Raw genomic sequence first — 243,712 nt, forward strand, 5'->3', positions numbered from 1 at the left:
GCCCCAAGATTCGTATATAGACATGGGTCAAAAATCACCACCCCCATAACTCGGTCAAATCTCATCCGATTTTCACGAAGCTTGGCGTTTTCTTCATGGTTTTCCCTCTAGATTAATCTGGCATTCAAATCTGAAAACCATTTTTTTAGTCGAAATTCATGTCCAAATCTTACCCCAAGATTCGTATCTAGACATGGGTCAAAAATCACCACCCCCATAACTCGGTCAAATCTCATCCGATTTTCACGAAGTTTGGCTTTTTCTTTATGGGTTTCCCTTTAGATTAATCTGGCATTCAAATCTCGACACCGATTTTTTGGTCGAAATTCATGTCCAAATCTTACCCCAAGATTCGTATATAGACATGGGTCAAAAATTACCACCCCCGTAACTCGGTCAAATCTCATCCGATTTTCACGAAGCTTGGCGTTTTCTTCATGGTTTTCCCTCTAGATTAATCTGGCATTCAAATCTGAACACCGATTTTTTAGTCGAAATTCATGTCCAAATCTTACCCCAAGATTCGTATATAGACATGGGTCAAAAATGACCACCCCCATAAGTCGGCCAAATCTCATCCGATTTTCACGAAGTTTGGCTTTTTCTTTATGGTTTTCCCTTTAGATTAATCTGGCATTAAAATCTCGACACTGATTTTTTAGTCGAAATTCATGTCCAAATCTTACCCCAAGATTCGTATATAGACATGGGTCAAAAATTACCACCCCCGTAACTCGGTCAAATCTCATCCGATTTTCACGAAGCTTGGCGTTTTCTTCATGGTTTTCCCTCTAGATTAATCTGGCATTCAAATCTGAACACCGATTTTTTAGTCGAAATTCATGTCCAAATCTTACCCCAAGATTCGTATCTAGACATGGGTCAAAAATGACCACCCCTATATCTCGGTCAAATCTCATCCGATTTTCACGAAGCTTGGCGTTTTCTTCATGGTTTTCCCTCTAGATTAATCTGGCATTCAAATCTGAACACCGATTTTTTAGTCGAAATTCATGTCCAAATCTTACCCCAAGATTCGTATATAGACATGGGTCAAAAATGACCACCCCCATAAGTCGGCCAAATCTCATCCGATTTTCACGAAGTTTGGCTTTTTCTTTATGGGTTTCCCTTTAGATTAATCTGGCATTAAAATCTCGACACTGATTTTTTAGTCGAAATTCATGTCCAAATCTTACCCCAAGATTCGTATATAGACATGGGTCAAAAATTACCACCCCCATAACTCGGTCAAATCTCATCCGATTTCCACGAAGTTTGGCTTTTTCTTCATGGGTTTCCCTCTAGATTAATGTGGCATTCAAATCTCGACACCGATTTTTTGGTCGAAATTCATGTCCAAATCTTGCCCCAAGATTCGTATATAGACTTGGGTCAAAAATCACCACCCCCATAACTCGGTCAAATCTCATCCGATTTTCACGAAGCTTGGCGTTTTCTTCATGGTTTTCCCTCTAGATTAATGTGGCATTCAAATCTCGACACCGATTTTTTGGTCGAAATTCATGTCCAAATCTTGCCCCAAGATTCGTATATAGACATGGGTCAAAAATCACCACCCCCATAACTCGGTCAAATCTCATCCGATTTTCACGAAGCTTGGCGTTTTCTTCATGGTTTTCCCTCTAGATTAATCTGGCATTCAAATCTGAAAACCATTTTTTTAGTCGAAATTCATGTCCAAATCTTACCCCAAGATTCGTATCTAGACATGGGTCAAAAATCACCACCCCCATAACTCGGTCAAATCTCATCCGATTTTCACGAAGTTTGGCTTTTTCTTTATGGGTTTCCCTTTAGATTAATCTGGCATTCAAATCTCGACACCGATTTTTTGGTCGAAATTCATGTCCAAATCTTACCCCAAGATTCGTATATAGACATGGGTCAAAAATTACCACCCCCGTAACTCGGTCAAATCTCATCCGATTTTCACGAAGCTTGGCGTTTTCTTCATGGTTTTCCCTCTAGATTAATCTGGCATTCAAATCTGAACACCGATTTTGTAGTCGAAATTCATGTCCAAATCTTACCCCAAGATTCGTATCTAGACATGGGTCAAAAATGACCACCCCTATATCTCGGTCAAATCTCATCCGATTTTCACGAAGCTTGGCGTTTTCTTCATGGTTTTCCCTCTAGATTAATCTGGCATTCAAATCTGAACATCGATTTTTTAGTCGAAATTCAAGTCCAAATCTTACCCCAAGATTCGTATATAGACATGGGTCAAAAATTACCACCCCCATAACTCGGTCAAATCTCATCCGATTTTCACGAAGCTTGGCGTTTTCTTCATGGTTTTCCCTCTAGATTAATCTGGCATTCAAATCTGAACACCGATTTTGTAGTCGAAATTCATGTCCAAATCTTACCCCAAGATTCGTATATAGACATGGGTCAAAAATGACCACCCCCATAACTCGGCCAAATCTCATCCGATTTTCACGAAGTTTGGCTTTTTCTTCATGGGTTTCCCTCTAGATTAATGTGGCATTCAAATATCGACACCGATTTTTTGGTCAAAATTCATGTCCAAATCTTGCCCCAAGATTCGTATATAGACATGGGTCAAAAATCACCACCCCCATAACTCGGTCAAATCTCATCCGATTTTCACGAAGCTTGGCGTTTTCTTCATGGTTTTCCCTCTAGATTAATCTGGCATTCAAATCTGAACATCGATTTTTTAGTCGAAATTCATGTCCAAATCTTACCCCAAGATTCGTATCTAGACATGGGTCAAAAATGACCACCCCCATATCTCGGTCAAATCTCATCCGATTTTCACGAAGCTTGGCGTTTTCATCATGGTTTTCCCTCTAGATTATTCTGGCATTCAAATCTGAACATCGATTTTTAGTCGAAATTCATGTCCAAATCTTACCCCAAGATTCGTATATAGACATGGATCAAAATTTACCACCTCCATAACTCGGTCAAATCTCATCCGATTTCCACGAAGTTTGGCTTTTTCTTCGTGGTTTTCCCTCTAGATTAATCTGGCATTCAAATCTGAACACCGATTTTTTAGTCGAATTTCATGTCCAAATCTTACCCCAAGATTCGTATATAGACATGGGTCAAAAATTACCACCCCATAGCTCGGTCAAATCTCATCCGATTTCCACGAAGTTTGTCTTTTTCTTCATGGTTTTCCTTCTAGATTAATGTGGCATTCATGTGTGCCTTCTCATTTTTGGCTTTTCCCAATTATGGCTGCTTATTGTGCTGCATTAAATTAAGAAGTCGAACTATCAACTCGATGCCAGGCATTTTTCCTTCATTGTTCTCATTCTTTACGTGTCGCTACACAAATGCCAAAAGAATATAAAATAAATAAGTAGAAAATAGTAATAACCCGCACCCCACCGACAAAAAGTCGTTAGATTTGTGCAGTCAACTGTGCACATTTCACATTGTACTTCAATTAAACAAAATGTTCGTCTCAATGGGCAACACTCAAAGCTTTCCGAGCTTGGGTACAAAAGAAAACTGTTCAAGCTGTGGGCTGTTCAAATATTGTGACCTCTTTCAAGACTTTTGTACAGTGCTTGTTTGATATAAAAAGAAAACAATGTAAATAGGTAAGGCGAAATAGCTTTGAAAGCACATTAAAGCTATTCGTTTAGTATTTAATTTAGCTTTTACAAAGCTGAAAGCTTAACTTGAATAACATAAAAACATTTTTGAGCCCAGCTGCATATCAAAAGCACATGAAATCTTTTATTTGGCTTAAGTCTATGTGCAGCTTTAAGTTAAGCTCACACAAAGCTGAAAGCATGAGATTGTAAGTAACACTTTGCTAGGCTTTCAGCTTTATATGAGCTGTTCACACCTTAAACACTTAAAGTCTTAGTTTTGATTTAACTTTTCTTTGGAAGCGCATTAAAGCTCCTGATGGGCTTCGTTAAATCGACTGCACAACTTAATGAAAGCTCAAAGCTCTAAAACTTAAATTCATATATGCTTAACACGCACTTTACAGTCGGTAAAAGCCAATAATTAAACAGCTTTAACTATAAAAGCTCTTTAATATTTATTTTTTCTTCAAAATTTGTCTTTTTTTCGCTGCGATTATTGAAATGCGTACGCAACTTTAACTCACATTGTGGCACACATCGCACCCCTTGAAAAGTTTGGAGTATGATTTTTTAATGTTTTTGCCTTTAAGGGAAACATGAGCAAGCAGCACAACTTTCGCCCCAAGTCGTTTGGAATTTTCCACTTAGTAAATTTGGCTCAAACTATTTCAATTTGCATCGCAAATTTTGCGCGCGGTAAATGCCTTTGTTGGCCGCCTGTATATGTGTTTATTTGTGTTAATTAAATTTGAGTTTTGCATATTGAAATTAATGCAATTAATAACGAGTCAACTAATTAAGTACCAATTCAAGGCTTTGATATGTATATATACATACGTAGGCTTCAATACAATTATTCTGAAAATTGCTGGCCACAAGTGCTCTTCAGTGTACAAGTACATTCAAACAAGACTGTGAAAAAGCCAAAAGTTACATTTAAACAAAAACACGAATACATGTGAAAGTTGCGAGTACAACGAGTGCACAAAAAATCACGAAACAAAACAAAAAGGCTTCAGTGTTTCATTCGCTTTTTGTCTGAAGAGCACTCACAGTGCCTGCCAGCAGCAGTTTGGCAACTGTTTTTATTGAGTTTTTGGCCATAAAATGACTAAAAATGGGTTTTTTATAATGAACGAAACAGAAAGTAACATCAAGTGCCTGAAGCAGGCAGCTTATGAGCTACCAAATTGTTGTGAAATACAAAATTGATAAGAATTGATTGTAAAATAACAAGTTATATTGCAGAAGTTGGCAATGCTCAACTAAGAGATACCCTGTACATGCATATAATGTGTACAAGCTATGCGCAAAAACTACATCCAACGATAATCGATAGCATAAAAGATAGATCTAGCGGATAAGGAAAAATATTAATTATAATTAATAACTATTATTGTTAGTTTCCGATCATTTAATTTATTATTATTGCGTTTTTCCCTTGAAGTATGTTATAAAATATTAAAATTGACAGTCGCTGTTTAGTTTGAACCAGCGACCTCTTGCTTGTGGGTCCAACTCTTAATCACCCAACACACGCAGACTAATATTCAAAAATAATAGACATCTTTAATTTTTGAGAAACTCTTAAAGTAGTCACATTAAACATACACTGAAAGAAACTCATGTTACCCTTTGTAGTTACTTTACTTTTTACAGGGTAAACAAATGCATAAATTGTAACTTCCAACAATACAAAATACTTTTACAAACTTTTAAAGCAAGAATTCAAGTTTTTTGTCTTGCAAATTTATCGCAAAATTTAATCAAATATGCAACTCGTTTAAAATGATAAAGCTAAATGTCTAATCAAAAATCAATTTTCAATTTATGGCAGACAGAGAGAGAGAAAAAACAATTACGCAAACTTTAAATGGCTTTTAAAAGTGAAGAGCAAACGCTTGAAGCCTGCTGCTCTTGTTGTTCACTTATGGTCAAATGAATTGTGGCATTTAAAATATGCCTTTGTGTCGCTGATAGTGTGCGTTTGTGTGCGTGTGTGTGTGTGGCACAACCACGCCCACAGCAATGCAGCATGCTCTTAGATGCGTGCGGCACCTGACCAGAGAAAAAACCATAGCCAACATTGCAACGTTAACGAAGCAAACGAAGCGAACTGAAGCCACAAAGCAAGAATCAATTGAAATCAGCATATGGCATGAAGTGTGTGTTGGAATGCCAGGGTATTGCTATCATATGGGACAGACCTGTCCCCCCCCACCCACCGCTCCATACAGAAATCATTGCAATTCTCATTCATTCATTTGGAATGCAGGCTCTCTTGCAGCGCTTGTGGTAATTTTTGCAATTACTCTGCGCCCCAGGGCGAGGCAGCCGCAGCGCCAGATTCAATTGCCAGCTGTAAATGTGAGTGCAAATATAAAGGAGGCTGGGCTGGGGGCTTGGGAGTTTGGTATTGGGGTAAATGGGGCATGCTGGCTAATGCGCACTTAAATATTTCATTTTGTGACGTTGGCGCAAGTGCAGCATAAACTGGTCCAGCCAGCCAGTGGTAGTAATAACAATGACAGCCAACAATGGCAACAAATAAGCCGAAAAATAAACAGGAAGCTAGGCTAAACAAATAACAGTAAATAACAGCAGTCAGCCAAACAGTGCATGTGTGTGTGTGTGTGTGTGTGTGTGTGTGTGTGTGTGTGTGTGTGTGTGTGTGTGTGTGTGTGTGTGTGTGTGTGTGTGTGTGTGTGTGCAAACACAATACACACACACACACATACACACAGGGACAACAGCAAATGGCGCACTAATCGTCTGCGCATTTGCTGCCTGGTAAAAACTTTGCATGCATGGCTCGTAGCACGGGGCGTATGAGCATTGTCCTAGACATGTGCGCCCCACAAAATGGGTCAATGGAACTTTATTTTGTTGCAGACACAAATCGCCGGCGCAGCCGCCATACGCCATGCAAACGTTGCAGCAAATAAATTTCAAATGCTGTCACATAAATTTACACTTTTTATATGTTTGGCGCTCGCTCGTTCTCTTGCTCCCTTTCCCTTTTCCCTTTCTCCCTCTGTCTTGGGCTTGGCGCTGGTCAATGTTACAACAGCTTAAAATTAAATTTGACTGCACATTGTTAATATGTCGGCAATGTGCCCATAAAATGGTCATAAATAAAGTCTGCACAGGCAGTTGGCGATAAACTGGCTCCCTTTGCACATGACCACGCCTTTTGGCCCGCCTTATTAGTTGCATGCCACACACATTTTGCATTGGCCTATAACAGTTAATTACGGCGAATCACTTGGCCTCAAAATGTTGCCCAACTTGTCGCCCCCGGCTGCCGCCACACCCCTCCCGCTAAGCAACAAGCTGCATAGGAACTTTCTTTGGGGGTGCCATCTCACTTGATGCGCTTATTAAATTTATTTGCCAAGCAAAGTGAATGCCTTTTGGGCGCCTTCTGGGTGCCGCAAGTTTTGCGCTAGAAAACTTTTCATGAGCACTCGACAGGGTATTGGAGAGGGTATCACACTTCTGTCAAGACTAGGTGTGTGTGTGTGTGTGTATGGAGTTAATTAAAAATAGCAGCTCCATACAAAATATATATGTTATTTATTTAATTGGGCTTAATAATGTTCAGTCGATTTGAAGTCTTGAATTAATTAATTGGCCCAGATTGCCGCACGACATTTTATTTAAAGTTCAGAAGTAGAAAGTCATTGGGTTGTTAATTAACTTCAAATTGAATAAATGACATATATTTTACTTATATTTAGAATTGAAAATATTAATAAATCAAAACAAATCAATAAATCATGCGAACATATTAAATATATGAGATAGTAATATATTATATAGCAATAGTTAATGTTAATGATCCAAACAAAAACAAATATAATTTTATTGGTTTATTTTATTAAGTTGATCTGTTTAATTTATTTTATGAATTCCTTTTTTTTATTATTATTATATATGTTATGAATTCCTTTTATTTATTATTGATTTTCATAATTTATCAAATATTTTATTTCAGTCTAAATAATATAATATTTTTCAAATTCGATATTGAAAATAGAAGCGAAACGGGGAAACAGAAAACCATAAAATAAATAAATGTTGGGTTCACAGCGTCGTATGCAGTAAAAAATCTAAAAATGTATAAATAGTTTTTAATTCTGGAAGTTTAAAGTTTTTTGCTTTAGAGAAATCTTAACTAGTTACACTGCTTAGTGTGAATAATTAATTAACATTGCAATTACGCACTGTGCTAAGGTTTAAGTAGACATTTATATTTGCCCTAAAAATAGACCAAAGCTAACTAATATATAAGATATTGTTGATGATTAGCTGGCATGGAAATCCATTAGTTAAAGTGTACTGAATGTTCGCTTAATCTGAAGTACAGTCTTGCTCTCTTTGTTTGTCGTTGTTGTTGCATTTAAATGTCTTTAAGATGCTCTTACGGTGCCAGAGCTGCATGCGAAAATCAATAAGCCAAATCATAGACTGTGTGCGCCGCAGAGTTTGCTAAATAGCACACACACACACTCACACACACACAGACACAGCTGCACCTGCAATGTGAGCACACATGTTGTTTTTAGGCTGCAAAAACAGCAACATGCAACATCAGCGCATGTGGCAACATCAGGGAAAGTTTACCAACTGTATCATTATTTGTGCAATTTGTACTTTGTATTTACTAACTGGAGCACACACACGCACACCCACACACACACACACAGGCACACTCCACATTTAGTACATTTCTTACCCAACTCGTTACTTGAAATTTTAGTTTCTGTTCTAATTATATAGAAGAGCAGCTGCATTTGCATTTGCGCTGCACAAGTTCATGACAAACGTTCATTTTGTGGGCTTCTGCAACATTTAATTAAATAACACGTTGTCATTATTGACTGTACTCGACATCTATAGATGTGGACGTATATAAACTAAATATTGCAAATAATTAGACCAGATAATATACAAATTGTATTATAAATGATGCTAAGTTAAATAAAATGCGCATATTGTCAGCCGAAAACGGATTGCATTTTAATTAAGTTCAGCTTAAAGCACAGTGGTCGAAGTTATTAGAATTAGAAGAATTAGTTATAATATTAAATAAAATGTAATATTTCATCTTTTTGTGCAGACATTTTATAGGACAAGAGAACTCAAATTTCCTTGAAAGAAAGTGCATGACTTTAATTTCTATAAATTTCAGTTCAAATTTAACGAACAGCAACAAGAAATGTGCGAGGGTTCGCAGCGACACTTCTTAACTTATTGACTGAGCATATATAATTTTAATTAATTGACATCTTCTATTACATTTATTTATGTATTTTGAAACAATCTCTAGACAAATGTTGTTCAATTTGTAGCTGCTTTTTAAAAATAAAATTTAATTACCGAATATTTGGTAATTTACTCACAAACAAATATAGTAAAAAAAAAAAAGAAACGAGTTTAGGATGAAATTAAAATTATTTGTGTGCATTGTGGAAATTGTGGCTGAGCGGCGATAAGCCAGCAGCAAATGCATATTGTAAAATCAAAATTAGTTTTACGGTTTTTGCGGTCGACACGAGAAATTGCCAATAAAACATAAAATTATCTAATGTGCATAATTAAAAAAATAAAATAAAAGCATAAAATATCATCAAATATTTGCATGTCTGGCAAATGTTTGCAATGTCCAAACTAATTACAATAAAATCACAAATATATTTTCATTGAGTGTTGAATAACGCGAGAGAATTTTGCAACACAAGCGCTTTATTAAGCACTTGTCACAATTTCCTGATCGAGCTCAACAAGTTTTGCACATATTAAACACGCGTTTGCGCCATATTATAAATATGACGTGCATTTTAAATAACTATGTTAGGCGAGTGGGAAGGTAGGAAAAGGTTCGCAATCTTATGCAAATTTATCGTAGTTTAGCATGCTGCCACACACACACACACACACACACACACACACACACACACACAGGCACGCTCAGGCACACGCACGGAAATATAAACATTTGCCGCCTTTTAGCAGCATAATTTTCAGAGACACAAAAGCGGAGCGCGACGTGTTTATGTTTCGGATGCGTTGCGAAATGACATCCTGTCACACTTCCCGTACGTGTGCGTGTGCGTATGTGTGAGTGTCGCCGTCTGTCGGCATGCTGCGTAACATACGACAGGCTGTGTGTGTGTGTGTGTGTGTGTGTGTGTGTGTGTGTGTGTGTGCGTGTGTGAGTGTCGCACTGTATCTCGGATGTGTGAAGTGCGTGACTCCCAACGCGACTCAGCGAAAACTCAACGAGTGCTTGACTGACTGACTGACTGACTGATTGACTGATTGACAAATTGAGAGCCGCTTTAAAGCCGCATCACTCCAACAGGCGACAACCGGCAGCAGCTGCTCGACAATCTGTCCAAAATATAAAGGCACGTTTTATTTAAAATTCACGCACTTACGATAAACGCATGAACAACAAAAAGAAAGGTATGAAATAAAAAATAATAAAATATATATATATATATATATATATACATATATGTTAACGCACATGTTAACAGGCTGAAATGAACAAATTCTGGTACACACATGCCCAGCTTTTGACTTTTATGCGCATTTAATACGACAAATATTGAAATTAACATTATTTTTTATGCTTTTGATTCCTTAAGTAGACACTTTCGGCTGTCATAAAATGCGAAACGGGCCACGGTTAAGTCAGTGGCTATTTATGACCTCTTAATAAGAAACAAAATGTATGTATGGTATGGTGAATTTTAAATACACTAACCCACAATGAGAAGAAGAAAGAAAATATATATAAATTATAAATACACTATATTATTTGGTCTATAACAAATAATAAGTATGGTAAATAGTAGTAAATAATTAGAGTTGAATCCATGAAGTAAAGAATCGATAATGAAAAATGCATAATCAATAATGAATATTGAATAATTAACAATGAGCTATGAATATTATTCCTTATGCATTATTTATTATTTTTTAAACATTGTTCATTGCTCATTACTCATTGTTACAATAGAATGTTTGTTGCCAGATTTAGATGACAAATTGATCTAGATGCCAAGCTATTGGATGAGATTTGCCCAAGTTATGTTGAAAAATTCTGCTTAAACCGTTACAGATTTGATAACATAGGCAAGGGCATACAAATAATGTTCAGAAAAAATAAATCAGTCTAAAAAGTTGACTTTATCACATAGAATATTTAATGAAGCCTAATGCTAAGTACCAAATTAGCAAATTGATGACTGGCAAATAATTAGAATTCTAATGAGTCAGCAATACGAACGCTAAACTGAAAATGACTTGTGAAAAAACAAATATCAATAAAGAAGCCAATGCAGGCCTATCTCATGAAACCCGAATCCTTGTTAATGTCTTGTAAAAGCATTTAAATTGGAGATTTGAAATTTTATTTACTGAAAATCTCAAGCTTAAGTCATAAAATATGTTTATGTTTTAAATTTATTTAAAAAATATTACTCTCAAATTTTGTATTTAATGAAAATTTGATCAAGTTATTGCATTTTCGATGCCAACTCAATTAGCAACAGATATTTTTAAAATTTTGTGTCGACAGCATTGTGGGAGTTAAAAAAGCAATTCGACTTTTATATGCAACAAGTCGAAACTATAGTCAGAATGTGTTTTAAACAATTGAAATCCAATGAAACCTAGACACAAGTTAATTAACTTTGTAAAATGTATTCAATTAGACAAATTATAAACATTTACAATCAAATTAAGAACCTATTTGAAATTAACATGGTCTTAATATAAAACTTCTTCAGACGCGCGCTTAACACTCTGCATGCTCTATATGCGCTCTCTTGCGTGTAATCAAAGAGTATGTACTTTTAAGAGAGCGCAGCGTTACACTCGGCTCTCTCTTTGCGTAAATCATATGGCTTAAGAGCCAAACCGACATCACACATAAATTACTTGTATACAGCTTTATTTTGTTGCTCTGTTTAAGGCCGTGTGAAGCACTTATCGCCAATTTGACTAAGTACTGCCATTCCGGGTTAGAATAAGCCGTAAAGCTCAAACATTTGCCAAACCGCAAAAACCGACAATTGGCAGGCATATCAAATACGCTTCCAGGCAGCATTTTGCATTTTGCATTTTAATCTAGTCTATGGGACTAGCCCCCCATCCCCCATCCCATGCCCTGCAAGCATATTCGGCTATGCAATATTATTTTGTAAATTATATTAATTGCAGTATCTAGCAGCTGCAAGGGTTGGCATAAATCATATCTGACTGCAAGTTATGCACACAATTACAATAATTGGGCATATTTGGGTTCGTCAAATGTCAGTGTTGATAAATGCGAAACATGAAAGGGAGTGAAAGCTAACATGAAGGATTGCTTAATGTGTATGTTTATCAAATATCAAATCAGTTAACATGTGTAAAGTACAGTAATGGTACATTTGATATTTCTAAAAGCTGATATTAACTTGAAATCAAATGTTATTGATTTCTCGGCATTTGTTATACTATGTTCTAATTCATTTAAATTAATAATATGTGTATAGATATATTTGTGTATCTTTAAGATACCCTCTCTCTCTCTTCTTTTTCTCTCTCCCTTTTCTTCCTTTGCTAAAATGCTATGCAGAAAAAACTAAAACACGCTTGGTTTAGCGCTTATCTACCATATACATATATTCCGTATTACTGTAACACATTGCAATTACACACACAAACTTAATGCGTTAAGCTCTAAATTAGCTAATTTAATTTTTACCAACCGATTTTAGATACAAACGCGGATAGCACTTGCGATCAATTACGCAGACGCGCACAAACTAAATTCAACTCTGAGCTAAGCCGGCTTTTGCATTATCCGTTATCCACAATGTTCGCTCATTGCTAAGATAACGGAATCAAAAGCATTGCGACGAATGGCGTGAATTACATTACATGAATTACCCCTCCCGCTCAAAGCATCAACAAAGCTTACTCTCTGTTGGTACACACATAAAACGGGATCAAAAGCATCATTGCTTCATCTTCTACGCACAATTCACAATGTCCACTCTCCGGATAAACGCTCTCTGCCAGCGCGCTGGTCTGTGTAATCGCGATAAATGCAGTTGACATACGCATTAAACGCGTAGTTTTCTCTATGCATCTTTTCTTTTCCCTCTTTTTGCAGGGAATTGCTGAGCTTTACTTGGAAAATAAAGCTTTGAAATAGGAATACTCAATTGAGTAAATGTCAATATGCTAGTCTATGATAAAGTAGTTCATTGTGGATAAAAATATGCTTAAATGTAAAAAGCATAGTAAAAGCTTACAGTTGCAAAGTTTCTCTTGAAGAATAACACAACGTTTTTTACATGCAACTTCGATTAGATGTAGTGCAGCAAGAAAGCGGATCATCTATAATTCATCTGATTTCACTTGATTAACTTAAAAACTAAGAGATTCAGCCCATCAATTTGCTTTAAAAAATGTGTATATATACTACATGTCACGAAGTTGTCTTCCATATTCCCTAATACCCTCTGCGGCAGCATAAAAAGCAGCTCAGGCCACTTGTCAAGGCCACTAAACAGTTCTGAGGTCACGCACTCCGACTCAAGGTACGAATCCGCGCAAACCGGAAGCGGAAACGGAAAATTGCATGTTATATGATTTGCACTTGACAATCGAAAAGTGCAGCAGCTCACTTATTGTGCTTGTAGAAGTACTTGTTTCTGCGGTTCATATATATATATATACGCACGCACACACACACACACACACACACACACACAAAGCGGCACACACACATAGATATGAAACGTGCAATATAATATTTTTGGATAAGCTGCAAAACTTTTGCAGCTTGTGGTCATATGTGGGTAGTTGGGGTAGGGTGCGAAGGGGGAGGAGGGGAGGGGGAGTTGGTGGAGTGAGAGGGAGATGGAGAGATAATATAAAAATGGAACTGGAGCAATGGAGAGCAACATGCTCGCACGTTCATAAATGTAATGCAATTTCAAGTAGAACTTTATTTAATTGAGTATTTCGGTGTTAAGGTTGTCATCAGGGCATGCACACACACACACACACGCACACTCCCAAAGCATGCGAGCTGCTAAAGCTTTGCATAACTTTGTGCGTTATTTGGGCACAAGCTGCTTTTGCGGTTGCTCATTGTCTGAAAGAATTTAAATGGAATTGGACTAAGCCGGGGCCAGAGCCAGGCGCAAATATGTCAAAAAATGACACCAGCTGAAAACGGCATTTCCAGAGATTAGTTTATGGATTTTAATTGGAGTGTGAATCCGAATCTAAATCGAGCGAACTGTATTAACTGACTGCTTAGAGCTAAAGCTTTAAGTGAGCTTAATTTTATAAGCACAGTTAACTTAAAGCTCAAAGCTTTGTACATTAAAAAAGCGCTTAGATCGACAAATATCACAATGCACACAAAATAAGATAAAATTCCAATCAGGCCTTTCAAATAATACGACTTTAACTTAAACTTAAACTGAAATGAACATTTTTTATTATTCAAAGTAATATTTTAAAAAATAAATTGGTTTGCCAATTGAATTCCGAGTGCAAATATGATTCGGCGGGTAAATTGCAAAATGGACTCGTATCTAAACTTGCAACAGCCATAAAAAAAAAGAAGAAAAACACATGCTATAGAATAAACATGAAGCAGCACAGCAGGCGGAAGGGAAGCATCGTGGGCCACAAGCTCGCATGAGTTTATTACAAGACATTATCTGGCAGCTAACAGGAGTAATATATGTGCATGTGTGTGTGCGTGTGTGCGTGCAGTGAAGCATCATTTTATTTATGCCCCAAAATGCGGCGCAATGAATAATTATGCAAATGGGTCACACAGCTAACGGTCAAGCCGACTGGCAAGCGAGGCAAAAGGATTTGGCTCTGACCACAGCCAGCAGCCGGCAAGTGGCAGGCAGCAAGTGGCATGCCCCAAAGCGGGCGCTGCGGCTGCAGCAGTAACAAATTACAAGTTTACACAATTTGCCAAGCACTTAAGCCGCATGGCGCGGCCAACGAATGCAGCTTGGCCAAAATATGACCATTAATGCTTAACATTTAGCTTAAGTCCAGTTTAAGTGCAACAAAAAAAGCAAACATATATAAAGAAGACTGCTCTGGTCGGGAGTAGCCGACTAGCTGATGCCCTGAAGCAACAGATTAAAAAAAAAAATAAATAGCCCTTTCGGGGTTTGCCGAGGTCTCATGCTCCAAAGCCGTCCCAACTGCAATTCTATTTATAGAATTCAAGATAGACACGCTTGCAAATGTATGGGTGAACATATATACAGGGTGCACATATATACAGGGTGCACATATATACAGGGTGCACATATATACATGCTGAATATATATACATGGTGCACATATATACAGGGTGCACATATATACAGGGTGCACATATATACATGCTGAATATATATACATGGTGCACATATATACAGGGTGCACATATATACAGGGTGCACATATGTATATACAGGCTGCACATATATACAGGGTGCACGTACATATATACAGGGTACACATATATACAGGCTGAAAATATATACAGGGTGCACATATATACAGGGTGCACATATATACCGGCTGCACATATATACAGGCTGCACATTTATGCAGGGTGCACATATATACAGGGTGCACATATATACAGGGTGCACATATATACAGGGTGCGCATATATACAGGGTGCACACATATACAGGGTGCACATATACAGGGTGCACATATATACAGGGTGCACATATACACAGGGTGCACATATATACAGGGTGCACAGACATACATGCTGCACATTTATAGAGGATGCACATATATACAGGCTAAAATATATACAGGGTGCACATACACATATACAGGCTGCACATACACATATACAGGGTGCACATATATACAGGGTGCACATATATACAGGGCGCACTTTGTGCTTGCAGCCATATTGCTTGCACACATTTCCTTTAATAACTTCTGTGTTTCTCAACCGATCTTGATGAAATTTTCAGCATAAGATCTTCTTATGCTATGGAATCATCGTACATTCAAAAAGACAATTGCATTTAAATTACAATGTACATTCATGACGTGTCAGGAGAGAGGCTTGCTAAAGTTATAAAATGAAAGAAACTATTCTAGAAGCAGCATGTCGCATTTGATGTCTCCAGCTTCTAAAAACCAAAAGATTTGCTCCGAAAAACGGATTTCGATATCTATTCTTAAGGATTGTTTGAAAACGAGGCAAGTTGTCAATTATCGGTAACAAAACTAATACTGCATGAGCACTAGGAAAACCTACTTTCAAGTCTCTCGCTCTTATAGATTCTAAGATCGACGCGTTCATACATACGGAACGACAGACGGACGGATAGACAGACAGACGGATCGACTCGACTTCCTGAGCTCGAAGATGCTTCCGTCTGCCTGTTACATGCGTGTGCACAAAGCACATGATACCCCTTCTTAAACATTTTCAATGGGTTCAGGGTATAAAAATGCTTAAATGTCGCTGGCAGTCATAGATTTGGCCAAAAGTTTGCGCCATTGTTTTTGCCCAGCAGAGTCCAGTGAAAATAATTAACAACTTTTTGCCTGCTGGCCAAAGATTTTCAACTTGTTCCTAGGTTTTTTTGTTTTTTGTTTTGATTTTATTTTTCTCGCGCCTTTTGTCGCCCGAGTTGGCCGTTCAAGTTTTTCAGCGCAAACTTTTTTTGTTGCCTTTTGATAGAACGTTCAACTTTTTCTGCGTCTGTCGCACTTTGATATTTGAGATCTTTTTAGCTCCAGCTTTGGCTGTCTGGCAGCTCATGAAAATGTGCGCCCAAAGTATCTACGCAAAACTCACAGCTTAATCGTTTGCAGTGTTGCGATACCCTGTAAAAACTGCTGCTAAAGAGTGTATAAAAGAATGGCAGCAAAAAGGACTTCTCTGTGAGATTTATACAGAGCTTAACAAGAGAGCTTAACAATAAGCAGAAATCTAACTTAAATATTCAATACAATATTATTATTATTTATTTTTATTATTTAAATAAGCTCAGCATACAAATAATCTGTGCTTAGTTATTGTTTTTAACTTATGCGACCAACAATTAGATAATACAGGGTATTTGCTAGTCGCGCACTCACGCGAGTCGTCAAATTCGCATTCATGAACTTGAAACTTGAGAAATGCGTATAATTTTGACTTGAAACCAAAACAAACTTTCCTAAGAGCAGATCTCTTTAAATTATATATACATATATATAGGCACTTATACATATATATGTTTAAATAGTATTTATTACATATGTATATCCGAGGCAGCTGCTGCTGGCGAATAAATCAATATCGCATTAACTGCTTAGTCGGGCAAAACTTTTTGCCTAAATATGCCAAGGCACATAAATAACGAAATGTCAAAAAGTTTTTGTCCAACATTTCTTTGGCCAAATTAAACTTCACAGTCAACTGCAAATGTTACGGCCATTTGGATATTGGACATGCGAAATTCTTTCCAACAATTTGTTGCTTCAAGCACTCTTTTTTTTTTGCTAGACTCTAATTGGACAATTAATTAACACACTCATCAAAGATTTTACCTTGATTTGCCTCGGTCTTTAATTAATTATTCATTATTAATTAATATGCTTTACACTCAATCTAATTTTATTTTTCGAGGCGAGCTTAAGTCTGCGGCCTTAACAGATTAAATAGATAATAAATGTATGTATGTAAAGACACAGCACAGCAAGAAGAAGATAAATGTAAAAAAAATATATATATATGTATATGTACATATGTTTACATTTACGTATGTTAATATTGCATCTTTACACCAGAGGGCGCTTACTTGTTAAAGAAAAGCTTTGGCACACTCACCTCACTCTCTCTCTCTCTTTGTCTCACACTCTCCTTTTTATCTTTCATTCTGTCTGTCTGTACATGCAGTTCCAAAGCGCACTTTTTTATTATCTTCTGCAAAACAACCAAACACGCGTCGCTTACGGCTTTTCTATCATGTTAACGCATTACTGTAACACATTGCAATTACACACACGACACACACAACTTAATGCGTTAAGCTGCAAACTAGCTAATTATACTTTTTACAAAACGATTTTACATACAAGCGCGGTTAGCACATGCGATCAATTAGGCAGACGCGCACAAACTAAATTCAACTCTGCGCTAAGCCGGCTTTTGCATTATCCGTTATCCACAATGTTCGCTCATAACGTTCTAAGATAACGGAACCAAAGGCATTTCAACCAATGACGTGAGCTCAGCGTGCATTCAAATTATCCCTCCCGCTCACAGCACTCTTTCTGCAGTCTACATATGAAACGGGATCAAAAGCAGCATTGTTTTATCCATTGCCAATGAGTAGTAAGAATTACTCAATGATCTTTTCCAGTATTATCCACCATGTTCACAAAATCCACAATATCCACTCCCCGGATAAACGCTCTGCACTAGCGCTAAATGCAGATAATACACAAATATTTCTATTAATCAGTATATTAATGATTTATATAGTTTTGTAACATTTTTTCTCCATAAATAATTTATATAAATGCTTTATTTGCGCTGCATTGATTAATTAAATAAAATGGAGCAACCAATTTACTAAATCTCTTAAATTAGTATGAGTACAATTTTTTAGATTCTAGATTCTAGAATCTAGATTCAGTTCTAGATTCAGTTCAAATAAAATAACTTGAAAAGGACAAAGATTTTGTGTTTTCTTTAATAAAAAGTTCTCTCAGAAAAGTAAATCATTTTCACTCAAAATAAATGTAATTCAAATAAAATCTTTGGTTCTCTCGATGCATATATATAATTTCCAAATTAATAAATTGGACAACAACAAAAGGAAGAAGCTGCACGCTTTATAATTGGAAATTTGGAAATTTAAAGGAAATTTGTTTAGGATACAAAAATAATTAATTAAATGCAGCCGAATAATGCAATTTCCTGTGTGTCTTTAGCTTGATTAATGAGAGACTCAACTGCGAAGTCTGCACATAGAATAAACTTTTAATTAGAATGCAAAATGATTAATTAGCCAAAAGTGTGTGGCAGCTAGAGCCTGCCCCGCAGCCAAGGCAAGAGCAGAGAAATTTCAATGAGGCTCCATTGAAAACAAATCTGTCACACTTATTTGTTGCACCTGCTGCGCAGAGCTTAGGGGCTGTTCTTATCAGTTTTTCTGGCCACATACTTAATCCAGAACTTTTGCTTGGGCACCATCTGGAAGCCCAAGATGTCGCCCATCATGTCCTTGGTAGTTTTCTGTGCTGGCAGCAGCTCGAACTTGGACAGCAAATGATATATCATAGACTTGACCTCCATGAGGGCCATACGATTTCCTGGAAAAAAGATAACTCCTATATAGAAATCGGCTTATTATATATACATATATATGGTTATATGGCACAAACCAATGCAATTACGTGGTCCCACGCCGAAGGGCAGATACGAGAATTGCTGAATTTCATGTTTGTTTTCGTCCGAAAAACGTTCGGGCCTGAACTCTTCGGGCTCTGCGAAATGTTCGGGATCATAATGTAAGCCCATAATGGGTATAAATATGCGATCGCCCTGCTTTAGAGAGACCACAATTTGATTGTTTTCATCCCGTAAATCGATATCTGCATTGCAGCCGCGATCGGTTCTCGATGCCGGCGGCCATTTGCGTAATACTTCCGATACGACCATGTCCATGTACTTCATGTGCATAAGTGTGTCATAGTCGAGGGGTTTACCCTGCAATTGCTGCTCCACACTCTGAATTTCGTCGTAGAGCTGCTCTTGCACCGCCGGATTCATGCACAATTCATAGGTGCAAAAGCAGAGGCAGGTGGAAACCGTCTCGAAGCCCGCGGCAAAGAAGAGCAGGCACTGGGCCAGCAGATCGTCATCCGAGAACTTCTTGCCCGACTCGGCATCGTCAGCCTTGCGTTGCGCCTCCATCAGCAGATGAATCATATCGGGTCGTATTATCTTGTGCTCCACACGATATTTGATGGCATCAAAAACCAGGGATCTAAAATAATTGACAGTCGTTTCATCCAGAATGCTGACTCGCAAAGCCTGTGCGAGGGAAATTGAGAAAAATTTAGAACTGAGAAAACTGTATTATGCCATGCAGACCTTCATTAATCTGGGTATAAAAATGTAAAGTATCGCCTTGAGCATGACCACAGGCTTGACCTGGGTCACAGTCTGACCAATTTGAAAGAATTTGTTGTCCTTCTCCTCAAACGAGTTGACCTTGATGCCAAACGCAGTCGAGGCGATGACATCGTTGGTGAAACGCGTAAAATAATCCTTCATTTCCAGCTCGATGCCATCGCCCGGCGCCTCTTTTAGCTGTTGTTCAATATATGCCACGCCCACCTCACTGCAGACATTGATCAGCTCGTACATGGCACGCATTTTGATGCCGGTAAAGGTGGGCGATAATATATTACGCATTTCCCGCCATTCGCGATCCTTTAGCCTCAGCAGACTCTTGGACAGCAGCGTCTTAATTTGCTCGGTGCCAACATGATTCGGGAAATGATCAAACTCCTTGATGCCCACAGTCTTGATCAGCTCCAGATCGCGCACCACAAATATCGGATCACGCAGAAAGAAAAAGCCATAAACTTTCGCGTCTCGAAATTGCCGATGCTCTTGGATTTGCCTGCTGAAGTGGGGCGCAGCACCAAACAGTTCCTTCAGGCCAATGTTGCCCAGCAGCGGGGTGGGCTTCGCATAGGGCACACCCCGCTGCTCAAAGATCTGGTAATTGGCCACGGACCATTTGTAGAGCAGCGCAAGCAATACGATCACGAGTGTACAAATAATTAAGAACATTTTTCTACTTTTTTTTTTTTATTTTAGATATGTTTTCTTTCAAGCATTCAACTGAGCGCTTCCAGCGCGCAAATGTTACTGAATTGTCAATAACAATACAGCAGTTCTTATATGACCTCATCGTTCTCTCTATATAAATATACATATACACACGTTATTGTTTACTGCGGCTCTCTCTATTAATTCTAATGCATAATATTTCTCTCGTTCTCTGGCTGTTATTTAATCTACTTCTCTCGTCTCTCTCTCTCGCGAACAAGCGAACAAATATATAAACGTTGCGACTCAACCTTAAAGCATAATCAATTACTCAACTGGTTTGTCTGGGGGTCTCTCAACATTTGATACAATTTCTTCTTATTATTATTATTATTATTGTTATTGTTATTATTATTATTATTATTATTAATATTATTATTATTATTATTATTATTATTATTATTATTATAATTATTATTATTATAATTATTATTATTATTATTATTGTTATTATTATTAGTATTAGTATTATTATTATTATTATTATTATTATTATTATTATAATTATTATTATTATTATCTATTTTAACTAATATTATTGGTATTCTTGTTTTTTAAGTTGTAGAGTATTTCAGCATTTACCAGTCAAATCGTTTTTTCGTACGCCAAGCTATGAAAAATCTATTACCTTTCGAGCAGTTCTCGAATAGTAAATATATACTCGCATATGAAAATCTTTTTATCTTTTTATACAGCTCCAAAATTTTGACCAATAATTTCTATCAATTGTTGATGCTATACTGATACTGAAATATATACATCGCAAAATATAAACAAAAAATCTGCGCCAAAGTTTTTTTTAGAACTTTCCATAGGTATAAACAAACGGACTAGCTATATGTTTCCAGACGGAAGTAATCTCTAATACTTGAGGCCAAAAAACTAGCCACGGGTAAGGTCGGGAAATAACCGTATATATATACGTACATAAGGGTTCGCAAAGTCTAACTTAATTCCTTACAAAAACTAGAAAACTTTTCGCTAGTGTATAAAAAGATAAGCAGTTGAACAACAAACAAAACAAATTGTGTTCCTAAAAATTCTTATCTGTTAATGCTTAGAGGTACTGAATGGCATGATATGATATCAGTAAAAATTGCACTTGAATATATATGAATAATATTATTATTATTTAAGTAACTTTACTATTGTTTAATGTTTAGTCAAATATAGTAGTACGTGGAATGGCATAGTTAAGTTAAGTACATTATAGCATATTATATAGTAGCTGTGAATGAAAGTAGTATTAGACCAATTTAAGCCCATTAACGAGTCACAATTTCAATCCCGAATGACAATGAATCATCTTTCTGATAGGAAAATGTCAATTTTTTCAATTTTCTTGATATTAATTATTGAATCAAACAAATTGTAGTCCATGACATTGAGCCCTTATCAATTGCTAACGCTTGAATTTATCGTTAATTTTTTTTTTGCAATCTTATCTAGTTTATTTATAGATAACATAGTTTTTAGGTTCAGGCGAAAGGTTCCATATAGATTTAGGCAGCTTCTCGGGGCACCAATTTAATCCAAAACTTTTGCTTGGGCTGCATATTGAAACCCTTCAAGCTCTGCATCATATTCTCGACCGTTTTCTCAGCTGGCACCAATTGAAATTTACTCACCAGATGATAGATTATGGATTTTACTTCCATCAAAGCCATTCTATTGCCTGAAAAGCATTTTGCATGGGTTGAAATTTTGAAATTTTATAAATTTAAGCCTAGCATAAAGCCTACCTATACAGCTGCGCGGTCCTAGGCCAAAGGGCAGATACGTAAACGGCTTGATGTTGCCTTTGTTTTCCTCCAAGAAACGCTCGGGCTTGAATAGTTCGGGTTCCGGAAAGTTGTCAGGATCACGCTGCATTGCTATAATGGGTATTACTACAACGTCGCCCTTCCTGAACTTGGCCAGCAATTCCCTGTTCTCATCGAACATATCAATATCCTTGCCGCACACACGATCCAGACTAAACGCAGGTGGCCACAAACGCAACAACTCGGATATAACCAAATCCATATACTTCATCCTAGACAGCATATTATAGTTGAGCGGTTTGCCCTGCAGCTCCTGTCCCACCGATAGAATCTCTTCATATAGTTTCGCCTGAACTGCAGGATTCTGGCAGAGCTCGTAGGTGAGAAAGCAGAGACTCGCTGACATTATTTCAAAGCCCACAAAGAAAAATAATAAACACTGCGCCAACAGATCCTCATCGTTGAACTCGGCGTGCTCCGTCGAGTGCTCCGGTATGCCATTTTGCTGAAACTGACGCTTGGCCTCCATCAACAAGTGTATCATATCGGGTCGTATTATATTATGTTCGGTGCGATATTTCATGGCATCGAATACGAGACTGTTAAAGTAATCGATTTTCTTGGCATTGAAGAGCTTAATGCGCAGGGCCTAAACGAATTGTTAATTGTGTTATTATAACTATAATATAAGTATTAATTACCTTCATAACACTGGGCATTATGCCATACAGGATAACCTTGAGCATGACTAGATATGAAAAATGCGCCACCGATTTTCCAAGCGTATAAAACTGATTCTTTTTATCCACAAAAGAGTTGACTTTAATGCCAAACGCCGCAGAGGCTATCACATCATTGGCAAAGCGTCCAAAGTAGTCCTTCATTTCCAGCTCGATCTCTCCGGTGTTTGTCTTCAGCAGCTCCTCCTCAATGTAACGCACACCCTCCACGCTGCACTCGTTGATCAGCTCGAACATGGCCTTCAGCTTGCTGCTCGTAAATGTTGGTGTCAGGGTGTTGCGCATTTCCCGCCACTTGTCGTCCTTGAGCTCCTTCAGGCTCTTCGTGAACATCGATGCGCCCGCCTCGGGTATCATGGGGCGATGATTGATGAAATGCTCAAAGTCCTGTATGCCCACGCGCTTGATTAGCTCCACATCGCGCAGCACAAAGAACGGCTCACGCATATTGTAGAAGCCATAGATCTTGTGACCCTTCAACTCTATATACCGATCGACGAGTAATTTCAGAAACGGCAACCGTCCCAGCAAAACCAACAAACTTATGTTTCCTATAAGCGGCTTTGGCGTATCGTGAACAATGCCGCGTTCCCTGAACGTCTTATACGGAGCCATGGATATTTTATAGAGCAGCACGCATAAAACCAGCAAAAAGGTCAAAACGATGAGCACCATTTTTGGAACTGATTAAATCAAGTGTTCGATCAAAACTGAACTCATCTGTCTGACTAAATCGGTTATAGATGTCGTATATAATCAGGCTTTTTGTATATTTAATCTAAAAGATAATTGCTGAAGCCTGTGGAAAATGTTGTGTAAATATTTACTGGGCATACCAAAATCTCTTTCGGGTTGGAATTCAAAGACTTATCATTTGAAAAAAATATAGATATATATAAATTTAGCTCAGCGCGAGCTCTAGGCATCGAACGCAGATTAAATGGATATCCTATGTTTAGCTAAAAAAAAAAGAAAATATCGATTCATTATTTAAAAATATATTTTTATATATTTATTAATTTATTCATATTATTTATATTATTTATCTATATTATTTTTTATTTGCATTTGTAATATAATTTATTTTATGGCATTTCGATCTAACATGGTCCACATAAAAAATATCGATTTTTATTTAATACTTATATATATATTTATTTAACATATTAGTAACACATTTTTAGGCTGTTAAATAAATTTATTATTAAAAAATCAATCACCTGTCAAGCAACAACAACAATTAATATTAATCAACAAAAACGATCAATGAAAGCCATAAATTGATTTCTTAAATTTTACAAAATAAACGCAAATGTGAAATTTGAATCTAAATCTCAATCTGAAGCGTATCTAAAAATCAAGCTGGTGACATATTTGCGCTCAGGCTTTAGCAACAATACTGTTTAGATTTAACTAATAAACTAGATAATGAAATTTCGCTGATTGCAGCGTAAATAAATAAATACATATAAATGTGCTCAATATTTGCATTAACACAATATAATTTTACTTTATTTTTTATCAAATACGATAACAAATTATCAGCCCAGCTGATTACTCAACGGTAATTACATAAATATATGCATAAATAGTCATAATAAAATTACCTGACTGGCATTTGTGAGCAGAAAATTATGTAAAATACGCTCAACTAATTTGAACTGTAACAAAACGCCAAATAAATATCAATTTCCATATGTTAAACTTTTTTGCAGCTGTTCAGTTCAGTTTGGGTAATCGATAAAAAAAAAGCGTAATGCAAATCAAATTAAATGCAAAATCATCATGTGCAGCAATTTGGGCAATTGCAAAAAAATAGATATATGCAAGCGTAAAGCAGGTGTGTACGACGGCCAGATGCCCTGTATCTGTGCCCTGTAACCAGGACCCTGTACCTCAGTTGCAGTCGCAAACGTGCTATCTTCCCTTTAAGCCTGTGCAAGAAGCTACGTACCAAATTCCAAGTCCTTAGCTCTTGTAATTTTTGATATTGAAGAGTTCCTTCAAATTGACAAGGAGCTAGACAGACAGAAAGATAGGTTGACAGACGAACAAGGTCTAGTCGACTCGTTTGTTGATTTGTAACAGAAATATTTGTATATTTATCTGGTGTATCTCATGGGATCCTTCATCTGTTACAAATAACTTTCATTAATTAAAATACCCTCTTTAATCGGACTTGCACTGGGTGCTGAATATAAAAATGAAGAAAATTGCAACAGAAATGGCGCTTGGGAGCGCTTGCAAGGCGTGGCATGAGTCAAGCAAAAATTATAATAATTACGGCATACCTGCAGGCGGGCCTATAAAAGTTACCTGTCCGCAGTCGGGCACAAATAGTTGAGCACCAAATATGCTTGAGGATATACAATTCATTTACATGAACGTTCGCATCCTGCGCTTCTGGGCGCTGCTCTACGATAAAAATGTGAAACGCTATTTGTGCATCACGCTGAGCATCCTCCATGTCCTTACACAGCTGCTGTACATGTTCAGCACCAACGAGGGCATCACGGGCATTATACGCAACTCCTATATGCTGGTGCTTTGGATAAATACCATATTGCGGGCCTGTTTGCTGCTGTACGATCAGGATAGCTACATCCAGCTGATTGACAATGTAAGAGCCTACTACCATGAGCTGGAGCGTATGAAGGATAATTATATTGAGCGACTCTTGATCCAGCTCAATCGGCAGGGTCGGCTAATGGCGCGCGGCAATCTGTTCCTTGGCCTGCTCACATGCATTGGCCTTTGTCTATATCCGATTAGTTTCAATGAGAGAGGTGAGCTTTGAGTGACTTAAAAGTGCCTAAAAGTGCAGACAAGTGCTTGAATTAATCTTAGCAAACTAAAAACCTTAAATGTGAATAATGTGTGAATAATAGCTAAAGCTTCAAAACAATGCAAGCTTTAATGTGCTTTCAAAGTTAACTTAATTTATCTGCTCGGCAAGCATTAATGTGTTTTGAAAGCTGTGAATAAAAATATCACAAATATTAAAGCGAATTGTAAAGCGAACTAGTGCAAGCACAACTTTGGATAAATCGCAGAAACTTGAAGCTTTAAAAGCCCTTTTTATTTGAAATTTAGTTCAAACTTCAGAGCTTTGCAAGCCCTTATGTGCTTTCAAATAAAAAGGAGTATAGAATTTAATTACCATCAGAAAAATATGTATTTTAGTATATGGACGAAATGGTACCCTAAAATCTGACATGTTCATGGGCCTAAATTTCCCTTTCTCACGATATTAGCCACTTTGTTAATGTTTTGACCCTTACAATCATTTGGCTTTCAAATCTGGCAAGATTATATTTGGTCCAATTTCATGTGAAAAGAAGCTAAGAAAATAGGGACAATTTAGTTGTACCTAAAACTTGTATGTGCTCAACGTATTTTAATACCTGGCTATTAAGCTACTTTGTATAAGTAAAAATTTTCAGCCTGTTTATTATTCATGCAATGCCTTTAATTGAATACCTGTACCAAATGCAGTTCCACTTGCCGCAAATCTTTGCTTGTCTGGAGTGAAAAGCTTAGGTGCCACTTTCACGTAATGTCATAGGGTCTGGCAAATGTAATTGCTTTGTGTGTACTTGCAGTTATGCCCTTTGGCAGCAAAATACCGGGCGTGAATGAGTATGCCACGCCCACCTATCAAATTTGGTTCGTCTTGCAAGTGCTTATCATACCGATGGGCTGCTGCATGTACATACCCTATACCAGTCTCTGTGTGGCCTTCATCATGTTTGGCATTGTGATGTGCAAGTCGCTGCAGCATCGTTTGCGTTGTCTGAACCGCAGACCCCTCAACAGGCAGGAGCTCTCGCAGGAAATAATCGAATGCATTATCTATCACCAGCGGATCACAGAGTAAGCTATAGAAATGGTTGTGATCTTGTGGTACTGAACGAACCCTATCTAGTTATGTGCAAACCATCAATAAGCTGACTACTTATATATTTCTCGTGGAGTTTTTGGCCTTCGGTGCGCTGCTCTGCGCATTGCTCTTTATGCTCATATTGGTAAGTGTATCTCAAAGGATTTTCCATGCACTCTTGGCAGCCTTTTGTGCTTTCTATAGATGGACACCACGGCACAGGTGGCCATTGTGAGTGCGTACATAAACATGATACTCGCCCAGATATTGGCCCTCTATTGGTATGCCAATGAGCTAAGGGAGCAGGTGAGCCTTTGCCTTGGTCCTTGCTGCTTTATGCTTGATTTTAATATATCTTTCAGAACTTGGCCATTGCCGGGGCAGCGTTTGAAACCGATTGGTTCACCTTTGACCTATCACTGCGCAAAGATATACAATTTATGATGTTGCGTGCTCAGCGGCCAGCATCGGTGAGACACTTAGATAATATAAACACTTGACTACTGCATCTAATTAACTTGAATACTTGACTAATGCAGATACTCCTCGGCAATATACGACCGATTACATTGGAGTTATTTCAGAATTTACTAAATACATCTTACACATTTTTTACGGTACTTAAACGTATTTACGGTTAAAGTGTATTGCAGGAAAACAATTTTTGAAAAAAAAACAATAGATATTACGCATACGACACGTGCGCCGCAAAATATAAGTATACAAATATAAATCTATTTTTTCATTAGTTTCCACTTTTAAGCAAGAGAAAGAACATTTTAAAATATATAATACGCATACGATACATGTGCCGAATGTTATAAGTATATAAACATAAACCTTTATACTAATCAAGTCATTAAATGAAAATAGAAATACTATTTTAAGTACATAAACTTAAATGAATTACTTCATTAATGACACCTTTTTATTATTATTCATGAACAAAAATAAGTATATAAACGATAATAAATGTTTTCATTAGCGAACACTTTTCATTATTTAAACAAATAAAAAAGAGTAAAATATTTTTTTTTTTAATTCAATTATTAATATATGTTTCAGCTTATTTAAGTTATTACTTTAAAATTGTAATTAATATTAATTTTTTAATATTATCAATTAAATTTAGTATCAAGAAATATGCTAACCACTGTTCACACACAATAAATATTTGAATGATGCATTATTAAACAGTTATTGCTCATTGCTTTTAATAAATAAATAAAACTAACAAAACAGCTTTGATTTAATTAAATTAATGGCTGTAAAAAGCGTGTTTTATTACATGGAAAAAAAAAACATTTAATTTGCCAGACACTTTTGTTATCAATTTTTTGTTTATTTTATTTAAATTAATACAAAAAAATGCTCGCACATTTTGTTGCGCATCATTTGCGGTTGTCGCACAGTTCACGCGACGTTTACATTTTTTTTAATTTTATTTTTTACCTCTCACGCTGATAGCAAAAAAAAAGAACGCATAAAATTGTAGTAGGTGGGCAAGAGAGCGATAAAAAATGTTTGCTGAAGTTGTCAACGCTGAACGCGATGCTGAATTGTCCGCAAACTTTGCACCACACTCTGACTTTGAGTGGCATGCCCCAGCACCACCTGCGCCAGCAGAGGACTTGTAGGTGCCAGCAGAAAAAAAAATAAATAAATAAATAAGCTGTCAGCAGCTGCAACTGGGAGAAGCAACAGTCGAATACATTTCAATTTAAAATAATTAGATTTAAGAAGAAGAACAAATAGAATTTTTTAGAAAAATCTTTAAAAAATTTTCTCTATTGAATAAAATAATTATTTTCTTTAAGATTTTAATAATATCTGAAAAAAATATTTTTAGTTATATTGTCGTTTACATTTTTTTGAATCAAAAAAAGGCTAAATAGAATGTTTGAGATATTTAAAATTCAGTCAATAAATCTATTGAAAAATTGTTCAATATTTTATATTAAATAAATTAGGTCCTCAGCATGCAGTAAATCAAGGTTTATTATTCATGGCGCATTTCAATTGTATTTGATTTTTACCATATTAAAGACACTTAGTAGAAACTGAAGCCGACTATACCACTGCTGTCATAGATCTCGTTGATGGAGCACAGATTGATGAAGGCCGGATTGCGTCCGGTGCGGCATTCCGTTGCCGGCCTATCGCCGCTCTTATAAACAGGGGCATTCACATCGTTGCCCCGGACAAAGTTGCAGGTCATATACTGATGCGTGCTGACCAGCGATTGGCCGGCATTGTTGCTGGTGTTGCGCGTCTGCCGGAGTATGCCGCAGCCCACATGGGTGGTGCTGTCCCGTACCAGTTGTGTGAAGTACGCAATGCACTTGCTAACCCGTAAATGCAAAATTCTTTGAGATTCAAACAGCAACAAAGGCAGGAGCAGTAGCCGTATGCCGGGCTATGTGTGCACGTAAGGATGGAGCTACAGTGGCTTACCTGTTAGTGGGCGGACTGTATGCAATAATATCGCGCATGCTGCACTCCTTGTACTCGGCAAACATTTGCTCCAAGGTGGCCTTAATCACCTCGTCCTCGGTGTGGTATTCAACGGGTGTATCTGTGGTGCCAGCATTTGCGCCACCACTTGGCGTACCTTGCCAGCCGCCCTCGGCCACAACCTGGGCGACATTGCGAAACTGATCGCTGTTGCGGCAATGATCATTAACCAGAGCGCAGCGCTTCACATTCAGCTCCGCAAAGCTGGCCAGCTCCGGATCCCATTGGAGCGTGGCCATGCGCGTGGCCGGATTGAAGCCCATCAGATCTCCGCGCGCAATCCGATCGCGATATTCGTTCAGCTCGTTGAGAATCATGTTGCGCCTAGCTTTGGTAATGCGCACCACATGTGCATCTGGACTGCAGCTCTCCGCCAGCTCCTGTAAATTGTTCCCAGACGGTAAGCATGTTGACATCGCAGATTAAGTGCGCAACAACTTACGCCAAAATTGTGGCAGGCAATGTGCTTCTCGGGCCCCGGACACAGCACAGGATCACAGTAGTCAAAGGCCAATATGCTTGGCCAGAAGCACAGCTGCCACAGCGCTGCCAGCAGCCAGTTAGTGCACAACATTTCGCTTACGCTGGCCATTTGGTCGGCTCTGGCAGCAACGCACAGTCTCTTATAGAGTTGGTTCGCAAATCGATTTGTCGCCAAAGCGTGGCTATCTGACCAATTCCGCCAGCCCAGCCGATTGGCCACGTACCCCACGTATTGGTCATGGCCAGCCCACTTAATAAAAAGATATGTCAGTTCGTATATTTGTACCCTACTAACATATCAGATTTATTTGTTTCTTTCTTAGTTTTATTCTTTCACCCATTTAATTTGTTTTATGTTTTATTTTCTTTACTAATATTTTTATTATTCTCTCTTTTCTCTCTTTTCTTGTTGTTTTAATGCAACGCTTCTATTCTTTAAGCTGCATTTTTACATTCTTTTTTTCAATCTTTTCTCAACTTCTCTAATATCTTTCTCATGTTTCTCTACTCAATTTATGATGCTTTCTTAACTTCTTCCAATTTCGCAAGTTTATTTATTTTCTTTCATGTGCTTACCTTCTTTCTTCTACCGTTAAACTTTGTTTTTCCGTTAACGTTGCTTTCGTTCTTCTTTCGCTTAACTTCTTGCTATTTCTCAAGCTCCTTCATTTTCTTCCATTTACTCACCAATTATTCATATTACTTCTGATTTTGTTAAACTTTTTTATTTTCCAATTCTTTTTCTATATTCTTCCATATGCCCACAACATTCCTTCTTTCTCCTTTCGCTTTACTTCTTCCTATTTCCCAAGTTCTTTCATTTCTTCCACATATTCCCACCTATTTTTCACCCACATTCGTGTTTTGTTAAGCTTCTTCCTTTTTCTCAGTCTCTTTAACTTCCTCCATAGCTCCAGCTTCCTCTTTTTTTTCTTCTTCATTTTTCGGTTCCTTTGGCTCTTCTTCTACATATTCCTTTTCCCTTAGCTCTTTCAATTTTTTTTCTGCAGCCAACATTTCCAGCGGATAAGTTTTCTCATCCTCCAGATAATTTGTTTTCTGACATGGTGCGGCTACTGCAGGCGGTGGCGGCGGCGGCACAAAATTATAATCGACCACCTCTTCCGCACTGCACAAAAATTGGTATATGCGATCCCTTCCAGCGGTGCAACGACTTCCGGGCACCTCGTCGACCTCATAGTGCGGCATACCATTCACATTGGCGCGAGATAGATTGCAGATGAGATTTGCCAGGGCTGTTTTCTTATTTTTTTCATCCTTTGACAAGCGTATCGCACAGCCAATGCGATCGCCATAATCCTGTATCAAAGGTATATAGTGGCCCACGCAGGAACTATGAGTAAATTGTATTTTATTTAAGAATTGAGTATATTTAGTATATGAATACCTTGGGTATTTAAAAGAATAATATATGGCATAAGAATAACCCATAAGCGTTAGTATTTTTATAAGCATAAATAAATTAATTCAATTAAATTAAGTCCTTCAGCATCTAATCAATTTTCAATTAAATATTTTAAGTACATTAATAGGAATTCAAATAAATACCGAATATGGTATGTATTATATATTAAATTGGTTTTTAGAAACTTAAATTAAAAATAAATAAAAATAAACTCTAGCAATTTAAATTTGCTGATTGTAAATATCGATCTTACGCACTCTACGATCGATTATGCCTATCGATACTTTTTTACTTGATAAAAATATTCATAAAAATTGTTTATCGATCAAACCGATATTTGTGACTATCAACTATCGTATGACTATTCACAATGAACTTTTTGAACTAATGTTAAGTAGAGGTTTGCTTGATTTAAATTATATTGAACTATATAAATGTGCACTTACCCCTCGAACATTGGTACAATTACGTTATTGGCATTCATGGTACAACCCAGCAGGTCATTAAACCATAAGGCCAGAAAAACACGAGTAATTTCTTTGGATAACTTAGCCGACCGTTTTATGGTGCCCGAAAACAGTACCGTCGAGACAAAGTTATACGTATCCGAATTCGAACATAACTTGGAATGCGTGCAGTGATACGCCAACATATGCGTTGTATTTTCCAGATAACTATCCCAGGACAGGATAGGCATACGGGCTGCCGCCTTCAGGTTAAACAGCCCGCTGGCCATCATATTGCGCATCATATTCACATGCTGGAGCAGGTTCTGCCTCAGAGCACCATTCACTGGTATGATTTCATGTGTCATAACTCCGCATTCTTTGCCAAATGTCTGAAATATCGTTTGGAAGTAATGCTCGCTAACGGACAGCTCTGAACAGCATTTACCTTTTTGTTTAGGCAGACCACATGGGTGGTGCCTGACGGGCAATGTTGCTGCATGTCACAATTATCCCCGATAGCCAAATCGAGCATCAGCAGCAACATCGGTGGCAGCAGCAAATTGTATTTCATTTTATTAGATTTAGAGCTTCTTGCGCCGACGTGGCAATGAATATTAAAACTAAAACCTCATGAGCTGATTAAATTTATATTAGCTTGACAGGGGCGTGTCCAAAGGATTTAACATCGATTGGTTACACTTAGCTGCAGCGCATTTATCTGATGATCCATGGCATGTCCAAGATCAGCCACGAATTTCACAGTGTACACTGTCTAACATGGCACTCAATTTCACAATATGTTGCCTTACAAGAAGTTATTTCTTTTGACCGATTATATATATGATGTAGAAGTGCGATCCTAAAAAGATTTGGCTTCACAAACGGATATTTATTCTGATCTATATGTTTTACATATACCTTACGTTTTTAGTTCTTCTAGAAGCTTGGGAAAAAATTGAATACAGATTTCAAATATAAATAAACACTAAGCGGTTTGTAGTTAAACCTTATCTGTACCTACAATATTTCATCATGGTCAATTTTCGTTTTTTGACATTTGTCGATTTTTGTTTACATATACCAAAAAAATAGTTGTTCTTTGGCTTCTTCAGGCTTTGATCTATCAAATCGATACACAAATTTCCACTTTAAACTTTGCTTAACACAAAACTCTGAATGATAAGACATATTTTCTTTATATATCTATCGTCAGCATATACATATGTATGTATATTTTTAATTTGACAAACCTGAGCATAAAGCTCAAAACGAACTGACAACAATTGTAACATATATATCCATATTAATTAAAAATAACTAAATAATCACATCGAGCATAATTTCTAGTTAAATGGAAATACACAGAAATATGCATAAAATTACATAAATATGTGCATTTCACTTTTTTATTATAAATACATTTTTTTTTCTTTTTTTCTTTTGTCTTTTACGGTATCGTAAGTTTTTTTTCTCTCTTAAGGTAGCTATATAAAGTTATATAAATTAAAATTATGTTGCACTTATTGCATGTACATCACATTCAGTTGTGAATGACTTAAGAAATTGTTGTTGTGTTTTGAATACAATGAATACAAATATATGGCTCTTCACTTTGGTAGCTTCGGACACCCCAATTACGCCCCAAGGGCAAATGGTGTATAATGATCTAATACAATATAGCTAATAATTTAAAGCGATTCTAAAGCGTATGTATATATCGAATTGTGTATTTTATGTGTGAGTTGTAAACAGCTCGGAAATGCGCGCGACAAGAAATCATAAACAAATAACAACTGTCCAGACAAAACTGACAGACTCTGCTTATTGTGCATAGTTGGGATTGTAGGGCATTTGCTTCTCATAGCCGCCGGGCATAACACTCGGCCCGGGATTGGCCATGGCCATGTCGTACGATGGTGGATTCATGTTTGCCGCTGCAACGCCCGGCTGCGGCATGGGCGGATATGCGGCAACATGCGGTGACATGCTGCAATTAAACATAAATTGTTAGTGAGTTGTGGCTCCTGTATATGTGCCAACTTACCCAGGCATCGGTGGCTGTGCTCCAGGCATGTGCATGGGCATCGGCATCTGTACGCTCACATTGCTAGGAGGAGGGAGCAAAAGGAATACGTACATATAGCATAAGCTGGCATTAAATTTCGGATGCTACTTGCGCAGTACTTACCCCGTGTTCTGGGCGGGATACGCTGTTCCATAGGCATGAGGCTGATAGGTTGTGGCCGGAATCTGTGTAACAGGATAGCCGCCAGGCGCTGTGTGCGTGGCCGATGTAACCACAACGGGCGCTGCAAGTGAAAAGAATTCGTAATCGAAATTAGAATCAATTTGCAATTCAATTAAACGAAACACAAATTAAATAAGCTCTTAAGTGATTGGGTTTTAAGTGTTGATATTTGTTTCTACTATTAACCAACGCCTTAGCCTAATACTTGCCCCGAGTCGCGATCGCCTGTTTACGGCGTGTTAGATGCACAATACACGGAATAATGAATACTACAATAAAAAATACACTAAAAACAACTATAACCCAAGCTGGCATCTCGTAAATCGGATTCTCACTATCGACAAGCGTCGACTTTGCGTTCAGAATGAAAACTGCTGTTGGCCGCAATCAGCGGCATCAAAATACTCGAACACTCTTATTTATAAATTGATAAGCCAGCAAGTGCCATATAAACGTCGATACCCTGTGCCCGGTTCAATGGACACTTACCCAAGACATAACAACTATTCAAATTATTGAGCAATGATCTATAGAGAAAATATAATTTGTCAAAAATGTGATTCCCAATTTTAAACACATTTATTGTCTTCAAACGAATTTTAAATTGTTTCTATTAGTAATATGTTTATATGTGTATATATATTCTTGATCAGCCTCAATAGTCGAGTCGATCTAGCTATGAAAAACCTTTTCAAGTCTGCCGACTATATTATTTTACATTATTATTTTTAATAGAAAATTTTAAATATACAATTTAAGTACTTTTGAGCCAGCTAATGCGTATTTACTAGTCGAGCATTCACTTTTCCTATTGTTATCTTGGGCTCTTGAGTTGTTTAAGCCAATCGAAAAGTGGCTAACAGAATAGAAAGTCATCCGACAAGCACTTGTAAGTTAAACACTTAATATAAACTTGTTGTCACTTTTTTCAAAATTAAGTTGCATTTACACCATCTGTCACTAGGCAGCAAAACATGACTAAAACTCAAGCAAATACTTAGGATTATTCTCTTTTTAAGACAGTTAACTAGATTTTACCATTGCAGGCGAGTCGCTTCTTTTTATTCTTAGTGTGTACATACGCGGCTGCACAGCAAACAATTTGCATTGCCAGAAACACACAAAAACAAATAATGCCAATTACAAAACCCTCCATCGAAGCAGGCAACGCGAAAAAAGCCGAAATTAAACTAACTTCCTATAGAATTGTATTCGGCTTGTTGTTGATTGGATCAGAATATTTGGCTGATAGGCAATTCGAGATAAGCTAATTTCTAGATAGCATTTTTAATGGGGGGTTTACCACATTTTCGAAAATGTTCTATTATTACAATCATTTCGTTTTTGCACGAAATTAAGTTACATTGCAGGAAAACCAAAAATATATTATAGTTTTTCAAAAAAAAACCTTTATGACTTTCCATACGAACGATAGAAAATTGTTTACACTGGAAATATAAAGTAGTTACTTTATAATATAGTATTAAAGACAACACAGAAGAATTTGATCATAGTTTACCAATTCGAACGAGTCTTTTTCTGTTTTTCACATACACAGTTGTAAAACAAGCTATTTGGAATATGACAGCAATGACAAATAATATAATGCCAATAACATAACCCTCCATTGCAGCTAATAAAAAAAACACTGATACTCAGTCTTTAAAATCAAAATATGAACTAACTGCCTATCGAATAGTTGGAATTGGCTATAGTCACAATACTAACGTGATTTTACTGATAAGTAATTAGAGATACGCTAAATAAATTACGGCGGGTATTTACCAAGGGCTTTCTATAAATATGTTTATGCACAGATCTGATGCAAAGGCCATTAGAAAGTGAGAGAAAACGCAAAAATATGAAAAGCAATCAGAGTTTTTATCTATAAAACTCCATAGCTTACGCAAACAGTGTTGCAAAGCGCGCAAATCAACTATTTTTAATACTAATTGAAAGTGTTGGACAGTGAAAAGTGCACGAAGCTATCGCTTAAACAGATAAACATTTACATGAGCCTTTATAAATAGAAGGGAAATTACACGAGCTGCAAATATTATCTTTCACATTTGCACATATCATCCCCTTATCGTCTGTTATCAATTACACACGCATACATGCACATATAGTGTATATAAGTATATATAAGTAGGAAAAGAGACTTCATCACTTTGACAGACCTGCGCCCTTCATGAGCTCCGCTCGACGATTGCGTCCGCGTGTCAAGAAAACCGCGCACGAAGTCAAAAAGAAAATGGATAATGTAAAGAACAATATCCAATAAATGCCGGCATTATCCATGGCTTATTGAAGAAATATCAAAATATAACGATACGCACTACGCAGCCAACGCGCTAAGACTAACAAAATGCATGTTCAAACCAAAGCGATAACAAATTGCACAAGTCATCCAATGAATTGCCAGTTCGGAAGGCAAATAATATAAGGGCAATCTCGAGAATCGTAAAGATAACTACACGGTTAGAAAACGTGGTCTAAATTTTAGTTTTTCAAAAGAAAAAAAAAACTGTCAATTTGTCAATTAATTTCAACAGATACTTTCTAGTAAAAGAACATTTTACCCAAACATATTTTTGAACTACTTTTAAATATCGACTAATAATATATCCTTAATTTTTTTTGTGCAGGTGTTTCTATATTTTTTGTACCGAAAAATACTTTTTCAGTTTTAAATACATTTGCAAAACTTTAGAAAATATCAGAGTTCTACTTTTGATTTTTACAAACATTTTGAATTGAAAGCTTTCAACTTGAATTTGGATTTTCTCAATTTTTCATTTTAATTAATCTCTTCAAAATCGTAGGTGCAACCCCAACTTGTGAACTGTTTAAATAACTTACCCAGATTAGACAAAGTCTTAACGCGTCGCTGACTGCGTTTATAATGCACAAGATAACTGACCGATCCGAAGATCAGGCTATAGCAGAGCATCTTGAGAAGCACCTTGCAGATGCTTATTAAGACAATGATGTGAGGACTATAAGTGTGAACCGTAAAGTCCGCATTAACCGTATAGTTGTGCATTTTCAGGCAGTCCGAAAATAACTAAAGCCAATTTTATAGCTATTGAGATAGTCCAAGCGATTAATTAACTTATAGTTCTATATATCTGTTGAGCCAATGCATAAGCCATTAATTTTATGAAGCACCATTTATAAATAATTATCATAATAAATGCTTTTAATACCTTTGAGTGGTTCTTGAGATTAGCTCGAATTAGTTATAAACTGAGCATTATGAGGTCAAGTGGAATATGTGTCTTTCTCTCTCTCTCTGTCTCTCTTTCACTTACTCCCTCTCTCTCCATATTTCTCTTACTCTTGCACTGTCTCGTTCTCTTACTCCCTTTCTTGTAGGCTCTCCAATTTCCCTGCTTTACTTACACATCCAGTTCTTCTTCTTTTATTTATTTAATAAAAAATGTTATTTTATCAAAACTTTATTATGTTAACACTTTCACGGACTGCAATTTCTTTTGCTTTTTCAACACTGGAATTTGGTGCTCATCCCGTTCTACAAACCAGGCATAGACAATGGCCAGAGCGCTAAGTGCTACCAATGCGAGCATTTCGTATATCACATATTTCCAATTCAGATGCATTCGCTCGGTCATAAATGACCAATACTCGATTTCGAAAACAGTTGCGTTCATGTCGAAAGCGTAACTCGAACTCCAGCGATTCATCCAATCGGCATATATATATATACATATATATATCAAAATATGTCACACTGAGCTCACGCTTTGAATATATTTATTGAGTTATTGTCGCCCATTTGATTAATTTGTACTATGATTAGCTAATACCTTTCGTAGAACCCTTCAAATTTTGATAGGGTATATTTAATAGCCAAACAAAAACTTTCATATGCTTAAGAGCATGCCTTATCTTGTAAAACTAACAAAACTATCCTCAAATTTAGTTGTATATACACATTCTACTAACTTGAATCATCATCGGTGATTTCTATATCCGAATCATGTTCACGATCATCAATCTGAAAGTGATTTTCTTCCATGCAGGGACTGCAACAATATTCCGTGCCGTAACGCAGCATAGATGCAATTATAAGAACAGCAATAATAGCGTAAAGACCGATTTCTCTTGGATCAGACACCATACAGAACACTTGAGAGCAGCGAAACGACTAAACAAGGTTTTTATATGGAAGTTGAATGTGCTAGACAGATTGTGATAGTGGTTAACATATATGCAGATTACAAGTTTCAACAATATATATATTTAAAGAGGTAAAGATGATTCAGGGCTGATTTAATCAGCACAAATATATATATAGGGGCTTTCATATAAATCTTTAAAGCTCTAAGGTTCTCTGATATTATTTTACGCAATATTGTTTCACATATAAATAAAACTGGAGCACTATTAAAAGATGATATTATTTTACGCAATATTTTTCCATATATAAATAAAACTCGAGATGATAAAACCAGACAGAAAAATATGTAGCTAGCTTTTAGGCAAAATCTAAAAATATTTATTTTTTAAGCAAAAGCCCAGAAGTATTAAAATACAAAAATGAATTCACTGAAAAATTGTTCACGTAGTCATAGCAGCACTATAAAGTATATTAAAAGGGGAAAATATCTTCTATAATCCCAATAGATTTGCGATGATTCATGACTATAGCTTTAAGACTGAGGGACGAGTTCGTATAGCAACAGGCAGACGGACAGACATGGCTATATCAACACACACATACACACTGTAATATGGAAAATCAAACAACTCTAGTTTAAGATAAGTAAAATTTCACAAAATTAATGATTAATCTACAATTAATTAATATATAATTTATATATATTGTTGGTAGCTATAAATAATTTTAAAAATATAAGCAAGCAAGTCTTGTGCCCAGACACATATTTGTAGCTTACTTTTAGGCACGGTCAGCAGATTTTAAAGGCTCGAGGCAGTGTTGGTAAACAGCTCTCAAAAGTAATTACAATAATATTCAATAAATTATTATGATATTTATTATGTTCGTCATGATTTGGAAATATAAAACAGGGACTCATCAATTGAATCAACATTAACTACACAAGACAATGACGACATCGTGAAAACCCACAAACATTCCAATAAATAAACTGGTTTTTTTACAATCCAGCTCAAAAACCTTTTATATACAATTATAGAGGGTATTATAAATTTGCACGAAATGTGTTAAGCATAGAAGAAGACGCCATTTACCTGGGAAAGTATATATTTATTTATTATTTATCAATTTCTTTCTGTTCCTTTCTTTGAGTATATTTTACATACTCATAGGAATGATCGATTGTTTCGCATGATATCTTAACTTAATTAGGCGTTAATTATGCTTTATCATGTTTTTAACACATGATCATAATCTTATCAACCTCAACGCACTACATCAGATAGAAAGAAAATTTACTTTTTTGTTCAAGTTATCCCAATATATCGTACACTTAATAACTAGTTTCATTTAATAAGAAAAGCAGACACTCAGCAGCTTCTATTCAAATTGTATTAATATGAAATTAATATATTTACAATTATAACATGCATCACTTTGCATTTGTTGTCGACGGCGTTTACAGCAAGCTATACAATTTATACAACAGCCGGAGATTATTAAAACAACAACTAAAATCGCAAATGCGATAAAAACTCTTTCGCCCGTTTTGCCAGGAAATCTATCGGGCTTGTTGTCATGATTGATATTCATAAAACTCGGGTATTCATAAGGAGCGTTATATAAATCTGGCATTTTGTACGATCGAAACACTGCCGGAGATGAAAATCAAACGCTTTTTAATAGCACGACGCGACAATTGCAACTGAGACAAGTTCTGCTTGCAAATCGCACTTATAGTTAAGACAGGTGGGATTTCATTGAATTGGAAATGCCCCAGCTGTGAGCTAGAGCGTTATAGAGGTAGCCACAGTTGATGCGGGAAATTCTTTTTTGACAACTCATTGAGTATAAGTAAAACAATTTCTTTACATAATGCAGTAAGATGCAAGAGGTATGCTTAATGAAAAGAAAAGAAAAACGAACTTTGAGTTAACTTATAATCCTCAAATGGTTTAAGTTTAAACTCAAATACATTGTGAGCGAAAAAAAAAACAGATTACTTTGGATAAAAAGACGAATAACAAAGAGGAACAAAGGAAAAAGAGTAAATAAAAGTTTTATAAAAACGTGCATTGATCTGGATGAGCCTAGAACACAAATCTAACAAAACATGGGTATTCCAAATAACACTGGAATGACAATCTATTAAAAATATGTTAAATATATTTAAACTGAATTAAATAAATGCAAAGTGCAAAAGCACAGTACACGCTTCTTATTCAAAAAAATAGTGTTCCATTAGAAAGTTTTGTTTGAAATATTATTTGATACAGTGCACACAAAAGCCAGGTGTATGTATAATTAAATAAACAATGTACAATATTAAATAAACAATATATAGATGGCTTAACAGTGTTCAAACGCAGCAATCAAACAAATCGCAACAAGTACAGCAATCATCCTCAGAAACGGAAATCGCAGCTCCAAGCACATCACTTGAAACGCCTAAGGCCAAGTCGCCTGCTTCCAAAGCTGTAAAATTGACAAACATCAGTGGAAAGTCTCCTTAGGGAGAAGAGAGACATCATTTATCATATCTATTTTTTTGATACTTCACATTTTCTGCAGGTTCGAAAACGAAAATCACATTCACAAAGCTATGTTCGAGATGGAAAACCATATTTCAAGAGTTTGATTTCTCCAAAAATATTAGGTCCAATGGAATTCTCACTCTTTTGGCTTGTTCCCAATTCCAATTGGATATTATTTTCACTCAGGGCTTTCGAGTTTATTTAAGACCTAGCATTCGCCTGCTGCTTGCACATAAGACCGCATTAATTATAGACAAGCCCGTGACGAGGTCGTGAGCGTCCACAAACTATCATACATTAGATAAAATGCAAACTGGTTATTCGCAGCACGTTTTTCACTAGACGTTCAACTGAAAGTTTTCGCTTGCAGTTCACAAATCGCATTTTATAGAGTTTTGCTAAAATTATGTAAATATATTTACTAGTTTCAAATGCATCTTGTCGTGTTTGCTTCGATTCACGGCGATTACAGGTTAAATAACAGGCATACACTATATAGGACAACATAAAGACAAAGCAGCCCAGTAAAGCGACGATTCCCAAATTCTTTGAAAAGGAATCATCTGCATTTAAAGCACTAGCAGAGGCTAAATCTGGCATTCTAATAGAACTAGAGTAAAACAAAACTTAATGCGTCTGACTTTAACAACCTGACAAGTGCAACTGCAACAACAGCTTGTTGCAATTCAAACTGACAACATAATAGAACTATGCGCTCTCCGCGCACAGTAAATAAATAAATGAAGAAAACCCCCAATGCCAAACTGACTACTGCAACTGAGAGCTGATTGAAATTCCACTCAAACGAGCCGCATGTGAGCATTTTTCTCCGCGCTGTTTGGCTATGAGTCATACACGGGTTCAGATAGTCACAGATTATGGCTAAACAATTATTAAGAAATTTAATAACTTATTAAGTGTTTTATAAACGACAGAGTTAAAGGCAATTACAGTGAGATCAGCAGGGATTCTTAAAATTCTCAAAAGGTTGAAGCAGAGATCCAATGAAAGTGTTTGACAAACAAAAGACTCAATGTCGAAGATAACGTGGGAGGTTGAAGGTGGAATTATATGTCAACTTACAATAAAATAAAATAAAATAAAGAAAATAAAATCACATTTAACAAAACAAAGCCTTGTATAAACTTTGTTTTACCTTGCAGGAGATATAAAATCATCATTGTGCTATAGATTATTTGTATACTTCTTCTGTAGATACTTTCCTGGAAGCTGTATGTCAAGTTTTGTCACTCTAGTTCTTAAAACCTAAGAGATATGGTCAAAAAATAGGATTTTGATATCGATTCTTATCGGCACGGGGCAAGTTATCGATTATCGGAAACAAACTAATACTCTAGTAACAAGTCTCTACCTCATATGGGTTCTGAGATCGATGTGTTCATACATACGGACAGACGGGCGGACGGACGGAAAGATAGATCGACAGACGGACATGGCTAGATCAGCTCGACTATTGATTCTGATCAAGAATAAAAGCACTTTATAGGGTCGGATATGCTTCCTTCTGCCTGTACAATATACCCCTATTCAAGCATTCCAATGGGTTCAGATAAAAACAACTTGTTTAGTCAGCACAGCCATTACGAGCTGTACGTTTACATACAAACGATGCTGTGGTTATTCTAAATATCGCCTTTCTACGCGATTTTCATAAGCTCACAAAAGCATCGAGTTTTTAAATATTTGCTTTTTAAGCAAAGCAAACATAAACTGTGTATAAAATGACTTTTCTTTGTTATTTAACTTATTTATTTGATTGAATATTTATTTATACAGCCTCAGCTTGGATCACACTACTCACCGGCCTGTCGAAAGAGTTGAACATACATTTTGGCCAGAAAGCAACAGCGTATAAAATGAATGGTTGCGACTATGAAACCGGCAATGAGTATTAACACGGTCAATGGCAAAAAAGCCAGCCAATCCATTCTACACTTAGACAAATCTCATTATCTATCCGTTCAGCACACAACGAAATCACAAATGCAAATGATTTGCAGCCGAACAATCGCAATGCCTTCGACCAAGCTGAGCCAAGCAAATGGAAAAAGAAAAGCGTAAAGCAAAAAGAAAACCAGCTGCTGATAAGAAACAATGCAAGCGATAAATAGAAAATAAATGCGAAAATCAAAAACAGTTGCTGTTAGCACCGAGGATAAGCGCCAGGACCTGTTGCTCGATTCTCTATAAATAGTAGCATGCTTTTAAGCTGCAAAAACGAAAGGCGCATATATATATTTTTAGATACCATCTTGTGATTGTGAGTGTGCATGGGTGTGTATGAGTGTGTGTGTGTGTGTGTGGATAACTGGTGTAACTGACATTTGAAGAGGTCATAAATGTCAGACCCCCCCACAGGAAAATTTCACAGAATTCGCCTTTAACTTTAATCAGTTTGAAGCTCTCATTATTTGCACAGACAAACAGTTGCGACATGCAACTGAAGACTTATGCAAGCACCTGGCATAATCATAAATAAAAGCAAATCCATAATACAAAAAAATAAAAACAAGTAAGAGGTTCTAGTCGGGAGCTCCCGACTAGGGGATACCCTGAACCCTCTTCTTCCAACATCAAATGCATATATATATTCTATTTTAGAAGCTATATGTCAAGTTTGGTGACTCTAGCTCTTATTATTTACCAAAATTGCCCTAAAAACAGGATATCGATATCGATTTTTATCGGTTGCTTGGAAACGGAGGAAGTTATCGATTATCGGAAACAAACTCGATCTGTGCGGGAACTAGGAGCATCTACATCTAATTTCAAGTCTCTAGCTCTTATAGGTTCTGAGATCCTTGCGTTCAAACATACGGACGGGCGGACGGACGGACGGACGGACGGACGGACGGACGGACGGACGGACAGACAGACGGACATGGCTAGATCGACTCGGCTATTGATGCTGATCAAGAATATATATACTTTATTGGGTCGAGGATGCTTCCTTCTGCCTGTTACATACATTTGGATTTTTCACAAATACCCTTATACCCATTTTTAATGGGTTCAGGGTATAATAAATAAATAAACCAGATAGCTGAAAAGGGGGCGAGTGCTCGACTGACAGATATTGTGTGCACTTAATGCGGCGACAGCTTAGCGCTGCGTTTTATATTAATGATCAAATCTTGAGGGAATATATTTAATGAATCATTTAATAATTATCGGAATAAACGATGTATATACTTTAAATATAATAACTATGGTTAAAATCTTTGAAATTGTACATGTTTCTATAATTTCAACATTCGTTAGTTTGGCAGTAAAGCATTTTCATTGATTAAATAAGTTCATACATAAATACATATGCATACAAATAAGTGCAGATGTTCTTAGAAAATGTGTTTGGCTTGAAAATTGTAGTGTAATAATATACATCACACAGATTGTATATAAATACATTTGTAAATGCATTATATTTGAAACTAATTCGAGTATATATTATATTTGAGTAAATAAGTCACATAATGTCAGGCTTCAAAAACAACACTTGACCATTTCATCACATCCGGGGCTGTAACATTGATGAACATCAATCGAAAGCTTTCTTTACGAATGAAACATAGCTAATGCAAGCAAGAAGCAAGAAGACCAGACCCTTCTCTTTGCATGGCTGGGGCATTAAAGTCGATGGGCTTAACGCGAGCACCTGCCACGAGGGCTTAAGCTCATGGTTCTTATTACATGATTAATTTAAGCGTTAATCAACGCCCCCTTGGAGCATTATTTCCGCAGATATCAATTAAAGAAACAACTGTTTGCTTGTGTCTTTTAGATTAGTTTGCTTGTAGGCATATCTTAATCCTATTCCGATCTGTGATTCTGCGGGCTTCAGATTATAAACTTCTGGTCAGGCCTCATACCAGCAACTCCAAACAGTTAAGGGTTGGTGATCGGAATGATGAAACACTGTTGCATGGAATAGAATCCAATTGATGTGAGCCCCAAATGGAAGAGTATACGCCATGATCATGGACATGGTTTTCTCACCCAATCCTTTCTCTTCCTCCTCCGGGTGGAGCAGCAAAACAAGAAGCTTCCTCTAGTGGTTACCACATAGACACCGCCCGTAGCCGCTGACAGGCAAAATGTGAACGACTGCTCACGTCGCCAATTAACTGAGATTTGGGATATTGAAAATCTCTTTGAGATTTTGCACTACTTTCACATTATTAAAACAGCACAAAATACATTAGTCATAGATTTAAATAGTTCACTTTCACGAACAAAACACAAAGGTAATAAAATCTGCTGAAAAGATTTTTGTTAAAGGTTCACAAATATTTATTTAACAAAAGTAGCCGAGAATTCGAATCGTAACCTAATCTAATATTAATAATATGACTTATGTGCAAACAGCACGGAACTAATACAAATTTTTTGGCGTATAAACAAATTACAGATCAGTCGTATACTAACAATTGTCGATGAAGTAACCGGAACGTTGTTTACGCTTCTGAGAGATGGTCCGTACGATGACCGTCAGGATGGCCACGAGCACGATGACAAACAGGCAGATGAGGACTATGGTTGAGATTTCCAGATCCCTCTCGGTGGGCTCGTGCGCCATTGTGTGTTTGTTTGTGTTTTTGATTTATTTTGAATAAATACTTTAAAAACTATAAATTCGAATTTTTTGTTGCATTTGATACAGAGTCAAAATATGCACTTGGGGGCTACGCGTTGTGCATTTCTTTAAGGCTTGGCGGTAAATAATGCCGCATGCGTGCTTATGGCTGGTTTTAAGGCATTCGCTTGTTAACTGGGCTTGAAGCAACGGCCATAGTTGGGACGCATTTATCAGATAAGATATGGCAAGCCAAGTAGACGCTTGTGACGTCACGGCTTATAAAAACGAAAAGAAAAATATAACTGATTATGGAACCTATTCACAAACCAATACGCAGTTGACTATAATATACTAAAGTGGACACAGAATTTACAACAGCGTTTTGCGTCAATCGGCCGACGATTATATTATGCGAAACTTACTTTTTCGTTTGACCAACAAAATTTCAGCCAATTAGATTCCTTAATGGAATCTATTTGAATTGAAACCTTGACCATCTCGTATCGCCGGCGATAATCATTATTATTTATGTGGATTACCACAAAAAATACAAAAATCGCAGCGTCTACTGACGTCAACGGTGATTAACATAAGAACATAATTAATCAATTACACGTATCGAGAAAAATCAAAGCACCAGAAATGGCGAATGAACAAATTTAAAGGAAAATCATTTATACTGGAGTTATATCAATATATACAATTAAAAACAAATAAGAGGTTCTAAACGGGAGCTCCCGACTAGGGGATACCCTGAACCCTCTTCTTCCAACATCAAATGCATATATATATATATATTCTATTTTAGAAGCTATATGTCAAGTTTGGTGACTCTAGCTCTTACTATTTACCAAAATTGCCCAAAAAACAGGATATCGATATCGATTTTTATCGATTGCTTGGAAACGGAGTAAGTTATCGATTATCGGAAACAAACTCGATCTGCGCGGGAACTAGGAGCACCTACATCTAAAATTTTAAGTCTCTAGCTCTTATAGATTCTGAGATCCTCGCGTTCATACATACGGACGGACGGACGGATTGACAGACGGACATGGCTAGATCGACTCGGCTATTGATGCTGATCAAGAATATATATACTTTATGGGGCCGGAGATGCTTCCTTCTGTCTGTTACATACATTGGGATTTTGCACAAATACAATATACCCTTATACCCATTTTTAATGGCATAAATGGCATAATGGCATAAAGCATAACTTCGGTACGCCGAATATTTAATACCCTTGTTGTCATTTGCCTTACGGTTTTGCAGATATGTGAGATTAGGGAAGCTCGTCAATGCTGAGCTTGATGAAAATATCTGGGAAAACATAATCTTATGCCGTACAAAAAGTCATTTTTCGACCGTTTCTTCGTATAGAGCTATATAATATAGTAATCCAATTTTTCGATCGATTCTTCCTATAGTGCTATATATCATATAGTAATGCAATAATGATAAGATGTGGCGCACATATAAGCAGCATAGTTGAACTTATAAATGCAGAGTTTGGTCAAGATATCTTGATAAAAAAAAGTTACCCATTCAAGAACTACATTTTCGATCGATCCTATGGCAGCTATATGATATAGTATTCGGCGGTTAAATAGATTTGGATATCTGTTATATGAGGAGCATATAAATGAGGAGTTTGGTCAAGATATCTTGATAAAGTTTTCCATACAAGATCCTACTTTCGGACCGATCGTTCCTATGGCAGATTTATGATATTCTTGTGCGATCTTGATAAGATTTAGCATATATATGAGGAGCATAGTGTAACGTCTAAATGCCGAGTTTGCTCAAGATATCTTGAAAGTTTGTGATACAAGTACTTAAATTTCGACCGATCGTACATATTACAGCTACATGATATAGTAGTCCGATCCGGCCGGTTTCAACATATGTACTCCGTGCAACAGAAAGAGGGATGTATGAACAGTTACATGACTATGGTTTTAAGACTAAGGTAGAGTAACAGATGGACGATCGAACGAATTTCTATCAAACATTATATTATATAAAGAACTCTACTGTGAATTCCATAATATATATTGCTTTTAACCTTGTGAAGGGTATTCAAGAATTGAACGCAAATATTATGTGAACAATAAAAGACCAAAGTCAAGTACATGCCAATTATCATAATGAAAGCTAGTGTATAAGCTTGTGATTAGCATTAGTTAGACATCAAATTAATTGCAATACTTAAGAAAGCACGCAAGTCTTTTCGCATGAATTCTATATTTAAAGGAAGCCAAACCGATTCGATCTTGAGATTCAGACCTGGACTGACGTCAATCTACGAGCCAGGCGAAAGGTAATACAATTTTAATGCGAAATTGGACACAAAATACAAGAGTGTCAGTGATTATAAGTTAATAATCTGAATAGCAATGCAAATGACAAGAATTATTTATGTCATGTCAACGATAAGATTTCAATGTATGCCAAATTGAATTCATCGAAACTTCGAAAGCTGACGCTATCTTCGAGCTTTCAATCGAGCTTTTTACTTTGCCAAGGGTGTTCGCTTACCGCCAGTGATCACTGTAGCTGCCTGCAAGCGAATGCGACGTGTCTGAACTATCCGCAATACCACAATCAACAAACACACACAGAATATGACCAAAAGTGGTATCCAAACTGCGCAATATATGAAAACCATGCTGAAGAACTCACAACTGGGAATTGAACCCGCGCCCGACCTTTACTGTGTTCGAATGTTTCGCGTTAACTGAGGTGTATTCTTCATATTTAACTTATGCTTCATATTCAATTTAAATTTATCTATAACAAAGAAAAAAGACAATCAGACAACTGCAAAAAAAAAAAAACCCTAGAAAATTTGTTATCTAAAATTGTATATATATTATTATATAGCTGCCCTACAACTCTCGCTGCATATGGCCAATGATAAGCAGCGGAATAATATAGTACTAATAAATAATTTATAAATTATATTGATTTCCACTTGATCACGTAATTCCTAATCGTATTTGTATTATTATTAACTCGGCAGAAGGTGAAATCATAAAATGCTTTTGTGAAAACTTGACTCAAATTTATTTGCAAAATATTTGTATTTCCGATTATATATTATGTCTTGTTGGATAAGTATATATCCAATATAACCATATATTACTCATCAACAAATATTATCTGTTTCTTCAAAGGAAGAAAGTGGAAATACTTTAATTATTCTTATAATTGTTTTTCTTTTTTAATAACATAATAAACATAGAAGCTGACAAACGAGATATATCTAAAAAAAAGCTAACCATAAAGATAAACTCTTTGGCAGCCAATTTCCAGGGTATACCCAAAAGCTTAGACTAAACTCAAGCTGACTTTTAGCGCTTATCAGGAAATTCATTCAGAAGCAAAGTATATAAATAAATAGTATATAAAATATAAATATATTATGCATTAAAAGTTATATTATAGATGTTATATTCTTAGATTGTAGGAGCTTAGTATTATGAATCACAGAATTGTGTTCATGTCAGCTTCAATTAAGTAGTTCAAGCCGCTGAGACCCTTAACATTTACCCTCTGATAGGGTTTAAAAGAGGCTGAAATAAGTCAAAGGGATAAGAATGTGTTGGGCTAAAGAAAGTAACCTGGAAGCATTTAGGATCTGTCGTGTAGACTCTATGCCCTCTGATACAGCAGAACTGCCTAGTATAACCTATATATCAACTATAAGCCTAACAATAGTAAATACATTTTTACTTAACTATATTGTTCTTTTGATATTTCTGATGCATTTTAGAGTAACTAAAATGCGGCAAAATCAATTGCATTGGCAATGTCAGGCGTCAGAATGACAGCCAAACTAAAACCTTTAGATAAGATAAAAATCAATAATTAGATAATTGCTAGTCTTTTGCCTGGTGATAGCGACATTTATATATATACATATGAATAATTTCATATATAAAATATATGTATTTCCATCAGCCATATATCGAAAATAATTTCGGGCAAACAAGTGTCAGAAGGTTTTGTTTACGAAAGAGCGTGTCAAAGAAAATGCGTGAATAAAAAAAAAAAAACAATTCAAGTGTAATAAAGTATGAGTAAACGTGATCAATGAAGAAAAGAATTAATTGAACTTGCACAGCTTAATTGAAAAGAAAATATTATTAGTCACGAAGTTATTAAAGTGCGAATATGATATATGAACATATACATATGTGTGTGGGCATTTTCGCATATGTGTACTTCCCCTGACAAAAGGCCCGAACGTGAGTCATAGCGACGATTGGATTAGGGAGCAATTGGATTATCTGAAATAGTACACTTACTTGAGAGCACAGTGCCGCGACGTTTGCTTGTGCAGCAATAGCCACAGCAGCTCATGACGAGGAACGTCAATAGGAAGAACATAAAAATGCCCCAGAAATCCATCGCAAAATCGTCCCAATCGTCGAAATCGTCCAAGCTATCCACTGGAAAATTGAGCAAATCTCTATTAATTCAAATGCCAAAGCACAAGCCTCAATTGCATACGAACTTACGTTTAATGCCTTATTGTGAGCACAACAGGCGGTTCTGGCATATATTGTTTTCAATAAATAATAAGTTAGCTTCCACTTGTTGCAGTTGTTTCGATTGCGTTCGACGCACTGTACTGTAATTCACACACGTGTAAGCTTACAAAACGTAGCGCACGGCTGTTGCGTACAAAAGCACGGCGAGTTGCTTTAATTAAATCAACTGTATAATACGCGTTATCTTATCAAAAGGGGAAACGATTACTAATCTTAACTCCTCGTCGTCGGTAAGGAGCGCTGCCCTGCCTAAAATAGCCAGCTTCTGTATGACGTTTTACAGCACTGCACAGTGGCGCTGTGTTTAATGCGCACAAGAACAGCTGTTGCCTATCGATAGCTGCTGGGCATATCGTTGCGCACATAAAACGCAATAATTTGAGCGAAAATAAAGAAAACTAAGCAATGTCATATTTAACATTATTAAAATGCGAATTTATGTGTGTTTTCAAGGGCGAAACAGCAAACAACTTAGCGTTTTATTGGAATTTCGTGCATGTTATCGATAGCAAACACCGAGCTTAGTGTTTGTTAACAGTACTATACACTTATACATACTGCTTTGCCATTTTTATCATGGCGATTTCTTTTTGACATTTGACTACAACTGGGCGCACGTGTTTTTCGGGCTTAGCTCTGTGCTAAATTATAGTAAAATCAAAGTAATTTCAACATCAAATTTCAATATACACAAACTCAAATTAATCCCAACTTAAAAATTGCTTCATTTTTGGCTATTGTGCGTGCTGCGTGTGTCTTACAGAATGAATCCAGAGAAGCTTAAGAAATTGCAGGCGCAGGTGCGCATTGGCGGCAAGGGTACCCCACGCCGCAAGAAGAAGATTGTGCACTCGACCCCGGCAACCGACGACAAGAAGTTGCAATCATCGTTGAAAAAACTTTCGGTCAATACCATACCCGGTATTGAGGAAGTGAACATTATCAAAAATGACGGCACCGTCATCCATTTTAACAATCCGAAGGCGCAGGCATCGCTGCCAACGAACACGTTCGCCATAACCGGTCATGGCGAGAACAAGACGATCTCGGAAATGCTGCCCGGCATATTGACGCAATTGGGTCCCCAGGACATCAATCAGCTGAAGAAGATCGCATCAGAGATTGCCAATAAGAGCAGTGCTGCTGGTGGTGCTGCTGCCGGCGCCGCTGCTGCGGATGCTGGCGATGATGATGTACCAGATCTGGTCGAGAACTTTGAGGAGGTGGCCATTGCCGGTGCCAGTGCTGAGCAGGCCAAGAAATCTGGTGAAGTTGCGGCATCTGCCTAAACCACAACCAAACCCAAAACACATAACACACACACACATTAAAAAGAAAACACACATACAAACGAACAGAAGTAGAAGCAAGTGGACGAAAACATACAACTACTTCTTTCAAATGGGGGTCATGCTACACACACAAACAGCCACACACACACACACACACAACTAATTACTATACAAAATAAAGGCATCCCAAGTGAGCGCTGAGAACAGAACACACATAAAATATAATAATTATATTAATATATTAAGGGTATTTTCAAAACTTAAACAAAACAAAAACAAACAAAAAATATTTTAGTTATTGTTGGAAGCGCGCCTAAGCGACAGTGCGAAAGCAACATCAAAATATGTACAACACAATAATATGTATTTGCAAAGCGATTAAAGCACGTTTCCACTACACAAAAAAAAAAGAAAAACAAGCCCGTTTCCACTGACATCAAATTACCGCAATCCCTCGTTTTGCCTCCCACAACAACTACATACATAACATTACATATATACTATATATATATACAAATGCATAGTTTTACAGTTTTCCCAAATAGTATGTGTATATTGTGAATGAATGCGTATATTCAAAGTGATGGACGACGACGACGACGACAAAACACTCCAGAAAAAGTCATTGCCAGTTGTGTGCGCGGGAGCAGCAACCATTTGATGAGAGCGTGTTAAATATATTTTTAGCATTAGCATTACTTTTGTCCCTTCCCGAACTGTGAGCATTACATAGAAGGCCTATGTATAGGAGAAGACAGACGCTCGGCGCCCCAAAACAATGTCTAAAACTTAATTTTTGTCGCCCGCCCGCCCCGATGCCCCAAACTTGGATCTACATACATATATATATTCATAAAACGTCTTTTGGATGAAATCACACACGAATGATGCAACACGATAAATTGTACCAAAATTGTTGAAAACACTTTTTATAATTTGTAAACTATTTTTTTAGACTATCATACATACATTAAAAAAGAACTGTAAAAATAAAACTCATTCATATCGTAAGGGATTTATTTGTGGCTTGCATAACTCATGCTACCCCGGCACGCACACAATCATATCTATATTTACATCTCGGTGTGCGGTTATTGAATATGAGTGTGTGTGTATGTGTGTGTGCGTATGCCCAACCTTATGCCTAGCAACGCCTTTTGTACGGCAGAGGGCGCGAGCGGCTTGGTCTGCAGCAAGAAGAAGCGTTAGCACGCGGCAGACAAAAAAAAAACTTGTTGACATTGAAATTTTCGGCTTAAGCTGTGCAAGTTTTAAGAACTTTGTATTAAAACTCAGTGAAATTAAATGGCAATTGCGTTGTTTTTCATTTCAATGGCAATATTAACTGTACAAATGTCAAATGGTTGCAAGTTATCAGGGAAATGTGTACATAACGACATAATAAAGTGAGCAAAAATGCAAAGGTGAAAACTATATTTGCGCACACATACATACATACAAATAATTGTATGTATGCTTATATGTGCATGTGTGTGTCGGGCGTTTTGTTTTTGTTCTAATACTACAATTCGCCGTGAATCACGTTCGTTTCATTACAAAATACAAGCTTTTTAAATATTTCCGAAGTTTCCAGCAAATATTAATGCGGTTAGTGCTTATCAAATAGTGCAAGGCCATATAAAAAACAACCGCAACAGAATGCTCTCATATTTAGTTAATCACAAGACTATGAAATGAGCTACAAGCTATTTAAATAAAATGCTGATTATTTGCTTACATAGTTAAACATACTTGTGGTTTTTAAATAAGCAAAACGACTTCCCCTTTTATTGAATTAAAAGTTGCCGCTTTTTTCGATAACGTTTATCGCCAACCAATCATCGCTATCGATAATTGCGGCACAGAGCTGCCACTGTGTATTTTGGCGCGCTGGCAACGCTACAAAATTTTACGTGGCTTGGACGGACGAAAAACAATTCGTAGGCATTTTAATAATTATGTATATTTCAATGTAATATTTGTGAATGCATCTCAAGCAAATCAATGTGCATAGTGCGAGTACAAACAAAGCAATAAACACAAAGAGCCGTATGAACTGTAAGTAGCTGCTAAACATAAAAACTTGGCGGGGGTTTATGTGCAGTTGCAATAGCCAGTACCCGATGCGCTGCGCTGCAACAGGAGTTCCTGGGATCAACACAACAACCCTTTCACTTTTCAATTGCGATTCGCAGTTGCACCCACGTAGCTGATTTTCAGGTGCATTAATATGGCATCAAATCGTACGTAGCTAATTTAGAGTTTGTTATTCAATTGTTGCCATTTTGCAAAACAACTAAAAAGCACAACAGAAGCAAAAACTGTTGTTTGGCTCTACATATAATAATTTGCATGCATTCATACACACACACAAACATACACGTACATATGTGTGGGCGCTAAAAATAAATTGTTTTGGCATTTTTTGTTTTGAAAGAAAAATAAAACGGCCAATGAAAGTGCAAGAACAATGTTTGTGCTTTTTGTGTACGTCAACAAAAAATGCTTACATAAACACAGCGAAAGAGAACCCAAAAAAAGGACAAAGAAGAAAACAAACAAACAAACCGCGTCTTATGCTTTGCCAAATAGCAAACACACACACATACATGTACACGCTAAGAATTCCCCGCACCCGCACTGAGCTGTCAGCTTCTTGGGTTAACAGCTGTTTGCCAATTGCTCCCAGCAGCTGGCTCTTGTTCTTTCTTGTCAATGTCGTCGCTCTGTCTGCAGCGATTGCAGTAACGGTTATTTCGCATTCGAATGAAACTGCGAGCGCTTCCTCTCTCACACGCTCTCTCTCTCTCTCTCTCTCTCTTTCTCTTGCTCTTGCTCAACTCCTGTAGCGATTACGGTAGCGGCTATTTCGCATTATCAAACCACGAGCTCTTCTGGTGAAATATTCTTTCGTTTTTCATAGGGGCAACATTAACGTCCTTTTCGCACTCGAATGAAATTGCTCGCGCTTCTTTCTGCTCTCTCCCTTGCACTCAACAACTCTGCTTGCAAGCAAGTTTCTGCACGCATTGCATCATTCCGTTAACAGCGTTTCGTCAGCAATTTGTATAAAAGCGCAGCCGTTGGCGTAGCTCATCTTATTTCATCAGCGAAATGCAAGAACAGCGCACATCGCTCCATACTCGACTAAGGCAAATGGGCGTGGGATAGGTTAGGAAGAAAATAAATAACTGTTCATAGCTACAGATAAATATTTATTAAATCGTTTTACTGTCTCGCTTACTCTTGCAGAACATGCACACACACACACAACACACATACACAGTCGGGCAATGATTCCAAGGATATAGAGTTCGCCAAGCTTAGTTAGACACCCAATCATGAACAATATACAGAGTCCAACAGCGCCACCCATTAATGTGGGCGTGGGCATCAAGAGCGCACGCAGCAATATCTTCACCGTGGACGGCCTGCCCACACAGCAGCTGCAAGAGCTGAGCATCGACTACTCAAGCATACGGGCCAAGGATGTGCTCGTGGAGCCGACAGAGTCCCAGCTGCAGCTGCTCAAGCGACGTCTGCTCGATCGCATCGCGGACAGCTGCGGCGAAACCATCTACGAAATAGGCGTGGGCGAGGGTGAGTAAACCTTTACATATACATATAAAAGCACCAATCTAACGCTGATCACACATTCATTCACAGATGGTCAGGATAGCGGCCTGAACGCGGAGCAGTTCGAGGCCTCGGTGCAAACGCTGCGTCAGCTGGCCTCAGCCATAGATGCGGATCTGGTTAGCCTGCGCGAACGGCCTGCAGAGAAGGGCAAAACGGCGCAGTTTCTCATACGCAAGCATATCGATACGACGGACTTTATGGAGATACGGTAAGATCTGGCCTTGGATGCACTGCAGCAGCCAGTTAAGTGTAACCGATCTAATATGATTTTCCCACACAGCGTTGCGGTCGTGGGCAATGTGGATGCTGGCAAATCCACGCTGTTGGGCGTTTTAACGCACGGTGAGCTGGACAATGGGCGTGGTCATGCGCGACAGCGACTGTTTCGGCACAAGCACGAGATCGAAAGTGGACGCACTAGCTCCGTGGGCAATGACATACTCGGCTTTGATGGCGTCGGCAATGTGGTCAATAAACCAGATCATGGCCATTTGGATTGGGTAAAGATATGCGAGAAGTCATCAAAGGTCATTACATTCATAGATCTGGCGGGGCACGAGCGTTACCTGAAGACTACAGTGTTTGGCATGACGGGTCATGCGCCAGACTTTGGCATGCTGATGGTGGGTCTACATTCTTCATATATGTATGCGTATATATTAAGCTCCCAAGTCCCTTAGATCGGCGCCAACGCTGGCATTATTGGCATGACCAAGGAGCATCTGGGCCTCGCACTGGCCCTGGCCGTACCTGTCTTTGTTGTCGTCACCAAGATCGACATGTGCCCGCCGAATGTGCTGCAGGACAATATGAAGCTGCTCTTTAAAATGCTCAAATCGCAGGGCTGCCGCAAGGTGCCGGTGGTGGTGCGCAGCCAGGACGATGTGGTGCTGAGTGCCACGAATTTTGTCAGCGAACGCCTGTGCCCCATCTTCCAGGTGTCCAATGTGAACGGCGACAATCTGGAGCTGCTGAAAATGTTCCTCAATCTGCTGAGCACACGCATGGCCGGCTCCGAGAATCTGCCAGCAGAATTCCAAATCGACGATGTCTACTCGGTGCCGGGCGTCGGCACCGTCGTCTCCGGCACCTGTCTGCAGGGCACCATCAAGCTGAACGATGTGCTCATGCTGGGCCCCAATGCAGTGGGCACCTTTGTGCCCATCACCATCAAGAGCATCCATCGCAAGCGCATGAATGTGGAGCGCGTGCGCTGCGGACAGACGGCCAGCTTTGCGCTGAAGAAGATAAAGCGTGCGTATTTGCGCAAGGGCATGGTCATGGTATCGCCGGAGCTAAAGCCGCAGGCCTGCTGGGAATTCGAGGGCGAAATCCTGGTGCTGCATCATCCCACAACGATCTCGGCCCGCTACCAGGCCATGGTGCACTGCGGCAGCATACGCCAAACGGCATCGATTGTGCGCATGTCCTGCGATTGCCTGCGCACCGGCGACAAGGCGCGCGTCAAGTTCCGCTTCATCAAGCAGCCGGAGTACATACGCGCCGGCCAGCGTCTGGTCTTTCGCGAGGGTCGCACCAAGGCCGTCGGCAACATACTCCAGCCCATGCCGCATGCAGCCGCCTCGCCCTACCGGCCCAAGCCGGCCAAGATGCAGTCGCGCGCCCACAACGGCACCGGCAGCAACAGCAGCCACAATCAGCAGCGTCACAACGGGCAGGGCTCCTCCGCGTCGGGCTCAGCGGCCGGCTGCAGCAAGGATGGCGGCGAGCAGAACGGCGAGCGGCGCGAGGGCAGTCGGCGCGGCGGCAAGCGGAAGCGCAACAATCGCACCCAGCCGACCGGCTCCGCGGCGCCACTGAATGGCAGCAGCGGCTCCCATGCGGAGACGTTGCCGGAGGCGACACAAAACTAGAAACCGTATTTTAATCGACAACTGTTTTAACGGAAAAACGAAAGAAAGAACGTATTTTGTATACAAAATTCGCTAGTTGTTAAGCTCCAAAGTATTTTGGCGAAAAGGTTGTGCGGCAAGTGCGCGGCCGTGTTGATATTTGAGAGAAAATGAGAATTGTCTGAGAAACAAAACGAAGAGAGAGTGAAACTATTTTGCTACAGGTAACACGCGGTAAGACGACTTTGTATGCTGTGTGTAATTGTGTGTATATTTGCTAATAAATGTCTAATTTTTGTTTTCGTCCAATTTAAAGATTTAGCGCCAACAATTTAGTTTAACTAAGCGTTAAAAGAAAATTTGCCAAATTCAACTTATTTAATCTTTAAGCTTTATACACTGCGAAAAATTCTTGATTTTATCCACTTTCATTTTGCTAATTACTTTTCTTTTGTAGCATATAATTACGTTGAAACGTATTTGAATTGCATAATAAATTTACAGTTTGAAAAACTAAAAAATCGCAGAATTCATGGAATTAAGACCCAAATTTAAGAGCAAACATAATTTCCTGCAAGAGTTACGCTTGCAATTCGCAAGACAGTTGGCAACGCTGTGCGGGGTGCAGTCAGTGTTGTAAAATGCTGCCACATTTCAATAAGTTTTGTTTGCTCTTGAAATTTTGTTTATGTGCCTGAAGTTGCTAGCCTATAAATATATATATAATGTAATGTACAATAATTTAGTTATTTTTCTTATTCTTCAGCTCCCGTTTGACGCCCTCCAGCTCCTGCCGTATATTGTTTTTAAACATGTTCACAAACGACCTGGAAAAGGTAAGATTATTGTGTGCATTTCCCTTTTGTTTGTTAGGACTCACTTAAAGCGCTCTGGCGTCATCTCGTGCAGGCCCTGCTCCCTGGCCAGGCTCTTGGAGCGATACATCAGCGAGACAACCAACTGGGCAGCGCGTCGCATCGGATAGCTGTCGGCCATGCGCTGTATTAGCTGCTCATTGTTGGCCAAATAGCGCATCAGCAGTCGCAGCACCATCCTGCTGTCAGTGTGTGTGTGTGCGTGTGTATTCTAGAACTCCGTATCCTTGTATTTGCGTATGAGCTGCTGCTTCAGCTTCAGCTGGCTGCGCAACAGTTCCAGACGCTGCAGTTGCTCCTCCTTGTTGTAATCGATGCCCGGCAGCTGTTTTATTTGCTCGCGCGCCGAATCGAAGCGCTTTTGCAGCTCAAAGATCTGCAAAATGTTGCATATAAGGATAGCTCCAAGTTGTCTTAGCTGTTGCTTACCTTGTGATTGCAGTCCTGTGACTCGCGCAGCTTTACAGCGTTCTCGAGGGGATCCTTTTCCACGCTGCGGGCCAAGAGAAAATAATTTCTAGTTATATAAGTTAGACTAATTTTTTTAGCTGCGCAGTTGACGCTGCATATTTCATCGAAATTTATATTTTTTGGCAACAAAACAGTTGGTTGCACCCACACACACACACAAACACACAGGTGTCAATCAACTCACCAGCGCACAATATCGTAGATGATCGGCAAAATTTCGATGTCAAGCTGGTCAACTGTCAGCGGGCCGCCGATGCCGATGCCGTTCGATGTTTGCGTCTCCTGTGAAACGGTTGTTGTTGTTGCTGCTGTTGCTGTTGCGGCTGCTGCTGCTGTTGTTGTCGTTGTTGTTGCTGTGGGCTCAAATGGTGAATTTGATGTTTGCACTAGGCCGTCAGCAGTTAGTGTTGGTTTTCTGTCCTCAATTTGAGTAATGGGCGATAATTCCATTATATTTCTTATAATTTAGCGTCGTTTTTGTAAACGCGTTTGGCTCTGTTGTTGTTTTGGTGTGCGAGCAGTTGCTGTTAGTGTTATCGATATGTTTGGTGGCTATCGCAATATTAATCGCAGCAGTGTTGTAAAGCGCGCCTGCATGAATGACTGCATGTGCGCGCTTTTCAAAAACTGTTGATGAATTCGATTGAGCTGTAACACAAACGGTGCTAATTTTTACATTTACCTTTTACGTGTGTTCTATTGAACCTATAACATAAATATGCTCTATTAGAACGTTCGATATTTGATCAAGCCCAACACGTGTCCATGTTTACACTATCAAATTTATTCATTTAATTGTCAAAGGCAAAATGATGAATGGCCAAATAAAAGGCCTGAATTGTGCTAATTATTATAAATTAGCAAGGCATTTTTTTTGACAGCCGCTAATTAAAGCCACTAAAAATTGTACATGGCAAATTAATTAAGATCAAAGTCGTTTCTAACCGTTGATACATGAAAGATACGGCTTTCTGATCTATATCTCTATATGTGTGAACATAAAATTTTTATTACAACGAATTGCGTCTTTGACTTTCATTGTGCAAATAAATTAATTTCACTTGAAACCTTGCTATTGACGGCAATTCAAAAACAATTGAGAAATATTTAATTCGACTTCGCTCATTGCCATCAATTGAAGGAATATGCAAAGAAAGCTGAAAAAAATATAACTTCAGACTGATAAAACCTAATTTTATTTTATTTTTTGCAGTATATATTGATTGAACGACAGATCAGAGCAGAAATTTTGGCGACTTTTCAAAATTGCCGTTGTCAATTAAATTTTCAATTAACACAAGTCGGCACGGCTTATGAACGAAAAGAACCCCGCAAATACACACAACAAATGTCACGCCAATAATAAATGTGAATTAGTTGAAGACAATCAAATTGTAGAACGTTCATTTTGTGTTCTACAACATTAAAATTAACTGTAGTTTTCGATGTAGATATATACCGTTAGGCTTATGTTGATTTTTAGGCACAGCCAACTTAACGTCTGATCGCCGCCATATTTAGGCCAGCAAGAACTTGCGCATAATTTGTAAATTCGCACGCAAATTGCAAGCACCACCCCCTCCTTCTCACCGCCCACTCATATGCATTTTGACATATAAATAACAAATTTGTTGTCGTTGCTTTTACTGAGAACAACGTCAATGCTGCCCAACACAAAAAGCACTTGGTGACAGGTGCAGCGGTCGCCGCTCTTTTGGTTGATGCTCTTAAGCGCAACAGATGCTCAACTGTTGAGCCTCTTTGTTGTTATTAAGCATTCTTGCTATATTTCGCAAGTCAGGCCCCAATAAATGTTGTTGTTTTTTTTTTTTTTTGGCACGCTAAGATAGCTGTGCAGACGACGTCTGCTTCTTCTGTCAAGTGCGTGGCGATAACAATTCCCTTTGCTTTTGTTTTCTGCATCGTTCCGCAAGCATTTGCATATGCACATGCGTGTGTGGGTGTGTGCGTGTGCAAAGAGCCCCATGCTCTTACGGCAGCGAGCGCGAAAGAGAGCGCCCGAAACGTCAGTCAGCTGGTAAAACGCAGAGCATGAGCTAAAATTTATATTAGCGTGTGACGTGCGCTCACCAAAATCAGTATGTTCGCTTCCATCGGCTAAAACACAAGTTTTGTGCGAGTCCAAATAACCAAACAATATCAGCAACAACGAGCTTAACAAGCGGTCAAGCTATAACAACATCGATAATAACAACAACAACAATCAACAGCAGCAGCAACAATAACACGTCGGCGCTTTTTGTTTATCAAAAAGAAAAAGTTTAATTAGCGCGCGTAGCGACGACGCAGCCAAAAACACAGTGTTTGCGCTTTTTCGAAGGCTCTCCCGATTTTCCTTTGCCAATTTTATTACGTGTGCGTGCCGAAATACGTCATCGACGCGCGCAGCCAAAGTGCGAACAATAACAAAAACAACGGCAACAACAGGAGCGAACGGCAGCCATTGAAAGCTTCTGAGTGGGCAGTTCACATGCACACATCGATACAACAGTGCGAACATACAAGCATATACATAAATGCCAATTGAATTGAATTCAATTGCAAGTACAACGCGCGCAATCAACATAAATCGAGGAAAATTTCGCTCTGTTTGAAATAATTAATTTGTTATTGTGTCGTGAGCAACGGCATTCACAGTGAAACGCAACAGCCGCCGCCGCCGCGTTGGCCAGAGTCAAGCGCGCAACACGTGTGTGCGAGCGAGATAACTGCACTGTTTCCGTATTGTGAGCGTAGTAGCGGGTGCAAGTGAAATAAGGCGTTTGATAAAAAAAACCAAAGCACAAAGAAATAAAAAAAAAGAGTACAGCTGTAAACCAAAATAAGAGCAGATAAGAAAACGTGCAAAACAGCTGAGCAGTGCAGCAGCAGCCACAACAACAGCAACAACAACGATAGAAATCAAACGCAGCGCGCGCACTTTGTGTTCAATTGGTAAAGCAGTAAAGCAAACGTCTGCGTCGGCAGCGCAGTCGCAGCAGCATCCCACAATAAGTGACAATCAATTTGATCAACAATCAGCCAAAGCAGTAGCAGCAGCAGCAGCAGCCGTCGCCGCAGTCGCAGTCGCAATCTCTCATCGTCCCGTGTCCGTCGTAATCACAAGTTGGGGTTTTTTTTTCTTTCCTTCTTCTTATTTTCTCTGCTGATCATCATTGTCGTCGTCGTCGTCGTCGTCGGCTCGCGCTCGGTTTTGCGTTGAGGCTTGTGTTGAATTCGGGAACTGAAACTGAAACTGTATCTGTAGTTTCCCGCTAACGGCGAATATTCTCACAACTCATTGATATTTTAACCTCGTGTCCGTGTTGGTTGCCGCTCGACCAAGGTTCTGGCCACACAAAATGCTCGTCTCTTTGGGCTTTTCGAAGCCTCGCTTCGTCGGATTAAAAGTGCTCCTATAGCGCGAAAATCAAAAAATAAACCGGCAAATAAATATATATATATAAATAAAAGGTATTCAATTGGCAGCAATACGTGTATGTAACAGTTAATGAAATATAAATATAAATCGCTGATATTTGAAAATCGCGCGCAAACAAAAACCGCTCGATGCAAACATAAAATTTTCGATTAAACAAATACGTGTATATTATGCAAATTTAAATAATTAGCGCTGCAGTTCGAAAGCCCGTTTCAAAATACGAAAAGAAAAAAAAAACATGCGTGTGTAAAACCTAAAAAAAAAGGCTCTAATTTAACACCTAATACAAGCAAATAATATATAACAGTTCACGCACACCAACATAAACTAATACGCGACACACATGCAAACCTGAATAAGGCTTTCAAAAACTTTATCAGTTTCGCGCACCAATACCAGCAATCAGTTACCAACACACACACAGAAAGACATTTATAAATAACACGCACACAACGACAGCAGCTGTTACTCTCTCGTCTATGTGAGCAGCGATTAAACTTGAAGCAGCGATAGCAGAAAAAAAAGCAAAAAACCGAAAAAGAAATATTAGCAAAGCTTTGCAGCGATTTTTACACTCAGCGGCTAAACAGAATAAATCTGTAGCGCGTCTGGAATAGTTGTGTCTCACGGTGTCTTCAGCAAAAGCTTTAAAAAAATATTAAATATATATTTATATATATAAAATATATTAAAAGTATCTGAGCTAATTGTGTTTGATAAAAGTGTGGAATAGTGTTGTAAAACAAATGCAACAGTTAATTGCTAAATTTGTCAAGAACTCTGTCCCATTGTCAAACTAACTGTTATAATGTGCGCCATCTGACAGTGTCAAACTAAAAAAAAAAAAAACAACAAATAATTCAAAAGGCTTACATAAGGTCATATAAGAAAATCAAAATATATAAGTGAAGTCGTACAAGTGCCAAAAACATTTGCTTTGCCGCATAATTAGAAATGTCAAATATCTGACACACAATAATTAAAGCTCACTCGACAAGCAGCAAAAGCTTTAATAACAGTTAATTCACGCAAAGTGCATTCAACACACAAGCTCGCTAGAATGTCAGCAGAAATCTGACAGCGGTTTAACAAACCAAAAGAACCAAACACCAAATCAAAACAAAAGCCGAAATTGAGGAGAAACGGACGCGTTTCGAAATCTCAAAAGAAAAAAGGAGGAAAGTTACAGAGAGGAGAAGAAGAAGAAGAAGCAGTAGAAGAAGAAGACCACAGCGACTGTTAACTGTGAACTGTTGTGCTGCATTGCTAACGCCCCGCCCCGTCCCCAACGTTCAGAAACTTAACGATAAATGGAGAAATCTGAAATACGACTGCAACGCATGTCAAATGTATATCAATCGCAATCGAGCTATATGTATTTGCGTAACAAAATGCTGTTAAAAATTGAAAACACCCTACTACGTAGCCATCGTCAGCGTGAGACAACCGGGATCAAGAAACTATATAATTCGTTTTTTGTGCTCTTCTAATTGCATCAAAGTTCTGAACGCCCGAAGAACGCACAACGTTAAAAACAAAAACAAAAACAAAACTATAGATATTATTTGGTTGTTAGTTGTATACAAAATCCAAGTGCTGTGCTAAGAGAAAACAAACAAAAAAATAAAAAAAAAAAACTAGTGTCATTTTTTCTTCTTTGTTGTCATAAACATTTCAAACAAAATGTTGACCTAAATACAATACATTAAAAAAAAACCCATTTAAAAACCCTCAACAATTCCCTTCTACTTCGAATAATTATTGTTTAAAAAAACAACAAATACCCTGCAAATATAAATAATATAATTTATAAGGCAAGAACTTGACAAAATTGCACGCGAAAACTCGAGGGGGGCTGCACCCTAGAAAACACCGTGTTTCTTAAGAGCTAGACGTGCGTACTAACGGTAATTGTGGACAATACCAGCAACAACAAATAACAACAATTAGCTATTAATACAAATTCCGTTAAAGTATAATAAACATTCTCGTGTGCATTGTAAAGAAGAAGAGTGTATCGAAAAGAATTGAAAAGGTAATTTATTTTTTAAACCGGATGGCGCTTTCGTTTCTATCGGTAAATTCCGGCCTGTTGGATATACAAAGCATATTTGATCCACAATATTTACAACAACAACAACAACAACAACAGCAACAATTGCAACTTCATTTGCCAACACAACAACAACAACAACGAGAAGAAGAAGAACAACAAACATTACGCACATCCACGAAATTTGATCTGAACATTTTCAACGATTTCGACCAAATGGAATTCAATAACAACAATTTGAATCGAAACCATAATCAGTATCCGAATAATAATAATAATAATAATAATAATAATAACAACAGTAATAATTGTAGCATCAATAACAATAACAACAACCACAATACCAACAACAACAACAACAACATACATACGCATCAGACTAACGGTGAAAATCTTAATCAGGTAAGTTATCAAATTTTTGAGAACTCGTAATATATACATATATATATATATATATATATAAGACGGCTGTTGTTGATAAAAAGGCTCAGGAAGTTGTGGCATTTGATATGGCTAATAAAATTCTTTATTAGTTATGAAATTCATTGTGCATTAGATGAGAACCTAATAGAATTGGCCTTTGGGATTCCTCAAATGTAATCATAGTATATATAATTTATATATATTCTATACTATTCATAATTAATTTCATTCGCGTTTCATGTTCTTGTAAGGAAAAATGGATTCTCCAGAAATTTCGTTTTTATGTAAGCAAGAATAAATTCTGTAACAATTTCTCTAGTAATTTTTTAGGTTCAAATCTTATTTTTAATTTGTGCTTAATTTTATAATTTAGATGAATTTCTCAGGGCTTTGTATTAAAAAAAAAAAAAAAAAACAAAGAACTGTTCACATCTAAGTTTCTTGGGCTTTGATTCAAGAGAATTAGGGGGAAATTATATGTCATTCATTATGTATTCATATTTTTTTCTTTGTGCTCAATTTGCTAAAATTATTATGATGTACATCGAGTATATATCGAAGAATTTATATTATTGCCTTTTTTTTTTACAAAATCTTCTGCACAATCTGAAACTATAAAGTATCTTTCTCTCAAATATTGAGAGTATCGCTAAAATAAAATTGTATCTAGAAGTGTTTTTCTGACGCTAAAAAAAATCAATTTATACAAATTTCTCAAAAAATTCAGCATAAAATTCAAGGTCCTAGAAGTGTCACTTCATCAAATATGCATGAGTTCTCTATTTATTTGATTACATATTTCATTATGTAGTATTTGTTGTGCCACCCTTAATTGGAACTTATGCCTATACAAACGGTGTATATTACGCCGTGTGCGGCTGTATGTGTGTGTGTGTGTGTGTCTGTGTGTGTAAATACATTAAATTAGAATAGAATTGGTATCAAATAACAAATTGACTGGCACAGACAGGTAAATAGACAAACAAATGCATATAGCAACATTGAATGCGAATGTTACGTAACTTAGTTAACTTGTTCGACTTTAGATTGCCTCTAACTAGCGGTTAGTACACAAGCTTACACGTGCCATGCGCATTCACCCATATTCCGCACGTGCTTCCATTTCCCTTCGTGAATGTTTCGCTTAAATGTAACAATTCTGAAGGAACGTAGATGTTAGAAAATCAGCTTTAGGTCAAGCGGATAAAATATTTATATTTATGTTTATTAGTAAATAGTAAATAAATTGCCATAGGCTTCCACCCATATTTCGCACGTGCTGTTTTCCCTCCGTGAATGTTTCACTATCAATATAACAATCCAGAAGTGAAATATATTTTATGAATGATGATGGATTTAAAATGCAACTGATATAAAATATGTAGGTAAAAAAAAATATTTTTATTATTATTATTATAATTATTATTAATTTTTTGAAAAACTGAAAATAAATTTGAAATTACGCTCGACTCCCAGACTCTTAGACTATTTCAAAAAATATTAGGCACTGCTTCAATTAACTTTAAGATAGATTTCTTCAACCGAACTTTAAACTGGGCAGATAAAATAACACTAACGGATACCCATGTTCTACCAATCCTTCTTGCTTGGCGCAGACGTGCTTCCACAACTCCGTCCTTAAATCCGAAGAGTATTGTCAAAAATGCAACTGCCTAGCTTTAACAGCTTAAGCTGCGCATGGGTACAGCTATCATTCAGTCAGTCGGTCAGTCAATCAATCAGTCAATCAGTCGACACAAACAGTTTTCATATGCATAGATTCAGAGGAAGTAAAAAATATCTACAAACTGACGACTTTCTTATTCGCCGCTTATCGAAGCCTTCATATACGAAACTCATACGACAGGTCGCCTCTTGTGGCTATTATTTACACTGTACGCTTATCTTTTGAGAACGCAATAAAACGAACTGAAATTCACACAAACACACACACACACACACACACACATCCACAGAGGCAGAGACAACACAGATACAAAACGCGGCGGCGTAAACAAATGAAATCTCAAGCACTCAATCCGTAAATATATACATATATAAAGCGATTTGCAATCAATCGATTCTAGAAAAGTGTGACTTTCCGATTTTCTTAACTCTCACTTAAAAAAAAATGAAAAAAAAATACAAGCCTATGTACAGTGTACACACGCACACACACAGCTGCAACAATTGAGCATTTGTTAGGCACAAAAATACGCTCAAGTCCACTTTAGTAGAACATTTATTATCAGCAAGGTTTAGGACCTGGGCGATAATGCGCCTGGCTGCCTCGACTCTCATGCTAGACTAGATTTCGAAAAAAAAAAAAAACACATTCAGTTTTCGAAACGTTAATCGTAGGCCGAGTACTTGAAATGTTGCCCAGAGACTGCGAGCTGATAGTTACATGATGCGAAATCGACAACTTTCCTCCTAATCCCAAATGTTTATTCTTTTCGTTTTTGCTTATAGATCCAAAATAGTCATTTTATTAGCGGCTATCATCATCAGCACATTGGATCGGATTATGAGCCAGTGATTAACTTTGTTGATTCACCACCGAACTCTGAGGAATCTTGGACAGGTAAGAGAGAGAATTTTGCATAGACACATAGCGTCAATATATTCAAACTCAACGTGAGACTCATCGCATCCATCAAAAGCAACACAATCGCATTCGCAATCGCAATCGCATTCGCATTCGTTAATTGGCTAATCGATACGTTTCGATTCGATTTCGGTTCGTATTACTGCAGACGCACAGTCCAAGGATTCGCCAGGACCCCAAATAATCGACGTGAGGACAATTTACTCAGACAGTGGCTCGCGCAAAAGACGAATGGATTGGTACTCATTGGACATCGGTCAAAGTGAAAATTCACCGACAACACAGTCCGGCGATATACCCAATAAGGTGGCACATCAGGAGAAGGATAAGCACAAACGTGAAAAGCATTCAGGTGAGAAACCCAAGATCAAAAAACTTAAAGCTACAAATATACTGTAAATATAAAGGAAATTGAATTTCGTGAGTTAAGACCATAAATCGCTTTGCTCTTGGCAAAAGTTATGGCCAAACTATGAGGCCAATCAGTATTATCATTATCTATAAAAAAAAGAAGTAAATTAACAACGATTGGAAACCAGTTTCTGGTATTGCGATTTGGCGGCGATCTTAATTAGCGGGCGGTTATACGCATGGATATAATAAGAATGAAGTTCTCTCGATCTCTGCCATCTATGTAGAGCCTATTGCTACGGGCCTCTCAAATCTTGAGCACATTTTAATGTGTCATGCACTTATAGCCAATGCGAATGTGTTAATTGTTTAACAAACAAAATATTATATTTGCTAATTAATCGATATCTATGAAATATACGAGTTCTCACTTGTCTGTCTGTCTATCTGTCTGTGTCTGTGCACGTCATAAAATTGATTTTTATTGCCCATATCGTGAGCTAACATTTAAATTTTAATTTAGTTCGTTGTGTAGCGTCCACATAAAGTCAAGAAATCTACTAGAAACTTAGAAAAATTGTTAATATAATATTTAATTTATGGAGGCTTAGGAATACCGAACAAATATTTGCATATGAAAGAAACGTTAAAGTATGAAGAGCTTCCGCATGCCGAAGATTTAATACTCTTGAAAATATTTGATATATTCTATGAACATATAAGACCAAGAGACTAGTTTGCATTCAAACAGACAGACAGACAGGGCTTTATCAAGTCAGCTGTTGATGCTTATCCAGAATATATATACTTTATGGGGTCAGAGATGTCGCCTTCTATGCGTTAGTCATGTTTAATTAATTAATGAATTACCATTTCTAATAGTTATTTCTAAGTATATATAAAGTTTTAAGAAATGATATTAAAAACTATGACACATCCGAAAATATCATAGACTAATCTTAATACTAATACTACATAAATAATTACTAGGATATTTTAGATTTTGTATATATACGACATATAAATAAATAGAAGAATTTTTATTTGGAACGAGTTATCGTCTAGGGTCTTACAAAATGTATGTAAATAAAACCGAATATGTATATAATAATATAATGATATGACAATGATAATAATAATAATAATGATAATAATTATAATGGTTAAAAGCTGAGAAAAAAATTTGTATTGTAAGCTTAGAGATGGAAAATACTATCTTAATATTTTCAAATTCCAAAACTTCTTGCACAACTTTAAAGTATAGATTAAAAGTCTCTTGAAATATTATTGTTTATAATATCTAATAAAAACTGTAATTAACTTAACACATATGTGCAAGACATGGCGTTAAATGCTTGAAAACTGTAAGAATATAACAAGCTTCGCTGATGAACCATAAAGTCTATAATTTTATAGCTTTATAGAGCTTATATTTAAAAAAAAATAAATGCGGCGCCAAACACGCCCACAACGCCAAAAGACGGTGCTACAAAATATATTATATTAAACTAAGTAAAAGCTAAAATATAAATCAAAATGGGGCAGACAAAGTATTTCTAGAATTCAGTTGGAGAGATTACAATTTGCCAAAATCACGCAAAGCCCGACTACAATTGCCATTGGCCTAATTACAAAGCTGATATTGAGAGTGAGGGACACGGCCATATAATTTTAACTCTTTTTTTTTTTGTGAATAAAGCCAAGCTAGACGTGCGCCTATCGCGCTGCTCGTGATGGCTTATCAAGAAATGTGAAATCAACAGAACCATTGCCGGCAGATAAGGGCCGCAAAATTGTCGACGTTTTGTCGAACCGGCAATTAATGCCATTTTCATTTTCGTTCAAACAACAGAAAATTGCTTTTAATCACATTTTCACTTGTCTCATTAGTTTTTTTCGGAAAAAGTTTTCAGCAATTAGCCGAGTGCATGGAAATATTTAATGAACAGCACATTATAATTAAGTCTCTAGAAGATATATCGTATTTACATTAAGTTTATATAACGCCAGTTGCTTAATGTTTTTTCAATTATTTTTAAGTTCCATTTCGATCTAGCCTAGGCTTAGCTCTTGAATTGATCTTGGATTGTTATTGAGGCAATTGCAGTAAAACAATTTCCTCTTTTATTGTTGAAAAAATAACAAGCTTAAATAAATACGAAATCGATCCCATCTATATACCCTGTAAAAACTTACGTCAAAAGTGCGCTCAGTAAAGTCACATGTTTTGTCTAAGCGCAACATACCCACTTAGCTGGACTAAGGGGTATCTCAACAGTAATCATATCTGATAGACAATATCTGAACGCAACGTGTTTCAATCGAAGTACTCGTAACTACAACAAATAATTTATCATTATGTGCGTCATTAGGCACTGCATAAACTGACACACACTTAAAATTATGCTTTCAGCTCTCATTCAAAATAATCTTAAATAGTATATATATATATATATATATATATATATATATAGCTTCACAGGAACTACAAGCTGGAGCAGTTAAATGTATATTTAACTGTGTATACTAGATGTTTATAATTTATACATTTCTTTAATGTATATAGCAGTATGTGTTGAGGGAAGCAAAGATCGTTACTCATTGCATATTTTACACAATTGTTTTAATTAGCTTCATTCAGATAGACAGAAAGATATATAGATATAGATAGAGCAAGGAAATACGAAAAGGCCAAAACGCATTAGTAATAGCAGAATTTCAACTATTAAAAGTACAATTAAAAATTTAGAGATAACAATGAATTTGATATAAAAAATAATTATTGTGTTATTTGGAGATTAAAACAATTTATTTTAGAAAGAAAAATATTTATAAATTTTAATATTATTATATAGAAAATTATTTTAGTTTATAAAATACTTTTAATTATAAAAATGATTATCAAAATATTATTTTTAGATAAAAATGATTTATAATTATTTAAAAAAAAATTTTTTTAGTAAAAAAAGTATTTATATTTATTAAGATTATAATATAAATAGTAATTTTATTGAAAAAATGTTTGTTTTTAGAAAAAGATAATTAATAATTGATAATTATTAATTATTCTTTATCAGAGCAAACCTTAAATTCTAGACGTTTGAGGAACATTTTGCTTTAATTCACATTACGCGAAAAGGGGCTTAAATGACGAAACATTTTACAATATATTCAAAAGATATTTCTCTAATTATCTATAGACATTTATACATGTAAAACTTGAGTAAACAAACCAGTTTTTTCTCTTTCTCTCTCCCTCACTCTTTTATTACCTGATCTTTACAGGTCGCAACAGCTGGAGCGACGATATAGGTTTTGATCTGAACGCCGAGTTCAACAGCAACTCATATTTGAACAAGTGAGTGTGAATAGATAGATATAGACAGCAGCCGGCAGTTGCTGTGATTGCGAATGCCAATTGGTCAACTAAATGTATTTGCAGTGAAAACTTTTTATCGTTCTCCCCGAGCCTGACGGCGCTCAAGCAGGAGCCGCAAACGGAGCAGCTCAAACCGAATACAAAGATATCCTTGGACAGCGGCAGCAACAACAACAACAACAATAACAACAACAGCAGCTCCGGCATTGGCAAGAGCGACAAATCTCCATTGGGCGAGGCCAATCATTCACCACAGCGCACGGGCCAGGATTCGGGAGTTGGCGCAGCTGGCGGCAGTGGCAAGCATGAGTTGAACGCCGGCATCATTTGCGGCTGTGGCACGCCGCAAGGCTCGCCCGCCGCAACGGATTTTGAATTGAACGGCAATGCCAATGGGAATGAAGCAACGGCTGAGAAAAGCTATACACAGGCGCGTAAGTAGAAGTCCAAACCAGAGTGCATAGAGCTCTTCGTATATATATATATAATTATACCTATATGTCTATATAATTGCATAAATTGATAAATTGCAGCGCGCTCTGGACTGCAGCAGCAGCTGAGCCTTGTCGAGGCAGCCAAAATTGAGCCCAGCTCGTCCGGCGGTGCGTCCCATGGAGAGGATCATAAGTAAGTGCAAAAATATATAATATTTGACCTCCATATTTGTAAATCTGAGTTTAAGCAGCTAGTCTTAAGCATGTGTATTTAGTGTACAATCATATATCTAATTTTAACTCGGAGCGGAAAATGTTTCTTATCTCAGATATCATCTAGTGCTATTTTTATGTCCCACTTTATCTTGAATAGAGAAGAGGAAAACCGTTGTTTTCCATTTACTTAGTATAAATTCGTGTAAGTCAACGTAACAACTGGAACAAATTTGTGTATCTGATTAGATTCTATTTTAAAATGTTTTATTGTATTATAATTTAATATATGTTATTATAATACATTAAATTGTAAATTGACATATGTGCTGCGTGCAACAGAAAGAGGGACTTCTGCAAAGTTTCATTAAGATAGCTTTAAAACTGAGAGACTAGTTCGCATAGAAACAGACAGACGGACAGACGGACATGGCTATATCGACTCGGCTTCAACACAACACCATTGAATTTTTGATATTTTCCTTAGCAGAGTCCTTAAAAGCTTTTTTTTTCAATTCCCTCAAAGAATATTCGAATATTATTTTCTCGTTATATACAATAAATTTAGCTTTAACACTCGGGAAACTTTCTTTTGATTTCTATTTGCAGATTTCAGTACATTTTGGCAGCGGCCACCTCCATTGCGACGAAGAACAATGAGGAGACTTTGACCTATCTGAATCAGGGTCAAAGCTATGAGATCAAATTGAAGAAAATTGGTGACTTGTCTTTCTATCGGGATAAGATTTTGAAGGTGAGTGAAAAGACATGATCGAAAATCCTTATAGAAGTATTTCAGATAAATCCAGAACTGTCAGCTCTCTCTCTCTCTCTGTCCCATTGAGTTCAAACTAATTTGCAAAAAAAAAAAAGAATAAATTTGGTTTAAATTGACTGAGTTATTGTTTTGGTTGTTTCTATTAAGACTATATAGAAACTCTGCTTGTTGCTATACGTGAATGATTGTTGTTCGGGCTGAGGTCAGCTCCAGATGTGCCTCGGCTTATATTGAAATATATATATATGTGTGTGTGTGTGTGCGTGTGTTTGCATGTTAATTGATTTTAATATGCCCCAATTAAACTTAATTTGTACGCAAAACAACTTGAGGCATGCGCAGGCGCAATGTCTCATGTGGCAATCAGACAATCTTCTGCATCTTTAAGTCTGTCATTTTGCTCATCTTTTGATACCCTAAAATTAAATGGGTAGAAAGGGCAATATGGTCCAGTCGCAGGCAGAAGGAAGCATCTCTGACCTGATCAGCACGTTAAGCTAAGTCGTTCTAGTCAAGTCCTTTTGTCTAAAAGCAGCGATCTTTATGACCACAAAACCTAGAGACTTCCATATACATATTCTCCTATACCATACATAAAATGAGTTTATATTTCAATGGATATCTTGTCCAAATTTTTGTAATATCGATAACTATAAGAGCTAACTACACCAAATTTGGTATATAAACTCTAGTATAGTACACAAAGATAAGGAATATTTCACATTTTGGATACCTCCTCTCCAATCTCATTAAAATGGGACAAAAGCTCATTTGAGCTTTGGTTTATAAACACTTTTGTATGTCATATTTAACCACTGCAAATTTTATAAAGATCGGACCATAAACAACCAAGTTAATCAAGATGTGTTTTTCATAAGGATATGTAAGCATAAAAGGAAGCTGAAATGTTTGCAAAGGCAGCTACAGACCTGGCTCAGGGTATTTGCTGGTCGGAAACACCCGACTAGAGACGCTAGTTTGCATGATTTTTGGATGAAATTGAACTATGTATTTGCACAATTGTGCACTTCCTTTGCAGAGCGTTATCAAAATCTGTTTCCATGAGCGCCGTCTGCAGTTTATGGAACGCGAACAGATGCAGCAATGGCAGGCATCGCGTCCTGGCGATCGCATTATTGAGGTGGACGTGCCATTGTCGTATGGCCTGTGCCACGTGTCGCAGCCATTGAGTTCGAATGGCTTGAATACGGTGGAAATATTTTGGGACCCATTGAAGGAGGTCGGTGTTTACATCAAGGTCAATTGCATTTCAACCGAGTTTACACCAAAGAAGCACGGTGGAGAAAAGGGTGTACCGTTTCGACTACAAATTGAAACCTATATAGAAAATACAACAACAACAACAACAGCAACAGCAACAACAACAACGACAGCAACAACAATAAATTGCGGCAACAGCAGCTCGAGCAGCAGCAGCAACAGTAGCAGCAGCAGCAGCAGCAACAGTGCCGCGGGCAATAACAACAACAATACCGCTGGCAATATAACTATCAACAACAACAACAACAACAACGCATCTGCCGGCACTTCGCCTTGCCCCACGGACAATCGGAATGTGAACAGCGGCAGTATTGCCGGCCTGGCCACACTCAATGGCAAACAAGCGGTGCACGCAGCTGCCTGCCAGATTAAGGTGAGGCCACAATTTGTGGCAACAAGTGTGCCTGGCCAAAAGTATTAATCGCTTGCCCCACTCAACTGCAGGTCTTCAAGCTGAAAGGCGCCGATCGCAAGCACAAACAGGATCGCGAAAAGATACAGAAGCGTCCGCAATCGGAGCAGGAGAAGTTCCAGCCCAGCTACGAGTGCACCATTATGAATGATATATCATTGGATCTGATACCGCCAGCGACCACAACTGGCTGCTACAGTCCCGAGTAGTAAGTAGCAAGTTCTTACTAAGATATATTCTCTATATAATCAATTATGCTCAAAAAAAAAATATATATATATATTTGTTATGCTGTGTGTAATCAGTATTATTATCAAGAATCTTGCAAACTCTTTTAAGGATCTGTTTATTTATAATCCAGTTATAGTATGTTTATATAAATTCTGAAACTGATCTAGCTGAAGCTCAACAGATTAATATCTTATAAATAAGCTAAGCTTTAAAAACACAACAATCTTTATTTGATCCTTATAATAATAATACAAATATTAAAAGACTTGAGGATCTAAGGATTTATTGATCAGTTATTATAAGGAAAACATTTGAAGAGATCGGTTTCCTTAGATATTTAGAATAGGCGAGCAGTTAATCAATCAGTTTTTGGTGAGCTTATTTAAATACAATTAATTTGTTGTTTTGCTGGCAGATCGGTTCAAGTCGAACGGTCTACCAATTGGCGTCTTTTCTCACTCCAATAATTCCGCGCAAATTTCTGTCAATTCTTATTATATAGTACATAGATAAATTAATATAGACTGTTTTGTTTTGTTAGATGTACAAGGTTTTTATTTATGGGGCTGTGGACGTCGGCCCACGATAATTTAGTTTTTGATTTATATATGGGGCTTAGAGCGCGCTTTGAGTTATGAAAGACAGTTTTACAGATAAATACCAAGTACTATACGATACCACGATAAGCTAGTTTTTGAGTTTGCATAACACAAGTCCAGGTGTCTATATGCATATGAACATGTGTGTGTGTGTGTGTGTGTATTAAATGCCTTCATTTCCATATACAAATATTTGTTTGCGTAGTTCAATGAGCACTCAACTATTTTATGGCATTTTTTCTTAGCTATTTTTTAAATATCGAGATCTATCGTTGATTGAGAAATGGGAATTACTTTGTATATAGCCTATAGATCGGAAACGAGTTTGCGCTTTGTTTTTTTTTTATATATTTGCAATCTCTCTCTCTCTCTCTCTCTCTCTCTCTCTCTCTCTCTCTCTCTCGCTCTCCCTCCCCCCCCCCCTCTCTCTCTCGCTCTCGCTCTCCCCCCTCCCCCTCTCTTTCTCTCTCTTTCTCTCTCTCTCTCTCTCTCTTTATCTTTCTCTTATATACGGCAGGATGTTTTCTCTTTGCAGACGAAGAGAAGACTTAAGAGCATATTTTTTGTAAGTTTTCGATTCCCTGTAATTGCTTATCTCTCGTTAGGTTATCCGAACCGGATTTTTGTTTTGCGTACAAATCAATAAAATAACAAACACTTGTAGTTATTTATAGTGTAGAAATGTATAGCTTTCAACCGGTTGTAATACCCTGTATAAGGGTGAGGGTTGGGGTATATTGACTGAGCAAACATTCAGAAGGTATTTTAACTCATTATTATAAGACATTGAATTGGGAATTATAATTTATTTACAATTAAATAACAATTATTGTAAGCAAATTTTTAATTTAAATTAATTAACATCTGTCCAACAAAAGAATAAGTTACTTATTAATTATTAATTTAACTTATTAGGACTGGGTATAACTTAGTCATGCAATCGAATTGTATTATTTGTTTTTACTTAGAATTCTTTTTGCAACAAGTTATAAGCTCTTACGCTCCACTTGAGCAGTAACATGGGCGTGGTAAGAAAGGGATGCCGAAAGCATGAAGAAGAAAAACAACCTCACATAGAGCATCTCGTTGGGTTCGGCTTTAAATCTAATTAGACAACTGCAAGAACTTTGCCAACATAAAACTTTAGCATATGCAAAACATGGCCTAAAGCCTGAAGGTCAGAAAGCAATATAAAATATGGTTAGCTGACTGAGCAGATGTTTATATAATTTAATCAAGCACAGCAAAACGTATCGGATGTCGAGGTAGATAATATATGACATATGGCGAATGCATGATGAAACCAGTCCAAAAGTCAATGCAAGCATAAACTGTGCTAAAAGAGAGGCAGAGAGTGAGAGAGAGAGAGAGAGGGAGAGAAAACAGACTGTGTATATATACGCATGTATTTTTGTATCTGTAAAATCTGTGTATCTGTTGGCTTGTTTCATTTGTGAACATGCGCTTGTATCTGAAGGATCACGCCTGTCGTAGCCACAACAACTATTATCAACACTGCATTTGTATTGTCAATTGAATATTATATTTACCAAAATACTAAACTATTTTCTGTGGTTTTATTACAGTATGAAATTGTGGCCAAATTCGCCGGTGCATATACCAAAATATGATGGAATGCTGCCATTCACCAGCAGCGCATCACCGGCGGCCAGCAGCAGCCCCATTGCGATCAATTCAGTGACATCGACCAATTCGCCAACATTGAAACCAATGGACGCCACAAATATGGTATCGCCGCAGCATGTGCCAGCCGATATGGACGATTATGTATGCCATATATACACACATTATGCCACAACTAGTGTAATCTAATTTTACTTTTGTTTTTATTGCATTTTTCTTGCATAGAATCAGAACATAATGCCAGAATCAACGCCCGCACAAGTGACACAGTGGCTGACAAATCATCGTCTGACGGCCTACCTCACCACATTTGCCCATTTCTCGGGCGCGGATATTATGCGGTGAGCGTAGCGCTCACTTTAGAGAGCCTTTTTTCTATATCCATATAATTTTGTGGATGTCAGCTTATTCCCTTACTCTACAACGCATTCTCTTTCTATATTTAGCATGTCCAAGGAAGATCTAATACAAATCTGTGGACTTGCCGATGGCATACGCATGTTTAATATATTGCGCGCCAAGTAAGTTCGAACTGTAAAATATTATGTTACTTTGGATTAATCTTGTAAGTGTGTTGTATACGGTTCTATAAGGAGCTTTACTGGCAAAGCTTTATTTTACGCAATTTTCTTGAACTGAAGGCTTGTTTTAACTAAGAGCTTACAAAAACTGCTTATAGAATGAGATAAAAAGCTTAATTCTAACCAAAACTAATTGCAAAGCGTTTTATAAGAATATACTTAATTTAAGCTTTAAACCTATTGACAATAAGTATTATGCAAATAGTTTTAAGCTTCATGTTAGGATATATATCATCGAAATAAATAATTAACTAAAGCTTAATGTCGTTAATAAGCTTGACAGTAAACTTAAAGATAAAGCTATTTAAAGTTCATTTAAAGCTTAAATCATAAAACAGAGCTCTTAAATCCCATAAAAACTTTTAAGTGAATATTTAACTCAAGCGTATAGCTTAAATCTCAAAGCTCAACCTATTACTTGTGCTTTCAGCTTATGTAAAGCTCATTAATATTAACCGCACATCCTGAAAGCTTCATAGTTAAATAGTTAATTCATATAAGTTCAAAGCTTTCTTAAGAAGCGCCCCTGACTCCAACCTGTTGGCCTTCTCAAGGCTCTAGTTCCTGTACTGCACTCAAGATTAATCCATCGAAACTTTCAGCTATTGTCATTTTGATATAAACAATAAAAACATTTGCTTATTCTTCTAATTTCTCTTACAGGACCATTGCGCCACGTCTGACGCTCTATGCCAGCATGGATGGCTGCAGCTACAATGCCATCTACTTACTGTCCAACACGGCCAAGGAGCTGCAGCAGAAGATCTACAAGCTGCCCGGTTTCTATGAGTTCATGGCCAAGGGCGGCTCTGCAGGCGCCTTGGAGAATGGTGGGGGTGTTGCAGCCGCGGCGGCTGCTGCAGCAGTGCTCTACAACAATTGGGGCATGCATTCAAAATACTCGGGCAGCGGCTCCAATATATTCAACGAGGCGAACAAGAGTTGCGTATATATATCGGGTCCATCCGGCATACATGTCTGCGTCAGCGATGAGGTGCTCAACAACGAGGTCAAGGACGGCAGTCTCTATGCCCTGGACGTGCAGGGCGGCAAAGTTATAATGAAATTGATCAATAAGCAGGATAACAATTGAATAATTGCTTATCTAAACTTGTTAATTAAACAAAATACGATTATTAATTGCCTGCACCAAGCAAAACCTTGAAGGAAAAGTATAGTTTTTAGCATTTATACTATATCAATTGTAACACATGCGTATTAGAGTTATATCACACAAACACACATATATGCATATATATATATATATATATGTATATATATATATTTCTATTTCTATATAAGTTTCAATTTGTATGAGATTTCGCGCAGCAATTTTGAACAAGTTACCACATTTACCTACCAACATTATGTCCCATGCTTAAAGTTCTGGATATATTCGAATTTCTTTGAGTTCCATTTCCTTTCAATTATGTTTTGTCTGAGTTTTAACGATTTTTTGTTGAATTTTTTATTTGATCCGAAACATTTCTATATTTGCATAGCATTTTGTATTTGATTTCGTTTTTATTTTTATTTTCTTATGCTACATGTTTAATGTTGTAAGCTTTATTATTTTACCCTTACGTATGTAACACTTTTATATATGTACACACTATATACCACATACATATAGCAAAGATATATATGAAGCAGTTGCAAGCAATTGAAGTAGAAGAAAAAAACACAAACTCACAACGAAAAAAAATTTATTATTATTTAGCAACACGATAATTACAACAAAGTACAGTACCACAAGATCGAACATTGAACAACAAATGTCGGATGAAAGAGTTCAGCTAACAACCAAACAACATCTATTGTTTTAACAAAGTTTATCCAATTGTATGTGATAAAAGCAATAAAGTGTTATCCAAGAGTGGACTGTCGACAAAAAAATTGTATAGAACTTCATAATTTATCGGTTTGGCTCATTGTTCATGGTTTGACCTCTAGATCTATCACATACACATATCAAAGATAAATCTGGCAACATTATTCTTGGTCAAAATTATTGTAAAAATATTTCTCTCAAATATCCTATATAGACATATGTAGGTCAAAATTTGCCAGCCCTGTAACTCGGTCAAATCTCATCAGATGTTCACGAGGTTTGGCTCTTTGTTCATATTTTGACCTCTAGATCAATCGGGCATCTAAATCTGGCAACATTATTCTTGGTCAAAATGAATGTAAAAATATTACTCTCAAATATCCTATATAAACCCTCCCATTACTCATCAGATTTTATCAAATCTCATCAGACTTTAGCAGCATGCCTTTAAAAGTTTTCGATTAAATTAAAAAAATGTGACCACATTTGAAACAGAGATGCCTTCGACTAGTGTTGAATTAAATTTCTGGCATTTGACAACACTTTCGGTGCGGGGAAGTACCCCAAAGTGCTTTGATTAGAGAAATTATTATATTTGTTTGTTAAATTTATGGAAACTAGTTAAGTAATCAAAATTTCATTTAGGCTAATTTAGATATGAAATACTTGGCAGTTATATTAATATTGCTGCTGAGCGTGCTGGGTAATTAGATTATATAGGGACTATATATATTTGATCAAATTGTAATGCTAATTGTTAGGGCAGGCAGTCAGGCTGATTGTCAAATAACTAGGCACATGGTGGAAAATACAAACCGCATATTCACCTACCGGGATGAGAGTGGCGCCCTTCAGCTGTTGCGCACAGAACGAGTGCCCAGCGGCATGCGGTTTTACATGTACTGCAGCGTTTCGGATGTGCTGGTGACCCAATGCCAGGACAACGGGCAGTTTACGTTGGCGCTGCCCATGAGCTGTGCCACGCCCATGCGTTCAACTGTAGCGAAAAGCCGCGACGCTGCATGCCCCCAGACGCTGTATATAGTGGGCTATTCGCTGGAGGGCAAACAGCTGGAGCTCTTTCGCTCCTGCCATGATGGCCAGGAGGGGCGGGTGCTGTACGCAGAGAGCGATGTCTACTACAAGAGCTTCTGTAAGACTTCTGATCAAAGCAATTAAAATCTGCAGCCTTAGCCAAAGTCTTTCCGCAGTCGCCAAGCGGCCGTGGGTGGAATTCGAGACGGATCAGATAGTCACACCTGCGGAGGCGGCTGCCTATATGAAGCGTAATACCCATGATGCATTCAATTGTATTTTTGGCGACAATCAACAATATTTGCCCAGTCCAAGCGATCTGGTTATCAATCGCGGCCATTTGGTGGCATCCGCCGACTTTCTGTTTTGCGATCAAATGGGCAGCACCTTTCGCTATCTGAACGTGGTGCCACAATTCAAGAGCATTAATGATGGCAACTGGGAGAAAATAGAGCGCTGGCTGCGCAGCCAGGTGCCCGCCGAGAGGCCGTTCCGCATTAAGACCGGTGGCATCGATGTGCTCACGCTCCAGGATGTGCATGGCGACGAGCGCAGCGCCTACCTGTCCGGCTCCAAGCTGCCGGTGCCCCTATGGATCTATAAGACTGTGCGAGACATCAATGGCAACGGCATCTATGTGTTTCTCTCGTACAACAACAAATTCGAGCTCGATCGACCGGAAGTCCTGCAGAGTTGCCAGAGCGTCGCGTGTCCTCTTAGTCTGCCGGACAATCCCAGGGATGGTTTCATATTTTGCTGTAATCCGGACAACTTTCCATACTAAGACAAATGCAAAAATTGCTTTTGGTTCTGGCAGACAATTTACCAACAACTCTTGCTAAAGGTAAGTCGAAATATTTAAAACAAGTTTTTTTTTTTTTAATAATTGATTTTCCATGTTTCACCTTCCCCTTTCCACAACTGTATTAATACTTTATAGGTTTATTTGTTCACTGAATGCGCCTTATTTTAATTTTTCAGAATTTGTTTTTTAACATTTTCCAGCAAAAATATATCAATAATTTTGCAAATAAATAATCTTTAGATATTTTAATGCATCAAATTATTATTATTTAATTATTATATTTTTCTTTTGACCATTACGGGAGGTATTGTAATTATTTTTATTGTTAGTATTTAATTTTATTATTATTATTATTTTTATTAGGATTATCATTATTATAATTACAATTATTATTAATAATATTATCATTATTAATGTTATTATTAGTACAATTATTATTGTTATTAGCATTTTTTGTTATTGAGTTTTATTATTATCATTAGAAGTATTATGATTGTTTTTCTTATTTTTTTAATAGTATTCTTTTCTATATAATTTACTTATTTTTTTCTATGTTTTTATTTTTAAATTTCTGACCCATTGCAAAAGTTTTTTCTATCTACTTTTTCCAAAAAGATTTTCTTATATAACATCTTGATTTTTCTTATATTGCTTTTCGGATACTTTCCTTAAATACGCAGACAAAATGTACATTTTTGTAATAAAATTATAAATGAAAATCGTTTTGTCCTTTTGCCCATTAAAAATGCACTTTGAATAATTTAGTATATTTACTTAACGGTCCTTAGCTTATTAGACAACAGTCAGCGATTAGTGAAAGTCGCATGCACTGCTCAAAATAGTAGACTACGTTGTCCATACGTGTTTTTTGAAATTTTTTAAATTTTAACATAAATTTTTGGGAATTCGAACCAACAAATTTAAATATGAATTAAATCGATGAACAAATTTGTAGTTTCATTATTATTTTCAGTATTTTATTTATTTTAAGAAAGTCAAAGGAGAAATTGTCAAGTACAACATCTGACTCTTTTTTATTTTAATTTGGCAAAACTTTAAATTTCTCATATTTCATAATTATATTTTATAATTGCTGACTCCTTGATTCTTTTGGTGCCCAAAGTTATGTTCAATGAATTCATTTAAATTTAATACCAATTAATGTCCTTTAACGAGTTTTTAATTGTCTACGCAATGCCCTTAAAAGGCCTAGTCCATCTCAGGACCCACAATAGTTACAGCCCGAGCTTGCTACGAAATGAATCTTACTTTTGATAGGTCTGTGGAGGTGTTTTACACGGGTCAGAAGCGCATTTTGGGCTGGTATTCGATCTGGCCACAGCAGGTGCGCTGGAAACGTGTGCTGCACGGGATAAATTTCTGGTTTGTTTTCGGCTTCTGGATGATGACCTTCAATTTCATGTTTGTGATGTACATTGGAATCAATATACGGCATATGAGCGAGGTAATGAAGGGTTTCTTTTTGCTGGCCACAAGCGTTGGCTACTCTATAAAGGTAAATTGTTTAAGATTCGTACAACAGCTGCCTAAAACTCTGTTTTATTTTCAGCTATTCTCCTTTAAGTCTAATAACGTGGCCCTGCTCCAGATCGTTGCCAATCTACACGATCCACTATTCCGACCGGAAAAGCCGGAGGAGCAGCAAATTTTTGTGGCCGCCAGGGAATTGAGTCGTACTGTCCGTAATTCTTATGGAACTTTTTCGTTGTGTACTTTAAGTACAATGCTCCTTACTTCATATATCATCGATAATAGCGAGCTACCTCTGGTTAGCTATGATCCTTTCAATGGAGCACCCGGCTCCATTGGGTACTGCCTCATGTACATTTATCAATGTATTTCGCTCTCGACCGGCTGCTTTATGAATATATCCGTTGATTCGCTGTGCTGTTCCATTTGTATATTTATTCGATGTCAATTAGATATTTTGGCATTACGACTGCAAAATATTGGCCACAATTGCGATCTGGAAGGCACAAAGAAAGGCGCCGAAATGGAGCGGCTGCTGAAGAATTGCATTCGCTACCATATGAAGATTGTCCAATTGGCAGCTGATACCGAGGCTTTGGTCAATAAACCCATATCGGCGCAAATATTCTGCTCTGTGCTGGTCCTAACTGCCAACTTCTATGCCATGACGCAGGTGAGTTGATAGAATAAGGGTCAAGAACTGTCAGAAAAAGAAAGAAAATAATTATAGAAATTTTGTAAACAAACTTCGATATTTTATTACAAAAAAACAAAAAATATATATAGTTCAAATAAAAGGTATAATATTACCAAAATATTGTTGAGAAGAATGTACTTGAACAGAAAATTTTCGATATTACAAAAAGCACATGAGTTTTTACAAAAAATACGTGTAATCAAAAAAAAGTTGATGTTTTTAAATTAAAAAGTTGTTTGCTTTGATATTAAAATTAGATTTCAAATTAAACATTTAACAAACATTTTTAGAATCAAAGTTCTTAGCTACATATATATTTGCCAAAACTATAAAATTAATTCGAATGAAATTATCTTATAAAATTTAAAAATATAAAGCTAATTAAATCTTTTAGTTAAAATCAAAATGATTTAATATCTAAATGTCTTTACAGCTATCCGACGAGAAGCTGTTCCTTTTGAAGATGGTAATTTACCAAGTCTGTATGCTCATGCAGATCTTTATATTATGCTACTTTGCGGGGTAAGTAACCCCCAATTATATAGAACATCCGATATCTAAGTATATACCAATTATATCAGTGAGATAACACAGCGCAGTCTGGGTCTGCCCCACGATCTGTACAGATCCGATTGGGTGGGTTGGCAGCGGTCCAATCGGCGGCTGCTGCTGATGCTGATGCAACGCCTGGATAATCCCATACGTATGAGGACAATAAATGCCAGCCATGCCTTTGACTTGGAGCTGTTCGGTTCGGTGAGTTGCAACTGTATTTTGCGCACTGTAAAATATTCCATAATGAGCGGCTCATTAGGGCTAATTAGCCTGCGTGTCCTTGCGTAAGCTGGCCGTATATAAGGCCTGCTAAAAGTGCAGCTGACCAAATAGTCATTGTTCGATAAAGTCTTGACATGATGCAGCAAGCGGAGCACCGCAAAATCACGGCGGCTTTCTACAAGTATCAGGTCTGGTACTTCAATATGTTGGGCATGTGGCGTCTGCACTTGGCTGCCACCTGGCAGCAGAACGTGTGGCATCAGCTGCGCTGCTGCCTCATGCTGGCCATTGTGTCCATTATGCTGCTCTTCTTTGCCATACGTGTGCTGGCCAACATAGATCAGCTGAGTGTCATACTGCAGGTATTCTTCATGTTTGCCACCGAGGTCTCCTGCATGTCCAAGCTGCTCAGCATTAAGCTGAAAAATGAACAGCATGCCCGGCTCATTGATGAAATGCACTCCTCGTGTTTTCGGCCCAGATCTGGCAAGGAGTCGCTGATCTATAGACGCGGCGTTCAGCGTACCGTCAAGTGGCGCAATCTATATGCATGGAGTTCCGTGCTGGCCGCCAGCCTAATACTGGTCACCCAATGGTTTGTGGATAACAATGCGCTGCCGCTGTCCATGTACGAGCCGTGCAATGTGGCCCGGCCGAGCTGCTTCTATGGACTGTATTTGTATCAGGTGTTGTCGCTGATGCCCTCCTGCTGGATAAATATTGCATTTGATTCCATATCCGGCTCGTTCTTATTCTTTCTGGAGACACAACTGGCCATGCTGGCAGCTCGGTTGGAGAGCCTGGGCGCGGTTGTTACCCCGCTGGATGATCAGCGCATTGCGCTGGAATTGCGTGATTGTTGCCTCCACTATGGACGTATCGTGCGGCTTAAGGATCTGGTGGATGGCTTTATAAAGGTGCCCGGTTCGGTGCAGATGCTCTGCTCGGTCCTGGTGCTTGTTTCCAACTTCTATGCCATTTCCATACGCACTCGAGAAACGGCTTTTATGATCATGATGGCCTCGTATCAGTTTGTGATGCTCCTGCAAATCTTCATCATATGCTATGGAGCCGACGAGATGAGCCATCAGAGTGCATTACTTTCCCACGCACTGTACAGCTCCGATTGGACCACTTGGAGCTGGAGTAATCGCAAAATGAGCCTGTTAATGATGCTGCGCTTTAATGCGCCGCTGCAGATGCACACCCTAAATCACTCACAGAGCTTTAATTCCACAACTTTTGCATCTGTATGAATAATGTGGTGTGCTTATTAATTAATCATATTACTAATAATCATTTTCGATTTACAGATTGTGAACTGCTCCTACAGCTACTTTGCTCTGCTCAAGCGTGTCAACAGTTAAATTTTGCGCCCAAAAATGTACGTTACTGCACACTACGCACGCGTTGCCATCAACAGTTATCGATTAACGATAAGCCTACCCCACGTTCGATGCTCAGCACTGCTTTAGTTTTTTGGAAATTTGAGGTCGTTGTCGTAGAATTGCAATAAATGCAGTAGAAACAATACGTTTTTACTCAATTTGGTAACGATAGTATCGATAGCCGTTGCTTGCGCTTTACAACACTAAGCATGTCATATCGTTCAGCTGATGCTCGTTCTTTAGTTTCGCGTCGTGCTATGTGTAAAAAGTTAAAATGTCGGAGAATTCGAATAAAAGCAACGAAAATGGGCCTAGCTGCCTGCATTGCAGTGCGTACAATTCAAAGCAACAATATCAGGAAATATTCGATGAAGTGGGCATCGAAATTGAGCTCGCCGACCTGCTGGCCAAATATTTCCAAATAGTTGTCAAGCCAGACCCCCAAAAGTCGCAGCTGCTGTGCCAGGAGTGTGTAAATACTCTTATACGTTTCTTTGACATAGACGAGCTGCAACGGGAGCAGGATGCCGCCAATGCAGGCAAAAAGAATGCCGTCAAGCAGCAGGAACTTGTAATTGTCTCGCCTCCCGTGCCCGCAGTTGCCGCCAAAAAGGATGCAAAGCTCGCCAAAAAGCAAAGCCCGCCGCCGCCGCCGCCCAAGGCAGCGCCAACAGCGGCAAAAAGTACGCCAGTGACCGTCAAACTGTTGGCGACATATGTTAAATCAGAGAAACCTCCGTCGGCGGAGGCTACGGATGCTCCTCCACCAAAAGCAGCTGCAGGTGCCCCGGCCATACGCATTGCCAGGGTCAGAACTGTTACCCCGAAACGTTTGCCGGTTAAAATTAAGGAAGCGGTCAAAGCGGTCGCTAAAAGTCACAGCAGCAGAGAAGCCGGGTCAGCGGATCAGGAGCAGATAAGCGCACTAATACGAGACATTCTTGAAGATGAGGAGGCGCCAGGCGATGATAAATTTGTTGAGGCAGCGGCCACAGTGCGTCAGCTGGAGAAACAATCAGGCACGAATAAGCGCCAGCTGAAGGTGGTGGTGCAGCAAGAGCGGGCGGAGGAAGAGTGCCAGACTCTGAACGAACAGGAAAACAACGAGGAGCTAGAGTTTCTGCTCGAGCCTGATGGTAAGTAAACGTACTTAGATATATATCCAAGCACATATATGCATATAGAGACATACTGGCTGGCATTTCCCGGAGTTGCCCGACTTAAGACATTTTGGACATTAATTTTCCACCATTAAATTAGTCAGAGCAAATTATTTTATATATTGAGATATATAACAATTAAATATTTATCGAATTTCTCCACAGATGGCTCCTCCGACTTGGATGTGCGTCATTTCAAAGTAGAGCGCAAAGTCAAAAGCGTCACAGCGCAGTCACAGAATGAGAGCCAAAGCGATGATGAATCCTTCAAAGTGGAACCTTTCAATTTTGTTTTGATCAAGGAATGTGCGTAAGCTAAACCAAGGTACATGAAATACACACTTAGCCAATTCTTACACGCAGCTGATAACATTGGCGATCTGCACGAGTATTTGTCCACCGTGGTCAAGACCAGCTTTGAGACTTTGCAATTCGATTGGGCCACGGTGTGCCGTCATTGCTCGCTAAAGTCCACCAAATATGAGACGTTGCTCAATCACATGCTGAAGCGCCATCAGCTGTCGGAGGATCGCTACAGTTGCCCCATTGAGGGCTGTACGGCGGAGCTGCAGGGCCGCAAATACCTGGCGATGCATTTGGTGGTGCTGCATGCGCCCGTGGCGGAGTAAGCAATTTAATGAATTCTATTCAGAAACCCCAATTGATTGCCTTTCGTTGCAGAATACCCATTTATGGCAAGTGCCCCGAGTGCAACATGACCTTCTCAAACATATTGCAATACAACAAACACTCTTGCGCGCATGTCATCAAGAAGCGTCGCGGAATACGCCTGTACTGCGAGATGTGCGGCTTGGAGTTTCCCTCCTGGAAGCGGTTAGTTGTTGAAATGGCTTCGCTAACGCTGCAGTCGTAGCTAATCTATTCCATGACCAATTTCAGCTTTAATTTCCACAATCAATTTCATTTGGAGCGCCACAGACCGCGCGTCTGTTTTGTGTGCGACTATGCGGACACCAACATAGATGAGCTATTCCATCATTTGCACTATGCACACGAGCCCGAGGGCACGCTCTTCTGTGATCTGTGAGTTTTATATTAACCTGGCTTTCATTTCTTGTCTCACATATCCTTTTGCTCTTGCAGTTGTGATCGCAATTTCCGTGACGCTGCCGTTTTTATGGAACACAATAAGTCGCATTCGAATGTCAGCAGCACCACCTACAGCTGTTCCGAGTGCAGCGCCAATTTTGAGACACGCGGCCGACTTAATGCTCACATGGTGGGTGCTACTTGCGTTTAATCCCTAGTAGAGATCAGTCTCAGATCTTAATGTAGTTTTCCTGTTGGGTCGCGTATCTATAGCCTTGTTTGTCACTTCATGTTTGAATAAGTCGCTTTATTTTTATGTTATCTTGGTCAATTTTGTCATACCGCTGTAACCATGTTGAATTCGACCAGATAAGAACACTGTATCAAATATGTAGGAGCTAGATCTATGTCAAATATGTCGAGGCCAGATCGGCGCACTATATCAAATGTGTAACAGCTTACGCATACATCAAAGCGGCATATAGCTAAAAGAGATAAGTTTAGATTCTGTTTAAAAACCTTTTTCTAAATATCTCAGACTCATCAAATAGGGCTTCCGCTCAAATCGTAAATATTTGAGTTTAAAAAACGTTTGTTTAAAGATATTTTACCCAAAACTCCACAAGTGGCTTTGGTTAAAGCAATCCTTCGCAATATTTTCTTCTCTCACTCAACTTGTGGCTATGATCGAAGTATTGTATAATTGTAGCTTGTTATGATTGCTTGAAATGATATTTAACTGCCTGTTATTTTTGAACTAATGCATATTTTTGTTTATGTTGCAGCGCTCCGTACATGGCAGCGTGATCAGCTGCGAGCTATGCAGCCGCGAATTTGCTACGGAGGCCACCTACAACCTGCACATGAAGACGCATCTAATCATTGAGCGCGAGGTGCATGTGTGCAGCAATTGCGGGCTGCTTAGCGAAAATAACGACAAAATGATGGTAAGCTGCGATGCTTTTATATACTAACATACAATACCCGGCATCGCTGGGGTCTAATGAATAAATGCAGTTGGTAGCGAAGTTAACTTCAGGCAGAAACAAAGCCGCCTGAATTGCCACGCGTTGATAGAGCTAAATTGTAACAAAATGTATATGGTAAACAGTTAAAGAGATATTGTTGCTTTGCAGGCTCATGTGGGAAATGAGGATTCAGCCTGCCTTGGCATGGATGTCTATGCGGAACAGTTGCGTAATGCTTATATATGCGAATATTGCTCCGCGTACTTCAAGCACAAAAGTGATTTGAGCGCGCATCGCGATTCGGGCGTGCATAAGGATGGTTTCTTCTTTTGTCAGCCTTGTGGCAAGGAGTTTGCCGACATGAAACTCTATCGTCATCATTTGCGCAACTTTCAGCAACAGCGCACGGATGTGGCGCATCGCAGGCTGGAGATTGGTCTGTACTACATGTGTGATTATGAGGTATTTATTTATTTATTTCGCTTATTTATTTAAAAAGCCTAACTATTTGATTTTCTGCAGGATTGCACTGAGGCCTATATAAACTGGAATTCGCTGTACACACATAAGCGACGCACACACGACGCCATCTGCAAGCGGGAGCCTCAGGCCAAATATAATGAATGGATCTGTCAGTTCTGCCAGAAGGAGTGTCGCTCCAAAATGTCGCTCTCGGTGCACGTGGCGCGCAGTCACAACAACAGTGTGTATTTGGAAATAGTATAACTAAGTTCCCTTGTAAATACCTTACTCTTTGTAGACAATGTGATTTGCCCGCTGTGCAAAGCCTCGTACAAGGATAAGGAGGCTTTGGCTAAACATAACGCATATTGGCATGAGCCCATCGAATGTCAGCTGTGCCTGAAAGTGGTCAAAAATCGTCGCAACTATGACACACACATGAATGTGGTGCACTCGAACAACAAACGCTACTTGTGCAGTGTCTGCCAAAAGGGTTTCTATCATAAAAGTGAAATGGAGGCGCATCAGCGGGTGAGTCTTCTTCATAAACTATATTTAATATTTCTTAAGAAACTCAATGTTAAAGAACTCTTTTATATTTTTGGAAAATTTGTTTTGGGCAGAACTTTTAGCCGAGCGTGCTAAGTTTATCAGATATCTATCAAATTGAAAACTCGAATCAAATTTCTATATGAGCTCTATGAATAGACAGGTCGGCTTTTTGTGCTTTTCAATTTCTCTTATATTTTTCTAATATTTTGTTTAGATTGCTTAACTTATTAATTATGTGTGGGTGGGTAAAATAATTATATATAGGATTTGAATGATATAAGTTAGTCTTAACTGATTATTATTATTATTATTAGCTTATTGTTATTGGCATATGGCTAGCTTCTATGTGGGCTTACTCTTGTCTCAATTTGTTTTTTTTTTTTCTAAGCTAGGGCAAGCGAATATTTTATATCACTTGATATATTTATATTATATGTATGTCCATATTAATTTGTAATTATTTCCAGTTTATTTGTCTAAAGCTCAGAATTAAAAGGGAAAAGATTTTTTTTTTATTATTTAAATTAATATATTAATAGGGTTATTAATATATTGTTAATAATTAGCAAGGATATCACCATTCGCTAGATGAGTTTTCACTGTAATTGTTAGTTTCTCAGCACTATACTCCTTCTGTGGGCTTCTCTTCGGTTTTAACTTTTCCCCTGATGTTTGTTTGGACGTGAACATAGGTCATACTCAATGTTAAGCGCAAGCTTTCCTTGAAATTTGTGCACTTCCCAACCGTTTCCTTGATAGGGCGTTAGGGCATATCCAGGGCGTTAGCTATATCCAGCGGTAGGCTCCAAAGCATCACGGATTTTTATGCGGAAACAAACAAAAACAATATTAAAATTTCAACAAACAAACCCAAAATTGCATGGAGGCGAAAAAGTAGAGCCCATCAGAGAAAAAGAGAGCTAATAAATTTAACAAATGCCTATCCCTATCCGCAGCTGCATACCCAGTCGTTCAGCTGCGAGCACTGTAGCTTCATCACGCGCAACAAGAAGTCACTGTCGGTGCATGTGCTGGGACAGCACTTCAAACGCTTCGCCTTCGAGTGCAAGATCTGCGATAAGCGCTTCGGACGTCGCCAGGGTCTATCAAATCATATGCAGCGTGTGCATGGCTCCAGGTATACCTGTCGTGATTTCTTTGACGAGGGCTGCAGCAAGTCCTTTGGCTCCACGACGAAGCTCAATATGCATGTGCGTAAGGTGCACAACAGCAGCATTTACCTGGAAGATGAGCGAGTCAAGGCGGAGGAAGACGATGAGGGGGGCGAGGAACTGAAAGAGGAGGAGGAATCAACCAGCGATGGTCCATCCACATCAAAGAAACGCTGCATACGCATCAATGCAAGCACACAAATCGAGTTTATAAGCGACACAGCTGTTGCCGAGGAAAACGAGAGCCTCGCAGGCTCGGAAATCTTTGAGGAGTTTCAAGAGGAGATCAAGGAAGCGGACGCAGAGATGCCAGAATCAAAAAAGCAAAGGCAATGTTAACATTGTTGATTAGAATCAAGTGGAATGTGCATTATTTGATTGTTTTTGCTTTTATTTGTATTCGCTAAAGCAGTTTTAAAACTTTTGATTTCAATTGATTTAAGTAGTTGCTACCCATAATTTTGAACACAAAATATGTCGGTAAAATTGACATACATAATGTAATGTATGTTATATAACATTATAGATATAACTAGCTGCTATTTTCTATATTTCGGTTTTGTCAACTTAAGTTTCAATTATTTTCACTACCCATCTCCACTCCACTTTCCGCTCATTCGCACTTGTCATTCATGGTCTTGTGTTAACATTAGTTTGCTTCACCATTTGCACATTATTTTCTCTACATTCTACTCTCACACATCTTGTATTTACATGCCTGATTTTCTTCACACTTTTCACATATCATTTGGTCAGGCATAAGTTCTGGGTCTTAGCATTAGTTTGCTTAAGCCATGTTCACGTGTATCTCTTCTCATTTGAACACTTTTATCGCAGTAACTATATAAGCTAGCATTATGAAATTTGGTATGTAGACGCCTCCATACCCTACACAGCTTAAGCTCTTGATTAAATACTACAAACTTTTAACTATGCTAACGAAGTTTTTCTAAATACAAATTACATTTGTACAAAAAGAAATCGAATAAAATGAAACATGTTTTGTGGCTAAAATTTGATTTTACAGGATATCTGCGAGTCTTGTCATATATATATTTATGTATGTACATTTACGGCAGCAAATTTGATTTATTAAAGCGTTTTGCAGTTTGGTCATTAAAAATTGCGTGAACAAATTAAATCCAAATTGTTGTGAATGTTTTGATTCGATTTATGATCTAGATCTAGAGCTTGGTACAGCGTAACTGCTAGTCTGAGCAGCAGCACACATCAGCTTATTAAATAGTTTCAATTATATAGAGATATTACATATCGACTAATTTCAATTGCATTTAACTAGCCAGAGTCTGGCGGAAGCAAGTTTGATTTATTAAGCGTTGTAGTTTGGTCATTTAAGCTTTGCAGGTTGAGTGCGGAGCTTACCTGGAAAGCAAGAAAGTAAATAGAATAGTTTCTATATGCAGTTTGGGGTTAAGTTCAGCTCAGGTACTCACTGGGCTAATGGGTGTTATAACAATCGCGGTGCGCGTGGCGCAATGCAGCAGCGCCGTGTCCTCCGTGGACTCATCACAGTCGCCATCCGCATCGACATCGACATCGGCGCCAATGTCGCTATCGATTTCCCACGATGGAAAATGCTCCATTTCGCCCTCACAGTTCAGATCCTCCTCCTCGAAGTCCTCATACTCATCAATGAGTATAACTGTGGGCAATACACATAATACAAATGTTTAAATCAATTATTTGAATATTCCAATTGGAATTCTCTAAACTATATTTTGAATGAGTGCGCAGTTGGTTGCTTTTCTCAATGGATATGTGCTTTATTTGAAATAACAACTAAAGAAAAAAAATTAATGAATCTTTGGCGCTTTGTGGTTTTTTTTGTGCGGGTAGTTCAGGCACGGCCTGGCTTACTTGAACTATCTGGCGGCGTTGGCTTCGCACCGGAATCCAAGGATTGTGCGCCCTCATCTGGCATATTGATGCGTTGCTCGTGTTTGCTATATGGCTCCGATGTGGATCTATGCAGGCTGTTTGTGTTTAATATAAACATCTATATAATATCTTTAACTAATTTATGTTGTTTAATGCCCTTGCAGAAAATTTCCCTGAATTGAGTCAATATATATATATTTGATAGTCAAAAAGATATAAGTATTTCTGTATACCTGATCTGAATGCTTTAACACTTAGCTTCCATAGAAATGATTGGTCTTGCATAAAAGTACTTCATTTTAACTCTATAATTTTGAGTTTTTTAGCTCACTTCCAAAAACAAAGAACCTTTGAAAACCCCATCGTTTCACTATACATCCAATTATTCCCAAAGGCACGATCTGTCGAAAATGATTTCTACTATGAAAAACTTGTTTGTTTTTACAAACTCTTCAGTCATGCGTCTAAGACATCTACTAGAGAGATCAACATCTGACTACTATTAAATACAGCTCCCATAGGCACTTTTGTTTGGAAAGAAATATATCCTGGATATAATATATATATATCTAACATATAAAACCGTCTACGAAATAATCGATTTCTTATTGGGTTCTTCATAGACGAAGCTCAGCAATTGCTCAAAATAATATACCGTTTAATTGTCATATATCTGCAAGGGTATTTCAAGTTCGGCGCGCCGAATCTTTCATTTATTTCTCTTTTGCACTCACCTTAAAGTAACGCGTTTTTTAGTTCTATTCTCTAAATCAGTCATAAATACATCATTGTGCTGTTGCTTCTCAGGCGTTAGCTGATATGGGTTAAGCACGGAAGACTATAAGTATATATGCCATATATATCTTGTATGTAATTAGTTGCCATATATATATGTATTTACCTTTGTATTGGTCGCTGTATGCTGTGTATGCGGCATGGGTGTTTGTGTGGCAATCGCATCCGTTGTGGTTGTCACCGTCTGTGTGGAGGTCAGCGCCGTCTCATTGCTGTCCAGACGATCCACCGATGTGGCACCTGCTGCTGCTCCGGATGGCGTCGACACCAGCTCGGGATGCACGCTAAGCGTGGCGGTTCGCTTCCACACATCGATCATGCTCTGATTGTGTGTGTGATGCAGATTGTGACTGTGACTAGGGCTAATGGAATGTATTTTGGGTTTCGGATTTGCTGGCAACGGAAGCGCTAAAAATCTATCACGATCCTCCATATAGGCCTTGATCAGTATGTCGAGTTTCTCCTCAATATCCACGACCTGCAATAGTTATGATATATATTATCTATAGCATAGTTGGCTTCTCCCCTTCTGCTTACCTGGCGCTCAACCTTAACGACACGCGAGGCTAGGCTGATTTTCGAGGCATACACATCCTTTGCCTTGGATCCTTGTTTGCCCAGAATCTGATCAAGACTGTGCAATATACAAGAAATAGAAAGTATATTTAATAAATATTTCATAAATATAGCACCTATGACATCTGGCTACTTGAGGTTCGAACCCGGATATTTGTTGTGTCTATGTAAAAGGAAAACTTATGGATCTTCCATACTTTATAGAACTTTTAAACTAATTTAAAGCTTGACGTTAGATAATTTGGACTTAATGAGAACAATACATTTTTTCTAAAGCTCAACTAACTTTTTATAACACTCATTTTAATGAGCTTTAAGACTATTTAAATGCATCACGCTAGACTAATTTTTAATGAGAAAAACCAATTGTTTTTAAAGCTCAAAGCTTGCCTAACCCTCTTTATAACCAGTTACACAAGTACCTTATAGAGCTTTTAAGCTACTTTATAGCTTGATGTTAGATAAATTGTATTTAATGAAAGCAATAAATCCTTAAAGGTAAAAGCACAACTTATTCTCTCACTAACCAGTTAAATATGCATTTTATGAGGCTTTACGGTTATTTTAGAGCTTGACGCTAGATAAATTCGATTGAGTTCATTTAGCTCACTGAAAGTTCAAAGGTTCCAAAAATATTTTCATTGTGCTGCTGCAGCAATAAGCTATTATTTATTGTTTAGCTCTTTTCTGGCTAAATTTGTAATTAGTTTAGATGTCAAAAAAATAATACTTTAAAATATTACGTATACGTACCGCAAATGCAGCATCTTGACGCGACCCAGCAAATCCACGTGACCTGTAAACGTTTTGAGATGCATTTTTATAAGTAATATCTTTATGAATTGCAAATAATGCTTTAAGCTAACCCGCCGCATATTGTTCCATGACATCTTTGACATCGTATGGCTTCAATGCCTCCTTAAACTTGCGACGTGCCACGAAATACTTGAGCTGAAATTGCAATATTGTAGGTTATATTTGATGGAGTGATTGATATAGTATATTCATACCTTGCGTATGAAGCGTATGGCGATCTTGTGCCGATTTGTCAGCTGCGTGCAGCGCGGCTCCTCATCCTCATCTGGGGGCAATTTATGAATCAGAGAGATTGACTTGTGCGTTAGGTTTTGGTTGCTTGCTTCGCGCGCGTGGTTAAGCGGCAATTTGTTTAAATTGTTTTTGTTTTTTTTTTTTTGTTTTACATTTAATCAAGTCAATCCAACAACACACAATTAACACATACAAGTAGCGGTATACACACACATATTTAATTATATGCATATTTAGTAGTTAATATAGAACGTACAATAAGTATACAGATATTAGGTTAGTTACGTTTATATCAAATCACAATATAAGAGGGGGGGGCTTTGAATAATTATTAATAGTTCTTGGGTTAGGGGGGAGAGTTAGGAAAAAGCATTGTGAAAGCATTGAAAGCAAGCGTTGTGTGTGTGTGAGTGTGGGTGTGGCCATGTAGCGTAGGTGAGCAGTTGTGGGAGTCCTGTACAGTTGTAACTCCCTATATACATATATATACATATATATCTGATGCGTATGTATCGAGTTAGTACTTACTACAAAGCTAACAAAATGCAAGAACTTAACTAAGTACTACGAGAGTCTAGAGAGCGCATGCTAAACCAAACCTAGCCATACATATACACTTCCTCCGGTCGTGGCATATTTAATTCTAGCCGAGACTTAAGCTTTAAGTTAGGCAAGTTTTTTACGCACTTGCCACATAGAATGCGTCGTGTGCTGCCGCCTCCCGTTCGCCGCCGCCGCCCTGCAATGTGCCCGTTTCCAGAAAATGTGAAGCAGCCGCAAAAAAGCGACCTGTTCGTCCTCGACCCGCACTGGCCGTCGGACTGGCACCGGGATTGCCGCACTTGCCGTTGCCCGTTGGCTCCGTCATGTGACCCGCCTCCAGGTCATCGGTGGGCGTAACGCGCGGATTGCGCAGCGAAAATGTTGAGCCAAAAAAATCACCGTGCAAAAAGCCGCAAAGCACCACGGGTATGGTCAGTGTATTAGAGCTAGCCTCGACCCTCGGCTTAGGGGCAGCTGGGTGCTCTGGGGCCGAAGCCAGTGTGCCCAGGCTGGCGCTATGAATGCAATTGGCCAGCTGTGCCGGCGACGGCGTTGGCTTAGCTGCTGCAGCGTGTGTGTGTGTGAGTGTATAAGTGTGTGTGTGTGTGTGTGTGCGTGTGTGTGAGAAAGCGCATTAGTTTCGGCTTGGTTGGACCCTCAAGGCTTAAATCACTTATTATCCTTTTTTTCTGTTTTCTGTTTGTTTTGTGTTTTGTTTTTTACGAACCAATCAACAACATCAAATTCAAATTCAAATTCAATTTAAAATGCAACCACAACATCGACACAACCACAACACTCAATATAAGTTTATAGTATACGATATATGAATCTCAGGTGTATTGGTATTTGGTATTGGAACCTGGGCAGGACCTTGTAGACTTACCGTCTGAATTTTTTATATTTTTTAAGCAAGTTGTTTCAGCAACTGAATCTTCGCTAAAACTCGGATTCATGGATTTGCCATTTTGTACTACCTCTGAAAATGTCAAACCAGATGTTAAAGTTGTTTTTTGTTTTATATGCTTTTTGTTTTTAATAATTTTGTTTGTGTGCCAATCAGTCAAATCAATCAATCAATCAATCAATGCAGAGACACGGTAGTCTATATGGGTCGCACATAACGGTTACAAAAAAGGTTTAAATCAACACACACCAAAAACATAGAAAGGAATTTTTTCTTCACGTGGTTACGTTTCAACTTTAAGCATTCTTTAAAAAAAAAAACTATTTTTTTTTAACATATTTTTCTTTTTTTTATTTTAGTTTTCGCTTTAAATCTTTGGGTTTATTTAGCGAGTGCGCAGAGAGAACACATTGAGCAAAAAACACTAATGAAAATAACACTACATTTGCTATTAGAAAAAAGTGTTGTACTAAGTGCCGGGTATGAATTATGATAGATGAGTATTGCAGGCCAGTTGAGATTAGATAGGAGCAGCCTGTTATTATAGCTGCTTGAGATGTTGTTAGTGGGTTCTATATTTAGTAGACATTAAGTACATTCCCCTCATATTGGCTTAAGTACTCTATATAATTATTTCCTTAGCACCTTTTCCTTAACCTGCGCTAAGTCTCAGCAATCGTTTAAAGATCTGCCTAATGTATTTTTCTTTGTTTTAACAACAGCTTAATTGACAGTCAATTAATTAACTTACATTTCCTGCTGCTTAATTTCTTATACATTTCTTTTCAATCTTGCAATAAATCTATGGGGTTCCAATTAGTTTCCTATGTCAATTGTCGCATTGTTATATAATTATTAGCTGATTTATTGCCTTATCTTTGCATTAAGTGAAATTTATTGTTTTTGAATTGGTGGGCGTTTTGTTTTCTGTGCACTCAAAGGCAGATGTTTGAGCATTTGTGTATGCACATAACAACTTGCTGTTAAAAAAAAAAAAGTAAAATAATATAATATATTTGTAAATGTAGCTGGGCTTGCTCATTAAATTGGCACGAATACGAATATTTAGAACACTTTCCTACACTTGAACTCATCTTCACAAAAAGATTCACTGAATTAGCGTATTCTACATGTTTCCTATATCTGATATAGACAAATTGGCATGGATAATGGCAAAAATAAAAAGGATGTTATGTTGATGTGAATTTAATTTAATGTTTAACCAGGAAGAAAAAGTGTTGAACAGTGCACTTTAAGTAGAATGCCTTTCAGTGCTGTAAATTGCTTAACTAATTATTATTATTAAATTATTAGTTTTGCGTACGATATTTATGGTTTTTATAGACAGTTAAGTTTTAAGACAACTATTTGAAATGTCAGAGTTAACTTTTGAAAACTTAAAGCCAAAAAACATATACATATATAAAAAAAACTGCATAACTGCAGAGTAATAGAAATAAGTTTGCTGTTTTCCTCTTAAAAAAAAAAAACAAGCATGAGAAAATTGTGAATTGCGATAATTCACTAACATAAGCAAAAAGCTGATGAAAATGCAAATGCCTGCAGTGGAATAGTAAAATATTTTATTATCATTTGTGTAAATTGTTTTCACTGATGCGATGCGCAGCGCAAATAGCAAAGGAAATTGTTGTGAATTCTGCGAGTCAGTGGAGCGAGATAAGTTAATATAGAATGAGTTTTGCACAGATTGAGGAGTACGAGTAGAGAGCATGCATGTTGGTCGGGCCAAGACAAATAGAAAACGATAACTTGTTATTGTTTGTTGGTTTGTGTTTTTTTTTTTTTTATCTTCTCATATTTTTTATGGTGCGTGTGCGTGTGTTTCGATGTGTGCAAACAGAATATGTAATAAGTGGAACTGTATTGGAATATTATAACAACTGGTGAGGCAAACTCTTCAAACGGAACTCAGCCATCATCAGTGAATGCAAAATGGCTTGAAAATAGAATTATTGAAAGAAAACTTACCCAAGTTCTCCACAGATGCGTTGATATCGCGTATGGTGCGCGTATAACGCGTGGAGGCCCGCGACGAGCCCGGCGGCTTGGACATGGGAGTGCCATCCGGTCCGGGCGTCTGGATGGTCTGGCTCTTGTGACGCCTTATTGTCGGCAGGCGGGCCACAAAGGATGTGTTGTGCTTAAAACTGGATGAGGCCCGTCTGTGAAAAACAATATGTGCATATCAATATTTGTACAATCCGGTAAACATAAATGTTTACAAATACAGAAAGATATTGAAGGGATTTCAATAGACGGGATAAAGTTCAGCGTAGTAGAAGATTGTTGCAATAGGTGTGTGTGCGTGTGTGGGTGGATGTGTGTTGTTGTATTGGGTATAAGAGGGTGCTTATGTGCTAGCCTGAAGTTGTGAGTTTCGGGGAAAAATTACATGTGGCAGGTGCGGAGCAAGCTATAATGACAGCAGTTGAAAGGCGCACTTGAGCTGTGGATCTGTCTTGAGCTTTTTAGCTTAAGCTTTTGCTTGAGTTTTATTTAATTTGCTATTTAATGAAACGAAGTTTAAATAAAGTCCTTATAAATTCAGATAGTTCAACTTTAAGCTTTACATGTGCTTTATAATGCTCAATCAATCAATCAATCTTAATAAAGCCAACTAGTTAACCTTGAAGCTTTACTTGAGCTTTGTTACACTGATGAACAAAAAAGAGCTTTAGATTAATCCAATAACTAATGCAAATTGTCGAATATCGTTTAGATATATTGCTTTTGTATATCATTCTAATTGAAGTCTAAATGAAACTAAATACTCTAAGCTCTACTTTTGCTAAGCTAAGCTATTAAGCTATTGTTAATTCTAATAACAGTCACAGGATGAAACAGAAGCTGCTCAAAACTTGAGCTTTCGATAAGTTTGGCAGTAGACGTTTATTAAATTGAGCTGTATTAGGCTCTTGTTGTGGAATTTATGTTTCTAAGAGCCTTCATGTGCTTTTAACGCAATTTGTATGTTTGTATTTATCAAATGCTTAAACTTTCAGCTGGTGTCATTGTGACTTTAAATACACTACATTACACTAAAAGTTACATAGTTACAAAATGTGCATTTCGTTTAAAGATAGTGTATAAATATATGTGTTAGTTTTCGATGTGTCTCTGTGCATACTTGTTGTGAATTTTAATTGTAAATAAAAGAGAGGAGAAATGGGAATAAAAAGCATTTAAATTGCTTGATTGAACTCACATGTTAATTATAGTACACATTTTATGCATTTACGTGTGTGTGTGTGTATGTTAATAAATAGTTTTTTTTTTGTATTTGTATTTTTTGTTTTGGATCACACAGCAGCAGCACAATGAGAATCAATTTGTATCACATTGATTAATTTACTTATATCATCGATGAAAACATAAATTAAACAATTGCAAAACAGAATTTAGCATATGTTATTGTTTTACAATAAACTAATTTTTTTTCTTAAATATTTTTTCGTTAACGCTTTTTAAAAGTTTCACTAAAAATATTTTCGAAAATAGCCAAGTTCGAAAGATAGAGTATGCATTTAGAAGAGTTAGATATAAGTATGTAGACAGAGTTAGTCAGATAGGGTGCGTTATATAGAAGCTGCGAATTACAAAACTCGATAATTGTGTGTTGGGCTTAAGTTATTATTTTTTATTTTTTTTGTACTTAGGAGCATTTGATGCATTTGATGTTTATGACTTGGTGCTTGATAAGCAAAATACCCTATGAAACCAAAACATGAATAGCATTTGCATTTGAAATCATTTTGCTTTTTGATTTTTTGTGAGTATGGTTTTTTTTTTTTTTTTTTTTTTTGCTTTTTATCACTTTTACCTATATTCGGTTATGTTTTTTAATAATCGCTCCCAGTTTTCAGAACTGAAAAGTTTATATATAAAAATTATTATGAAAGAAAATGATAGAGGTACGTAAAAAATGTTAAAATTAAGTACGCTGAAACTGAAATTGTTAATCGAGAGACGGAGAGATAATTTTTTTCTTTTTAGTTTTTGGTTTTGTTTTCTGATTTGTTTTGTTTTGTTGTTTTGTGGTTTATGTGGGTATTTTATAAGTGTATCATATATGCTTTTGGTAGTATGTACAAACTACACATGCGTTGGACGTTGGATGTTGTGTATTGTACAGACTAAAAGTTGTTGTTGGGGGCGCTCGTAGAACTTTCCACACGCCTTTCGCAGTGATTCTCATAAAATCTACTGCGGCACGCACACGTTTTGGTCACACTTTTTAATACAACTCGTTCGGTTTGTTGTGTGTGTGTGTTGGTGTGTGGTGTGGAGTGGTGTGTGGGCGTGTTATTGTGAATTTGTACAACTGGATTACATGAAAAAACTCTCAGTAGGACCAAAGAATAAATTCGCTTTTAAAACGGGATTTTAAAATATAATTGATTTTAAAAATAATAATGTAAAGAAAAATAAAAATATTATTATTATTATTGTTGACAAAAAATGACCTAATCGGCAAAATATATTTCATATTTCAACATGCCAGTAGAAAATCTTTTAACAAATTGGGGAACAACAAATAATTAGAATATTAACATAAATGAAAAAACAAATTAGAAATTAGTTCTTGATTAGAAGCTGGCTCTGTCAATAATTCAATAAATGATATTTAAAATTATAAAATGATATTTAAAATCAACAGAAACGATACCAAACTTTCCTCATAAATGAATAGTTGTCTAGGGACCAGTTGAAGAGTTTTTTCATGTTTTTCCAAAAGCGTAATTGCAATTGTTTTAACTAGTATGAACTAGAATAAACTAGAGTATACTTGAATATTCATATATTCCACTGCAAGTCCCTGATCAAATGTTGTATGCATTTGTGTGCGGCATTTGAATTGCCCAACGGGGACAAGGGGGTCTACTTACGATGCGGGCGGACTTGGCAGCGCCACCTGATGTATCTTCCAGGTGGCCACGGAAACGGAATGCTCATCGGCCGCATAGCAGCGCCAAACGGCCTGAATGAGCGTCGCCGCCGGCTGGCGACGCCGTATCATGTGCTTCTGGCGCTGCTGCTGCTGCACCTTCAGCGCAAACCCGCTGCCCAGAATGCCCTGCAATGAGAGGATGTATGGACGGTTGATTGGAATCCGGTCGGTGAATGCATAAATAAACGACATGGACTTACCGCAGGGAGCGCAAAGAAGGATATGCCCAATAAGGCACAGCACGAGGCAATCAATTTGCCCTGCCAGGTGATGGGTACCATATCGCCATAGCCCACGGTGCAGAGTGTTATCTGGGTCAAAGTTGAATAATTTAAGTGCTTGCAGTTTGGTTGGTTTTCGGTAACATACCACGCCCCACCACAACGCCTGTGCAAAATTGCTGAACTTCTCGTTAACGTCCTTCTCCCACATGTAAACAAGGAATGATGCAAAGATGAGACCTAAAAATCCAATATACATGGTTGTGATGAGCTCCTAGAAAAGCAACATATGAATTACAAGCTGGGTTAAACTGCATGTTAAATCTTAGGCAACCTGTCTGTGTGCGTATACAACCGAACCGAGCAGTTTCCAGGTGCCACCGCGTCGATCCATGCGCACCATGCGAAGTATCTGAAAGAATCTTAAACCACGCAATGCGCTCGTCGCAAACACCTGGCCAGAGGTACCCATGCCTAATACTACAATTGAGGCTAAAATGGTGATAATATCTACAGAGGAAAACATTCGATAATCGAATAATCAAACTGTTATTGTTTACATGAAATCCAATCTCACCTATAATACAAAACGGTTGCTTTATAAACTTAAGCCGTCCCAGCGTGCCCTGGTAGCGCGATCGGCAGCCCGATGACCACAGACGCGCCCCAAACTCCATGGTAAACCAGATGACAACTATGATTTCCATGCGAAACAATATATATACAGCATCCTCCTCGTATTCCTTGATGGTGGAAAACACGCTCAATGCGAGACATGTGAACACCATCAGAAAACTGTAAAAAACAATACACAAATATTACCCGCACTTATTACAGTTAGAGAATCTGAAAGTCTTTTACAGGGGAACATGCACTTAATTTTGTTAAATTATTATCGATTTTAAGGATATGTGGAAAATATGTGTTTTTTTTTTAATTTTACAAAATTGTAGATCTGCCATGTTAAATTTGTTAGCCGGAACATTTCTATACAAAAATATTTAAATTTGTTGAATACATGATTTGAGTGCTTAACCGGCTCCTGGTAAAGTGACAATATTAGAGTTTTACTGGCCAACAATTTAAATGTAGGTTCAAACATTTTAAAATTCAAGCGAAGTCATTTTATTTGGTCTTAGGCGGAATTACTACTTCTATCAAGCTCTGTTCTAAGTTTAATTTAGATATTGAGCAGAGAACTTAAGCAAAAATATAACTATATTGGATTCAATTTTTAATTAAATTAAATAATTTGCTTAAAGCCTAGATCTATTTTTTATAATTTTTTAAATGTAAGGAACTTCAAATTAATCGAATAATGGGGCTTTCTTCTTTCTGCCTGTTTTTACAAGTTATTTTTTAAACAAAAAATCGTCCAATTGTATTTTTTAATTAATAAGCACAATTGTTATCAAGCTTAAAGTTTCTCTATGACGTCTATTTAATGACTAATAATTTTACTTATTAATTACTAATTAAGTGTTCTGCATAGTTTATACGAATATATTCTTTGCAATCTCAAGTAAGGGTATATATTCGACATTTATTTGCTGAGATTCATTAGGAAATCATCGCTTGCTCAAATTGAGCTAACAAATTGCTGCAATTGTTGTTATAGTCTATATAGATGATTGATCAGTTTTGTACTTACACCATCACATGATAAAATATTGCATGCAGGCCCCGCGGTCGCTCTAAGAAATTGTAGAGCCGACTTTGCATCCGCCGGTAGCGGGCATCGCGGCGATGTGTGCCGCGATTATAGTTCAGCGGCTTCCCTAGGAGTGACATTCGCGGTTGCAGAAATTGTTGCGATTTCTTTGGTCCCGCCGGTCTACATTTCCTGCAAAGCACACCAAATAGAAAGCACATTAATTAAATTTAATAAACAATTCAGTTAGTTCTTATCGCACCCCTTGAAGCCCATTATATCATAGAATGCATAAACATCGTTCTCGGGATCCATGTTACGTTTAACATGCCCCTCAAGACCTAATCACTGTACTAAAAACAAAACAAAAAAACCAAGCACAAAACACAAGTAACGCTGATAATAGAGCCCAGTAAATGGGGTGTACGACGTGTGTCGCGTTTGGCGTTCAAATCACAACTCGATCGTCTGTTGAGCGTTTCGAGCGTTTAAAACCCACACAGCTTATAGACTTTCCAAAAACCTCCATGTGTAAATTTTTATTAATTATATACATAAACTGTTTTGTTTTTTTCTGTTTTATTTCTTCTTTTTTTTTTCTACACACCTTGCATTTTTATGGTCGCCTGTGTCTATGTAGACCTTTATTTGATTTGATTTTATTTCGTATTTTATTTTATTTTGTTGCACCTGAGACTTCGTCATAAAATTTTGCCAAGACTTTAATTTCGTCATATACGTTTTTTTCGCATATTCATTTTGTTGTTGTTGTTTTTCTCTTTATTGATCGTTCAGACAGCTCCTTAGTTTAGTCACGATCTCTAGAGGTTATTGTTTCTTTTTGATTTTTTTTTCATTTTGGCGGCAACGTGTCGTATGCTTGATGTACGTCATTAACACAGACGTTGCCGCCCTTTTTGGCAGATAGCAAATGCAAATATGGGCGAACTGCTTTTTGGGGGTGTGTGTTTTATTCAATTTGGCATTTACGACTGCCGCGGAAAAGTTTTACGTACGGCTCACAGTTACAGCTACTTACTTTTATGCTCTTTAAGGCTAATAAATGCATATATTATACAAATTCAGCTTTAAGCCTTAGGCAGGCACCCACTGCATTGACCCAGTTTTTGGAAAACTAGTTTGCATAGCCTGTATTAGTCGTGGCCTGCAGCCTACGGGCGGGTCAGTTGTCTGTTCTCATTGTCAACGTATAAAGCCAATACAAATAGAAGTCGTTAAAATGCCTCTAGAATGCAGGCCTTTGACTGCATCTTTTGATTGATTAAAATTTACTTAGAATTTAACTTTTTAAATATGCTGCATGCGCCCATTTTAACTGAGTTTTGTCTAAGTTAAAAATATAATAAATTGTCAAAGAAAATATACTCTAATTATTTTAATTAAACCTATTGACAACCAAAACCTAATACAAACGAAATCAAATCTATTTTGTATCGCTTTTAATTAATATATGTGTGAGGTTTATTTTTCTCCAGATTTTATGAACTCAGTTCCTTAAAAGTCTCTGGCATTAACATTTAAGTACAGTTGAGCGCAAAGAGAACAAGCCCATAAATCAGTTAACGTTTGATCCCTGATAACGGCTTAGACTAACAATAATTTAATAGAAATCGCAAATTATATAAATCAAGATAAAGGTCAGTTAACATGTCTTACGTAATGAAATATAATATTTTTTTGTTTTTATATTTTATTTTTTATTTTAAAATTGTTTTTATTTATTTCACATTATTCGGGCTTATAAAGAAATTCGATTTCTTAGAACTATCGACACATTCCACCTATTTGATGCTAACCAAAATTCAACACGTCAAAAAAGTACATATTTACTTCTCTTTGTTGTTCTTATTAACGTGCGACTGTAATGGGCACGCTCATTTGTAAATGTGTGTAAAGATAAGTGCATAAGTATTAGTGCAACGTTTGCTTTAAAAGCTTTTTGCCTTTAACTTTACAAGCACGCTGAGCTTTAAGCTTGTTAAGTAGTTACGTACGTGTGACGTGTATGTGAGTTAAGTTATCACCAAGATTTCTTCTACAGTAAAACTTGACTAAGATAAACAATTGAATTGCTTTCGATGTAGATGAATATTTACGGAAATGACATCTCATATTATAAATTTCATTTATTCTTAATCATATATTTATTTATTTAAATAATTTATAAGGTAAAATGTAAGCCCAATATGTTCAGTTTATATTTTCCACAAAGTTTCTATAGAGCTTTATTATCAAAAAACTGTTCTGTTCAGGAATTCAGAATTATGACACATTAATTGCATATCATCTTGTTTCTGAACGCTATTGCCATTCTGAATTACAGAAACTTTTGAGCTGGCGAATATTGTGGCCATAAAAACTGTGTAATAAAGCAATATACATTTTCCAATGGCAAAAATTTCATAAGTTTTGAGCCAATTCGAAAAAAGATATTCACTGAATTTGTTCTAATTTTGTAGTTTTTCCTTTGTTGTCGAAATGATCATAAATTTTCATAGTGTGTAAACAAAATCACATGTGCACACTCTTCTGTTAAAGAATGCGAAGTCAAGCTAACTATGCTTAAATACCCTACCTATACTCTATGCATATTCTAATGCCAATTGTGAGTGGGATGCAAAACCAGTTTTTAAACTAATAGTAAACCAGGTTCATAAAAGCACGGCGGAAGTTTTGGCTTAGATGTTGGCAATTCATCAACTGATCGAGTTGTCGCTTTCCATAATTGAAAGCTTTTATAGGCACGATTCCCCTCTCACGACTGAAATTTACAAGTGTCACGAAATCGGTAATCTGAACCCATTGTTAACTCAATAGAGTATATTGGTTTGCATATGTAACAGGCAGAAAAGCAGCGTCGACCTTATTAAATACATTTACCAATAATCCTGTCCTTCAAAAGTTTCAGAGACGATAACTTGCTCCGTTTTCAAGAAATCCCGAAATTTTGAATTTTTAAAGCATAGCTCGCATTTTTAAGCAGCAATTGATCCCAAATTGTTTATATAGATAAGGAATATTTCCCTTTTTGTTTAACTTTATCTATTCCATTCAAAATTGTAAAAAACGCATTTTTCGTATTTACTCTCTTGGCTGTCATATGAATGCCATAAAAATTTCACTAAGATCGGACTTTAAGCACCGAAGTTATATGAGAATGCATTTTACATAGTTTGGGGCTAAGGGAAGAAGCAGCACAGCGTGTGTGTGTGTGCGTGTTAGTATACGAATGTATAGAATGAAACTTGAATGCTGTCAAAGATAACTCACTGCTGGTTGCAGGGTATCTGCTAGTCGGGCACACCCGATTAGAGCACTCTCAATTTTTTTGATTACTGCAAGTGCTCGCGACACAAGCAAAAACTCATAGATATTATGTACTAGTACTACGAACTCTATCTAATCTCCGAAATAAGAGCGGAAACAAAGCATTTTTGCAACCCAAAAATTATTCGAGTTGTTAACTGAAAAAACAAACCCTGAAAAATGTTTTTTGTTTTTTTTTCAAATTTTAATGTAATGCTTGTTGTATTTGTTTGTTTTAGTCTGTAGCTGAGGCTTAGGTTAGACGACAGTTAAAATATATATTATGTACGTGTGTGTATTGTGTGTCTGTGTGTGTGTGTGTATTGTGTGTCTGTGTGTGTGTGCACGTTTTGGCCGTTTATATGTATATACATTAGTTGCTTTGTTGGAAGGCGGTAAATAACAGTAAAAATATGTATAATATGTACGATAGATTTATGTATTATATCGAGATATATGTATATACATATATATGGTTGGGTTGTTGTATCCGTCTGTATAAGCACGATACAAAAATCACAAATTGTTTTTGTTGCTGTTAGCACCGCCCGCTCCAGGTGTCCAGGTGTCCAGATGCCCAGGCAGCCATCCAGGTGGGCATTTCGTCGGCGTTCACTTCTTGGCATCTATGATGATCTCGTCGCCCGATTGTATATTGTAGCTGTAGAGCTGTTTGTTGGGATATCGCATCTCCTCGGGCCCAAACTCCTTGTAGTCCTGATCCAGGTAATAGAGACGCATCTTGTTTGGCGCCAAATTGATGAGCTTCTCCAGCTTGACCTTCAGATCGTTGACGGTTAGATAAATGTCCACGAAACGACTTTCGCTGACTTCGTTGTATGTGAATATGACCTTGACCCGTTTCTCCGGCTTCAGATTGACATTGACCAGCGGATCCAGTTGGCCATGCACCGCCAGCAGCTCCGCATAGCGTGCCGGCCGCTCGCACTCCGGCTTGTCCATATAGTGGCGCACAAAGGCGCGTTCCGCGTCCACACGCTCATCCACGCTGATCTTCCCGCCGCCATTCAACATGGACACATTGGGCAGACGGGCGATCAGCAGCTGACGGCGCTCGTGCTCGGTGCACTCGAGTGTCTCCCAGAGGGGCCAGTGCTTGACACGCAGATTCTGCAGCTGGCCGTATTTGGCCAGCTCATCGATGTCCGCCCAGCTGTTGAGCTGGGCGCAGCTCAGATTGAGCAGCTTCAGGCAGGGAAAATATTTGTGGCACTCGCTGGCGCTGGCCGAGTCCAGTTCGGCGTTGGCCTGCAGCGATTTGATGGGGCACTCGGCCAGCACTAGGGCCTCGAGGCTGGGAAAGAGTCTGCCCAGGCGACATATTTCCTGCCAGTGCTCGATGGGATTGCCCGTGAAGTGCAGTGTCTTGAGCGCCGGATGTGCCTGGGTCAGCTTGCGTCTGGCCCGGCACAGGCTGCAGCAGCTCTCAGACAATGCATGCGCTTCCGCTTCCGTTTCCGTTTCGGTTTCGGTTTGTGGCACGCACTGGCAGCTGCTGTTACTGTGCTCCGCCTCCTCAGCCGCATCCAGCAGCACGGCACTGTAGTTGTTCAGGCTCAGGTGCAGCTCCTGCAGCACCGGCAGGTTCTGCAGCAGCGCATCCACGCACATCCAGTCCAGGTAGGTGCCATTGAGCACCAGATTCTTCAGATTAATCGTAGGCGCCGCCAGCAGCGCACTGGGCGTGCTCAGCAGCTGATTCTTGCTCAGATTCAAGAACTCGATGCGCGGCATATGCTTCAGTATGTTGAACACCTCATGCCAATCCTGCAGCTTGTTCTGCGCCAGATCCAGCTCACGCACACGCTGGCATTTGTCGCGTATGCTCTCAAAATCGCCGGCGCAATCGATGTCGCAGTCGTTGAGCACCAACAGGGCGGGCACACTGGTCAGCGGGGAGAGGCGCGGTATGAATATGGAGAACTCCATGCGGCCGCCACATTTGGTAACCGTAAAGTCATTGGGCAGATCGGAGCGCTTGTGCAGCTCCGGCTGGTTGGCGTTCTCGAATTCGCATTCGGCGAAATATTTGCGCTCCAGCGCCTCCAGCAATGAGGGCATCGCGCTCGCTCTTTCGCTCTCTCTCGCTCTCTTTCTAGCTGTATTTTAAACGCTGTCGCAGCAGCCAATGAATTATGTAAATTTTAACGTTTCACTTTTGTTGTTCGCTTTGTTTTTGTTTTTGTGTCTTTCTTGCTGCTGCTTTGAGCGCTGGCTGCGTTTTGCTGCGCTTTGAAGCTTCGCCTTAAGTGCTCAAGCTTTTACGGTACTTGTTTTGTCAGTTGCCGTTCTTGTTCTTGTTCTTCCTGCGCTGCTGCTGCTGCTGCTGATGATGTTCTTGTTTGTCGTTGTTGTTGTTGTTGCAGTTGTCGCAGCTTCTGTCTGCCTCTGCTCCTTCGCTGCTGCTGTGCTGCTGCTTATTGATTTTTGGAGAATTCAAGTTGCGTTTTGCATTGAATTTCGTTGTTGTTGCGTGATGCAACGTTTTTGTGGTTTAATATTTTTTGCGCAGTTTTTTTTTTTTTTATTATTATTGCAGCCGTCGATTTAAACAAATTGCTGTGCACGTTGTTTTTTGTCTTTGTTGTAGTTGTTGTAATTGCGCACTAATTTAACAAAATTTGTTGTTGCCGAAACAAAGAAAAACACAACAAACTGTGAGTGTGTGTACGAAGGGGCCACTTGCCAGACTACCTGCTGCCCCTCTACCTCTCTCGCTCTCTGTCTCTCTCTCTCTCTCTCTCTCTCTCTCTCTCACACACACACTGGCTCTGTCTCTGTTTAAATATTCCAGTCAATGGCGTTTACTACGACAAAAAGCCAGGCCAAAGCTGAGTAGCTCTCTGTTTTTTGTTATTGTTTAGCTTTTCTAATTGCTGTTGTTGCTGCTGCTGCTGCTGTTGCTGCTGCTGTGGCTGCTTTAGCAGTTGGTGATTTTGATGGTGTCTCTGTCCGTTCGCAACGCCACCAAACGCTCAACTAAACCACAACGCAAGAACGAACTCGCCTCCGTGTTGTATGTATTCTTCTGGCCCGTTTTGCCAGTTGCTCTGCTCGTCGTGTGCTTTTATTTTGCTGTTGCGTCTGTTGTTGTTGTTGTTTTTTTTTTTGTGTGTAGGTCGCCGTCATGCGCACAGGGGCGGATTCGGGGGAAGCTTTTTGCTCACGTTAAGTTTTGGGCGCTTGGGCGCACAAGCTTCGTTCAAAGTTAATTAGTTTTGATAGTCGTTTCCAAAATTAAACGATGCAATAAGTTCCCATCTGATGTAAAACCACCAGCACTTTGCTAATTAGGGCGCAGCCGCGCCTGCAGCTCCAATCAGATAAGAACCTATCTCAATAATTTTGATGCAACCAAAAAAGCACAATATAATGATTTCCAATACGCATATCGCATAGGCTGTTGAGTTTTTTCGATTTTTTTCTATCAATATATTGTATGGGCCCCACATTTAGGCGCCTTAAGCGGGCCCGTTGTAAATGTAAATGTCTGATAGCGACCTTGCGACGTAAATAAATATACATACATACGCTCAATTACGAAATTGTTTTTAGCTAGAGCAAATACAAATATTGGTGTGCTGCTTTCGTTTTTATTTGTTTTTTGGGGCAAGCAAAAAATAGAATATGTAGAATTATAGAAATTTTTAAAAACTAATTTGCAATGACCTTGCGTATTGTGCACTTGGCATCGGCCCTAGCAAAACAGAAATATCTTAGAATTGGGCGCCCTGTTGTGTGCCAAATGCGCCACCGTTTGCATTTTGTCTGGAAAACCAGTTATAAAGTCAACGGTCATGCCACAGTGAAAACGCGCTACAACAAACTACCCCGACAGAAAAACAATAAAGAGAACCCCAGAGCAAATGTTTATTATGATTGGCAGCATTTAATTGTAAAACTAGGGGATGATTGTGAATGTACTCTAGTATTTTTAAATTTCCATAGCCTTGCTGCGTATATGTTGTTACATTTGTAAAATGCGCCGCTGTTGTCGTAACAACTCAATGGGGTTCACTTTGTTGACAGCTTAAAAGGTGCGCAATAATTGAGCGAGTTTTGTCAGTGGGTGGGGGAAGGCGAATTGGGACAGCCAGAGAGCGCGAGAGCGTTTGAGAGCGCGTGAGAGCACGCGTCGTGAGCGCGCCAATTTACAAAGCTTATGGGGCACACACACAGCTGTGCTTTGTTGACGTCGTGACTAGCATGCAGAGACACGTCCACGTACAAAAACACAAACATATGTTTGTTTGCATTGGCGCTCAAACGAAACTGCGCAGCATGTTGAAAGCTTCGGACGCCCAGCTGATTGTGTTTGCATTGCGAGCTTTTCGCTCTAACGCAGCTTTTGCATGTGCACGACAACAACAACAACAACAACAGCACGAGCAACAGAAGCGTTGAAAGTCAACGAAAAACAGATGGGCAGCATTGTGACAGTGGAGCAATGGCATGGGCATGGCATTCGGGGGCGTTACAAATTTGATTTGCACAAAGCATAACGTTTGACGCCTTTATCGTTTTTTATGACCCAAAACTCAATTTGCCGCTGCCAATATTGAACACTGTCAGCATGCACAGATACGCAAATACTTCTGCTCGACCGTGTGTGTTGTGTGTGCACTTTTCTTGGTCAAACTGTCTGACGAGGGGTTCCAATCAATTTACATATGTACATACATATTTATGTAGATTTGATTATTGCTGTCACTGCCTCGAGTGCTACAAAGAATATTCAAAGATAAATGTACGAGCTGTGCTGTGCTTGGCTGTGCTATTCGTTGGATCAATAGATGGGAAAAATAGCAAATAATGGCATCCCAATTGCAACAGATGCCATTCTGTTCGTGCTCGTATATGCTAACAATTTTATGTATTTTTGCTTTGTGTGCATTTTGATAAATTGCATAACCTATATTAAGAGTATAACTTAACTTAATACGAAAACTATAGTTTTGACAGATGATTTTTATGGTATCCATTTGATATAGTGCTCTGATCCGGGCAGTGCCGACATATGCAACAGAAATATCGATTCATACAAAGTTTCATAACAATAGCTTTTTAGCTCAAGGAAACAGACAAACGGAAAGGCTATATCCAATCGATAATTGATACTGATCACGAGCATATATGTTTTATAGGCTCGTAGATGTCTTTAGCTCAGCCATACGATATTTAACATACATGTTAAAAATGTTTAGTGCCAGCTTTAAATGAGTCTTAATGGAACTTTAGGCCTTAAGCTGAAGCATAAAGCTTATATATCGCTTAAATAAAGTTTAAGCTCGCTTCAATAAAGCTTAAATTAATAAAAATATCCCATTTTAGCAAAACAAAGCAAAGATTCCCCGAGTCATGACTCAGTTTTAAGGGTCAAATGGGTTTGTAGACATTCAAAGTTAATCCAAAAAAAAATTGTATTTCATGTCTTTTGACTCATACGCACATTTATGGCTCTTTTGAAACTTAAGAAAAGCCACACTCTTAATGTGTTAAGACCGCCAAAAACAAATGTTCGAGAGCAATTCGGGTTCACTGTAGACATAAATTATAATTTTTGTTTCTTATTGGTGTCCGACGACCCGTATCGCTCATGTCTGAGACATTCGAAGGCGTCACACATTCTTAGAGCCGGCCATATATATGTATATATATGCATGGGTATATATGTGTATATGGTCTATAATTATCCATGAAAGTCGCAACACTTTGCGTATTATTCGAAAATGCGATTTTCTTATGGTTTGACCGGCGTTTGTTTTGCGAGGCGCAGAGAAAACGGCCAATAAGCCATTTGTCAATAGAATTTACCATTTTAGCCATGGCTACCCGAGACCAACTTAATTACCACTCGTATATCATTATTGATGCTTTAATGTTTTCTAAATAATTTGTGGATTTTGATTTAATTGCCCTGTACCGAATTGCGGCCGACTAAGGGATTATTTTGGGCCAGGTTTTCTAAAAGTTTGGCAACATTTTGTAATTTACAATCTATATTTGCGGCGATTTATTTGTTGAACGCTATTTTATGGCCAATTGCTGTTTACAAATTTTGCATGCATAAATGTATGTGTATAAATATGTTAATACTATATTTATATCAAAAAGGAAAATGGAAAACACAAAATAAAACCGATGAAAAATTTGTTGAAATCAATTGCGTCAATAAATGCGCCTAAGATGCTGTATAGTTGTTCCTTTTGTTGTTGTTGTTGTATTTTGATCGTAAAGTTCTATAAATTTGGTTGTGTAAAATGAAAATTTGGACTTTTTGTGCCCGACGGCATTTAACGACTTTCATGGAATGGCACAACGCGAACGGCAACTACGTAAACAATGCAGCTATAAGAAAAGCAATTTTCCTGTCTCATTTTCTATGCTCGCCAAGTCTAGACAGCGTCTTTTATTTTTAAATTATTACACGTTTTTTTTTTTTTAATTTTTATAATGATAAACAGGCGTTATGCTTGAGCTTGACTGTAGCTGTTGGGCGAAAGGCTGCTCTACGCTGTCTTCTTGTGCCTTGTCTGGCCGCAGCTGAGCAAGTGGTTAACCTTGCGTATGAGTAATGTGTTATTTAGTTCATTATGGCACAGTTTTCGGTTTCATTTCAAATGAACTTCATATGCTGCGTGCACAGAAAGATATATGTAGATACATATATCAGATGTATGTTGAAGATTTATTTCTCTGACCCATTTGCCAACTAGAGAAACATAAATATATGTCTTATGCTCATAAATTTGTAGCCAATAAATGTGCTCAAAAGAAATCACAAAACCATTTTATTTTGTTTGCAACAAATTGGCCAATTGACAAATTGCACAAATGACAATAACTGGACATTATGGCTGACTGACTGATTGATTGATGGACTGGCCGTCCAAATGATAGTGCGGCTGTCGCTGACAGCTCTCATTAGACGCCATAATATTTACACACGACCAGATAAACCGATTTCAATTTAATTGTCACTGTTTTTGATACCCTCTAAACAGCATACAAATGCAAACAGCGTGTAATTAAATGTCTGTCTCCAACATTCTTTTATCTGTCTGCGGAGTAGACTCTCCCCGGCTGTCTAAAGCAACTTCTATAAGCCCTAAACTAAGCAAATTTGTTATACAGTTGGCTTTAAAAATAAACTAATCGATGGAATTTGATAATTTTTGATAGCTATTCAAGCTTCACATTATGTAACAAAAGTTTAAAATTAATAATATATCGATAACACCTGAAATGTTCCGCAACAATCGATTGCCGTATCGATATATGAGACATCACTATCGATAAATGTGGTATCGATTATAGAAGTTATGTTAATAATTCACTTTCTTTAATTTCTGGTCTGCTACAGGGCATTTTCCAGTCAGTTTTACTCTTTTGCTGACTTATTTTTTCTTGTTTATCGCCTCTTGCTGCCTCCTTTTTTTCACGCTTCAAATAATTTTGTTGTTGTTGGAACCATCAACGTTAATTTAATATGCGACATTTGCACTTTTCGGTCAGCGCCAGCAAAATAAAAATAAAAAAAGAAAACCCTCAAACCAACGATAACCCCTCAGACTGGGGGTCTGTTGTTGGGTGTCACCGTCCCTGGATCGGTATCAATTTGTGGGTCGGTGTTTGGTGTCTTTACCCTCCAGTTGCCACAGTTGCCACAGTTGCCTGTGGCTGCTCTTATTATTATTTTTATTATTATTATTATTTTCCAGCGTTGGTTAAATTAAATTGATGCACTTCGTGCTTGGTTCGTAAGAACTGAAATATCTTGATGTAGTTTTGTAGCCCTAATAGCTTCGCGTTACGATATACCTGTTCAGCGAAATTAGTTTTAGTTTAAATTAACTTTTCAGATTGTTAATGACTAATCAAAATACAGTTTGTGGCGAGCTAAACAATTACTAGGCTACTTTTAGATATAATTATTTAATGATAGGGCACACTTCCCTATATGAGCTATCAATTGATCAATAATTTAACACACTGTAGCTATGTATGATAGTAGATGAAAGATATATACTGAGTAAGTTAATGATTAATTGGTAATATTAACTATTATCGATTGGTATAAGATTAATGAAGTGCAGTATGTGAGTTATCGATAATATCAATGGTTTATTCTCCGATTGTCCCCGCCGAAAGTTTTACTCGTTAATAATTGCATTTATTTATCCAAACCGTAATATTTTTGAAAACATTTAGGCCTGCTGCAAAAAGAATCTAACCTTTAAGTGTCAATTTAAGCTATTGTCATTATTATTATTAGACACCCTTTACTTTGACGAGACTGTAAATATGTGTAATACATTGTTAACTGACTGAAAACGTTTTTGAAGGCCACTTTTATCGCAAGTTTAAATAAACCAGCTATAAACTAAACATTTAAAGGCTGTATGAGTCAGTAGATTGCCCACAGCTGATAAAACTTATCGCATTGCCCGAAAATAAGTCTGAAACGTTCTAGATAATGTGAACAGATGATTATAGTGTAGTACAGTATACAATTTTGTATTTTCGTTGGTTGATTGTGCTTAAAGTGCTAGTATCTGAATCGTCAGCTGTTAAATTATTAAATGAGCAGACAGACGCCCACAGAGACCTTCATTTCAATTGCTCTTTCTCAAACATTCGCCAGGGCAATTGCAGTCTGCAATGCATTTGAGCTCATTATATGCAATTAGTGAGCTCTCTTTTACTTGGCCGGGCCATAAAGCAATAACTGGGCCGGTCAAGCCAACCTGCTAACTGAATTATTCATAACCAGCTCTGGTAAAGGCATAACAGACCAAGTATATACCACATATAAATGTATATGTATACATCTGTATCAGTATATAGAACACTTCTATAGTCTCTTGAAGTTCTCTCTAGGCGCAATTAATTTGCTGGCAATAATGAAATCTAGGACAAAATGTTGGCAAAAGGAAATCGTTGACAGTTGGCTTACAAGTAGAAGTTGAGTGTTCTTCTCTGTCTGTGTGTATTTTGCTTTATGCTCTATAACAAGGGAGAATATCCTGATTTTATGTGATAGCCCCAGTGATACCCTAGTTAAAAAGGCTACCCAATCTTATAAATATGCATGAAACTTTTATAAGACATTTTTATAGAACATTTTGAAGTATTTAAGTGAAGTTAACTTGTATCGATAGTTTTTGAAATGTATCTATAATGTTTAAATTATAACGCCTAATAACATTGAGAAAATATCGCATACATCGATACCTTCAAATCTCCACTGCCCACCAATCACATTATCGAGAGATTAATATATATCGATCACACCTACAATACTCCCAACGATCGAATAATATATCGATATTTCCGATGTCGATAATTGCATAACTATGAAATATTGTGTTATCGATGATGGATTAATGATATCGATATGATAATCCAAGGTATTTCTGCTCTCAAGCCTACGCTATGACTGCTTTCACCAGCCTGCTTTTTCTCTGCCTGTTACATAAGTAAGCACTAGTCTATCACATCCTCCTCTAACAAAATTCTTGGCACATAGCACAAATGTGTTCGCTGTCCTGAACACCTTGCGCAAAGTTCCACAGTTCCAGATTGAAAATGAAATCATTTGTCAGCTGCAGATTGCAGTTACACGTATGCAAAGCGTTTCTTGGCCTAGATCTGCCTGGAATGGGCCAGGTAGATGGGCCAGGTAGAGGCGAATGAATAGGTGAGTCGCTGTAATGGTATATCAATTGTTGGCTATGCATAGTTTGCTTTTTTTGGGCCATGTTTTAATCAAACTAAAATACATGGCAAACTAAAACGATTTTCTGTCTTTGTTTTTCTTTTTAAGCTCTTTAGGCAGTGTAGTCAGGATTTCAGTGTATGTCTGCATTTTACCGTTGTCTTTGGTTGGGAAATGTATAAATTGCACAAATTGCTAAATGGGGTTTGCCAAGAAAAACAACAAAAAATCTGATTTAAGCTTGAGTTTTGGTATTTAATTTTGTGCAAGATACTAGATTAGAAGTTTTTCCAGCTGAACAGCTGCAAATGCAAGAAACTTCTTGCTTAAATCAGATAAACTAGCAATTTTCGGGAATATTGCTAAGCGTCTTAAAGTCAAGAATAAGGTCTGCAATATAAGAAAAGAAATTCTTTTTTGTGCCCTTTGTGTAAAATGTCTTTAAATATCATGTGACTGTAAGCTTCATTAAAAACAATTCTACTTTCAGAAAATCGCCATCAAACAAAATTTTCTTTCCAAGTTTCAGAATTCTATTTTCAAGATTTGGTTTGAAACTTATTGTAATTCTCTACATCATTTTTCTGTTGACAACCGATTTTTAAAAGATTTTTAGGCTAAGCCTGATTTTTACCTGAAATTGTCAGTCAACAATTCAATCTTTATGCAATAATTGTGGTGTAAAATAAATTTTCATTTGAAGCCCATTTTTTAAAGAAAAGCATTGTTCGGTTGGGGTTTCGGTTGTTTTTTAAACAACTGGTATGGTAAAAAGTTTGGGTGCATAAGTAAATAATAAAAATTATAAATCCATTTTGCAGCCTTGGAAATGATATATATTTATCATGCGATTAAAGCCAGAGCTTTTAATTACTCCGTTCTAATTAAAACCCATTGCACACGACACAAAGTAGAAAATGCAAGAGTTGCAAGCTTATGTACACGGATATAAATATATAGATAGATTAGAGAGCAATTAGATATTGTGGCATTAATAGCCTTAAACAAGCACGCTAAATTGTTATTACTTTTATTTGGCGCTGTTTGTCAATTGGGCGTATATCAATTACGAATGTGTCCCAATGAATAATTGTGAGCTCTATTCTCACATTTCCATTGCCCAATGGTTCGTTTAATGGTTCGCATTTTCCATTTGGTAGCACGCTGATTAGCGTGCCACAAAGTTATCAATGCCGCACCAATGAATCATTTTAAGTGCGCTAATTTTCTCGTCTAACCAATTTCCATTTTTTCCATTATCTGCCTTTTGGCTGAACTTTATATAATTTGCATATTTTCAGCGCCGGCCGCACAATTTGTTTATACAAATTGTTAAGATCTCAGTTCAGCGTTGGCTTTTCAGAGTTTTCTTCTGCTCGTTGTTGTTATTATTTTCTTTGTGGTTTTTGTGGATGCTCTTCATCAATCAAATGTTTGTTTGGAGGGGGTTTTGGGCATTCGGTGGCCCAAAACAATTGCATATTCATTCTAGTTGGTTTGAACAGCTGTCGGCCAAAGTAAAATTTAAACAGCAAGTACGTCGAGTGGGCACTAAAGTGGGGGACTGGGCGGGGCGGCAGTCTTTGTTTGCAGACAGATTATTTGGATGTTGCTTTCGACTTTAAAGCGACACGCAAATGGCAAATGATAATTACGTAAGTGGCTGCGACTGAGGTGACTGCCCAGCATGTCGCAACTGTTGGCCCAGTAATGTGCGCTGCTAAATGCCAATGACACTGGCTTAAATTGGCGATTAACAAACCCATAAAATCACAAGCCAATTAACCGAGCTTGAAGCTTAAGGTGCGATAAAACTTAATTGTCTTCAAAAAACACTTAAAGCTTTAAGTAGCTTATAAAACTGAATGTAAATATAGTCAGCAAGTCAAGCTTTTGGTGACTCGAAGTTTTAATGCTACTTACTAATTAGATTAATGCTTAAATCTTTCTTAGTTCCCAACGTGAAGACAGTTAATCAGGCTTCCTGTACAATTAATTGCATTCAATTAATCGCAATCATTTCTTTAAGCATATAAAATTGATGAGCGGCAAGTCAAATGCTGAAATGTTTTTTTAAAAAGGGCCTTTAAAATGTCAGTTGAGCTTTCTGTAAGATCCCCTCAACCAATATAAAGCTTTCGGCTTTAAAGAATTTAGTAAGTTCACGTGTTGTTTATTTGCTTTTTTTACAGCTTTAATGTGCTTTTAAAGCAAAACTAAGCACCCGTAAATTTGTTAAATTTAGTTTTTAGAATAAATATTTCATTTCATTTCTTTAATGCGCAGAGTCCAGTTTTAAGCTTTCCTTGGTACATTTTTAAAGCTTTACTGTGCTTTGAGATGCTAAAGCATTAAGTTGTTAGAATAACTTGATTGTACTCAATACAAATAGTCTAATGTGGAGCTTTTATATACTTTAACCATTTAGAACTATCATTGGGTATTATTTCGAAAGCTCTTCGATGCTGATAAAGGCTGTTGAAAGTCCATGCTTTAAGTTCTATTGCTACTGTAGCCTGCTGTAGCTGGTTGTGTGTTGATGTTAATCGACTGCGATTTAAATAAACACTTTCAGCCAATGTCATTAGCACTTAGTTGTGCTGAACGTAATCCACATTTTAACGCCTGATGCGCAACATGAAGGTGGCCTCGTCAAAAAGTGGCACAAACACGCACACACACGCACACACACACATGAAACGGAAATAACACAGCGGCAGGCGTAATTATAATTATCATGAAATTGAGTTACGTTGTCAGCTGCAGCCGAGCACCACGGGGCGTATGAGCAATAACAACTAGACACAGTCATAAATACATGTTAGATATTTATGCACATTTACTGTTATTATTATTATTATTGTACAAACATAAATATGTACATTTATTTATTGTTAGCTGCACACATAACTCCAGTTGCATTTGCCTGGAACGGAGCCATAAGATGCAAGCAAGCAGAGCATTTAAACCAGCTTAAGAGGCTACGTAAGCTGTTCTACAAAGGCAGCCTAATAGTTTAAAAGTCAGAATAAATATTTACGCGGCTTTTCGCATATACTTTTGGTCTATTTTTACTTCAGAACTTTGCGCTAAGAAATTCTTGCGCTCAAGAATCTCGCATAGCTCTGGCAACCGAAAATTCTTGCGATAAAAACTTTGAGCCATCAGCTTCGGGCTTAAACTTATAGCAGCGCATAAGTAAATTGGTTGTGAGATTTTTGCTTTAATAAATTCACGTCGAACATGTGAGTCAACTCTAATTAAGAGCTGAACTGACATTTGCCTTCATTGTAAGCCACGCGTCGACTAATGAATGCGTGACGCGAGCCTCGGGGACGGGTCGGATTGAGGTGGGGTCTAATTTACATAGCTGATAACTTTATTATTATAGTGTAATGAGATAAAAATTGCACGATTCCTGCGCTCGTGTGTGGACAACTATTTTGACAACTTTAATATCATAGCATACTTTTTGGGGTGCGTCGTTTACAATATGAATTTTAAGGTATTTTTAGCAAAATTTTGGTTACAAAATTTTGATTGCTTTGACAATAAAATGAGCATATTCTCAGAAATGTTCATATTCAAGCTGTGCAGTTTTTATGTAACGTAAAGATTTGAGTCTATTTCCAACGCTATAAAGTAAATAAATAGATTAGAATTAGTGTAAGGCCAGTTTGGATCTGAATAAAGGGTATGTATAGATAGCTGGAGCTTGTGTTTTTTTTTTTTAAATAAAGAAACAAATTCATTGAAATCTGCTTATACCAGACATTTACAAGCCATTCGAAAGTTCAAATTGCCCTTCTATGCAAATCTCATGAACTTTCCTTTCTTAGTTCTTCGCTCTTTCGCTACTCTTTCTCCCTTAAAATCACGCTTCTAAGCAAATCTCTTGGGCTTTATAAATTTGGTGAATTGTTGTACTATTCCAGAAAAAGTCATTTTGATACCATTCTAGAACATTAAAAAAATATTATTATTTTTGAAAAACAAATCTAACTAAGCGCGCTATGTGAACAAACAACTGTTACTTTACCTTTGTGTTACCCACCTGTTCCCTCATGCCCCTCCCAGTTACATTTGGCTTTTCGTTATAGGCATTTGCATTTGCGGTCGTCGACGTGTAGTTTTGTGTTTGCTCGACGCAAACAATTGGCACAAGTAAATGCGATTGTATGTGCCACATTTGAGTGCAGGTAAGCGGTAATTAATTGGAAATGTCAAGAATCGAGACATTTGTGATTGCCAACCTGTTATCAAGCGCAAATATGCGCCCATCTAAGTGCGACTTTGTCAATCAACTGGAAAGTATTTTGCCATTTATGATATGCAGAAGACGTCAAAGGTGACGTCTAAGCGTATCGCATATTGACTGCGGACTGGTGGCATGCAACATGTTGCAAGCCGACAATTAGGTGGCTTCTGTCACTTTTCTTAGCCACATACGTAATGTGGCTATAAGCCTTGAGTAGTGGCAACCAGTAGGCACCGAGTGCTCGCTTAAAGGACGACGCGTTGTCTTTTCTTGTGCCATTTAACTTGACTGCACAGGTGTGTCTGTGGGTGTCCATGTGTGTGTGTGTGTGTGTGTGTTAGCGCGCGACTCTGGCGCAACGTTGCGTATGAGCAACTTTTGAATAATTAACTCACTTCAATGGCACTTGCTACGTTTTTGTCGCACGCTCTCTTCTTCTCAAACCTTCCACACACACCCCTTTCACCCCCCTCTCATGCTCCATATTTGTGGCACATTCTCTTGCGCTGACTGTGCCTGCCACTTGGTGTGGAACGTTATAAAGTAAAAGTGCGCCGCAAGAACATTTGATATGCATAAATTAAAACGCAACCGCTGCACACACAAACCACCAAGCCCCGCCCCAACCTCCCCCTCTCTCTCTCTCTCACTCTCTCTCTCTCTCACTGCAACCAGAACTCCAAAAGTCACCCTCTTGTAACTGCGGGCATGTTGCAATGTTCTTAATGGAAGCTGCGCTACATGTGTGTGCCTGTGTGTGTGTGTACAAACATATTGGCTGTTAGTGTATGCGTGCGTGTTGGTGTGTAACGACATATTATAAAATACTCGCTGTATTCATAGCCTTCACATATTATTGCATTTTTGGCCTTTGACACTTTCCCAATAACTTTTGCTACAAAGCCACATTTTCATTAAGACACAGGCGCGCACACACACACACACACACACACACAGTTTTAAGCAGCTCTTAAGATTAAAATAATGGTTTTTGCTGTCAATAAGAAACAAAATTTCAAAGGCGTAATTGTGGCGAAAAAGATTTTAGAAAATCAATTATAAGTGAAAACATGAAAGTGTAGCTCTCTTTGGGTTGGAGATTAGATACTCTTTCAGATTTATTTATATATATATATATATATATATCCCATACCTATGTTGAGTCAGAAATTGCGTTTTGATGCAGATATTCTATATTCTTAGCTTACTTGATAAAATATGATAAATTTTTCAGCATGCGATATTGAATTTAAAACCTTTAACGAGCTGATGCTCGTCATGCTAATCAAAAATAATTATGGATTTATGGATTTTTTGATATCTTCCTCAATGTTTTCTACACCTCGAGCCAAAAATAAACATTGAAAAAATTGTTTGGCTGCCATCAAAATATGAACTTTTAAAGGCAACAATGCGTTGAAAGAGATTTAAGCAAATAAATTTGTAAGCTTTAATATGAAATAAAATATGCGTAGTTGTATTTCGAAGCATAGATACTCTTCTAGATTTATATATATATACTATACAAATATTGTGCAAATATTCGATTTTTCTATGGATAAAAGCATTTGATTACGATTGTTTAAAACTCATTTTTTTTGGATTGAGAACTAATTTTTCAATATTTCTAAGAGAGCTATATAGCTATATAGCATATATTGCTATGATATTTTGATATAATGCTCCGAATATCATGCTTATATCAAACCTAAGAGTTAAACATAAAAATGAATTAATAGCATAGATATAGAAGGCTATGGCAATATCGAATCGGCTCGTCAGGCTGATCAAGAATGCTCTTAATATAATATTTATGGGTTCCGCCTCAATTTTACACTTTCTGGCTTCAGTCAACAGCAAAACAGGCAAGCTTATGTAAAGTGTTTGACAGCAATCAAAACTTGAAGGCGAAGCAGCTTTCAGAAAATCAATTCGCAAACAAAAACCCAACTCGGAAGCATGTTCGAAAGTTGTCAAAGTTCAACATGATGCGTTCGACTTTAAATATGCACAAGTTTTGGCTGCAACATGCAACAGCTGTTTTCTATTTTTGCTGTTTTTTTTTTCTTTTTTTTTGAACTCTTGCCACAAACTGGTGCAGCAGCTGCTGCTGTTGCAAGTTTGATGAACCCCCAAAAGCAATGTCGCACTCCTGACCCATTGACATTGGCTTCGATATTGCTTTTATATTTTTTCTTTTGCGGCTTGTTGCACGTTGTCAGTGGCGCAACTTGTACTTAAAACATATGTATATGTATATATTTATATATAGAAAAGAGCGCAGAAAAATATGGAATCGATATTATTGATTTATAGATGGGTAACAGCGGCCCGGCCGGACATATTGCCAATATACATATGTGCATATTGCTGACTGCAAATGTGAGCTGTTTGTCATTACGACTGATTGGCCAATCGCTAGCCGTGCCATGTAAATATTTGCAATTACCCAGTCGCATGGCTAATATATATATATATATATATATATATATATATATATATATATATATATATCTGTTATAGGTACTCTGTATTTGGTTGATTCGGCAAATATCACTTTGATGGCATCATTACCGCTTATTGCGGAAAGCAGTCATTAAAACTGCTGCACTTAAAATGGAAACAATCACAGCTATTTGTAGCAAATATATCTCTGTAATACCCTCCCCATATACATATATACAAATCTGGTTTCTGTTTCTTGGCTAAAGTTAGTTGGCGTGAATAATTTCCACTAAATACAATAAAAACCATTTAGCTGCAGGCATTAAAAATTTGCATAGAAATGAAAGCAACCGCAACCGGAACTGTGCCACAAAATAATAATAATAATAATAAAAAAAAAAAACGTCTGATGAGCTTCTGTTTTGTGGGCTCTGGTAGGGGTAGAGGCGCTGCGGCAAGAGCCTGCCCGCGGATGTAAATAATAAAAAGCACATTAAACAGCATTTTCTTCCATTTCGAAACCAAAACGAAACAATTCCCTCTTCCACTCGTACTGGAGCATACACACACACACACACACATAAGAGAGACCCAAAAAGTATGCTATAGTTGTTGTTGCTGCGACGGCGACGCTTTGACACTTGGGCAGCCGCATTACTTAGAGGGCTGCAGCCACGGCCCACTTACGGAAATGCACTTTGCACTTAAATGGACATTAGATTTTTCCATTCACTTTATTATAACATAAGCTCCTGATGGCCACTCAAAATTATGCAGCATTTGAATGACGCGGAAAATATAAGCAAAAATTATTTTGAGGAGCATTTCCATTTTTTTTTGTTCAGTCAGCTTTCGAGGCGAATGATGTATTAGGAGGATAATTTATAAAATAAAACCAGTTTTTACTGCTTTGAGAAAGTATTTAGAATTTAAAAAACAAATATAAATAAAGGATAATGCTGGAGGAGAAAATCAAAACAAATATATCTGATGTTCAAGGAAAACTAAAAAAAAATTGAAATATTATAAATATTAATGTCCGCAAATATTTCAATAGGAAAGAAATTTAAAGGGATATTTTTAAATATTTTTACAGTTTTATTAAAATACTTTTATTAATTTTTAATAAGTATTAATCTTTTAGATAACCCACGAACAACTGACCTTTAGGCAGCTAATCTAAGTTTTATTAATCAAAAAACTCACTTAAGGCAGTTGCTTTTAGAAAATATTTAATAAATAAATATATTTTCTTAATTCACTGTTTAAAAGTTCCTGCAATGCATATCAAGAATTTATTAAGCGAAATCCAAAAGTAGATTTGGACTCGAAACATTTTCCTTGCTGACTTTTAATGGGCTCAGGACTGCACAAATAATTGTAAGCATGTAGCAAAAGGGGGCGGGGGGAAACGTAATTACATGTGGAAAATTTTTAATAAATATATAATTGGAATAGTTCGTACAACCAGCTAATGTCTGAATTATAAATGCCTGCAAACGAAAAATGAAAACTGTGGCAATCTCTAGAGCATAAAAGCTTCGTTATTGCCCAATTACTTGGGCCTTTCTCATGTTTTGTTTCGTGTTTTTGATTTTGTTGTTTCTTTTTTTCTGGTTTTGTTGTGCTTTTCGTGTTTTGCGGCCGGACGTGGCGTATCCGTCTCTTCAGCCGTCTCCTGCTTAAATGTGGCAGCTGCTACTTGGGGCCACTTGCAGCCAGTGCGGCTGCCACTTTTTTTTTATGCCTCTCATTTTCATGTCCAATTTCGCATTTGGCGCACGCTGAGCCTAAAAGACTGCACTTGAAAATTTTATGGACGATGCAGTAGTTCTCTCCGTCTCCTCCCGCCCATCTTGCGTTCTGGAATGCCTCAGCTCGTGAGTTGCGTCCAACTTGGCTGACAGCGTTGTGGCTTTTATGATGACCAATTTTATGACGACTCTGCTGAGCTGCTGTCTGGCTTGTTGTTGTTGTTGTTGTTGTTGCCACATGTGCCGGCCCAGTCGGACTCCTGGCCACGGCTCTGACTCAAATGAAATGTGAAATGTAATCCGGTGCCTGCCAAGTGCCATGTTTATTTGCCTGCCAGGGAGTCGGCCAGCCGTGCCAGCATTCGGGCCAATGTGCCAATTGAGTTTAATTTGTTGAATGCCTTTTGACAGATTTCAAAATTAACTGGTGGCACACTCGACTGCACCATCACCAAAGCAAATGGTTCGTTTCCGTGTGCCTCTTGTTTCCAAGCGCACAACCATTGATGGCATCTCTGCTTGTATGCGTATGTGGGATTGTATTGTACGTGATTGAAGGCATTTCACGTTGAGCCGTTGTCCAATGACATTAGCTGAATGTGGCAGCCGTTAGATTACAATAGGAGACAGCCAACTAAAACAACAAGCGGGGACAATAGGCAGTGTTCAATTTCGGTTTATTACTTGTGCTTTTCGCTTTAAGCCATATGGAGAACTTGCATGTGATCTACCTTAAGGCTTTCAACAGCTTTTTGCACAGATAAAGAGTTGAATACCTGTATCTTACTATATTTTTCTATAAGCATTTTGCTATTTTGAGCTAGACTTAAGTTCAGTTTAATGCATAAAATTTACGGTGTTATTTTTTAAAGTAATTTATATGTTTCTTGTAGATTTTAATTTAAGTGAAAACACATTGGCTTATTCTTTGCGTTTGTCAAAATTTATTTATACCTACATTTGAGGAAATTCAATTCGCTCTGAAAGCTTCTCTAGAAACTGTCAAAGATTTTCAGAAAGCTTCGTTATTACAACAAGCTTTTGTTTTTGGACTACATTACATATATTAAAAAAAAACGTTTTAAAAAGCTCGTCATAAAATACTTCTATAGCTTTCTAAGCTTTTTAGACTGACAAATTGCATACTGCTTTTACTTTATTTTCTTGTATTTAACCTGAAAGCTTTAATATGCTTTAAAACTTTGCAGAAAAAGTTGGCAGTTTCTTTATAGAAATACATCATCTATGATTGATGCACAGCTTTAGTTCCATTTGCTGCCCAAACCACAGAACTTTAATCCTGCTTAAAGCTTTTATGTGCTTTCAAGGATATTGAGGCAGTTGTCTTCAAAGCATATAAAGTGCTGTTTCATTTGATTATTCAAACACAATATTTATCTATAAGTCCCCCTTTTCAACCCGTACATATAAACGAAACCTTCTACTCGGCCAGCTGTTTTGCTTGCTCGTGCAGATGAGAGGATTTTATTGCACGAATTCATTTGTGAAATTTGATTATGCACACTTAAGTGTATGTGTAGAAATGAATTTGTGTATTCTACCGCACACATGTTGGAAGATTCTCTGCTAGCTCGGTTGACAAACTTTGCTTGTGGCTCTATAAATTTTTAAACAGTCTGGCTAGTTGTAATCATTGATTCGCCGCAACTTTGCCCAAAACTTAACTTAAGCCGATTAAAGTCGACATTATGCGGGTTATTTTCAAAGATTTTTTGTAGGTATTTCTATGCAAAACAGCTGCTGAATGCAGCCTTTAGACTTTAGTATTTTAAGTTGTTTTTTCTAGACCATGGGCTTAATGTATTTGCATGACCGGAAAGCTATTGATAACAGGCTCCCCGACTTCTTATCCTTTGATAATAGTACTTTAAAATGCAATTATTGCATGCCATTAACAATTCGAGCAATGTTCTAATCTAGCTCTTAGACATTTTATGCGGCTTTATATTTTACGAGTACTTCATTTTAAATTTACGACCTTTAAATGAGCATCGCATGACGAAAGTTTCAATTTAATTTGACAATTATAATCCACACTTAATTGCTAGGGATTTTTTATGGTTTCTAAGCAATTATATATTTGTGGAGGAATTTTGAAAGGCATTGCGCGCGGAGCAAAAACTCAAATAGAGCAAATAAGTGGTATAAAAGGAGAAATTTTTCAGTAGTAGAAAGTGCATTGAATAGTTTACCAACACTGCTGAAATTACTATAGAAAATTCTCATTTCAAAATTTGTTTAAGACGTTTATCATTAGTTACAGACTTCATTCGAATCTGCTTGGAAAAGAAAAGGGTGTGCTGTCAAATAAGTAATAGTTGTTATAGTTAATATTGCAAACAATAGTTGTCCAACACTGTTGTAATTCCTGTTCAAGATGCTCAGCTTAAAAAAAATGTTTCTCATTTGTGGGATTTTCACAAAGTGCTTGCTGTAAAATGAGCAATAGTAAATGGTGTAAGCAATAGTTTACCAACACTGATTTAGTTCTTATATATAATTAAGATTTAAAAATATTTTTTGGATACCTTTTCTGCTAATTTAAGAGTCTATGAGTAGATAAGAATATGTTTTAACCAACAAAGTGCGCTAATATATAAAACTAAGTGAACGTATCTATGAAGTGCTGTAAAATGAGCAAAAGTTTCGATATCCGATAGTGCAATACAATGTTTACCAACACTATTACATTTCCCATACAAAATTAATGTTTTCGAAACTATTTTAAGATGTTACCTTTAAATTTAGGGGACTAAGAGTGGAATAAAAATATCTTTGAATATAATAGTGTCGTAGTATACAAAACAAGGTGTGAATCTATATGCAGTGCTGTAAAACGAGTGGTTGTTTCGATACCCGACAGTGCACTGAATCGTTTATGAGCACTGCTGTCATTTCTATACAACATTCTCATTTAGTATATTGTTTTTTAGAATTGGTTCGTATAAACAAAAAGTGCTTATATATAAAGCAAATTATGTTTAATCTTCGCATTAAGCACTTTGTTCTTGAATGTTGCTGATGAATCACATTGTATCGACTTTTTCGACCAACCTTATTAAGCCAATGTATTGTTTTATTCCAAGATAAATTGAACATTTGATATCTGTTTTGCTTTTTTTGCACTTTTGTCAATGCCAATTGCAAATTGTGAGGCAAATTTATGCTTAGCAATTTTCTCTCAACAAGTTGGCAGAGCAAATGGCGATTATTCTTAGTGTCAACATGAGTTGGCAGCGTTTCAATATCTATTTATTTATCAATTTAAGTGTTCGTAAACACTGAAATAAAAGCAACCACTTGATATTTAACACATCATAAAAAATACGTACATACGTTTTTACAGTTTTTTTTCTTTTTTTTTCTTAAAATTGCATACTATTAAAGACCTTTTTAATAGCCGTAGATGAAAACATTAATAAAGCATTTTTATGGCTTGCTTTTGACACAATTTTTATTGTCTACCTCTAAGAATTTTTTTGTGTGTCAACGTTTTTCTTTTCTTGTAGAGCGAGAAAAACAAAGTCCGAGCTTGTTAAAGGTTGCTGCACTGTGAAGCATGAGCCAACTTGAGCTCAAAATCGTTTGCTGAAATTCGAATTCAATTAGCTGGGATATCTTTAAGGACATCAACGTGCTTTTGTTTAATGCAAATTTCGCATTGTTGTTGCTGTTGCTGATGCTGCTGCTGCTGCTGCTGGTGTAGTTTCTGATTAGAGCCCAAACATTGCACAATTTCAGTCAACACTCGCTGCGGCTGCCATATTAGCATAATCCGCTGACTTATGTTGGTTCGTTCATTTGCATAAGCCTCACACTGTTAACTGGCTTCTCTCTAAACGGATGCCAAACGCATCAAAAGCACTCAAATGCTGCGCTTTTATAGTTTTTGTATACCCTGTAAACAGAATATGGGTTGCCAAACAAAAAGGCATTTGTAGCTTTTTTTTAGGTGTATAAAGCAGAGTTTAAAGAACTGAAGTTTTTGGGCATATTAAATGGCACTCTAGTAATTGACTCGCATTAAATTTCTTGACTATTTTATAGACTAAGCATTTTGTGTGCCAGCTCTTAGATACTTTAGTTTAAAAATATGCTCTCTATATATTTTGAACATATATATCCACATATATATTCCACAACATTCGCAGAGACCTACCCCTAACCATACATCAGATGTTGTTCTAACCAGAAAATACTATACAAAATATAGCCATAAAATGTTTAATTTTTTTTTTGAAATTAACAATAGTTCTTATGAGTTCTTTAACTTAGTCTTTCTAAGTTTCTTTGGCGAGTTTAGCGAAAATTTAGTTCGTTAGGACTCTTTCATGGTCAAAATCCTTGTGGTTAAGCCTCAATAAATTTGATATGTGGGTTCTTGAATAAAAAAATGCATGAAAACTGTCGAAAATAAGATCTAGAAAATTCAAAAATGGTAGATGTAAATATAAAAATAAAAAATATTTTCAATATGCCTCTAATATTGGGGCACAAGGGATAGGACATCTTATTTAGCATCATTTCCGCCACATTTTACAAAGAATTACTTGAACTTATTTTCTTATTCGGAAAAGAAATATTGCTATATACGCATATGTTTCAGCACATTTTGCTGCCCTTCAACTTGATTTAGCTTATTCAGGCTTTATTCACGTTCGTTTAAGGCACTTTATAAACATTATTCTTATGGTTTAAGACTAGAGCTGAAAGCGAAAGGAAATGGAAGTCAAGTGCAGATCTGCGTGTTTTCGTACTTGCGATATCCGACAATGAATTTTAATTAGTGCCGCATTGCGATTGCCGCACAGGTTGACTAAAAATAACAAGTGCCAGGAAATGTGGCAAAGAAAAAAAAAAGAGCTAAAATAAAATAACAAGAAAGCCGCATTTTGAATGACTTACTAAATATGTAAATTAATGAAACCAAGCCAAAAATGTGGCACTGCCAGCCCGGGGCAATGGGGACGTGGTATGAGGTGTCGTGTGGTGCAACGAGTGCTACGCGAATTTCCTTTGAACTATTTTTGTATGCATATTGAGTGTAGTTTTTCTTTGCATTTTTGGAATGCAGTCAGTTGAAGGTAGGCACTAACAAATGGCATTGTGCAACCCATCACCGCGCCCCTCCGTATATCGTTATGCGGCGCAAGTGCAGCTAACACTGCACTCAAGCCTTGTCGCTGACACTTGACACAGCCGCAACAATAACAACAACCGCAACTAATAACTAACAGGCGTTGCCTCTGGTGAAAATAGTCTAACAAACACTCGAATAATGCCAAAGTGTGTGCGAGAGTGTGTGCCACTGCATTGTGTTGTGCTCTTAATGCAATAACAACAACGATAACAACGACAACAACAATTGTAGCAGAAGCAGCAGCAATAATTGTGACCGCGTTGCGTATACGTCATGTGTTGCGGCAGACCATGTGCAACTTTTTAATATCCTGCGCAAATTTATTTTAATTGCAACCAACTAACACACACACACACGCACATTGGCACACCCTCCTACAACATTTGATTTCCGTGTCCTTTTTAATTAATTGTAAATGCATTTTGTTGTAAATTAAATGAAACGCAACTCATGCTCAAATAAATATGCAAAGCACATTGCTTTTTACTCTTCCCTCATTTTGATGCTGTTGCATTTAAGGTATTTGTCTCGGTTTTATTTAATTATTATATGCATTAAATTAGTCGCAATTTATTTGCCTATTTACTTAAGCGGAAAAATTTTCGATTCTTTGTGTTTCTGATTTGGCAACGTTAATTAGCTGGTAAATAAGTGTAAAACAATTGATTTGTTTTGGCAAACATTGAATTTATGACAGTATGAGATTAAATAAAGCGTAGCAATATTAGGCAGTAAATCTTTTGAATAAAGTGACATTCAATTATTTAGTCTTGTTTAGTGCCAACCCTATGAAAAAGATTTTTTAACCTAATATTTTTCAAAGGAAGCTAACGTAAGTTTAAAAGGTTTTCAATTTGGATAATATAATTTTTAACGTGTGCAGCTTTCATATGTGGCTTGCTGTCATTTTAAAGATGTCCAATTAGAATACGAATTTTTTAAAGAGTAGAGAAAGTATTTATCTTAAAGCTCAAAAGCTTCCGAAAGCTTTCACGTGTGGCTAATACATCGCATGTATTAAGCTTTCCAATTCGAATGAGCAATTCTTAAAGCTCCTGAACGTTTTGTAATGATTAAACAAACTTTACTGTTAAAGCTTACCCATTTGAATTATATAACTTCTGTATATCTATTTACTCTGAATCGCTGAATGTGCAGCTTTAAAGCACAGAGCTTTAATATCAAGCAGCTTTTACTCACTGCCTTTTATTTATCTAACTAGATTTATTATCGGTTACTTTTTGTTGCCTCTAAAAGTACTTAAGGTTCAGCAAGAGATAGCTTTAATAATCGCTGAAATCTTTGGCATTTAGCATTTTGTCACGACCTTTTATTTTATTTGACTATTCTGCATTGTAATAAATGCTTTGAAATGTTTCATTATATGCTTTATCTGATTGTCATTTATTTTTATATAATGGACAGGCGCTATCGCTGGCATCGCGCGTCAACATTGCATATATCATGTATCGCATTTGGGCCTCACACATGGGGCCCCGACAGTAATAAAAGTTTCGTGCCAGGCTAACAATACGCATAAATCACTTAACACTTCGCTCATAATCGAAGAGGTCGAAAAAAAAAATAAATAATACAAAACCAAAAAAAACAAAAGGGAAATTGAATAAATACAACACCCACGCCACTTACGAGGCGTAGCCTCATAAAGACATAAACTAGACACACGAAAATTTCGAATTTTAATTTAGTTTTTATATGAGAGCAAAGTTCTCAAATTAACTAATATGCAAGGCAAACAAACATTTTTAATTACATATTTAGTTTATTTCGCTACCTTCTTTTTTTTTTTGCTAATTAACCGCAAATTAAATGGTGGGTGTGTGCGACTCAGCGGAATAGCCTGAAATTGATGGGTCTTTACATGTCCAGCTCCGGGCCCAGTTCCAGCTAAAGACTGTGGGCCAAAGGCTACTTTATGCCTGGGTCAGCTTTAAACTGCAGGCGCAGGAGTCGACAAAACGTAAATTTCACTTTAGTTGCAGACTATCGATTCTACCCTCAACTGAAAGGTGTTGTGGGTTGGCTGATAGGGCGGTTATGAAGGGGTAAAATATATATACATATATGTGTGCCATAGCTCGACACTGATTTGGCTTAAGCGATAAAAGGGGGAAAGGCCTTTTTGTGTCCGGGCCAGGCCAAGCATAACAGTTTAAATGCGAAGAGGGTCTATTAAAACACAAAATGGAGTACATGCCAGTACACACACCAAACTACACACACACACACACACACACCCACACACATGTACGAAAGCCAACATGCAATTTATGAACAGCATTTTGCCTGCGGGCCAAAATGCTCGTTTGAACCTAACGAAATGTTGCAAGCGAAACCAAGTCAAGCCGAACCTGCCACACACAGCGCACGGCTGACAAAAGCAACAAGAAGCAGAGCCAGCAAAAAAAATAGTGAATACTTTGAGTACTCGCAAGAAAAGGTAAAAAAAAATTGAGCATGGAGCAGGTGAGCGTGGCTCTGGTTAGGGAGGGGCATGGAGTGTCTGTGTGTGTGTGTGTTTGTGTGTGTGTAGATGAGTGTTTGTGTGTGGGTGGGTGTGCGTTCGAGCAAATTGCAAAGACTCCTCCTGGGAGCTAGCGAAGTTGTGCCACCAATGGTAGTTTGTATACCCAGCACTACTTAGTCGAGAGGGCATATTAGTGATGCAGAAGGACGCTAATGAGGTGAAAAATATAAATTATTCAGATAAAAACAATTAACTAACAGTATGACCGTATGACCTTTACGCCAACGTCTAAGGCCGAATCGATTGTTCCATGGTCTGATGAAAAAAAAATGATCAAAATTTATTGTATTGTATTGTTGCCAGCTTAATGGCAATAACAATTTTCTAAACATGCGAAAGAAGTAAAAAAAAATACAGCCTGAGAATACTGTATAACTACTGAGAGCATAAAATATATGTATATAGACCGAACAACGCCGGGTAATTTGTTCTACTAAAAAAAGTCATGCATCTCTAAAGAATTTCTATATTATTTTCTACTAATAAAATTATCTTACATTGGGGCTTTTGTGGCTTTTGTCCGATCAATAGCAAATTACGTTTGGATATATACAATAAATAAATCTGAAAAATTAGATTTGAATAGATGATATTTATATATATTTTTATGTAATTTTTTTTGCTAATTATAATAAATCAAACAGCTTTAAAAATTGCATTTCATATAGGATTTTTTAGTAGGAAATAAATTGAATAACATTTTGAGCCTTAAAATTATAGCAAAGTTTGACTTTTAATGTTAAATGTGGCGTTGCCACCTAGCTAAAAATGTATTATATATTTCAAAGCATACAGAATTATAATCCAAATTATTATCCACTTCGATTCACATCTTTTTTGAATCAAACATCGTTTATAAAACAATATGAATCGATACTCTGCCAAATAGATTATCTCGCAGCTGGGCATACCCTGCCAGCTGTCAGCTTTCCACGGCGCTTATTGCTGTTGTTTGCTATGGATTAAATTTATAAAAATTGAAAGTAACCAACCGGGCGGAGCCGAGTACGGCAGTCGTATGGGCGTGTTACACTGAGTACACGAAGTATATGGCCAATGCGCACAATGAAACTTTTACATTGCATTCGTGCGCCATAAGCCGTGAAAGTTTTATGCAAATGTTTTATGCTAAAATATGTGCCAGCCAGGTCGCCGCTTGGACGCAACGACAGGCTTTGACTACGGCTGGACAGCGGAGAGAGGGGTGGGCTGTTGTGGCAGTAAGGTGCATGCCACACGGGCCACCCACAAGGCGAGGTCAGCGGGCAGCGGAAAGCGGGCAGCGGCATGTTGTGATATATTGGTGCATGAGGCGTCGAGTGCAATTTGCAGTATAACATTTATTAGAGAATCGGCCCTGTACCCCACCCACCCCTCCCCCGATTAACACCTGTATGTCCTTTAGCCAATCACCCCTTGAAAACCTATAGAAGCCGCTATAAAAATTTCAGCGAAAGTTTGTTTTGTGCAATTTTTCGTTTCGTGGTTGTTTTCCAGATTTTATGGTCGCAAGCACAACAAAAGGTGTGTGTGAGTGTGTGTGTGGGTGTGTTTTGGGGGGATTGTTTTTTTTTTCTCGCCGCAGCACAATTTGAACATTTTATGAGTGTGTTATCATAAAGGAACATTTTGTACGTAGTTTGAGTTTCGTTCTCGCAGTTCAGTTTCATTTTCAATTACAGTTGCAACTAAAAATGTAATTACCAAAGTATTGCACATACGGGCGAATAGCAAAATGGAGCTGTTGCAACTTTTTCAATTTCATCATGAAAATGGAAAGCAGACACGACCCTTTGGCCCTGTGAGTTATCATTTTGTGTAAACAACATTTTTTATTCAAGGTCCCGTCTGTTTTAGTAATTGTTTCAGCTTTTTTTTTTTTGGCTTTCAAATGGATTTATACATTTTTAAATATTTAATAAAAAAAAGCCTGGCCTAAAGTAAAAGCATTTTTCGGCTGTAATACATTTTCTAGACCGAGACTGAGCTTATTCGAAATTATTATTGAAATTCTGTTTTGTTTTTAGAATTATTTTATTTATTCTATTTTTAGCAACATTTGCCGAATTTAGTGAGACATTAGGCGAATCATTAGCTTGGGGCTTTCCTAGCTCGCATAATTTGTCAAAACTGAGGCAGTACTCATGGGAAATTCCATTTTGTGGTTGATTTATTCTCTAGATTTATTTTACAAATTTCTGGGCAATTTTTCATTTGGTGTTTATGTTCGTTTAGTCTTCGTATTTCAAATAGTTATCTTTAAACTTAAGCTCTATTTTTTTTTGTCTATTAAAACGGACAACCAGTTTGCAGTTTCGCTAATCGAATCAAGGGATTGGCGTGAACTCGCACATAAAATGAGCTCCAGCTAGGTTATTGCCTTGACCTTGATACATTTGGGAGCATTTCATGTCATTTTTATAGCCGTTAACAATATCCTTGAGTGATGGCTAAGTAATATATGCCCAAAGGGGTTTTCCCCTAATGGAGAAACACAATCAAATGCCATGTGTCAACTGCTATTGAGTGTTGCCCCATGTACATGTCAACTTCTGGCATAACTTACCGCACAGCCCCTCGGCCCCTCGGCTCCTCTGCTAGCTGGCGACCTACAGCAGCGGCAAATAATTTGTCGTGTACTTCATATTTTTGCTTGGGCTCGTAAAGTCAACAGCAACAAAAGGAAAAGTGGAAAAAAGCCAAAAAAAATATATATATATAACAAAAACTGGAGCAGTCAGCGCCATTTCATGCTACCGACCAATAAAATGGACTTGTAGGAAATAGAGGCTTGTGGTGAGGTTTGCTGCGACCCAATTCCAGACGTGCCTTATCGCAGAGGTCTCTAAAGAGAGGTCTCTATAGCTCTGGAAATACCCATGTACAAGCAGTTGTGTGTGGATGTGTGCCAAGAACATCATAATTATGAGCACTAATTTAATAATAATATTGCCAAAGCAAAAAAATAAATAGTATTTGGATATTTGGCTATATACTTAGCAGTATTTAGGTCTGGGTTAGCATATTAATTATTACTATTATTATTTTTTTTTTCTTGTATCGTAAAGGATTTTTCTAGGCTTAGTTGCAAATTGTGCGCGATTTTCGTGCCAAGCGCCTGTGGCACGCATATTTAATCAATTATACAAATTGCTAGCACGTAAATTGTAGTTCACAGATTTTTGTTGATAATCATCGACAGGGTGGCAGCTCGAACTGAAGGAGGGAGCGACTGGTCAGAGGGGCATAGGTATTTTGAAAGCTGGCTCCAATCTGATTAAATACAACATAAATTGTGTGTGCGAACGCTTATCAAGACGAACGTATCACAAATGTGCGCAAAATTTTAACAAAAATGCCAGAAACACACACACACACAGCGCGCGCACACTCACACACACGCACACTCATGCAGTGTGTGTGTTTCTTTAATGGCATTCAACATTTTGCACGTAAATTAAAAATAAAAGGCGGGCTCGCATAATTTTCAATTTTCATGCAACGTTAAAAGCGCTGAAAAATGATATTGAAAAGCGAAACTTAACGATGGGTCCACAGCCGCCGCAGCAGGTGGGTTGCAGGGGTGGAGGGGGGCAGCCAGGTAGCGCCAAATGGGAAGTTAAAAGTTTGGCAGATACACTTGACAAAACTTTTTGTACTCAATTTACGAGATGTGCATAAAATCCTGCACAATATTTAAGCTAAGCCGCACTGGGACAGAGTTTTTTAATATATAGAACAATTTGTATAATACAAGTCTTCAAAAATTCCATATACATGTATAAATTTAGATTTATTATGTGTGGAGTATCCTTGAGAACGTAGGGGTTAAACCCTTTGATCAGTTAAGTTGGATAAGTTACCAGGCAACGTGAAAAGCGACTCACTCACGGCAAAAGTTAGATCCGCAGGTTATCTCACTAATTGACAGACTTTCTAAGTGAGTCGTTTAAGAACTTTGCCGAAAACCGCAACTCAAGCAGCCCTTTTCTCTAAGTGTATATAAATGAGTATAGAAGCATGTATATATCTTTATATATATTGAGAGGGAGTTGCGCGGGCGAACTTGCAGGCAATTTCCCGCACAAAAAAGGGGTTTGGCCGCAAAAGCCGCAGGACACGACGGGACCTCGACAAGGAAGCGTCTTTAAAAGTTTTTCGCTTGAAACTAGCTTTGAAGTTGCGTCCCAAAGTTGAGGCTAAGCTAATAACTTGAGACAAATTAACTTAGGCACACACACACAGAGAGAGAGAGAGAAAGAGAGGCAGACAGGCGAGTTGCTGAAATACCAAAGTGTTATTTGCTTGAATGCCAGCATAGACGTCGTGACGTCATTGTCAATGGATTTATTACGCATACGCCGCATGTGCACCAACAATTTAGTTGGCCTCATTTGTGGAACGTGTGTTTTTTTTGGGTTTTTCTTCTTTTTGTTGTGCTTGTTGTTGTTGCTGTTGCTGTCAACAGAAAACTTTACACCGTCTGGCGTTCAATTTGGCGTTCAGTTGTTTCTGCCCCGCTGCTGCTGCTGCTGCTGCTGCCATTGAATGTCATAAAAATGTGTTTGAGGTAAGGTAACAATAACAAATAAGCACGAGCTACGCCAGCTACCCCATATAGGTGGGTTTGTGCGTGTGTGTTGTGGGTTTAGTCACACATGCAAATGGCAGGGCGAAACATAAAAGCCACAGAAAAACAAAAAAAAAAGTGAAAAAAAAAAAACTCTAGACAAACCAACTATATGATACCAGCACTTGGTTCATATATGTGATTTTATAGTTGGATTGGCTTTTATTTTATTATTATTCACCTTGGCAGCCCTGTCTGTTGCCAGGTACGCTTATGACATTTCCATTGGAAAGTTTGACATTTTCTTAACGCAAAATTGGGGCGAACAACTGTAAGTTGATCTGCAAGAGCACACAAACAATTAAAGAATTTTAGAGAATAAATTGCTGTTAGCTAGACGCATAATATTATGGACAGTACTTTTTCAAAATCGAAAAAGGAATATGACTGAGATTAGATCATTTAATGTAGAGTCATGAAAAACGTTAACATATCCGAATCAATTCGTTAACTTGATTTTATACCTCTTGCCTTTTTTTTATAAAAAACCTGAAAGGACATCAAAAATAAGCAGACATTTCGGTTATGATTAAAGAAATTATATTTAATTATCTAAGTAAGTATGATGCCACTTTTGCTGTCAATTAATGCATTTACGGTAATTAAATAATTATGAGTAGTTTAGTATGATTTAACAAAAAATAACTAGAAGCTGCGGTTAGCCGAAATTTGAATACCTTTGCAGTATTATCGCAAATCGGAGAAATCTTTTTTTATGTACGGTAGTATATATGGCAGCTATATGGTATATTGGCCTGATTCGCACTGTTTCTACAATAACAACTGGCTATCTTAACTCGGCTGAAGATTCTGATCAAGAGTTTATACTTAAGGTTTCGAAAAAACCTCCTTCTTTGGTTTACAAATTTTGTCGCAAAGTAATAATACCTTTGGCAAGGGCATAAAAAGTAAACAAGCATAAGGTGTTGTGCTGGGGTTTGGCTTCAATAGGTGTGTGTGTGTGTGTATTTTTGCTTTGCTATTCACTTTCGAAAAGCTGACAAAAAGTTGTAGCAATAAGCTCAAGCAGCAGACGCAACAGCCACAACAGACGTCGTGTGGGCGGCGGATAAGTACAACAGCAGGCGAACGGAGCAGCAAAAATATAAAGGAAATGCAAGCACCGGGAGAAGAAGAAGAAGAGAACAGGCAGCAGCAGGAGAAGAAGAAGCAGCAGCTGCCAGCGCCAGAGCCAACAACGTTGGCAGCGATTTTTAAAGTCTAACGCGCTTATTTACACATTATGCCACATGTGGCACTGCACAATTTACATATGTGGGAATGTGTGTGTGTTCCTCTCTGTGTGTGTGTGTGTGTTATTGTGTCACTGCTTTACAATTTTGCAAAATTTCAAGTTGCTACGTTTAATACTTTTGCTCTGACGCCATTTTGTACACTTGGCTGCATGGCACACATCCTGTTGCCAGCAACAACAATTAAAACGACTCTCGCCCCAGCCCCGCCCACTTAGCCACAATAAGCGCCAGCGGCTTAGCACCGTTCCGAGTCGCCAGTTGGTTAAGCGTCTTATACACACACTCACACACTTGCACAAAATAGAAAAGCAAAAAAAAAAAAATGGCGAAAGAAAAGGAATCATCATTATAATGCCGTCAAATGTGTGGCCCTGCCTAGCTCTGTGTGTCGCTCATAAGTCGTCACTGACACACACACACACACACATATACACACACACACACACAAAGGGCGACAAGTCTATTTCTCTCCTGTGCCAGTTTCCTTTTCGGCTTTGCCTGCTTAGTTATATACTTACTCATAAGTATATTTTGGTCATAATTGACAGCGCTCCTAAATGCTTTGTGCTTTGCGGCTCTACTTCTTCTACTTGTTTTATACCCTGTAATTGTCTGAGAGTTGAGCTTAAGGGAATTTACTAAGCGAATGTATATTAAACGCGCATTTGAATAAATCGCTGCAAACACAAAGCTCGATTTAAGAAGCGAAATAAACATAAGGCGTTATCTGCTTTGATTTTTCGATCCTTCAATAAGTCTTTACTTCTATCTTTAGAATTGATTTGCCTTAGGAATTTAATTGTCTATATGACTGTCTGCTCTATTTATCTTTTTGCCTTTTCAGATTTCAAAAACTTTAAGTCTCCAGCCAGTTGCAAATCTTTTTTTGGTGTGCATCAACAACAATTATTAATCGGGGTATTCGATGTTGTTTTAAAGGTTTTAAAAAATCGAATCAATTTAAATTAAGTAACTTAATATATTATTTAAATAATTAAATTGTTCAAATGCCTGTCATCAGATTTTATTTTTTCTGTTCGAATAATTATAAAGCCCTATCGATGTTGAAGACAATCGACTATCGAAGCTATCGTCTGTTTTCTATCGATTATTTCATCATTCCCGCTCTCAAATAAAGTTAAGTACTGGGTATATTCTAGTCACGCAGTCTCAACTAGAGCAATTTTTCTATTTTCTTTAGCTTTGAGGCATATTTCACTTAAAAAAGTGCCTCGAACAAAAAAAAAAAAAACATTTAACTTGAGGCCGCCTTCTGTTAAATGGCGCGTAAAATTTCACACTCAATTTGTGTGCCTTTTTGTTTGTGTGTGTGCGGTTTTTTTTATGTTCTTTTAAAGGGTCGGCATGCGTTTTTTGCTGTTTAATATGCTCGTGGCTTTATAATTTGGAATTTATGTGCATATTTTTTGTTTTATATTTTACCAGCATTTTAAATGTATTGTTCGGGCCATTGATGTGCGGCTTTTCAAATACCCATAAATATTTAAATACACATGTACATTTTTTCGTTAAGTACAATTTGAATTGAATTGTGAACTCGCAGCGAATTGCATTTATATAAAATCAAAATTGGATTCCTGGTTTCCCCCTTTATTCGGCTGCAAAATAACACAAAGCTTCTTTAGACCAAAAAAAAAAAAAAATTGGAATTGTATAAATAAAATGCATATTTTTATACCCTGAGCCCATTAAAAATTGGTATAAGGGTATATTGTATTTCCAAATATATGTAACAGGCAGAAGGAAGCATCTCCGACCCCATAAAGTATATATCAGCATCAATAGCCGAGTCGATGTAGCCATGTCCGTCCGTCCGTCCGTCCGTCCGTCCGTCCGTCCGTCTGTCCGTCCGTATGTATGAACGCGAGGATCTCAGAACCTATAAGAGCTAGAGACTTAAAATTTTAGATGTAGGTGCTCCTAGTTCCCGCGCAGATCGAGTTTGTTTCCGATAATCGATAACTTACTCCGTTTCCAAGCAATCGATAAAAATCGCTATCGATATCCTGTTTTTTGGGCAATTTTGGTAAATAATAAGAGCTAGAGTCACCAAACTTGTCATATATATAGCTTCTAAAATAGAATATATACATATATGCATTTGATGTTGGAAGAAGAGGGTTTGGGGTATCCCCTAGTCGGGAGCTCCCGACTAGAACCTCTTACTTGTTTTCGTTTCTACTTTGTGCAGCGACTGAAAACGAAAAGTTTTGAGGTTTACGCAACAAGAAATTTTATGAAGAGAGCTGCACAAGCTGCGCCCTAAACACAATTGAAATTGTAAAAAAAATCTGTTTTAATTAAATCTGCCTTGCATAAAAATACAAACTCAGACGCAGACAGCGCTCAACCTTTCGCCTTTAATTTAGGAGTTTTCTGATTTGCTGCCATTTTCAATCAATTTCAAACTGTTACAAGAAATATAATTGATGCACATTAAGTGATAAGCTTACAGCTAATTCAAAGAAATTTATATTCTTGATTTAATCTGCAGCTTAAATTGACTTTTGATAACTTTTAAGTTGATTTATGATTCTTACAGCTGTATGAATGATTTTAATTTAATTTTATTTATTTATAAATTGGCAGCTCAGTTGAAGCTGCTGGATAATTTTTTGTGTGATAAAATTTCAAATTGACAGCCAAAATATTATATAAAAACCCCAGTTTTAAACAAGTTCCAGCTAAAGCAGAATTTGGCCAGTTTTTCTTGAATTAATTAATTAATACTTTGAATTAATTACAACTCTTAACTAATAATAAAGTGTATACTTTAATACATTTAGATATGTTATGCTGTATAAGCTGTATTCGATATGGATCCGAACCAGTTTTTTTTAAATTTAAGAACCAATTTAAGCTTAAGCTTTGACTCTTTTTATACCCTTTTCGAGAGTATTATTATTTTGTCATGAAATGTGTAACGCATAGGAAACATCTCCGACCCCATAAGACATATGTATATATATTCTAGATCAGCATCAACAGTCGAGTCAATATATCCATGTTCATCCGCCAGTCTATCTCATTTTTGCTTTATTAAGTTATCTTGACCGAGCTCGGCATTTATAAATCAGAAAAACAAAATCTAATCTCCATCTATATCATATAGCTGCCATAGAATGATCCGTCGAAAAGTTGGTTCTGATATGGACATTTTTTTATAATAAGATATCTTGACCAAACTCGTGATTTATTAGTTCAACATGATCCTCATACTTAAATTTATTCTACAATTATTTTGATATCTAAAATATATATATATAAACCAGGGATTGGTTATTGGGATTATCTATGGCCATGATTTTAATGACTGTCTTTTAATCTTGAACCCATTAATTCGGGAATGATGCATATAAGACCGCAAACGAGCTATCTTGAACAATTTATTTATTTTGTGTTTAAAAAATGTTCATCATTTTTTGCTGGCTATTTATTTGGATCTTGAATCTTACATCTTTACAAATATTCAAAACTGTTAATCGGTTTCCAAGCAAAGTAAAGTCCGGGCTCTTAGCCGGAACATAATTCCAACAGCATAAGAACCCAAACTCAAGCAAATGCTCGAAACGAAAGACTTTCAAAGCAAAACGTTAACCTCTTTGAAATGGACAGATTAGCTACGACTTATGCGTTAACAACGGCAACATATGGCCAACTAGTTCATTGAGCTTTGTAGGATAATTGAAAATGTTGTCGCCGAGTTTATTATAACAAATCCTGGGCCCGAGCTCATGTAACATTTCGTTGTTGTTGCTGTTGTTGTTGTTGTCAGGGCAACAAATCCCATAAACAGTACTGATTGCATTTCATTTAAGTAATGTGAAATGTCATCTTCGAATTCCGCGCTGCGTACATTTACAAATAAACAGGGCGGGGCACAAAAAGTTGGCCCTTAAGCTGAGAGATTACTGTACACAGCCTGCGCCCGCAGCCAGGCGACGGCTGTAACCAATTTGTGGGCATAGGCATTGCGAATTGCTTTTGTGCCATTAGCAAGCTGTTTGCACTCAGCCACACACCAAAAACAATAGATAACAACAACAACAACAACGACAACAACATCATGAACAACCCAACAGATCCGAGTGGCCAGCTTTAGCTGTTGCAAGCTGCAATCCGTATACCCAATTTCCAAATTCGAGAAACGGAAAACGAAAAACTTTTATTTTTTGGTAAATTTTGTAATTGATTTACAAATGCAAATGTTTTGCACACGTGTTTCAAGGCGACCGCTGACAAATGCCCCCCTATTGAATGTCGCCCCTCTCTCCCCCTGCCTGCATTTTAAACTGGTTTAGTGTTTCCTTGGCTTACCCTCCTGCTCATAGCTATATACTGGATCTATGCAATTTCAGGCACGTACCAAATTTCTCGCTTATCTTTAGAGCAGGCCTCTTTATCTAGTCGGGCAGTTGGGTGGGAGCCGAGTTTAAATTTTCCTTTGCTTGCCGGCATTGTTGTTGTTGTTGTTGTTGCTTTTGTTGTTCTCTAAAACCGAGTTAAGTGCCAGAAGAACACACACAATTTGTATGTTCATTGGGTCTAATTGAATCCCAGCTGATTCGCCGTGTATAAATTTTCGATTAGCTGCAACTTAGTTATTCTCCTTTGTATAGGAAATAGGATTTCTTTGTTTTCCTTTTCTTTTTATTTAAATATTAAAATACTACTCACTACAAGTCCAACTTTACAGAATGTATATTTAAATAAAAGTCAAGGTAAGCCTTTGTAGCTGGAAGTCACAGGTGCCAGCGATTTATACAGCTTGGGCAGCTTTGAATATTTTTCAAAAATATTTAAGATTATTTCCTTTTAAAAGAGCACAACAAAAGTAGCAGGCGAATTTCTGAAATTTGTAACAGTTCTATGGCTTAAAATGCTAAGTTTTCGTATTTGAAATTTAAAACGAATTCTCTTTAAATTCTAATTTAAATTGCGCAAGTATGCTTTCTTGGTAAATTTTGTTCAGTTCTTAAATTTCACTCGACAAATGTTAAATGCATAATGGAATACACAATTTATTTGCTGCCTTAACAGTTGTTATGTCCTCTGTTAATTGAAACTCGTTACATCTTTGTTTATAAGAGAATATGTCTAAAGTTTTGTCAAAATACGACCAAATTTAATCATCTTATAGAAGCTTCGCTATACACCCTATATGCAAAATCTCAAAGGTTCTTGTATTGCAAAATAATCCTCTTTCTAAGATATTCTGAACAAATTGAGCATTTTCAGGCTTTACTATTCTCAGAAATCTGTAAAAACAAAAGAAAAATATCTACAAGGGTTTTACATCTGCGGCGTGCTTATATGATATAAATAACATTCTTATTTTCAAGCGGTCAACGTTTAATATATTTTTGTTTAAAATAATATAAAATAAAACATTTGTGCACACATTTTTTTCACAAATATAAAAGGGCCCTTTTCGTAATGGGCATATACAGGGTAAAGGTCATGTAAAATTAGATTGCATGTAAATTAGTGTAAAATTATTGGAATTTGCTGTAAACAATTTGAGTTTTTTCCTAGGGCATGTCTTATTACCCTTAACTGCTTGAGAATTGTAAACAAAGGAATTTTTTAACTCAATTCTTTCGCATGGAATTTGTCTAAAGCTTTTCCAATTTTGAATTGTTGTTGAGCCAATCGCATTGACGCTGACAGATTCCGCTCACATACTTTTACTGTAGTTTTAGTGTCCACAGTAAATTTGGTTTGTCAGCAGACGTCGCGTTCCGCGCGTTCCGGTCTAAGATCCCAGCACGTACGACAGATGGAAATGAAGATGGAAATGGCAAAAGAGCTGTAAGCACGCCCACTCTTTCCCCTCTCTCTCTCTCTTTCTCCCTCTCTCCCACTTTGTCATTTCCTCTCTCTATCTATCTCTCTCTCTAGAGCTCTTTGCACGCGCTTTAACGTTTAATCAGCTGGCGCTAAAATTATTATTTTTTTGATAAAATTTGATCAAATTTTAAAAACTTGTCTCTTTGTCCGACGTCTCGCTTAGCTATTTTTTATTTATGTGTGTATGTTTGTGTGTGTGTGTGCGTGTGCGTGTGCTTGGCATCAACTTGCGAATTCTAACGAATTTTAAATGATTTCATTTCTATTATATATTTCCAAATGATCTCTCATTTTGTTGCTGTCTTAAACACATGTTTTCCCATTTTTTTTTGTTTGTTTGCCTCCAACTGCAGTTAACAAATGAAATAGATTTAAATAAAATATATAAATACAGCTGTTATACGCAGCTATAGAAGGTATATTTATCTGCTTGTATATAGCATACACTAGCAAACAAATATTTGAATTTTATTTATTCTCGTCTTGTGGGTGTTTTATTTGTTTCCAAATTGAAAGCGTCTACGAAAACGTAAATAATATGTGTTTATTCTGGTTTAGCATCAGCATCCGCATCGATATACCTTAATTTTTCCTATTAACGAAATGTCTTTAGATTTAGATGCGATATCTATATGTCTCAGTAAATTCTATATCAACAACCGATAGAAACTTTTCTTCCATGTGGCTCAGCTTTATACTTACTTATTAATATTGTAAATTGAATTCTAATCGAAATATTTTCCAAGTCAATTTCCCACCGTTTCTCAGCTTTAATTTTATTACATTCGTCGTGAAATAAATCACAGAATGCGTAAAAATTTGGCTCTAGATTAAACTACCTTTATTAAATGAGATACTTCTGGTAAAGCTTATTATTATTATTAGTGTATATTATTTATATTTTCTTTCTAAATGCAACCAATAATTAGTTGAATTTATATAGAGTATTTGTTGAAATCCATTTAACTGAACAACAAATGAACTTTATAAATTAATTTAGCTACATTTTCAATAAAAGAAAAACCACTTTGGACACACGTAGAAAATTTTATGCTCTATGTACGCACTCAATTCATGTTGTGCAGTGTTGAAATTGTCTGCAGACGTCTGGGCTACGGCAAGTAGCGCCAGAAGTTTGTATATATTGAATATAGAAAATCGGGCGATTATTTCCGCCGCCAATGCGTGAAACATTCTCTTGCAAGAAGAAAATCTTTTCTTTTTTTTTCACGCCAACATTTTGCAATCAAATTTTCCAAAATATTTATCAAATATTTATGCAGTGCTTGGCATTTAATTAATAAAATTGTGAAAAAAGGCAGTGCAATAAAAAAAGTAGAGAGTTGAAATTAAAAAAAGCTCTTGTTAAACAATATGATAAAAAACAATTGTAAATTGTCGCACCTTTCTGCTGAGCTGCTTGCAATATCAGCAAAATATTAATATTGTATTTGTATTTGTATTTGTATTTGTTGTTGTTTTTTACGGTTGATTATTTCGGTTATTGAAGCGTCTTTGCGCCGGTTTTTATTTGTTGTTGCCGTTGTTGTTTGTTGTTGTTGTTGTTGCTGGTGTTTCTGATGCTTCAGCTGTTGTTTTTCTTGTTGATTGTACGCTTTGTTAAAGCCAATTTAAGCTTTTAATCAGCGCTTTTTTTCGCACTCACACAGACACAAAGCCGGAGGCACACGCACACGTACAGACGCGCCGTTTATGCATTTGTTTTGTACCAACTAATACTCAATTTGTTGTTGCCTTTCAACGCATGCCAAAAAATTCAAGTTGAGAATTTCTTTTTTTGTATTTTTCAAAATATATTTTTTATCACGCACGCCGCCTCGACGTAGATACGAATGCGTAGTAACTGTAACTGCCGACGTAGAGCAACACATCAACAGCGGCAGCAGCGTTTGCCGAGCGTGCGAACAGAACAGCGTCGTCTGCGATACTTGTGCGAAAAAATTTGCTACAAAAGATGCCGCCAATACTTGACGTTTGCGCTCAAACAGCGTCGCACTCAACGTGTGTGCGCTGCGACCGGTGTGAGCGATTAAGTGAGTGAGCAAGTGAGCAAGTTAGTGAGTGAGTGAGTGAGAGGTGTGAGGTGAGCGGCCTATGTTCGTGTTGCTGCTGGCCTGTGCGGGTGGCACATGCTGTGCATACGTCATTGATTTTGGCACGCTGCCAACATGTTGCAGTTCGTTCCATATTGCGCTCAAACCATTTGGTTGTGGCTCGCACACGTTCTTGTTTGGCGCTCGCGCAAACTGTTGCCTTTTTTCGGCCGTGTGCACGTGTGTGTGTGTGTGTGTGCGTGTGTGTTTAGGCTTGGAGCAGCGCGCGTTTATTTGCCTTGGTTTCAGTTTTCGTGCATGGCATGCGAAATAGCTTGAGTAGGTTGGTAGGTCACTGCCTTGTCGCTCTCTGTATGTGTGTGAGTGTGTGCGAGTGTGTGGCGCCCCTTTGCGCTATATGTGTGTGTGTGTGTGTCTGTGTGTGTGTGTAAGTGTGTGTGCGTGTAACTTGCCTATGTCTGAGCTTAAGTTCATTAACGTCGCTCGCTTCGCGCAACAGTTCCACGGCATGCGCTGCCTGCTGCACATAGCCTCACTCACACTCACATATGTATGTATATTTACATGACTGTTAGTTAGTTGTAAGAGATACTCACTCACACACACACACACACACACACACACACACCCATTTTCGGTAGCGATTGCCGTCGCGTCTATTCTGCCTTCTGCTTATTCAATGAATGGCACCGAATTTGCACAGTTGACGTTGTTGTTGCTGTTGTTATTATTTCCTTTTTTGGGTGCGGTCTCCCCCAATACAAATCTGCGGCCAAAGAGCTGATGGATATTATTTGCACGTGCTTGTGTGTGTGTGTGTGTGTGTGTGTGTGTGTGTGTGTGTCTGTGGATTCTATTTGATGAGAAATCATATAAATAAAATGAGCTTTAACCGAGAAAAAACAATAATGCGAAAAAGGGTTTATTTTGATTGGTTTCTATAGATTCCTTAAGCAAATGAAATTGCTAGGAAAGCTTCCACTTTGAACTTTCCCCCAAACAATCAAATCAACGTTTGAATTGCGCTTTTTATACGCACTTTTTTCTTATCAGCTTTCAAGAATTAATTTAGCTAAAGTTTCTTATTTCAATAGAGAACGGCTACACACTTTTTAAAAACGATTAGTTTCTGAGATATTCTTTTACAAACAACATAACTAAATACTTAATCCTGAACGAAGTGAAACAAATTAAAGTAATCAAATGTGGTTGACTGGCAGATACACTGCATCCAGATCTAATTTAAGAATCCAGTTACATTCATTTTGGGCAGATATATATTAATTTTATTAGTTTTAATGTGCACTTAAATTGATCAGTACTTTCTGAACTCTACCAAGTCTAGTAATATCTTATAGAATTTATAGAGTACTTACATTGTCTGGGATGGGATGGGATTTATAATGAAAGACATAATCTAATAATGTAAGGAATTGAAGTAATTCACCTAGCTGGTAGATCGCAGGGGTGTATCCTTTGTAGACATTGTAAAAATATATATTTTCCTATTTAAAAATAATATAATAATAATAAGTAAAGATCTGCCAGGCACATTTATTCAGCTTTATCCCTTAATGTCCATATGCAATTTAAACAATTAATGGAATTTAAAGTTGTTCAAGAGTTGGGTAAATAATAATTATTATGTGCGTCAGTTGGCTGTAATTATTGTCGCTGTGGTGTAGGTTGTGGCAGTGTGTGTGTGGTTGTGTGTCTGAGTGTGTGGCTGTGTGTGTGTGTGATTGTATGTGTGGTTGTGTGTGCTTGTGGCTATGTGTCTGACAATGTATGGCTCTTTGGCGGCTATTTTTATGGCCACACAGTTATAACCGTGTCTATTGCCGTTGGTTGGGCGCTAATTAAGTCTGTTTTCTAACTGCCCTCATGCACATTTTGGCTGGCCAGTGCTGCCGATTCGCTTGGGGGACTCATTAACTGCAAATCCCAAATTAATTGGGTATTAGACACAATGCATTACCGGCTAAGCGAAAAGTGTTGCCATTGTCGCTGACTAGACCTAGGCCCCAACTCCAACTCCGCCTCTACTCAGCTATAAAATGCGCAAATGGGGCGTGTCAGCAGCAGCAACAGCAGCAGGCGCCCATAAAACCAAGCGAGAAAAAAGACAAGCCAAAAGCGACTGCCAACTCGCTTATTGATTCTCTGGCAGCAGCAGCAGAAACCCTGGCAGCCACCCAAGGGCCATTGGCCCATAAAAATATTAATGCAGTAAAAACTGAAATTATTCATATGTTTGGAATACAGCTATCCCTCCCCCTCCCCCTCCCTCCGCTCCCTTTCTCTTTATGCATACATATGTACACTATCTATATATTTAATATTGAAGAATATTTTTCTGTTTATTAAGGCACATTTTGTGCATTGTTGTTGGCTTCCTCTACAAATGCAGATATATACATATATGCATCAAAGTCAGCAAAAATTCAAGTTTCTGTTTGTATTTCAAAACTGCAGACACCAAAACAAACAACACAAAAGCGAAGTCTAGGAGGCTGGGCAGGGACTGAGGGGGGCGGCCCCATAGAGAGACATAAATTGGCATTTTGTCCGGCCGAGGCAGAAAATGTTTTGTTTATTATGGGGTCGCATCTATTTGCCTGTTTGTCCAGGCTCAAAGCTCCTTTTCAGATTTATGCAAAAAAGTTTTGACAACAATTCGCATGCCCTTATTAAATGCAAATTGAAATTTTAAATTTAAGCGAGATACTTATACAGAAATTAATCTTTAACATTTTCATTACAAACAAAAATGTTTAATTAATTGAGGTAAATGAGTTTTCAAGATTTGGAAATTATATACATTTATCGTGACTAATCGGATTTTAAAGGGCAAATGATTGTACTTTTATAATAGTTTCTCTTAGATATATTTTGCAAAAGCTCAGACAAAGTAACGATAGTAAGTCTAAGAAGTCTAACAAGAGCCACAAACATTTCGGAATCATTTTCTTATGTTTTTACAAGGGCTTTTATAGTTTTTTTATTATAGTATTTTATAGTATATGATGTTTTGGCACATACGTTTTATAAAGATCGGAATCGACCAAAAGCAAAAGATAGAATGACATGTCTAAGGAAGATCGAAGCCTTATTGGTTTTATTTATCTAATGTGACCCCAATCTTTTATGTATTTTTCTACTTATCTATCTATCTATATATCTATCCAACTATCTACCCAACTATCCATCTATCTATCTAGCTATTTATCTGACTATCTAGCTTTCATTTTTTTTTTTATTAAAGATAATTCTGAAAAGTAGACATACTTTATTTTAATATAATTTTTTTTATGTAGTATGTATATTCTTTATAAAAAAATGTATTTCCAGTTCAACACAAATCAAAAAGTTCCTTTCCTTTATAATAGGGATATTGTGGAGAGGAAATTAAAAATGCTATATTTGCCATCTTACCCTAAACAATTGTAAATGTTTAATTATAAGCTTATTCTTTTTCTATCGTCTTTATTATTAACTTTTTCCCTGCACTTTTGCAAATTTTTAAATAAAAATACTTCAATTATTTGTAAAATTTCAAAATTTGCTTCCCAGCTAATATGCTTTTTGCTAAGAGTGTGGCAGCTAACTTATAGGTATTTGGATAACCCGCATGCTTATAGGCAAACAATAAGTAGTCGTCAGTAAGTAGTTTAGCCATGAGCTGCACCTCCACGCGGCCCCCTTTCCCTCCACAGTGCTTTATACAAAGATTCTTCCTGCTGTTTTCATTGTTATGCGTAGTATGCACACTTGTGTGTACAAGTAAATGTACTTAGGACATGCTAGCTATTTATTTGACTTCACTCTCAAAACTACACACACACACACACACATCCGGTGGGGTGTGAGTGTGTGTGCTGCAAATTAACCCAGTCACGTACTGCGCTTAGCCGGGCCTAATCAAATAAACGCGCCAAATTAAACAGCAGCCGCAAAAACAACAACGGGCGACAAGTAAATATATGAGTGTGACACCTCGATGCCAGATTGCACAGGCAAATACTAGACGGCTAGAGAGAAAGCGAGAGAGAGAGAGAGGCAAGACAGAGAGAGAGAGGGAGACATATTTTTATTTATCAAGTACTTTAGGCAACGCTCAACAGTATGCTAGCATTTTTGCTTTTATGTATACCCTGTAAGCTTTGTTTAGAAGGGATTTACTAGCTCTTAGAGATATATCACTTGCATAAATATATCTCGGTTTCTTAAAGCGCTTGAGTAAACAAAAATAATCTTGGAGAATTTAGCTATTTTGTAGAAGACAAACAGACGCAGCGTCGTTCTCTCTACTTCTTTGTTATTCGTCGCCTTTTGCTTGCCTATAATATGCAAGTGGTTAAAGCTGCTTACGGAAAACAAAGCCTTTCCAATAGCAAAGTCTGTCTTTAATAGAGCAGGGTAGTTCTTGAAATAGCTATACAGACAATCTGCACACTCTTGCTATTTATACCTTGTTGTTGTTGTTGTTGTTGACCAACATTAACCTCGACCCGGTCAGGTACTAAACATGTTACTTAAATAAGGAACCTCTTAATTTATTAAGAAATTCTAACAAAAACCCAACCCACAACAAATTTAGTAATTGCTCAAAAATATTACTTTAGCTGGAAAAGTAGGACTAAATATACAATTTTCAAGAATATTTAGTTAGTTTTAGTAGTTTTTGGTGGTTTTTTCACATGTTTTTTTATATTTGAAACATTTTACAGGGTATCTGTGCGTTAGGTTGTGCAGCTCTGAGGGCCAATTTCAAAGTAACCCATTTTGTTGGTCTTTTTTTTTTTGCGTGCCACGCTTTGATAAGTTGTTGCAGCTGACGTCATATTAATTATGGTGGCACACACACAAAATGCGATTGGCCTGTGGCGAAGATTCGATCGGGACGGGACTCAAATTGAGTGGCACGGCTTGAGTGTGCTCGCATCGAGTGGCAGCTCGTCCTGTCTGAGGCACACTTGAGTGCCTGCCGTCCAAATGAGCCAAAGGCAGAGCAGCTACCACGTCAGATTTGCGCCTTGAGCAACATGCGTTGCCAGCTTGTTTACATTTTGTTGCTGTTGTTGCTTTTGTTGCTGCTGTTGTTGATTCTTTTTTAACATTTTTGTTTACCAGACGGGGCAGCACGTGCTGACAGAGTACCCCATCCGCTGCGCCCCAGCCCCAAGCGTTTCCCGTTCTCTTGTTGTAGTTGTTGTTGGTGCTTTGGGTATGCGGCAGCACCTGGGGCATGCATATTTTATATGGCCGTAAGCTGTTCCCACTGTCTCAGCGTCTGTCTCAAGCCGCCACTAATCGCAATTGTTGAAAGGGGCAGAACGCACATCATTATTTTTAGCTTGCTTTGGTCGTTTTACAGATATCTTGCTCTTGTTCTGCTTGAGCTAATTATTTATTTATATACTTTGGCTTATTCCCAAAACTGGCAAAGCAAATATCTCAAGATTTGCAATTTTCAATTTGCGCTTTAGATGTGGCATGCGGCATGTGGCATAATCAACAAGTCTGTTTAGCTGCAACAAAAGGCAGCTTAGCTTTTGGCTTAAATATTCACTTTCGCTTTTGCGGTCACAAAATTGTGTCAAATTGTTTTTGTTGCTGTCGCAGCGAAACATTGGAAACTGTTCACTGAATACTTTGAAAGTCGACGTTTTGATACTCTTAAAGTTTAAACTAATTGTGGAACAACTATGCAGTTGGACATTTTATATAATTTTCTGAAATATTTTTGGACTTGACGGAACAGAACAAGGTCAAAGAGGGTTCGTATCTCAAAAATGTTACGACATAATTTAGTCAAGAAATTATTTTAATTATTTATAATAACATTCCATACTTTATCTATTTATAACATTAAAGGATAAGCTTAGCATACTTTTAGGTTGCTTTTCAATTATTAAAAATATTATTATTAAAAGGCCGGAATTGAAAACGAAAACATAGGATTAATCTAAAGATAAATTTATAGTATATAAATAGAAATATTCTTTAAAAAAATTGATCGATTATTGGCGACGTCAGGAATGATCATAAAATAAGGATTTAATTTAATACACAAGCTAAAATTGCCTGTTTTTCGCATCTTTAAAATTGAATCATGTTTTAAATATATTCATAAATATTTTCTATACATATATTTATTTTACTTAGGGCTTTACTTAAAAAATAAAACATTTTATTTAGGTACGCATACAATTTTTACCAATATAGGCAATGCTTTCTCTTTCCAGCTCCTATTATTTTTTACGAAATTGGAAACTATATGCCAACTACTCAGTTTATAAAGTGCTGAAAGTTGCCTTACTATTCTAACTCGGTAAGTACTTCAATTTAATTAATTAACTTTATTTTAAGTCTAAGTATTATGCTTAGAGCCATACGTAAATTTGGTATATACATCGCTAAAGAACAATATTTAATTTTATGTTCTATTTACAACCATTACCTAGCTCTGCATGCACTCAAAATATAAGAATGAAACCTAATTGCTAGATCAAAGTTGACCTCCATATAAATATATGAACTACCTAACGGTTATAACTCAAAAAGCACTCGAGCTATGATGCTGAAATTTGATTTTATTTTCTGATTTCAACCAGCACAAAAGGTGGCCCAGCTCTGCAATTACTAAAGACACAATGATGAAATACAATATGTAGCTCAAAGTTGAACTCCTTGAATCGATACAAAGTAAAGTAAAGGGCTCATGAAGCAATCCACAGCGCGATTTCTTAATGTTTGTATTTCACAAGGTACTCCCGTCTATAGTGATGCAATTTGGTATGTCGGTTAGTGTTCACCTCCATTGTAAAAGTAAATATTATGACAAGCTCTTGTCAGAGGCTGAGGCTGAAACTGTCTTAATTAAAGCAGACATTTCAAACAGAGTGCTGAAATCTGCCTTCTCCGCGGCTGTCAGGCAGTTCATGAGATTGGCAAGAAACAGACAGAGAGAGTGAGAGAGGGCTTTCAAATGTTGCTTAAATAAAATACTTTTGTTTATTTGTTTATTGCACAGAAAAGGTTTCGCTTATTGTCTAAACACATTGACAAATCACACCCAGTTTTTTTGTTGTTGTTGTCTGAGACTTGTCCATTCATTCGATCATTATTTTGGTTTTTATTTGCTTAATATGCGAAAGTTACGTATATGTGAGTTTGTGTGTGTGTGTGCGTTTGGTTCTCATTTTGGGGACACGCCCACATTGCGTGACGCCCACTGGTGTACGGCATTATTAGACAAAAGGATGCCGCGTGCGCCGCTTGGCCTTGACAGGATACTCGTAACCCTCAAAGTCATCATCGAGCTCATCCTGCTCATGATAATGATGGCTGTGACTGCTGCGATGATGCTTCTTCGGCTCCTTATGCTCCTTGACCGGCACCGGAATGGGCAGCGGTACTTTCTTTATGATTGTCTTGGTGTGGACATGCGTGTGATGCTTCACCGGCACATGGATGCGAATTCTGCGAATGCGAATGAATTTCTGAATGTCAATGGTTTTGAGAGAGATTCAGTTTGGGTTTTGGGCTTGGACACGTTATGTGCTCTGGTTATGGCCGTGGTCTGTGGACATGTCGTTAAAGGCGTGCACTTACTTAAGCTTGTCGTTTGATGGATGGCCGCTTGTCAGGGCAAACATCATGCAAGTGATAAACAGCAAACTTAATGCCTGCAAAGAAAAGAAAAAAATAAGTAAAGGAAGCTAAAAAAAATGTATATAAAAAATTGATTTGGGCATAAGATTCTTTTTGTTGGTAACTGGGCTATAAGATTTTAATGTGCACGTTAGCTGAGAGTGTGTGCACAAATACACGGCTTTACCAAATCTGAGAATAATATATTTAAAATATAAACTATCGGTAGTATTGTTTCTTAAAGAATATCCTTTGTTACGCCCTTAAGCTTGGATTCAAGAAATATCATTAAATTATATTCAATTCTTCATGAAATACAAAATATTTAAAAAGATAGTTTTTAATTTTACTTAAAATGTGCATAAATAGGGTAATTAATATAAAAGAGTTTTTCTTTATTTTATTTCTATAGTTAACCTATAAGTGCTCTTATAGATGCAAAAAAAACTGCGTTAATATTTGAGTTCTATACATATATACAAAAAATTGTTGTATCCATCAATTTTTTTTTAATTTATATAAAAATATTCCTTTATGAGGCTGTTTAACACAACGTCAGCTAAGCACATTTACACGCATCTCTCTCGATTCAAATATGCTCGAAAGGCGTCTGTTTTAATTTTTCAGGCCAGTGTTGAGTAAGTAAGCTAAGGTCATTAACGGCTTGTTTAATATGTTAGAACCATTACACAGCACTGAATGCATTAGACCTATTTACGCTATGTATCTGTATCTGTATCTGTATCTGTATCTGTATCTGTATCTGTATCTGTATCTGTATCTGTATCTGTATCTGTATCTGTATCTGTATCTGTATCTGTATCTGTATCTGTATCTGTATCTGTATCTGTATCTGTATCTGTATCTGTATCTGTATCTGTATCTGTATCTGTATCTGTATCTGTATCTGTATCTGTATCTGTATCTGTATCTGTATCTGTATCTGTATCTGTATCTGTATCTGTTCTGTATCTGTATCTGTATCTGTATCTGTATCTGTATCTGTATCTGTATCTGTATCTGTATCTGTATCTGTATCTGTATCTGTATCTGTATCTGTATCTGTATCTGTATCTGTATCTGTATCTGTATCTGTATCTGTATCTGTATCTGTATCTGTATCTGTATCTGTATCTGTATCTGTATCTGTATCTGTATCTGTATCTGTATCTGTATCTGTATCTGTATCTGTATCTGTATCTGTATCTGTATCTGTATCTGTATCTGTATCTGTATCTGTATCTGTATCTGTATCAGTATCTGTATCTGTATCTGTATCTGTATCTGTATCTGTATCTGTATCTGTATCTGTATCTGTATCTGCAACTGTATCTGTATCTGTATCTGTATCTGTATCTGTATCTGTATTTGTATCTGTATCTGCATCTGCATCTGCATCTGCATCTGCATCTGCATCTGCATCTTTATCTGTATCTGTATCTGTATCTGTATCTGTATCTGTATCTGTATCTTTATATTTATCTGTGTCTGTATCTATCGGTACCTGTATCATCATTATCTATAGCATCAAGTTAAAAGCTACCCATTTCACAAATTTGTATGAGTACAGGGTATTCTTGTTTCTTTCTGTCTTGGCCTATGTGTGATAAAAAAAAGCTTTAGCGTCTATAAACAAAACAATATAATTAGCATAATGCCCGTTGCCATTTTGATGTTTATGTCTATATTAAGCAGAAGCAAATCTGATTTTGATTGCCGCTGCCGGAGTCAGCACTTGTTGTGGGCGGGGCGCCGCAGGAGCTTAAAGGCCAAATCTAGGCGTAATTACAGTATCAAAGAATATCCCAAAATTCCTCGCCCAGCAGCTGACTTTAAAAGGCAGCTAATAGAAATTCTCAACTGTTATCGATTTTGGCCACAATTCTGAATTCGACTCAAACAGCCGAACCAGCCCGAGGCGCATTCAATTAGCAGTTTGCTGAGAAGCGTGTGGCAAAATGAAAATGAAATTGAAATTGGGGGAAATTGGAAAATTGCTTTTAAATGTTTTTGCTCATCACTTTCCAACTCATTAAATAACATGTTGAGATGTTCGTGTCTGGCCATGTGGCCAAAGTTTTCTACAGGGCCAAAAGAGCCAAAGCAACAGCTGCCTCAAGTAATTCACTAATAGACCAAGTATTATCCATGCTCGTAATATAAATATTTAAATAGTTTTCTTATACAAAGCAATTTGTATGAAAAGTAGCAGAAATTTATATAAACAAATTCTAGTGACACTGGAGAACGCATTTGAATAATTAATTAGGTGTTAAAACTATTTTTGAATGATTATTAAAATGACAATGGAAGCTAGTTGAATAAATAAATTATAGAATGTTTCTTATTAATAATAAGGCGAATCGCATGTGTATACTAAACCGATGATTTTGTTTTAAGCGACCATGGAGGACAGCTGGGTTATTTGATGAGAGTAGAAAGTCCAGAGAGAACTAATACTTATAAACACAATTTAATTGAGATAAATAAGGACAATAATAAGAAACGGATAATAAGATACGGATAATCAGATACAGACCATGGAGGACAGCTCTGAATTCTGATTAATAAAAACAAATTGAGTTAACTAGCTAAGATTTGAAATGAGGGTGAAAAGTAGAAGATTATGTAGGTATTGTTTGTGTGTGAATTAATAATGGAGTATAAATATATTTTTGGACTTGAATGAGTAAATGAAGATACTGTATGGTACATATAAGATTTATGTGATGACAAAGTGGAGAACAATTGAGTTGTGAACAATTTGAAGTATTTGGCCATAAATAATAAGTCCGTCCTGGGACAAGGACAATAAGTTATTACAAGCACCAATTAAATGGACTGTTAAATAATACCATAAAATAACTTAAAGAGCAAGTAGTGTAAGCTGAACAAAATTTAAGTGCTAAAAGTCATGTGGCTTTTAGATGATTTATGGTATCTGCGAATAAAATGAATGAATGAATATGTGTGTGGTTGTTGAGCGCAAATGGCATAAGCTCAAAGCTTGTGCTTGAGCTGGAATGAATTTATGTTTAAAGTCAATAAGATTTGGCGCACTGTAATATCTTTAAATTTAACTAAATAAAGTTTACTGCCGCAATAAAATGTTAAACAAATTGGACTCTATTGTTAATGCACCATGCTTTAAAATCCTTTAATTTATATTGTGTACACTCGCAAACACTTGGCTGACATTTGAAGCAAAGACCAATTAGATTGTCAAACACTTGAGAGCTCTTAAGGGACCGCATAATAAACGCGTGATTAAATGGCCAAACTGTGCACAAACTGTATAAAAATGGATATATATATAAAAGTAATATATATATCTAACGATTTTTGTATAGCTCACTCAAACTGTGTTCACAAAAATGTTTTTTTGATTGAAGTCAATGAATTTGTGGGCCAACAAAGTCGAAATCTTTAATTAATGTTTTTATTTGGTTTATGCGGTTTGAAATAGATGCAATTGTGTGTGCGTGTGTTTGAGTGTACTTTCTAAGCGGGCTTTTGGTGTGGTTTATTTTTTTTTATTTAATGGCAAATGTTTATTCAATTTTTGCATAATTTGTGTGTCCAGCGCGTTCGATGAACTCTGCAGTTTGTCGTTGTTGTTGCGGGCAATAAATTAAGTTAACGCCAGGGGAAAAATGATTTTTTATTTATGCCGCAAGCGAGTAAAAAAAAGGATTTTTTTTATATATTAACGCGTTACTTTTTTTCTTTTAATTTTATTTATTTTGGTTTGCAGTTGTTTTGCACTTTTTTGTTGGTTTCATTTGCTTTTTATTGAAATGTAATTTTAATTAACACTTACGCCTCGGGGCAAATGCATATTGACACGCCGAACTTTACAACTTTGTTGCCAGCTCTTAATTATTTCGTTTTTTTTTTTTTGTATATATATACAATGTGTTGTATTTATTTTTGTTGATTTGATAGTTTTGCTATTCGATAAATACTGTGCAGCGCGTGGTTGGTTTTTTAGCAGCGCTCCAGCAGCGTCTAAAGTAGAAATGGAATTGCACTGGGAACTGGCGCTGGTCGCGGTTTAAATATAAAAAAAATCAAAGAAAAAAAATAAATTTATGCTACAGTGAAACGTGCCACAGCGCGAAATGTTAACTTTAAGCCGCAAGTGAGAGTGCAACAGAGCGAGAGGCAGCACGTGTGAGCGAGCGAGCGAGCAGGTGTAACAGCAGCAGCAACAGCAACAACAACAAATGTAATGACATGAAGTTGCCGAGTTGGAAGTAAATGAAATAAAAACATAATCAACACACACCGGCTGCAAAACTTGACCAGCTTTTGTTGGTCAGAGAGGCAGAGTGCGAGAGAGAGAGGAGGGGGGCGTTGCTCAGCTTGGCGGTTTTGAATGTGCAGAGTGCGACAACAAACGCTGGCGCTAGCGTTGCGGCAAGTGCTTCAAAGCGTGGCATAAACATTGCAGCAGCTGTTCGTCAAAGCGACTCACGAATGCGCTGCAATTAAGCATATCCAAGAGACGACAATCAAGCATAAGCTTTAAGCAGCGCTTAAAGCTTTTGTGGCAGGTTAAATTTACATCCACTGAATACAATTAAGCTTACTTAAAGCTTTTAAGTGCTCCTAGTAATGTCTATAATGATAATGTCATTTATTCCTGTGATGCCTTAAAATTATAGACAATTATACATTATACAAATAATGATAAAACCACAAGACTTATTCGTTAGCTTTGCATTAAATATATATTTCATGATACAAATTGAAAAAAAAATTTTCTAGGGCTATATATTTCCTATATATAGATGAATACACAGATGCATATAAAGATTTAAAGTTCTAATATCGAAGTGCTAATATCAAACTTTTCTTTGGTATTTTCTATCAAATTTTATCAATATCTCTTCATGTAGAAAACTTCTGCTGTCTATGTCTATGAAATTCCAACAAAATTGAGTAAAATGCTTCAACAATTTTTTAAGTTCCAAATTGCAGTATTTGCTTGAAGATTAAGTTCAATAAGCCGCAACGCGAATTGTGCAGGGTGCTTAGCTCTTGACTGATAGTGAAAATACAACTCGTATAACAACAATAAAGACAACAATTACAACAACAACAATAGCAACAGCAACATTAACAACACCAGCAACAACAACAAACGCAAACGCACAGCGGCAATCACATTAGCAAGACAATCTGGAAAATACTCGCACAGTAAGCAAGAGGCGCACAGAGAGCGATGGGAACCGCCTCGAATACATGCCAACCACATTGTGAAAAGCCGCCAAACATGTAGCCCAGTGGGCTTGGGGACGGATAGAGGGGGGAGGGGGTCTAAGCCGGGCAGGTTGGGGCTCGGCAACTGGCAGCGCCAAAGTCAAAAGCGTAATTGAAGCTTGTGCCTCAGTTAAACGCAGGCGATTATGTCTGCTGGCTTTTCATGGCAAGCCGCGACAGCCCCAGACAACAGACAACAGACAAGCAACAACAACAACAACAATTGGCAGCAGGTTCAACTTGCCACAAGGATTATATAGCCTGAAGCTGCTTCCTGGTTGCCTAAAAGCCCGCAACCGAAACTGTAACCGTAACGTTAACCAAAAACCGAAAACTAAACTGAAACTCGACACCGAAAACCGAACAAAATATTTGATTTTACCATTTGGCTCTTAACAAAGTCATCATAAATTGAGCTGTCTGGCACGTTGAAATATGTCGCCATTTGAGCGGGCCAAAAGCCCCCCTCCCCTGCCCACCCTGCCTACCCCTGGAATTGACAGTTTTTGACTGTGGCAATTTAAATGTGCAACCAACAGCAACGAGCAGCAGTCATGATATTGCAATTGAGTTGATTGGCATTGCCATTCTGGCCAGCGGCCTATTACATCTAATCGGTAATCCATCTAATGCAGGAAGCGCCAACAGTAAAAACAAAGAAATGCTAAAGGCCTAATGAGATAAGGCATTTCATCATTAAAATCATTTGGGATACGACTTTCATAACTAACTAACAACATGTCGAAAATGCTTTAAAGGAAAGTCACAATTGAACTTATAAGGTTTCGGGTTAAAGAAATTAAATGAACGTCCAGCTTAAAGCTTCAGATATACGTATCAGACAAATCTTAACAAGCTTAAAATTCGGTTTTGTAAAGCTCATGAAGTTTTGTTCTATTTCATAACTTTTGAAGAATATGCCCAAAATGTTCACATACGTACATTACAAAGCTTTGAAAGCTCCCAAAATCTACCAAAAATCCAAAGCTAATAGAAATTATAAAACTAAGCTCAATTAAAGCTTAAGTTGACTCAAGTCTTAAAGCGTACACTTAAACTTTATATATTTGTATAGAGGTTTAAAGGCTCCCAAGCCCTACAATAAGTCTCCAGCTTAAAGAAATATTAAACTAAGACTTACATAAAGCAAGAAATAATCTTAATGTTACTAACAAACCTTAAGTTTAAGAATTTTATAAATGAGCTTGCCTTAAGCTTTCAGATCCTTTAAATATGCTCAGTGTACATCCAACATTATTTAGAAATCAATGAAAACCTTGTCTGCAATCAATTTTAACTTAAGGCACATGTGCGTCTTTAAAGCTCAACTTAAGGCTAAGATCTTAAAGCTCGCGCTTCAGCTTTACGCAACTCTTTTTAATTAATGGCCATTTTCTGTAGTTGCAATAAAAACAATTTAGTATTAAGCCGAAAGGTAACAAAGGTGTTTCACGTGCAGCAAATAGAGCACCCAGTGCAACGCGTCTTCAACTGGTTTTGGACGCATTTTCCGGCCACCCGCATTGCATAACAGCAGCAGCTAAAATAATGGCCAAAACGACACTTGCAGTTGGTCAGCAGCTCATCCATTTGTTAACTGGACGGCAACCGAAACATTTTCCGCACAAATTAGCAGCTGGAAGAAACACAAAAAAAAAAAAGAAAATAAAAAGAAACGCAACAAGCAAAGCGTTTTCACTTTTCTTTGGCCATGATATAACATTTGAAATATAATATATAATTGGTGTAAAGATAAATATTTATATGTAATATATATGTATGTATACATATTTTTCTATAATGATTTATTGGCCAGGCCAATTGGCCTGCAATTGCAGAGTTTTCTGAGTACATTTTTGTTTTTCTTTTTTGGCTTTGTTGGCAATTAAATTGGATGATATAATCGCCATCAAGTGTTGGCTCTCATAATAGAGTCAAAATCCCAATGCTTGAGTAAACAAATTGCGACCGGTTGCCGTTTGCCGTTTGCTGTTTACCGGCTCCGAGTACGGCTTTTGTGCGCCCGGTTACGCGGCGTATACATAATGGAAGTGTTGCCAAGTGTCAAAAGGAAAAAATACATATTATTAATTGAACAGCACAGAGCATTGCACCAAAATCGTTTGTTGGCCGGGTCATTAGCAGCAAATTAAGTGAATGTGACAACGAGCAGCAGCAGCTACGGCAGCAGCAGCAACCACAAAGCAAACAAACAACAAACGGAAACAAAAAGAAAACAACATGCAACATTAACAACTTGCAACAACTTGGCTGAAAGCCTTTCAATCAATCTCAATGTCAATATTTGTGCAATAAAAACTGGCGCAAGGCCAAGGGACGCGCTCGCTCAATCAATTGGCCAAGCGAATTGGCCCATTCGTTAAGGCCACATTTGGCTAACCTGTTGGCCAAGCGGCGCCACAATCAAATAACACAAGAAATGAGTGAAACGAAAGCCTTTCGCTTTCAAACGAGGGTCTTTTCTAGACTTTTCGCTGACTTGAGACGAGTTTTATTTTAGCTCGGGACAATTTGTGTGCATATTTTGAGACGAAATAAATTTTATTTTGTGAGAATATTGATTTATTTATAAAGTATTTTAAACAGTTGTAAAAAGAAATATATTTTTTTTCTTCTATTTTTTAAGTTACTTTTTTATTTATTAAGTTTCTCTCTTAAAACGAACTCAAATCTTGCATCTAAGCATGTGAAATGAAAGCTGTTTGGAAGAATTTTTCCACATCGATATTCATATCTATAAGATTTATCTTATCCTATTTTTTGTGTATATCTTTATTTCATAACTCGACCAATCCTCATAAGTCAATTGAATATCAAAGCTCTGAGTAACGATGCTGACTTTAATATTTCAGCATCGATTCCACACGCTTATTCATATTTCGAATCGAATACTTAAATATTTATTGGGATCTTGACAATATTTAAATTTAATTTTATTATATATGTTTCATTATACCCTCGAAGAGAGTATTGTTATTTTGTCTCGAAACGCATAGAAGGAGTCATCGTATATATTCTTGATCAGTATCAATAGCCGAGTCGATAAAGCCATGTTTGTCCGTCTCTGTTTTAAAGCTATCGTCATGTAACTTTGCATAGGTCCTTCTTTCTGTTGCACTAAGTACATATGTCTGCTGGATTGGAGCTTTCATTTTTAATTTGGTTCTAACTTTTTTTGTTTTTCAAGATATATTGGCCAAACTTAAAAAACTTCGGTCTGCAAGGGTATTAAGTCTTCAACGTGCCGAAGATAGGCCTTATTTCTCGTTTTTTATATTTATTTTATTATGTATATTATATTTTAAGAACAAGATTTACGAAACCTACTATCAACTATTTTAATTATTTAATATTTAAATAGATACCATAATATTCATTTAAAAAAGATTTTCGTGAAATATGCAGTGATATATTTAAAATTTAATTGAACTAACTGAGCTGCCCTCGCACGTACACACACGCACGTACACACATATGGTGAGTGTGTGCACTGAGCGTGGCGAAAAAGGATTATCGAATTGTAAGGCCCGGAAACCAATACATCAGCCTGTTGTCTTCATTTCCTTAACCAATAAATTTTCACTTAACTATGTCGGTCGCGAGAGGCATGCAACATACAATAGTTGTTGCTGTTGCATGTGGCAGCAGCATGTTGTCTCCGTGTTCATGTCGCGTTGAATCCGAACCGACCATTGTTTGCCATTGTTGCCGTTGTTATTGTTGTTGTTGTTGTTGTTGTTGCTGTTGCTGCTGCTGCTTTCTGTGTGTGACACAATTTTCCCGTTTTGCTCGTAAATTCAATTGACGGAAGCGCGTTAAAGTTGCAACAGCTGCGGCTCGCAAAATGTTGCACGGTCCGAAAAACTTGTCGCCAATATATTTATGCATATATATCTGTACATATATTATGCATTTGCATATTGATCAGAGCCAATCAGCTACACCAGCTCCCAGCTATTGGCTTGTAATTTATGAACGTGTTAAAGACACATTCGTGTTCTGGCCAAATGTGGTAGCCCTCGTCCCGTACCGAAAATCTCCTGACCGCCCGTCGTGCTGTTTGGCAAGGCCAGTGGGTAAACTTGTTTTTGCTGAGCCAAGCGGCATGCGGCAAGTGGCAAGATATTTGGCAAGTTCAGCAAACTTTTGCTAGTGCCACACAACAGCAGAGCGCTGAGCACTTGCCTTGATGGCCATAAATCCAAAAGCTCTCTTGGCCACAAGACGTGCTGCATAGAGCACAAAATCTTACAAGATAACCACCCCCTCCCCTTCATATCCACCATCCTTCCCTTAGCATCGACACCTGCAAAAAGCAGCTCAGACTAAACTGAAACTAAAGTTTTTCTTCTTTTGGCTGCTCCACTTGCGTTGAAATAAACACCAATAAACACAAAGACACACTCACACTCACACTCTCTAACACACACACACACTTGCTCACACACAGACTCTTTTCCACAAATGAACTCAATGCCACTTAGATTTATGGCCAGTCTCCAGTTGTGCGTGTGTGTGTGTGTGTGTGTTTGTTGTGTTTTAGCTGCGTATGTCCATTTGCGGCTGTCTCTGCTTGTGTGTGTTTGTGGCAAGGTCATTCTGATGAAGTCAGCTAGTAATAGTTTTTTGCACATATGCTTACCTTTAAACCTCAACGCAGCCAAATGTTAAATCAACTTACCTAGTTTTTGGAGCCGGCTCAAACAACAAATTTGTGGTTATGCTGACAGCATAGAGATAAAGAAAGTAGATAAAGATAACAATGTTGCATCGATTAAGGCAAAATTGTTTTAAAAGAGAGTCTCAATTTAATAGCGCAATAAATAAAGTGGAATGCCAAAGTGTTGTTGTAGCTGCCAATAGACCATCATTGAGTAAAAAATATAAAGCTTAATTTGAGGGAAAGAACACGGAAACTTGAAGCTGAAAATAATATTCTGACTGCACGCAATAAAGCTCAATTACAGCTTAAAGCTTGACTTACCATTTTCCGCTCGACGGAATCAATTCACTTGTCTCATTTAGAAGCTTTAAGAGCTTTGAGGATACTTACAACCACATTGAAAGCTCGTCGACAGAATAAAGGCTAGGTTACGGGCTGGATTTGAGTGTCGTGTTGCGATTATTTCCTTAAATTGCAGCACAAATAAACACAAATAAACTCATTAAAACTGTACGCAGCTTATTTCGTTTTTTCCATTATTCAAAATTGTAAACGCAGAGCTTTTTGAGTAATTGTTGACTGCTGCCCAACATGCTGTGAAAATTGAGTCGTTGTGTATGTGACTTTTCAGAATGCAATGAAAATAGCCGCAGAGCATATCACATGGCCATTCATTTCCCGAATGCCAGCAAGTCAATCAATTGGTCAATCCGCGCGGATTGGCTGCAGTTAATGCGACGATCCATAAATATGGCAGTAAATGCGCATATTAAAGAGCGGACATTAAACAATGCCGTTTTAATAGGCAGCCACAAGCCATTTAATAATTGAAAATGCGCAATAAAAGCATTTTCCACCCCACACCCCGCCCCCTTTAGCCGCACACAGCCCTCGCATACGGCTGGAAAAACTGCATAATTGAAACGGATTAAAGCAAATACAAACATAAAAAACAGAAGAGGCGGCAAAAGATTTTCCACTCATCTTCTTTTTGGTTTTTTCTTGTTGTTTTTCCTTGTTTTTTCTTTTCTTTGTATAATTCAGATTACACTTTATTGTTAAGAATGAATTGAATTATTTAGTTTTTTTGTTGTTGTTTTTGTTTTTGTTTTGTTTTGTTTTGTTTTCCATTTTTCTCTTTAGTTGCTTGCGTTTTATCATTCTTCAAAGTTATCTTCAACTTACTTTGAAATGGTTTTTCTTTCTCTGTTGTTTTGTTGTGATTGGTTTTTAATCATAATAATAATCGTAATAATCATAATAATAATCATAATAATGAAGCATATACATATGTATGCTCTTCTGCCTGCATTTATATATATACATATATATATATATACATATATATAGTCTATATATATATACGATATATGTATATATGTGTGTGTATTTTGTATATATGCATGTATGTATAGAGACACAGTTTATATAATTCGATTTACCTAAAAAACAATTTACAAATATATAAAAAACGAATTCATCTAGTTTAACTAAATTATGTAAGCATATAAAAAACGATTTATACGTTAAGTATATATACATATATGTACGTATATATATATATATATAAATTTTATTGTTTATGCTCTTAAGTTTTCTTTTTTTCGCTCTGCTTCTTTTCATTTTGAGTTTTGCTTATTTTGCTGCATCTTTTTTCGTACCCTGCTTAAAAAGTGTGTGGGAAGGGTATAAAAGAGTTGTGCTCGCTCGTCTATTTTTTACTGCTGCTGCTGCTGCTGCTGCCAAACTGTTAGTCATTTTCCTTATATAACAAAACAAAAATTGTTTACAACTGCGCAATAAATATTAATTTTTTCCAGTGCTTTATCGAGCTGTGTATTTTATTTATGCACGCTTCTAAAAAAGCATTTAAAAAAACATTAAACGAAACGAAATATGTATAACATGCAGGTGAAATACAAATATAACCAAAATAGATTGCAAAGAAAAGCAAACGAAGGAAAGAAATAAACAAACAAAATGTTGCGCATACGCCGCGTTGTGCAGGAAACAGGCTGCGTGTGTGTGTGTGTGTGTGTGCGTGTGTGTGAGCGAGTGTTGAAGTATTGCAAGGATATATTTGATGTTGAAAAACACAGTGTTGACAACTGCTTGGCGAACAGCAAAAGTAAATGCGCTGTCAAATGTAACAAGTACAGTGTGCGCTGCCTACAGTAAACACTGGCTTGGGCCTGTTCAACAGCGAGAAACAGTCGCTTTGCTTTATGCATGCTGCACATGCTGTTCTGCCATAGGCAGTGCACACTGTACTAACGCCCCGATGCCTTTAGTAGGTATTGCTTTAGGTTTTTGTATTTAAACTTAAGTCAGCTGCCTGCTCATCATTTATATGTCAGTTGCAGTTGCTGGACCTATGTGTGTGTGTGTGTGTGTGTGTGTGAGTGTGTGTGGCATGTATATATGCAATGTGCAACAGTCGTACTACGACTTCACTTAATCATATATCATAATGAATGAATTAATTCAGCTGCTTTCATATGAGTTTTTCTTTTGTTTTTCTTTCTTATCTTTTTTTTTTTTTGTATATATTTTCAGTTTTTCTCAATTTATTTTCTCTTGTTTAAAGGGGGAGTTTTTTGTTGTGTTTCTTTTTCTTTTTATTCTTTTCTTCTTCTGCTTCTCGTTTGTTTATATTGTAAATATTGTAACATAATAATATGCCATTATATGCTAAACTTAAATTTAGATTTACTCGGGTTGTTGTTTTTTTTCTTCTTTTGTTCTTCTTCTTCTCTCTTTTTTTATGTTTATTAAAAATTTAACCATTTTTATTTTCTTTGCACTAAAAACTTAGCATAAAAATTTAACAATATATATATTTATTTCTTGTATATATATTTTATATAGATACTTTTTGTTTGTTTTTTTTTTCTTTTGCTCAACTCAACTTTTTACTTTTGTTGTTCTTCTTCTTCTTCTTCTTGTCTGTTTGCTGCTGCCTCTTCTTTAGTTGAGTGTTTTTTTTTAACAATGTTTTTGTTTCTTTTAAATTATTTATTTCATGTTCTCTTGCCGGGCTATCGCCTAAAGTTTGCCATTTGAAAGCTGCTCCCTTGCTTTGTATAAATTATAACTAAATTTTATTCGCTATATATATATATATATATTTACATATATATGTATGTATATATGTGGTGTATGTATATAAAGTATTTACTTAAATTTTGTTGTGTTTTGTTTATGTTTATATTCATTTTAAGGCCAAAAATGTCAAACGTAATTTGGTTAATTCACTTATCTCAATTGTTTAAACAAAACGAAAGCAGCCAAACAAATTATTCTAGAAGCCGGGCATGAAAGTCGAAAGCCGAAAAGAAAGTGAATTAATTGTGGAATTGCGATTGGTAATTTATTATATTTTTTATGTATATATATATATATGTGTTTAATTGTCGCTTTTGCATTTCTCATTGTTGTTGCTGTTGCATATATTGAATTATAGTTTATATAATTAGTTTATTTAATAATATTTGCCTGCCTGTTGTGGGGGAAAAGGATGCGCTTTTCTTTTGCCTGTCTACCAAAAATTTTATATGCTAATTGCAATTTAGTAAAAAAGTTTTTTATATATTTATATGTTGCTTTTGTTTTTGATTCTTGCGGATTGGTAGGAAGCAGCATTAGGTGAGCGGAGCGGAGCGAGGGGAGGGGCATATAAGACACACTAATTATCACCTACTATCCAAAGTGTGGTTGTTGTTCTTCTTCTTTTTTAATGCTAGTTTAGCTAATGTAAATTGTGTGTGCGTGTGTGTGTGTGTGTGTGTGTGTGCAACGTCTTTGTGTAGTCAGTCGTTTTAATTACCAGAAAGAACGAAAAAGAATTTATAAAAAAAAAAATCAAAAAATCTAAAACCAATTTGCTTTGTCTTTAAATGTTTTCTTTTTTCCTTTTTTGTGGGCGTGTTGTGGGCGGTTCAGGTGTAGGGAGTGGCGCGGGGAGCTGTCCGGGTTGTGGCGTGCGGTCCATCAGTCTGTTTGGTATTTTTTTCGTATTTTTTTTTTGTAATATATATATTTATTTTTAAATTTTTGTTTGCTTAAAACAATAAACTTGTAACTTGATATTACGTGTAGGCTCATCGCATATAATTTTTCCATTCCTTACTTTCCTTTTACATAATTATTTATTACAATTTTTATTTATTTTTATTTTATTTTTTTCGTTTCGTTTTATATGTATTGTATTGTATATCAAAAGTTTTTGTTTTTGTTTTTGCTTTTTGTGTTAGCTAATCTATTAAAGTCTGTTAATGCTTATGTTTTGTTTTTAATTAAATCTACTAAACCTTGGAACCGGAATTTGGGATTTGCTACCATGCTAAAAATATGATTTATGATTAAACGAAAAATTCATTTCAAAAGCTGTTTTCTTTTTCTCTGAAACAGAATATTTTTTGCATTATTCTGTTTTTGTTGTTGTTGTATGTGCTGTAAGTTTTCGTGTTTGTTTAAAGTTTAACGTAAACATAATTGTAAATATTTGTAATTGCATTAATCATAATTATATAAGAACACATTTTTCCGAGATATTCGATTTTTGTTTTTGTTTTCTTTTTGTTTACAAAAATGTTGCATTATGTATACGTAGAATCATATAAAAAATGATAATATTTAAGACATATATATATATTTAGATATATATATATATATATATTGTATATATAATACACATGTTTAGTTTACAACAAAAGGCAGAGACAACCTAGAGGGTTAGCGGTGTGTTTCTTTTTCGGGGGAGGGGTCGGGGGCGGGTCGTAGGTCGCGCTGGGGTCTAGCTACAATACAATAAAATCAAGCTGAGCTCTGTTTAAAAAATAGATACGCAAATTTTGGTATAGAAACAAGAAAAACCCTTTTCTAGTTTGTTTTTTTTTGTTTTTCTCTTTTTTGTTTAAGTACTTGGCTAAGGGGCGTGGCTATTTAGCAGTGTTGTAAAACGTATCTAACCGAAAACTGTTGTGTTTCATTATTTTGTTTAGTTTTGTTTTTGTTATGTATCTTTTTGCTTTTATCTTGAAAACTTTTGCTAAAATGCATTTTGACTTTTACTTTTTGTATATTTTGTCTATGAAGCGAAAGATTAACTGAGTTACCTTTTATTTGAATTTTTTTCATATTTTATTTACTGTTTTTTTTTACTCATTTATTTAGCCTGGTTTTAACTCTGTTTTTTTCTCTTGCCTAGAAAAAAGTATAGATAATATTTTTGAAATATTTTTCTTTTTTTTTTGTTTTGTTTTGTTTGTAGCTTGCTTTATGTAATTTTAAGTGAGTCCTCGGCCAGGATCACATCCTTGGTTGTATGCTAGCTTAAATGATGATAAAGTTGGTTTTTCCTTTCTGTTGTTGCTTGTTGTTGTTGTTGTTGTTGTTGCTGTTATTGTTGTTGTTGCTGTTGTTGCCGCTTCAGTCCTCCAGCTGCAGCTGATGCACGGGTGATGTTGCAGTTGCCGTTGCCGCTGCCGTTGCCGTTGACAATATTTCGAGCGGACAGCCGGCAGCAACATCTGCGACAGAACCGGTTGACGTATCCGTAAAAAGCGGCTCTGGTTATGTCAGATCCTGTTGTGAATCTATTGAGAATAGCTCCTTGTATAGTGCTGGGAATACAACATTCGGATGCTGTTGCTTAAATTTGCTCAACGCTTCCATGTGCAAAATCGAAATATCGCTGCGAAATGAACAATATTACAATGAGGTGTCATACATAGAGGGAAACTCTGATTTTAGCTAACCGGAAATTGGGTATATTATTGAGGAGCGTGTCCAGCACGGTCACATCGCCCTTGAGCGGCGCATGATTCGTTTCCAGCTCCTGCCGTATTGCATTCATGCTCAGATTAAAAAGCCTCTGTATTTCCGTATTGCCGCGCACTCCATTACGTTCTAAAAGGAGTTCATTTCAGTTGATGGGAATCGAATATATATATGTGGTACACTCACCTGGCCAGAGCAGCACTAGACTCTGATATAGCGCCAGTTCGGTTTCAGTCAGTTTTAGTTCGGCTATCGATTTAGCCGTTTGGAAAATGCGCGACACCAGACGCATCTCATCCGAGTCGGATGTGTAGAATGCCTCCTGCGGCAGCATCACATCGCCATACAGCACAGCGTTCTGTGAGAGATCTAGCAATCTGGACATGCGAACAATCGCCAGCTCGAATGAGCCCGTCTTCAGCAATAATATCTGCAAGGATCGTCCATTTAGACCATTTAGTTCAATCGCATATCAAAGAGATATTTGGTTCTAGAGCTCACCTGATCATCCTGACTGAGGCGCATGAAGCCCGGTATTAGCTTTGCAAATTCGATTATATTCTGTATCATTTGTGTCAGCTTCTCGGCGCAGTCCAGCCAGAGCTCCTCTTGACCCAGATTTTTGTAATAGAGTATGCGTGATAGATCCTACATTGAGAGAGTATCAAATATTGAATGTGTATTTTTAAATGTACATATACTTTAAGAATTTTATAGCATATTAAAAACTAATGACCTCCCTGCTTCAATTGAAGTATACAAAATATACTTATGAATCCATAACAGAAAATATACTTGAGTAGGTTTTGCTTGGGTTCCCTATTCACTTCTACTCGATACCAATCGCTGGCACAGCTAAAGGTCATTATAATTTTGGCATGAAATGTATATTGCATAGCAGGGGACATCTCCGAACCCATAAAGATGTCTGTTTCTATGTTCTCTCTGTTCTCTTAGTTTCTCAAGACCAAACTGGGCATTTAGCTATAGTTTTATTATGCTGCTTGTAAATGAGCCAAACCTAATCAAGCTCGCAGTACTATATAGCTCTATAGGAAAACTAGCTAGAAAAATATATTCTTGTAGATCTTGCACTTCTTGCAAAATCTACTCTCTCAACTACTTTGCAAAGATCTCTGTTGGCATCAAATTCTCTGCCGTGCTATATCCAATTTGATTCGATAACTTTTAGTTGCCCTTTAACACACCTGAGGCTTTCGGAACATGTCATGCACAGATTCCAGTTTGGTATTTGTGTTTGCATGCGCCTCCGACAGGGTTTTGATTAGCACATCGTTGATATCGCCATCCGCTTCAAAATAGAAGAGGGAATATGCATTATTAAACCGACTGCCTAGATTGTTATTGTAGGAGATCGTGAGATACCATGACTTATAAATTCGGGATCGATCATTGTACTGCGCGGCTCGTAGGTGGTGCTGTCCACGTAGTCGGCCGATATATCGTATTGCATGGTCTGCTGGGGCGTCACCGAAGCCGAGTAGCCGTAGGGACTGCCGTAGCCGACCTCGTTGTTGGAGTAGCCGCCGCTGTAGCTGTGAAAGAAGGGCAGAAGACCCATAAATACAAGTAGTGTATTCAATATTTGACCAATGTCTGGGTAAGCATCAATACTGCACCTGTTGTAGTTGTTATGCTGCAGCTGATCGCTGCTAGAGGGCGTTTGTGTGTCGTACACGGAACTATCCGGTGCCGCGTCGCTCTGGGCGCGCATCTGGGCGCGATGGAAGCGGACCTCGTCCTCGACCTTCTCGCGCTGCTTCTTGGACATTCTGCCGAATTTTACAGCTGCAAAACGAGAGTAGAAGAAAATTACTTAAGAATCTATCTAAAAGATTGGTTTTTTTTTCTGTTTGTGTGTTTGTGCACTGCGGGCTTGTGGTTTGCCTGCATCATACCATCACGACTCATTCCCAATTTTAGGCACTTTTGCAGTCTACAGTATTGACAGCGATTCCGATTGACGCGGTCCACAACGCATTGCTTGTTGCGCGGACACTGATAGTTCACCACGGAGCTCTGCGATCGCCGGAAGAAGCCCTTGCAGCCCTCACAGGTGATAACGCCGTAATGCACGCCCGATGATTTGTCGCCACAGACTTTGCATGGAATTATTTCAATTTGAGCTGCAAGCAAAAAGAATTTTTTTTTTATCAATTAGACATTTTAATAATCTCTTTAAGTAATTGAGCGTAAAACTAGTTCAAATGTGGCCTTGAACTAGCTTAAAAATGCATCGATTGTGGATTTAGTGGGGTTTCCAATATTAATTGGGATTTTATTTAGAGAATATAACTAGTAATATATTTGAGTATAAGATTTGTTAGTTCCCAATCGAGGTCTCAACGGTTCGGTTCATGATTCGAAACAACCTTTCCGCTCATAGGTTCGCTTCGTGAATCAGTTTTTGGTTCATACCTTGTTTATTCATATGTCTTCAAAGTTTTAATTAAATAATTTAATCTATTATTTAGAATTGCCTGCCATATTGAAAAATTTAATCTCCATCCCAAATTGATCCATGAAATGTGGTTAGATAAATCTATTGATCGGTTCCCAAATTATTCATGCCTTATGGAATCGAGTCTTTTACAAATATTGTTTATGTAATGACACTAAGATAATAAATCACCTGATTTCTGCCTAAGATTCGTTATTAAAAAAAAAAAAACAGAAAGCCTTTTGCCCTTTTACACGACCCAGAAAATAATCTTCAGTTATATTTTATGTGAACACGATCATAACTCGGGAAATATATGTGCTATAATGCTTAAATTTGGTATATAGCGTGTTTATACAAAGCCATGATAATAACAGATGAAAATTTGGTCAGACTCATAATTATATGAGCCTTATGCCAAACAGAATCGATCTAGGTCTCATATGAAAACATGTAATTTGAGCCTAGTCTTATTTATAATTTTATACGTTTTGTAATTAGTTTAAGGCATTCCACAAACACGAAACAATGGACAATAGCGACTATTTTGGCGGCGTAAGTTGTCGCCCGGGTATTGCATTGATAGATTTCTAGAATAGTTCAACCCGTAGACCACAATTATCGCCGTTGAGTTCGATGGAGGCGTTGTTATGGGCGCCGATTCGCGGACTAGCTGCAGGACATATGTATCGAATCGATCGGCCGACAAGCTGACACGGATTACGGACCATATATACTGTTGCCGGAGCGGCTCCGCCTCCCAGACCCAGACACTGGCCAACACGGTCGCCTACGCGATGAACTACTACGAGTGCAGCATGGGCGAGCCGGCGCTGGTGCGCGATGCGGCTGTCCATTTCCGGAACAAGATCTACGATTCCCGCCAGACCATGATGGCCAGCATCATTGTCGCCGGCTGGGACAGACGCCACGGCGGCCAGGTGTACAGTGTGCCCATCACTGGACTCATGGTGCACGAACCCTGCGCCGTTGCCGGTTCCGGCGCTGCCTACATTCAGGGCTTCGTCACCGCCCACTACAGACCCGGCATGCAGCAGGCGGACACCGTCGAGCTGGTCAAGAGCGCCGTCCAGCTGGCCATACAGCACGACTGCAGCTCCGGCGGCATCGTCCGTGTTGGCGTCATCAACGAGTACGGCATGGACGCGTGTGTCTGCTGTGACAAGGATCCCGAGATGGTCAAGTATGCCAACACACTTCTGTGGAATCTTGAATTCGGCATTTGGTGATACCTTTGAAATCTTAGCTTGTGTCTATATTATAGACTTTTATATTATCAACCGGAGTTTCATATTACTAGGGATTTTGTAGGTTTCCTTAGCTGTATGCTTGGAAATATTGCATATATTTTTTATGGTTAGATAAACTGGGGTTTCTCTCAATTATTGGACATTGAAATTTGATGGTTTATTCAGCTGCATTATTTGGAATACTACATATATATTCTATATATATTTCGATTCTTATTGCAAGCTTAACTTTTATAGTTTCTTTAGAGGTAACTCTCTAGTCAAACGACCTATCCAAGCCTAGAACAAAGGCCAACTGAAAATTTGAGTTTCCTAACATATTGAAAAAGTTCGCAATATAAACTTTTCTTCTATGCGTTCCCAAATTGAAGTATATTCAAGAAATCTCGAGTTAGTTCTCTTTTAAGCTATTTGAATTATTATTCAACTATCAATATATTTTTTGCTTTCTTGCTTCCTAATCCAATTTTAAAGGTTTATCTAACCTTTTTATTCTCTAAGGTATTATTATTATTTGATAATTCATATTCATATATGTATAATTTCCATTATACCAAACTTGCCAATCTTCTTAAGAACATTTTATATATGCTACATTCTAGTCTTTACATTTTTAATTGTTGCCTTTCGCAGTGCAGTTCATATTAGAAATCCATTTAGATAAATCGCATTCAACTCTAAATATGTTGTTAGATAAGTTAATTTGGCAAAAAAAAGAGAAGTAAAACGGGGTTCAAATTGCTTTGAACCATTTTACAGGCTATTCAATTGTAGTTCGCAGTTGGGGCAATACTTTGTTCCGGCTGCTGCCAACTGCTTGTTGGCCCTGTGGTCGGGGCTAATTCAGAGCCTATTAACTGTAGCCATATGGCCCGTTGGCCCATAGAGAGCCATGCAAATTGAAGTTCTCGTGGCAAGCGGAATTTGCCACAATGCGCCATTAGGAATATTAGTTGGGTTTAGTAGGTTGTCCATTGTCGTGGCAGAACAATGCCAACGCGCCGAAGAACTCAGTACTTATTACGCAATAAGAATGCACGCACTGAGAAAAATAAATGGTCAATTGTTTTGAACAACAAAGCCTATGAAAAGCCAATATTCAACCGAATGCATGCTTTTAAAATGTTGCATAAAATATATTCTATATTGTATAGGCAAAATTTTATATAAAAATTTAATTTATTTACATTTTTAAAAACAACTAGAAAATTTTTAAAGTGTATTCACTTTAGTTTAACTCACATTTTAATTATTGTATACACACGAAAATTATAATTTTTTGACAAATTATTATTTGAATATTTTTCCGCTTCAATTAGAATATTAGCCAGTTTTTTCGCTCTGTGTAGCCTGGCATAAAGCGTATTAAGAGTACCTTAAGCCACTTGTTTTGCCTAGACAATGGCACAAGTTGCTGCAGTGCAAGTAAATTGAGTGCATGTGTGTGTGTGTGTGTGTGTGCGTGTGCGACAGACAGCGACAGCTGTTGGGATTCCCTCGCAGCATGCAACAATCCTTTTCAACGCTGATGATGTAATTTCTTTAGCGGCAAACAAAGAGAGCAGCAGACGCACAAAAACCGTTGATCAACTGCAGCCAAAGACTCGCACACACACACACATACGTACGCGCACAAAGAGAACTGGTTCTAGGCAGCGCTTTGATGCTGCAGACTGGGCCAAGCAGAGTTGATTATAAGCAGCATCCGCGCGGCCAACCCCCCACCTCCGCCCAGTGCACTTGCCTTTATAAGCGAATCCGCACTGCCGCTGTCGCGGTCGCTGCTGCTGCTGCTGCTGCTGCTGCTGCTGCCTGGCACCGCGTATTGTGTAATCTAGCGCTTTGCGTATTTACCCACGAGGATGAAAGATGCGCGCTGAACCGAAAGCAGACAAACACAGACGAAGCAAGCAGCGACGCAGCGGCAGCAGCGGCCGCGCAGCAGCAGCAACGCAGCAGACAGACGACGTCGTCGTCGCTGTCGCAGTAGAAAAATGTGCCAAGCTGCTGACGTCGCTTTGTTGTTGCTGCTGCTGCATTGGGAGAAATGTGTGACAGTTGATGAGCGTCAGAGCGAATGAGTAAGAGACGTCTGTATGCATGTGTGTGAAATGTTTTTCAAGTGTCAATGAACTTTTCCAACACGGCAGTAGCACACACGATAATACAAATCATACAACACTCGCACACACACACACACACACACACACACACACACAGACGCACAGGCATCCAACTGATTCTGGTGAGTGCGCGTTGCGAATGAAATAACAAAAACATATTGAAAAGAAAGTGCTGCTCTTTTGCGGCGCACTCTTTGTTCTTAAGCATTATCGCTCTCTCCCTCTCTTAAGCGGCGTGCATGGCGCGCTCTTAATGCCGCGCTCTTTGCCTGCCATTGCAATTGCAGCTTAACGCAGCGCTCAGTGCAACAGACAGTTTTTGTTGTTTTTGTTGTTTTTTTCTTTTGGCTATTTTCAAATGTGTGTCGTCACCAGCGGGCTGACTGCGGCGACAGCGCGCACGGGGTGGACGAGGCGTCGTTTGGCTGCTGTCAGCGTCGTCGTTGAGTTTTTTGTGTGTTTTGTTTGAACATCGCTTAAAGCGCTTTAAAGTTGTAATTGTAATGTTCTCAGGCAAATGCGAAAAGCTTTGCGAGCTGTTAACCAAAATAAGTGAGCACACACTCAAACAGACACATGACGAAACATACTGACAGACACATTCATATGACAGTAAATCTTTATCTTTATCGGCTCTGCTGGAGCTGTAAATGTCTGTGCGTGTTTTTGAAGGCGGATAAGCAGAACATACATGTCTACATGTATGTGCATATACACATACACATGCAATGCTTATGTTTGCTCGACAACTTAACCGTTATGCAGGCACATAAATATGCAAAAAACTTTTTCTTCTTCTTATTGAGCTGCGTGTGCTTTTGTGCTTTATTGAAACTCGGTTCTAACTGAAAACAGTTAAAGCTTAAGAGCTTTTCAGAACTAATTAAAGAGAAATGCGAAATGCTCTTAGCATATGCATACAAACAAGCACGTACATGTGCCTTAATATACATATATAGATACATATGTTTGTGTGTGTTTATACGCACTTGCATATCAGGAAACAATGGGAAATGATGTTTCCAAATATTTGTTCAATTCAAAATTAAATAGGTAAAAGTACTCGCACTCACACCTCGTTATTATAGAATGTTATTTACCATGGCACAATGAAAGGTAAATACGACGTTGACATACTTTCAAAATGTGACAAATATTTGCCAAAAATTATTTGTCAGCACGAGATATACTTGTGTATGTACATATGCCCATATATACAATGTATGTGTGTATGTATTTGCCTACCTTTCCGACAACTCCGTGTATCAGAATATAAGAACATACATAAAGGAAATGTTGCTTTTGTTGACAGAAAAATGCTGGGCAAAGGGTTAAATTTCTTGTTAAAACTCTTTGTTAAAGTTCAAATCTTACAAAGTATGCTTAGTCGATGTTTTTAAGCATTCGTCTAACTGTACTTAGTCTATATATATATGCGGTTGAATCGGAACACTATAAGAACACTATAACTGGAACTAGCAATGCTCTATTGCCTGAAAATGTAGTCTTTCTGTGAGAAAAACATTTGTTTTCCAAAATTAATAGTTTTTATATGCTTCCAACATTTGAAGAAAAGCTTATGAACATTTTACTGCTATATAATAACATTCTCACAATATATTTCGACTAAAACTTCTTCGATTTTTGGCATATTTCAAGTTTTAAAAGTAGTTTTGCTCTATCGAGAATCTTCCCATCATTTCTTTGTTTGTGATACACATTAACTTATTGTAATTTACAAAATTCTATTTATTTGACTATTATTTAGTTTTTAGTAATGGCTATATTACTAATATTTTATATTATTTATTTTATTTTTATATGCAATAACTTTTATTATATTTATACATATATTTATCTTATTTTTTGTATTTATCATTTTATATTATTTTTAAATTTTTATAATTATTTTATTACCTATTTTATTATATTGATTTATCTTATTATCTATTTGTTGATTACATTTCATCAGAACTGCCCATATAAACTTTTATTTTTTATTTGTTTAACATTATGCATTTAAGATCTCACAAAAGATCCTAATTTCTGTTGCAGACTCATTAAGTTATTCAAGCCCCCATGAAAATCCATTGATAATTCCAATTGCTAGTTTTTCACAATGAAATTAACGCATAAATTGACGAAGTGCGCTAGAGCGAGAGGGAGAGGTGGGGAGAGTGGGGGAGAGAGAGAGAGAGGCAGCACAACAGCCAAAATAACGCATACGCACCATATGCACAGGCAGCAAAGCAAGTAACAGTTAATTAACTGCTGCTGTTGCTATAAAAAAAACAACAACAACAACAGCAAAAAAAAAAGCGCGCCGCAAGTGCAAACCGCAATTTGCCAACAAGTTTTCCACGGGCCGCATAAACGATAATTTAAACGCTGTGCAAAAATGCACAATAAAATAAAATTCTGAATGGGCCAAAAAAAAAAAAATGAGAGAAAAAAATAACGCACACACATGCACACACACGCACACATGGCAAACAAGAAAACGCGAAAATATTTTTGCATATGCAATTTATTTTGCCTGCCAGCGGGATTTCTTGTCGCCCCGTCCCGCTCGCACACGCCGGCTCGCGTCCCGTCCCGCTCTAGCGCCTGGCTGCAGCAATAACCAGAAGTCAAAATTAATATGTTCTTCTTTATTGCAAATGCAGGCAGAAAAAAAGTAAACCGAAAGAAAAAAAAACAAACGTACAACGAAAATTAATATGCAGCGACATGTGCGAAAAAAAAATGCGCCGCAAAAGAGATAAAAACAAAAAATAAATAAATACAGAGTAGAGCTGCATGTGATTTGCAGTTTCGGCTGCTGCTGCTGCTGCGATCAAATAAAATAATAATAATAATAATAATAACAACGGCAACGGCAAAAACACAACAGCAACAACAACTGCATAATAGCAGCAGCACCTCGACTGGCAGAGCACAGCGAGAGCAACAGAGACGCAGCGTCAAAAGAAGTCGCAGTCGCAGTCGCAGCGCTGCCCGGCTGCCCGTTGCTCGCTGCTGTAGCTGTTGTTATTGCTGTTGCTGTTGCTGTTTCGCTGCTGCCTATTGCACAAGTTGTCACGAAGCAATACGCTCGGGTGGCGCGGCACGAGCGCAACATTCGCATTCGCAAAAGCAGCTTCGTAAGTGGGTCAGCGAGCTGTGGGGTCAATGCACCGCCTGCCAGTCAGGCAGCCTGAACTCGACTGCTGCGAGAGCGCGCATTGTGGGGAGAGTGAGCTCATAATAATAATAAAACAGCGCCAACTCACAACTTTACACACACACACACAGACGCTAAGCGTCAGGCAGACAGACAGCTTTTATAGCTGCTCTTTGCTTAAACGCGCGCTCTTTGCTTATGCATGTGTGTGTGTGTGTGTGTGTTTGTGTGAAGCGCGCGCTCTTTTACTGCGCTGCGTTCTTTGCGCCCAAGTTAACGTGCACACGTTAAACAAAAAAAAATAGTTAAAAACTCGTTTGCCAGCAGCTTTCACAAGTGAAAAGGGTAGGTGGCGGGGAGCAGACAGCAGCCAAAGCCGGCTGGCGGAAAGAAATACATACATACATACATATAAAACAAAATGCCGTTAGAGAGCGGCATTAGCATGTTGTTGGCATGGCTACGTAATGTTGGCGCTTTCTTTTTGCTCACGCGCATTTGCATATGCACACGTGTGTGTCTGTGTATGTATGTGCGTGCTAGTGAGTGTTGAGGAAGACGCCGTTAGAATTTGTAAAGAGCATCAAATTCATTCACGCTGCTCCGCTGCCCCCCGCTGCTCCGCTGCCTAGCTGCCTTGCTGCCTTGCTGCTTTGCTGCTCATTCTTAATACAGTAATAGTAATCAGCAGCAGCAGCAGCAGCGGCAGCGGCAACATTATAATAATATAATTTTAATTTACGCTCAGTTATGCCAAAGTCACAGGCCTAACGGTGCTTACCAGTCAATGGCCTTTTCTTTTAGCCTTTTTTGCTCTCTGCTTTTCTCAGTTATTTTTTTTTTTTTGGCAGCGACGTCGCTGACCAACGCAGGAATTTTTTTTGTGTAATGTTTACATTTCGCACTGTTCTGCCCCTCCCCCCATCCGTCAAACTGCTGCCCGCTTCGTGCTGTTGGCAGTTGCTTTTGTTGCCAACAAAGATCTGGCTCATACTTTCACACACACACACACACGCAGAGGGTGAGGGAGAGAGAAACATAAATGTTCTTTTGGCCAAAAGTTGATTGACCCACGAAATTCCCGCAACAGCCCGTCACCATATGAAAACGGGCAACGCAATCGACAATTTCACAAATGATGTAATTTATAAGCCCCCATCTTAACTGATCTTTTCAGCCGGGTTCAGTTACTTGTTGCACCCTCCCCGCCCCCTCTTTAAGTGCACATTGTAACTGTTAAATTTCAACTGTTGTTGCTTTGTTTTGCACTTTTTGTTTTGATTGCAGATGAGTGTACCACATGACGTATGCTTCATGTAGCTCGAACAGAAAATCACGTATACGCCGCACGTGACAATGAAAGCTGAGCAAACCGCTGCATGTAACTGCGTGTGTGAGTGTGTGTGTGTGTGTGTCTGTGAAACATTTTCGGACATGTGATTCATTTGTCAGAAATTTCTCTGTAATTTTTTGCAAATCAATTGAAATTTTAACTATATTTTTCCGTATTGTAGGGCATGTGGGGGAATATTCATTTCAAAATTGAAGAGTGATTGAAGAGAGCCTGTAGAAACTGTTAACTGTTTGAAAAGTTGTTAGTCTTCGATTTTAGAGGGATTTTCTGGCTTGCACCAGTATTTTCCATTATAAGCTAACGAAGAGAATTGCTTGAGCTTGAGCTGTCTCTGAGCTGATATTATGTGTTGCATTTTTTTTAAAACGTTTTATTAATAATTGCTAGATTGATAGTATATAGTAATATAGTTATACTTATATAAAAATATTGTAAAAGAATATTAAAATATTATAGTATAAATGCTGCTCCATAGTTAAGACTCTTAGAGGCTTTATTAATATACTTTTCTGGCAAATTTCTTGTATGTCTCCTATTTTAATTAGGACTCGGTTCTCCAATAACAAGTCTTTTCGCATCTATCTAATGTCTTGAATCTTTGCATAGGCTCGTCTTTCTCTGTCGGGCAGGATAGATATCCTGACGTTCTTGTCGTATATATATCCATATTAGATAGTACTGTATAAAGCAAGGTTTTTTAGTTTTTATCAGTTTTTTAGTCTTTATCTTTCTTGATCTTTCTGCCTTTTAATGATTTCCTTGTTATGACATTTATACGAGGACATTAATACGAGTTTGTTTTCCACATTGTTCTCACACGTATTTACATATCATTTATATTTCCATTTATATAGTTTAAACTCCAAACTTATTCAGCTTAGTTGTAAATTTGTTCAGCTTTAGCTCACATAGAATCCAACTACTCCGTAGATACCATATTTGGTTACCCGAATACCTGCACGAATTTAGATATCGAGTGCGCGTTCTATTTCTATTTCTAATAAAAAGTATTAATAGACTAAACCAATATATAATAATCATCTTAAAGGCATTGTGCAAAATATATATTAAAAATATTTCGAAATAGTTGTGAGTACTTTTGTGCAGTTATTTGGCGGCAAATGTAAATATGCTGAGTGAAAAGTCTGGAGCGCTTTTCCACACAAATGACATCACTTGAAAAGCGTTAGAACTTTTGAAAAACCACAAGCCAAAAAAAAAGAAGAAAACGCTGGAAAAACCCTTTGGCTATGCTAATGCAAAGCGAACGCAACAATGCCAAATGCTTGGCATAGTACAAAGTGCAGAGGCCCATAGATAACATGTGTGTATATGTGTGTATGTGTGTGTGTTTGTATTATGTGTATGTGTATGCATATTCCCCTAAAAAAAAGTAGGCCTATGCATTATTTATGCACGGCTTCAAATGCAACAGCGTCGACATAAATGAAACTGAACTCGACAACAACAACAAAATACCTTGACAACCTCAAAAGCCACACACAAAGCCACGTAAGTTGACTCTTTTTAGCGTTTCTTTGCGCAACTCGCAACAACAACAACAACATCAACAGCAACAACAACTGACAGCAACAACAACATTTGCACTTAAACAGCCAATTATTTATGTTTTTTTCCTCTAGAACACAATTTGGCCAAAAACGCAAACGAGATTTTCTTTATATTTTTTTTTTCAAGTTCCCAAGTTTTTAACTAACTGAGTAACTAACTAAGTGACTTGTTGTTTGTTTCTTTGGCGCAAAATTCTTAAAGAAAATGCAATATGCGGCATGGCAAAGTGGCCAAACGAGTTTTTCCAGCCAGCGCCTAATTGATAGCGTTTTTTTTCTCGTATTTTTTCCATTTTTCTTCTTCTCTTTTATTTTTTTTGTGTGCAGACAGAACGAACTTAGAAACAACGCGGCGTATGCGCAATTTTGTTACAATGAATGCCACAGCAGCATCAATTGTTGTTGTTGTTCTTGTTGCAAGAGTAAAAAACAAAAACAAAAACAAAATTTCTGATCTCTCATCCGCCCCGTTGGCCGACGCCGGCGTCGCCGCTGACGTCGCATGCAAATTGTAATCACAAAACAGAAATCGAGTTGCAGAGCCCAAAAGCTGCACAAATACATGCACATATATATTCGCCTATGTATGTATGTGCATGTGCATATATATACTATGTACAACATGCATATATATGTGTGTGTGCATATATATGTGCAAGAGTCTAACAACAACAACAACAATGTCTATAAAATACACCAACTAAAAGGCATTCATTTTGTTTTTCTACATTTTGCTGTTGTTGTTGTTGTTGTTCTTATTGTTGTTGTTGCTGTTGTTGCTGTTGTTGTTGTCGTTGCCATCGCTTCCATCATGCAACTGTGCGCACTAATATCCGTCCTTGGCTCGTCTGTTCAACTTTGTCCCAGTTTTTCGCATTTGTTGGCGGCGCTCGTTCGCCTCTAACTTGTCGGCGAGTTGCATTTTTGTGTGTGCAGCGCACACAAACTACCAAATATACACACACACACACACACACACACACACACACACACACACACACACACACAGACACACTCTACACTCGCAGCTCCAACAAATATATTCGTCTATTTCATTTGGCGCGACTCGCATTACCCAGTCGGACCCAATGGCAAGTTTGGCTGTCTGTTCTTCTACTTCATCTTCTTCTTCTATTCTAATTAATTTTAATCCTAATTAGGCTTTAAAAGGCAAACATAATTATGGACAACCTCATTTGTAGCCTAACTAGAACCCGTAGAATTATATATTAAAAGCCACACATTATTTAAGTTTAAGTAATTAAATATATGCAAACTGTTCTGCTAGCATTCTATTGTCAGGTGTGCATGAAAACTCTTGTATTTCTCACATGCTTTTTCATGTGGCTTACTTTTAAGGCTAAGCTTTCATCTGGCTACAATTTACAGCTAGGCTAGCGCACTTTATCCATATCAATAGCTCAATTAATTCAACTCCATGCAACGGGTATTTAATTTTCGCTGAAAGAACGCGTTCTGCATGCATTCTTTTGTCTTAATACCTTAATGTTAATGCCTGTTTTTCACATGCCACACACAGCTGTCAAGTCGATTATTAATATACCCCAAGGCAACTTCCCTATACCCAAAAGAAACCTCATTTCAGGCAACTAAATTCCTAACTAAGCAGCATTTCTCTTAGGCATGGTCCCGCTGGGTGGCTGTGCGGGTCGTGGCTGCATTGTGGGGCATATGCAATCTTTTATTTGCCACCCATACACACAGCTCTAGGTATCTGTGTGTGTGTGTATGTGTGACAAGCTCACGCACATTAAGTTCTATGTGAGAGTTGCATAGATAAGATACGCAGCAGCAGCTGCTGTGGCTGCTGCTGCGTCTTGCTGCGTTGCACTATGTGCGGCCCCGTGGGGGCCACTGATGCATTGCATTTGTCTGGCCAGATAATTGCTAGAATAATAATATTGCATATGCATATATCAATTTTATAGCTACTTTTTGTCTGTTTCGCATTTTCGCATTTTCGCATTTCCAAAGTTTGTTTAGAATACATGAATTATTTCGACAGGGCAATGTGTTAGGCACATGAATAGTCCTTCTCTTTCTCCATCTTTCTCGAACATTGCATTTTTCAGTTCTGCTTTGTAACGTCGACTTTGTCTTTGCCTTAATTCGAGCTTTAGTTGAGTTAATTCTTGCATTTCTCTTCTTCTTCTTTTTTGTTCCGTCTCTTATGTATATTCGTAAACGTTTCACTGGCTGCATCTAAATACTTGAATATACTTTGTACTTATCTAATTCGAGCTAGCTTATTCTATATTCTTTCTTTCTTCTCTTCAATCTTGCATACTCCGTCTCTTACATGTATTCGCAAACGTTTCACTGGCTGCTTGTGTTAATACATGAATATGCTTTGTACTTGTCTAATTCGAGCTAGTTTATTCTTTACATTTTCTGTTATTAGTTGAAGCTGTTAATATAGAGAATTCTTAAGTACAGCTCATTCAATAGCCTGTAATAGTCTCTCGCGTTGTAATGCTGTAATCGCTGAGCTGCCAGTTCTTCTCTGGGCTGAGCAATAGCATTGAAGTTGTGGCCTTATGACACACATTTGTGGTTAGCTTATCTCATGCCAAGCTAAATACTTCATATATAAACTTGCACTTTTTCTATATATACATGCTATACGCATGAATGTTAAGCCTAAGAAAAATACAACTATAGAGAATAGCGCTAACAGATAAGTGCAATTGACAATCCTCTATCAAGCCTCTATCATTAAGCAAAGTCTGAACCACTCAAAGATCGAACAGAGAGTCGCCAATTCAAGGAATATCCTTGATATTATCGAGCGAGTATAGTTTTCCAATTGTATATTTGGGAGAATGGAACTGAAGAATCGCGCGTGCCATATACACAAATTTCTATCCATCCAATAAGTGAGTAATACAGATAACCCATAGATAGGTATGGCTGTGCTTAGGCTTAAGCATACAGAGAAAACTATATACATACATATGTCTGCTGTTGCTTATCTTTACGACAAGTGCTACGAGGCATTAGACAAATATTTCAACGAGTTCAATGACCTTTTCACACTTAAAACCAGCATTGTATACCTTAAGTTCTAACGAACAGGCTAGCCTGACTAAAATGGCTGCTTGGTAAGATTAAACAGCTGAGTTTTGGATGGGTTAGTTATTTATCGTAGTCTTCAGGTTTGCTTGAACAAATATTAATTTAATCTTTTTATTCAAACTGAAGGTTTTTAATTATAAGTATATTTTCCTTTTCCCTATATCTTTCATTATTAATGACAATAATTAAGATGTTTTCAGGCCTTGTAACTGGAATTATTCAGTATTTCGAGAAATATCAATTTATAATTATTATCATTCTTATTTGAAGAAATGTAAGGAAATCTTAACCCTATAAAAAGTTCTCTTCTTTTCTTCTTGAGGGTAGACAGTTTTTCCTTTCGGTACAGCTAGGGTATTCAGTTTTTATTATAATTCTATGCCTTGCTATGCTTTAAAGTTGATATCTTCATTATAATTACCCGTCGGTAATGTCTGGCCGCAAAACTGAATGCAAATTTCCATAATTATCGTGAAAGCAAAAACAATAAAAACTAATGTGGTTTCTGCATTGTTTCTGGGACAAAAGCGAATGAACTCGCCCGAAATAATAAAAAAAAAACACCCAAGAACAAGAACAACAATCCCCAAAAATCGCTCCATTTGTTTGCAAACAACTCGAACTTTTGAAAAAAGAAAAAAAAACACACACAATATTTGCCTGGGCCGTAAATCCATTGGAATTTCCATACCAAAAAAAAAAAAAATGTTTATATTTATGTTTTATGAGGGTGGAAAAGAGAGCGAGAATGTGTCCAGTTTTCCCAGTCGCACAGCCAACACATTACAAGCAGCTGTCAGAATAATGCAAATATTCACTTGTTCCCGTTATTCCAACCCTGGCAGCCTCCCCCCACCCTTTCGAATATTTGAGGCATTTGCTAAACATGCGTATGGCGTGTAAATAAAAATCAAATTAGCCGATTAACGGGCCGACGAATGTTGGCCAAAAGGCAAACGACAATCGGCAAAGTCAAGTGGCTTCTGGAGCTTTTGTAAAGCAATTAAAAGCGCAACAGCAAGAAGAAGAGAAGAAAAAAACGGTAAATGGATATTCACGCAATAATTGACAAAAGCCAAAACACAAACAATGGGCCAGGTGCACTGCGAGAAATTAAAGTGTTGAATATAACTATTTAGTTGCTAGTCTTTTCAAATGTATTATACATATTTAGATTAGTAGTTAAATATTTCTCAAAACATTTCATCATAATTAATTTTGCCTTTCATTAGAAGTTTATTAAATTTTTTGGCCAGTGTAGCTCTGAATCCAGCGCCTATTGTCGAAGGCGTGCAAACTAATAACACAACTAACGCAACTCTCGCTCTCGCCATCTCTGTCACTCTCGCTCTTTGTCTTGAAGCAACGAAGCTCTTTCACTCGCTGTCTATAAAATTTATGCGTAAATAATAATTTGAGCTGCCGCCGCTGCCGCTGCTGCTTGCTGCTGCTGCTGCTGCTGGAGGCGCAGGCGGAGGCGTCGCCAAGCCATAGAAAGCATCGTGCTGTATGAGTGTGCGTGTGTGTGAAAGCGAATTCGAGTGCTGCCAAGCCGCGCGCTCCACCCACCACTTTCGGCGCCCAGGCTGTCCACTAGCATGTTGTAATGTGCGTTGCGATGACGTCGACGCGTCAACGCTCCCGCATAACAACGAGAGACGCTCACACAAACACACATGCACGCACGCACGCACGCACGCACGCAACTCACGCACTCCCTCTCTCGCACTCTCTTTGTGCTTTCTTGTCTGCTTATTTATGTGTGCGTGAGTGTGTGTGCTTGCGCCTATGTGCGTGTGGATCTTTTCGGGTGAATGACCGCCGAAAATTAAATTTTTTGTCGATTTTAGACTTTTACTATGTTGACGTTGATGATGATTGTGCCGTTGCTTGCCAGCCTTTTGACGAAGCTCGCGCTCACACAAAAACTGAACGAAGAGAGCAGCAGATACAGCTATAATGCGCTGCTTTATAGTTTAGAGCGTGGCGGCGTTCGTACTATCGCGCATACATTTTATGAATGCGCGGGGAGGTGGGTGCCGGCTGGGCAGCAGGCAGCGACCTGCAAGCTCTGTACGCGTATGTGAGTGTGTGTGTGTGTGTGTGTGTGTGCCTAGACTACACAATCAGCAAACGCAGCGCAGCCATTTCACTCAGCAGCAGCAGCAACAACAACAACGAAAACGTTGAACGACAACTTTTTTTTTTCGTGCGCTCTTTTAATTTTTTTCCGCTGCAAGGGCCTGCCTGTGCGCATGCTGGGCAAGGGGCGCGAGCGGGCGGTACGTGCGATCGCCAGCCACTTTCAACAACGAGTCTTTCGCTTTTTTCTGCTCTTTCCTTTTTTTGTTGTTGTTGTTGTTGTTGTTGTTAATTTTTTGGCCGCTTTCTGTTTACGCCGCATTTCTTTCACTTTGTACCGTACTATCTGTTTTCTGTTTCTGTTTCACATTTTATTGTCGTCGCACTCTTCTTTTTTCTGTTTTTGTTGTTGTTGTTTTTGTATTTTTATGAAGTACCGAGTGCCAAATGCCGAGCTACGAGTTGCCTGTTGCCTTTTTGGCAAAACTCAAGACAACTCAAAGTGAAAATTTCAATAAGACAATGTTGCCAACGTTTTCTTGTTGTTGTTGTCGTTGTTGTTGTTGTTGTTGTTGCGTTTGCTGTCGCGGAAGTCATAAAGGCAAATTGCATGCATATTTCGTTGAGTTTTGCGGGCGCAGCTTGGGTCACAATCCCATCCCCCTGCCCTGCCCCTGCCCCTGCCCTAGCTGCCCGCCCCGCCCACTCTCAACTCTTGTGCACACGCAACGTGCGCAGCAGCTAAATACAGTTAAAGTGCCTGCTTTTTGTGTCTTTTAATTGCTCGACTTTATTTCTTGGAAAGGTGCAAGTGGGGGAGCTGGGGTGGGGGAATTTGAAAACAAAGTGAGAACAAGTGACAGCAGAAGAAAAGCTGCATTTGCTTATCCACGAAATAATACGTGGAAATCTTCCGCATGAGCTCTTCAGATGATAAGGGATCTACTAAGGTATATTTTGTATATATGTATATTCTACATGTAATATAGATGCGTTTTTGTCTATGCTTAAGCAAATACAAATACAAATAATGAATGACTAATAAATATTAAACAAATAAGTTAATATGCTATTAAATATCACAAAATATTTGGTAATGCGTGGGATTAACATAAAGATAAAATCTCTGTGTCTGATTGAGAAGGAATTTAGTTAAAAACCAATCAAAAAACCAAGGCCTTGAACCCCTTGGGGCTTAACCATTTTATATGATGCTGTTAGTGATATCTAAATGCATTTAACTAATCTAAAAACATGAATTAACATTGACAGTCAGTCATATTTTAACTAAAGTATATTCATAAACCATTTAAATGGCATTCAGTCGCATTCTTAATAAACTATATATATGAAACATTTTAGTAGATAATCCTTGAGTATTGTATTAATCAGAGAGGCTCCAAACGAAGCCTGTCCTTGTCTGATCTGATCAAAAAGATACTTGGAAAAAGTATCTAACGTATATTCGGTAAGTTTTAGAATTTCTAAAATATTCTCTAAATATGTTGCATGTGATTTCTGAGCTCTATAAGACCCAGTTATATATTATAAGTTTTATGGAACCTGTTTTCCGCACAGTTTATAGTTGGCATACGCTTAAACAAGGGCATCAAAAGTCTAATAATAGGGCTTGGGGTCAGAGCACGCAACATTTTCGGTTTGATTAACACGGGATTGGGGTCAGGGGTTACGGAATTGGGGGCTGCGGGGGTGCTTGGGGTTGAAATGGTCATTTCTTGGCCATTTCCCCAGCCAAAGGTTTCTCACTCTCGCTAAACACGGCGCTTGCGGTCTGGCAATTAAGATTTATGACGGGCGTCCTGGCGTTGATATACCCCAGCCCTTCCTCCACCGCAGCCCCTCTCCAAACAAGCAAAGGAACAAAAATTGTACGCATTAACCAACAAAAACCGAAAAGCCTGACAAATGCTCATTATTCATTTTGGGCCGCTGACCCCGTCGTGAGGTCAAAGAACGCAAACCTCCGCTGATAAGAGACTGGGTGCGTGGCGAGACGGGCGGGGCGAGGTGGGATGGGGTGGGGTCGGGTGGCAGGTCTGCGATTTGTGTGCAATAGTTGCAGCAATTGTTATTAATATATTTTTAATAATATATATGCGCATGCATATATATAAATAAAATTATGTAGATATGGCGAATGCATTGAGCCAAAAATAAACTCAATTTGCCAACGCAATCGAAAGCATCGTGTAAAATACAATAAAAAAAAAAATAAAGAAAAAACCGTCAAAATGAAAAGAAAAATTGCCAACAATTGGGTGTGTGTGTGTGTGCGTGTGTATAGCAATTCATATATTTATATAAATTTTTATGTGCAGCCAAAAAAATAAACAATATTTCTTTTTGTTGGCATTACAATATCGCTTTTTATTGCTGGCGCGCGAATTTTAATTTGCAAGTATTTGTGTGAGAGTATTTGCACCTATTTACAGCTGTATGTGTGTGTGTGTGTGCGTATCTGTGAGTCAGCTATGAGAAAAGGGACTCTCTTTCGATTGGAGGCTTATTGAAGGTGAATAGTCAGCAAACTGATTGCCATGTCGAATTAGTTTAATTGTTAATGCAAACGATACACTGTGCGAAAAAGAGACAGCGACAGAGGTAGAGAGAGAGAGAGGTAGAGAGAGAGAGGGAGAGAGTTTCGTAATGTGTTGCGTCTTTATTCATTTACGAATTTCATGGATTTCCCTACAATAATTCCGCTTGAGAAACTCAAGTCTCAAGTGACTTTCACTGCCAACAGCGGACGCGGCAGCAGCTTAATTTATTTCAACGCTGACCAAACCAAACCAAAACGAATCGAACCGGCGACCAGCGACCAGCTAACCGACTGACTAACTAACACACAAATTATATCATTCAAGTCTTTCGACTGCAATTGGTTTAGGGTCTGTTATTTGGCCTGCAAAATAATTCCCAACTGCTTTTAGCTTCTGAGAAGCCACATAGCAAATTTGCTAGCTCTAGCTCAGTTAGTTGTCGAGTTCAATTAGTTCACCTAATACCCTATAATTATTAAGTGATAATCTATGGCTGACTCGTATAGGTTATTTGGGAGCTTGGCATTTCCATTTGAGTTGTGAAGTTGTGTATGCCTTTACGAGTACAGCATCAAGATTACAGGGTATGTTGGGTTCAATCATAAAGTTTCTACTGGTAATTACTGAAAGTTGAATTATCATTTGAAATGTTAACAATATTTGCTGATGCGTAAAGTTTGTTAACAAATTACATTTACAGACTAAATATTTACCAAGACTTTTCTTCATATTCCTTTTTTTAATATCTTCCAACTTTTCTTAAATATATTTATGCCGTCTATATAGCTTAAAGTATTCCATATTTAAAATTTTGAATAAAAGTAAAGATTTTTCAACATACAGCTATCAGGGTTATTATAAAAGCTTAAGATTTTCTGATCAAAATATTTGCCAAAACCTTCTCATATAAGGGATATTTTATATATATATATACGGATAAAGTTTGTCATTTAAGGGGTATCTGTAGCTCGGAAAGTTGACTTTCCTGGAAAAATAAAATGTTAACCAAATTAAGATAGTTGTCACTTGAGGCCTAGATGCTTGGCCCTCAGTTCCGTTGAACATAAATAATTCCAAATAGTTAACAGTTCCTGAAAATGGCCAAAACGTGCCTAACTGTAAGAATATAGCTGATCATAAATTTATATTTGCCATATACCTTGCACCTTGCTCCATCACAAAGCGAGCGAGTACTCATAGTTGAGGTGTACCCCAAAATTTGCAGCTTGCAATCATGTAAGTGTGCTATAGTAGACTAGCAAATACCCTGCACCTACTTCTACCAAAAGCTGAAGCAGCTCGAGCTACCTAATCAAGCATTTAGCAAAGATTTATACTAGAGCTTTATATTCGTTACGAGAATTTGATGACTCTCGTAAAGCCCAAGAAATTCCAAATTTCGATATCGATTTTTAACGCTTGCTTGGGTATAGCGCAAGTTATCGATTATCGGAAACGAATGTATATATATATATGAAATCTTGAAAATCTCCCTAATATTCTCATTAAATATTTTTGTGCCTTAGGTCTAAAAAGTTGGATTTTTGGATCCTTGAGGCGTCCAAATTCCCAAGCAAATATCTTAAAATCTTTTTAAAAATAATGTAAAAAATATTTTCAAAATTTTCAAAGATTATTTTTAAAATCTATTAAAAATATATGTATATTTCTAAGAAATTTTTTAAATGATTTGAAATTTTGTAAACAAATTTTTAAAATTCTTAAAAAAATACTTTAATTCTTTTACCCTATATATTTGGCTTCTTTTTTTTTTGAAACTTGAGCCCACATATCTCCCTGTACTAAATATATATTATTAGTTCATTTAAGACTTGAGTTCATATATTTCAACAAAAGCTGGGCATATTCCAGGCAATTTTCAGTAAGAGATTCGTTTTGGAAAACCTGCTTAAAATGTCATATACAGCTAGATATTGTAGGGTATGTGGCGCGTGGTTACCTTTGATTGAACCGCTTGAATTGTTTTGTCCCGCCGGCGACTGGACGTTGCTTTGACCGAGGTTGTTGGCGTGTGCTTCCAGTTTCGAAGTGACGCTGCTCCACATGTCAAACATACGTTGCGTATACATAATTAAAAAACGTCTGAGCGCCTGCCACCAAAACTCTGTTTATTGTTTATTGTTTTATGTTGATTGTTTGTCGTTGAATGTTATTTAAATGCAGCACGAGCAACACGCACACACACGCGCCCAACTACTGCATAGCCAGTTGTGTGTGCGTGTGTGTGTTCGTGTGTGTGTGTGTGTGTATTTGTAGCTGTGTGCGTATGTATTAGCTTAATACAATTGTTGCAGCAACTTTTTTCAGAATATTGTTAATTTTGTTTTGTTGTAAAGTAAACGCTTTTGTTTGTGGCTGAGCGGGGCGCATACAAATTGTATTTAATATTTTTGTTGTTTTTTTCTTTTTATTGCACTTTAAGAATTTTTAAATATTTGTTTTTTTTAGTTTTTGTTTTATATGTGAAATTACTAATATCACAGTGGAGGGGGGCAGGGGGGCGTGTTTTATTTAACGCTGCTTTTGCTCTGCTTTTGCCAATCTTTAATGTTTATTTATATATATATATATATGTGTGTGTATATATGTATATATCTATTAGCTATATATGTGTATATATATATATATATGTATATATATTGGTTTGTGTGTATATATAATGTTCTAACGTTGTCTTCAGGCCTGTAGGTACTATAACTTGTGTGTTGAAATCTGATTAATGCTTAAGATCCGCTGCTGCTGCTTTTTGTTTATTTTTTTTTTTAATAATTATTATTATTATTATTATTATTGTTATTTTGTTATGCTATTTAACTATTTAATAAGACACTTGTTCGCGTATATTTTAGATAGAAATTGTTTGGTTTTTTTTTTTTATTTTAAACCTTAAGCTTTAAAGCAATTTTTTTGTTGAATAAGTTTTTGTTTTTTTTTTTGGGGGCTTTTTTTCTTAGCCCTTTTGCAGCACATGCAAATTTTGGTGGCTGTGCAATTTAAAGCTTTTGTTGTTGTTGTTGCCCTTTGAAGTTTTTGGCAGTTGTTGTTGTTGTTGCTGCTGCTGTTGTTGTTGATTTTTAAGCACTTTCACTGCGACTTTGTTGTTGTTGTTGCTGCTGCGTTTGCTGTGATTTTTATGATGTTGTTTGTTGTTGCTGTTGTTGTTGTTGTTGTTGCTGCTGCTGCTGCTGCTGCTGGTGTTGTTGTTATGCTCATTGTTTTGTCGATTTCTCTGTTTTGTTTGATTCCAAATCAAAATTTCCAAAAATACGAAAATTTCACGACAGTTAATTCCGGAAGACATTTAGGCGCATTCTTTAAAACAGCATTTCAAATGAATTTCGTTTATTTCGACTAATATTTTTTTTATATATATATCTTAATTATATATTTTAAAGGTTTTTCTTTTTCTTCTTCTGTTGTTGTTGTTGCTGTTGTTGTTTATTTAAACACTTTGATGTATAAAATGGTTTGGCCCGTTATATAAATGCTTTTGCTGCGCGTTGTTAGCCATGGCCAATGCATGGCATTCAGCATATTGTTAATTTCGTGGGCGTGGCAAGCTGCCTGCGAATATTTGATATGTTGTTGAAAAATTAATATATATGAAACTCAGGAGCACACTTGCTGCCAGTGCGTGTGTGTGTGTGTGTGTGTGTGCGTGTGCGTGAATGATTTTACCAATAATTGAATTTGCCTTTAAACATCAAACAAGCGACACAGGACATGAAAACTGGGCCGCAACTCCGTTGCCCAAAAAAAAAACAACAACAACTCTAACGAGGCAAATGCATGAGAATGTAACATGAACATGAAAAATCGATATAGAAATGAGATTTAAGGGTGCCAGACAGCTCGAACAGTAGGGGAGTGCGGGGGGAGGGGTGTGGGGTTGGGGGAACGCCGACTAGTCATAATATAGCTGCGCTGTGGGTGGGGTCTAGCTGGGGCGAGGGTGGCAACTCTGTCAGACAGGCGCGCCGCTGCCTGCAGAAACGAACATGAAATGCAGTTTACGAAGCGGCAGCAACAACAACAGCGACGCATAAATCACACAACGAAAGCTCTGCACGTGTGTGAGAGAGAGAGAGAGAGAGAGAGAGAGAGAGTGGCAGCGCAAGCCATGTGCGTGTGTGTGTGTGTGTGCACGCTTGTAAACAGTGAAAAAAGTTCTATGACCCAAAGCTTGCCGGCAAAACGAGCAAACGCAAATGAATATAAAACACATTTTTACATTTTTTTTTTGTATTTTATTTTAGTGAGGGTGAGCTGCTTAGTTGGGCGGGGTGCAGCTGGGGGGTTGGAGCCCTGTGGGGTTAGTTAATAGGAACTTCAAATGCGGAAGCCCAGGCAGAGGCAAGCGAAACGCACACATGCAAATACGTCACCAGTAAAATCGTTCTGGTTGTTGTCGTTGTTGTTGTTGTTGTTGTTGTTTTAGTTGTTGCCCCCGTCACCAAAGCGACAACAACAGAAATTGTGCCAGCAGCGACAACAACAACTGTAACTAAAGCAGCGCCAGCATTGTTTTTTTCTTTCTTTTACCATTTACTATTGTTGTAATGGAGAAATTTACATATAGAAACGTAGCGAGCAGAACGCCAGCGTCGCAGTGGGCAGCGCTGAGCGCAGCGGCGTAGCGTCAAATAAACTGAAAAGAAAATGAAAATGAATAGCAACAACAACAGCAACAATGGGGCAGCTGAAGAAGAAGCAGCAGCAGCAGAAGCAGAGCAAAGGCATGAATTTCAAAAATTCTCTCACAACGAGCGCACACGAACACAACGACAACCAACTTACTAACGGTACTAAGCCGGTCAAGCCCGAAAAAGGGAGGCAGCAACAACAACGACAACAAGAACAACAACAAGAGCAAAGGCTGACGACAAAGTTACATGCTGACTGCCAGCGTCGCTGCTTGCGTCGCTGCCCCGCTGTCGCAGTACGTTGACGCCGAAAAAGACCAATGACCTATGCTAGAGCTCTGCACACAGACACACACACACACACGCACACATACAGAAGCACACAGAGACTCAGGCATAGGCGCTGTCGCTGTCGCTGCTAGGCTTTTATTTTATATACTTTTTTTGTACCCCCTTTTAGCTTGGGTCTGGGGTGGCTCTGGCACACTTATAGACGACACATAGAGTGTGTGCTTAGCAATGTTGTTCTACTAACGGTAATGCAAACAGTTGGCGCTGGGCAAAAGGTGGCGTCTGTGCGAGTGAGCGAGAGAGAGGGAGAGAGAGGCAGAGAGGAAGCAAGAGAGAGAGGGGGCATGATAGTGGGCGTAGGCAGCGTCGGAGACTGAGAGACAGCTCTGCTCTAGGTGCTCTGAACTCAACTGAACTGAACTGAACTGAAGCTAGCGACCAACTGGGTGACTTACTGTGCAGTTGAGTTACTGTAACTGTTTACTGCCGCTGCCTCTGCCGCTGCCGCTGACGCTGACGCTGTCTACTGACAGTTTTCTTAGCGTTTGCTTGGCTAAGAAACTGTCTGCTTTTATAAATAGAAGCCCAAAAACAACAGCTACAACAACTAAAACAACAACAACAATAACTGATAATCATAACTGTTCACAATGGGCAACAATTTGCATTGTTTTTTTTTTTTATTTTCGTCTGTTTCTGTGCAGGGTTGCCGGGGGGGGGGGGGGGGGGGGGGGGGGGTGACAAAACAATATGGCTACATTATGAAAGATTATTACTGTGAACTTTTAACTGTCAGTTGGGGCTGATGTTAAAGATGAAGAAGAAGCAGGCAAAGATTTGCCAACAGTTGTATGTAAGCTTGGTAACTCTACAAAACTAACCTAACTCGAAAAGTTTAAACACAATCTAATAATATTTAAGGAAAGTTGAAGTTTCTTAAATGTTATATGATTATTGTAAATTCTCGGGGTTTAGTCCTTCTTGGAATATCGGAAATATGGAATATGGGTAAATATTTTAATTTCTTTTCTGGAGAAGTGTAAAACTGTTAAGATCGTGCCTGATTTTAAAAACGGTAAGATTCGTTTCCAAAACTTAATTCTTGCAATTTTCTCAACTACAAACTATATTTACATGGAGAACTTCTAGGAAAAAGATAAGTTTAGAGTTTAAGCTAAGCAATTAATGGTTTTTGAATACATATTAGTCAGTTTAGTTCAACCTATTCACATTTTTATTTACTTAGCATGTGCAAATCATTCTTCCTGAAATTCGATCTTTTCGCAGAACAGTTCTAATTAGCGAGTGATAACTGTATTTAGTTTGTCAACTTTCCAACACTGTCCAAGTTTATATGCGTAGCAGTGGGAATACTTGCTGCTACAGCAATGGGCTTCAATCTTTACGGGGCAATTAAAAGATACGGGCTCTATGCGTATTATTATTTGAATGCAAGAATTTTACATGAAGAAGAAGAACACGAACTGGGTGAACCCTAAGAAAAGACGGCTCCGAGCGAAAAGTTGATCTATAGTCTCTTAATTATTTATTAATATTGGATTACATTTTTGAAATTATATTGAAATGAAGATTTATTGTGTAGAAGTTTTCTACTGTGTTCTCTCGGAAATGGGGAATACGCAGGGAAGAGATTCGAATGAGATGCTTCCTATCCTTAAATCGGAAAATAAAATAGCAGAAGTCCTCTACTTTAGGACATAGAGAATACGAATACGAAGAAAAGAGATTAAAACAAGGTAGACGCAATATCTGATAACCAAGAATCGAATAGCAGAAGTTTTCTACTGTATTCTTTCGGATATGGGGAATACGAAGGGAGATCAAAATGAGATAGTTCCAATCCTTGATTCCCGAGAATCGAGTAGCTAAGTTCGATAGTTTATGCCTAAAATGTATAATAAACAAATACTAAAGGGAAAACTTGCAAGTTCAAATCCCTTCATTTATTATTATTATTATTCCAAAATACAAACAACTATTTGCAATTGCCTGGAAATGCTATTTTTCTATAGAGAAAAACTATACAATATTAAAATATTGATACGATATTGAGTTCTAAGGAAACTTTCGAAATATATACGTTTTCGTAAATAAGACTTTTATATTCAATGTGAATGAATGAATGTGAATGAATGTGAAATGATTGGTTAACTTCGATTTGAATTTCTGCAAAATTCAAAAGTCCAATGGAAAAGTTTCAGCTTAAAGGACAAATTCAATTCGTTGCAAAAATCCTGGCAATAACTCTTTTATAAATCGACAACTCTAAGAAAATCTTCGATATTTCAAAAAAATAAGTGTTGTAAAACTCGAAACATCAAAAGAAAAATATATTCAATAATAAGGCATTTGTTTTAAATAGCTTTTAAATTGTTCGTAATCCAAAGGAGGTTTTTCTGCGCAAATAATATCCAATAACTTATCCAATTTGTGCGGTGGATTTCTCATATTCATTTTAAAATCCAATAAATATGTCTTTATTCAGAAATGATCCTTTATGGCCTTATGCACACACACACAGGCACTCACACACACACACACACTGCACACACGCACAGTAATTTATTGCATTACACAATCTATATTTTTGGAGGGTGTGTGTGTGCGTGTGTGTGTGTGTGTGTGTGGAGAAGTGTAGAGGGGTTTGCATTCTCAGCTGCTGCTCCAAAAGTTTCATATTTTTTTTCTGTTATTTTTTTGGAGTCTGTACCAATAAATTACGTCACTTGCACTTCCGTTTTTGTTGTTGTTGTTGTTGCTGTTGTTGTTGTTGTTGTTGTTGTAGTCGCATCACGAGACGGCGCAACGACGTTGCAGTAGCGATTGCAGTTGCATTTGTTGCAGTTAGGCACGATTTGGAATTTGAATGCACTTTTTAGATATTTCTACTGCCGCTTCTTGTATATATGTATACATATATATATATGTATATATATATATTTGTTGACTTTTCGTTTTGTTTTGGCTGCAGCTGAAACCGAACCGAACAACTTCACCGATGCCTGCAACAAATTAGCCAGGCATGTTGCAATATTTGAATTTGTTGCTGCCGCTGTGGCTGTGGCTGTTGCATTTGTAATTTTCTATTGCTGCACACGCACCGCACCGCACACACAAATCGAGAGACGAACGCACTGGCGGCACACACACACGCACACGCACACGCACACGCACGCACACAGGAGAGCGAGAGACGCGCGTAATAGTTGAAAAGACACACACACGCACACATACACGAAGAAAATCATATACAATAAGTATAAACAACAACAACAAATAATTAATAATAAAGATACAACGCGCAACGCATCGTAACCGCCGCCGCGATACGCTCAATACGAAGTGTAGCTGAAGACTGCCTCAAAATGTTATCGAGTTCGTTGTCCAAGTGGCGCGCCGCATTGCGGCCTCAGAGTGTGGCAGCAACTCACACAGCACACAGCACACACACACACACATGCACTCTCATAGCAAAGAGAGAGCGCGCGCGCCAAAGAGCGCGGTAGCCACGTTGCGCTCAGCCAGTCCCCACCGACCGCACTCCAATCCAGTAACAACAGCCAAAGCACTGTTGATGACGACGTCGACGCCGGCAGCGCTGCTTGCTGAGTGGGTATATGTGTCTCTGTGCCGATGACTTCTTCAATTTTTTTCAGCATTACGCTTTGTGCCGTTCATTCGCTATGGCAACCGCTCCACTGGCGCTTTTCTATGTGCATGCCTACGCGCGCGTGTGTGTCTGTGTGTGTGTGTGTGTGTGTGTGTGTGTGTGTTGGTGGAGGGAGAGCGTGTGCGTGTAAGAGTGAGCAGCGCGCGCTTTTTACTAATCAGCTGTTGACGTCGCTCTTACATAAAGAGCGCCAATTTCAAGAGAGGGCCGACAGTGAGAGAGAGCGCGCGCATCAAAGCTTTGCTGCAGGCGGAAAAAGCTGTGTGCCATATTACTATTACAGCATTTGTTGTTTTCATGGCGTTCCTTTTTTTTCTTTTTTATTTTATTTTGTAGCTTTTGTTTTTGTTGTCGATTTTCGTCCATTTCCTTTTTGTGCTGCGCTTCTCTCTGGCACTGCGACTGCCACTGCTACGGCTACTGTCATTTCCATTTGAAATTCCCAATTAGCAGGTCAATTGCTTTTTAGGCCAAACTGTGTGCATTGCAGTCGACTTGTTTCCCTCTCCCTCTGCCTGTCTCCCTCTCTCCAACGGCCTCTGTCTCTGTCTCAGTCTGTCTGGACTAGTCTGCCTGGCTGCGTGTTTTGTCCATTTCTTCCTGCCGCTGCCGCTCATCCTGTGTGTGTGCGGCATTTAATTACACTTTTAGCTGACTTTCCTCAACGACTCACTTATGCATGAAAATTGTTTCTAATGGTTCTGCAAATTGCGCATAAATGCATTTTGTATAATGCCACACACACAAACACACACACACACACACATATATATATACATATGTCTGCGTGTATATATGTGTGTGTCTGCATTTAGCCCCCTTAAAACATATGCTAGTCCTCTTCACATTAACTATTTCTCCGGCTTAAAAGTCTTTTGTGCCAATTTGTGGCTTAGTCATGAATTATGCTTATTGTTATTAAGTTAGTTCAAGGCATATTTAGGATAATTGTTTTCGTGTGCATTTTCAAAGAATAGCAGATAGAGCACGTTATAAGGAAATTTTAGAAAGATAACTTAACAATTCAGATTGAAATATATTATATATGAATATTATTATTATTATTATTATTATTATTATTATTATTATTATTATTATTATTATTATTATTATTATTATTATTATTATTATTATTATTATTATTATTATTATTATTATTATTATTATTATTATTATTATTATTATTATTATTGTTATTGTTATTGTTATTGTTTTTATTATTATTTGTATTTCCAGTTTTCTTTCTTATCTTATTTTGACAGGGTTTAGGATTAGATATATGCCTGATTAATTAATAAGATCAGATTTTAAAGCACTTTTTTATAGTAACTCTTGATTTGTATTTGAAAATAAAACTTTCCAATTGTTTTATAAACAAGAAAGTTAGGATTAGCAATAAGTTCTTAGTTCTTTATTAGTACTCAGTAGCAACAAGAACTCTTGACCTAAATGTGAATAGATAGAGCCTAATGAACGCCCATTTCTCCCATTTCTAGACCTGGATAGGTCTATCACGAGTAAGGCATTACATATGGAGCGCATTTGTATTTATAGCCCAGGATCCTCCTCTTAAAAACCAGGTTTTAAAATACCTGCCAAAAGCATGCGTCATTTAAATACACAAAACCCAATCAATAACTCTTTCAATGTCTTGGCTTTGAACATTTTTAAAGATTTCACTTAACTAACTTTAGTTAATATGTAATATTTAAAAATAAAATACATTTCTTAAACCTTTGAAAGTCTCGACAAAAAGACGAAAAAGTCCCCTAAAAAACTGCCAAGGTAAACTAGGGTCAGAGTTCAGCAAACAGAGCCAAAGCCAAAAAAAATGCTAATAATAAATATATATATATAATATATTGAAATTTGTTTCAGGAGACGACACATGCAAAAATCGCACACAATTTCAAATTAAGTCAACTTAAGTATTGAAAACATAAATTAATAAAAATATAAAAAAAAAATCAAAGATGTTGCAAGCAACTTTCGGTTTGCCAAATTCGAAACGCAGCAAAGCAACAAAAATTTCGTAGCTTAAAGTTAATAAATTAATATATTTTGTGGCTAATTTATGTCTTGTTATTGTTGTAATGCATACAATTAACTCTGCCGCAACTCACTCACGCACACAGATACAGATACAAATGTATCTGTAGCTGTTAAGTATCTGCGTGTGCGTGGACAGCATAAAACTTTGCATAAACGAAACAAGTAGATGAAACAAAAAAAAATAAAACTCCATATTACGAAATGGCCAACAACGATTGGCAAAAAAAATTATATTGGGTGAAAAAAAAAACTTGGATATGATAATGAAACGGCTGCGCTCGATTGGAAAGAAACCTCATGCGGCGCTGGCTAATGGACGGGTACGAGTTACAGGGCCCTTGCGGGCGGGACGAGGGGCGAGAGGGCGGGGGGGGGGGGGGGGGGGGGGGGGGTCGGCAGATTCATGCATGAAATGCAAACGTTGTCTGGCTGAAATTATAATGAACCCATCGCCAAATCATATAGGTAATTCCAATATCAGCAACAATGGGGGACATCTATGCGATCATGCGAAAGATACCCACATATCTATACACATGTATCTATATATATATATATATATATCTATATGTCTACATATATCTATTAGCAAAAGTGATAGTGCGTTCGCCTGAACCTCTCGTAACTCGTCATCCGCATCTTGACTTGGGTTTTGTCTTGTGTAATGCGCTCGCTTCTTCTTCATTTTTTATGGCCAACTTCAGGGTCGTATCTTGTGGATACAAACAAATGTTTAGCCAGTTTAGCTACTAAGTTAGTTAGTTAGTGAAAACATTTAATGGATTCATTTGGCTGTTATTGTGGTTTCCTTGCCAAATTAAATACGCTTATTAATGCGTCTGATGAGCTACATTTCGCAGCTAAATAAAATATATACAAAATTATTCCAGTCTGTCGTTTTTTATGCTTCACAAATGAATTTGTATCTTGCAAGTCATAGCTGATGCAAAACTCAGTTACTTTTATGTTAATTTTTATTACAGAATTTGTACATTTGAAACAAATCATGTTAAGGCAAATCTGCTCAGCAGTGGGGTGCTCTGTTATTTGGTTAAGGTACTGTTAAATTTATTTACTGAACTGCAACTGCTTTGCCGCTGTCTGTTAACTAACAAGAATTGTGTTATATAACAGTTTAGGCTTGCTAGCCTTAGAAGCTTTCTGTTAACAGCTGCCAAACATAAAATGTTACTGTTATTGATAGTGATCTAACTTGGGTTTAATTTAGAACAATTTAATGTCTAGTTTTTATGTTGTTTATTTTCAGAGACTAAATTTAGCTTAAGTTACAGCAGCACCAGCTTGCATATGTCAAAGCCTTCTCTCATGGAATTTAATATGACTTTTTATTAATGAAAAGCTTCAAAATCAAATGTAAGTAGCAATTTTGAACTCTTATTATACTCTGCGGTGTTTATTAATCGAAGCCCGATTCTATATATGTTTAACATATTTCAATTCCCAATATATAAGTGCCAAATAACATAATGTGCTTGTATTTGAAGCATTGTTGCTTAAATCATCATCGTTAAAAAAGTTTTTCACACAAGAATTGTATTTTTCTATTGCAATCCATAATATAATGTTCTATACACAGATTTAGGTCTCGGCTTTACCGCTAAGAATGGTAGAAATTTAATTATTTTGAGCCCTTAAGATGGTCTAAGAGAGGTTGATGATAAGGTAATGATTAGTCTCGCTGATTAAGTTCCCCCTTTTTAGATTGGCCAGTTTCTTGATCAAATCGAGTTAAGCTCCGTTAGACTCGTTATCGATCGCTCGATCAACGATTAACGATCAACGATCAGTGCTCGAAATGCAGCTCATCAATCATCGAATGACATAACTGACCAGTTCAAGGGCTAATGAGCCGCAAATATCAACAAAAGCCAGACACGGACGGCTATTTAGGCAAATGTAGATCAATCTTGGCTCGGTCTTAAAGAATGAAACCCCTTTTTTGTTGGTTGCACAGTCACGAGCCACGCCCCTGCGCCTGAGGCAGCGACTGCGACTCATTTGTAGCCCATCAGAAACTGACAACTGCGAACGCCTCAAGCGGCCAAATCAATTTCAAGCCTGGCCAAAAGCATTATAGATATACAGACTGGGCAGCCCTGTAGCCCCCGCCCGCCTCCCCCCTCCATGACGCCCCTGGCCAGCTCATTAAGATTGTGAAGAATTGCGAGCTGCCGTTGCGCACAGTTCTATTGTAATCGAGCGAGTGTGTGTGTGAGTGTGTGTGTGTGTGTTGTGTGTGTGTTGTGTGTGTGTGTGTGTTTGTGTGTGTGTGTGTGCTTCGACTTCATTCAGCTAACTGTATAGTTTGTAGCTGCGGCTTTTACCGCTAAGGTTCGTGCTACGGTAAAAACTATGAGCCAAGAATGTTTACTGTGTGCATGTGTGTGTGTGTGTACGTGTGTGTGTGTGTGTGTACGTATGTGTGTGTGAAACGAAGCGGGCGATGAACAAGTGCTTAGAACTGTGACTTGACAGCCAAAGCAAAGAGTGTGTGAGCGAGGAAGCAAGATAGACAAAGAGAGAGAGAGGGAGTGAGAGAGGGGGGAGGTGGGGAGGGGGGCTGTGTGGCTCATTTGTGCCGCAAGTGAGTCAAAGAGCCGTAAAGCGAATGTGTCGAAGCAGCAAGAATCGCACAAACTAACAGAATCTAATGATAAAGAACACCAACCCGCAGCACTAGCAAGCCCCCCCCCCCCCCTCCCCCCCACTCTCCACCTAACCCTCCCTCTCGCTAGCGAGCAACTTTGCGGCTTATTTAGTATGTCAAAACATGTTTTTTTTATTCTATTTGTTTGTCTGTTTTTTTTTTTACTGCTGCAACCAACGTCGTCTATGGAAAGTGGGACACAGCCGCAGTCTAGCTGCGGCTCGGTGGCTGCCACAAGAGGTGAATAGCCAATAAATCGACGCTTGTAAATTGAAATTCTTTGGCATGGGGTGTGTGCAACAACAACAACAACAACACACGCACATACACCTGTTACTGTTGCTGTTGTTGTTGTTGTTGCTGCTGCTGCTGCTTCTGCTGCCAGAAGGCATCAATGTGGACGCTGTGTCAGCCTGTTAATTGTGGTCCGAGCCTGGCTGCTTGCGCAATGCCATCATTTGCATGCCCCCAGATGCCAGTCTCCCACTCGCAAGTACAGTAGACCCTCACTACAAGTTGCAGGTGGCAACTTTAAGACCAAAGCTCATTATACTAAGCTGTAGTTCTGAAGAATTTAAAATTATATATTTATTTCTAGGGAACATCCCTCATTTTCTTTTATTTAGATGCAAGTGCCGTCAATTGAAGCTTTGAAGCTTAAGATTTTTAATTAGCTTGAAGCATATTAAGAAGAAATTAAAAATTTTTATTATTTTTGCTAAGAAATACCCTTCATTTTATATTATAAAGAGCCAGATTAACACTTTAAAGCTAAAGCTTTTCAATTAACTTGAAGCTTATTGAGAAGAAATTAAATATTTATATTTATATTTCGGACATATCCCTAATTAGTTTAATTTTATTGTATGCAATTGTTTTATTTTAAGACTATGCAAATGAGTTGCCCAATACATAAAACGTTTGTGAATGCCAATTAAAAAGGTATCGCCAACAAAGTAGCTCTATTGAAACAGCCTGTGAGAGAATATTTGATTTGTAGACAAGATCTGGGTGATATCTGGTATATATACAAATATAGAATTTTCTACATTTTTAATCAAACAGGTGGAACAAACTTTAGGGACTACCCCAGTGATCGAGTTTGGCTGGAAGGAACAAGCAATATTTCCTTTACTCCATAATAAATATCCCATTTAAAATTTACATTCTAAATTTTAATTTGAGTAAACAAGATTTGACCAGCTTCAAAGGCATTTTTTCTATATTATCGATTATCGATATTTCGTATCGTTTATCGTTAATCTTTATTGTATATCGATCAGCGATCGATTATTTGTCAGTTGCTCACATAATAATAGTTTTTGATGAGCACATTAAATGCATACAAGAATTATTAAGGTTCATTCCAAGCCGGTTTCACTGTACTACTTATGAATATGCACACTGACCTGTCATAGCTCCATTGCTGCTGCTGTCTCTGTCTCTGTCTCTGTCTCTCTCCCTGTCCCTGTCGCGCGTTGCTGTTGCCGCGACCGCAGCCGCAGCAGTTGTGGTTGCTGTTGTTGTTGCTGATGTTGCTGCTGTGGTTGCTGCTGCTGCTGCTGCTGCTGTTGTTGATGCTGCTGTTGTTGCTGTGGCTGTTGCTGTGGCTGTGGCTGGCTTCTGCGTGGGCAGCAGCGGTGGTGGCGTTCGTTCTCTATGTCGCAGCCGCTCAGTGGGCGTGCCTGGCTTGCGATGGCTGCTGCTGCTGCTGCTGCTGTTGTTGCTGCTGTTCTCGCTGCTGGCAATGTGCTTGCACACGCTGCTGAAGCTGCTCAGGCTGCTGAAGCTGCCGGCACGGGCCAGCGCCGGTGGCTCCGACATGAATTTTGTTTGCATTTGCTGCGGTGCAGCCAAAGCCAAACGCTTGGGCGCCGGCTCCGCCAGCTGCGCCTCCTCCAGCTGCTGCTGTAGGTGCTGCTGCTGCTGTGGCGCCTCTGGCGAGGCGCTGGCTATGATTGTGGCCTCCTCCTCGCCGCCTGTTGTCGTCTCAAAGCACACGTCCAGCAATGTGGGGCCGCCGCTCGTCTGCAAGCCGGCTATATCCTTGAGATCTATCCAGCTGGCGCCCAGCTTGTCGGCGTCGGTCAGCGGCAGGCTGAGCACACGCGTGTCGCCCTCGTCGACAATGTGAAAGGCCTGCGTCGGCTCAATCTTCACGATGATGGGCTGGCTGGCCAGTATCTGTGCGGGCGGCAGATTGCATCTGTTGCTGCTGTTGTTGTTGTTGTTGTGTGTGTTGCTGTTGCTGCTGTTGCTGCTGCGGCTGTTGCTGCCCAGCAGGCTGGCCATGTGCTCATCGTCCTCGTCCTCCTCAATGGCATCCAGCTTGCCGAGCTGCTGTTCGATTTGCAGGTACGTCGTGGTTGTTGTTGTTGCTGCTGTTGCTGCTGCTGTTGTAATTGTTGCTACAGTGTTGCTGCTGCTGTTGCTGGCCACATCGCAGCCGCCCGTAACGCTGGCCAGGCTGCGTATGGTCGTCACTGGCTCCCGCTCCCGCTCCCGAGCGCGCAGCACATCCAGCTTGAGCACCGTGCACTTGTCCGTCTGCTGGTACTGATGTTGCTGCTGCGGTCGCACGTAGCCAGTTGATGCTGCTGCTGTTGTTGTTGCGGCTGCTGCATCCGTTAGAAAAGCCAGCGGTGGCGATGTGGCTTTGTTCGAGGTGCTTACACAGCGCGTGGGCGTGCCAGTTGACCGAGCCACAATTGTGGTGACCGCTGGCAGCGGTATTATCGATATCGAGGGCACTTTGCTGCGCAAACTTGCCACGGCTGCCGCTGTGGCAGCATCCGCATCTAGATAGCTGGCGCTTGCAGTTGCCGCTGTTGTTGCTGCTGTTGTGGCAACTGTTGCTGCAGTCGCTCTGTTGCTGCCAACGGGCGCTGCCTGCTGTATCAGCAGGAGATCTCTTGGCCTATCCGTTGTGAGGGCCGTTTCTGGACAAGTTGGTGTATGAAGCTAGCAACAATTGCTGCCAGTTGCTGTTGTGTTTTGCAGATTGCAGCTGCTCTGCGTTTATTTGCGATTACTTTTGCTATATTTACATATATTTCTCAGCATTTTCCCACACATGTTTGGTGTGCTTTTCAATATTTACCATTACTGGCAATTCTTTTCGTGAATACTTGCATTTTGCAAAACCTTTTTTTTTTATTAGAATTTTTCAGCAACAATTGCTCTTTCCTGTTGTTGGTAGCCGCTGGATATTGTGTTAAGGATCTTTGATATTTTTAAATGTATTTTTTAGCATTTTCCAACACTTGTTTTAATGACTTGCAGCTGAAGCTATTGCTAGTTAGTGTTGTTTTTGTGCGTGTTTCTTTTAGAATATTTGTTTTAATTTGGTTTTACAGTTTTCCAACACTTGTTAACGAACTTTCTAACACTTGCATTGAAGCTAAACCTTTTTGCGAACACTTGCATATTTGTTTTGCGAGTTTAGTTTTAATTTTTTGTTTAGCTTAGGTTTCTGTGTAGAAGCACAACATCGAAATAAATTGAGAAAAATCAGCCTTACAAAAGTGCACTTAAAATCGTTAACAATATAAGTCACACATCTAACTTTGAATTGCTTTCAATTTGATTATAATTACGATTAATAATATGATTATACATTTATGTGTTGTATATATATATATATATATATATGTGTGTGAGACCTGGGTGTAGATACACCTGTGTCCAGTTGCAGCCAGTTGTTGCTGTTGTCGTTGTCGCTGGCAATTTTCTGCAGCTTGGAATATGCGTCGTATACTCAATTTTGTGCTTGTTTTTAATTTGATTTGCAATTTTATTGTTTTGTTTTAAGCTTTATGTTTATTATATATTTGTTGCACAGTAAATCAGTCGCATTTGTGTTATTTTTTTTGGTGTTGTATTTTTGTTGCTGTTGTGGGCCGCTGCCAAAATGCATTTCCATTGTTTAAATACGTCACAATATGTTCAGGTTTTTCATTAGATATCCTGCAACTGACACTGCCTCTGCTCCTGCTGCTGCTGCTGCTGCTGCTGCACCTGTGCCCGAGCCTGGACTAGTGTGTTGCTGCTGCTGTTGGCCGTGTGTATCTGTGGCCGTAACTGGCAAATGCTGCTGCTGTTGTTGTTGTTGTTGTTGCTGTTGTTGTTATTGCTTCTGCTGTTGCTGTTGTTGTTGTTGTTGTCGCTGTCGTATCCTGGCGCTGCACATGCAACGAGCTGCTGTGGTTGCTGCCGCTGGATGGCTGCAAGGCGCCATTGGAATTTAACGTCAAAATACAAGTGACTGGAAGTGTGTCGCTGTTGCTGCCACTGGCTCTGCCGCTGCCGACGTCGCTGCTGCTGCTGCTACCAGATTTCCACATAGCGGCACGCAACCCTAGCGCCAGTTGTTGCCAGCATTGCAATTGCCACCAACCACCACCAACCCCCGCCAGCAATTACAACAACCAGCAGCTGTGGCTTTAATAATCGATTTTTCAGCGCACACACATGCAAATCGATACACACACACGCTCGCACACACGCACACACACACTCGTTGGCAAATGCAACGCTTTCGCTTTTCAGTTTTTCTTTTTTTTTTTACACGTATTTAATTTTAATTTTGTTTATTTATTTGAAATATTTTTTTTAATATTTTATTTATATTTAATTGGTTTATTTTTTATTTATTTATATTTATTTCGACTGCAGCTGCAGGCGCTTGCACAAGTGAATTTTCCACAGGTTTTCCATTGTTTACACACTTTTCACGCACTTTCCTCTCAAGTTCACGCATTTACTTTATGTTTTTAATGCAATCTCTTTTCGATTTGATTTTTTATTATTTTTTGTAGTTCCTCTTTAGTTTGTGAACCGCGTATCCTTACGAATGCGTCCTTTGCAGGAATGTGTCCCAAATTCAAGTGCGCCACAAACACATTTCGCGCCGCACTTTCCGTTTCGCCACTCAGCTGCTTGGAAAAAGGACTTCTAATGGGAAAAAATCGCAATGCCAGGCTGTATGTGTGCGTGTGATGTGTACGTGTGTGTGTGTGTATGTGTGTGTGCCGTGTTGTATGCAGCCCGAAAATGGGACTCGCTGCGCTGCAAAATAGGGTTAGTAGGCATAATGCCAAGTGCATAGCCAGGAAAAACTGGAAAAGCGCGCGCGGCATTGTTGCGCAGCTTTTCCTACCCTTAAGCAAACTTGCCTTCCACTTCCATGTGCGCGTGTGTGCGTGTGTACTTGTGTGTGTGAGTGTGTGTGTGTCTGTTGCTATGGGAAATTCCTGTTTTAGTGTATTTAGTGTTGGAAAACAGTTTTGCACGTTGGGGTTGAAATTATTGTACAATACGCGCGTAAATTTGAATCGTGAAGCTAGTGAGTTGTAGAATATTTGATGATATTTAAATGTGCTCGACTGAGAGATGCCCTACAATGCTTTACTAAACTTCTTAAATATCCAATCAGTTAATATCCAATATAAATTATGCTCTTTGTTAAGAGCTGTTGCTAATGTTTGTAATTTGCGCCTCCGCAAACCCGGTGTATGCCTTTTCGGCTTTTTTTTTTGATAGCTTTGTCGCCTCTTTGCTGCTTATAATTCTCAAATGGTTATAGCTTCGGACTGAGGACAAGACCCAGCCAGTCTAGAGTCGGTAGCAAAGTCTGATGATGCCAAATCTGGGAGATTCTCGATATGGCTATAGAAACTGTTCACCCTTGGTGTTTCTAACTTGTTGTTGTTAATCGTTATGACCAACATGAATCTCTATCCGGGCAGCATAAAGTTAAGTTATTAGCAAACAGGTCACTGAAAGCATTTTGTCAAATATGTTATCAAATATTATCGAGAATGCATACTAAAGCTCTAAAAGCTTGAAGCTCTAGTGTATCTAAGCGCAAAGAAAATACCTACATTTAAATAAAACTGCTCGAACATCTTTATATTTATACCTTTATATATTTGAGGCATAAATATATTGATGAAATGTATTTGAGGCATAACTAATTAAAAATCTTAGACAAAGCAAATTAAGTTGAGAGTTTTGGCCATAAATATATTTGCGATAATAATAACCGATTATCTCAGAGAAAACGCTGTAAATTCAATGTGTATAATATATTTGTGGCATAAATACAAAACATATTTGAGGCATAAATAACTAAATATAATATTATATTTATGGCATAAATAATTTTTAATTTTTGTCTAAATTCAAAATGCGAGTTTCAGTACAATTCCCATGTAAATACAGCGCCTATTGACCCGAAGTCTTGTGCTATATTTAGCTCAATGTGAAACGCTAATAAATAACCCAAGACAAGTCAATTCATGAGCTGCAAAAAGCCAATAAACTCCAAGCCAAAGAATGGAAATACAGTTGTTGGTTGTTGGTTAAGGAAAAAAAGTGAAGCGAATCTATAAAACTGCTGATTGAAGCTGCGCAGCAGTTAGAGCCAGAGAAACGAGAACAGCTGAGAGCCCCGTTAGGGAATTGGCCAAGAGGCATTGCGCAACAGACAAATCGCCCTAAAACTGGGGCCCTGTTGTTCAACGACTTTGACGCATCATTAGCCATATTATCGGGCACTTCTTTAATATTTCATGTTTTCCGTTGCTTAAATCATGTTAGATTTATTTTTTGCTGCCAGCCAAGAGGGGGTCGTGGTCGGGTTGGGCAGGGGGGTAGAAGTTTATCTTGCGCAAGCTAACATCAGGTCTATCAAGCGCTAACTGGTTCTGGCCGTAAGCCTTCAATTTGGCTCAGACGCTGCTTGCAGCTTGGTGGAAGCGCCGTTGGTTCTAACGTCCAAATGTGTGCCTCACCGTTGTAATGATCGCTTGTCCCCCTCCCCCTACCCACCCCTCTTCCACCGATCACGTGCCACTTCATGCTGTTTTTCTTCTATTTTTTTGCTTCTTTTTTTTACTATTTTTCTTTGGCTTTTTGCCTGCTTTGCGGCTGCTGCTCGCTCGGTCTTAGCGCGATTCTAACCTGTTTCTGTTCGAGCAGAGAAAAACTTGGAGGCGACTCCAGCACAGGGTAAAAGTCCCGTACGAAAGTCCCAGTTATTCAAGAGGAAAAACCTGTTACACGCAAGTGGAACTCGCTTCGATTGTGGCCAAGAACAAATCACAGACAATAAGAGAAAGACAACAAATACAATGTTGGCAAGACTGAGAGCGAGAGCGAGAGAGAGGCAGCTAAAACAGCTACCACAACCGAAACACGTTAGTACCGTTGTGTCGGATTCTTTGTTGCGCAACTGTGTTGCAAGATTAGCTGAACGATGGCAGCGGCAGAGGCAGCGGCAGCGGCAGAGGCGGCGACTGAGGCAGCGACGACTGGTTTATTGCAACGTCGCGACGTCGTCGCCGTCGATGAGGCAACTGCTCGCTGAGCTGCTGCTGGGCGCAGGCGCAGGCGCAGCGACGTCTCCAGCAAGCCCGCCTACCGCCCGCCCTCTTTCGCATACAAACATTGTTTTGGATGTTGCAACATCTGCAGCTAGAATCGGAAATGCAGCGCTTGAAAAACAAAGAAAAACTTTAGATAAATGAAAAACCTTGCCCGGGCAATCGCGTGCGTTGAAGCTTGACTGCGTTTTGCATTCGGGCAATTTTTCAAAGCTCATATCGAGAACCGTTGTTGCCCCTTTGCTTTTTACAATCAATTAATTTTTTTCGTACACGTTTTTTAGCCAAGGCTAAGACCCGTTGCTGTTGGTTACAAGAAGTATAAAAATTAAATAAAATAGAAATATCACCAGAATTATTTGTGATTTGCAGCGAAACTGGCTCTTAAATACCTGACTGCAGTTAATATCATAATTATTTAATTATTTAATTATGCAGAAATTGCATAATTACAATTACATTGATTTTTTTGTTTTTAGTTTTTAAAGCCTTGAAATTTAGAAATCATTTGAAGTTTGATTTTTAAGCGTTGTCAGGGAGTTAATACAAATCTCAGGTTTGCATTTGAGTTTTTAAATAAAAAAAGGGAATTTCTTTTTACTTTTGTAAACTAAAATCGCAACAAAAATATTTAAAATAACTCAAATGCGATCTAGTCCAATCAAGTTAAAATTTACAATATTTAAATAAGTTCAAATTGTTCAAATTTCAAAGTATTATTATTATATTACTACATTTATTATTATTACGACATTCATTATTATTAGTATAATTTTTATTATCATTAATATCATTATTACATTATTACATTTTTGATATTATTTTCTTATTCGTACCAATATTTTATTATCATTATTATTCTTTATATTATTGTTATAATTACTTGCATTATTATTAGTATTATCATTGTTATTGTTATCAGTACTATTATTATTATTATTAATATTATTATAGTTAATATTAATTTATTTTGATTTATCTCTTGGCAAGGGCATGATAGTATGAACTATTTGTATAGAAAACAAAGTCTTATTGCAGATATTTTTAAAATTAGTTAAGGAATTAAATACAGGAATTTCATTTATATATAAATAATATAAAGCTGTTTGAGCTCATTGTGTTCGGCTTAGATTCGCCTCAAACTCTTTTATATTCTGTTAAAAACTTTATTAGACAAGTGATTAGGAAATGTAAAGCTGATGAGAAATTCATTTGAAGAAACCCAAATTTGGCTGAAGGAATATATCTGGACTGTATAAGATAGACCACAATAAGTCCTAAATAATGTACAATCAAACATTGGCTTAAGATTTAGTATCTTTTGCATGGAGCAAACTGTAAAACTGTTTAATTGAGTAATGATTGCTTAACAAGCTAGACGCTCATCCATCTTAACTTAAGCAACATCAAAATTGATAATTTAATAAAAAAAAAGGTGAAGGTTTTATCGCTTGAGCATGTCGAATTGAAACTTAATTTCAGGATTGGTTATGGTATTACGCAACATGTTGCATTAAAGAAGAAGCGAAGAGCGAAGAAGAGAAATCCTTAACATCAATATGTTCATTTCTGAGGTTGTAATATCATTCAAGCCACATGTGTGTACTTAAACGGGAGCACTCACCTCTGATGGTGCTGGGCATGTTACATGCGTTCTTTGATCTCATCTAAAAACACTTCATACAGATAAACAGTTGTAGCAGAGCTGTAACAGTTAAAATTTAAATGAAAGTCAACAGTTTGGCCGTGAGCCTAGCGCGAATTAGAAACAATTCCAGTTCCGATAGCATAGCGGGAGCACATTTCATATATCGATAACGATAACACTCAATTAGTTCAGGCGTCTGTCGGAACGGAGAGAAGAACAAGAACCGGTTCGCGACAAGCACACGAGACGCGAGCTAAGCAAACAGTTTTCAAACGGTAAATTAACCGAGCTGGGCGCCCAGCAGCTGCAACGAGTGGCCCAAGAACGAGTGCGCGGATCGCTGATTGCTGATTGGCTGCGGCTGGCTGGCGAGAGAATGAATATCGATCGAGTACACTGGACACGCTGGACTGGACGTGTGGACAAACGTTTGAACACTAAATGGCCAGGCGCGGTGCCTGGAATCCGAATCCGCATCCGCAACGTAGTCGGAGTCATCTGCCAGCCCCGTCGGCCACTCAAAACCTGTGCAGAAGGTGGGCCCAAACATGCCGAACGGCAAACGTGCATCGGGCATCGGGCATCGGGCGTCGCGGCCAGCGATCAGCGTCAGTTGCATTTCAAAGAAAGGAGAAAGGAGTTCGCCAGCAGCAGCAACGGCGGCAGCCGAGCTCAGATTCTCAGTCTCAGCATCAGTTACGCTCCACGGCCGCCTGCCTCCCTGCCAGCCAGCTTTTGGCCAACACACACACACACACACACAGCAAACACAGGTTTAAAAAGAATTCCTGCTAATTAAATGCATGATCATCGCTCAAAAATACACCCCAGCAACACGAAAGTAACAAGAGTCATTCGCGTATTTCATCAGAGCCAGATCCAAACGATTTGAGCTGGTCGCGTGACACGACAAGTAGTGTTCGTGCTTATTATTTTTATTTATTTTAAAGTAACACGAAAATGGTAAGGACATCAATATTTTTTTTAAATCAGAAAGTCGCAATTTCGATTTAATTATCGAAATTAAGTTATCGATGACGATCAAAAGGTTTTATTAAAAGATTATTTATATATAGACTCGAAGAATGAAATTTTAAGGCATATCAGTTAAAATTTAATATAATTCCTTATATATATATGTGTATATTAGAAAATATTAGAAAAAATCGTTAACAAGTTAAAGTTTCTATGCAAATTAATTATGAATTCCACTGATTACCTTATCGTTAGCAACAATGGTTTCCTATCTGATTGTTTCCCTTATCAATTTTTTTTTTTTTTTGATTTGGTGAAGACAGTTGCGAGAACTGTCTATGGGGTTGGTCCCTTATCAATATTTGTTCTTATGCTGTTATCGATTACAGGATCGATAGTATTCATTTTTGATTGTTTTCAAATCGATTTTTTTTTTGTTAATTTATTCTGTGTTCTGCAAAGCTAGCGATTACACTTTCGATAGCATTATGAGAGTCCAGTCGATAGCTTTTCTTATCCAAATTTACTTTATTTACACTTTAAGCAGAACCTTAAATTTGCCAGCCTTTAATTTCTACAAAAATATACACGCATGTAATAAGTTTACTCTCCAATATTAAGTAACATACCCCAACATGTCCTTCTTCGTGCCGTGTCACGATATATCGAAACGTTGCCATCACTAGCGCGAAACAAAAACTGAGCCGAAACAGAGTCCGATTCAGAGTCAAAGTCGTAGCCGGAGCCCGTGACGTTACGTTGGGGGCCGCGTCATCGAAGCCGTGCACCGGAGCAGGCTCCAGCTGCAGTCATACACTCACACACACAAACACACACACACACACATGCATGCAAACATACAAAAAAAGCGCACCTTTAACTTTAATCGTTAAATAAACAGGAAGACTTCTACAGCAAACACTCACAATCACACACACACACACACATGCAGCGGGAGAAAACTTATCACAAGTCAGCAGCAGCAGCAGAGGAAAAAAAAATGAAATAAAACAGGTTGAGAAGTACCGCTAAGCGGGAAGAAACAGCAGCAGCAGCGGCAGCAGCGACAACGGCAGCGCCAGCAACAAGCCCCACAAGCAAAAAGGTCAACGAACGTTCTTAGCGAAGAAGAATGGAATCAAAACACAAAAACACGAAAAACTGAGCATGCCAGCCAGAAAGAAAGAGCGCAAGAAATGAGGGAGAGAGCGAGAGAGTGAGGCAGTCGCCCGTCATTGGTGGGTGAGCGAGCGCGCACATCAAAAGAGCGCAAAGAAAGTGCGCGCTCAGAGAAAGCATGTAGAAAAACGATCGTCGAACAGCTTAAGAGAGCGCGCCGAAGAAAGAGCGCGTGTGCTAAGAGAGCGAGCGCGCGTGCAGTTAAACCGTCAAAATTTATGCGGTATGCATTTTAAAAAGTATTTTTATGAAAATCACCCAAACGCAAATGTATTTTTAGCAAGAATTTCTGAAACGACGCGGGCAAAACAAAAGTGCAGTAAAAGAGAGAGAGAGAACTGGGAGGGGAGATGTAGAAGGAGAGCGGCTAAGCGTTGTAACTGTCTCGAGAAAGCCAAAAGAAACTGAAATTCTTGTTTTATTGCTCAATATTTGGTAATACGCACGCACACCATTAAAGCCCCACTCACAAACACACACACACACACACACACACAGACGTGCAAAAGCCATTGAATGTAGCGGTATATTGACGAAATTTCTGAGACGAGCAACAGGCAAAGCTCATTGACCTCCAGCAGCCGTCAACGTTGCCGTCGTCGACGTCGTCGTCGTCGTCGCCGTTGTAACTGTGTAATAAGATTTTGGAGCTGGGCGCGGGGGCCGTAACAGCTGCAGGGGCTAGAAGTCTGTTTTATGTACTGTGTTTTTTTGTTGTTGTTGTTGTTGTTGTTTTTTTGTGTGTTTGATATCTTCCGTTCGCCGAAGAGTCAAGCTTTGAGCAATTCAACAGATTTTTATGTCTTCCTGTGCAGCTTAAAGCGTTGATTAATTAAAAAAAAACAACAACAAAAAACTGCTTATGCAATTGGTCAACGTGCATGTCTTTTGCAATCTATCTCTCTTTCTCTCTCTCGCTCTTCCTCTTAGCAGATAAGCTGCCTGCAAACATTGTTATTGGCCAAGCCAAAATCTGGCCGACACTTGAGAGTTTTCCCTAGCGCTTAAGCAAATAGCTGCGGACTCTGTTTGCTGCATTTGCTTCAAATTGCCTGCAACATTGATCCTGTTTCACTGGGCGCAGCTTTGCGTGTGTGTGTGTATGTGTGTGTGCGTGTGTGTAGGTGCCTGTGCGAGTGCCTGCGCCCTGCGCTGATTGGCCAATCGCATGCTTAGGGCTTCGCTAGGCGAACAGCTGCCATTGGCTGTAGCGCTGCTGCTTCCCATTTCGACATCCTTGCGTTAAGTATCCTCTTCGGCTTGCCTGTTGCCTGCTTTTATACTCTTTGTAAAGAGAGTCGTTGGAATATAGGACAGAGAACGGTCGCAGGCGTTGAAGAGCACAACTCTCCCTTTGATCCTTTGAATGCAATATACAAAACTATTATGAAATAATGAAATATGCATTTTAAATTACTTTTAGCAACCATTTGACTAGCGAGTTCAATTTAATATTTATTAATATAAATATTTATTGCATTGAGACAATGAATGTAGGCAAAGGCTTAAAGGGCATACAAAGTTCAACCTGCTATATTTTGCAAATAAACGTGCGCAGTTGCGATTATTTTCATTCATGCCACAGACACAATTTATTTGAATGGATTGTTGCAACAGGACGAACCATTTTTGGGGTATAAATACGGCCAGTCGAATCACAAAGTTCCTAGTTTCAAACTGATTGCGAAACACGCAAGTTCTTAATATTGATATAAACGTGTGTGTGAGCTGGTCAAATAAGCATAAAAAAAGAAAGGAACATTTAAAGTGAAGTAAACTAAGTTCCATATTCATTTTCATAAAATAACTGATAGGAAAAATACATTTTTTTTTGAAAATTTCAAAATTTTTCTAGCTGATATCAAAAGTATTTGGAATGAAAAATTTCATGAGAATCTCGTATATAAATATTTTAAAAAGCTAGAGAAAACTTTAATTAATTTTATTTATTTTATTCAATTACATTTTCTACACAAAAAAGAAATGTTGCGATAGAAAATCTTTTGTTAGGCAAAATAAAAGTTTGACATTATTTCTAATAAGTATAAATCTTAAATGCAGCATTTAAATCACAAACCAACATTAAATATGTATTAAAATATGTTAGATTATATATTTTTTATAAATTAAAAAATCTTTACAAGTATTTACAGTAGTTTTATGTATGTGTACATTTGTTTTATTTGCATTTTAATTAATTGTGAATGCATGACAAAATGCAGTTCAATCAGTTTTGAATAGGTTCAACCGAGTGCATGCGGCAGGTGCGCATTTTGGACCAGATACACGTACTTAGTATATAGTATATAGTATATGGTATAGGGTATATATTATATGGAGTAGAGTACAATGTCTAAGATCGTCGCGATAGTCATTAAATTGACAGCATTTTGAAACAATAGAATGAAATACCAGCATAAACAATTAAAGAGCGCTCAACATTTAAACGGAATTTTGTTGGCCAATCGCCGAGCTTCGATCTGTCATGTTCGTTTCGTATGGGGCACAATTAGAATTGTTGTTGCTGCATGTTGCAATCGTAATTGGCGGACAATCTGTTAACACACGAAGCGCGTTTCGCGTTTCGCCCTGCTGTTACAAATTGTTGTCATTCTAATTATTCGAGATATATTATTTGTTCTCCACCTACTATAAAAGTCGAATGCGCCAACTCCACAGGGCAAACAGTTACCAAAAAAATTCACAATAAAGTATCTCAATATTTGTGCAGTCATAATTAAACCCTTTTTACAACAACAACAACAACAACAACAACAACAACGACGACGGCGACCTGTGGCTCATTTAGGTTAATAGAGGCTCTAGGAAATATAGCCTGGCAATATTGCCCAGCCCTGCACCTTTTGTGCGAGCTGTTTACACAGCTGGCCACGTTTCCCAGGGAAATGCGCCGTTGTCGTTCCATGGGCTCGCTTTTCATTTCCAATTAGACTGAAGCCCCACAACGTCGGAAGCTAACGTCCAAGTTTTCTACATATTCAGTCAGCGGTCGACATTCCAATTTGCCATTTCAATTTGACACACAAAATTTGACTAAATCCAAAAACTCTTCCGACAGATAATATGGCGCACATGTAGCCCCGATTACCGCAGTCCGAGCAACAGTTATAACCAGAAGCCGTTCCGACAAAGCTGACTAAGGATTAGGCCGCTCAGCTAATACCCAGCGATATTTACAACTGCAAACAGTTAACACCCACACACACACACAGAGGCACACACACACCCAGACGTTATCGCCATGGACTTTAAGGAGTATCGGCAACGGGGTAAGTAAAGCTCATAAAACGCACAGCGGCAGCTCAGATACATTTGTCGCCTTGGCTCAGATACATTTGTATCTCGCAGGCTTAATTTGATTTGCATGCGTTGTGTGCATGAGATTGTGTGCGTGTGTATGTGTGCGTGTGTGTGTCTTGCCTGTGCTAAAAGGATTTGGAATGTGTCCCAACACATTTGCCCAGATCTAGGCAATATATCTCAGCTCGTTTATCTTGATTCAATTTAGTTGCGCTTATTGCTCAAATTATTTTATTTTTCATTTTGTTTTAAATTATTATTTTGAGCTTCAAATATAGTTATATATATATATATATATATGTATATGATATTTATAAAACACATTTCTGCACATTATCACATTTGTTTAATCGAGCCTTAAATTAAAAAAAATTTTCTTGCAATTAACATTTATTATAGAAAAAAAAAGTATAATTTTGTGAACATTGCAGAAGTGTTTAATTGATCCTTAATTTAAATTAATTCAGCTTGAAATTACGAATTACTATTACGAACTGTCTTAGTCAAAACGATTAAGGATATAACAAAATTTTATTTGTTTTAAGTTCTGTTATTTTAGAATTGAGCTCTAATTAAATTTAATTTGGCTTCTGCTTTGTCAATTTTACGATTATTCATAATTATTATGGATGTAGTAAAATGTTGCTTGACTACAAATTTATAGCTACATTAATTCTTAAACTATCTTAAGATTCTTTAAATAGATCTCAGGAACATTTAATGAGGCCCTTATTTAAAATAAAATATAAAGTCAATTTTATAATGTCTTAAGACTTTTTAATGGATCTCAAATTTGGTCCTGTATTTTCTTCTTAAATTTATTTATTATTTATATTTTTATATATTATCGAACTATATTATATAATTAGCATTAGCTTTTATTAAAGCTGGCAATAATTATTCTGATTTTAAGAGGCTCCAAAAGAATTTTATTAAATATTTATATGTTCACAGTATATTTAATTTATTTACCTTTCTTTAAATTTTAATATTCGTAATTTATTTTGTTAATTTATGTCCATTTATTTAGGTTTAATTTAATTTTCTAACGATCATCTTTTACTTGAAATTAATAAAAGTATTGTGTTTTAAATTACGAATTTACGAATATTCTCAAAATCGATTAAGAATTGTTTCTTGTATGCCCTGTACTTTTCCAGGCAAAGAGATGGTTGACTATATAGCCGACTACTTGGAGAATATACGCGAGCGTCGCGTCTTTCCCGATGTGAGTCCCGGCTATATGCGTCAGCTGCTGCCCGAGTCGGCGCCCGTGGAAGGCGAGCCCTGGCCGAAGATATTTGGGGATGTGGAGCACATTGTCATGTCCGGGGTGACACACTGGCAGTCGCCGCATATGCACGGCTACTTTCCGGCGCTGAACTCGATGCCATCGCTGCTGGGCGACATGCTGGCGGATGCCATCAATTGCTTGGGCTTCACCTGGGCCAGCTCGCCGGCGTGCACGGAGTTGGAGATTGTTGTCATGAACTGGCTGGGCAAGATGATTGGGCTGCCGGATGAGTTTCTGCACCTGAGCAACAACTGCAAGGGCGGCGGCGTGCTGCAGACAACGGCCAGCGAGGCGACCCTGGTGTGCCTGCTCGCGGGCCGCACCCGGGCCATACAGCGCTTCCATGAGCGCAATCCCGGCTACCAGGATGCGGAGATAAATGCGCGCCTCGTGGCCTACTGCTCGGATCAGGCGCACTCAAGCGTGGAGAAGGCGGCTCTGATTGGTGAGTCGTGACGCACTTCTAAGCCGCTTACCGCAGCAGCTAATGCCAACATCTATTCCACCCCCTCCCTCGCGCCCACCCACATCCATCCGCCCACAGGACTCGTGCGTATGCGCTACATTGAGGCGGACGAGCAGCTGGCCATGCGGGGCAAACTGTTGCGCGAGGCCATCGAGGACGACATTAAGCAGGGCCTGGTGCCATTCTGGGTGAGTCTCTTCTTGTCTTGTCTTCTCTTGTCTTGTCAAAACTAATTGGCCGCCGTTGTTGTGCAATTAGGCGCTGAGTGGATTTGTGGCCAGCAGCAGCTGTGTCTCCCTCTCCCCTCCCCCCCCCCTCTCTCTCTCTCTCTCTCTCTCTCTCTGTGCCTCTCTCTAGCTGATTCCCTGATTCCCATCGGATCTAATTAATATACGTCAGCACTTCAGCGTCATGGCTCTGCGCTCAGCTCATTTGAACTAATAACTGCAGCTGAGAGCGCAGCTAAAACGCGAGTCTGCCAATTCTCTTGTGGTTACGCGCCTTCTACGTCGTTCGTTAACGTTTAACTGGCGGTTTAAGCTGATAAAGCTTTCTACTACTTTCTAATTAAGCTGTTGATTTATAATTATTCCTTATTATTCAAACCCTTTTCTTCCTATCTTTTGCTATGCTCTTTTTACAGCATTCGTAAATGCTTAACTGGCACCCAAAGCTTTATGCAAACTTCTCTTAATCTTTAATTATTCTTTGTCTTCGTTTACTTTTTTGTCTTTTGGTACGCGCTTTTTACAACACTCGTGAACATTTAACTGGCGCCTAAAGCTCTATCACACTTAATATTAAAGCTTTTTTTTTTTACATTTTCTTTTTCCTTTTGGGTACGCAGTTTTTACAGCATTACAGTGAAATGATTATTTTACTTAGTCTTAAAACCCGTAATTTTGAATTTTTTTATTCATCTGGTAGCTAAAGCTTAATTTTACTTGCTATAAAAGCTTTTGATTTTTTATTCTTTGTTACGCTCCTTTTACAGCATTCTTAAACGTTTTACTGACAGCTAATGCTGTGTCAAAGCTCTCTCCGTATCCGGCCTTATCTTTATCTAATACAAGCTTTTTGAAAAGCTTTGCCTTTCAGCTGTTATGCTTCGAATATACGGTTAATACATTTTATTCACATACAGGTATGTGCCACGCTCGGCACCACGGGCAGCTGCAGCTTTGACAATCTGGATGAGGTGGGTAGATTCCTAGATATCCATCAGGCCAGACTCGAGCTATATTTCCTTCCCAGATTGGCATCGTGTGTCGCGAGTACAACCTGTGGCTGCATGTGGACGCGGCGTATGCGGGCAGCGCCTTCATCTGCCCCGAGTTCCGGACCTGGCTGCGGGGCATCGAGCGCGCCGATTCGCTGGCCTTCAATCCCTCCAAATGGCTGATGGTTCACTTTGATGCCACGGCGATGTGGGTGCAGGACAGCACCGCGGTGCATCGGACCTTCAACGTGGAGCCTTTGTATCTGCAGCACGAGAATTCCGGGGTGGCCGTCGACTTTATGCACTGGCAGATTCCACTGAGTCGCCGCTTCCGGGCGCTTAAAGTGTGGTTTGTGCTGCGCTCCTTTGGAATCAAGGGCCTGCAGCGCCACATTCGTGAGGGCGTGCGCCTGGCGCAGAAGTTCGAGGCCCTAGTTCTCGCCGATCATCGCTTCGAGCTGCCGGCCAAGCGGCATCTGGGCTTGGTCGTGTTCCGCATACGCGGCGACAACGAGATCACCGAGCGGCTGCTTAAGCGCCTGAACTATCGGGGCAACCAGCACTGCGTACCGTCCTCTCTGAAAGGGCAGTACGTGATTCGTTTTACCATCACCTCGACGCACACGACGCTCGACGACATTGTCAAGGACTGGATGGAAATCAAGCAGGTGGCTACCCAGGTGCTCGACGAGATGAACATCACAATCTCGAATCGCGTCTATCTGAAGGGTAAACACTGGGCCCTTCCCAATTACTGAATGTCCTTTCAACGTTTCGCTTCGTTTCGTTTCGTTTCTCTTTGTTTTGTTTTATTTTAGTTTAGTTTTGTATTAAATTATTGTTTACGTTTCTTTTCCCATTAGCATAAAACACTTTGATCCACCCAGATGCATTATTTTATTCTTGCGGTCCATACTCTGAGGGCTGTCCTTTCAGCGCATACTTGACAAAATGACATTTAACGCTTGTATCTGTAAGATGTATCCGAAGATGTGGTTCCGAAGTAACTAAATTCAGTTCAAAGCACATAGAAATGTTTTGGGTATATTTAACAATCGTATCTGTATATTTTAGAAGTAGAAAAGTGTTGGTAAGAAATCTTTTATTCGAGTGTAAGAAAAGTAACTGATAGATATAAATGTTACCTTGCTGGGTATAAAGGTGTAGACAGGATACAAAAGCTTTAAATGAATTCTTTCAAACAAGAAAGTATTTATATGGTAGGGGATTTAAGACTATCTGTAAGATACAAAAAATATATTAGCTATTTAAGTATTTTGGAGCTACAAATGCATCCGCGTAACAGCGAATAATTTAAGATACAAAAGTTTCAAGTGTATCTTATGCGTATCTGTAAGATACAAAAGTATCTATAGTAGACAAAAGTATTTATAGTAGACAAGCAAAAGTTGATGTCAGAGGCAATTATAAAATATTATAAACGTGGATTACTTTAAAGTCCATAAACAGCTTTAAAAGGGATTTGACTCCTTTATTTGTTTATCAGTTAAATGGCTCCAAGCTCAATCTATAATAAGGTATTAATGTAAATAATTGATAATCTCGTAACACAGATACCAAGGAGAAAAGCGAAGCATTCGGGTCCAGCTTGCTGCTCTCGAATTCGCCGCTGTCGCCAAAGGTGGTTAATGGTTCGTTTGCGGCCATCTTTGATGCCGACGAGTTTCTGGCCAAGACCTATGCGGGAATACGCATTGCGGTAAGTAGAGCTGCAGCAGTCCGAGTTCCGCTAATAATTCAATCGCTTGCAGCACCAGGAATCGCCATCGACGCGTCGCCGAGTGCGCGGCATACTCATGTCGGGCAAACAGTTCTCGCTGGACTCGCACATGGACGTGGCCGTGGTGAGCACCACGCTGGATGGCAACCATGCCAATAACTCGCACGGGCGCGATCCTGGACAGCCGGTGGCCAGCCAGGACAGCATACGCGAAGATGTGGACAGCGAGGAGTCCGCGGCGGAAGGTATGAAGCACAGGTAGCGTAGTCGCCAGTTATTAGTTATATTGCCAGCCAATGCTCGATACAAGCTTCAAAGGCGAATCCCTTGCTCCCCCCTCGGTCCCCCCCACTCTCTCTCTCTCTCTCTCTGTCCTGTGTATTGATTTGTCCTTCTCCTCCAGAAACTGAGCTGCTGCAGCTTAACCAGCGACGCGGGAGCAGCCAGACGAGCACCAACACCCAGTCAAGCAACCTTACACACAATCACAATCACAATCAGAATCACAACCTCAATGCCACGCCTGCCAATCACTTTCGCCCCATTTCATTGTGGTCGGCCCAGTCGCAGACGCCGTCGCCGTCGCCGTTTATGCCCCTTGGGGACTGTCACATGTACCATGGCAAGCGATTCCTGGAGCCCGTCACCAGCCTCATCGACAACAGTTCCTTTACCAGCAGCATCAATCACATGCCCACGCCCATAACAACGCCCACGGATCCGGTTGGGCTGCCGTTCAGTTTCGAGGATGCCGACTGGCCAGCGAGGACCTTCAGCCAGCTGCTGCTGGAGCGATATGCCAACACATCCTTGCAGTCAGCCGACGCCGATTCGTCCACGGACAGCAGCAGCCTGAGCCTGGCCGGAGCGACCACGCCAACACCGAGTCGCCTCAGCAGCCCCAATGACCTGGCCTCGCCGCTGCTCGGTTCGTTTGCATCGCAGTCGGCGTCGCGGTCGGCGTCGCAGCTGCTGCATTCAGCGTTGGGCGCATCAAAGTTCAGTGATTCGGATGCGACTATTTGCTCGGCTGCCTCATCGCTGGAGTCCTTATAAGCATAATGATAACTAAACAATATGATTCATGTATACTCCATATTCGAATGTCTAGACAAAAGCAATCCTTTACTGCTGTGCAATCAATAATCTTAGCTAACGTAGTTCCAATTCGCGTCTATATATGTGTATGTTTATGTCTATTCCCCTATGAAATAGCTGCAGATCTCGCTCTAGGCCCGTGTATTATATAATATCTAACAAAACTGAAGCGTTGACTCATCCATGTGAGTTGTGATCTGTACTTAACAAACATAACACCTATATAATACCTATATGATCTAACCATATTCTATATATACATAGATGTACATTTATTTTACTCCTGTGATTAAAATTTCAGCGTTAAAGTTAAATGAAAAGAAATCGATCTACTTAAGAATTTGTACTTAATTCATTTTACAATGTATCTTTAAGGTTTCCCAAGTCAAGGCATGAATAACCACTAAGAGCGCCTGACTAGGGTATACCCTTTCTTTTACATACACTCAAGATTTTTCTACACAAACATACGTCAAAAGCACGCACACACACACACACACAAACGCAGCGGCTGTACTTCTTCATTTTGCTTCACACTAGGGAAAATGTATTCTTCAAGATGATCGGTTCAGCACCCAAATATGGCTACCAAGGCTCTGAAATTAAGAATGCCTGTTGATAAGTATAAACAAATGAAAAAATATAACAAAATAATTTACAAAACAATTTGAACAGATAATTTACTTGGCAAGGATTCCTCTGGTGCTGGTTAACTTGCCTCATTCTCCTTCAACAGAGATGGATTGAGCCATCCGATCGCAACCATTGTCCACGTGCCGAACTTGTACTGGTGCGCAGAAAAGGAAAGCAAAAAGAGCACGACAAAATGATAGAAAAAGGCGACGCTGGGCAGAAGAAAATCTTCGGGGACTAGCTCCGCATAAAGTGCACCAGAAATTGCCTGCGCGTTGTGCAGGACAAACAAAAGATATAGAGAGGGAGAGAGAGGGAGCGATAATAGATATCGATGGAGCCCAGTCTTTAAGTTAACAATCACCATAACGACAATAGCGCTGAGCAGGATTTGGAACATGACACTGAAATACGACGAGGTTATTATCACGTACATCATGTGTATGAAAATTGATCCGAAAAAGAAGACACAGGAAATAATATGCAGTGTGAATGCATCCTTGGTAAGATCGCACTAAAGTTATCGACTTATCAGATAATTAATTCAGATAATGCTACCTATATACTTACAGGCAAATAAATATTAAGAACAATGCAATCGACGATCAGCAGCGAAGAAATGAAAATCCACAGGAGTAGTTCCGGCCACAAGGATGTGATGACCAGAGCAGCCATACCAAGGATCCCGAACTCTATCTAAAATTGCATTCCTGGCAATTATCAATTTCTATATACTTCAACTACTTACGGTTAGCGCAGTTAGAATCCAATTTAACCAAATTTTGTTCAGCTGATTAACGAGTACCAATGCCACTCCCAGTAGTATGCCTACTGCGAATACGCCACCGGCATTGGGCCTGCAGCATGAAAGATATCCTTAGTGAGAAACCGCTTCTGATTACCTAATGTATCTCAACTTACAACAAGTTGATAATCAACCATTGGACCAGCGCTATCACCAGCCAGGTCAGGGATATCAAATAAACGTATAAAGCGAATTTTAGACGGTCCCGACTATACGAGGTCGTGCCGTCAATCATTGTCTCGTCAACTTACGGCTCACTGTATACGGAAATAAATAATTTGTCCATTCATATCTGATCAAACATTACAAAAATCAAACGATAGTATTGTAATTAAGATAGTTTGGGCCTCCTTTGGGGCATGTACTTCAAGGCATGTTTAATTTAAGTGTATTTTTTTTGTAAAAAGTTTTATGTTACGATTCGATTGTTTATTTGATTGATTGTCAATTTATAGTAGGGATCCGTGCGAATTAAAAAAGGTATAACATTTCAAAATCAGACGATATTTATCCGAGATATTCAAAATAAATTATAAAAAAGGTTTTGATTTTCTAACCGATCCCGATTTTGAGAAAAAACGCGATCGCTATTCATGGTACCTAGTTGATCTGTATATCATTGCTTATTCCATATCATGGGTATAGTCGTAGCGAACCTAAAGGACAAAATATATGCAAGTGTATAATAAAATGTGTTTGCTTTTCTTTTACAGCCGCCCCCAGCAACAGTCCCGCCCCCTTAATGGTTTCTAGTTAACTAGCATATCCTTGGTTATACCATACCATCGATATAGTCTTTGGGAACCTAAAGGATCAGATATCTGCAAAATTTACATTGCAATGGTCCAAAAACCTGTATGATTTTTCTTTCAGAAGCCCTTTTACATTAGCTGCAGCTGCAGCTGTTGTTTAACTGCCGCCTTACAGCAATCATTTAACATAAACTGCTAATAAACAGTACTCATATTAATTGAGTTACATTTTTGCCCCTTATGCTATGCAATGAAAATTGTAGTTCAAAGAACTCGTCGACCTTCTGCGCATTTCTGTTCGCCTGGTATTTGAGTGGAATTTTAGTGCAAATTTGGGGCGTAGCTTTCGACGAGGGCGCCCCGTGAGGGTATGCAATGAAATTTTTCGGCCGAAAAAATATTGTACGTCGACCTTCTGGGCATTTCTGTTCGCCTGGTATTTTTGCCAAATTTCCGTTCAAGCCGGACGCCCCCTTTTAGCAGGGGCTGTTAACACTGGTATGTTAACTAACAGCGACTTAACAGTATACTGTTAAATAACAGATGCTTAACAGTGAACTGTTAAAATACTTGCAAGTCATCATTTTTGCAAAAAAATTTTGGTGCATCTGCTTGCTGAACATTTCTGTTCGCCTGGTATTTTGGCAGATTTTAAGCAAAATCTCGGCAGCCAGCGGTTGCCAACAGCCGTTGCTGACGGGTAGGCAAACGACCGTTGATTTTTGAATTTTTTTATAAAAAAAAAAGGAATTTCGTTTTTTATTTTAAATAATTCATTTATTTATGTTTAAATTTACAAAATTTAGTTTATTTAAACTTAAAATAACTATATCTGGATTAAATAAATTCCGATCCTGGGAAAATTTGCTTTATCAGTCGTGGAGGTCCTTAGAGGTCATTGTAGTCCTTAATTTGCGAGTCTGAAAAGATAAAAACACATTTAAATTAAATAATTATATATATGTATATATAAGCATTATATGTAAGGGAAATAGGCCATAACTCGGGCATATCCTTGCAGATTTTCAAAGGACATGGTGCGTTAGGATCCTATAGACCCCCTGCATCGATCTGCATCAAAAAAATATGGGGTCATCTAAGAACCCCAAGACTTGTATTTTGACTTGTAAAATTTTAGTCGCGGAGCGCACGGAAATGGCCCGAAAACACAAATCCTTAAATATCTGCCAAGCTACAAGGACGATCCTAATGAAATTTGGCCAGCTTATAGTCCTGGTTAATACAATTTTTTTGACATATGACTCGCAAGGATATACAAGGATACAGCCGAGCTATGGCCTATTTTTAGTATGCAAAATTGTCCTTAAAACTTTTTTGTCTGAAGGACTTTCGTCCTTTGGTTTGTAAATTCTTCAATGGGAAGGTAAGACCTATATACTAGCCAAAGGACATCCCGATAGTCCTTCAAATGGCGAAGTTAGCCGGGATATTTTCGATTTTGGCCAATTTTGCGACTAGCCCCCTAGGATAAATTTCGATGAAATTTTTTGTTGAATACTGGAAATCCTTAAATGTCAATCGATAGTTCTGCTCACCACGAGTTTAAAAAGGCATATCCTTCCGATATCCTTAAGGATTTGGCTGAGTTGTGGCTTATTGAAAAATGTCCTTTTTAGAAAATTAGCCATATATCGGAAACGGCAAGGACGATTTTGTTGTCCTTTGAACAGCTTTTTGGTCCTTGTTCATACGAATTATTTGACACACGACTTGTCAGGATCCGCAAGGATACGGCCGTGTTATGGCTCTGCTAATTTACGAAAGAATTTTACTCATATCTAGGCTGTTGAAAGGACTTTCGTCCTTTTCAATATATATTCTGAATGGAGGGGGTTGAGGACTTACGGTTGGCCAATGGACATCATGATTGGCAAGGATACGGTCGAGCTACAGCGATTTATCTCTCCCGCCAAAAATCTCCTTTCCTCAGCTCCTTGAAGGATTTTCGTCCTTCTGATTACATACTCTAAGTTGGCAGGACAAGGACTACATGTTGTCCAAAGGACATCAGAATGGTCCTTAAGGTGTTCAATGTAATGTCCTTTAAAAAGACTAACCAAAAACGTAATGCCATTCGACAATAGCGATCAGTACGCGTCCAACATGGTTCATCATTCCAAAATCGGACGTTATTTCGGCTAGATATCGGACAAAATCGGACCTGAAATATTAAAAAAACAAAGTCAAATAAGTAGTTCATAAAGCAGTTAATAAAGAAGTTGAACCTACATTTTATTAAGCAGCAGCCGTGCTAATACTGAAGGCAAAGCAAGCAGTTCACAACGCAGTTTGCACTACTTTCTGTGGACAAGCAGTTTCTTGACAAATCGGCGCCTCAAACAAGATTGTATGCGTTTTGAAAGACTTGAAGGATTACAAATGTGTCTAGACTAAATTTAATATAAGCCGCTAAGAATAGGTGTAAATAAAGATCTGAATTGAACCGAAATAATTATTTACTCCTTAAAGGGCTATGCATGAGATACAAATTAATGAATGACAAATAGTCCATTTCAAGCTAGTTACAATTACATCTGTTAATGGAATTTGAATATCTAACGCTTTGGACATTATTATTATACACTAATACAGATAATCGTGTGCATTTGCTGGTGGATGTCATCGAACGGATGCATGTTGTACAATTTATATGAAATTAGTTTAAAAAAAATAAACCTGGGTTGAGTTGTTGCTTGCTGTGGTGTTTCTGTCGTCTGGAGCCTTCGTCGTTGTTCCGGCCGGACTAATCGTTGCGATCTTATAGTGGATCTGCATATAGAATGTCAAGAGAAACATGACGCTAAAATCGTAGAAGAGTATGATCGAGGCCAGAAGATAATCATTGACCCGCATTTCCGCAAAGCGGCCGCCGTTAATAGTCTGCGCGTGGTACATGACAAACTAGATAGACAAAAGCAAAGAATATATACGCCATGGCACAGTAATCAAATACTCACCGTCAAAATGATGACGCTAACAAATAGCTGGTAGAGGACAAAGGAGTGAGCTGTAAGCGTCAGTAGGTGCAGCATAATCAGGAAGACCGACACAATGAGGAAGACAAAGGATATCACAAACAATATAACAACATCCAGCGTCAGATCGTGCTAAAAATTGGAAAATCTTTGATTAATGATAAGTTAATGCTTGGTTATAGTCGAAGCCACCTACCGGTATTACAGAGCCCAATAGTACGAAGATAAAGAGCAGCAGGACGCAAATCGCAAACCACATGATTAGTTCCGGCCAAGAAGAGTTGGCGACCAGCGCAAACAGGCCCATAACGGCGAACTGTACCTGATCGCCCAGTTAGAAAACGGATTCACTTCGAGAAGTGCAGCTACTTACGATTAGAATGGTTATAAGCCAATTCACACATGTGACAAAGCGAGCTGCCTCGAAGAATATGAAGAGAAGCGCCAATGTAATTGATAGTGTGAAGCATACGATACTCATATAATGATAGCTTAAGAACGCATTTTTGGCCGAAGAACTGCAGAGAAAGGAAAGGAAAGGAAAGGAAAGAAACACGTTTATATACCATATACTGTTTATGCTACAAACTTACACTAAAAGCACGACCAGCCACTGGGCCAGACCCAGCAGGAGCCAGCAGAAGGTTATCAGATAGACAATGGCCGCGAATTTCCGACGTGTGCGTTGATAGGTACCGACACGATCATCCATTATTCGGCAGGTTTATGGCTTATGGGATACATAGACAAAAAATTTATGCGTTGTTATGTATAAAAAAGTTATTAAAATTAAAAAGAATTAATATGAGTGGGAAGAGTGAAGAGTGTAGGGCGTGTGATTCAAGGCATGCTTGATGGATTTCTCGAGGCCCTTGTGACCGAAATGAAGCTAAACGTAACTAATACTAAACATTATTCTTGGTAAGGAAGATATTCATGTCAACAAAATTTATTTATTTTTGTAAATTTGGAAGCTGTTGTTAAAATTCGCTAGTGTACATTTACCACATGTTTAAATATATATGTGTATTCCATTTACACTTCTAGTCAAAATTTCAATACAGGAGGACAACATTGAACGCATTTATTGGCAAGGGCTACTGTGACTTGGGTCCGATAGAGGTGGCATTTCCCTATGTGGTTATATTTTATATTTAAGTTGCATTGAAATTTCAGTTAAAATTACCCAGTTGCAAGAATAGAACTTTGATAAATGGATATTGATGAGCGTGGGGGGGAGCAGGCTACGAGATCACTGCTGAAGAAAACGTATAAAGTGACCGTCATAATGCTTTTAGTTGGACAACTTCAGGTCTGCATTATAAATGAAATGTGAGCGAAACGTTATCTCCATCTATCTATCTGCATACATTATTATTGTATTGTATTATTGTGTCCTGCAGTTCCTTCATCAAAAGGTTTCTTGAAAAGCATTACTATGTGAGCCTGTTGCAGTTTTTCATAAGTTTTATATCGATACAGCTGTACGTGTTCTTTTATCATGTTATTGAGAAAAGAGCACTGTGGAAAAGGATCTTAGCCGGAATATGGACGGTAAGCGATAAAAACAGAGAGAGCGAGAGAGAGAGAGAGAGAGAGACTGAGACTCATTGAATTAAATTTAAGAATTACTATTCCTGCTGCTCTCCAGTTCGAGGTAAACACCCTATCGATCATGAAGCCCTCCAAGAGTTCCCCATACTTGTGTATGTTAATATCCTTTTTGGTCACCTTTTTGATCATGGGCGTAAGTGTGGTATATGGCAACATGGCAGTAAAACACCGACGTGGTCTCTTTGCAAGTGGACTCTTCCAACGCCGAACCAGATCTGAGGACCATTTTCTTACAGATATTTTCCATTTATAGGTGTCGCGCCACAATATAATCCGTTGGAGCGAACGTCTCTTTGTGCTGACCTGCTTTGGCATCATTGTCAGCTCCGAGATGAAGCGCGCCACCATCGAGTTTCCCACCCTCCTCGTATACAGCCTGATGTCGAACATTGTAAGAAGACAGGCAAGGCGTTCAGATCCCAATAACACTAACTGAATGGTGCACACGCGGAAAGGATTCGAGATTGTCAACCAGACCGAAAGCTTTTACCGTCGTGCCACATTCAGGCAGTGTCATTTGGGATATATCAGCTGATTAATGCCCACTTTTAATGCAGTTTGTGGTCGTCTATGCCGCCTCGATACGCAAGCCGAACTTCTATCAAGTGAACAACGTTGCCGATCACATACTAATTGGCCAGCTTTACTATCTGAACTTTTATGCCCTGTACATGGGCATCGTGTGGACGCTTTCATCTGGCTTCGAATTGGCCAATTATGATACAACCCTGGCGACGTTAATGAAAAAGTTCTAGAACAGATGTCGCCTTGCAGTGTTGCCATGCTTCAAAATGTGTTTACTACCTCCTTTTAAATTGACCAGGCGCATGCGTCGCAAAGGCCACGAACAGCTGTTCTATACGGGCACAGACACGCGCACACACACAGACACACGCATAAATGCAGAGACGCGGGACACACGCCCACAGCCTTCCTTGCCCCTTCATCCAGCGCAGGAGCTAATGGTTTCGATAGTCGCTGGCAAACGCAAATCAGGAACGTTTCGCTGCCTGCTGCTGGATGCCTCCTCCGTTGAGGGGCTTACGTCACGGTCTTCGCGATCCTTGCGAACATCTGATTTGTGTTTTAATTTAGGGCCTGGTACGTTGTACATTCGGTTTATGGCCAGGCTGTTCTCCATTTCCACGCGTTTTTCCCCGCCAACGTCGAACTTGTGGTTTTAGTTTTTGGTTTGGACGCATCAAATCGATAAAAGTTTTACTTTGCAACGCACACGCACACACATGCAACACAAAATATTTGTAAAAAGCGAACAAATATTTTAATAATAATATTTCACGTAAACTTCTACAAAATGTTCGCGATTCTTTTTGGCAAACGCACGTTGTATTAGGAGTATAATAATAACGAAATTATATCAATTACATGCCATTTCATATAAGTGTAAATACAAAAAGGTATATATGTGTGTGTGTACATATATAGTCATATAAAATATGTGCCTGTGCCTGTGCGTGCGCTTGTATGTGTGCGTGCGTGGCTTTTGCTTTAAACTAGTGTTTAATACATGTGCAATCTTAGCTGGGCTAAAACGAAGTTTAAATTCAATTTGTGCGCCGTATAAGGGAAAAACCTCACATCCACACACACACACACACACACAGGCACACACACGCACACACACAAAACACACGCAACATACATGTGCGTCGTTTAAATTACATTTGTTGCTGTTGTTGCAATATTTGTTACAATACATATGTGAGAAATGTTTGTGTTTTAACATTTAGGATTAATATATAAATAACAATCTGTTAAGTGTTTTAGTTGTAGGTTTTTAGACACAGCTTGTGTTTAAGTTTTAGTTTCAGTTTTAAATTTAGTTGTTGCGCTTAAGGCCAGTGCAAAGGCAGCAGCTCCTCCATTCAAGAGCTGTGTTTCGTTGTGTTTCTCTTTCCTGACGAGCTGCGTTGCGGTTCCTAATGGGGCGCCTCGGTGGCGGCTTTTGTGGCATGATCCGTGCTGCTGCTGCTGCTTGAGGGCAAAGCGCACACTGTAATTGGCAGGGAAGAGAGTTTCAGATTAGTGCATCATATCAAAAGGGGGGATCCAACGATGGAGCCTGTTCTAACGTGTCTCACATATGCATTGGCAGTTTTAATATTGCAAAGTCCGAATCTTAAAATTAACTACACCCGAGTGTACTTTTAGCAAAGCTATCACGCTTAATTATCTAGGCAAATAAACAGCTAATTAGCACATGGAGCACACGCAACAATTTTCATTTACCTTTTGCTTATGCTAAATTTGTTCTCTTTGTAACACACAGCACATGTATGTGGGTGTGGGTGTGTTTCTGTGTGTGTGTGTGAGCGCGTGTATATATATATATATATATATATATATATATGTATACGTTTTTGTATAAGTTGCCTTAGAGTTAAGCGCAACAAGTTGCCTTGCCGCATGTGGATACATTTTGTTTTTGTTTTTTTTTTTTTTTTTCTGTTTTTTGTTTATCAATTGTAAAGCGACACTGCAAGTAAAATAAAAATGGATCATTGTTCAAAAAAGTTGCCAATCGATTCAAGTTAATTGTGCGAACAACTTCCAATCACCCGACCACAACCACAACCGACAACCAAAACCAAGCCAGACAGACAGAAATTAACGAAAAAAACATGAAAGCACAGATATCTCTGACTATAAATTAAAGACTTTTGCAGATATGTGACAAATGTGCATGATATGAAATATTAATCGAAACTCCAGAAGGCATACAGAATATAATGAAACTTCTAGGTGGTGAGTATTTGAACAAGATAACTCGAGGAACAAACGATTGTGATCTATTTGAACTAAAAGATATGGTCGTCCGTTGTCCCATAGGTTTTAGCTAAATATTTTTAGTACAATTTAATTTAGATTTGTTAGTTGGATTAATTATTATTTAAAGAGACAGTATTGTCGATATACAAGGTTTTCAGACTCCGATTTCTATAAGGTTGTGCCTTCTGTCAGCTATATGATAAAGGGGATCGATGTGTGCAACTTATACAGTAAATATTGTGCAGGATGAAAGAATAATATCAAAAGAAATTTAAGGCTAAGAGAATTGCTTGTATATAAACAGACAGACAGAGGGAGGGAAATGGTAACTCTATACATATCGATTTATAAATACCATTTTAGTATAAATATTTGGGGCAGGAAAGATGTCTTTCTGAGCGTGACAAAATTAATACAATGTTGAGCTAGGTGTTTAGGTGCGTGTGTACTTAAGTCTAAATCCAGAACTAAGCATATGCATGTCTTAATTCCTTTAGCAGTAAGTGGGTAATATAAATAGCAATAACTCCTATTTAAGTAGTTATCACAGGCTTATGGCTAGCATATAATCAAAATAGAACATTTACGCCTAAGCCTGAAGCTACCAATTAGGAATTGGAAGCACTTGTAGTATATTAGATGAAAGCGCAGGCGGAAAGCATTAAACTAAACCAAAAAGAGAACAAATGGGTGCCTGGCGGACTTACCTATTATAATAATGAGCAAGACGACCGCGATGACGCCCAGAATGATCATCATCTTCATGTTGGCCCACCATTGCTTGCGCTTCAGCTTGCCAGCTTGCTGCTCGAACTGTGAGGCGCCCTGCTCCAGCTGGTCGGCACGTTCGCCCAGCTCGGATAGTTTTTGGTCACGTTCGAGCACCTTCTCGACGTTGACGCGCATTATGCCCACGACCTCGTCCACTTTGGCCTGTGTCTGCTGCAGGCGCTTCTGGGCGGCATTGTTGTTGCTTTTGTTGTTGTTGATTTCGTTGTTGTAGTTGTAGGAGGACGAGGCATTCGGCGGCGGCGGAAGTATGGGAAAACTGTATAATATTATATGTGTGGCGGAAGGGAAGCACAAGCGCGACTCACAGCGCCACGCACGAATGCCAGCCCCGGCCGAAGTGAATGCATTTTACTAATTGACGGAATGACATCACACGCCAAGAACTTCGCCACGACATTGGGCGTCCCGGGCTTGCATTTGTGCGTCGCACTTTTCAATATTCATTTGGTTGCGGCTCTTCTTGTGAGTTCTACTTACTCATTATTGGAACCGGAAGGTGCGGGCGCCTCGTTGTTCTCCATCTTTGTGCTTGTTCAAATGTATATTAGCTGCAAAAGAAAAGGCAGATATTATAGAGAGCGTTCACAGTTTAAATCAACGGGTACTATTCGAATTATTGACTCAGATATACCCTAGCATTCAATCGTATTTCTTTTGCTGCAATTAGAGTAGAAACTAGTCTGCATAAATTAAATAAAACTCCAATCGGAATCCGCCAGCCTTAGTCAAATTCGTAAGAATCGCATAGAACTGCAATATTTCTAAAGCAGGAAGAGAACGGGCGAGATTGCGATAGCAAGGGCGACGCATTCAGCTATTACTTATTAAATATATCAACATTTTTAAGCCCTAAGATGATCATTCATGGAGATAAAGAATTAAAGCCAAAGGAATATGAGTTATCCATGTATAATAAGTTAGTTCTCAGTCCATGCCTAATGCATACGCATATGCATATCCACGTTCTGATTAGACCCACATGGCTTTCTCCACTGAGCTCGTCGATCTAATTATTAACAAACATTTGTGTTGGAAATATATCTGGCTCAGGCTGTTTCGTAAATGTATCTGTTTTAGTTATTTTCAATGGGTACAGGGTACAAGTTATTGTATACATTAGGAATTTTCTCAGTTCTCAAGATACAAATCAACTAATTGCGTCGAGTACACACACAAGCACACACACACACACATGTACACACAATCGCGCACACAATCACATATGTAAGCAGAGAAAGAGGTGCACACACTAAAAAGCTGCGATTAGTAAAGTTAAATTCAAACACACACGCACATACCATATACCAAACAGAATAACAGCACAATGGCAAGTTGAAGCACATCTTATCTATGCAATATTTTGTCCAGTACGAAATGAATCATACAATTTCCGAACTTGGGCTAGCACAAAAATAGAGATGAGCGCTGCCTAAACCAGTGATTGGTCACACTGCTCACTGACTAAAGTTCACACTGAGCGCTGTAGCTGTAAATATTTTAGCTAATTACACGCTATTTGTTGGCGCCCTGTTGCTAATCAGATCTTTAACCACGTCCAGAATCAAACTAAATGCGCTAACTCTTTGAACCGTGACTCTTCACTGTGACGCTGCAAGCAGTGACAAAGCAGCCAGCTCTAGCAGCACCAAAAAAAACTTGTTGCTCGTCAAATTTTTGCAGCCGCCTGCCAACGCACAATATTTACATTGCGTTGTCGGCCTCGCCCTATTTAACTAAAACACACTCACCTGGAAAATGTTTATTGTACGATTGTTTAGCTGTTTCTGTACTGTTTGCCTGTTTTATGCCTCGCTTTTAAATTTTTTTGGATTTTGATTAAAAAAATATTAGTAAGGCAACGTTGTGTTTTGTCTGACAATTTCTACAGGCTGTAAATGAAAAAATGGTGATTGTTGTGACTGTTGCTGTTAAATAACATAAATGTTAAGCACATTGCGTTAAAATGCGACGCAATTTTGCGCTGCGGCCAAATCGTGTGTGGCAACGCTGTTTTTGACAGTGTGGCAACTTTGTTAATTTATTTCTTGGCGTCTAATTTAAATTTGATGTTTTGCAGCAATAATTGCCAAACGTAACATGGAAAATGCATAGCTCGCTGGCCTCCAGGTTACTAGTGCGCCTTCTGCTGCTGTTTGCACTGGTTACTGTAGTTTCGATTGTCATTTTAACAAAATGGGGTTTCGATGAGCTGACCGCGCAAACGGACAAGGACTCGCATGCAAATCCCAGCGAGACAAATGGCTACAACTATGCGCTGAGCGCGCGAGATGCAGAAATAGAGCGGCTCAAGCACGAGGTGCTCACTCTGCGTGCTCAGCTTGTGCTACTACAGAACAATCGTAGCGGCGGCAACAACAATGGCGTGCCGGGCAAGGTGCCGATACAGGGCAGTGGCTATGCCGCCAGCAGCAGCAGCAACAACAACACACTGCACCAGACGGATACCACAACTGCGCCGCTCACGCACCACTACGACTGCAGCAGCTATATACGCAAACAGGTGGGCGCCGCTGAGATACTGCACGGCCTGCCGCTGAACAATGAGTATGAGATGATACCCTTCAACCATTTCACTTTCACGCGCGTCTATCCCATCGACCTGGGACTGGGCAAACGTGTGGTGGAGAAACCCATTGGCTACCGGCGGCGCGATCTTCTAGAAGCGGTCAACAAGGCACTGGAGAGTCTCAATCGCAATCATACGGCGCGTGTAAGGGCCAAGGGTCTCACTGCCACAGAGCTGGGCCGGTACACGCTGGACGACTTTGTCGAGGGTATCTACCGCACGGAGCCGACAACTGGCAGCCAATACGAGCTGTATTTCCAGAGCATCAAGCACCAGACGAATGTGGTGCGCAAGGCGCTCATCATGCGACCTTTCGCACCGCTGCAGACGGTCCAGCTATCCGAGGTGGCCGCCAGTCCCATTATCCACGTGATACTGCCGCTCGCCGGACGCCTGCACAGCTTTCGCAGCTTTGTGCGGATGTTGGGCAAGCTGGCGGATCGGCGGCTGCAGCTGATAGTCGTCTACTTTGGAGAGCCGGGCCTCAAGGAGGCGCAGGAGATAGCAGCAGGAGCGGAACGTGCACAGCTTGTTGCTCTGAATGAGACATTCAGCCGAGGTGGGTGCCAGATTGAGTTGCCGCCGGATACCTTTAAATATTTCTCCTTGCAGCCAAGGCGTTGCGTCTGGGCGCCGAGCACATTCAGCCAAAGGCGGAAAAAGTGACGCAGGATGCGCTGCTTTTCATGTGCGATGTGGACATTGTATTCACAGCCAAATTTTTGGAGCGCTGTCGCTGGAATGCCGCGCCAGGCAAGAAGGTAAGAGCAGGGCGCATGTAAGACGAGGACTCGACTAATTAGTTGTCCTTTTAGGTTTATTATCCCGTCGTGTTTAGCCTGTACAATCCGCACGTGGTGTACACACTGCAGGGCAAGCCGCTGCCCAGCGAGGAAGAGCAGCTGCTCATCTCGCGGGACACGGGCTTCTGGCGCGACTTTGGCTATGGCATGACGTGCCAGTATCGCTCTGACTTCCTCCAAATACGCGGCTTCGATGAGGAAATCGTTGGCTGGGGCGGCGAGGATGTGATGCTCTATCGCAAATATGTGCGATCCAAAATAAAAATCATACGCGCCACAGATCCGGGCATCTTTCATCGCTGGCATACAAAGGTGAGGCAACCAGCGACACCTGTAAATTGTCCTCTAATCCCTGGTTTTTAAACTCCGACAGATCTGCACCGGTTCGCTAAGCGCGGATCAGTATCGCGCCTGCATACGTTCGCGTGCTCTGAACGAGGCATCGCATGCTCAGCTTGGTTTTCTGGCATTTCAGGACGAGATCGCCGCCGCGGGTGCCATGCCCGGCGGCGTGTCGATGGCACACTCGTGATATCTTATGGGAATTGGCCTATGCTTTCGATATTCAGCCACAATGTGACAATAACTTGTATTTAGCCAATCGTTGACCTAGCATAATTGTTAAATCTGTTTCTTTGCCGCCTAGATACTTAAACTTAACTTAAATTAACTGAACTACTCGGTACTTGTACTTGTAATCGTCTGCGTAATCGTATGACAAATTGTTCTTCCATGAAGCAAACTAGATGCAATCTTCAACAAAAAAAAAAAAAAAACAAAGACATAATAAGTATAATAATAATAACAAACACCTAACAAGACCCACATTGTAAACATATTTAGCATATTGTATCATATACTGAACCTATATAAAAGTGCGTCTGCTCGCATTAGATAAACAAAATTAAATGGTTTAATTAAACTTGTCGCCGTTGTAAATTTATAGATGGGCTCGAGTGGACTTGGATATACTCGCGTTGAGTGAATGCCAACGACCTCCATTTGGGGTTCAGTGCGCATGCAGACGAAGAAGATGACGCCGCCAAAAAAAAAAAAAATAGAAAGAAATAGAAAAAAAAACAGCCGCAGGAGCAGATGTGGTATTTTTTCACTCTAGCGTAAAGTTCATATGTTATTTTTACTATATATATGCTACCCTAGCAGGGAGTACTACAACTGTAGCATGCTGTTTGCAGCGCAAAAATATAACTAGACCTAATTCTCTGATTGCGGCGCCTTTCTAGGCGATGTTTATGAGCTCTTAATTGGTGTATAATTTTTTTACTATAATGCATTTTGCTCTCTCTGATCTTACTTGCTCTTTTAACATTTAACTCCCTCTACACTTTTTGCAATAACCCGCCTTTCTATGCAATTCTCATGAATTCAAGTAAGGCTTGCAGATTTGTATGCTTCATTAACTTATAAGAACAGTGTTATTTAGTTTAGTTTTGTTAGTTAGTTTAGCTTCATAATAATATAAACTGACAGCCCGATCTTTAACTATCTCTGCATCCTGGATGTTTGGATGTAAATAGTTTTTATTCTCCAATACCTGATTTTATTTACCTATATATGGAAATGTCAACGTTGATATATTTTGAAAACTAGATGAAAGAGAATGCATCTGTGTCATCTGCATGTGAAGTTGTTCCGTTTGGCGTCTTTTTGAGCTCGCCCGTTAAGCTTCAGAGTTAAACCCTTTCCATGGTCACGGTCGTGGATTATGTAAGCGCCGAAAAATGAATTTGTTTGGCGCAATTAGCAATGCTAATTTCACGCCTTTAATCCAAGATTTATCCAGCAATAATGAGTCAGAGTTGTCGAAACTTGGAAGGAATTCGCTTGACCATTACGCCATGCGAGAAGATGCATTAATTAGCCCCAAATGTGACCTGAGAACAAATAATGACAGGTTGCGCCCCGACAAAACATCCTCCTGTCATTCTCCGAATGCCAAACTGACCATGAAAATCACGAAAACCGTTTCACAGTCAGATTCAGAGTCGAATTCCCATTCAGGCAGCCTGGGCCCGCACCCAAGGTGTTGCAGGTGAAGTGACAAAACGATGCCCCAGCCAAATGCCAACACCTCAACCACAAATACCAGAGTTTGGAAACACGTAGAGCAGCGAGAATCTCCCCCAAACCCCGCTGCCGACAAGCTCCATATCGCGCTTCAGTGCGTCTCTCTGTGAGTTTTTCGGTCTCGGATTCGGTTCTAGCAAAACGCGCTCCAACGAACTTGGCGGCTGTTTCAGATAAATACCCGGGCCCCAGACCTGAGCAGCACATTCGTGATTTCAATTCTGTTGCCAACGACACGTCAAGCGATATTTCATCTACTCATAAAAAGCGCGCCGAAGGATTTGTGAACCCAGCTCTATATAGCTAATACAGTTCAAAGGTGGCACAGCACGTGCCTAAAAAATATATACGGAAGTGATTTATACACCTTGTGAGCCCTGAAGCAAAATGCGAGTGTTGCAATTGGTGAGTTAATTGAATATAAAATAAAATATTTTTAAAATTATTTAAACAATTTAAGTTTCAAAATATCAGTTAAATTTTGTAGACTATGATAGTGAAAAATGAAAAGAGAGTACGTATGCAGAAGATAATTTTTATTAATGATTATTTAAATAGTATAAATGCGAATATTGCAATATAATAATAACATAAGCTAGAGTAATGGGCTGGGTTTGTACACTAAGCATTCAGTTTAGAGCTTTAATTTCCGTTAAAACCGCAGGCAATATTTGTTTTTAGATACATGGAAATTTAAATATTCTATTTAAATATCGTGCAATTTGTGTATGCTGTTACAAGGTTTTCAATATGCAGTCAAAAATCTAACAAGGAAGCTGGAAGATTTTTCCTTCGTTATGATTTATTCCTAGATGAAAGACTGCATGTAGAAGAAAACAAATTGTAACAATAAGAATTATTTTTTAATGCATTTTAGGTAAATGTCGTAGGACCACTATTTAGAACACATATTTTAAGTTTTGCAAACAATTAAAAATAATTGTTTTGGAGCCACAAAATTCGTTTATATAATTGAACATATTAAAAAAGTTATACAATAAACTTATGTTTAAGTCAAGTTTAATCTGTTGTACATTGCTTTTATAAATGATTCAGAATTCTATCAAGATTCTAAAAATATTAATTTGACACTTTAAGGAACTTGGAGACATTCTAAAATTTTAGACAAGTTTCTACACATTGTTAGAAACCCGGCACTTTCACGTAATCAAACAATTAAACAAAATGAGGCAAAGGCAAGTCCATTTTAAAAAATATAACAGATATTTTTTAATTGATTAAAAGCAAAGCAGAAGACTCTACGTTAGGTTATAAGGTATCAGACTATGCAACTGTTGACCTTGATTTTGCTAGCACTCCGTATTTACCTGTTGACTTAGGGATATACCTGGTATACATTTATAGACAGGCGAAAAGCGTTTAGAGCTATGTATAGCCTCTTAAATTGTTTATCCAACTTTAAAAATCTTTAAAAAATAGAGATGACCCTTCATAGAACTTCACATATGAAATTAATACTATCCGACAATCGACACATGTTAAAGGTAGTTCATATATAGATTTTACCGACAGAAAACTATGGAATTTAGATGCAATTCATATGCATAAAGATTCCATGAGATCTCATTAGATAATCATATTGCTGACTCAGTGGAACTCACAGCGCATAACTGTTGCTTTATGATGTAATATTTTGTTAAAATTTTAGGAATATTATGTAAATGGGATATTTTGTGGAATTGCCGCCCCGAAATTGCTGATGGTAACGCCTGTTGACCGACAACCATTTGATTTACAGATATATGTGTGGGCTTAAATAGAAAACAAAAAGATAATTATTCTAATAAATTGTGCACACACTCAGCGACAAGTCACGAACTCGAGATCCACCGATTGGCCAGCCAGTCGCTGGTTTTTGGCTAAAGCCAACCCCAGCCAGCGGAAGTTGTTCCTGATGCTTGACTAACAAAGCGTGGCGGAGCAGCTCGCCAACATATATTCATGATTAACTCTTTTTTTTCTGAAGGGGAAAAGAGAGAGGGCGGGGGAGTTACATATGAGTGGTGGTGGTGGTGGTGCTGGTGGTGGTGTGTGGTGCGGCCCACAGCGAACTTTATGATTTGAGCCATGAATGAAAACCAAAAATGATGTCAATGCTATTTTATGCATATGAATATGCGATTTTGGTTGTGCTTTAATTAATTCTATAACTTTTATTATTATTTTTATTAATGCTCTTTGGCCCAAAATGTGAGCACTTGAGGTGTTGGCCGTCATTCGCGCCCCAAATCTATGCTCTATTATTGCATAATCGAACCGCCACAGCCAGAGCTAGAGCTCGTCGTCCATTGATCATATTTCACGCTCGCTGGCTCGGAGTGTCCATATTTAATGATGATAATGACGCTGCTGATGATTTCTACATGTGGCTTTGTATTTCGAGCAGCACTTTGCCAGTACTTTCGTCAATTATGATTGGAGGCTGTACGTGCGGCTGCGAGGGCTTTGGCCCAGTTGGTCGCTGGACTGTGAAATCTGTCCATAAACAATCGGCTAATGATCACGCAACTCTTCTCACTCTTTGCAGCTGATCTGCCTGGCCGTTGTCTCGGTCCAGGCCGCTTTGCGAGGACCCGAGCCGCGCAGTGCCACGCCCACGGCCAACGACAAGCAGCTGACAGCCGGTCCGCCTGCTGCTCCACTGGGCAAGAGTCGTCAGTCGCGCTGCGTGCGCTGCTACGAGGATCGGTACTATGGCGGCGGCAGCGATCGCTATGGCGGCAGCGATCGTGCCGGCTATGGCGGCTACTCGAGTCGCGCCGGCGATGATCCGCGCAGCTCCTGGTACTACTCCTACGATCGGTACGAGGATCGCGGCGGCAGCGGCAGGGATCGTGACTCTGACAGATACTACAGTCGCGACGATCGCTACTCGCCCCGCACCTATGATCGTTACGAGGGGCGTGGCTATGATGATTACTACAGAAGGGGCTCCTCCTCCTCGGGCTACGATCGCGGCTCCGGCTACGATCGCGGCTCTGGCTACGATCGCGGCTACGGTGGCTACGACAGCAGAGATCGCTACTACGGCGATCGTTACAGTGACAGTTCGCGTGGTGCGTAAAATACGAACTTTCCGTGTTGTCTCTCGTTCTTATCTGTTGTTTAACCTCCTTTCATTGCAGATCGCTACTATGATCGTTCACGTTCCAGCTATGACAGATACGATCCGTACGATCGCTACTATTCAAGGTATGATTTTCGCAACTATCGTCCATGGGATGAGACCTACAGGTATCGCTATCCTGCTATTGCTATTATTACTATTATGTCTAGTGCTTGTTCGTTTTCGTACCAATGTTGTCAATGCTCTTTACTTACATACAACACAACAACAACTACTACAACACGATCACCAACGCCTACAACAACAACAATGTCTACTAATCACACAAAACACCACAACAACATGAACTCTGGATACTCTACGCCAATTTTGAACTACGGAACTAAATGCACCACTTCCACCCACTTCCTGTCCTGTCCTGATCTGTCCTTAACTGCACACACGCACCCATCCAATTGCCTGCAAATCCGCTGCGCCCAGAGGTCAGTCGGGCTTCGATAATTCGGGGCGCGGCTATTATTTTGCCGGGGATGACGACGACCGTCGCTCTGGTGCGCAGCCGTACTATGATCGCGAACGCGCCTCGTCGCTAGCCCCCGCCTCGCCCTGCGGCCACCTAGTCAGCAACTGCCCGCACGGCGATCGCGGCACAAAAGTCTCCTCCTCGGCCATTGACAGCGACGGCTATCGCGGCGGCCACACTAGCGTCATGGGCAAACCCATTGGCCAGGGCAGCTGGACATATCTGGGCGACCAGGACAATCAGAGCTCCCGCGGTGGCAGCAGCGGCGGCGGCAGCAGCAGCGGCGGTGGCAGCAGCTCGGCGTCTGCTGCTGCCACTGGCAGCTCAGGTGGGGGCGGTGGCAGCGGTGGCGGAGTTGGTCGGGACAGAGAGCGCGATGCACAGAGGTAAGTTGCAGTGGGTGCAGAGCCAGCCTAATCTGAGAGAAACACGAACCTCACCCACTCCTCGAGTCTGTTTAGCTGATTAGCATGCGACGCTGTGCGGAATTGAAAAAATCATTAAGATAGGCTCGCTCTCTTGTCGCCCCTTGTAGCTCTTCCTATGGTGGCCGAGCACGCCCTCTAGGCGGCAGTTATCTGTTCGACCGGGACAGCAATGCGGTTCCAGAGAATCCAAGCGATGCCGCTAACTCAATAGGTGATGGTGGTGGTAATGGGAGCGCCAACATGCCAGCAGCTGCGGCCCAAACAGCGGCCAAGCCCGACGAGTCCCGGGCCAACGATGAGGGCCAGGACAAGAAGGCAGCGCAGTGACAGGGACAGCAGCCGCAGCAGCCGCCTTGTGGGCGTGGCTTAACATAATCTCTACTATTTATGTGTTTAATTTCTAAGCTAAAATTATGAATATTTATGCCCACGACTTTCATTTTGCTCAATAAACAGCTCAAAAGATTCTCAGAAATTACATAATTTAATATTTGAATAAAAGATTTAACGATGTGTTACATTGAAAGAACAGTTTATTATGTAATATTATTAATTATTGTTTGTTGTCCGCGTTGTGCGCACAAAACTTGTGAAATACTTTTAAGATAAGCCCAGTTTAGAAACAAGACGAAAATCAGTTAGAACTTAATATTACTGTAGACACTTTGGCCCGGAGTAAAGACACAGAATATTAAATAAAAATAAAGAAAAATATATAAAACGTAAATATAAGTAAACGTAAATTTAAAAAAAAAATATATAAAAATTATATATGTAATAAATAAAATAATAAATATAAAAAGAAAGACGAATTTGAAAATAAATAAATAGTAATTAATTATAAATTTAAATACAAAATATAAAGAAAAATGATACAGTTTAATAATTATTGATACCGAAAATAAATACGAAACTAAACGAAACAAATTTAAAGGACTTAAAAAAACTGATATTAATACAAATTTAAAGCACATACAAAAGTGAAACTTAAAGAAACATAATAGTGTTAACAATAACAAAATACAAACTTATTGAAAATATTAAAAAATAAAATAAGAGCTCCGCACAAAAAATAAAAAGAACAGAAACTTACCACACTATTTTGTGGATCCTCAACGGAATGAAAATTAACTCAATGAAAACATGATAAACAAATATAATGGAAAAATCATAGTTTAACTTAAAAAATTAATTTAATTTCACAAATAAACAAAATTATATATAAAAAACTTATTGAACAAAACAAAACAAAAAAATACTTTAAAACAATCAAATTTTTAATTTATAATTTGGAATAATTAAAAAGTTAAAAAGTACAAAAATTAAATAAAAATGCAAGTAAAATATTGAGAAAATCATGATGTTCACATACATATATATTAAATATTCAACACGTACTAAATTAAATAAAAACTCAACTGATCATAAAAAGAAAACAATCAAACAATAGAGAAAATTAAGTGGAGAAAACTCATAAATTCGAAATAAAAAAATTGTTGTACCATGTGTAAGAAGTACAGTATATGAGAAGGCAAATGTATAAATCATAATATACAATAATTATGAACGTAATAAAATAAAATGTT

General features: G+C 38.2%; 27 protein-coding genes across 68 annotated transcripts; 13 read left to right on the forward strand and 14 right to left on the reverse strand.

The window, feature by feature from the left end:
- Nucleotides 1-18,539: 18,539 nt before the first annotated feature.
- Nucleotides 18,540-20,520, reverse strand: LOC115758681 (probable cytochrome P450 9h1). Its single transcript, XM_030699422.1, has 3 exons — nt 19,762-20,520; nt 19,050-19,701; nt 18,540-18,977 (listed from the first exon to the last, which is right to left on the reverse strand). The coding sequence occupies exons 1-3, from the start codon at nt 20,467-20,469 to the stop codon at nt 18,793-18,795; spliced, it is 1,545 nt and encodes a 514-aa protein (XP_030555282.1). The 5' UTR covers nt 20,470-20,520; the 3' UTR covers nt 18,540-18,792.
- Nucleotides 20,521-25,364: 4,844 nt separating this feature from the next.
- On the forward strand, nt 25,365-27,532 carry LOC115762182 (odorant receptor 49b). Its single transcript, XM_030704307.1, has 6 exons — nt 25,365-25,797; nt 26,614-26,884; nt 26,937-27,036; nt 27,096-27,197; nt 27,254-27,361; nt 27,431-27,532. The coding sequence occupies exons 1-6, from the start codon at nt 25,365-25,367 to the stop codon at nt 27,530-27,532; spliced, it is 1,116 nt and encodes a 371-aa protein (XP_030560167.1).
- A 1,339-nt stretch (nt 27,533-28,871) lies between these two features.
- On the reverse strand, nt 28,872-30,012 carry LOC115762202 (allergen Tab y 5.0101). 2 transcript variants are annotated; one of them, XM_030704337.1, is made up of 3 exons: nt 29,848-30,012; nt 29,346-29,785; nt 28,872-29,236 (listed from the first exon to the last, which is right to left on the reverse strand). In XM_030704337.1, exons 1-3 carry the CDS (start codon nt 29,995-29,997, stop codon nt 28,942-28,944), a joined length of 885 nt encoding a protein of 294 aa, XP_030560197.1. In that variant the 5' UTR covers nt 29,998-30,012; the 3' UTR covers nt 28,872-28,941. The 2 variants fall into 2 exon arrangements, with proteins under 2 accessions (XP_030560197.1, XP_030560189.1); XM_030704329.1 differs by having other exon boundaries at nt 28,872-29,257.
- Nucleotides 30,013-30,574: 562 nt separating this feature from the next.
- Nucleotides 30,575-32,367, reverse strand: LOC115762192 (allergen Tab y 5.0101). The gene is made up of 3 exons (XM_030704319.1): nt 32,209-32,367; nt 31,761-32,152; nt 30,575-31,242 (listed from the first exon to the last, which is right to left on the reverse strand). The coding sequence occupies exons 1-3, from the start codon at nt 32,332-32,334 to the stop codon at nt 30,756-30,758; spliced, it is 1,005 nt and encodes a 334-aa protein (XP_030560179.1). The 5' UTR covers nt 32,335-32,367; the 3' UTR covers nt 30,575-30,755.
- An 846-nt stretch (nt 32,368-33,213) lies between these two features.
- On the reverse strand, nt 33,214-50,081 carry LOC115762214 (protein shisa-5). Of its 9 annotated transcripts, XM_030704417.1 has the most exons (5): nt 49,813-50,081; nt 49,600-49,743; nt 33,952-34,072; nt 33,808-33,870; nt 33,214-33,750 (listed from the first exon to the last, which is right to left on the reverse strand). In XM_030704417.1, exons 2-5 carry the CDS (start codon nt 49,700-49,702, stop codon nt 33,585-33,587), a joined length of 453 nt encoding a protein of 150 aa, XP_030560277.1. In that variant the 5' UTR covers nt 49,703-49,743; nt 49,813-50,081; the 3' UTR covers nt 33,214-33,584. The 9 variants fall into 9 exon arrangements, with proteins under 9 accessions (XP_030560277.1, XP_030560235.1, XP_030560242.1 ...); XM_030704375.1 differs by lacking the exons at nt 49,600-49,743; nt 49,813-50,081 and adding an exon at nt 47,828-47,972; XM_030704382.1 differs by lacking the exons at nt 49,600-49,743; nt 49,813-50,081 and adding an exon at nt 42,512-43,097.
- Nucleotides 50,082-50,418: 337 nt separating this feature from the next.
- On the forward strand, nt 50,419-51,547 carry LOC115759557 (transcription factor BTF3 homolog 4). The gene is made up of 2 exons (XM_030700524.1): nt 50,419-50,507; nt 50,609-51,547. The coding sequence occupies exon 2, from the start codon at nt 50,610-50,612 to the stop codon at nt 51,132-51,134; it is 525 nt and encodes a 174-aa protein (XP_030556384.1). The 5' UTR covers nt 50,419-50,507; nt 50,609; the 3' UTR covers nt 51,135-51,547.
- A 1,701-nt stretch (nt 51,548-53,248) lies between these two features.
- Nucleotides 53,249-57,142, forward strand: LOC115765869 (GTP-binding protein 1). The gene is made up of 5 exons (XM_030709643.1): nt 53,249-53,380; nt 54,390-54,737; nt 54,804-54,984; nt 55,057-55,399; nt 55,457-57,142. The coding sequence occupies exons 2-5, from the start codon at nt 54,479-54,481 to the stop codon at nt 56,648-56,650; spliced, it is 1,977 nt and encodes a 658-aa protein (XP_030565503.1). The 5' UTR covers nt 53,249-53,380; nt 54,390-54,478; the 3' UTR covers nt 56,651-57,142.
- An 83-nt stretch (nt 57,143-57,225) lies between these two features.
- Nucleotides 57,226-57,702, reverse strand: LOC115766052 (protein NCBP2AS2 homolog). Its single transcript, XM_030709875.1, has 2 exons — nt 57,510-57,702; nt 57,226-57,456 (listed from the first exon to the last, which is right to left on the reverse strand). Exons 1-2 carry the CDS (start codon nt 57,680-57,682, stop codon nt 57,372-57,374), a joined length of 258 nt encoding a protein of 85 aa, XP_030565735.1. The 5' UTR covers nt 57,683-57,702; the 3' UTR covers nt 57,226-57,371.
- Nucleotides 57,692-58,501, reverse strand: LOC115765965 (mediator of RNA polymerase II transcription subunit 9). Its single transcript, XM_030709757.1, has 3 exons — nt 58,160-58,501; nt 57,934-57,997; nt 57,692-57,880 (listed from the first exon to the last, which is right to left on the reverse strand). Exons 1-3 carry the CDS (start codon nt 58,423-58,425, stop codon nt 57,716-57,718), a joined length of 495 nt encoding a protein of 164 aa, XP_030565617.1. The 5' UTR covers nt 58,426-58,501; the 3' UTR covers nt 57,692-57,715.
- A 1,703-nt stretch (nt 58,502-60,204) lies between these two features.
- On the forward strand, nt 60,205-63,049 carry LOC115771069. The gene has a single exon (XM_030716624.1). It carries the CDS (start codon nt 62,728-62,730, stop codon nt 62,905-62,907), a length of 180 nt encoding a protein of 59 aa, XP_030572484.1. The 5' UTR covers nt 60,205-62,727; the 3' UTR covers nt 62,908-63,049.
- A 50-nt stretch (nt 63,050-63,099) lies between these two features.
- LOC115771058 (homeobox protein 5) lies at nt 63,100-77,733 on the forward strand. The gene is made up of 13 exons (XM_030716613.1): nt 63,100-63,872; nt 66,366-66,477; nt 66,650-66,853; nt 70,138-70,210; nt 70,295-70,665; nt 70,765-70,858; nt 71,488-71,632; nt 72,696-73,310; nt 73,382-73,557; nt 75,766-75,967; nt 76,049-76,164; nt 76,270-76,344; nt 77,068-77,733. Exons 1-13 carry the CDS (start codon nt 63,474-63,476, stop codon nt 77,495-77,497), a joined length of 3,012 nt encoding a protein of 1,003 aa, XP_030572473.1. The 5' UTR covers nt 63,100-63,473; the 3' UTR covers nt 77,498-77,733.
- Nucleotides 77,734-78,811: 1,078 nt separating this feature from the next.
- On the forward strand, nt 78,812-80,271 carry LOC115759648. 2 transcript variants are annotated; one of them, XM_030700640.1, is made up of 4 exons: nt 78,812-78,938; nt 79,002-79,388; nt 79,447-80,114; nt 80,211-80,271. In XM_030700640.1, exons 1-3 carry the CDS (start codon nt 78,893-78,895, stop codon nt 80,052-80,054), a joined length of 1,041 nt encoding a protein of 346 aa, XP_030556500.1. In that variant the 5' UTR covers nt 78,812-78,892; the 3' UTR covers nt 80,055-80,114; nt 80,211-80,271. The 2 variants fall into 2 exon arrangements, with proteins under 2 accessions (XP_030556500.1, XP_030556508.1); XM_030700648.1 differs by having other exon boundaries at nt 78,868-78,938; nt 78,997-79,388.
- Nucleotides 80,272-81,114: 843 nt separating this feature from the next.
- On the forward strand, nt 81,115-84,428 carry LOC115763415 (odorant receptor 46a). Of its 5 annotated transcripts, none has more exons than XM_030705992.1 (4): nt 81,115-81,591; nt 81,646-82,239; nt 82,697-82,785; nt 82,845-83,182. In XM_030705992.1, exons 1-4 carry the CDS (start codon nt 81,334-81,336, stop codon nt 83,104-83,106), a joined length of 1,203 nt encoding a protein of 400 aa, XP_030561852.1. In that variant the 5' UTR covers nt 81,115-81,333; the 3' UTR covers nt 83,107-83,182. The 5 variants fall into 5 exon arrangements, with proteins under 5 accessions (XP_030561852.1, XP_030561844.1, XP_030561860.1 ...); XM_030705984.1 differs by adding an exon at nt 84,354-84,428 and having other exon boundaries at nt 81,116-82,239; nt 82,845-83,019; XM_030706000.1 differs by having other exon boundaries at nt 81,116-82,239; nt 82,845-83,019; nt 83,078-83,137.
- A 246-nt stretch (nt 84,429-84,674) lies between these two features.
- LOC115763303 (zinc finger protein 814) lies at nt 84,675-90,141 on the forward strand. The gene is made up of 11 exons (XM_030705799.1): nt 84,675-85,564; nt 85,754-85,894; nt 85,952-86,213; nt 86,270-86,422; nt 86,489-86,632; nt 86,693-86,828; nt 87,424-87,585; nt 87,775-88,068; nt 88,129-88,309; nt 88,367-88,599; nt 89,577-90,141. The coding sequence occupies exons 1-11, from the start codon at nt 84,703-84,705 to the stop codon at nt 90,129-90,131; spliced, it is 3,123 nt and encodes a 1,040-aa protein (XP_030561659.1). The 5' UTR covers nt 84,675-84,702; the 3' UTR covers nt 90,132-90,141.
- Nucleotides 90,142-91,071: 930 nt separating this feature from the next.
- Nucleotides 91,072-145,442, reverse strand: LOC115763310 (potassium voltage-gated channel subfamily KQT member 4). Of its 10 annotated transcripts, none has more exons than XM_030705834.1 (20): nt 144,797-145,442; nt 102,404-102,595; nt 101,330-101,547; nt 101,087-101,262; nt 100,901-101,026; nt 100,732-100,842; nt 100,470-100,657; nt 99,404-99,448; nt 97,552-97,745; nt 95,542-95,634; nt 94,800-95,219; nt 94,073-94,143; nt 93,929-94,013; nt 93,816-93,858; nt 93,024-93,120; nt 92,593-92,964; nt 92,426-92,529; nt 91,671-91,786; nt 91,247-91,455; nt 91,072-91,175 (listed from the first exon to the last, which is right to left on the reverse strand). In XM_030705834.1, exons 2-20 carry the CDS (start codon nt 102,541-102,543, stop codon nt 91,089-91,091), a joined length of 2,895 nt encoding a protein of 964 aa, XP_030561694.1. In that variant the 5' UTR covers nt 102,544-102,595; nt 144,797-145,442; the 3' UTR covers nt 91,072-91,088. The 10 variants fall into 10 exon arrangements, with proteins under 10 accessions (XP_030561694.1, XP_030561678.1, XP_030561671.1 ...); XM_030705818.1 differs by lacking the exon at nt 144,797-145,442 and adding an exon at nt 102,666-102,775 and having other exon boundaries at nt 92,426-92,505; XM_030705811.1 differs by lacking the exon at nt 144,797-145,442 and adding an exon at nt 102,666-102,773.
- On the reverse strand, nt 105,914-108,271 carry LOC115763407 (tubulin-specific chaperone cofactor E-like protein). Its single transcript, XM_030705962.1, has one exon. It carries the CDS (start codon nt 107,810-107,812, stop codon nt 106,343-106,345), a length of 1,470 nt encoding a protein of 489 aa, XP_030561822.1. The 5' UTR covers nt 107,813-108,271; the 3' UTR covers nt 105,914-106,342.
- Nucleotides 129,859-222,517, forward strand: LOC115763390 (histidine decarboxylase). 3 transcript variants are annotated; one of them, XM_030705951.1, is made up of 11 exons: nt 129,859-129,919; nt 151,716-151,801; nt 200,501-200,607; nt 216,168-216,378; nt 217,570-218,148; nt 218,248-218,357; nt 219,314-219,367; nt 219,424-220,117; nt 220,963-221,108; nt 221,161-221,374; nt 221,533-222,517. In XM_030705951.1, the coding sequence occupies exons 4-11, from the start codon at nt 216,351-216,353 to the stop codon at nt 222,183-222,185; spliced, it is 2,478 nt and encodes an 825-aa protein (XP_030561811.1). In that variant the 5' UTR covers nt 129,859-129,919; nt 151,716-151,801; nt 200,501-200,607; nt 216,168-216,350; the 3' UTR covers nt 222,186-222,517. The 3 variants fall into 3 exon arrangements, with proteins under 3 accessions (XP_030561811.1, XP_030561802.1, XP_030561794.1); XM_030705942.1 differs by lacking the exons at nt 216,168-216,378; nt 221,161-221,374; nt 221,533-222,517 and having other exon boundaries at nt 129,869-129,919; nt 219,424-221,030; XM_030705934.1 differs by lacking the exons at nt 200,501-200,607; nt 221,161-221,374; nt 221,533-222,517 and having other exon boundaries at nt 129,870-129,919; nt 219,424-221,030.
- On the reverse strand, nt 152,721-156,961 carry LOC115763484. Its single transcript, XM_030706072.1, has 3 exons — nt 156,944-156,961; nt 153,085-153,158; nt 152,721-152,952 (listed from the first exon to the last, which is right to left on the reverse strand). Exons 1-3 carry the CDS (start codon nt 156,959-156,961, stop codon nt 152,721-152,723), a joined length of 324 nt encoding a protein of 107 aa, XP_030561932.1.
- Nucleotides 168,545-190,625, reverse strand: LOC115763365 (probable nuclear hormone receptor HR3). Of its 4 annotated transcripts, none has more exons than XM_030705905.1 (9): nt 190,496-190,625; nt 170,773-171,000; nt 170,494-170,662; nt 170,240-170,409; nt 170,062-170,165; nt 169,355-169,501; nt 169,040-169,283; nt 168,832-168,982; nt 168,545-168,767 (listed from the first exon to the last, which is right to left on the reverse strand). In XM_030705905.1, exons 1-9 carry the CDS (start codon nt 190,623-190,625, stop codon nt 168,647-168,649), a joined length of 1,464 nt encoding a protein of 487 aa, XP_030561765.1. In that variant the 3' UTR covers nt 168,545-168,646. The 4 variants fall into 4 exon arrangements, with proteins under 4 accessions (XP_030561765.1, XP_030561782.1, XP_030561773.1 ...); XM_030705922.1 differs by having other exon boundaries at nt 170,240-170,403; nt 170,512-170,662; nt 190,508-190,610; XM_030705913.1 differs by having other exon boundaries at nt 170,240-170,403; nt 170,512-170,662; nt 190,496-190,610.
- On the forward strand, nt 171,756-172,593 carry LOC115763473 (proteasome subunit beta type-6-like). The gene is made up of 2 exons (XM_030706061.1): nt 171,756-171,869; nt 171,926-172,593. Exons 1-2 carry the CDS (start codon nt 171,843-171,845, stop codon nt 172,562-172,564), a joined length of 666 nt encoding a protein of 221 aa, XP_030561921.1. The 5' UTR covers nt 171,756-171,842; the 3' UTR covers nt 172,565-172,593.
- LOC115763490 (putative uncharacterized protein DDB_G0283779) lies at nt 191,582-191,857 on the reverse strand (the record flags this gene model as incomplete). The annotated part of the gene is made up of 1 exon (XM_030706085.1): nt 191,582-191,857. A coding segment is annotated over exon 1 (276 nt), but the record flags the coding sequence as incomplete, so codon positions are not given.
- Nucleotides 222,518-222,648: 131 nt separating the features above from the next.
- On the reverse strand, nt 222,649-224,171 carry LOC115763444. 5 transcript variants are annotated; one of them, XM_030706040.1, is made up of 5 exons: nt 223,782-224,171; nt 223,609-223,717; nt 223,431-223,556; nt 223,225-223,374; nt 222,649-223,128 (listed from the first exon to the last, which is right to left on the reverse strand). In XM_030706040.1, exons 1-5 carry the CDS (start codon nt 223,898-223,900, stop codon nt 222,937-222,939), a joined length of 696 nt encoding a protein of 231 aa, XP_030561900.1. In that variant the 5' UTR covers nt 223,901-224,171; the 3' UTR covers nt 222,649-222,936. The 5 variants fall into 5 exon arrangements, with proteins under 5 accessions (XP_030561900.1, XP_030561891.1, XP_030561883.1 ...); XM_030706031.1 differs by having other exon boundaries at nt 222,649-222,823; nt 222,912-223,374; XM_030706023.1 differs by having other exon boundaries at nt 222,649-222,839; nt 222,912-223,374.
- Nucleotides 224,172-225,254: 1,083 nt separating this feature from the next.
- Nucleotides 225,255-228,231, reverse strand: LOC115765055. Of its 4 annotated transcripts, none has more exons than XR_004018068.1 (7): nt 228,007-228,231; nt 227,787-227,931; nt 227,610-227,735; nt 227,396-227,545; nt 227,115-227,339; nt 226,284-226,599; nt 225,269-225,337 (listed from the first exon to the last, which is right to left on the reverse strand). XR_004018068.1 is itself a non-coding variant. In XM_030708440.1 (6 exons), exons 1-6 carry the CDS (start codon nt 228,123-228,125, stop codon nt 225,290-225,292), a joined length of 813 nt encoding a protein of 270 aa, XP_030564300.1. In that variant the 5' UTR covers nt 228,126-228,227; the 3' UTR covers nt 225,255-225,289. The 4 variants fall into 4 exon arrangements, 2 of the variants coding, with proteins under 2 accessions (XP_030564300.1, XP_030564307.1); XR_004018069.1 differs by lacking the exon at nt 225,269-225,337 and adding an exon at nt 225,995-226,185; XM_030708440.1 differs by lacking the exon at nt 226,284-226,599 and having other exon boundaries at nt 225,255-225,337; nt 228,007-228,227.
- Nucleotides 228,232-228,348: 117 nt separating this feature from the next.
- LOC115765079 (protoheme IX farnesyltransferase) lies at nt 228,349-230,205 on the forward strand. Of its 4 annotated transcripts, none has more exons than XM_030708465.1 (6): nt 228,349-228,535; nt 228,604-228,745; nt 228,817-228,967; nt 229,065-229,211; nt 229,281-229,430; nt 229,585-230,205. In XM_030708465.1, the coding sequence occupies exons 2-6, from the start codon at nt 228,627-228,629 to the stop codon at nt 229,780-229,782; spliced, it is 765 nt and encodes a 254-aa protein (XP_030564325.1). In that variant the 5' UTR covers nt 228,349-228,535; nt 228,604-228,626; the 3' UTR covers nt 229,783-230,205. The 4 variants fall into 4 exon arrangements, with proteins under 4 accessions (XP_030564325.1, XP_030564318.1, XP_030564334.1 ...); XM_030708458.1 differs by having other exon boundaries at nt 228,351-228,535; nt 228,590-228,745; XM_030708474.1 differs by having other exon boundaries at nt 228,353-228,535; nt 228,590-228,745; nt 229,281-229,418.
- An 81-nt stretch (nt 230,206-230,286) lies between these two features.
- On the reverse strand, nt 230,287-234,500 carry LOC115765105 (synaptobrevin). Of its 4 annotated transcripts, XR_004018071.1 has the most exons (5): nt 234,358-234,500; nt 233,087-233,157; nt 232,525-232,865; nt 231,278-231,524; nt 230,959-231,041 (listed from the first exon to the last, which is right to left on the reverse strand). XR_004018071.1 is itself a non-coding variant. In XM_030708493.1 (4 exons), the coding sequence occupies exons 2-4, from the start codon at nt 233,128-233,130 to the stop codon at nt 230,968-230,970; spliced, it is 459 nt and encodes a 152-aa protein (XP_030564353.1). In that variant the 5' UTR covers nt 233,131-233,157; nt 234,358-234,498; the 3' UTR covers nt 230,287-230,967. The 4 variants fall into 4 exon arrangements, 3 of the variants coding, with proteins under 3 accessions (XP_030564353.1, XP_030564374.1, XP_030564361.1); XM_030708493.1 differs by lacking the exon at nt 231,278-231,524 and having other exon boundaries at nt 230,287-231,041; nt 234,358-234,498; XM_030708514.1 differs by lacking the exon at nt 231,278-231,524 and having other exon boundaries at nt 230,287-231,041; nt 232,525-232,790; nt 234,358-234,494.
- On the forward strand, nt 231,534-236,885 carry LOC115765044 (chondroitin sulfate N-acetylgalactosaminyltransferase 1). Its single transcript, XM_030708421.1, has 5 exons — nt 231,534-231,793; nt 234,687-235,755; nt 235,809-235,957; nt 236,012-236,311; nt 236,373-236,885. The coding sequence occupies exons 2-5, from the start codon at nt 234,714-234,716 to the stop codon at nt 236,529-236,531; spliced, it is 1,650 nt and encodes a 549-aa protein (XP_030564281.1). The 5' UTR covers nt 231,534-231,793; nt 234,687-234,713; the 3' UTR covers nt 236,532-236,885.
- A 3,634-nt stretch (nt 236,886-240,519) lies between these two features.
- LOC115764150 (keratin, type I cytoskeletal 9) lies at nt 240,520-242,453 on the forward strand. The gene is made up of 5 exons (XM_030707029.1): nt 240,520-240,561; nt 240,636-241,164; nt 241,234-241,342; nt 241,656-242,084; nt 242,234-242,453. The coding sequence occupies exons 1-5, from the start codon at nt 240,520-240,522 to the stop codon at nt 242,451-242,453; spliced, it is 1,329 nt and encodes a 442-aa protein (XP_030562889.1).
- Nucleotides 242,454-243,712: the final 1,259 nt, after the last annotated feature.

This window comes from Drosophila novamexicana, unplaced genomic scaffold, assembly GCF_003285875.2.
Source record: "Drosophila novamexicana strain 15010-1031.04,08,12 unplaced genomic scaffold, DnovRS2.1 tig00000008-arrow-pilon, whole genome shotgun sequence".
Classification (NCBI taxonomy): domain Eukaryota; kingdom Metazoa; phylum Arthropoda; class Insecta; order Diptera; family Drosophilidae; genus Drosophila; species Drosophila novamexicana.

Bases quoted from the DNA above. Each gene is read 5' to 3' on its own strand.
- LOC115763303 (XM_030705799.1), top strand. From the start codon at position 84,703: ATGTCGGAGAATTCGAATAAAAGCAACGAAAATGGGCCTAGCTGCCTG. The intron at 86,633-86,692 runs GTGAGTTTTATA...TTGCTCTTGCAG, and splicing joins GGCACGCTCTTCTGTGATCT to TTGTGATCGCAATTTCCGTG. The intron at 88,600-89,576 runs GTGAGTCTTCTT...CCCTATCCGCAG, and splicing joins AAATGGAGGCGCATCAGCGG to CTGCATACCCAGTCGTTCAG.
- LOC115763310 (XM_030705811.1), bottom strand. From the start codon at position 102,718: ATGGATCCCGAGAACGATGTTTATGCATTCTATGATATAATGGGCTTC. The intron at 97,746-99,403 runs GTAAAAGTGATA...TGTTTTTCACAG, and splicing joins AAAAACATAACCGAATATAG to ACGGGCCTCATCCAGTTTTA. The intron at 91,176-91,246 runs GTGAGTACCTGA...CTTGCTTTCCAG, and splicing joins TTATAACACCCATTAGCCCA to GTAAGCTCCGCACTCAACCT.
- LOC115762182 (XM_030704307.1), top strand. From the start codon at position 25,365: ATGCTTGAGGATATACAATTCATTTACATGAACGTTCGCATCCTGCGC. The intron at 27,037-27,095 runs GTAAGTGTATCT...TGCTTTCTATAG, and splicing joins TGCTCTTTATGCTCATATTG to ATGGACACCACGGCACAGGT. The intron at 27,362-27,430 runs GTGAGACACTTA...TGACTAATGCAG, and splicing joins GTGCTCAGCGGCCAGCATCG to ATACTCCTCGGCAATATACG.
- LOC115765965 (XM_030709757.1), bottom strand. From the start codon at position 58,425: ATGGAATTATCGCCCATTACTCAAATTGAGGACAGAAAACCAACACTA. The intron at 57,998-58,159 runs GTGAGTTGATTG...CTTGGCCCGCAG, and splicing joins ATCTACGATATTGTGCGCTG to CGTGGAAAAGGATCCCCTCG. The intron at 57,881-57,933 runs GTAAGCAACAGC...AACATTTTGCAG, and splicing joins CACAGGACTGCAATCACAAG to ATCTTTGAGCTGCAAAAGCG.
- LOC115763473 (XM_030706061.1), top strand. From the start codon at position 171,843: ATGGACAATAGCGACTATTTTGGCGGC. The intron at 171,870-171,925 runs GTAAGTTGTCGC...TTCAACCCGTAG, and splicing joins ATAGCGACTATTTTGGCGGC to ACCACAATTATCGCCGTTGA.
- LOC115764150 (XM_030707029.1), top strand. From the start codon at position 240,520: ATGATTGGAGGCTGTACGTGCGGCTGCGAGGGCTTTGGCCCA. The intron at 240,562-240,635 runs GTTGGTCGCTGG...CACTCTTTGCAG, and splicing joins GCTGCGAGGGCTTTGGCCCA to CTGATCTGCCTGGCCGTTGT. The intron at 242,085-242,233 runs GTAAGTTGCAGT...CGCCCCTTGTAG, and splicing joins AGAGAGCGCGATGCACAGAG to CTCTTCCTATGGTGGCCGAG.
- LOC115759557 (XM_030700524.1), top strand. From the start codon at position 50,610: ATGAATCCAGAGAAGCTTAAGAAATTGCAGGCGCAGGTGCGCATTGGC.
- LOC115765044 (XM_030708421.1), top strand. From the start codon at position 234,714: ATGCATAGCTCGCTGGCCTCCAGGTTACTAGTGCGCCTTCTGCTGCTG. The intron at 235,756-235,808 runs GTGGGTGCCAGA...TTCTCCTTGCAG, and splicing joins GAATGAGACATTCAGCCGAG to CCAAGGCGTTGCGTCTGGGC. The intron at 235,958-236,011 runs GTAAGAGCAGGG...TTGTCCTTTTAG, and splicing joins ATGCCGCGCCAGGCAAGAAG to GTTTATTATCCCGTCGTGTT.
- LOC115762214 (XM_030704351.1), bottom strand. From the start codon at position 39,790: ATGCCAGATTTATATAACGCTCCTTATGAATACCCGAGTTTTATGAAT. The intron at 33,871-33,951 runs GTAAGTACTGCG...CCCTCCTCCTAG, and splicing joins TATCCCGCCCAGAACACGGG to CAATGTGAGCGTACAGATGC. The intron at 33,751-33,807 runs GTAAGTTGGCAC...GTTTAATTGCAG, and splicing joins GCACAGCCACCGATGCCTGG to CATGTCACCGCATGTTGCCG.
- LOC115759648 (XM_030700640.1), top strand. From the start codon at position 78,893: ATGAAATACTTGGCAGTTATATTAATATTGCTGCTGAGCGTGCTGG. The intron at 78,939-79,001 runs GTAATTAGATTA...TTGTTAGGGCAG, and splicing joins ATTGCTGCTGAGCGTGCTGG to GCAGTCAGGCTGATTGTCAA. The intron at 79,389-79,446 runs GTAAGACTTCTG...GTCTTTCCGCAG, and splicing joins TGTCTACTACAAGAGCTTCT to TCGCCAAGCGGCCGTGGGTG.
- LOC115765079 (XM_030708465.1), top strand. From the start codon at position 228,627: ATGGATATTGATGAGCGTGGGGGGGAGCAGGCTACGAGATCACTGCTG. The intron at 229,212-229,280 runs GCAAGTGGACTC...TTCCATTTATAG, and splicing joins AACACCGACGTGGTCTCTTT to GTGTCGCGCCACAATATAAT. The intron at 229,431-229,584 runs GCAAGGCGTTCA...CTTTTAATGCAG, and splicing joins CGAACATTGTAAGAAGACAG to TTTGTGGTCGTCTATGCCGC.
- LOC115763407 (XM_030705962.1), bottom strand. From the start codon at position 107,812: ATGCCCTCATTGCTGGAGGCGCTGGAGCGCAAATATTTCGCCGAATGC.
- LOC115762202 (XM_030704329.1), bottom strand. From the start codon at position 29,997: ATGGCCAGCGTAAGCGAAATGTTGTGCACTAACTGGCTGCTGGCAGCG. The intron at 29,786-29,847 runs GTAAGTTGTTGC...AACAATTTACAG, and splicing joins TTGCCTGCCACAATTTTGGC to GAGCTGGCGGAGAGCTGCAG. The intron at 29,258-29,345 runs GTAAGCCACTGT...TGAATCTCAAAG, and splicing joins TACAGTCCGCCCACTAACAG to AATTTTGCATTTACGGGTTA.
- LOC115771058 (XM_030716613.1), top strand. From the start codon at position 63,474: ATGGCGCTTTCGTTTCTATCGGTAAATTCCGGCCTGTTGGATATACAA. The intron at 73,311-73,381 runs GTGAGGCCACAA...ACTCAACTGCAG, and splicing joins CAGCTGCCTGCCAGATTAAG to GTCTTCAAGCTGAAAGGCGC. The intron at 76,345-77,067 runs GTAAGTTCGAAC...TTTCTCTTACAG, and splicing joins TTTAATATATTGCGCGCCAA to GACCATTGCGCCACGTCTGA.
- LOC115763444 (XM_030706031.1), bottom strand. From the start codon at position 223,900: ATGATTGACGGCACGACCTCGTATAGTCGGGACCGTCTAAAATTCGCT. The intron at 223,718-223,781 runs GTAAGTTGAGAT...TTCATGCTGCAG, and splicing joins TGGTTGATTATCAACTTGTT to GCCCAATGCCGGTGGCGTAT. The intron at 223,375-223,430 runs GTAAGTATATAG...CGATAACTTTAG, and splicing joins TTCTTAATATTTATTTGCCT to TGCGATCTTACCAAGGATGC.
- LOC115765055 (XM_030708440.1), bottom strand. From the start codon at position 228,125: ATGGATGATCGTGTCGGTACCTATCAACGCACACGTCGGAAATTCGCG. The intron at 227,546-227,609 runs GTAGGTGGCTTC...TCCAATTTTTAG, and splicing joins TATTGGGCTCTGTAATACCG to CACGATCTGACGCTGGATGT. The intron at 225,338-227,114 runs GTTTATTTTTTT...TTATCTTTTCAG, and splicing joins CAAGCAACAACTCAACCCAG to ACTCGCAAATTAAGGACTAC.
- LOC115765869 (XM_030709643.1), top strand. From the start codon at position 54,479: ATGAACAATATACAGAGTCCAACAGCGCCACCCATTAATGTGGGCGTG. The intron at 54,738-54,803 runs GTGAGTAAACCT...ATTCATTCACAG, and splicing joins CGAAATAGGCGTGGGCGAGG to ATGGTCAGGATAGCGGCCTG. The intron at 54,985-55,056 runs GTAAGATCTGGC...TTTCCCACACAG, and splicing joins ACGGACTTTATGGAGATACG to CGTTGCGGTCGTGGGCAATG.
- LOC115762192 (XM_030704319.1), bottom strand. From the start codon at position 32,334: ATGAAATACAATTTGCTGCTGCCACCGATGTTGCTGCTGATGCTCGAT. The intron at 32,153-32,208 runs GTAAATGCTGTT...ACGATATTTCAG, and splicing joins TGGTCTGCCTAAACAAAAAG to ACATTTGGCAAAGAATGCGG. The intron at 31,243-31,760 runs GTAAGTGCACAT...ATTTACTCATAG, and splicing joins ATTGTACCAATGTTCGAGGG to TTCCTGCGTGGGCCACTATA.
- LOC115766052 (XM_030709875.1), bottom strand. From the start codon at position 57,682: ATGGTGCTGCGACTGCTGATGCGCTATTTGGCCAACAATGAGCAGCTA. The intron at 57,457-57,509 runs GTGAGTCCTAAC...TACCTTTTCCAG, and splicing joins ATGACGCCAGAGCGCTTTAA to GTCGTTTGTGAACATGTTTA.
- LOC115765105 (XM_030708493.1), bottom strand. From the start codon at position 233,130: ATGGAGAACAACGAGGCGCCCGCACCTTCCGGTTCCAATAATGA. The intron at 232,866-233,086 runs GTAAGTAGAACT...AATATTATACAG, and splicing joins CCTTCCGGTTCCAATAATGA to TTTTCCCATACTTCCGCCGC. The intron at 231,042-232,524 runs GTAAGTCCGCCA...TGCCAATTACAG, and splicing joins CTTGCTCATTATTATAATAG to TGTGCGCTTTGCCCTCAAGC.
- LOC115763365 (XM_030705896.1), bottom strand. From the start codon at position 190,610: ATGTTTGACATGTGGAGCAGCGTCACTTCGAAACTGGAAGCACACGCC. The intron at 171,001-190,507 runs GTTCAATCAAAG...TTTTGCTTGCAG, and splicing joins GGGACAAAACAATTCAAGCG to CTCAAATTGAAATAATTCCA. The intron at 170,166-170,239 runs GTATCTCACGAT...TCTATTTTGAAG, and splicing joins TCCCGAATTTATAAGTCATG to CGGATGGCGATATCAACGAT.
- LOC115763484 (XM_030706072.1), bottom strand. The intron at 152,953-153,084 runs GTAAGTGCACGC...TCGCATTCGCAG, and splicing joins CCATCAAACGACAAGCTTAA to AATTCGCATCCATGTGCCGG.
- LOC115771069 (XM_030716624.1), top strand. From the start codon at position 62,728: ATGGAGAAATCTGAAATACGACTGCAACGCATGTCAAATGTATATCAA.
- LOC115758681 (XM_030699422.1), bottom strand. From the start codon at position 20,469: ATGTTCTTAATTATTTGTACACTCGTGATCGTATTGCTTGCGCTGCTC. The intron at 19,702-19,761 runs GTCTGCATGGCA...TCCCTCGCACAG, and splicing joins TTATACCCAGATTAATGAAG to GCTTTGCGAGTCAGCATTCT. The intron at 18,978-19,049 runs GTTTGTGCCATA...TCTTTTTTCCAG, and splicing joins GGGACCACGTAATTGCATTG to GAAATCGTATGGCCCTCATG.
- LOC115763415 (XM_030705976.1), top strand. From the start codon at position 81,334: ATGAATCTTACTTTTGATAGGTCTGTGGAGGTGTTTTACACGGGTCAG. The intron at 82,240-82,696 runs GTGAGTTGATAG...ATGTCTTTACAG, and splicing joins ACTTCTATGCCATGACGCAG to CTATCCGACGAGAAGCTGTT. The intron at 82,786-82,844 runs GTAAGTAACCCC...CAATTATATCAG, and splicing joins ATATTATGCTACTTTGCGGG to TGAGATAACACAGCGCAGTC.
- LOC115763390 (XM_030705951.1), top strand. From the start codon at position 216,351: ATGGACTTTAAGGAGTATCGGCAACGGG. The intron at 216,379-217,569 runs GTAAGTAAAGCT...GTACTTTTCCAG, and splicing joins TAAGGAGTATCGGCAACGGG to GCAAAGAGATGGTTGACTAT. The intron at 218,149-218,247 runs GTGAGTCGTGAC...ATCCGCCCACAG, and splicing joins GGAGAAGGCGGCTCTGATTG to GACTCGTGCGTATGCGCTAC.